This window comes from Cyprinodon tularosa, unplaced genomic scaffold, assembly GCF_016077235.1.
Source record: "Cyprinodon tularosa strain WSP-4 unplaced genomic scaffold, ASM1607723v1 ctg79, whole genome shotgun sequence".
In the NCBI taxonomy this organism is placed as follows: Eukaryota; Metazoa; Chordata; class Actinopteri; order Cyprinodontiformes; family Cyprinodontidae; genus Cyprinodon; species Cyprinodon tularosa.
In genome coordinates, this window is record NW_024039551.1 from 2,395,033 (window position 1) to 2,616,896 (window position 221,864).

Sequence of the window (221,864 nt, forward strand, 5' to 3'; positions counted from 1 at the left end):
TGGCCCTCTGTCCTTCCTTGTGTGATCGTCTGTCTCCTGAGAAGCTCACTTTACAAGCATCTGATGCACTATTGAATTGCGTCTATGATGGATGGTCACAGCGCTGCTGAAATCTTACACGCTACCGTAATTAGAACTGTAGGGCCGCAAGCTTTTATCTCTGCTTTCTTGTCTATTTTGGTTTGATTTTAGAGATAACTTAAATGGTCCAGGATTTACAGACTTGTAAAGAACGTGGGTCTCCAAAAGACGACAGTAGCTGAGGGAGTCTGCTACTATAATTATGGATTTTTTTCCTTCTCATTGAGTCACGTAATCTAGAAGGGTTGTAATATCAGATTTATTCATTTACGAAAATATTGGAATTGTATGTGCATTCATGTGCATGCATGTGTTTGCGTTATGGTTATTAGGGTGTCGGAAAAAAGAAAGAGAGACATAAGAGACTTCTTTAAAAGTCAAAGTGTGAGTTACATTTGAAGAACTGTTTAACTGTGTAACCTAATTCACCTTAATTGGCTAGTAAAGTACATTTGTTTTATTAAAAGTGATGAAAAATCAAATGTATTATTGTTATATATTATTAATATCATCAACAAAGAAAAAACAATCTACAAATGGCATTTATATGTATCCAAGCTCATAATAATTTTAAAACTATGTGTTTTTAATCCACACGGGTTGTTGCATCACAATTTGTCCAATTGTTCATGTCATGCATCCATATATTTAATCAAAATTTCATCCATGCCCCCAGCTTTCCAATTAACACATTTTAGTTGTAATAAACCAGTCAGTTGTTATAGTAAAAGCAATTTTTTCCCCTCATTTGCACAGATCTATTTCATCTATAAAAGCTATGCATAACATCTACAAACATTAACTTTAAAAAATATCCAGATCGATCTAATTTTGAATCAAACAGTAAGTGTACGGAAAGTACATCAAATATATTTTTTTCCTTTCAGTCTAACAGTTTTCTGCAGTCATGAAATCTGTTTGACAAAGTCTGCTGTGCATGTCACATCTTATCTCCAGAGCACAGTGTGTTAAAGTTGATTAAGTCATACAGTGCCTTGCGAAAGTATTCAGCCCCCGTGAACTTTTGACCTTCTGCCACATTTCAGGCTTTACACATAAAATATGAAATAAAATATTTAGTGAAGAATAGACAAGTGGGACACAATCATGAAGGGGAATTAAATTTATTGGATATTTAAACTTTTTTAAATGAATAAAAAAAAAAATAATAAAAATGGGTGTGCAAATTATTCAGCCCCTTTAAGTCGTAGGGAAATCATATTTATTTTTGTTAACTTTGTTATTTTATGCAGGCCAGTTAGTTATACGTCAGCTTGTACACCTAAATTCGGCCAATCATATATCAATGGTCATCTATTAATCAAATTTTTTCGCATCTTGCATCTTGATTCATATGTCGCAGCTAATATACACAACAGTTGAAAAAAGAAATAAAAATCATTTACTTTACCATTGAGTTCCTTCCCAGTGTTCACGGGGATGCACGTCTATGAAATCTCTGAATGGCTTAGCACCTAAATACATCACAGACTTGCTATCAGTGTATCAACCCTCCAGACCACTCAGGTCTTCTGGCTCCAGCCTGCTCTGCATACCTAGAACTAGAACTAAACATGGAGAAGCAGCATTTAGTATGGAAGCAAATCGTTACCATCTCATAAATGAAATTAGTAATCAATAATCCTGTTTGCATTTTCATCTTCTTCTTCAACACTGCTCATCCTTTTACTTAATTAAAATTAAAAAGAAAAAGACATTTGAGATTTATTTTTCAAAATTTACCCTAGCAAATTTATACCAAAATTCAATTTGAAATGTAAAATTTGAAAATGAGAAAGCATTTCCAGAAATGCTTTTTCATTTTAAGAATGTGGCTGCATTGTTTGACTCATAAATGAAATTAGTAATCAATCATCCTATTTGCATTTGCATTTTCTTCTTTAACACTGCACTTTTATGCCATAATTAAAGAGAAAACACAGCTATAATCAGCGCCCCCTACTGAACAAGATGGGTAGCCTGGTCAGCAAGGACCTGAGGAAGAGCGGCTGCTGACGTCACTCTGCTGCCCCCGCCGCTCAGATTGCTTTTTCGTTTTCAAGTTGTGGACAGTACTTTGCAGGCAGACCATGAAAACGATAAAGCAATGTCCGCTGTGTTTTCTCTTTAATTATGGCATAAAAGTGCAGTGTTAAAGAAGAAAATTCAAATGCAAATAGGATGATTGATTACTAATTTCATTTATGAGTCAAACAATGCAGCCACATTCTTAAAACGAAAAAGCATTTCTAGAAATGCTTTTTCATTTTCAAATTTTACATTTCAAATTGAATTTTGGTATAAAATTTTGGTATAAATTTTGGTATAATTTTAATTAAGTAAAAGGATGAGCAGTGTTGAAGAAGAAAATGAAAATGCAAAAAGGATTATTGATTACTAATTTCATTTATGAGTCAAACAATGCAGCCACATTCTTAAAATGAAAAAGCATTTCTGAAAATGCTTTTTCATTTTAAATATGGTAACTATTTGCTTCCATAATTTAGTTCCTATGCTCCACTTATCTGGAACAAACTTCCAGAAAACTGGAAAAATGCGGAAAGCCTGAGTTCCTTTAAATCAAGACTAAAAACACATTTGTTTAGGATTGCCTTCGACTGTTCTAGTTAAACGGTTCAACTAAAACATATTTTCTTTAGTCCAACTGTTTTTAATATTCTTTTTTGTTTCTGCATTTTTTAAAATTGTATTTATTTATTTATTTTTTCCTACTTGCTTTGTTTCTGTTTTATCTTCCTGTATTTTAATCATGTAAAGCACTTTGCATTGTCTTTCTCTTTGCCTTTCCTTGCCTTGCCTTGCCTTGCCTTGCCTTGCCTGTGTTTTCAGCAGGCGTAGAGCTAACAGAACTGGCAAGGTTGCGAGGCAAGGGCTTAAACATGTACGGCTGTAAGCCTTCTACACCAAACCAAGCTTCTGCCGCCCTGGCGTCCTCTTCCACAACAACTTCTTCCCCACTTTCCTCCTCTAAATGAAAAATGTATGATGGAGGAGACTCTTCCACGACCTCTGACACTAAACTCTCCTCCTCTTGCATGTTTCTGCTGTCCATAGCGTTCCTTGACAGTGTCGTTTCTAAGTCACTAATTTAGTGCTACTTGGTCACAATGTTATTTCCCATTGGGAACCTGCTAGCACTGAGTTGCTAACTGGTTGACAAGATGCTTCAGAGAAACCGTCCACAATCAAATTTGCTTGCGAACCTTCCGCCACAACAATCTCACCCCTCTTGATAAACGACCAATCACATTCACTTTATTCACTCGTGTTAAGTCGTACACTACTCGGAAGAATTCGGAAATGCAACGGTTGTAGCTCCACCTTTTGCTGCAATTACAGCTGCAAGTTGCTTTCGGTTTGTCTCTACCAGTTTCTAGAGCCTGACATTTTTGGCCATTCTTCCTGCAAAACAGCCTGAGTTCAGTGAGGATGGATGGAGAGTGTTTGTGAACATCAGTTTTCAGTTCTTTCTACAGATTCTCGATTGGATTTAGGCCTGGACTTTGAATTGGCCATTCTAACACCTATAATAATATGTTTATTTGTAAACCATTCTATTGTAGATTTTGCTTTATGTTTTATATCATTGTCTTGTTGGAAGATAAATCTCCGTCCCAGTCTCAGGTCTTTTGCAGACTCCAACAGGTTTTCTTCCAGAATGGCCCTGTGTTTGGCTCCATCCATCTTCCCGTCAATGTTAACCATCTCTGCTGTCCCTGCTGAAGAAAAGCAAGCCCAAACTATAACGCAGCCACCATCATGTTTGACAGTGGGGATGGTGTATTCCGGGTGATGAGCTGTTTCGCTTTACGCCAAACATAACTTTTTGCAGTGTTGCCAAACAATTTGACAAGGGAGTATACAACCCATCAGAAACCCCTACAACCCCAAGGTGACGTCCATGGTCAATCCAGTAGGCGGGATCAAACCTACTTCTTGTTTTCCCCTGATTCCTTGTTACACCTACAATCTCAGTGCTCCCCACTACGAGTTAGAACTGAGGCAGTCCCTTGGATGAGTGGCGAAACGTCTTCTAGAAAACTTTATGTCCATTTGTCTAAACAGAATTTTTGAAGCTTAAAAGGAGCGAATACTTTGGCAAGGCACTGTATCTGCACTTTTGAACATAAATTTAGGTATTTTGCGAGGCTCTATACTTGGCCCCTTGTTGTTTAGACTTCTTTATAAGTAACTTATCTTTGCACTGTGTCAGTTTTCAGCTCTATGCAGATGATGCAGTTATCTATGAAACTGCTATGTCACCTGAGCAAGTTTCATCTTTACTGTCTACCAATATGTCTGACATCCAGCAGTGGCTCATCCAAAATCAGTTCATCTTAAAACCTTAAAAAACGGTCTCTGTGATTAATCTTAAAAAATCTAGAATCAGAACGAAGATTTAAGATTGAACTACGAAAGGAAAAAAATCCTTCAGTTACATAATGTTAATATAATGATTTAGTTCTGGATCGTCAAGTTACATTTAACAAGCATATAAAGAAAAAATACAAAGTTTGTGTTCTCTCATGTATCATACAGTGTGACAATATTGGCCAAAGCTGCTCCCACTGCAACTAACTGCAATGTGTCATTATAAACTGGAGCAATGAAAATTAAGGATACACATTCAATATGGATTCACCACTATGCCATACTTTAAAAATATACACATGAGTATACAATGAGTTTTTCTGGTTTTAATAATATTTGTTTCCTTAAATTGATTCACAAATGCACTAATCAATCAGAACCTGAACACCTTCGTACATTTGTTAAGAGACGAAGCAGGATTTGTTTTTCTAGGTGCTACTAAAACTCATGACTTTACAATACGATACTGCAGGAGCAGCTTGGGAGAGACGGCCTTTGCTGTTAAATGCTCTAAGCTCTGGAACTCATTACCATCGGACATCAAGACTGTAGCTGATTTTAAAATGTTCACAACCAGCCTCAAAAAAGACAAATCAGAACTTTAATTACTTTGAATTATTTTAAGTAGGTGAGAGTTGTATATGAGATGCATGTTATATATTTATGATCATGTCTTTATTTTTTTAATTTGAAGTAGTGTATTGAAATTCTAATTGATATAAAAGCCCAACCAAGGACAGTTGAAAATTAGCTTTAACTATAAACATTATGTGCAGCCATTTGCTTTGTTTTGACACAATGTTTGTTTGCATTGTCTCTGTCAAATAAAGATGAAATGATCCACAATCATCTTAGTAAAATGTCTATTTTAATTATTGTGTATAATGAATTCTGCCTTTGTGCTCTTTCATCAGGGGGCTGCAGAAACGTTCTGATTTTCTGTTCATCTTTGAAGTACACACGATTTGAAGATCCAAGTATTACATTCAGGATGGGAACCAACCCAGAAAGGACAGTGACAGTCCAGATGGTGCCTCAGCTGGCTGTGGTGGACCCACTGGCCAATAAGGAAACCAATGCCAACTCGGGTAATGAGCCACACCTCAAAGTGTCTCACAGCCTTCCAACATCTCCCAATCAGCAGGATAACCTGACTATTTCAGGAGAAGCTGCCAACACTGCCCAACATATCCACAAATCCTCAGCAAAGGGAGGTGAATCAGTTAGCGTTGCAGTGGCAAACATGCCAGCAGAAGGCAGCGGGAAGCAGACGCACTCTGGACCTCAGGCAGCTGGTGAACAGTGCTCAGCTAACCTGTCACTGACAAACCAAGATGAAAGTAAGATAAAAAATGAGACCCAGGATGCTAACACTAACAGAAATACATCTCATGGAGCCGATGCATGTGCAGCCAAAGCTTCAAAGGTTGATGGGAGCAGCAACGACTGCAGTATGATCAGGATGAGTTCACTAGAGGCAGTTCCTGTGCAACTGGCATCTTCACCCAAAGCACAAGAGAGCAGTAATAAAAATAAACATTGCAACACCAGTGAATTGGAAAATGCAGCATCTACATCTAAACAGGATATTAAGGTTCCTCAAAACAAATCTAATGTAGTAATTAAGAAAACCCAGGAGCAAGATAATTCACAAATGTGCCCATCAAGCACTGTATGTACAAAACGTAAAGAGAAGAAGGAAAATGTAGCCCTCATCACCTCTACTAAACCTCCACCAGCAAGTTCAGCAGCAGAAATCACTACTGCAGTTAAAAATGCATCGTCACATTCAGAGAGGGATTTCCCCGCAGTAACAACAACACAGCTGTCCTCAAATAAACTGCACCCTGCATCTTCACAGAAAAATTCATCCAGTGTGGTTCAGGAGGAAAACAATAAGCCTACATGTGGGCAGGTGTCTGAGGACCGCGGCCAGATTGAAACAGCTCTCTTTGCTGGAAAGCGGAACGGAGCACTCTACAGGGATGCCTCCACCATGACCTCATTGGTGGCGCCAGACAAACAGTGTCATGATATGGAGGTCCAGGCTGTAGCAAACACTTCAAGTAAAGCTGTGGGTACAAGTCCCAGTCTGATGCCTTTCGCTTCCACTCGCAGACTGAGCAGTGGCAGTGGGGTCTCAAGGGACGAGGAGCAATGTCTCACCGTGGCATTCCCTGTCCATGAAGGTGTGGCTCCGTGTCAGAGCTACACACCTTCCCTTTCTCCCATTGAGAGACTCACTGTAGAGGCAGAGATGTGTCCCAAACAAACTGCAGGTTTTTGCTCACCAACTGTGCCCCAACAGCTTGACTCCAGGTTAGGAGCCAAGCCAAAGGAACATGGATCCTCTCTGAGCAGCATTCAGCCAGTTTATCAAATTAGCATTGAACATGGCAACCACAAGAAGGAAACAGTTGAAATATCTTCCACTGGTGCAGCTGGCTCTCTGAAAGCTTCCCCGGAGACAGCCAGTGCTTCTGTTGACAGAGACAATGCTGCGCTCTCTCAGGGTCTGCAAGCAGCCACAACAAAAACAAATACAGCAACAAAGTCAGCCGAACAAGAGGTAAAGCCAAGCAGGAACGAGGAGGAAGATGATCAGACGGGATCGCAGAAGGACAAGAACGTCCATGAGGTTGTCTGGGATGAACAAGGGATGACGTGGGAGGTCTATGGTGCATCGGTAGACCCAGAATCGCTGGGATTCGCCATTCAGAGCCACCTGCAATGTAAGATCAGGGAGCAGGAGAGGAAGCTGATTGCCCAGACCTCCTTCAGAAAGTCCATCTCTGGCGTAGATTCCCCGCAGCGTGGGAAAAAGAAAAAAAGGAGGGAACAGAACATTTTCAGGTCAATGCTGCAAAATGTCAGAAGGCCCAACTGCTGTGCGCGGCCCCCTCCCTCCTCCGTCCTTGACTAGCCCTGCACCAAGGTGGCCAGCATGAGGTGCTGCTCTTTCCCTGGAGGTCACACTGTCTGTCCTCCCTCTGTCAGGACTGTGATGCCAAGTGAAACATTAATGGGACGTCGGGGTCCTTCTATGTGAGTATACTGGAATGTTGTAGCAGAAAAAAAGTCCTCATATTTGTGACGTTTGTAAACAAACATTGTAGGATATAGAAGCATAAAATAAAGATATTTTCTAGAAATAGAATCTAATAAAAAGAGACAAAACACTTTTAAAAAAAACTATAGTTAGAGGCATGTATCTTTGCTTCAAATGCTTTATGATGACATGAATTACACAATAATATGGAATCTTCTACTGTCAGACATGGTTTGTGCAAATATACTGAGTTGAAATCTCATTTGTTGGATGTTTATATGGAGTCTGGGAGATTTTTGTGTCATGCATTTGTGTGTTTTTCACCTGTGCCGTGGCAAAAAAGGGGAAGCACTGTATACACACATAAATATTATGTTGAATCTCTGTTATTCCTTGGATTTCTATTAAAAGTATTTAAAACTACGATGGCTTTCACAAATTTTTGCTCTCTAACGTAAAACTCCAGGGTCCTACAGAATCAGTGGTGTTGTGACTAAATGTTGTTTTCATTTAGAAAAGAGTTGATCAAACTATGAAAAATTTTGACTAAAACAACATCTACACCTATATTGGTTTCTGCTCCTTATTTTAAACAGAACCAAACATGATCAACTCTTTATTAGCTCCATCAATGGGCAGCAAACAAACAAAGGCCAAATCCTTTTGGATCAATTATCTTTCCAGATGTTGATGTCATCAGTTTTCAGTCAGAGATGAGGCTAGAAGTATTTCATACTTAAATCTTACTGTCAGGGACAAAGCAGTCAGGCAAAGGTGTAGGAAAAATATCATCCATTTATTTTTCAGTCATGCTACTATTTACCAACAGATACAAAGTTCAGAAAAAAATGGGCCTAAAAGAAGAAATCAACTCAGACAAATCGGGCCAAAGATAACCTCTCACGATGAACACTATATGTCTACTTGTGCGTTCTCATGTGATCGTGAAACATCATCAGCCTCAGCCCTAGTGCTGTTCCAATTCACAAGAACAGTAGACCGTAGAACGGACAAAGTCCCCTGATGTTGTTCTCGCCCCCTCCTATTTACCAAGTATGCTTTGTCACTATCCAATCCGTCCATTCTGCGCACGAGCATCCAGATATACATCCGGGTCGCCCTCGATTTTATTAAAAATACCTAAATGAGGTTTTTCCCTCCCCCAAAATAGCGTACTAAAATATAATAGGGTAATAATGTATTTCCTGAGAAAACAAATGCCTTAAAATCCTTTCTGTTTTATCACTCATCTCTGCCCGATCTGCACCAGAAATGGGATCATACGCTGTGGCTAACTTTTTCGGCTTTTGATTTAAACATAAAGCTAGTCTTTTTGAGTTTTATGTTTTTGTTTTGTTTTAACTTTGGCGTATATAGTGCGTCATCTAAAGAAAGAAACAACTAACAAGCAGATAAACATGGTTTAATCATATTTTTCTACACTACTCTGAGCATGTATGATGATGACGTGAGAGAGGCAGTTTAATGAAGAAAATGTAAAAAGCATCAAAATTGTCTCATAAAAGTCATAAAAAATTAGAGTATTAGCACTCTTTAGTAAGTCAAGGATAGAAATAAGTAATTCTAGAACCATAATTGCATTATTTATGGACACTCGGATGTATATCTGTTGGCGCATTCGCAGGACGGATCAGGTAATGACATGCATCAGGTCAGACTTATCCGTTCTTGAGATTGACAGCTGTCCCAGCATGCAACACGGCAGCACCAGCTTTCAATAGAGCGCTCACAGAGCTCAGTTAAAAGTTCTCTTTTCTGTTGCTGTTGTTCAATAAAAGTACATTTTAAGATCATTTGAGGTGAGAACATTATACTGTTACGGGTCGCTTTATGGCCTATTTACAGAATTAAAGCATAATTTTAAAAAGAATTTCGAAGTTGAGGGTACTGCGGCAACCAGCAGACCTCTGAGGGTAACGGCAGCTAGGTCTAATCCTAGCGGTCTAATCCTGCAGCAGCCCTCTCGCAGCATAGCATGTGAAGTACCGCTGGCTCTGATGATGAGTTTTTTTGTTTTATTCGGCAAAATGTAAATTTGATTTGTGTTTATGCAACTGTGTTAATCATTATTTCCTCACTAAATTAAAAAAGTAAGAATATATTATTATCTAGTGACTATTAATAACAGGAGGTGAAATACAGCTCCAAAAAGAGCTGAGCATGTGGTGACATCATAAGTACTCTTCTGTTCCAATTGACCCAGATTTATGCTGCGTGCTTCCATTCTCCCCAAGTCAACACTTTCCTGTGTTCTTCTCTAAAACATACTTGCCTAGGACAAGAGTCCGTACTCGCCTTCTTGTGAATTGAGAAACGGCCTGAGGGTATCAGCTATTGGTGTGGGGGCCAAAAAATTGCATAGGCGCAACACTAATCATTACTGTTATATTTGATGGTGAATTGTATTTCATTTTGGATCCAATGATCCCTCAAAGTAGAATTACTCCAACGCCATAGTAAAAGGAAGCAGATGTTGCTTAGCAACAGTGTTTGGGTGGAGTCCTCTTCTTCTTTGGATTTGCTCTAAACCATGTTGATGCTCCACGCTCTAGGGTGTCAGAGATTTAACGATCTGTTGATCTCAGAGAGCAGTTCAATATTGTTTCCATCCATGGCTGGGCCCAACGTTTCAAACAGCCAAGCATGCTTTTATTCAAGAACAGTTTGCCTAATGAGATTTCAAAGCTTTGGCAGCCTTTTCCTCTTTTTTAAATGTCAAAAAAAAAAAAAAAATTCTGTTTGTTAGAGACCAACACTTATACAAGAGGTTCCAAAAAAGTAAAACAACAAAAACAAACAATTCACTGGACTTTGTTCAGTGAATTGTTTGAAGATGAAAAGATGAAGATGAAAAGTTTGAAGATGATTCACTTCACTTTTTTTTTTTTTTTTTAATAGAGAGTTTCTTGGATAGGAAGCAAACCATCTTCAAACTTGGAAACAATGTCCAATGTTTTTTTTTGTTTTTTTTTTACTTTTTTGGAATGACTGACCTAGATGACTGAGAATCTTCACCAGCATAAATCAGGATCTGATCTTTGGCCTTTCAATTACAATTTTATTTATGCTACTACTTTACCATCCTGTGATGTATCTTATATTGCCATAGTTTGCAAGGTTTTAAAGATTTGCTTTGGTTTTGGGATTTGTATACTAAGAGTAACAACTTCAAAAATTCTGTTTATTCCGGTGTTATTTAGGTTTATTTTGTTTTCCTTACTTCTTAGTTGAACTCTTTCTTGTTTTTTTTTTCTGTCATTTTTGAAAATATTCTTGTGATTTATTTAGACTTTTTTCATCATTCATTGTTTACTGTTATATTTAGATTATGTTCCCATGGCGTTATAGTTGTCCTAAGTTACCTTTCCGCCATCCTTTAGTTTTTCCTTAATCATTTAGCATTTTTTAGTCTTGAGTTTAATTTCCTTTTTGCTTCTTTTTAGTATCTTCCATGTTAGATTTCATTGTATTTACTGATGTTTCTCCGTTGCACCCTACCACCCTCCTTTTCCCTCAGTTCTCTACTCATTATCCTGTTCCAGAGGCGGCTGGTGGAGTTTTCTCCAGGGGGGGCTATAAATTCAAATCAGACGTATACCAAAAACCAATCAAACGTATACTATGTAATCACACCTGTATATTTATATGAATGCCAAAAAAAAAAAAAAAACACATTATAAAAACATAACATAATTTCATGTACAGGTTTACTTTTTGTAAATAAATCTTGCCCTTCTGAGGTTTTGTGAAGGCAAAACTGTGTTTTGCATGGTTCAATATTGTGTCACACACCTAAAAAAATTCTGTACCATTTTAATAATTGAGAAGCTATCAGTCAACTTAATATAAAGATATAAAAACTATTTTCAGATAATGGGATCATTTAAGGGCTGCTCAGTGACACAGTGGGTAGCACTCCTGCCTTGCAGCAAGAAGGTTCTGGGTCCGATTCCTGGCCTGGGGTCTTTATGCATGTGTAACGGGTACCGTAGCAACAGCACCTTGGCTGACAGATGTACTCCTGACAAACAGGAGAGAGATGAGGAGACGGCTTGTCAGTTTAGAATATCAAGCAGTAATTTATTCAAGTTTCATTTTTAAATACACTCATGTGTTAAATTTCTTTGTTTATGTTCAACATATTCAAAGTTCAATGTCCTCTAAACATTCTCACTGAATTTCAGTATTCATCTCAACACATAACAAAATACATCTCTTCCAAAAATACATATTCACTTACTTTTCAGTTTAGTATTTTAACCTATTTACCACAAATGAAATACATAGACAATGGTATAATAACCAGCTTAATGTTAACGTTAATTTTTAACTCCTCATATATCTATTTTACTTAGTTTTGAATCAAGACATTACTGCATTTTAATCTCATAAACCTTTAGTGCTTAATATAAACAAAACTCATTTTAAACAGTCATCTTTTTCCCTTCATGAACTCATTTAACAAAACTAATGGTTGGGACCTTACAGCTGGCAAAATAAACAATAGACATGGACGTTGTGAGTTTCTTTAACATCAACGAGGCGCACATTCACGTAGGGGAGGCGCGCTCATTACCCCAAGCTGGTCTCTACCAACGGGCAGGTCGCGCGCGCAACCGCCGCACCGCGACCGCGCGCGCAACCGCCGCACCGCGGCCGCGCGCGACCGCTGTACCGCCCAACGGCCCGACCCATCCTCGACACTCTAAACCCACTTCAAACCAAATCACACAAACTCCCCGTCTAAAACCACAACATAGACTGGTCAACCAGCATCCCTGACACATTTCAGCATGGGTCATCTCTAACTTTAAATCATATATGTACATTTACCCACCTGACAAACAGGAGAGAGATGAGGAGACGGCTTGTCAGTTTAGAATATCAAGCAGTAATGCAGGAAACCGCGATGCGAGACACTATAACGGGAACCTGCCCTCGCTCCCCCTGCTGGCAGGGAGTAACCATTGCAACACACACATTGAACGTGAAATCAAATCACCATGTAAAGAAATGCAAACCAAAATAAAACATAACCGTTTTTAATCAAAATAAAATACAATTTTCTCTTTCTTTTTCAAAAACACAAAATGTGACACTTTTGTGGTTGTCACACACTCCCCGACAAAAAGAAATAGGTCCCACCATTTTCTACTCAACTCTTATGAACCAAAGCCCTATTCCTCCTAACAGGTGACAGGAATAGGTAAGATGTATGGATGTGGTGGTAAGGGATAAGACATGTATGTAAAGGGGGGATAAGGTGTGAAATAGGGGTTAAAGGGGTATGTTGGCGTTTCGTAGGGAATGAGTGGGTGCAAGGGTTGTGCCGTGTGAGGTGTGGTGTAAGTAGGTGAGTGTAGGTCTGTGTTTACCATGTTAACTCTAGCTTGTGTTGTCAGTGTAGGCTGACCAAGCCTCCCATATGTAAGAAACTGTCTAGGTTGCCTTTCTCGACTTGACCTTCTGACCTGTGTCTGTCGGTCTGGCATTGCATTGATCAGAGGCTGCTCTTCCTGGACGGGCTCTGGAGCCTCAGCATATAAATCCTGCTCTTCAGGTCTTGCATAATCAGACTGGGCTTCATCCTGTTCAGATTCTACTGTCTCTGCTTCCCTTACAGGTACCGGATCTGCTTCAGGTAAGTAGTCTTCATTAACTCTCACCCCTCCTCGAACAGGTACTGGAATCGGGCGACTCACCGGGACAGCTAGTCGCTGTGGTGGGGCTACCGTTGGTACCTCTTGTATCCTCTCATCGGGTATCCTCAGCCAGTAACGGGGACCATCAGAGTCGGAGTTTGAGTCAGAGTCTGGATCTGCTTGCAGTGGGTCTGTACGCTCTGGGGTGGTACGTCGCGTCTGTCGTTTCCTTTTCTGGGTTGTCTTCTCAGGAGCAGCCTGATGTGGAGGCTCTTCGACTGGGATGTCATTCACGAGTAAGAGCAGATTACGATGGAGTGTTCTTGTCTTTTTCTGGTCCCCAGACTCGGGATACACTACATACACTGGGTTATCAGAAAACTGTTCTTTCACGACATAGATGGTCTTCTCCCAGTATGACCTTAGTTTCCCAGGACCACCACGCTCACTGAGATTCCGGACTAGGACTCGATCGCCAGGCTGCAGCACCACTCCTCTTGCTAGCTTATCATAGAGCACTTTGCCTTTGGCGCTGGCCTGCTTGCTGTTCTCTCTGGCGATTCGATAAGCCTCAGACATCTGCTTTGCCCACTTCTTTGCATATCCTTTTGGCGAGTCAGGCTCTGCGTCTTCAAGCAATCCGAAGAGCAGATCAATAGGAAGGCGAGGATGACGACCATAAAGGAGGAAGAACGGTGAAAAGCCTGTCGACTCGTGCCGAGTACAGTTGTATGCATGTACAACTCTTGGGATCTGATCTTTCCATTGTTCTTTTTCTTTGTCAGTCAGCGTTCTCAACATCTGCAGAATCGTTCGATTGAACCGCTCCGCTGGGTTCCCGTGGGGATGGTAGGGCGATGTTCTGGAATGACGGATACCTGACATTTGCTGGAGGGTACGGAACAGTTCATTCTCGAATTCACGGCCTTGATCGTGGTGTAACTTTGAGGGATATCCAAAGCGAGGGATGAAGTCATTAAAGATGCGCTCAGCTGCTGTCTTTCCACTCTTATTCTTGGTCGGGTAAGCCTGAGCGAACCTTGTAAAATGATCAACGACCACTAGGATATACTCATAGCCACCACGGCTGGTCTCCAGATGCAAGTAGTCGATGCACACCAACTCTAGGGGTGAGCTTGATGTGATACTTCCCATCGGGGCGCGAACATGAGTAACTGGCTTCTTTGACTTTATGCATGGGCATTTCTTAGTGATATGGTCTTCGATTTCTTTTGCCATGAATGGCCAATAGAATCTCTCTCTGGCAAGGTTCAGGACCCTTTCTGTGCCAACGTGAGCCATGTCATTGTGGAGTTTCTTCAAGACGAGGTCTTTGTACTTGGTGGGGAGCACCAACTGCTTTCTGCCATTGGCACGCCTGTATAGAATACCATTTTCCAAAACGAGCTTTCCCCATTCATGGAACAGTCTTTTAGTGGCTCCACTCGCTGCTTTCCGTATATCATCAGTTAGGGGTGTACCTGCCTCTTTCAACGTAATCATTTCACTGATGGCTTTGTCTGCACGTTGCGCTTCCGCAAGCTCATCATGACTGATTTCTCTCAAGTCATCAAAAGGAGGAGACGGGTCAGCTTGGGAGTTGATGTTCAGAGCTGCAACCCAGGCTACGTCTTTGTGCTTGGCTACCTTATCCCCATCCCAGACTGCTCGAACCACATCTGCAGAACACTCTTTAGTGCAGGATTCACTGTACGCTTCAATGTCTAAAGGGAGACGTGACAGCGTGTCAGCGTCTATGTTAGACTTTCCAGGTCTGTACTTTATGTCAAATCTAAAGTCTGACAGTTCTCCAACCCACCTATGGCCGACAGCATTTAGCTTTGCTGTGGTCATAACATAAGTAAGAGGATTGTTGTCTGTGTATATCGTGAAGTGAGGTGCATAGAACAGGTAATCTCTGAACTTTTCACACACAGCCCACTTCAGGGCAAGGAACTCCAGTTTTCCACTGTGCAGATGGTAGTTTCGTTCAGCTGCAGTTAAAGTCCTAGACCCGTACCCAATTACTCTCAACTTGCCATCCTGGTGTTGGTAAAGGATTGCACCCAGCCCCTGGTCAGAAGCATCTGTGTGTAATACGAAAGGTGCGTTGAAGTTGGGGTATGCCAGCACAGGGGGGTTAACAAGGAGAGAAATAAGTCGGTCAAGGGCTTGCTGGTGTTCGGCGGTCCACTCCACAGGTGTCCTGGACGGTAGTTGTGGACCTTTGCCTCTCCCACGCTCTACAGCTGCTTGTCCTGGCTTCACTTGTAGTAGTTCATAGATGGGTTTTGCAATCCTTGAAAAGTCCTGAATGTAAGAGCGGTAATAGCCCAGGAAACCGGAGAGCTTCCTTACATCTCCAACTGTCTGTGGTGTCCTGCTGGCTAATGATCGCACCGCATCCAGGTCTTTGGGATCAATCCTCACTCCTTGAGCTGACACAAGGCGACCCACGTATCTCACTTCTCGTCTAAACAGCTCACACTTTTCAGGTCTTAGCTTTACCCCGTGTCTTTGAAGTGCTCGAAGTACTTTGCGGACCCCTTCCACATGCTCATCAAAGGTTTCCGCATAGCAAAGCACATCGTCCAGGTACGGGAGACAGCAGTCATCTCTCAAGGGACCTAGCATCTCTTCCATACTCCGCTGGAAGGCTGCGGGGGCGTTTGAGAGGCCAAATGGGATACGGACCCATTCGTACAGTCCCCAGGGAGTAATGAAAGCGGTGATGGGTTGAGAGTCTTTGGCAACGAAACCTTGATGGTAGGCTTTTCCTTGGTCGAGGATGCTGAACCAGGAATAGCCACCAAGGGTGTCAGTCAGGTCTTGTATCCTAGGTAAAGGATGTCGATCAGGGATGGTTTTCTGATTCAAGAGACGGTAATCTATGCAGAGGCGGAGTGTACCATCCTTTTTCCTGACACAGACCACTGGTGCAGCATAAGAGGACTTTGACTTGACAATCCAGCCTTTCAACAACAAGTCTTGCACATACTCTTTCACCTCTTTAAACAGTGGCTTGGGAACCGAGGAGTACGCTCTCTGCACTGGGATCTCATCCTTAAGGTGGATCGACATCTGCAAACTGGGAATACAGCCGATATCATGACTGTCTCGAGCGAAAGCAGCTGATTCTTCCCACAGCATTTTCTTTACTTTGTCTTGTTCTTCTTCACTAAGGTGGCTGAGGTCCACAGGGGGCTGCCACAAGCCTGGAGCAGTTTGAGTGGCTGGTGTTGTTGCGGCATTGGCTACTACTTTGGGACTGGACAGTTCTGGTGGGCCAGCCTCAATCACCCTAGTAACAGCCTGGCTACTACCCAGAACAGTCTTTCTTGGTATGCTCACAGGATGCTTTGTGCAATTTCTTATTGGTAAGGTTACATAAGGTCGCTTTCCAAATTGCATTTCCAGCAGGCCTTCCTCAATCTCAAGTTCAGCAAGATGGACGTTGTTTTCCTCAGGTTCAAACAAGAGAAGAGGGTCTGATTGATCTACAACTGACGGGATCTGACACTTGACCCATGCAACCTGTCCAGCTGGAACTACAGTGTCATAGTTGCCAGTTCTTAAAACTTTTGGACACATGACGGGTTTACCTGCCTGAATGAAGTTCACCAACAGCTCCACCTGATCCACAGAGGCAGATATGGAATCAGAGAGGAGTGTGGTGAGGGCTGGAAATAACTCTGTTTGTCTATCCTGAACCACCTCCTCTAGCACATTGAATCCCAGGATTGGCCGTTCAAGGTCGATGCTACTGATGAGGAAAGGCACCATTATAGACTGACTAAGAGCAGAATTTCCGGCAAAGCTGACTGAGATGAGGACCCATCCATCAAAAGGAAGGACTCCTCCGTTCACAGCTTGTATTTCCAGCTCTTCATCATCAAAGATTTCACTGAGGGGCCTCACCGGTGCATCCGGTATGTACCTCTTCTTCCAGTTTTGATCAATCATGCTCACTTGAGCTCCGGTGTCTAACAGAGCATCAACTGTCAAGCCGCTCAGGTCACATCGTGCAAGGGCTTTGGCACCTATGAACTTGGCTAGGCGCCTGCTTGTTTGAGTGGGCAGAGAAAGGGGAAATTGGGGGTCATTTACATTGTTTACTTTAGGTCTTCTATTCAGCAAACTTTCCCTTGTACGAAACTCAGAGCTGGATACATTGCACTTAACACTGTGGGACTGAACATGAGACCCGGTCACTGGTTGTCCCGTTGCAGCGACCGGCTCCAGTTTTCCTGACGCTTCGGCTTCTTTAGGCAGCCTACTGCTCTGTGGCCGTTTTCACCACAGTAAAAACAGTGAGTGCAACCTGGGAGGTTCTGTGCGAGGCAATTAGCACAGCTATTTGACTTGGGTTTCGTTCGTTCCACTCGAGCTTTGCAGTGGTGGCAGGGCTCGGAGCTGTAAATCTGCTGTGGCCGTTGCAGTTGCTCAACTTTAGTCATTAACTCTGCTACCTGTTCAGTTAACAGCTGAAGTGCATTAGCCTTTGGCTGTTTATCTGGAGCATCTTTCTTTGCACCATTACCTTGTGCAGCTGCGACTTCAACCTCCACTAGCTCAGTGCTATGCACGCTTACTTGTTTCTGTTTCACGCCTGACCCCAAACGTCTCTGTCGTTCATTCTCTGTGCTTGTTATCTTCATAATTTGTTTCAAAATTTCTTCATCAGACACACTGCTATCAGAAAGTAATGTTTTAAGTTCTCTGCGTATGTCATTATGTTTTTGGCTAAGTCCTTGATATATGGTGTGTAGGAAAATGTCTTTAACTGTGTTCGAATTGTATTTCACTTCCGTGTCAGCATGTTTTGAGGCAAACAGTATCTTTTGTTTCAGACCTATGACACGGTACAAGAACTGTTGGGGAGTTTCGCTGTCATTTTGTTTGGTGCACATCAGTTCTTGGAAGAGCTCTGTGTTGCTTCGCCCACCTAAGTGGGACTGTAGGAAACACTTCATCTCGTCTATTGTCAAATCATCCTTGTGCATTAGCATATCTTTGAAATGTCCTGGTTTGATCACTCTGAGAATACCTCTCAGTATTTCAGCATCACTAAACTGATCTTTTACTCCGTCATCGATTTGTCTGCATATGTTGCTGTAACTTAAATCTGAGCTCTGATCTCCGATCTGCCCGCCTTGAACCTTGAATTCACGTCGCAGCATTGAGAGCTCTCGAAGGGGCACGCCTCGGTCATGTTTGTCATGTGTGTTTTGTTTGGGTGCATGTTGTACAGGTGCATGTTTGGTGTCAGGTGGCAGTGTAGAGTGTAATGGTGTATGGTGTGCTGGTGTAGGTGTGAGAGTGGGTGGTAATGTGGTGTTATTGATGTGTTGTAGAAAAGTAGTAAGCATTTTCTGTAACTCCGTTGTGTCTGTGGGTGGTATGGTTTTGATAGGGTGTGTGAGTGATGGAGTGGTAAATGGTAAGGGGACAGCTGGACTAACCTCAGCTGGTTGGGTCATATTAGTGTTTGGAACACTGGGCACCATATCATCAGTGATTGCATATTCGCTAAACCCTGGGGTTGACAATAAATTATGCACATCATCTGCAGTTGTCTTACACTTAACAGCACGTCTCTGAATGGCCTTCACGGTATCATTTAACTCCAACAACGTAGCCATACCTGAATCCTCCAATTGCATGAGAGTGTCACTGTCCATGAAAGCTCGGATGTACTCAAAGCAACGATCTTCCTCATCCACCTGAAGCGTGGATGCATCCTTCCCCGGCACAGGACCAACACTCCGAGCCAGTTGGAAAAGTTCATCGGCTGTCAGAGTGAGCAGACTTTTCTTGATGTCCCACACCAAGCCTCTTCTCTCACCGTCCGCCATGACTGCTTTTCCGTCTTCCTCGCTGTTGGTTGCTCCTTCAGGCAGCTCTTTTATCCGTGGCTCCAGGTCTGGTCCCCGCTGCGTAGCACTGGCACCGCTTCAGACGGCTGATTCTGTTTGCGTCTGTCGCCTGCGCATCTGACGCCGTTCCCCGTACGGGCCACCAAAAATCTGTAACGGGTACCGTAGCAACAGCACCTTGGCTGACAGATGTACTCCTGACAAACAGGAGAGAGATGAGGAGACGGCTTGTCAGTTTAGAATATCAAGCAGTAATTTATTCAAGTTTCATTTTTAAATACACTCATGTGTTAAATTTCTTTGTTTATGTTCAACATATTCAAAGTTCAATGTCCTCTAAACATTCTCACTGAATTTCAGTATTCATCTCAACACATAACAAAATACATCTCTTCCAAAAATACATATTCACTTACTTTTCAGTTTAGTATTTTAACCTATTTACCACAAATGAAATACATAGACAATGGTATAATAACCAGCTTAATGTTAACGTTAATTTTTAACTCCTCATATATCTATTTTACTTAGTTTTGAATCAAGACATTACTGCATTTTAATCTCATAAACCTTTAGTGCTTAATATAAACAAAACTCATTTTAAACAGTCATCTTTTTCCCTTCATGAACTCATTTAACAAAACTAATGGTTGGGACCTTACAGCTGGCAAAATAAACAATAGACATGGACGTTGTGAGTTTCTTTAACATCACCGAGGCGCACATTCACGTAGGGGAGGCGCGCTCATTACCCCAAGCTGGTCTCTACCAACGGGCAGGTCGCGCGCGCAACCGCCGCACCGCGACCGCGCGCGCAACCGCCGCACCGCGGCCGCGCGCGACCGCTGTACCGCCCAACGGCCCGACCCATCCTCGACACTCTAAACCCACTTCAAACCAAATCACACAAACTCCCCGTCTAAAACCACAACATAGACTGGTCAACCAGCATCCCTGACACATTTCAGCATGGGTCATCTCTAACTTTAAATCATATATGTACATTTACCCACCTGACAAACAGGAGAGAGATGAGGAGACGGCTTGTCAGTTTAGAATATCAAGCAGTAATGCAGGAAACCGCGATGCGAGACACTATAACGGGAACCTGCCCTCGCTCCCCCTGCTGGCAGGGAGTAACCAATGCAACACACACATTGAACGTGAAATCAAATCACCATGTAAAGAAATGCAAACCAAAATAAAACATAACCGTTTTTAATCAAAATAAAATCCAATTTTCTCTTTCTTTTTCAAAAACACAAAATGTGACACTTTTGTGGTTGTCACACATGGAGTTTGCATTTTCTCCCTGAGCATGCATGGGTTCTCTCTGGGTACTCTGGCTTCCTCCTGCAGTCCAAAAACACAACTGTTAGTTAATTGGCTTCTTTAAATTCTCCTTAGGTGTGAGTGGTTGTTTGTGTCTGTGTTGGCCTTTGATGGATGTTTACGAATTACACTAGTTTTCCCTAGATGTGGATGGTGCCAATTGTCTGCATTGGTTGGCGCACATGACGTGAAATAAATATTTATAAACATTAAACCAAAGCCAAAAGTATAAAGTTACGTTAGTTTTTAAAAATGTAAGGAATAGAAAGTACAGATAAATATGTGAAAATGTAATGAGTAGATGTCAGAAGTAGGAAGAGAAATAAGTAATGGAGTAAAGTATAGATACCTAAAAAGTGTACTTAAGTACAGTAACAAAGTATTTGTACTTCCTTGCTTGACACCTCTGCAAGTGAGTTTCAGATTTAGGATCCTGAATTAAAAGATTTTGGGTGGTGGCTGTCATGAAATTTCTCTTGTGATGAACTGTTTGGTTTTACCAAGATAACACCTTTCACTGTAAATCTGCCACCCAGACCCTGTTTAACACTGATTCTAGGCGACTTTAGCTGCTGCTTTAACAAATATGTCAATTCATGTTAATGTTTCGACCTGAAAGAAAGACCAATAAAGGGCTCAGTATCTGCAGTGCTGCTATGAAATGTCACCATGGGTAAGTCTGAAGTGTCAAATCACACTTCCTGTTTCTCTTTGATATTTCGGGATCACAGAACGACAGTCACTTATATCTGTCTCTTCAAGTTGACCTCTCTCGTTCCTTTCATAACGCTGAGTGAAAGCTGCAAATGGACAGTCCTTTGTTGAGTCCTTAATATGAATTTCCGGCTCCAATGAAATGTATACTTCCTTCTGCAGAGGTCACTTTCTTCTTCACACATTAGCCTCTCCCTCCTGTCATCGCAGGGGCCAGCCTTAAGCCTGTCTTTCACTCCACCTTTGATAACCCGTCTCACACTTTTTCATACCTCCAATGTATCTGTTAAAGGACAGCAGAGAATATCTATTTCAATGAAAAGAGACGTAGACAGAAACTGGTTGTGTGCCTCTGAGAGGAAAGAACAATGATTGACAGCATTGAAAAAATATATGTGAGCAAGTATTAGGAATCTGGCAGCATCACGATTGTCTTTAAACCTAAACATGCGTCTCATTCATGGTCTAGATGTCAAATTTGATTTAGTGGCTCCCATATGATTGGCTCAAACATTTTTGGGTGATAAGACGTTATTGGAGGTTTATTGGAATGACAGGATTACACAAACAGGACCTGACATCAGAGAAGAAAAGAAGGTGATTCTTGGCACAATGACCAGGTGAGTCTCATCAAATGTGGGAAAGCTTTAAGGAAGTATAAAATGAGGAAGAACGGTAGCGATATGAAAATCCATGCAAACCACACAGGAGCTCAGGTGATCAGGAATAGGTTAAAAGAACAAACTGAAATAAATAAATAAAAGATGCAAAACATAATTACAGATTGTTAAACACATGTCACTGGTGTCTCACGGCCTGAGCAGCATAATCACTAATAATCTCTAGAGTGTTGCCTAGTTACCAGGGAACTCCCTGGCGCTGTCCAGTTAAAGACTGATGGTCCGTGAGAGGAAGAAGGAGACACTTGTTTCAGCCTAAGGGGCCTTCCCTGATTCCCGCTGAGGTGCTGAAACTGATAACAGCTGCGCTCTCATTCAGTGCTGCAGGAGGAGCTATGCTGCATATTTATTACCGTTTATAGCTGGCAGTGAGAAATCCTTCCCATCCTTCTTCTGCATGATGCGAGTCTTAATTACCGGTTTACAAAAAATAAATCAATTTCTGAGCTGTTCTATTTCCCTGTTTGTTTGTTCTGTGTTTTTTCTTTTCTTTTTTTGCTTTAACTCAATCCTCAATATTCAAGCCTGGATTTAAAGTAAAGGTTCTCTGCAACAGCATTACAAGGAAGCTAGAGCTGAAGCCCCAACAGAAAGGTTCCAGTTGTGGGATTTGATATTCACTTGCAGTGACCCAGTTATTAGATTCATAAACACACAGACAGGCTTCCTCTTTTCATGAAGAAATTTCCACACAGTGCTTCCAAGACTGCCCCCTACTCTGCTATTTTCACTCTTAAAAAGGTCAGATATTTTAAAACAGCTAAAGATCATTTTTAAAGTTATAGAGGGTAGTAATTACAGGGATTTACTGACAGAAATGTAATATATTATACTTAAGTAGGGACTTTATTATCATCTATGAACTGAAAGTCAAAATATTTATGTTTGTGTTGCCTGAGAAATTGCGAATTACAATTGCATAGAAACAGGTCTCTGGTTAATACTAGAGGAAGACATATTTGCGCTATGGCAGCACAGACCTGACAAACTAGTGACTGCAGAAATCCCCTTTATGCTTGACTGTGACTGCGACAGGTCAGACCTATATAAAATGTATACCCTATACAGACTAGTAAAATACAGTTAGGAAAATTATCTATGTAAACAAATCATCACGTCATTTAAATCCTTTATCAAAGAGGTTTCTAGAATTTCCTTCCTTCATCGGCAAAATGTTGCAAAAATTAAAAAATATACTGTCCAGGGGTGATAAACTGCTGAGAAACTAGTCCATGCATTTGTTACTTCAAGGCTGGACTATTGTAATTCATTACTATCAGGAATTCGCCTCAGGACAATGGCTTCAGCTGATCCAAAATGCTGCAGCCAGAGTTCTGATGAAAATTAGAAAGAGAGATCATATCTCTCCTATCCTGGCTTCTCTTCAATGACTTCCTGTTAAATCAAGAATAGAATTTAAAATCTTTCTTCTTACATATAAAGCCTTAAATGGCCAAGCTCCATCTGATATCAGAGATCTGATTGTTCCTTATGTTCTTAAAAGAGCTCTTCGCTCTCATTCTGCAGGTTTACTAGTGGTTCCTAGAATTTCTAAAAATAGAATGGGAGGCAGATCTTTTAGTTATCAGGCTCCTCTCCTGTGGAACCAACTACCAGCTTCAGTCCATGAGGCAGACACCCTGTCTACTTTTAAGAGTTGGCTTCAAACGTTGCTTTTTGAAAAGCTTATTGTATAGTTAGAGTGGCTCAGGTTATCCTGAGCTATCTCTATAGTTACGCTGCTATAGGCTTAGACTTCTGGAGGACATAGGGACCACTATTTCCTCATTCTGCTTCATTCTATCACTACTCTTCCACTCTGCAGAATCTATTAGTTCAATCTCTAACATTATGCTCTCTCTGCTTTTTCTCATAGTAGCTTCGCCTCGTCTGTTCCTGTTTGGCTGTGACTCCATCCTGGAGAGAAATATCTCCTAGATAATTATAGAGTCCGACGTTGTTCCATAATCAAAAGTTGAGAGAAGGACATAGGAAGCTGAAAAAAAAACATTCTCCATAACCCCTAAAGAGTCAGGAGACCCACTCAGGTGGCTCACACCAATTTGAATCAGCACCAAATGTCTCAGCTCATGGCTTGAAAAACTAAATTAATCCAAGATCAATTTCCCTTTCTTCATCAAAGGTTAGATCAATGATCTGTACTATTTTATAAATAAAATTACTGGTCCAACAGGCGAGTATAGTGTGTGCATAAAAAAAACAGAATACTCAACCAGACATGGAGACCTTTTTGATCCAGATAGTCAGAGTAATCAGGGTGAGCTGTCGATTACAGTGATTTCTTTCTGAATTCTGAGTTGCTAATAGCATTTCTGTTGAAAATAATTCACATTGTTTTGTCTTTGAATATCTTCCTGTTCCTCAACTGTGCTCACCCCCGAATCTGCATTCAGCTTGCCTTCTTTCTTGCAGCGCCATGCATTCCCAATTTCTCTCTTTCCCAGACATCCCATTCTCCCTCTTCAACAATCAAAAAGCAGCAACGCACCCTGAGACAGTAATTAAAGTGTCTAATCTTCAGATTGTTTTTTATTTCTCTGAAATGATCCTCTTCCCTTCTCATCCTTGTATTGGATCAGCCTAAAAGCTGGTATGGTAATTCGTCCTTGACTGCCCTGTTCCCAAAAGAATATGTGGCCTACATTTGTTTGCGGTGCAGTCTTAGCCTCTGTGAGCTAGTGTGTACACATATCAAACTCTTTTGTTTGCTGCTGCACAGCCCTTTGTCTTCCCTGTCACAGTTCTGTAGCAACATGCCATTATGGTTTTGTCTCTATGATTTATCATGCATTCAGGAATTCATTATTGACTTTTAGGTAAACTAACATGAACATTTAATCATTTTTACAGGGTAGTATTTGCAGATGGATGTGAAAAAGCATCCATAACAGTATGCACATATAAAGATGAGAGTCCGCTTTAGCTTCATCACAACATCATTAAGAATAACAAATTGACCTGCAATTCACACTCTTCCTGTCAGAAGCAAGAAAATGCAAAAACAAAAAGTAATGGATGTGAAGCAAAGGAAAAGAAACCATTCACAAAACTGTAGCCTCTCAATATTGAATCTTTAGTTAAAGAATCTTTTCACAGCCGTGTTTTTTCATCCCAAATGTACAAAAAATGTATTGATATTCTGCTAATTATGCAATTATGGTATTTCCAAAACAAAAGAAATACAAGTAAAATTGCAAACAACATAGCAGTGGCGGACGTAAACATATAACATAAATCTGTTTTCAGCCACATCTCAAACTAAATGTGAGAAATAGCCACTTTATGAATTCAAATATGCCTTGCCATCATCCTCCAACTAGTTTCAGTCTTCTTCTTTGTCATCGCCGGCCTACCGGCCTTCCTAGAGAAACTCTTCTTTGTCGCCGGTCTCTCGGCCTGCCTCTAGACACTGTGCTTCACCTTCGGCCTCATGGCCGGCCCACCAGAGACCGTGTTACATCCTTGATCACCTTTGGTGGGGTGTTTTGGACTCTGATTGTTTTTGATTTTTGTTACTTGCCCTCCTTCCTGGTCGGCCATCAGCCGGCCCTGGGTGCATCGCTTTGTTTTTGCTTTGGACTTTTAGAAAAAAAAAACCCATTGTAAACGTGACAAGTACCCAGTAGAGAATTGCAGCTGTAGAAGATGTGTTTAAAAGTAGTTCCGGACAGTTAGGGTAACTATGAAATGTCACTGAAAACAGAACCTAGCTCCACAGAACATGGGTTAGCAGTCAAACAAGGAAGTGACCGCGATATGCTGATGAAGATTCTCAGTCATCCAGGTCATAGTCATTCCGTAAAAGTTAAAAAAATATCCACTGGACTTGGTTTCCAAGATTTGAAGACATGTCGCCACCTCTCCAGGAAGCTTTCTCAATTCAAATGTCTGGATTTGAGTTTGAGTCTTATATAGACAAGGCCCTGTATTGCTTGGAAACATGCAAATGGTAACCGAAGAGTGGGTCGTTTGGTTCCATTGTTAGCCTGTAATATCTGAAACCTGTCTATGATTCTGAAGGTCGGTTATTAAAGGGGGGGATTGCCGTTAAGGGGGGGATCGTCTCCTGTTATACCTGAAACCTGTCTATGATTGGTTTCTATGATTGACCATGATATCTCTCACCAACAGCAGCACCCTCTAGAGGTCATTTAGTAAACAGATAGGCCAGACATACACTATGAGTTATTTTTTGTTATTGCACACACCTACAGCTCAAACTGTACGATGAAATTGCAGGGTTTAAAAGTTCACAGCTCACGATGTATGTTCTCACACTGTGCGGCCCGACTCTCTTGTGCGACCTTACAATGGCCGACTGAATTTCAAACATGTTTGATTTTCTCCCGACCTTACGATTTCTGATTGGGAGGTGGTCTTGAGAGGCTAATCGCCCCTCGTTAATGCACCATGAGGCTGAAAGTCGGCCTGATCGAGAATTTCTTGCTCAACTGGAGAATCTGCCCAAAAAGGGCAAAAAAAATCGTACAGTGTATCCCCGGCTTTAAGCAGCTTTATTTTACGGAGATGAGGGAGTTGATTCTAATCTGTCGTGTCAGCCAGTCTGCTTGAAGACCGGTAATACTTATCACTGTAGTTCTGGTACTGTGTCAACTCATTTATGGCTCAATCCCAATCTTTACACTCCCTATCTGAACAGGCTCAAGGTTCATGTCTGAGTTCAAAGCTTAGCCAGGTTTCTCCTTGGCATACTAATATTGCTGTTGACTTGCTGAAGAAGGCACATTTCCATCACTGTAAGGGAAATGGATGTGGAGAAGGGTAAAAATCGGTCCGGGGGCCTGAGCACCCTGGAAAAATGTCTGATATTTCTGTTTGTTTGCATGACAGTTGTTAGCATTTGCCTCATAACTCTCTACTTTGCTGAGAAGTCTGACTCGTCTGCTCATTCAGAAGGTGAGTATCCATCATCTGGTCATAGGTCTTCTGTTTTTGAAAGACAGCAAAGCATTTAGCTCTGAAAACAGTGAACCATGTTCATCAACAAACAGACAAAGAAGTTAAATATCCTAACGGCTTGGTTAAAAAATAATAAAAAGAAGAGCAGCTTTTTGACAGACAGTAGTTGGAAAATTAAGTCATTCTTCTTTTTCCAATCATGATTTATTTATTTTATTTACTGTTTATTTTGTAATTAATTTTGCAGCAAAATGATACAAATGCAACTTTAACCTTAGACAAAATCATAATGCACATAACCCTCTCAGAAAAAGGGACGGATGCAAAGCATGTTGGAGATTTGGAGGAAATGCAAAAACAAAGGTGCTGGAAATTCTCTGAAAAGATTCCACAAAGGAATAAAAATAATATGACCAGTAGAAATATCAACAACTGTGGCTCTGACTGGGGAGGGGTACAATTTGTTTTGGTTTTGCTTTTCTCTCTTTCTGAGGATCTAAATCCAGCAGTTGGCTAATCAAAGTGTCTGTGTATATAAAGTACTCTCATATCTCCATGCTGGAGCAGCTTTATGTTTCAGCCTACCAAAAGAAGAAGATTCTTCTGAATTAAAAGGTTTTTACACATTAATCAATGTTTAAAGATTGGATTATTATTCAAGCTCCTGTGAACTAACAAAAGAGATGAATTATTATCTGTTCCTTATCTGTCATATCAATTGACTCGTAATATTACTGATCACCTTTCGCTCATAGATTAAAGGGCATCAGTCTAAGCATAGATTCACAGACTTCGTCGTTACCACACACCTCCTCCAGTTCTGCTGGGGGAAGCCAGAGGCACTGGAGGACCAACATAGAGACATAGCACCTCCATCCCTCCACTCAACATATCCAACTCACCAAGGAGGGCTGATCAGTAATCAGCCCTCATTGTGCTCCTACCTTAACGTGGTGAAAGGGTTTCAGTGCTCGGATGATGCCAGAGGCTACATTGCTATGTTGTGGGGGCTTAAAGCCCCATGCGATGGTCATTGACTGCAGAAAGGCTCTGTGTGATAGGTCAGATAGGATGGGAGATGTAGAGTGATACTGGTTAGTAAACAGTCAGGCTCACCTCCAACCAACACCATGTGATGTTTAAAAAAAAGTTGAAAAACAATCCACTGGATTTTGTTTCCAAATTTGAAGACGTTTCACTTCCCATCAGAAAGCTTTTTCAATTCAAAATTTCAGAAATAGCGTTGAGTTCAAAGGTTTATAGAGTAGCCCAACAAAGAGCCTTGTTTTGGCTTAGAATGCAAATTGAACCTGAAGAATGGGTCCCCCCCTCTAGGAATTGGAGATCTTTGTTAGCCTGCAATACCCAATACTGGTCTATGCCTCTGAAAGGGGGGTCGTCAGGGGCATTGTTGGCCTGGCTGACCAGGCGAGATGTTTTGTCCCCTGCATGGGGGTGAGGGTTGAGATGATAGCGGGAAGGAATCAAATCTATCGCTTTTGAGAGCTGAAACTTGCGAGAGGATGGAGCCCATTCTACTTAGGAAGAGGCAGAGAGGAGGGCTGGGTATGCTTGTCTCACCACAGCTTACCCATCTCATGTTGAAATTCACCTTGTTAGGAGGTAAAAGGGTTTCACTTCCCTGCATCTTTTGGACCTATGGCTTGAACAATGGTACAGATTGCCAGGCCCCATTTGATGGTGGTTCTGCTCATCCTTCTACTCAAGGATTCTATCATTTTGCCAGGGATAATACCTACTTAAGATATGACAGTGAAACCTGGAAGGATCTGATTTGACCCCCAACTCTGGACCTGAGTGAGATTTCATTATTGGACTTCTGTGCAAGTCGTGGATTATCCATAATGAATACCACCTTTAAGCACTGGCTCCAATAGGTACAAGTAGAACCAGGACACTCTAGATCAGGGGTGTCAAACTGGTTCCAGAAAGGGCCGTGTTGCTGCACGTCTTCTTTCCAACCAAACAATAGCAAACCATACTCCAGTCATCTTATCAAGTCATCATGTTCAGATTGGACTCACTTGAGGAGATGACTGGAGTCAGGTGTGCTATTGCTTGGTTGGAAAGAAGACCTGCAGCCACACGGCCCTTTCTGGAACCAGTTGGACACCTGTGCTCTAGATGGTGATCAGTGATCAACCAATATATTAGTGACCGGACTCCTCCTTGTGTCCTAAAGATATTTTTTTTACGAGTTTGGTTTGTTCTGGTCCAGACTCCCTGCTGGGGCCCTCAACCAGGCTGCTGCTGATGTGGATCACTGCTTATGATCATCCTATTCACAAGGAAGACTTACTTTTTCTATATTTATCTAGCTACTTTTTTGCATTTGCAAACATCAATCTTAATATTTCCAACTCAGCAGTGAATTTGTTGAGTTCAAACTGCTGCTTTACTTAAGCAGGCACATTTCAGGATCTGAAATGATCAAACAGGGATGTTTTTGCAGGGAAGGAACAAAACATTTAACATCCGGCAAGAAATATTCAGTAAGAAACATTATGACCTCATCACCATACTTCCTGAGAACCAATAAAGCTGCAGGGAGAAATGTGGCTCTTCTCAAAATGTACATTTTGCTGTCATGATTTCTGAAATGTTGTCTTTGGCTTTCAGGGCCTCTCTCAGGGTGTGGAGGTCCTCAGCAGATGAGCGGTGATTCGGGGACCTTTACCAGCTGGAACTATCCCAGCAGCTATGACAATGGCAAAAGCTGCACGTGGAGCATCACTGTAGATCCTGACAAGGTCAGAACACTTGTCCCAAAATACAGAGAAACTACAATATGGTCAAAGAAAAAAGGACTTTGTATTAGAGTGCTAAAATTTTGGGTCATCCCTCTTTTTAAAGGTGTGAATTATTTAGTTACCACCAATGTTACTCTGTCGGAGCCATCAGCTCAAAATGCTAACAACATGAATGATGAGGCATGTTTCAGGATCATTTTCTTATTTGATTTTTCTTGAGTTTTACATGTTTTATTACATTCCTCTGAAAAAACATGTATTGGTAATTGTTTAAAAAAGAGAGGTTGGGTCTTTGTTAAGGATTGCATATTTGGTCTTTGTTCTTGTCTGTGGGAGTTAGAAAAGACTGAAGGAGAAAAAGACATTACACCGAAGTCTGCAGCCTATTGCTCTTAGAAACCAAAACGTCTGGAGAAGTATTTGATAAGTTTGTCAGCTGAGACACATCTAGGTGATGACTTCAAGTATATGTGTCAGAGTGCTCTGAGGAGCAGCACACGGGGGCAGTTGTCAGCACCATTACCTTGAAGCAAGATGATCCTGGTTTTAAATCCTAGCTAGGGCTTATTGTTCAAAGTTTGAAGGTTCTCTGAGTAAGATGGTGGCTTTATGTCTTGTTTGCTGTCAGAGCTGCACAAAGTGAATTGATCAGTACCAACACTGTTGTTAGGGGATGACTCCAAACTATGTCAACATGCATTTATTAATCTACAGGAGTTCTATGTTGTTAGATCCTAAACTGAACTCCATTTAGTATGTAACTAATTTAATCAAGATGAGCCGTAGAAAGCCTTTGGTGGAGAGATACTTGATAGTTTATGGAGATTTTATGCCTGGCACAGATGTTCTCCATGGCTTAGGGTGGATAAAGGGAACAGTCGGCTATGTAGGGGCTGGAGGGACATCCAGATATTAGATACACTCTGCTATTATGTAACCTATCAATTATCATCCAAGTGTGTGCACAGCTCCTTGCAGGAGCTCACCTAGTGTTTAATAAAAACTAATGCTGTCATTTCTGTGCTCTATATTGATTCTGCACTCACGTTGAAAGTTCAGGTTGTCGCTGTGATCTTAATTTTACTAGACCACCATGTGTCTGGGTTCTGATCAGCTGTTTTATGACTTTCTGTTATGAAAACAGTCTGCTGTGAAGCTAAACAGTAGAGGACAGCTGGTGCAAAGGCAGTGGTATCATCGTCAACAGATGGTTGCCTGGTTCTGCTCATATTCTGGCCCATCAGAATAAATAAACCCTTCATTCCCAGCTCTGCCAGCACTGCTCCTCACTCCCAGTAGTGGCTCAGCTCTTTCTCACTGCATTCTTCTGTATTTCTCTACCTACAAACGTAAATATTACCTTGAAAAATACACTATATTGCCAAAAGTATTTGCTCACCTGCCTTGACTCACATATGAGCTTAAGTGACATCCCGTTCCTAATCCATAGGGTTCAATATGACGTCGGTCCACCCTTTGCAGCTAGAACAGCTTCAACTCTTCTGGGAAGGCTGTCCACAAGGTTTAGGAGTGTGTTTATGGGAATTTTTGACCATTCTTCCAGAAGCGCATTTGTGAGGTCGCACACTGATGTTGGACGAGAAGGCCTGGCTCTCAGTCTCCGCTCTAATTCATCCCAAAGGTGTTCTATCGGGTTGAGGTCAGGACTCTGTGCAGGCCAGTCAAGTTCATCCACACCAGACTCTGTCATCCATGTCTTTATGGACCTTGCTTTGTGCACTGGTGCACAGTCATGTTGGAAGAGGAAGGGGCCAGCTCCAAACTGTTCCCACAAAGTTGGGAGCATGGAATTGTCCAAAATGTCTTGGTATGCTGAAGCATTCAGAGTTCCTTTCACTGGAACTAAGGGGCCAAGCCCAGCTCCTGAAAAACAACCTCACACCATAATCCCCCCTCCACCAAACTTTACACTTGGCACAATGCAGTCAGACAAGTACCGTTCTCCTGGCAACCGCCAAACCCAGACCCGTCCATCAGATTGCCAGATGGAGAAGCGCGATTCGTCACTCCAGAGAACGCGTCTCCACTGCTCTAGAGTCCAGTGGCGGCGTGCTTTACACCACCGCATCCGACGCTTTGCATTGCACTTGGTGATGTATGGCTTGGATGCAGCTGCTCGACCATGGAAACCCATTCCATGAAGCTCTCTGCGCACTGTTCTTGAGCTAATCTGAAGGCCACATGAAGTTTGGAGGTCTGTAGTGATTGACTCTGCAGAAAGTTGGCGACCTCTTCGCACTATGCGCGTCAGCATCCGCTGACCCCGCTCCGTCAGTTTACGTGGCCTACCACTTCGTGGCTGAGTTGCTGTCGTTCCCAAACACTTCCATTTTCTTATAATACAGCTGACAGTTGACTGTGGAATATTTAGGAGCGAGGAAATTTCACGACTGGATTTGTTGCACAGGTGGCATCCTATCACAGTTCCACGCTGGAATTCACTGAGCTCCTGAGAGCGACCCATTCTTTCACAAATGTTTGTAAAAACAGTCTGCATGCCTAGGTGCTTGAATTTATACACCTGTGGCCATGGAAGTGATTGGAACACCTGATTCCAATAATTTGGATGGGTGAGCAAATACTTTTGGCAATATAGTGTATATCTTTCCTCACACTTCACTGCAACCGCTGACAGTTCAGTCAGTAATTCATCCATTTTACTGGTTTATCGGATGCAGAGAAAAGAGGACGATGTAAGAACTTTGCATGTTTCTGCTGCAGGTGATTCATCTGTGGTTTGAGGAGTTTGCTTTGGAGGAGAAACAGCTCTGCACAGGAGATCTGGTCACACTGCGAGACTCACTGGGAACTATTGGTAGATATAACCTCCATTTATTACTGAGGTTGAGGGAATGGGTCGTTTTTTTTTTTTTTAAATTAGGATGATTTTAATTGTGTTAATCCATTTATTGTGTATATCTTGTGCAATATTTTATATTATTGACTGTATGTTGTATAGGGTACTTAATACCCTTAATAAAACGTATTAGTAGTTTTTCTTCTTTTGGATACTGTTAAACAGTAACCCTTCTGTGAATTCACTTTATGTTTTAGAAGAATTTCTAATGACTTAAATCCAAAGACCTTCCAATTTGGAAAGACCAACCTAACATCTCTAATATCAATCATTGGTTCCTCTTCTATAAAAATCGCCTCAACAAATAAAAATAAATTCTTCCAAAACAGCTGCATTAAAGTGCAGCTGGTTTGGAAATAGTTTCTCCCCTCAGTCAGACTCAATTGACGACTGACATTCCCAACCTTTCCGGAATTTTCTGTGTTTTATCTGCAGGGAAGTACTGTGGCTACACTAAACCCAAACCTGTGGTGACCCTTTCAAACCACCTGATGGTCTACTTTGACACCAACGAAAGGAAAACAGACCAAGGATTTAAAGCACATTACAAAGCTGTCGCTCCAGAGGCTGCATCACGTAAGCTACATTTTTGCTTATTAAACCGTCTCTGTCAGTCTAACTCAGTTATCCTCCTTCCATTAGCCTCTCCTTTCTGGTCCTTTAGGATAAAAACATTCTGTTTCTCATGGATTTCAGTTGATTTTAATGTCTTGGCCATCCATACTTGTGTAAATGTTACTCATGCACCAGTGTGTAGTTTCAATATTAATGAAACAAACTCTCCATTACTAGATTGAATAATTTATCAGTTTATAAACACTGAACTACACTAATATAAAATGCTTGTTGACTTATAACACCACCAACCTCCTTCACATTTCCTTCGTTATTCTCCTCCACTCTTTCATCTGGCTCCTTATCCTAAAGAATTAACTTATATGAAGCCATTAATCAAATTAACAATATAACAATGAAAACAGTTAATTTAGGGGGGAGCGATAAAGACAATTTCAAGTATGCTGGTTCTTATATCAGTTTGAAACTACATACAGTATTCATAGATTGATACAGCATGTTTAGGTTAATTTGAGCATTTTATTCAGGAGAAGTCAGTGTTTGAAAATCAAGTAAAATTATAAAAAGGCATAAGTGAGAAGAACTATTGCCAGTGCACTGCAACAGCCTGACTTTTGACTCAAACATTTCATACATTTCTAACTTATTTAGTTTGTTATTTTTATTATTTCTATTTAGTTTTCACCAAAGGGCTGCATTCCTGAATGGTTTCTGCAAAGCTGCAGTCAGTGAGGTTTGTCATTGTATACTGTACAGTCTGATTTTAATCTTACAACTATTATGACTAATATGATTGAGGGTGGACAAAGATGATTGTTTGGTGAAACACCAGGAATAAGGAACCTTTAACACCCAAAAAAACAATTGGACCCAATATTGATGGGAAAAAAACACAAAGAATGCACATTCTTTCTAACAGTCTATTTATTGTGGGGTTTTTTTTGTTTTTTTTTTACCTTTATGCTGCTTAAGCAACTGTGCTGTATTAATATAATCTGTTAAAAACAAAAAAGAAGATTGCAGCAGGACCAGCAGTTGCTGCTGCTGATCAGACTGAGCTGTATGGGGACTAAACACTTATGATCATGTATTTTCCCATGTATTTTTCATGTATTTGCGAAAACTCACAAGCTGACTTGGCGAGCCACAGGTTGCCGAACCCTGCTAGCTGAGAGTAATGTCAGACTTGCAAGAGATTCTCAGTTACATGTTATGCTATGTTTACACCGAACACGATTTAAGCAGTAGAAGGAAGCGGTTCACATGCAGATTTATGGTTGAAGTGCATCAAAAGGTCTCGCACATTTGAGCAGCAGGAGCAGCTAGCTTCAGCCCCTCCAAATCAGGCCTAAATACGTCTATGGCTTTTCATGTGTTTTAATAGAACTATTTATTCTCATTCAGGGAAAAGTAACTTATTATAGATCAAATAGTTGTTTTTCCTACTAAATATGAGGTCCAGATGTTATTTCAATCAATTGCATATTTTAAAATACTTTGTAATACCACTTTTTGCCTGTAGCTCAGCGCTTATTTTCTCCTAAAAGATGCACAAAGTTGAAGCAAACATAGAACAGGGTCTTAGACCCACAACCATCAGGAATCAGGTTAAGGAGCTAATGGGTTAAGGGGTTAGACCATTTCTCTCTGCCCAGTAGGGAATCACCAAAAAGTCAACTTAATTAAGCTGTCGCCTCACATCTGGACAACTTGAAACCAGCTGTGTGGTGCAGCTGCAAACCTGGTTTCTTGTTGGCTTATTCTAAGCGCTTCTGTTTTATTTTCCTATATTTTAATCATGTAAAGCACTTTGCATTGTCTTTGTACTGAATTGTGCTATACAAATAAATTTGCCTTGCCTTGCCTTGCCTAGTGTAGCACACTCTCTAATAAAAGCTGAATTAGACCTGCCTGATATAACCAAGTCCGTCGATGTAGCAACACGTACAGTATTTTTATCTTATTACTTTTATATAAATGGAGGCAGATGTTATAAGGTTTACTTCTTTCTTCTCCCTTTTATTAATGATTTTGGTTGTTAGATGAACGAGTTATGAATGAATGAGTTATGTTGTGTTTTACTGAATTAAATAAACTAAACTAGATACAAACAAGATACTTCAGAGGCGTTCAGTTCAAAGTTTCATCACCTAAACATGCTTCTTTACTCTAAGTTTTCATCATTCCTATCAGGGCTTTCACCATGGTGCTCAGAGGGCCATTCACCATCAATAGTGTCACCATCAGTGGTTTCTCTGGTTTCCCTGGTTTCTCTCGTTGCCTGTTATTCTACTAGTTGTCCATCTTGTGCCTATTTATTTAGGTTTCTTATCAAAAGACAACTATACTTTGGACTACATCTTTTTTTAACCACATCATGACAGAGATTCTAGCTCCAAAAGACTCAGTCATAGTCTCATGTAAAAAAAAAAAAGTTTGTTTCTGATGAAAGTCCTGGTAGTTTTTATCAGCATGCTTACATATCAACCACTTAGCAAACAGATAACATCTAATGGTTATTGCAGAGATTTGTCAATCTTTTGTTGATCAGACAGTCGATATGGACATGTTACAGGGAGTAGCTCTTCTTTTGCCAAACCTAGGTGCAGCTCTATCTTTTATAAAGCTCCTTGGCACGCAAAGATACAAACTATACATTTATTTATTTAAATTTACTGCAAAAGCATTCCTTTGTTAAATAAGTTCAAATTCAACACAAGTTTTTTCCCCCAGAATATTCTATATATTCTAAGTTTCCTTGTTAGCCTATATTGCTGTAATCAGAATCTCTTGGGGGAAATTATTTTCTTGCAGATAGAAAAATAAGATTGTAAGTAAAAAATAAGATATAAGAATAAAATAAGATAAGGGTAAGAATAAAATAACATAAGAATCACAGTATATACAATCAACAGTATTTACAATTTACAATGCTGCTCAGTACTAAATTATAATTGTTGCACATGAACATGTTTTTGCACATAGTAAAGTAAAGAAATAAGTAATCAATGAAATTAAATGATTGATATTGATGATTCATATTTCAGAAGCTTTAGCACATATTCACCATGGTTTAAGGCAGAGTTTGGCATAAAAACAGTGGTCATTACAGCCAAATGCAAGGGGTGGGGGTGTTGGTCCTTGAGTTGTCAATGCAGCTGAAGTATCCTTCATTCCTGTTTCCAGAAATAGCTGGTGCTGGCGGTTTCCTCCAAGGTGATCAGGGGGATCTGATGACTGCAGGTTTCCCAGAACAAACCTATCCAAACGGAGCACTCTACCAGGTACAATAACACTCTATAACATCCACGGTTGATGCACCTAGACACACCTAGCCTTTACCCGAATATGCTTACTCTAACTTAAACCTTAACTCAAACTATATTTGACTCCTAAGACTAACTGTTTGCAAAAAGGGAAGAGAGGATCAGCAAAATGTGCTCACCTTGGTGCAAACGGTCCTTACTTTAATGCAAAACAAATTACTCACACACACATGCAGAGTTTCATTTTGATCAGTTCCTCAGGATGTTCTCCAGTGCTGTTTATTGTGGTATATGTAGATCTCTGTGACAAAAGGGGAATACATATTTAAATAAAAAAAGCAAACCATATAAAGGTCCAACAGATAAAAAACGTTTTATCAGTAACCATAATCACAACCTTTCTCTAGTAGTCCGGTGAGTTAGGTTGAAAGTTGCTAAAAGTATTAAGGTACGATTAAGAGAAAATCAATTAAAACAATAAACTGAGTCAATGTTTATCATACTGACACTCAATGGAAAACCAATCGTTAAAAATATTGGAGTTATTTCTAAGTATCAAGTTGTTAGTGGAAATTAATGTCTTCATTAATGCCTTCATTAGGTTTCAGCATCCCTTCCACTGACCAAGGTTACCCATAATGCATGAGTTGGGGGCATTGTGAGATCTCCAAGTGGTTCAGAAATTTCCTACTGAAGTGGGAAAGAAAATGTGGAGATTGAACTAATCTGCCTTCATACTTAATTTCTGATAAAAATCTCAAAAATCATAAAAAACAATCACTTTTGAGTTGAAAATCTCACACCGTACATTGGTCAAAGCCTATAACCCGCAATCCAGTGGCCTGGGAACAGGTCAGAACCACACTGACGAAATAATCCAAACAGGTTTGCCTTTACCCAGTTAGAAAGGTAAACTGTGAGTTAAAGAAACACTTAATTTCTGGTAAAGGATCTTAACAAAGACAGCAGGCTGAGGCACAGAGTATTAGATTCTCTGAGGTATAGAGATTAAAGCCTGAATCTGATCAAAGTAAGTCAGAACCAGTCAGGAAGCAGTCATCATCTTTCACACTGCAGGGCTGTAGCTTGACAGATCAACGTCTGTCCAAGTAGACATGGACTCTCTGAATGAATTATGTATGAGCTGCAGTATGTCGAAACGCAGCTCATGTAGTTGCCATGCCACCACAAGAAAACATGATTCTGTTAGCCAATTTCTACATGATTTATTCATCCAATGTTTAGAATAACTTTCTGCTCACCTCTGATTTCCAGCCTTTTAGTGTTTTATGAATTTGTGTTTCTGTTTTTGGGGAACAGTGGAGGATTACAGTGCCTGAAGGTGAGCGGGTCCGACTGACTTTTACCAGCTTTGACCTGGTCCCTGATATCTGTGGAGACTTTGTTCAGATTTATGATGGCCATGAGGCTGGCTCTACTTTGCTCGGTAGGTTGGTGTACCACCTGCACAAATGTTTGACAGATACTCATATAATGCTACATGGGGAGACCTTGTTCAATAATAACTGTTTATATAAAAGCTTAATGTGTGAGGGAATTAAATTCAGTTCAGCTTATCTCTATAGCTCCCATTTACAACATTAGTCATCTCTAGGTAACCTGACTCCGCCAGATGGATTTGCTCCGCATATCCATCTGGAAACCTTCGGTTGAAGTAATTTTGGGAAGGGGCGAAAATACTGGTTAGCTGATTGGCCTATGTTGGTGATAGACGGGCCAAATAAACCAATCAGATCAAGCACTAACAGTACTAACAGCCAGGCTACTCTCGAAACCAGTCGGGAGAAGAACAAAAACATCTTTTACTCTGAGAAAAGCCTCCAGAGCAGTGTTTTGCTCTTCTTTCAGTGAAGAAATACTCTGTAATTCCGATAAAACTTGCTCGATAGCCACGCTAACGCTAGTTTTATCGGCTGAAGCCGCCATGTTCTTTAGACTGAACTGTCGCGCTTCTCTTTGCGTCACACCTCAACCCGCCTCAAAGCCAACGCTGATTGGACTTCGTTTGGTGAACGGCTCCAAATTTTCTTCAACGGAGAGTAGCCAGACTGATTAGCGTGTGAAATCTTGAAAGCTCGCGAGATCAGGATGGTCTCACGAGGCTAATCTCAAGGCACTTTGCAATTCAACCAGATGAGATTTCTTGTTAAGGAAAACCAGCTGATTGCATCGACTCATTGACTCTACAGCAATCCCTCACATCAAGCATACTTGTAGAGACAATGGAGAGGAAAAACTCTATTTTGACAGGCAGAAATCTCCGGCAGAACCAGGCTCAGTGTGAGCGGCCATCTGCCAAGGCGAAATGGGGGTCAAGGAGACAGAAGCAGAGATACAAAAAATAAGAAGAGATACTAAAGAGAGGGATTACTGTGAGAAAAATATTTTCAAACATGCATTACTAGGTGTGTGTATCCATTCATAAAATATGGTTTGGTTAACAGCTGTACAACAGAGCCAACATCTTAATCCCAGTCAAATGAAAATTTCCTGCATTTTATCCTAAACTGAATAAAGGTCAAAACTAACCCCGAGTTTTGCTCTCAGGAACATTTTGTGGAGGCAGTAAGCCAAAGGCAGTGGAGTCCAGCCACAACACCATGGTGGTGCGCTTTAAATCTGATGGCAGCCTGACTTCTAAAGGGTTCCAAGCAACTTACACAAAGTCCAGCCTTCCTCCTGTTGTCATTCCAACCACAGCCCCGACCACCACCAGCACACAGACCACCCAACCTCCAACAACCTCTGGTGGGTTCCTTCTGTTTTAATTTACAGGCAGGGTTCTTGATAGAAATGTCATCTGCTTGAAACCAGTGAGGAAAACACTGAAAATAAGTGGACTGCCTCTGATAACACCCATTTGGGTTCATTGACTTTCTATCCATGGTGTAAAACTACAAACAAGCTACAATGAACAGTAAAAGGCAAGAATTGAGTTCAGAATGGATTTCTCCAAATCAACACTGGATCCAAATGATACTTCTTTAGTTTACATGTTGATGTTTAATATCTGAGAAATATGAATCTGTTTCTTTGTTCTGACAACACCATGGCTAAAAAGACGATTCTGATAAGGTCCTTCACCCCACCAATCTTTGGTTAAATGCTGTGCATACACATCCTCCAGCACAAGGCCTTTAAGATTCTGCCGGTTGGCTGTCCAACCTTTTCTCTATGGAGAACTGGTCAAAATATTTAAATTAACCTGTCCGCAAGCAAAACAACCCCATAATTTGGTAATAAGCCTAGTCCAGGAGATTCAGCCAGTTTTATGTGTTCAGGATCATTGTTCTGTCTGTAACTTGTACATAACTCTCCAATGCATATCAACGTATTTGACGTTTTCCAGACGAGCGCTGAATGTGTTTCTAACTTACAGCCACTGTTTAATGGCATATTGGCAGCATTTTGGTATAAAAGGGGAAAGCAGAAACGGTCAGTACTCCTCCACACTTTAGACGTTCCACAAGAGATGGAGGATGCAGCAAGGCTGAGATGAGAATACATACTAGCTGTCCTCCAACATCAGTGTGATCTCATCAATTTGACTCTGTTCCAGGTGCAGGGTGAGCGAGAAGTCTAGTGTGATGGATCTTCCTTGCGTTCACGACCACAGACATGACCAACAAACTTCCTATCAGACATGACGCTGAATTTTCACTGAACCTTCTTTCTTTCTTTTTCTTTTTTTCTTTTTTTCTTTTGGTGGACGGGAACCAGCAGCTAGGTTAACACCATCAAAGATAATCAAAGAAATCTTTTTATGCAGTTGGGGCGCCTCTAGACTCGTTATGAATTTGCTATGTTTAAGCCCAAAATTGAAAAAAATACATAAAAAGTTCGGCATATGCCAGCGTTTTAGGAGATTCTGGGATGTCTGAATCTGCAAGGTGCAACGGGGGCCCAAAGAGATCTGGATACTTTTCTCTCTTCATAATCACATCCATGTTATGAACTGCATTGGAAGCACTACATAAGCACTACATACATTCCCACAGGACAATGCACCACCTCCGTGCTTCCAGGAATTTTACACTTCAAGAAAAGCTTGAGTTGTTGGGTCGTACGCCACAAATTGGTGATTTTAGCAGAATTTAAAATCTGATTCTGATTATTATTAATAAGCTGCACTCTAATGATTCAGCCTTAAGCTTAATGATTTGATGCTGCCTTAAAACATTTCTAAGTAAAACACTGCAGTGACCATATAGGTTGAGGCCTCTGCTGAGCGTGGTCTGTTTGTCGCCATGGCAGACAGACGGTTTTTCTCCAGGGGCCAATTAAATACTGTAAATCCCTCCATGCTGCAGGCATCGTTGAAACCAGTTTGCCTCAGCTGTGAATAGAAGTAAAAAATGATCCTAAATAAATAGAAAATGGAGGCAGAGGCTTTGACCATGTTCTGTTTCTTTGCACTGCAGGTAGCGGAGGTCCTGTAATCATCGAAGGACGGAAAGGAACGATCCAGTCCACGGGTTTTCCAAATTCATACCCTGCTCATTCCAATAATTCCTGGAGAATTTCCGTGTCCAAAGAGTTCCTGGTTAAACTGCAGATCACTGACCTGGCGATAACAGGAGAGACCGGACAGTGCAAAGAGGACAAGCTGATCATCTCAGACGACTACAGCATTCTGGGTAAAACATCATTCTACTCTTACCAACCTATCATTACCATTCATTTGTCTTAGATTGTATTTTCTTTGACTCATATTGGCAAAATTAACTTTTGCGGAGAATTTTACCCAAACGTTTTCCATATTTTGTAAAAAAAAAACGGTTTGATATGGGAGAAGCCATACATACAGGGATGTCACAGTCAAATACACAGGGGGACAAAAAAACAAATTTAAATCTTTATTAAAACATACTGAAATAAACATAGACTATTGAACCAAGACCTAGCACATGTTTAAAAAAAAATATATATATATATATATATATATATATATATATATATATATATATATATATATATATATATATATATATATATATATATATATATATATTAACTTCTTAATATCCACCTCATTTTGGCAAATTCTCACCTATTTTTCATACCCAAATGGAAAAGCAAAGTACTTAGGAACTGTAAGCCCAAATTACATGTGTGATACATTATTTGAACGCTAAAACCTTCTAGTTTCTGAATATATACATGAAAATTGGGTGAAAATAATAGGTCTTTTTTGAACAGCAGTTATAAACACATGCTTGCTTGTTGTGGCTGCTTTGTCATGGTACATTTTGACATGCTGCTGTATCTGCGTTAATTGTACTTTGGTGCTCACTAAAATGAACTAGGTGGTTGAATTGTGGAGAATCTAAGCTTTCCAACAGTCTAACATGTCTATATTGGATAATATTTTACCAGTGTTATTTTCATGAATGAAATGAGTTATTATTTGTAAACGCTTTAAAACATTCGCCGGTGACCCGTTGGGTTTTGAGAGGTTAATATCCATATCATTAATAAACTTTTATTCTATTGATACACTTATTAAGATAAATGTATGTAGCACCCCACTACCCTGTCATGAAATAACTGAGGTCCAAATGTAAATAAACTAGTGGGGTGCCCCCTTTTTTATTTTCTTTTTGGGTTCTTTATTTTCTGGTAGATACCCTTCAGGTTTACCTTAATTAAATCCAAACTTATTCCTCTGACTGATAAGGGAAATAACTTAAATAATTCCAGACAACCTGTTACAGAAACGGTTCCGTTTAATTAAAACTCAAAAAGAACATATACAATCAATAAAAAATAAATGCTCAGCCCAGACTCAAGCTACCCTCTTTTTAACCAGCACACATAAAAAATAATAAAATAAACCACCTGTAGGCTCTTAACTTCTAAACCTAAATATCCCTCAAACCAATGTGAAATAAAGTTTAAACACTTTTCCTTTATCAACAATTCTTTTTTTTTTCTTCAACTGATTAAACACTTTTTCTCAAAACCGTATTCCAAAGTTTTTGCACTAACAGTACTCCAGTCTTTTACCACAAAAGAAACACATCACTAAACACTAAACGTGGGCCCACACACACACACAGTTCGGTACCGGTTTAACTATTCGTTGCAGGCCTGTTGAAGCTAGGGTGCGTCGCAACACAAAATCCTCTTCTCCCAGAATATAACGGGAACGGACTCGCTCACCCAACAGGTGCAAAACTCCGGCAGCGCACGAAAACTCCGGTCGTCCCTCTGTCTTCTCTTCTCCACCTTAACCCAGGAGAACCTCCGCAGCAACGTTGGGGCTACGGTCGCCAGGTTGACACGGTCACCCCGCCTCCCACGATCAGCCGCAGTTTCTCTCAGTTCAGCCGCGGTTCTCGTCTCTGGTTCTTCACCTCCAAATGCAACATCTACATGAGCGTCTAACTTAGCAGGCTCAAACTGTTTTAGTCTGCCCCTAGTGACAGGTTTCCGTACCTGCTCTGGCCCAGCCTCAGATGGTAGCCTGACAAGATAACCAATGGGCAGCAAGTGGTTGCGATGCACTGTTTTTTCCACCCCAAGGCCTCTTTCAGGTTTCACCTTGTAGACTGGCAAGTTAGGCATCCTCGCTATGACAACGTATGGCACTGTCTTCCACCTCTCTTTCAACTTATGCTTCCCAGTGACACCAAAATTCCTGAGAAGCACCCGGTCTCCCGCTTCCAAGATCTGTTCTTTAACACATTTGTCATGTGCTCTTTTGTTCCTTAGATGATTTTTATCCGACGATTCTGTAGCAAGTTGGTAAGCATGTTCCAAATCTTTCTTTAGTTTTGAGACATATTGGTGGTAAGTTGGACTTCTCTCGGTCTCATCCGATACTCCAAAACAGATTTCCACAGGCAAACGAGCCTCCCTTCAGAAGATGGGGTGAGTATCCGGTTGCCTCATTTTGTGTGCAATTATAGGCATGCACTAACCGACTGATGTTTTGACTCCATTTCTGTTTCTGAGTGGGATCCAGAGTCCCGAGCATGGACAACAGTGTCCTGTTAAATCTTTCAGGTTGAGGATCCCCCTGAGGGTGATAAGGGGTTGTTCTCGACTTTCGGATCCCCAACATTCTCAGAAGATCATGGATGAGCTTGCTTTCGAAGTCACGTCCCTGATCGGAATGTATCCGTGCAGGAAGCCCATAATGAACAAAGAACTGTTCACAGAGGATCTTAGCCACTGTGGATGCTTGTTGGTCTTTCGCTGGAAAAGCCTGAGCGTACCTGGTAAAATGATCAGTCACCACAAGGATATTTGCATACCCTTTATAGTCGGGCTCAAGAGATAAGAAGTCAATGCAAACTAAATCTAGTGGCCCTTTGCTGGTGATCTGATTCAAGGGAGCAGCTCGTTGTGGTGGGGCTTTACGGGTGATGCATCTACCACAGGTCTTTACATACTGCTCCACCTCTGACCCCATCTTAGGCCAGTAGAATCTGCTACGTATCAACTCAAGTGTTTTTTCCACTCCGAGGTGGCCTGATTCATCATGTAGGGACTTTAGCACCATGGCAACATGTTCTCTGGGCAGAACAAGCTGTAGCACATCTGTACCAGTTGGTCTTCTAATCTTCCGGTGGAGCAACCCATCCACCATGACGAGCTTACTTGCTTCTCGTTGCAGACAAACTGCTCCCTGGTTTGTACACTGTTCAGGTGAAAATGCTGGTCCCCCAGTTAAGGACTTTTTAACCGGTGAGATCATTGGGTCATGGTCTTGAGCTTTAATGAGATCTATTCTGCTCACCTGGATCAAGGAGCCAAGATCTAGTCGGGCTGGGAACACATAACATTCTGGCAGAGCAGTTGCAGGAACACACAGTGTTTCTACATAACCGAGAGAGTCAGCAGACTCTTCTTTGGAAACCTGCTTACAGAGTGCCTTGACTTCATCAGGGGTTAAGCTCCTAAACTCTGATCCATTATCAGAGACAGGGTTGCGTGACAATGCGTCTGCATCAATATTGCTAGACCCGGGTCGGTACTGCAGAGTAAAGTTATAGATGGAGAGAGCTGCAAGCCAGCGATGTCCTGTGGCACTAAGCTTAGCAGTGGTGAGAATATATGTAAGGGGGTTGTTATCTGTCCTTACAACAAATTCAGCTCCATACAGATAATCGTGGAACTTATCCACTACAGCCCACTTGAGTGCAAGGAACTCTAGCTGATGTACTGGATAATTCCTCTCGGAAGAACTGAGCTTCCGACTGGCAAAAGCGACTGGTCGCAATCCTTCAGGATGTTCTTGGTTTAGCACCGCTCCCAAACCATGGAAACTTGCATCTATGTGCAACACATAGGGCTTGGATGGGTCAGCAAATGCTAACACTGGTGCTTGGGTGAGACATTTGAGAATCTGCTGAAAAGCTTCGGTGCAGTCCCCATCCCATCTTTCTCCAAAGGGCTCATTGACTTTGTAATATGTTTTCCCCGGAGTCTTTGCTGATTTCTTTTTCTTTTGTGTGGGCGGGTACCCTTTGCACAGTTCTGTTAGCGGCCTGACAATGATTGAATAATTTTTTATGAAACGCCGATAATATCCACAAAATCCTAGGAAGGACTGGAGGGAAAGAAGATCTGTGGGTTGTTTCCAGTGGGTAACAGCCTCTACCTTGCTTGGATCGGTAGCAATGCCCTGCTCAGAAACCACATGTCCAACGTATGTCACTTGGGGTTTGCAAAACTGGCATTTATCAAGTGACAGTTTCAGTCCAGTTTCCCCTAAACGGTCAATGACTTTGAGGAGTCTTCTCTCGTGTTCCTCCAAGGTTTTCCCAAACACGATCAGGTCATCTAAATAGACTATAACCTCCAGCATGTGCATATCCCAAACCGCTCTTTCCATGAGTCGTTTGAAAGTTGAAGGAGCACCAGTGATTCCTTGAGGCATCCTCTGAAACTGGAAAAAGCCCAGGGGACAGATAAAGGCGGTTTTCTCTTTATCCTCCTCAGCCATCGGAATCTGGTAATAACCGCTCCTTAAATCTAGCACAGAAAACCATTTGCTTCCAGACAAACAGTCCAGGGCATCATCAATGCGGGGCACTGTATATTGATCAGGAATGGTTCTGCGGTTAAGAGTACGATAGTCGACACACATACGAAGTTGTCCATTTTTCTTTCGTGCCAGCACAATGGGTGAGGCATATGGACTTCTGGATTCTTTGATTATTCCGGCATCTAAAAGCCCCTGAAGATGGCGACGTAGATCCTCCATATCAGCAGGTGCTATACGCCGTGATCGCTCTCTAAACGGAGTGTTGTCAGTCAGTCTTATTTGGTGTTCGACTCCAGATGCTAATCCCACGTCCCACTCCTCTGTAGAGAATACATGGGAGCGTTCAGAGAGTTTTTCTCTTAGTCTCTGTTTCCACTCCATAGGGATAGGGGAGTCACCAAAATCAAATTGAGATGGATCAAGTTTTTTGGGAGTTTGGGTCTTGATGTTTGGGATCTCAGTCACTGTGTCAGCTACATAAAGGTGAGCTACTACTGTGCCGATGGGAATGGCTGTTTCTTTCAGTGACTCATTTTGCATGAAAACTAGAAACTTGTCCTTATCCAACATCTTAGAGAATAAGACTGTTGGCTGCACAAACAAACTTGGTGGAAGTGCATGTGAAGATCCACGCTCAGAAATAAGAATGGTATCTCCTACTTTCCTCTTTTCAAAGACTTTGCAGATTGCAATGTGCTTACCACCAGCAGGAATCATTAGTGGGCCTGGACCTACCCATTTAATGTCAGCCACTGTAACATAATTGGTATTGGAGTCTTTAGGGCTGGGAGCTACAACAACAGGGTGTTCTGGTTCTGTGACACCTACTCGTGCAGCATAAATTGTCTGTGAACTAGTGGCATTGCGATTCAGAGGTAGAGACCACACTTTGCTAACATTTGTCCCAATCAGGACTGGAATGGTGTCTGAGCATCGAGGGTCTGGACATACTAAAGCCAGAATGGGAACTGATTTCCCTTTGAGTGGGGTTTTCTCTGAAAACTCTAAGTCTACCTGAATGTAGCCCTTATATGGGTAGCTGCTCTCAGACTCACTTAAACCCCAGATGGCTAAGCCGGACACTGGATGTAAGGGAACGTGTGATAAATGTTCAGCATACCAGCTGTCAAAAATGATCGTCACTTGAGAGCCACTGTCAAGGAGAGCAGTGCAAGTTGTTCCCTCTACTTTGACATCAGCAGTAGAGGGTGGTCTTATTAAACCCTTGGGTAGATGATGAGCGGGCGGGCCCACAGCACCCCTCTTCACATTAGCATTCTTCACTTCTGGACGAGTGTTGGTGTGTCTTTGCCCAGCTTTACCCTTCCTCTGTGCCTGAATCAATTTTTGTATGACTTTAGGATAGTTCTGGTGACAAACATTTAGTTGAAATGTGCCCGTCTTCACCACAGCGATAGCAGAAGATGTCACTGGATTCTCTTTGCACAGCTACTTTTGGTATCTCAGGGCTTGGAGAAATGTCTAAGTGGGTGGAATTGCTTTGTGGTCTCGCATTTGACTTCACTGACATCACTGAGACCTGTTTTCTTAGTTTGTCTACTTCCCTCTTGAGAGTTTGAAGACTTCCCTCTTCTTCTGAACTGTTCATCTCTGACTTAACTGCAGTTCGGTGTTCAGAAGGAGCAGAGTTCTGTGACAGGGACAACGCTTTAAGTTCACCAACTTGTGACCTCAGCCGTTCAATCTCCACAACCAAATCCTTGGCGTCCACACAGAGGCGATTCTAGAGTCTGTGGGGGCCCCAAGCAAAAAATCCTAGGGGGCCCTACTGACCAGTGTTCATCACCATTATGTTAGGCTATAAATAATCTGACACCAATGAAAAATGTATTAAATAAAACCTTTTTTTTCCCCAAATGTTCTAAACATGAACAACCTTGTTATTTTGGAAAATATAAAAGAATAAAAGTAAAGAATAAACTAATAAATTAAAATAAATGTATAATAAAATTAAAAAAAACAGTAAATTACTTTAAAAAACCCAATATAAACTTTGTACAAAATATAAAGTAGCTATAGTAAGTGTAGTGAAATTATTAGGGTCCTATACTGCTTCCAGAATTGCTGCTTACGGGCCTTGTCTTGTGCAAATGCAGACATAAGTCCTCCAGATCCAAAGACCTTCACACACTATACTCTATGGAAATAAGCGCCAGTCCTGAAAGTCTCTCTTGAGACATGGAAAATGAATCATTTTCCTTCAGCTTAGTTACATAATTGCTTTCCAATTTACTGAACGATAGGCCTACAACGTCACCCATTCGCTAGGCTACGTTCATTTTCATTAAGGGAAGTCATCCACCTGGGCTGGGCTGGATTTTGACTGGGCAAAGCCAATGTCAATCAACATTCCATCCAATCTGAATTTTTATATGCAGTTGTGCATCTCCTCAGTTACTATAGCGTTGCCACTTCATGCTCGCCTGTTGCTGTTTATTTACCGGGTGTACAGTAGCTGGCTCTCGGGGGGCCCCCAGCGGCTCGGGGCTCCAAGCAGTTGCTTGGTTTGCCTGTTGACAAGGTGCGCCTCTGCGTCCACAGCAGCTGCAGCAGTACTCTTGACGTGCACAGATTTAGGTGGGTTTAGCCGCCGACGGGAGGCTTCATGTTCCTCCTCAATGCGAATCTCATTTAGGAGCTCTAGGAATGTGGGTGGAGTACTTCTTCTCTCTCTTAGCCTAAGACTCAGAAGCATCATGTCAGACTTGGTGGCACCTTTAAGGAGTTGCTCAATACATGCCTTGTCTTTGGAGGAAGGTGTGAGACCACCTTTTTGGACAACTTTATTCAGAACTCTTTCCAGTCTCCGCAGAAACTCTGATAATTTCTCACCTGGGTGTTGACACATCATTCTGAAAGCAAAATAGAGATCTTCTCCAGTCTCTGTTGTGCCAAAGGTGTTTTCAATAATATTTAAGTACTCAGTGGGTGTTGCGTTTGGGTTATTGGTTCTCACAGCTTGGAGAATTTCCATGGCAGGACCTTTAACACTCTCCATTATTCTCATCCGTTTTTCTCTGTCAGGTTTGTCCGACTCTTCAATCATCAGTCTAGCTTGTTCTAGCCAGTTCTCCAAGTGCTCTTCCCCAGCAGGTGTGGGAAACACCCCTGAAAAGGTCCGGAGCCGCCTGTAGCTGCTGTGATCACTGGTAGCTCTGGAGGATAGCTGCAAAACATCACCCACTGCCCTTATTATAGCTTCTGGGCTAGATGCTTGGAAAAGTGAATCCTGGCCTAAGTTTGACTCTGGCATTTGTTGAGAATCTATCCCCGACTGAGTAACATCCTCATTTCCTTCCCCTGATTGTCCAATGATCCTCCAAGAGAAATTACTACCTTCTGGTGTAACCTCAGCTGGAAAGGCTTTAGTATTTACTGCTTCCCTACACTCACAAAGAACAGTCAAACTTTGATTCTGAGGATCATACATTCTCCCTCTAACTCTAACACGTCCAAAAGCTTTGACTGTATGCAAAGTATCCTCTATCACACTAACTTCAGTTTCTTCAGGGATATCTTTGACCAAGACAGCATGTAACGGATCAATTCCTTCTCCTTTACACCAATTCACTAACTGCACCATCCTGTCTCTTCGCTGAGATAGAACACAACTGACCTTAGTGCAAACGGTTTTCAGCGGTACTTAGCAAAGAATAAGAAGGTTTGGTCTTTGTTTGTTTTTTTCTCTGATTTGCTCTTTGTCACTAGTCTATACTCAGACTGACCATATATAGGTTTTTTTTATGTACAGAAATGGGTTACTTTTCCTCTACAAGCAGGTTGTCTGGGTATAGTGCTATTTTTATGTAAATACACTCAAATAGATCCCAGCGGTGCCTCCATTTAATTATGTAGCACCCCACTACCCTGTCATGAAATAACTGAGGTCCAAATGTAAATAAACTAATGGAGTGCCCCCTTTTTTATTTTCTTTTTGGGTTCTTTATTTTCTGGTAGATACCCTTCAGCTTTACCTTAATTAAATCCAAACTTATTCCTCTGACTGATAAGGGAAATAACTTAAATAATTCCAGACAACCTGTTACAGAAACGGTTCCGTTTAATTAAAACTCAAAAAGAACATATACAATCAATAAAAAATAAATGCTCAGCCCAGACTCAAGCTACCCTCTTTTTAACCAGCAAACATAAAAAATAATAAAATAAACCACCTCTAGGCTCTTAACTTCTAAACCTAAATATCCCTCAAACCAATGTGAAATAAAGTTTAAACACTTTTCCTTTATCAACAATTCTTTTTTTTTTCTTCAACTGATTAAACACTTTTTCTCAAAACCGTATTCCAAAGTTTTTGCACTAACAGTACTCCAGTCTTTTACCACAAAAGAAACACATCACTAAACACTAAACGTGGGCCCACACACACACACAGTTCGGTACCGGTTTAACTATTCGTTGCAGGCCTGTTGAAGCTAGGGTGCGTCGCAACACAAAATCCTCTTCTCCCAGAATATAACGGGAACGGACTCGCTCACCCAACAGGTGCAAAACTCCGGCAGCGCACAAAAACTCCGGTCGTCCCTCTGTCTTCTCCACCTTAACCCAGGAGAACCTCCGCAGCAACGTTGGGGCTACGGTCGCCAGATTGACACGGTCACCCCGCCTCCCACGATCAGCCGCAGTTTCTCTCAGTTCAGCCGCGGTTCTCGTCTCTGGTTCTTCACCTCCGTCGCGCCCCAACACACACCTCAGAAGTCATAGACTGCGATGGTTGAGTCCACTTGTGGGAAAAACCCTGGAACAGTTCGGGGCCTTCTCCAAACTCGTTTTTGACTCTCCTAAACTGAGTCTCCATCAGCGTCCACCATTCTCTTTCTTTTTTTCTTTCTCCTCTCCTTCTTCCCATCATCCCACGGTCTGCTTTTTTTTTTCACTCCAAGCTGAGTTCACTTGTCCCTCAGTTTTTTTACTACTTCCATAGTCTTTTTTTCACATTATGAATAAAAATAATCAGTCACGATAAGTATATAATCGCTCAGATTACACATTGAAAACAAACAACCTGAAAATGAAGATACACGCCTCTCACCTGTATTTTTTAATACAGAGAACATAAACCTGTGATAATCTTGCAGATAATTTTTGTTTTTTGTTTTTTTTTTAGCCAGGGCTACATGTATAAATGAAAGTGCATGCATTATAAACAGACTATTCATTACTATGCTGAGCCTACCGATCAATGGTTTCAAACAGTAAAATAAAATAAAAAAATCAAATCAGCACCACTAACTGTGCTGTGCAACTGCTGCGTACAGCTGTCAGCAGTGGCTGATTGCAGCCAAAATAAAAGGAGCCTGGATGGAAAGAGTGGGGAGCCGATCCTGCAGGTGACGTTGCATGCCGAAGAGTGGAACAGTACTGGAGCACCGCAGAATCAGCAGTGGATCAGCAAGAGGGTGCGCTGTAGATGGATCGGCCTCCAGAAGCATAATAAGTGGAGCCCAACTTCTGGCCTCTAAATGGTGACTTTTAAGGACAATTATTGAACTTTGGACTTTTATAAAAGGTAAAGGGATTGTTTTATCGTGCCACTATTACGGGGGCTTTCAATGAAATAGAACATCTTGGACTTGCTTGTTTTGCTGTTTGGGTTTTTGAGTTGCTTGCTCCCTCTTGTCAAAGAGGGAGTTTGGGGCCGTATTAGACAACCGACTTCAGCCCAGTGTGCTTGGATTGTTAAAGGGGAGAAAAGCAAAAACAAAACAATCCAAACATGCAAAGTACAACAAGTATGACCTCTGCCCTGACTCTGCTGTCTATTCACCTGCTGGTATTCTGTGCCTGGCGTGCGGATCCCATTTTCCCCTCGCTCAGCAGCATGTCCATCTCTATCACCCGCAGGATCAGCTCTGCCCCTCACTCCATCCAGGCTCCTTTTATTTTGGCTTCAGTCAGCCTCTGCTGACACCTGCGCGCAGCAGTTGCGCAGTTAGTGTACTCTGCCTCCTTAGACAACCAACTTCAGCCCAGCTTGGTTGGTAAATGGGGAAAAGCAAAAACCAAAACAATCCAAACATGCAAAGCACCACAAAAAATTTAAATACAAAAAAAACACAGTCATGTTTTCCCCTGGGAATGTAGGGTTGGTGCGTGCAACGCACCAACCCTACAAAGCAATTCCACCCACTTAGACATTTCACCAACACTACATTCCCCACAATGCAACAGCAGTCCGCCAAGTCACAGAAGCACGCACAAGCGGCCGTGGCTTGTGGGCCGATACTAATGGTAATTAAATATCATCCAGGGGGCCATGGATAAACAATTTGCGGGCTGGAATCCGTCCCCCGGGCCTTGATTTTGACATATGTGCCATAGTACCTCTTAATTTGGCATCTTTTTCTAAACCTTCTGTTAGGACTTAATGTTTAAATTGCCTCTGCTGTTAAACTCTTTGCAAGCAAAGATCTTACTTGCAAAGAGGCCCACTGTTATAAATTACCTCACATGATTCACTTCTGTGACTGCAGTGATGCTGATACAGCTTTATCTCTCGCTCAGTATTCAAGGGTCGGGCACATGCTCACTGCACTTCCACTGTGTTCTTAGAGCACTGGGAGCAGGTGCTTATGTGGCAGAGTAACAATGAGACACACTCAAATGATAAGCATTTCCCCCACTGGTTTCTGCAAGCAGTGATTAAGTTTTTGTGTGAAATGTTATATTTGATCTTTAAATCCAATTTAAATCTAAACCTTTAAAGTCTTTAGCTTATATTGCATCTTGAAACCCTGGTTTGCTTCTGAGCTCATGCACAGTAAGGCAGTTTTTTTTAATGGAAGAAATTATATTGTTCATTAATATAAGAAATAAAAAAGACGTATTGTTATTGGAGTGAGACTGCCATGGAGCTGACCATGTCAGAATGTACAGAATGTGTTGTGCTTTTTGTTTTTCTGTTTTTGCTGCGGGACACTGGGTTGCTGCAGCAAAAAACAGACAATAAAAGTATTGATCCTAATCAGTAGATTCTGCAACCACAGCATCTATCTTTATCTTTTATCTTTAGTCGTATTTAAAGCTTTACCTGCTTACAGTTCCAAGTATTATCTGTTCAGAGGACCTTTGATCCACCATTTGAACCTGCCTGTTGTGGCTCCTCAGGTACACACTGTGGCTTCATCCTCCCTCCACCAGTGGTCAGCGCCCGTAACACCATCTCTGTTACCTTCCAGTCCGACAGTCGGCTCACAGACCGAGGATTCTCTGCAGAGTGGGAGGCGGTGTATCCTGAGGATATAGCAGGTACACCTTCACGGGTCTGGGCGCGAGCCATCGAAGAGCCTCGGTGCCTCGCTAACCAATCAAAACACATCTCACTGTCACATACTGAGCTGCTGCAGCAGTGGGGAAAATTGGGTCAGACATACCACTGAAGCTGTTCTTTTATCACATTGATTATCATCCAGAGAGACCTAAACCATTCATGAACTGGGAGACAAGGCTGCAGGGGGGGTCTAGCTCTGCGGCTATGAGTTGAACTGGCTTAGGATGAATTTAGGAAGGCTGACTGGGATAGAGAGCTGAGGTTTGTCAGGGCAGTGGAGGGTTCTGGCTGAGCAGGAGCGGCGATGAGAGATCCTGTGGGACTTGCAGGAGGAGCAAACCTGAGGCAGAGAGGCAGGCATCAGGCAGATATGGAGATGGGTTTTTCGACAACCAGAGGTTAGCAAACATCCTTTGGAAAACCAGAGAATCAGGAACTGTGGACAAGACTAGAGGGTCAGGATAGGACTGGACTGGACTGGACTGAATGGACTTCCGAATCAGCACTAAGGTTCCTGCCTCCTGAGGGAACCTGTTCCTTTTTGAGTCCTGCAGAGGTCCTCCTTAATCAGCACCAACCGGATCCACTTAGCACCAACCACAGCCACACATACACACACGCTCAGCAGCACAGAACCAAAACTAACTCACCTCTATAATCCCATTATTTATGTCAATATCTTTTATCTGCATTTCTCTGCTTACCTGAACCTTTTTCTTGGGCAAAACTGTTACTTTTAGATAATAAGATCAAGGTTTACTCCTCAGGTAGTCATAAAAATCTATTTTTCAAGCATGACTCGTCTCAGTTTTTGTGACAATGCAAATCTTTGATGCAATGTCAGACATTTGCATTTGCAAACACAGAGTACATTTGAGATTAAATAATACTACTTCGGCAATAGTATCTAGGTGTTACTTTATTGTATGACTCCTACCATGTCCGTTGGTTATGCTGTTCTTTTTACATCTCTTTGCAGGTGAGGAAGCAGACTGAATTTTTTTTATCATTATCTCCCTTTTATCTCCTCTTTCTTTCATCTTTTCTCCTTTTTTTCTGTTTTCCTCTTCTGTTCTACTTACATTGCAGTGTCCATGTAATCTGTAAAACTTCCTGTAATAAAGCAATTTATATGCATGAAACAAGCGAAACACTATGGCAATGCTCCACTTGAGAAAGTAAAATCTGTTGGGCTCTTTTTGGCATCAAGACAGTTATTCTTTTTGCCACATTGCCAAAAAAAAGGAAGACTTTTGCATCGCATACAGTTTGATAACAAAAAAAATCCTCTGTCTTAGTCTGTTTGCTTCAAAAGTTCCTTTACAAGATATTCATTATTTAAATTTTTTCTAAATTATTTTATCAGACCAAGTTAGACTGAAGTACTATCATGATTGATTGATTTGAGTTAATATCTTAATTCGACACTTGAGATTTCCTGCATGTGTCAGAACCACTGATCTCTATTTATTCATCGGATAGCTGATACGCTGAAATAAACTGAAGTCACCTGCCGCTATCTTGGTACAACCCACTTTCCAATATTGTGCCATAAAAATGCTTGTAATGTAATGTAATTTCCATAAGAAGGTAATCATTACATGTAATTTAATACTTTTGGCACATCATCAGAGTGTGTGTGTGTGTGTGTGTGTGTGTGTGTGTGTGTGTGTGTGTGTGTGTGTGTGTGTGTGTGTGTGTGTGTGTGTGTGTGTGTGTGTGTGTGTGCATGTGTGATATTCTTCATATCTGACTACAGTTTTATTATGCCCATTAAGACACTCATTTTAGTGTGATGAATTTGTATAATATTTTATATTACAAGATTTATAGGCTTCATAGACTTTATACTCAATACACAATGAGATGTGCCTACTTTTTTTATGATAAATTACAGTAAGCTACTTATGCTATGAAACAGCACGTGTCAAAGTGATCTTTGTTTTAAAAGTCTTAAGCCCTCCTGAAAATGTATGCTGTAGCATACATATATGGTTTTCATCCCAAACGGTCTCACTAGGGAGTACCAATTTGGCGGCTGGTGGCTTCACAGCAAGTGAGTAAATAGAGATCAGAGGTCAGAAAATCCATCTCATTGTGTCTTTCCTTCCTATTACAGAGATCCTGGGATGTGGCTTTACTTCTAAAGAGGAAACTGGTGTAATTAAGTCCCAGAACTGGCCAAAGAACTACAAGGCTAACACGGAGTGCATGTGGACCATCACTGTGCCACTGGGGGAAAAAATCACGCTGACGTTCACTCATTTTGACCTGGAACCCAAAGATCTTCTCTCCTCTAAATGCTACGACAACGTGATGCTGTATGACCTCAGTGGTTTGACTAATGCACTTAACCAAAAACATGGCAAGTTTCATGACGATTACTCTTCCCAACTATTTCCCACCATGATTATCACATCTATTTTAGTTTCTTACCCTTTAGGAGTCAATATATACATTCTAGATAAAAGGACCTCTGTGTTTGTTTTTACAATGGATTAGTTGTTTTCCTGTCCTCCAGGACCTTTATGTGGAACAACTTTGCCCAGCACCATTCAGACGAAAGGCAACAAGCTTCTGATCCGTTTCCATGCAGACATATTAACTGAGGCTAAAGGTTTTAGAGCTTACTGGACTACAAATCCCAGCTTGCCGGCACCCACTGAGCCACCTGCTGAGCCGAACCCCTGGGACAGCATCACCATAGGTAGAGTATCTGGGGGTTTTTTCAGAACAAAGAGGGGAAATAAAGCTGCATTGATCTGTAATATGGTAAAATCATAATCTTAACTGATCAGTCATAGTGTAGAAGCAGGGATTTATAGATTTGCTTTTTACAGAGTTTGGACAGTTTTGGGTACAGAACATTTCTTTAGCATATAAACTTAAAGCAATCATTGATGATTAAACTACAGACAAAACATCTAACCATTAATGAAATATTTGCTGCTTTCTGGAGCTGTTCATAAATGAATGTGCCAAAGGGGTCCTGTATGGGTGTGATTTTGTGATTTTGTGAGCCTGCTGCTCTCAGGAGATTGAACGTATCAGAGTCACTTTCTGCTTTCTGAATTTACTAAACACTATTCTGGCACCAACAGGTTCCCATGTGGAACCTTACCATTTAGAACATTTTAGAACCAACAGGCCATTTGGCACACATTTTAAATGTTTTCATAAACCTCAGCAAAATTAGTACAGGAGATCCTTTTTACTAAACCAATCACCCTCTAACTATTAATTCTACTTGCCCAGGTATGGCACAGATCAAGAAAATCAAAGATCCTAAACTTGTTGATGAATTTGCTCCATTATGACCAGCTGTATTATCAACGGCTTCACTCCAGCAAGTCTGGAGTCTACATGTATATCTGTCTTTGAGAAACTCGGAGTCAGTCCAGTACAGCCCAGATGATGTTGTAGAATCTTAACTTTTGGCCACTTATGGAGCTTTTATGGGATGCATTCACAATGCTCGCGGCTCAGTGGGGGGTATTCCTGCAGCTCACAGGACAGGCTCATATGAGTCAGAACCATTCCAGCAGAGGAGTACACCGGACGCAGACATTGGGCCAGGACAAAACCGGTGCTATTTTGGTTCTTTTGCAGATTTAAAACTCATCAGCCGTTGTATAAACGGGTGGTACCAGCAAGGTTGTGCTTGGTTTCAACTCAGAGCTTCTTCAAAATGAGTTCCATTATTTTTTGCCAGCGAAAACAGACCATGGTTCCGTAGATTACACCACATGGGAGGTAGTGTGATGTAAGATGTGATGTAAGAGGGACACACTGCATCAAACATATTTGTATAGTGATGCTCTGACGTTGAGGGTTGTAGTATTAATCCGGGAAGTCATAGTTCAAGTGGGGGGCGGGGGGGGGGTGTTTCTCTGTATCACTGATCCAATTTTAGAGGCTGAAGCAGATCTTGTGGATTCTGGGACCACAGTCGGTAATGACATAATGCCTGTACTTCTTCCTTTGCAGGATTTCTCTTTCTTTCCATCCTTCATCCGGAGATGAGCCCCAGGTGGCTGCAGATTGTAGCAGAAATATTTTCTTAAATAGAGTTTGATGGATGGACAGTGCTGTTTTCAAGGCCTTATTTTATTGCCAAGCTGAGAAAATTACATTATCAGCAGGGTTTCAGAGGGGAACAGGAAAATAAAATGTGCAACACGGAGCTTCATCTTTAACACACAGATTTTTGCTCCTCATTTTGACCCATCTGTTGTAGACTGGCCTGAAACATGTGGGAAACCAGCCATCCCTCCTGCTGTCGCGTCACGCATCGTGAATGGAGAAGAAGCCGTTGCACACTCCTGGCCTTGGCAGGTCTCCATGCAGGTGGGAACGTTCTCTAAAAGGTTCAAAAATATACCTCAACGTTTCACTGAAGGGTTCTGATTTCAGCGCCCTGCTTGTTTCAGGTCTGGCCTTCCAGTCAGTCTGAACCTTCATTTTTTCACACCTGTGGTGGGACTCTCATTCATAAAAACTGGGTGCTAACAGCAGCACACTGCTTCATTAGGTAAATAACCTGAAGAATCCAAGTTCCAGTTTTTCTCCTAAATTCATGCCTTTCCACTTAATAATTGAAAGCGAAGTTTAGATTGTTTAAAACACCTCTATCTTGTCTTATCAATGTTGATCAAGAGCAGTTTGGTAAAGAGCCATCTGTCATTCTCCATGGTGACATCAGGTGACAGCATCATGCTGCTGGGATGTTTTTGTTCTGTGGGGACATGGCAGCTGCTGAAGACAGTTTTAGATTTGAAATGTTTTCAATTCACTCTGCTATTATGCAGAACTTCACAGTTCAAGTTGAATAAATTACCATTAAGTGTCGGAAGTAGAAATGTGACACCATGTAGAAATGCTTAGAGGAGTGAAACCTTTCTCACGTTTGGTGCCTTTAGAATACAAAGTCTGACCCTTTAAGCATTTATTCACCCAGGTATGCAGATGAGCTGCATCGCTGGCGTATGTGCCTCGGGAAACACAACCTGACCACCACAGAGGTGACCGAACGCTGCATCAACATCTCTGGCATTCATCGCCATGAGGCCTTCCAGTACCCCACACTGCCCACTGTGGAGTTTGACATTGCTCTGGTGAGGCTGGCTGAAGATGCTGTCGCCTCAGATGAGATTTCCTTCGCCTGCCTTCCCTCTGAGGAGGAGACCCTTCCTGCAGGAAAGAAGTGCTACGCTACAGGCTGGGGGGACGAAACAGGTGCCAGTTTTACTTCATGGTCACCATCAGCCTGAATGACTCCTTAAAATCTTAAAGCTGTGTGTTACACTGCAGCTTGGTCTTTGTTGGTGATACTTGTGTGCCACCTGCTGGACAGAACGGGAAATAATCTTGCTGCCAACCTAAATGATGTTATTGTGACTGTTTTAATCCTTCATTTGTTTGATCAGGAGATTCAGTAAATCCGAAAGCTTCTGAGACCCTCAACCAGGTGGCCCTACCTGTTGTCCCTTATGACACCTGCAAACGGATGGATTACTGGTGGTTCCAGGTGAAGACCTCCATGATCTGCTGTGGGTACACACTGCCTGATGAGCTGAAGTCTGTCTGTCAGGTAAATCAAGTCCCTAAAGGGGCAACAGAACCACATTCTCTGAGGAATGTGCCTAATTCTGTGTTTGTCACTCTGATAGGGAGACTCAGGTGGTCCACTAGTTTGCCAGGACACCCCTGGTGGTTCCTGGGAGATTCACGGTATAACCAGCTTCGGTCCCATTGGATGCATAATGGACAAAAAGCCCTCTGTGTTCACCCGTGCCTCAGCCTACCTTCCTTGGATCTCAAATGTCATTCGCAGGGACATCTACATTGAGCACAGTAGGATCCCATCAGCTCAGATTAACCCACTCATTGGGTCGGTATGCTTCTTACTCACCTTCTGGCTTCTCCATTCAGCATCAGGTTGTGGAGGACCAAAGGATCTGTCTGGTACAGGCGGCACCATAACCTCCATGAATTATCCCAACACCTACAGCAATAACGCCCGCTGCGAGTGGAACATTGAGGTGCCTGTAGGGAAACTTGTGCACCTCCACTTCGGCGGTTTCTCCCTGGAGGACAGCCAACTGTGCTTGAATGACAAAGTCAAACTCACAGACAACGTAGGAAGTCTGGGTGCGTAAATGTCTGCCACAGTGCAATATTTTAAGCAAAAACATATCAATCAAGTGCTAAACATTGACATACCTTTCGAAAAACAAAGGATATATAAGATGAACAATATATCTTTATAAGAAATTCTATAATAATGACGCAATAAGTAAAAAACTAAATAGTAAGTAGTAGTAGTCCTGATTCAAGTATATAAAAATGGCTGTTCCCTATTCCACCAAAACTTAATAGTCTACATACAGGCTAAAATATCACAAACACTCTCACTTTCTGTAGCCATCAACCAGTTTTGAACATAGTTATTGCTGAATCTATGTCTTCTGAGAAATGTCAATCGAACTGGATGGTTTCTGTTCGCTGACTGGAACAAATTCCAGCAACCCTAAGGTTCAAGTCGTTATTTTGGGTTAATGTTGGCCATCTTTATTCCTTCTAAAACCTTTAGAAGAGTTTTCACTCCTTTGTTTTGTTGGTTAACCCAGTTATGTATCTTTATTTAGATGTTTATATGAGGTCAATCCTATTAATTTGGAAGCAGACCTCCTTCCAGGACCCCAGTGTATAAATGCTTCCTCCACCATGGTCATTATGGATTCCTTACACCTGGAAGCCTAGGTTTTCATCCCCTAAACAGGCATCTTCTAAAGGTCAGCCATTGTCTCTTGACCTCTAAGCCTTCCTCCAGATGCTCTTTTGAGAGCGTCCTTGAGGTTTGGACGTTAAAACAAGAGAATGTTTCTTAGTGACGCTTTTTTTCTCAAGGCAACGTAGCTAATATTCCTGCATCATCTAATTGATGATAAGCCCGAGCCTGACATTTGTTGGTTTCTGGGATGATTATGAACATCCTGACTGATGAAACTTTGACACAAACAGTTGGTCCAACGCAACAATTATAACCTGAGAGCCTTGTCAGACATGATTTTATTTTGGTAAGGTGGACTTTAAGTTACACATGGGTAATGCCACATCTAGTGGTAATGTCGAGCTCAGGGCTTTGGAAGGACGTTCATGAAATATGCAGCTGTGTTCAGGTCTCTAGCTGTTCATTACACAGGTAGCTAAAATGTAATTTCTGTCCTTCCACCCTGACAGCAAAACAGCCCCAAAACATAATGACACCACCCCAATGCTTGATAGGCAGTACAGTCCTCACCATGAGCTCTCCTAACATCATTATAGCCAATAAGCTAAAGCTTTGAGTTAATCTGTTCTTCCCTGTTTTAAAACATTAAATCTGAGAAGTGGATCCAACCATTCTTTGGGATGCCTTGAAGGCAGTTGTTAGATGTCAGTTTATAGCACATACAATATTTATATAAAAAAATAAATAAACTGGAACAGTTTCACATATTAAATTGATAATTAAAAAAGGAAAAAGACAACGTCAGAATAAGAGCAATCCAGAGACATTTGCTTCTCAGAGGTTTGTCAGGCAGATATATTACGAAGTATTACAAGGCAATACTATAGGCGCAACCAGAGGCAGCAGATGAGGAGAGTTTAAAAACACTAATGGAACACCTGGACCTTCCTTTAATTTACATCAAAACAGAGTATTAACTTTGCCCTACAGAGAAAGAGATGAGGGATGCAACTCCAGGTTGTGATGGTTTCCATTTAAATGCTATCAAGCAGGAAGACTAGTATAATATTTGGAGGCTACAAGCTTCTACCACCTGGTAAGAAAATGTGGTGCAGCGCTGAAGCAGGGGTTAAACCCACATTCCATGTACAGAGGCTTTGGTCCTAGATGCAGCCGTGACAGGCTAGAGTTGTTAAACTTTGCTGCATGTCTTCCCCTTCTAACACCAGTTCCTTTTAAGCTAATTTCAAAGATTTATAGAATAAAGGCCAGTAGAGCCTAAAAATAATCTTAAGAAAGTGCCCGGACTTTAGGTGGGAAAACATTATTAGATTTTTTATAATCCCAAAAACAGAGGGGATATGGAAAAGAAATAGAACTTAATTTATCTCACAATGGAAAAATTAACTCTCTAAGGTCTTGCTCAGACAGCAAGAGTGGCGGCTGTGGGGATCAAACCAGGTACTTGCAACCTTCTCAGAGCACAAGCGCACCTGCTCTAACCGCTTACTAACATTCCCCCAATGTGCACCAGAAGAGAACAACATATAAGGGGTACTGTATGCGGAAATAAGGCGTGGGACAATACACACATATGTTGGTGATGCCCAAATCTGAGGAAATATTGGGAAAGAGCATGGGAAGTATTACAGGAGGTTCTAGGCTATGGGGAATTTTGCAGACGGAAACATCCAGAGATATTTCATAAAATCTCTGCTAGCAGCTGAAGGAAAACTAAAGCAAGGCAGTGGCTCAGAGGACCTAGCATCAAGGAGCAATGTCTGAGAACAGCAGAGGAAGTTCCACATGGACAAGTCTACATATGTATCATGGGTACAGGAAGGGAAGTCTGATTTTAACTGGCATAAATGGATTGAATATTTAAAAGGGGGGTGTGACACCACAGACTAGCTTAAAACGAAGACTAACCTGAGATCAGGGTAATTTACATCTCTGAGAGGAACTCCCATGCCACTCTGTTGACTTGTGTTTTATTTTCTAAGTTATATTATTTTTTTTTCTATCATTTTTTTCACAACTGTAATGATGTAGTTTTTTCTTGTGAAGCCGTTTTACTTAATAAACCCAGTGCAGAACATTGCCTTGTGTTTTCAACAGGCACCTTGTGCAGCCCTGTTCCACCTCAAGATCTGGTGACTGATGGAAATAGGCTTCACATCAGCTTCTCTTCTAATGACAAGGTGGTGGACACAGGCTTTACTGTGAGCTGGACGGGGGTGGACCCTTCAAAAGGTAAGAGATTATATCAAGAAGATGGAAGGACCTCCCAACAGAACAACTGTTTCCGTCTCACAGTTCTGTTTTGTCTCATTCTATCGTAGCTCCATGTGGAGGACATTTTAGCAGCAAGCAGGGTGAAATAACCTCTCCAAACTGGCCTGGTGACTACCTCGCACAGAGTGTGTGCACATGGCGAATCAGTGTCCCTTCAGCTGAGAAGATCCATGTAGTCTTTACTGACTTTGAGCTGCAAGCCATGAACCTTTTGGGAAACTGTGTGGATTACGTAGAGATATTCAACGGAGAAACAATGGCCTCGCTTGGTTTGTTGCCATCATCCCAATTCCTCTCTTGTTCAGTTGATACTTCCTAGCCAGCAGGGTATACCGAGTTTTATCTGTCCTTCAGGTCGGTTCTGTGGCTTCGCTCCACCACCCACCATCACCGTCCCTGTCAACATGGTGGTTATTCGCTTTCTGAGTAATGAAGCTAATCAGCAGAAAGGTTTTCGTGGTTACTGGACCACTGATGCTAGTGTGTTTCCAACGTTACCTCCTCCTTCTCCAAACCCATGGGACAACATCACCATCAGTGAGTTGAGACCAAAAACAAAATATGATGATGTGACTTAAACTTTCTATGATAAGGTTTACAGTTTGTTGGTGACATACATCAGACCTTTCTCAGTCTTGGATAGAGTAGAAATTTTCCTAACAATCCTTCTGCTCTCAGACTGGCCAGAAGATTGTGGAAATCCAGCAGTGGAGCCAGAAACAGCCACTCCTCGGGTTGTTAACGGGGAGGAGGCAAAACCCCACTCCTGGCCTTGGCAAGTCTCCATGCAGGTACACAACCATCTTTTTTATCTGCCTTCCTAGTTCCTCAAACACCTGTAAAAAGTAAAGTAAAGTCTGGCAATAGGAGGGATATCTTCTTGGTTGTTTTTGTTCAATAACCTTCCATTCTTTTGAACAATTTGAAATGACTATCTGAATATGTGCATCCTTGTCAGCACCAGGAGGACACTTCAATAACACTGACACTGACAATGAGAAGCAAGCCTGTTTGCTATCACCATCAGAGCATCATGGCGGCAAAATTAGCTTACAGAAAGGGACATGGACATCAGATTTATGGCCATGAACAGTCTGTTGGAGTTTAAATGCAGTTTTGGATATTTTGTCTGCTTTACAGAGCAGAAAAAAACCTAAGTAGTGGTTTAAACCTCTTACACCCTAAGGGGGTATAAATAAATTTCTGCCTGACAAAAACACACAAAAGTAAATAACTTATAGCCTCACAGCTATTAGATTTAAGAAGAAACTTTTGGTACGTCTGTAAAGGTAAGATGTCATAGAATGGTTTTCTGGTGTCAGCACCATTGTAGCTTTGACCCTGCCTGAACTATTAGGGACAAAATACAAAATATTTTGCATTTTTTGAACCTCGCCAAAATTTTCTTTTAAATAAACATTGCAAAACACTACCAAAATATTATTTATAGCACAAAAAAGTAGTACAGACTTTCAAATCTAAATGTTGTGTAAAACTATACCAAATTTGGTATCAATCAGATGAATCATATTTATTTTAGAATGGTATTAGTGAGAAATTTCTTAGGCGGAGAGGCCATTTTGGCACATTTATCCATAAATGTCACCAAACTGTGCCAAATGTGTTTTTTACATCAATACTGGGGGTTTGTTAAAATTACGAGGTCACGTAGCAGCTGGACCCGCCGGTGGGTCCGTAGGGTTCTAGGGGTTAATGGTCACAAACATAGTAGAAACAAAGAAAAGACAAAAAGTCCCTAATTGTTTAGCAAGATATTAACAAAGTTGAATGTGTACACAATAAAAACATTTATTGTTTTGTTTATAAAAATAAAGAATATTGCAGCTTTTCTCTGAAGTGGAGATTAAAAACATATCTAAAACGGGTCTTATGTTTACCTTAAATGCAAGTAGAAAAACAAAGCAAGGACAGATAGATCAACAGATCATTAAACAAAGCTGTGCAGTTTACATCTATCTAAGGAAAACCAGTTGATTGCATCGACTCATTGACTCGAATGCAATCCCTCACACTAAGCCTACTTGTAGCGACAGTGGAGAGGAAAAACTCCCTTTTAACAGGAAGAAACCTCCACCAGAACCAGGCTCAGTGTGAGCGGCCATCTGCTGAGGCCGACTGGGGTTCAAGGGGACAGAAGCAGACATACAAAAGGCAACTGTAAAAGGCGGCCCCGTTCAGGAAACACATGCAAAGAAGGAAGGAAAGAAAAGCAGAAGGAAAGTCTGTTAGGACTCTCATTGAGAACACATGACCTTACCCACAGCTCTTTGTTCAATTAGAACAGAAAGACCATTTAAAGTGTAAAGGAATGATAGAAAGCTAGATTTTAGTGAATAAACTGAGTTTAATCAAATTTTGCTGCATTTATACAATAATATTGGATAATTTTAATAGCTTTTACCTTAATGATTTGATGTATCCTTGAGTAATCAAACTGCTGAAAAAATGTCCTTATTTTGTTGCAAGTTTGTGTCATTCTATCACACTAAACATACATGGGATGACAGTAGAAGGGAAAAACTCAGTTTTAACAGGAAGAAGCCTCAGTGTAAGTGGGCTTTTATACATGCTGACTGAGGGCTCAAGGAGATAGAAACAGAAATACAAAGGAACATAGAAGCACTGATCCAGTTCAAATCAGTTTATTTATACAGCCCAATTCACAGCATATTTTCTCTCAATGCACCTTGCAAAGAGAATACACAATAAATGCAGTATCAATAAATACTTTATAAGTTAGAAGGGATAACGGTAAATTAGCTCCATAGATGGCTCCATATGGGAAATAAACAGGTATTCAGAGGAGCTCTCTGAGACAGTTTTTAAAAGGATGAAAGAGAGGACATCCAGTTAGTCACATTTAAAGCTGGGCCCTTAGCTATATCCAGAAGAAAAACAGGACTAAAAAGTGAAAAACAAGCCAAGCTTCAACATCTACAAACAAGGCTGGCAGCAGCACAGATGATATTTATATTCCAGGATGAAATTACAGCGAAACAGAAAGGGAACAGATGAAGCTATAATGATGAGAAAGGCAGAGAGCGCATTAAGTTAGACATTTAACTAAAAAATACTGCAGAGTGGGAGAATAAAGACTGAATGAAGCAGAATGATTAAAAGTGGTCCCTATGTCCTCCAGCAGTCTGAGCCCATAGCAACATAACTATAAAGATAACTCTGGAAAACCTAAGCCACTCTAACCAAAAGCTTTATAAAAATAAGAAAACTTTTAAGCCAGGGCTGCACAGTGCTGCACTGTTGCCTTGCAACAAGAAGGTTCTGGGTTCGGTTCACGACTGCTCTTGTCTTTCTGCTTGGAGTTTGCATGTTCTCTCTGTGCATCCAGGTCCTCCGGCTTCCTACCACACTCCAAAAACATGACTGTTAGGTTACGTGGCTTCTCTACATTGTCCTTAGGTGTCAGTGTGTGTGCCTTGTGTGTCTTTATGTTCCTCTGTGTTGCCCTGCGACAGACTGGTGACCCGTCCAGTTTTGTACCCTAGCCTTAAAAGTAGACAGGGTGACTGCCTCATGATAGCTGGTTCCACAGGAGAGAAGCCTGATAATTAAAATATCTGCCTCCCATTGTACTTTTAGAAATTCTAGGAATCACTAGTAAAAATGCAGATTTACAGTGAAGCTATCTTGGCACATAAGTAACAATCAGATCTCTAATATCAAATAGAGCTTGGTTATTTAGGGCTTTATGTGAGAAGGAGCAGAAGGAACATATTAGATAAAAAAACAGACCTTATTCTTGATTTAAAAGGAAGCCAATGAAGCCAATAATGACCTTTAATCACCGTATATAGACTATATCTTTAGAAGGATTTTGAACATTTCCTAAAAGTTACTAAACTTATAGCTATGTTCCCTGAAAAGAAGCGAATTACCTTGCCCTTAAAACAGATTTAATACTTAAAAAAAGCATTTTTTTCTCTCTCTTTTTTCAGAACTTGCCTTAAAATAATTGCTGCTGTGGGGCTTTAATTCCACAAGTTTATATTTCAGTGAAGAGTTCTTATGAAATGTTCTGATTTTAAACACTATTTATTTTTTTTGGCAGGCTTCACCCTTCCCTCCATTTCTTTACATGCACGGCTGTGGGGGCTCTCTGATTCATGAAGAGTGGGTTCTTACAGCTGCTCACTGTTTTATGTTGTAAGTACATCACCTTGAATCCATAACCTGGTTGGAATGAAGGTTGTATTATTAAATCTTGGCTTTAGTAGTTCCCTCGCAACAATGTGGTAACAACTGTTGGTGGTAAACTGTTTACTTACTGTCCTCTAACTGGTGCTTATCACCCTTCTCTGTAGCCCCCTGAACACAACATCCTTCTGGCGTATGTGTTTGGGAAAACACCACATGAACTCCTCCATGGATGTTCCCTCGGCAGAGAAGTGCTACAAGGTGGACAGAATAATCAGACATGAGGGCTTTGTGTATGAGCAGGATAGCACAGACATCAGCAATGACATCGCCTTGGTGCATTTGACCGAGCCTGTAAATATGACGAAGGAGATCAGCCCCATCTGTCTGCCGAAAGCCGGGGCTGTGATGCCAGCGGGGACTAAGTGCTTCGTTACAGGATGGGGAGACGAGAAAGGTAGGAATTGCCTCAAATCATGAGATTGATTAACTTTGATTATGAACTTTTAGTCAACAGATTTATATTTTATGACCAATAATTACGTTCGATATTGTTACAGTTTTCTTTGCCACTGGGTGGAGCTGTATGGAGAGGAAATCACTAGCCTAACATGAGGGGATTATAAACTCACCTGGTTGAATTCATCCTCACAAGGTGTGTCCAATCTGCACAATTTAATTCACTGAGCAGACTGGATTCACCTGGTTCAGCGGCTGGGCAAAACAAAGGCTATATTCACACTGCAGGCTGAAGTGACCTAAAGCCGATTTTTTGGCCCAAATGCAACCTGGATCTGATCTTTTCATGGCAGTCTGAACAGCCACTTGGCTATGTGGTCCTGAATCCGATGCAAATCTGATCTTTCCAAATGCGACCTGTGTCTGAACGGCCAGGTCGCATTCATCCGACCTGAACGCCATTAATACCCGACAAAGGTCACTACTCTGGGTCTTGCTATGAAGAAGCGGCAGGGAAACAACAAACATGGCGGACGATGATGTAGAGAGCAGTATTTATGTTGAACCAACTTGAAAAGATTGTGTTTTTATGGATGGGAAAGATCGCTAGATGCGCTCTACCATCCAGGTTTACTTCCGTAAACACAGTGCTCCACTACGCATGCGGGACACTTTTGTTGTATGACTACAGTTCACACAGGAGATCACATACAAGTCGCATATATTTGGAAACGTGAACGACAATGCAAAAAAATCATATCTCACAAAAAAATCGGAATTGAGCATCAAGGTCTGCATTGTGAACGTAGCCAAATATATGGCATAGAGATGACATGATGAATCCCCGTCTCCCACCTGTGGTCGTTGGAGAATAATGCATCAACTCAACTTTTACTGTCATATAGTCGCTTTGGAAAAATCACAACTCGTTAATGCCCTAATGTGAGTGCTCTGTTTTGAAGAAGGGGTTGAAACAATCTGCTGAAAGTTTGAGGGGTTGTGATGTCCCCTAATAACATTTGCTAGAAACAAGTCTTGAGGTTTTTCAATGCTGGAAAAAGGAGGTTTTTCAATGCTTCATTATGAAATAAGACTAGAGTATTTAATCTTTTAACTTAAAATGTGTTTTACCCAGGTAACCTGTTTCCTGTTGTGGCTAAAAAGCTGAACCAGGCAGCCCTTCCTGTTATTGACTTCCAGACCTGCAGCAAACCTGAATACTGGTTGGACTCGGTCAGACCCTCCATGATCTGCGCTGGCTACGAGTCCCCGGATGAGCTCAAATCAGCCTGCCAGGTACGCAGACACTCTGAAAATAAGCTGAGAAAAGTTCTTCCAAATAAAGCTTTTATTTTGAAGACCTCATATAAGCATTACATAGCTGGTTGTCTTTTTCTGAAACAGTCAGTCAACTGTTTTGTTTGCAGCCATTCAGTCTTTATTAGAGCTGCCTGCTGCCCTGATCACAACCAGAACTGGACAAAAGCACATTTGGCCACTATTTGTTTGCCATAATGAGCAACCATGCAAACAGGGCCGTGTTGTAATTAGAGCTCCAGACCTGTAAAAAATTGTTTGTAGAACTCCGGCAGGGATGTTTTGCTGAGGATTATTTCCTCACGTTATTAATTTACTATTGACTCATTTGTCTGTTCTGCTCTCCTGCAGGGAGACTCAGGCGGTCCATTTTCCTGCTCAGTCACTGGGACCTGGGAGGTGCACGGCGTGGTCAGCTTTGGTCCTCAAGGCTGCATCAGAGACAAAAAACCCTCAGTGTTCACACGAGTGTCTGCCTTCAATGACTGGATCCACGACAACATCAGGAAGTTTGCATATGAAAACCAAAAGGCGATATAAAAGATCAGGATTTAATGCTTTTAGATTTATTTTTTAAGATTATGGCATTTTAATCTGGATGTTTTAATGGGATTGAAAACTCCCCAATTAGGTAATAATAAAACTATCAGTATTATGGTCTGTAATGTCTTGGTCAACAAGTTATCAAAGTATTTAATTTAATAGAAAAACATTAGGTTGAACATCTCTGCCAATATGAGTATATATTTGTTTTTCCTCTTTCTCTTCAGTTGTGATGCTCAAAATTGTCCTAGCTTTTGATTTACATTGAAAACACAGCACATCACTCCAGGGGTCAAGAGAAAATGGTCAGAACCAGTCAGATAACTACGAATGTGACAAAAAAACATCTTTTTAAAAATAAAAGCTCTAAATCAGCCAAATTTTCAAGTTTCAAAGATATATTGCACTCATCTGTGACATAATAAAAAGCTTAATTCAAACATTGCTCTGTTCCACCTACAATCTTGACTGATATGGTTACAGGAAAGTGCTGTTGCATCATGGGTAAAGCTGGCTCAGGTGTAAACTCCCACCTCCTGTGCTGTGATTGGTCCAATGTGTTTTAGACCTGCTCTGACCCTTAACAGCTTTCAGTCAGTCAGTCTGGCCAGGCTAGGAAAAGTCAATGTATGTAGAAGAACCTTTTAATTAAAACATGGATCCCATGATTGACGTGTTCAAGTAAAACCAGTGGATCAAATCCAGCAAACACCAGTTTCCTTCTGTTAGATTTATCATGAGGCTGGAAACTTACCTGATAAACATGAGACTTAAGAACTACTGAGTGATCAATGAACTAAAAAGTGAGTTATTGGCCGCTATGGTGATTAGAGACAGGGCTGAGAAAAAGAGGCAAACAAGAACTTAAACCTCAAGCAAACTTCATGAGTGGATGAACCGTCTGCATTGCAACAGATATGAAAAGTTAAAGGGAACATCTGGTTCTGAATCACAGAACTAAGACATAATACTGTGGTTTGGGGTTTGGGAGTGCAAACTCAGACCTCCACAATGTTTAGTAGTAGACCATCAGGGGTACACTGGGTTTCAGCAAATGAATACATCTGGGTGTTTGATTTGGGCGTAAGGAATTCCACCTGTTGGTGCAGAACTGGGATCTGAATATTTCATTGGTCAGAATTTAGAAAATGTGGGTGATGTTTCCACTGGCGGGCTAACAAGCACCAAACAGAGCTGGGTTTGTTCAACCCTCCTCACACATTCTGGCTGTAACTAACACTAATAGATGATGGTGGTGGAAAGGAGACCGTCCACCTCAAAGGTCTGCATCAAATGGAAAAAATATCAGTGGAAATATGTTTTGTATCAATGAGCTTCCTTTAAAGTGTGTAGTTTGAGATGTCTGTGTGTTTTCCTGTCATTAACAACTTGCTGAATAAAATCATTCCAAATCTAAAAGATTAATTATTTATGTCAACATAGACAAATTTTCCATGTTGTACTGTTTGGATGAGTTTTTCCACTGCTGTTAAGTTATTGAGTAGTTTTGACATTTAGAACTTATTTCCCTTAAGATCGCCCCCCCATCCCTCCCAGCCACCAGCTTCTATCTTCCCAGCCCCATTTCCTCACAGAGGGAGTCTGCAGGACATGTTCATGTTTGGGACTTTATCCCTCAGGTCACGTGAGCCGGCCAGTGGGCCAATAGGAGAGCATGGCTCGGGTTTCAGCATGGGAGAGCAGAGAGGAAGGAAGAAGAACTAATCTGTGCTTCATGAGCTGGACAGAAATCTGCCGGCATCAACAGCATTCCTGAAAACTGGATTTTCCTTTTGCTTTTAAAGGACTAAAATGTTGAGGATTAAGGAAGGTCCTGCCAGTGGCAGGGGTCTGGGGTCTTTCCTCTAACCAAGGGAGAAGAGGAGGAGGAGCTGCAGTGTTTCCCTCATTTAAAGTCTCTGTTGGAGTTACCTTGGAGGAAGAATGGGTGCAGGAGCCATGACCATCTGTGTGAGTAAAGCATGCTGGAGACTTTCCTGATAACTTCTAACGGCAAAATGGAAATAGCTGCTCTGAGAGGCAGCGTAAGAGATTTTGTCAAAAGAAAAATATCATACAATGTTTCCTGATATGAAAACAACTTTCTTCCTTAAATCAAAGCTAGTTATGTTTGTCCATCTCTTGTCTTAAGCGCAGAGACATTGCTTCACTTCTCACCAACTCTTTGGTTTCCAGCTCATCCCGGCATGATGTCAGTTTCCTTAATGCTCCTGTTTCCTCATGGCTTTTTTTTCCCTGCCTGTTGTGTCTTGAACTACATTTCTCAGTTTCTCTGAGCCCAACAGCTGCTGATGCCAGCGGACCCTTTCCAGTTTCTTCCATGGCCACCCACATACTAGAGGGAGACTGGAAAAGAGGAGGCTGCAGGGGGAGGGGCTGCAGGGGGAGGGGCTGGGAGCAACACATGCTGGGGCTTGTTTTCAGTCCCCTTCATGCAGAAAACTTGGCCAGAGGAGCAAGATTCCACTTCCTATTCACTTCTCAAACTTAAAAAAATATATAATAAAGATTTAATTTTCATTAGAACAGGCATTATTTCAATAAGACCACTGTTAATAAAAACAATTACCGTATGTTCTTTTTTTACCCCTTTATATAGGAAGTAGTTCCAGAACAGACAACTAACAAGAAAGAAAAAAGAGGAAAAGAGGCTGTGCATCAGCCTGCTCTCTGCTGCTAGTCTGAGATCTTTCAGATCTCTAGCAAACACAGGAAATGAGGTAGAAATACAAAAATGAAATAACATAAACAGGGTTACAATAGTTATATTCAAATAACTGAAATCTATCCTGAAAGGTTTTACAAACTCTCTCCTGTCTAATATATCCTGCTAAAGTCTAAAAACATATATCAACTTTCACATGACATGAATAACTATATGGACCTCTTCTTTTTTTTAGATATGTATATATATAACAAGAAATGTTGTTTCACTAAATAAAAGCTAAATGCACTGTATACAATGGGTAGGGGTCTCAGATTTATTTATATTGTATGTGACGAAAACGGAAGCTAAAATATTTGTTACCATAAGCGTGGCCAATAAACTCGTCCCTGTTTGCTGTTTTCAGTCATTGAATGAACAGTAATAACAAAGTATTTAACAAAGTACTTAAAGTATTTAAGTTATTTTTGCCTAAAATACGCGCATTTGTTCTTGGATTGAGGAGGTAAAAGAGATATTTTGCCGATGGAACAAGACAATTTACATTTAGAATAACAAAACACAATAGCATTGTCTTATTTCAAGTGCATTTTATCTAAATATCTTCTTTTAATAGTAAAAATACTAATTCCATTGGCAAAGCATTTAATTTACCCACTCAAATTAAGAGTAAACACACTTAATTTAAGAAATGTTTACTTATTTCTAGATCGTTTTTACAATTCCCCCCTAGCCAAATGTAGCAGAGTTTGGTTCAGCTATCTGTGTTCATATTGTTTTTAATCCGTGTTTTTTTTTTTTCTCTCTTCCGCTGCTCCCCCTATCCCGTCTCTCGGTGTAACATCATCGGATCTGTCGTTTTGAGACATCTTCTTTGCAGTTACATGTCACTGATATACAAAGTAGCTGCGTGGTTGGAGGAGAGACCCACAGCAGCACTCAGAGAATATTAACCAGCAGCTACTTTGATGTTTAGGTAAAAGTTAGGAGACGGGTTGGGTAAAAAATTAGAGATCATACTACTGAAAAATCAGTTCGACATACAGAGCTTTTTCAGCTAAAAATGGCAACAAATTGTAAGTTTATACAAGTTACCGTAGTATTATAATGCAAGAAGCTTGAGAAAACATGGTTGGTTCGTCTTTACTAGTTAAAAAAAGCTTGGCTCCTCAGAGGACCATGAGTGACAGTTACAGGTTAAAATGAACATGTTTTCTTATTGTACCGACAGAATCAGACTGCAGAGCTTCTACATATCTTGAAATGTTCTTTCTGGCATCATCATATTAAAGAGGTTCATAAATCTTTTTAAACAGAGCACAGAGAGAAGTAGGGAGAGCTGCAGATTTAAAGGGGAAACAAATTTACTGGGATATACAACACAAAATAAAATACATATCCAAGTTTACTAGAATGTTTACAAGAATAAAATATGCTATGCTATATTTAAAAAGCAGCATATCCATATTTTTCTGGATGGATGGAAACTGTACTTCAAGGGATGCAGTATATATCGATTTTGGTATAAGAATCGGCTGTTATTCATAATTTTTTATACATTAATGTTTTGGGGCCCTATATATGTATTGCACTAAAATAAATCTCTTTAACTACACTGGAAAAAATCTAAATCTAGATAAGTAATTTTTTCTTAAAATAAGTACATTTGTCCTTGAATTGAGGAGGTAAAAGAGACATTTTGCCGATGGAACAAAATAATTTACACTTAAAATAAGAAAACACAATTGCATTGTCTTATTTCCAGCGCATTTTATCTAATTATCTTATTTTAAGAGTAAATCTACTTATTCCATTGGCAAAATATCTCATTTACTGACTCAAATTAAGGATAAATACACTTAGTTTAAGAAATTTTTACTTATTTCTACATCATTTTTCCAGTGTATCTATAAATATAAATATGTGTATTAAAGTTCTGTTGTGTTCTCAACAATAGGAAAGCAGTCAATAAATATATGTTTGAGCTCATTTTTGGAAAATACGAAAACCTACTTAATAAAATGGTTCCGGTGGAGCATCTTTAGGTCCATCGGCCCCCACCTGAGTGGCCCCACCAACTTTCATCACAAAGTTACACACTTGGTTCCATTGCATCCTTCTGCACTATTTGATGTCAGTAAAAGTAAACATGTTTTTTAAGAACAACTTTATATCCTCAAATTTGGAACAAGGCTGCGCGCCCTTTGCCACAAAGTGAGTATAAATCAAGCTTAAAGACTCTAGAAACTCTGCTAAACACACAGTCACCTTTTTCAAGCTCTTTCATATGCTTATAAGAAAACGAATGCTTATTTAATATTAGTGGGAAACATTAATGAATATAAAGAGTCTCTTTCCATCTGGGAAGTTGGTTTCAATCAGGCTGAGACTCAAATGTAGCTTGAAACCATCCTAGTTCAGTCGTTACATTGTGTATCATTTCACCTATTTGAGCGGCTGCACCATAGACTCACATGTGACATAATGGAGTGGTTGCCATGGGAACAGCACTGAGACTCCATTCTACTCTGCAGGATCCAGAACAGCAGGAAGTCTTAACTGATACCAGGAGTGAATAAACAAAACAGATAAACAATGCAGAGATAAATGAGCTGTAAGTAACACAGATCATTAGGAGAGGATAGTTTAACTTCGATATGATCATTTTAAATTAGACTGGACATAAGATGTTGGTTTATGAATCCAAGACCTTCAATTTTCACCTATGCAATATATAGGTGTCTCTCTCTTTAAGGAAGATGTAAACTGGTTAACAGCAACACACTGGTCCCTTCTTTTCCACTTCCCTTCAGCTCACAGCCCACTCTGTCCTCATATAGATGACGGCCTGTGGGTGCATTTCCTGCAGCACAGACCTGGCGCTGCTTCATGAGGCCTCTGTCACTGTATGGCTGATGTCTGCTCTCCTCCCTCCAACAGCACAACCAGGCTGCAGTGTTGGTCAAAGAAGACATGAAGAAGATTGCCCAGATATCCATGCTGAGATCCAGATCTGTGGCAGCTAGAAACAGCCAGATATTTGGAGTGCCCCTGTTGGAGCTGAGGGAGCAGGGCCTGTTGGAGGATGGAGTGCCTCTGGTGGTAAAGAGGATGGTGGAGCATCTCAGGCGCCACGGTAAGCATAAATTATATAAGGAATTTTTACTTTTAATTGCTTAGAAGAATGTCCAGATTGTCTTTACAATTTAGTAGCCTAAGTTTGTCCAGTTACATTAACAATCCATTAGTTTGCTGTATTTTCCATATATTTCAACATTTTTAGGTCTGCTTTATTCACCTAAAAGAATACGTAGATCTTATCTTTAACATACCATAAATCACAAAAGCCAATCTTATTAAACATTTTCTCTGAAATGTTGAATCAAATAATAAATTAAAGAAGCAAAAAAGTTAATAAATAAAATAATATCTACTTCCAGCCCCTTACTTTAGTCTTTAAAATGTATAACATATATGTCTCCCAGGTATCTGCTTGTTTAAAACGTTGTATTCAGAAATAAACAAACAAAATAAATAATTTTTTCCTTCATGTCTGTTTGTGATGGTTCCTACATACTGCAGCGACTCGGTTTACCACTAGATGTCACAGGAAGCTTATATGACAGGTTACAAGCATACACATGATTTGATTTTATTTACTAGCAAGACACTTTCTGGATGGGGTGCAGAGAGTTGTGTTAAACTACTACGCCAAGTCTTTGACTAAAGAGACTGTTGTGTTCAACTGTCAGATGAAGAGGATGTTCATTGTTGTCCATAATGTTCTTCACTTTGTAAAAAATTCTTCTTTGTGAGCTCATCTCCAGGTGTTCTAGACCATAGATATCCATAATAAAGGCTAGATGTCTCATCCGCGCTGCTGGCCAATGGGGGTCGACGTCCGCACGTGGCGGCCATCTTGCCACAGGCAGCTCGCTCATTCGTAACATTGTGTTTTAAAGGCGCATGTACTGAAATAACCATAACTTCCTCAATTGTCTAACGATTCTCAAACTGTTTGGTTTGTTAAACAAAAGTCAGACATGTAGTTATGATACTGAACACTTATGAATAATTATAACCGTGGAATTTCATATGAAAAGAACATTGAATAGAACATACAGGTGCAATAAATATACACATGCACAAGGTATTTATGTTAAATCAATATATGCTATTAAAACTCAGTGTACTGAATGGCAACATGATATATAGATATATCTATAGATATATATATATATATATAAATATGTGTATATATATATATATAAAAATATGTATATATATATAAATATGTATATATACATATTTATATATATATATATATATATATATATATATATATATACACACACACATTTATATATATATATTAATATGTATATATATATATATATATATATATATATATATATATATATATATATATATATATATATATATATATATATATATATATATATATATATATATATATATACATATACATATATACATATATATATAAATAAACACTTTTATTTGGGTGTGATTAATTATTTCACAGTCCTAATTTATTTATATTTACATACATACTTTTATAATATGAATATTATTGTTATAATAAAATATGAAATACTGACAAAAAAGGCTTATTGTGTGGCAACCTCTTGTTGTAGAAGCATAATCCAGGTTTCAAATTAAAGGTAACACTTTGAAGTTTCATGTAGACTATTCGGATTATATATCAGGGGTAATTACACAAAAGTTCCTATTTTTAAACCATTATAAAAGTGACATTTATTTGCTATTAAAATTGGTACAATAGTCCCCTTCACAAGTATATATAGATGTATATATAGTTATAGTATATAGTATATAGTATATAGTATATATAGATGTAGCATGTTGAAATCCTCACCTACACTACTGTGATGGTATACACATGGAAGACAGAGATTTCAAAAATGACCCAAAAAAAAATAGCTTGGCTAATGCCCTTTGAAAATGAAGGTTTTATTGAGCTTCTGTATAATGTACAAGAGAGCGTTGTCCACAAGGCCATCAAAGTGGACAGGAAGGTAGCTGTGGTCATGTACTAGTGCAGGAATGTCAGCAAACGGGGATGGAAGATCTTCTCCTCCTGCTTACACATTATATAACCTGCAGAAACAAAAACAAAAGTGACCAACAACAATTCACGGTGTATAAGATTGGTATATCAATATGTGATTAAATTTCAATGATACACATGCCCTTTGAAGATGAGCTGGAAAGTTGAAAATGTTTGGCACAACACCATCTTTAAGTTGTCCAAATGAAACTAATACGAACTTATAAAAGCTTTGACTCAACAACAGTCTTGTAATACTATTATGTCATAGCAAAAGTCTGGCATCTTCCTTTTAATAAACGCAGCAAATTCCTGTAACATAATGTAAGATGTGTTGACAGACCAAATCGATTGGAAATCATGTTAAATTCTGGCTCTTCCACTGATGTAAAGTTGCTTGTTAACGTTAGCAGCTAGCTAAACTGTAACGTTAGCTGCTAACTTACTAACGTTAGGTCTCACTTTGCAGCTTCTTGTTATTAGCCAGCTAACGTTAGGCTAATAATGAAAATACAACAACACCCAGATTATTGTTATTAGCCAACTAATAACTACAACCACATCCACAAAGATTGTAATTTACACCAAAGATTAATTGTCATACAATCGTTATTGGTGTCAGTAAAACCTATATAATTGACTAATAATCTCAGCCTTGATAACTTGCGCAAGTAGCCGTGATGCACAACTATGCTGCACGATTAAGTCATTTTTCGACAAGAAAATCTGCAATTTCGACATGTTCAAGCATCAAGAATAATAGCCACGTTCATAATGTTTGTAAGAAACCAAACTGTTTGTAAATCCGTCAAGAATTCAGTGAGATAAGAGTATTTGTGTTCGTGCTGATCACTCACCTTACATTAGGTACCACAGAGCACAACAGAAAGCCTGCCTGAGGCAAGATGGCCGCCGGTGATGACGTTTGAGACTCCGCCGTAAGACATCTAGCCTTTATTATGGATATCTATGTTCTAGAGGAGTTGAGCTTTATTGTTTTTTCGGAGTGTGGTAGGAAGACATTACCCTCAGAAAATCCGCTAAACATAGGGAGAAAATGTGAAATCTATGCTTATACTGCTGGAAGACATAGGGTACACTTTTTACCATTCTGTGTCATTCTATCTCTATTCTCCAAGTCTTCAGTATTTGTTAGTTTAATCTCTAACTTTATGCTCTCAGTGCTTTATATCATGCAAGCTTCATCTGGTCTGTTCCTGGTTGGCTGTGACTCCATCCTAGAGAGAAATATCAGCTGTGCTGCTGCCATCAACACCATTGTTTATAGATGTTGGAGCTTGGCCTGTTTTCAGTGGAGTCCTGTTTCTCTTACTGTGACTAAATAAAAAAAAAAAAAAAAAAAAAAAAACATTTTATAAAATCTCTGCTTCTGTCTCTTTGAACCCCAGTCGGCCTTGGCAGAACCACACTAAGTCTGGTTCTGCTGGAAGTTTTTTCCTATGCTGAGTTTTCCTCTCCACTGTCGCTACATTCAAGCTTGGTGTGAGGGATTGCTTTCAAGTAAATGAGTCAATGATCAGCTGGTTTTCCCTAGATCGAAAACTGGATGATCTGAGTGAATTGTAAAGTACTTTGAAATGATAAGTGTTGTAATTTGGCGCTATATAAATAAACTGAATTGTATTGAATTGAATGGGTTTATTCTAAAATTCAGTAGGAACAATATGGTGAGACTTTAACATTGCAGTACAGGAGTCACAATTGAGATTTAAATGTGATACCTTGCAATACTTAAATTTACACATTGGCTTCAGCTTGCTGACAGAAGCAAAGCCGACAGGCCCTCTGACTTCCAGCAGTTCTCCTCATTGAGCAGCAAGGGTTGAAACCGTAATCGTCCATTTGCAGGGTAAACTCCTGCATCCGACGCCACTGTCACCCAACCGAGTTTCAACGATAGAAAAAGCTGGATATGTAAATGGAAAGAACCTCCACTTTGGTGGTCAAAACTTGTCCAAAAATTGACATATTTTTTATAGCAGGTCATTAATAATGGATTAAATTATTCTTTATGTCAGATCTTCTTTTGCTATATAATCCTTCATTATGGTCACAACTAAATATTTTACTTCTTGTTTTCCATATTACAATCCCATATAAGTTGCTCCATTGATAATTGTGTGTTGAAAATAACATTTTAAGTATAATCTAGAGGCTTTAGAAAACCTTTTCAACCTGTTGGTTTTTAAAGTGCTATATAAATAAAGTTTGATTGGATTGGATTATCAGCTTTCAGTCACTTGGAACTAGCTTTTCAGAACCCACTAGAAACCCCCAGATAGAACCCTATTAAGAGAAGGCTGGATAGAAATCAAGAATGAGATGAGAAAATTGATAAGAGGATGTGGGTAATGGGATGAAGAGCATAAAAGAGATGTGAGCTTAGATTGAGCTGAGGGTGAGGAAGGGTGGGGTGAAAAGATGCGGGGTGATCAGCGTACTAACTTAGTCCTAGAAATGCTCTTTGATGTATCTCCTTGCTGAATGTCAGTAACTATTTTAGCTCTCTATTGCTCCTGCAAAGAGTTGATGACAATATTGCTCCACACAAGATGCATCCACCCACAGAACTGTTTCAACCCTCGTTACTGGTCTCAGAAATTATCATGAATCCACTCTCAGGGATCCAGTTTATCTCTAGTGACCTGGATTAGTGACAAACCAAAGATGCTGTTTCAGTTCCAGGATGAGGTGTTGATCTATAACAAAGCAGTATTTTTCTTTGCATTTCCTGCAGCACTGCATCAAGAGGGTCTGTTCAGAGTAAACGGGAACGTTCGGGCGGTGGAGACCCTGAGGCTACGACTGGAGAACGGGGACGATGTTGACCTGCTCTCTGAGTCGGATCTGTGCACTGTGTCCAGTCTGCTCAAACACTACTTCAGAGATCTGCCTGAAGGCCTGGTGAACTCCACGGTGCAGCAGAAACTTATACAGCACTACGAGGGTAAAACATTAACTCCTGCTCTCACCTTTATCTTATCTGTCAGGAACAATCCAACCAACAGAGTTTTAGGATTTTACAGCATGCATTGCCAGACTCAGAAGGGAAATGGAGAAATATGAAAATCTGGGTCATAGATGCAGATAAACGTTCAGTCTTCTCCATTAAGCAGAGCTAATCAGGGCACCAGTTTGCGTCTGAGTGTATGAGGCTATTGGCCACTGCAGATCTCAGGCCAGGCCTGACCTTTAAAGAGTGTTCTATGGCAGAGATAGTCTGACCTGCCTTCCAGCTCCAGCTCTACAGTTACATGATGGCAGCGGATCAGACCGTTTGGCTAAAGTGTTTGTTTTGCTTATATGACCACATAAATGTCTATGTTGTTTTGAGATGTTTCCTTACAGTACTGTTTTGATTAGCTGTGAGAACAAATCTCTCTGATGGATTCAATGAAACTGATTTTGGCCTTTTTAGTCTTGTTTTTCTGCTATATCACAGTTTGACAAATAGAAAATAATCATTTGGTTTCAATACTATAATTCCAAAAAAGCTGTTAGCTCATAACCTGGTATATGGTACATTGGTGGTTTGCAGTTTTAAATCCTGCTATCCTAAATCTTTCCCATCCCTTCTCCAACATGCTTCTTCATACTTCTGCAGACCTAACTGATCACCTCTATGATGAGGGAAGTCAGTACTTTGATCCTGGTGTGCTGGTGCACCGATTCATCCCTAGAGGACTGGACTTTGGCACCTCTGCAGTAGATGATTACCCAATTATTGATAGACACCTTTGGTTACATTTTGCTGGATATTTATTTAATAGTCGAAGCTGTGATTCTTTTGTGTTAAAGAGGGTAGGGATTTGGGCCCAACACCTTTGTAATTATAATACCACACTGTTATGTTATCCAGCTCCATGTGGATACAGGCTATTAGGCAATGCATCCAACACCCTCCTGTGTCCCCCTTTTTTACCCAGAGTTCTCCTAAAACCAGTACATAGGGCCATTATCGGGTGGACATTTCTCCCTCACTGTTTAGCCCATCTTCTACCCATATGAGCCACATATGTAAATCCAGACAATCTTAAATGGTCATAAAATGGGTGGAGAAAATAATTAAAACCTTTTATTCATAAAGCTAAACAGTACAAATATATCTGGGATAATCTGGGCAGGGTAAATGTTGACAGTGGCCTTCTGTAAACACTTAAAACCTCCATCACAGTATTATGGATGGGCCTTATATAAATCCTTTTTTGGGCCAGGATGCCATACTTGATGGACAGACAGAAAACGGACAGATGGATTGTTCGACGTCTGGATGAATAATGGATGGACAGATTAATAGGTGGATGGATGGATGGATGGACGGACGGACGGACGGATGGACGTATGGACGGACAGACGGGTGGATGGATGGACGGACGGATGGATGGATGGATGGATGGATGGATGGACGGACGGATGGACGGGTGGATGGATGGATGGACGGACAGACGGACGGATGGATGGATGGACGGACGGGTGGATGGACGGACGGATGGATGGATGGATGGATGGATGGATGGATGGATGGACGGATGGACAGACGGGTGGACGGGTGGATGGATGGACGGACAGACGGACGGATGGACGGACGGACGGACGGACAGACGGATGGACGGACGGACAGACGGATGGACGGATGGACGGACGGACAGACGGATGGACGGATGGATGGATGGATGGATGTGCAGATGGATGGACGGACGGACGGATCGATTGATGAATTTTCAGCAGAGATGGCAAAAGTACTCACTTTCCGTACTTGAGTAAAAGTACAGATACTTGTGTTAAAAAATACTCTGGTGAAAGTGGAAGTACTGGTTAAACTTCTTTACTCAAGTAAAAGTAACAAAGTACAGGCTTGTAAATTTACTTAAAGTATAAAAGTAAAAGTAGAAACCACTTTTTTCATGCCGTTGCCTACATTTTAAATGGATGTCTGCCAATAGGACTAGATCTCCGTTCTTTTCAATCATCTCGTCGTCCATACTACTATGCTAACGCTACCGCCACCAAGCTGCAATGATTTGCCGCCAATGAATACCGCCGAATCTGTCGATTCATCTTGTAGTGGTGCGTCAAATGCAACTTAGATTCCCATCCAATTAGATTGAATTTGGTATTGATGACGTGAACAATAATAACGGTAACTCCATTGAAATGATTAAAAACTAAAGTAACGAGCCAATTTTTTAAAATGTAAGGAGTAGAAAGTACAGATATTTGTGTAAAAATGTAAGGAGTAGAAGTAAAAAGTCGCCATAAAAATAAGTAGTAAAGTAAAGTAAAAATATCAGAAAAATCTACTAGAGTACAGTAACGAAGTATTTGTACTTCGTTACTTCCCATCTCTGATTTTCAGGCTTAGCTTCTCAGCTTCTTTGTAAATCCCTGTTTTTTTTTCAAGCACCAGAACTTCGGAAGTTGAACACATGCATAATGTCTCAGCAGTCTCTCCTCAAACATTCTTGCATTAAGCTCTTACTACTGCCTCCCTCCCCCATCAGAAAGACTCTCAACTGTGTAAAACTGTAGACTTACAATTGGAAGGCAATGTTCCCCTCTGTTCCTCTACATACTTACACAGAGGTACCCATATTGTTACACATGCATGCACAGAAGCAGAGGGCCATTCACAACATTTGCGTCACTCAGTCATATCCGTTGAGCCAACTCTGACCCAATTAATTACCCCAAGTAAGACTCTCAACATATTTTCAGGCTTTTCCTGTAATGCTCTTCCAAGTCACCACAACCAAAGATTATTATTAAAAATGACCAATTTCTATTTGAGTTTGGGATCGTTTTGCTGCAGGAACAGTGCTTGGACTGTATTCACGTTCAATGAACCCAAACCTTCCCAGAAAGCCGATAGGCCCAATGCTGAAAATGTCAAAGAGATGGAGAAACGGGGTACCTTTCCACTTATGCCCCTTTTCCACTGATTCCATATTCCATTACTGTTTTTTCAGTACTTGTATTGGCTTTTTAAGCCATATTCATCTCTACACCTGCTTCTGAACAGGGATGAACATGTGGGGATGGAAACGGTGGGGTAGAATAGAGCCAGGCCAAGTGGATCTAGTGGAAAAGGGGCAATAGTTGTTTATCTTACATCAGTGGGGTCTGGACCTGGCTGGAAAAAGTGCATTGTTAGGAACTTAAGGGTATTAGATATCTGATATATAAAAAGGAGCTTGGCCATTTAAGGCTTTATATGTCAGGATTTTTAAATTCTATTCTAAATGTAACAAGAAGCCAATGAAGAGAAGTTAGGATAGGAGAGAGATGATCTCTCTTTTTTATTTTCATCAGAAGTCTGACTGCACCATTTTTGATCAGCTGAAGGCTTTTGACTTTAATTTGTGGACTTCCTGATAGTAAAGAATTACAATAGTCCAGCCTTGAACTAACAAATGCATGGACTAGTTTCTCAGCATCACCCCTCGACAGGATATTTCTAATATTTGCAATATTCTGCAGATGAAAGAAGAAAATTCTAGAAAACTCTTACATATGGGGTTCAAATGACAGGTCCTGATAAAAAAAATAACAGCAAGTGTTTTTTTTTACTTAACTGAAATCAATTTAATCCCATCCAGATGAATTGACTGACTAATCAGATTCTTCTTCAAAGACTGGTCCAAATACTTCATCTTCTATTTAGTCTGTATTCAGGAGCATAAAGTTAAGAATCATCCATGATTTTATGTCTAATATATACGGCTATAGTATATATAAAGGATTTCTTTCATCAGGATTTATGGACATTTATAGTTGAGTATAATAAGCATAGGAGTAAAAAATTAATCCCATGCTGTCTAATAATTCTACTAATTGGGGGAGTCTTGGCCTTGTGGGTTAGAGCAGTGCACCTGTGCTCTGAGAAGGTTGCAAGTAATAAGAGTGAAAAGTGTTCCTTTAATTCCAACAAAATATTCAAGTCTTTCTAAAAGAATATTATGATCAACTGTATCAAATGCAGCACTGAGATCTAAAAGGACAAGTACATATACAGGTCCACTAGCTGAGGACATGAGACAGCAGCGAGCAATTTTGGGCCATGGGGTTGAAGAAGAAATCATGTTTTTCTGATGATGTCCTTTTCAGACAGTGCAGGTGATGTTTCCTGGTGGTTTATTAGAGACCAGCTTCAGCTGCTGCCAGATATTCACCACAGCCTCCTGCGCTACCTCTGCAACTTCCTGACTCTGGTGGAGAGGAACCATGAAGAAAACCGCATGACGGCCCACAACCTCGCCACTGTGTTTGGACCAAATGTTTTTCAGTGAGTAGAGCGATTTCCTTGAATAAATCTCAATTCGTTTACCTTTTATGAATAACTGGCCCTCTAGATGTCTACTTACTTAAAGTTCTCTGCCTGTTGTTTGTTGTTATGGTTTGTTTGTTGTTCAAGACAGATAAATCCAACCTGTAAGTTTTCTCAGATCAAGGAAGGAGGCTGCATCATATACTCATATTAAGCAAAATATTTTTTTTTTAATTATACTTTCTTTCCAGCAGCTGGTCTAAAGGACACAGCTCATTTTTTTTTGTTCAATCAGTCAAAACCACCAAAGAAAACAGGTTAACTGAACAAATACAGGGTGTCAACAACATGATTCCTGAAAATTTTCCTCAGCATTAAAGGACTTGCTTTAGATGGAAGCAAATTTGTCATTAGGATCCTTTTAAGGTTTCCAACTAATACAGGAAATAAAGGGAACTGGCTCCTTATTTCACATGCAAACATACAGTTCAACTACGGAAGAAAGATGAAAGCTACTCTTTCTTTTCTCTTTTCCTCATCTTTTTAGCAGACATGAAACCATTTGTTATGGTTAAGCTATGGGACTAAAAAGGCATCTAGAAAACACAGATCCTGAAAACACCTAATGGTCAAGACTTTAAATGTTAAGATCAGGCTACTTAGAAGCACTGATAAAGAAATTAGTTTTTCTATGAGACAGAATAGTGAAACCAGAAGAGCAAAGGTGAAATACAATATGTCATTAAACTGAGCACACACCCAACAAGAACATCAAACAAACTACACAACATTACAACATCCATAAACACGTGTAGAAAACTGAAGGAGAGATTACGGGACAGCTGTTAAAACAGCAGATCCACAGAGTAATTAACCAAAGACTGATAGCACAGGAAAGGTCTGTCGTTAGAGTATCTACTGCATTGCATAGGGCGTTGAAATCTGGCAGAAGAACTAACCACTAATCAGAGATGCTGGGAAGCTCAATAAATCCCTGTTTAATGGTAAAACATTAAAACAAAGCCGACAAAGAGCAACCATATCGAGTTAATTAGCTTTTTGTTTTGAATGTTTAGTCATATTAAAGCCACTGGAGAGATTTGGGGCATTGCCTACTGATGGTGGTCGCCTTGCTTCTGTCAGTGAGCCCCAAGGCAGCTGTGGCTACAATGTAGCTTGTCACCATCAGTGTGTGAGTGTGTGTGTAAATGGGTGAATGACTGAATGTGAGTGAGGTACTTCGTTCAAGTCCTCTGACTTGTAAAAAGAACTATACAGGCCATTTTCCATTTTACCATTTACAGTATATAAAGGTCTCCATCTGTACTGACTTTTAGCCAGCAGATGGTGCTGTTGCGCATAAGGATAACTAAATAAAAGGGGTCTATTGACCAAAGAAATAAGCAGCAAAATCTAAACACCTGTAAGTAAAACTTAACACACTCAAGTGAAGCCAAAAATCCTTTAAATGAATCATCATGTAGCTGCATTAGTTTACTTTTCCCACACCGATCAGCCTGGTCTGCTTGTGGTCACAGACACTAGTTTATGTCCTCCTGTTTGGTTGGAGACGCTGCTGTAAAATGAATCAATGCAGTGCTGGTACCTGCTAACTGCAAAGAAGTAACAACCAAATGATTCACACTGCAGAAATCTTTGAGTTTGACTATCTGTTTTTGGAAATACACTGCCCCTAAAAAGTATTGACACCCCTAAAAAATATAAGATATGCGTAAAATAATCTATAATAATAAAATAAATGCCACACCAAGGCAGTGAGTTGACTTCCAGTGATCCATGACCCACAGCACACAGAAAAGATTACTAGAGAGTGGCTTCAGGAAGGGTCTTTAGATGTCTCTGAGAGACCCAATCAGATTCCAGACCTTAAACCCTGATGAGCAAACCCAGAAAGACCCAAAAATGTCCGTTTACCTCATTAAGCCTTAGAGGATCTGCAGAGAACTTGAGGAAGTTGCCAGAAACAGATGCAACCATGTTCCTATAGACAGTGAATGCTGCTGGAGGTGTTTCAATAATGAACAATGGACTTGAATATTTCCCCCTTTTGTTAAAATTTGGACTTTTTATATCTATAAAAACATTTAATTGTATCTAGAGAAACATTGAATTTACTATGGACTATTTTGCACATTGTGGAAAGAAGATGTGAATACTTTCTGCTGACCCAAATTTAAAAATTAAAAGGTTTCATGAACCTCAGTGAAGAAGCTTTAATTTTTTAACATATTAAATACAGAAAGTCTGATTTTTCCCATATTCCGCTAAGAGCATGGAGCTGTACTAACCAGAAGCTCTGTTTGACAAACCAAACCCGAACCAGCAGAACCTCAAACTCTGGAACAGTTTACTCTGCCACGAGGGACCTTTAAAGAACCTGTAAATCACATCCTTAATCCATGGCTTTCAGCTTTGGAGAAACTTTTAGATCCTGATATAAATCTTCCTTATATTCAAAAATAAGTGTTTTAATTAAATGGCTATTCAACTTTTTTGTTGTATTTTAATCTACATCTCATTAAATATCTTCTGCGATGCATGTTTCTTCTTGTTTCTGTGATGTTGCATCACTGTGGTCCAACTAATATGGTTTTAATTACAAAGGTGACATTTGTTTCTAAAACCTTACTTTCAAATGAGGTTTTATATGATTAGGATAATTTCTAGCCTGACCCATCATCTGTCCTCCGGAAAAAAATGAAGACGCATTTAAAACTGATGCGTCGTCATTGTTAACGCCACTCTAGCAGATTCCGATAAGGGCTTCATGTTCTATCGTAATGCATGAGGAAATAAGAACTGTCTGCAGTTCTAAACTGGTTTGTCCAGACTGGGAATGATGAAATAAAACACCATCGGATCTGAATGTACAGACTGGTTCATACTGTACACACTGTTCTCCTCTCCACAGGCTCTGTGCATGCACAGGTTTTATAATTAGACTTACAGTCAGGCCTGCAGCCAAGCCTCGATCACACCAGCTGTTATCAGTTTGGCAGCTCTGATCAAACACAGACTGAGATCCTTTCACTGCCTATCGGCAGCCTATCGACTGAGCAGCATTTATTCAGGGAAACACAACATTATGCATGCACAAATTAAAGCTACTCTCATGTTTTTATTTCGCAGAGTTGCTCCCAGCCTGGAGGCGGTGAAGGATCAAAATATTTGCAATAAAATTATGGTCCAACTCATCCAGAACTACAGCCGAATCTTTGATGCCAAGAGCAATCCAGACGATCCAGACCTGACAGAGGAGCTTCCTACTCCCAGACTACTCCAGGTGCAGCAGATGTTTCTATGAGTTGGATTACTCACCAGGAGCTTATGGAGCAGCTGGGATAGCAGCTGGGGATCACATTAGAGAGAGATGTTAGAGTTAGAGCAGGATCAGTTTTCCTCCACTCAAATGGAAAAAAATTGACGAGTCATGGATGACAGCAACAGACTAGAACTGCTGTTGGTACCGATCCTCCATCAGAACCATCTCCACAGCTCCATGTTCCATTTCTGTTGGTTGAAGTTTAGTTCAGCAGCTTTTTTCATAAGCAGCTGAAACAACTGATTAGATCTGACCAGAGGATCCAGATTACAGTTTAGGAAGAGATGTTAATGCTAATCACCCATCCATCCATCCATCCATCCATCCATCCATCCATCCATCCATCCATCCATCCATCCATCCACCAATTCCATCATCCATCCTTCCATCGGTCATCTATCCATCATTCCATCCATCCATCCATCCATCCATCCATCCATCCATCCATCCATCCATCCATCCATCCATCCATCCATCCATCCATCCATCCATCCATCCTCTAGTATTGAAGTCTATTATTGATTATGGAAAATGTGCATTAGCCGTTTATTCTGTTTATATTTTTTTTTTATAAATAACTACAGTGGGAGCACCTGCTAGGGCTAGCGACACAAGCCCTGATTTCAGCTGTTGTAAACAAGAAGACAAGCTTTTAGAATCAAATTAGAAGACATAGCAAATATTGTTGACAAATGATGAAATGGGAAATGCCCTCTAGAGGTTTTTGGGGAACAATGTGGGTTTATTTTGGGTGTTTGGTGGTCCTACCTTCAGCTCATAAACTGGTCAGCTGCTGCCCCCCTCCTCAGGCTCTAACACGTTCCTTTGGTGATTCTTTAGGTTGTTCTGGTGCCAGACATCACTTTAGGAGTTGTGGTCCAACTTCTGTTTCAGGATTATTCCAGACCAAGGCTCAGATGGTTTGGCACATCTACATGGTCCCTTCTAAATCCTTGAACAGAGGCCAACCAGAATACTTGTAGGGGCTTTCAATCTCATCCAAAATGCTCTTTTTACTGTGAACTTGGTAGATGTTAGTAGAAAGGTGATAATCTTTGGTCAGAAAAATAATTCTGTCTGTTAAGGTAATAAGATTGAGTTGTCATCTCTCCTAGCCCCTGTTTGAGTTTATAGCCGCCTCTTTATCACTGTTTTGGTTTCATCTAGTGAGAAGTGAACGGTTGTAGGAAGATGCTGAAGGTACTGTACACCACCCTGTTCCCCAGTCCAAACACGTGGAGGTATCAAGAGAGCTGCAGCATCCAGAATTCAACCAGCGGCAGCAGCTCCTTCTGGGCTGTTCAGAGCCTCACTGAAAATTTTTTGATTGTTTTTATCTATTATAGTCTCTTATTACTGGCGTACTGCTCTTCACTGGGCCTCTTTATTCTAAATAGTTTAACCTTCTCCTCCTGACTCATACCTTTGTGCAATGAGAATATTTTTATCCTTCCTAGATTATCTTAAATGTATAGCTTTAATTAAAGGAGCTTTAGGGAAAATCTTACCAGAGGAACTACATTTACTTAATCAGATGTGCAATAAGTGATGTTTGCTGTACAATAGCTAATAAAGGCACCTCAACTTTTTTATATTTAGGATGTTACACTGATGCAGTCAGGTTATTGCAGTTTTTTCTTCCAATTCCAACACAGTTGTTGCTGTTTTTCAGTAAACATTTCCAAACTATAGGTCAGAGTAAATGTGTAAAATCTTTTTACTGATATTCTTTTCCAACCACAAACACGTCCCATTTAAACATGGGCGTGTAGCCTTTTCATTTGACTCTAATGATGTTGCAGGCTGCCTGTTCATACCTTAAAGAGCTTCGGTTGGTCCTGAATAACCCCGACCATGTGATCCATGTGACGTGATTAACATGTCTGCGGCATGTTTTGGAAAAAGCTTATTTCTTAGGAGTCAAGTTCAGTGTTTGTTTCTGTGAGCTTAAAGATCTTATCATAGTCAGCTGATCTGTATTTTCCTCTCTCATCCTATTTATATTTGCAACATGAAGATTTAAATGCTTTTTTCCAACCAAAAAGACATGAAATCTCCATGAAATCCAGAATCTTTGTCACATTAGCGTCATATTTATCTGCTGTTTTTCCTCTGAATGCGTTCTTCTTCCTCTCTATCTGTCTTGGCTTGGTCCCTGGATGCTGATTAACCCTGAGGTCGTCTGTCAGACGGCTTTCGGAGCTCGTGGCTTTGGTCACATGATGTGATTTGATAAAGTCGTCTTCTCAGGAAACAACAGCACGATTATGAGCAGAGAGAGAAAAACAGACTGTAGATGGCCTTACAAATACTAGCTGTGATCTGTCACAAACATTATGAATAAGAAATTGAGTGCTGGACTGGCTGTAAAACCATGTCAGCATCTCTTTCCTTTTGGAGTCTAAGATGTTGTTTCTGTGGTTCCCTCCGTCATAGATGTGGGTCCTAATAGGTTGATTATGTCAGAAAAGGAGAATACATCTGCTGAAGAATGAGATTCCTTCAGCAGGCAGGAACTTAAAAAGCTTTCAGCAACGTTTCTAAGCCAGAAGCTTCTGTCATAGGTTGAATTTTTGGACTGAATTCCTTTGTTTGTACCGAGTCAGTCTGAATCTATTGTTGACCGATTCCTGTTCTGCTCAGCAGATCATGGTGACATTATGAAGGTCTGTCCAACACTGTCCTCACTGTAGACAGTGTCCTTTGGCACAAAGCCTTGAACAGATAGTCTTACTCATCCCCAACAACATGGCTTACACCCCGGATGATATTGTTGAGCCTGTTGGTGTCCTTGACCCTCAGGCTCCTGTGACAGAAGAAGCACAATGGTGCTTGCCATCATGGACTCAAATCTGCGGCAGATGTTAAAGAGCATCAGCAGTCTCAGAAAAAGGGCTTTTTTTATACCCATCTCACTTTGTTGGAGCAGTTCACCCAAATACACTACATATCAACTCTGAGTATCAACCCTGAGTATTAGCAGGGGTCACAGGGCCTTTGGGTCTACTCAAGTTTACCATCAGTTGTTTAGTCTTTGTCATCTTTAGCTGTGCATTGTTTTTCTTGTTCCACATGACAAAGGTGTCCATCATGATCCTCAATGATCATCTCAACTGGGGAGTCAACTGGAGACTTCTGGATCATTCCAAGCTTCTAATGCCGGCTCAGGTTCTGGTTCTGTTTGGCCTCTGTTGAATGTTATAAACTACTCTGGTCTGACAATCAGGCGCTTTTTTTCTAAATTTTTACTCCTGCTGCAATGCTGTCTTGCAGCAGAGAGGTCTAGAGTTTGAATCCTGGTCAGAGACTGCTCAGCATGGTGTTGGCTTCTTTTCCCGGTGAGTGTGTGCATTCTCTCAGGGTACTCCAGGGACCTACCACTGTTCAAAAGCAAGCATTTCAGGTTGTGTGCTTTTGTAGCACTGAGTGTGTGTGCCTGTTGTCCTTTTTTCTGTGTTTGACATGCAACCTGTCAAGGGTATTGCTTGGTCCAATCCTTAACCACTAGAGAAAGGCCCTACAGCTCCTGTGACTCTGCAAGAAGGAACTAATTAATGGATGGACTTTCAAACCCGCAGAGATGGAAGGATTTCCTTGGTAGACCAGATGAGTGGGCAGCTCTATAAATTTCCTTTATTATTGCAGTTAATCGTTTCTAAAGAATCATTTATAATGAGCTTATTTTGCCCTTCGTTTTTGGATGGTTGTCTTTCCTGTTTCTGTGTCATAGTTACCTCCAGCTTCATTGGATTTAACAAAGTAAATATTATGATGAACTATATATACGTATACAATCTCATGTATGTGTGTCTCAAACAGTGTTGCTGTTTGGGAATCTGTCGATGTTGGCTCTGGGCGTCACTCTATTTATATGCATACATGGCTTATGAATGGGAGAAGCCTCAGAGTTTTGAACTCTTCCTCACACACCTTAAAACATCCTGATTTAGAAACCAGGTCACATTTTCATCTCTGGGTGTCAGATTTCTCTGCCATCTGGCCTTTTGACCTCCTGCATGTTGTTACTGTGACTAAGTTAAAAGTCAGAAACTGGAACTGGGAGCAACAATGATTCAGTGCTGCCCAGAAAAAACTGAGTCTGGTTTTAAGCTAAAATTTCTAACTTAGTAAAAAGTTGCTTTTTAACTGAACGTGGAAGCAGTTTCTATAATTGATTTGCATGTTGACATCTGCATCATCAAGCAAAATGAGAATCCAGAGTCAAATCTAAGTAACAGAACCGCAGCAGTTCCTGATGCCTGCTGCCTTCCATGGTCTGGTTTCCCTCTATGACGTCTGTGATTTCTCCACGGACTAAACCCCCTCCTGAACACAGCTGACGTTGAACTCATTCATCTTTTTTTATGTTTGGTTTTCTCTTAATGGCAAATGGACTCAAATCAATCAAAAGCTCCAAGGGGCAAAATCCATATGCGGTTCAGCTAAAGAAGTTTGTGCAACTAATTATGCCCCCCATTAGGTGGCTAAGTGTCTGAATAAACACTGTGTACATAGATTTTCTTGTTCAAACAAGCCATTAAATCAGAGCCTAAATGGAAAGGTTTTTTGTTTTACTGATAATTGGTTTGAGGAACACAAACGTCAGCCTTTTAATTCAGCAGTGAGCTGTTTATCTATAGACAAGCCTTTTAGCCCTGGAAGCTGGAGAGACCATTATCGATGGTTAGGCTGCTGGTGTCAAACCCATTTCATCCTGTGGAACCACTGGTTGGATTTAATGCGCGGCAATATTAGTTCTCTACAGACAGGATAACGAGACTGAAAGCTTGTTAACGTGTCCTAGAGGGGCTGTGTTTAAAGTCACTATTGGCCCTGATTCCAAAAATGCAGAAAGAAAACTTTCAAAATGTTGCAGTGATCAGACTGAGGTTCTTTTCCTACACCAAGGTTGGAAATTCACGCAGTTTATACCCCCTCAGGGTCAGAACGGTAAGCCAGAAACCGACTAAACTGTGTCATTCAATGTTTTTCTTTCTTGCTTTTCTAGTTTCCTTTCTCATCTGTCTCATGTGCATCTCTGCAGCGTTTTAGTCTGTTTTTCAGGGAAATATCAAAAATCTAACTTTGCTCTGTCTGTCGAACAGGTTAGAAAGGGGAGGAACGACGGCATGCCTCAAGTGGTTTGTCAGCCCAGACAGCTTCAAGGGTCGCCCAGCACAAGGTTCTTCTCCATACCAATAGTTTTACCGCTGACCTCAGAGCTGAGGAGTTCAAGCCCGGAGGTGACAGACACGTCCCCCCTGCCAGACCCTGACACTTCCAGAACCGCTTCCCCGCATGTCGATTTCAGCCTCTCTGGGAGCACAGAGGGCCTCAGCAGGTCAGTGATTCCCATTAAACTGAATATATCAGGGATTATTTTCAACTTCAGATTGCATGCATACCCTAATTTACTGGGAAAGAGACACAAATAATTGTTATTATGCATATACTCTCAAACTATCTAATCTAATCACGCCGAGACATAAACAGATGCAGATTTATCTCAGATTTGGCCCAGCTTCTTCCCAGTGGTGGTGTGAGGGATGATATCAGGTCAAAGAAGGTGTGAATTTAGCAGGATTTTGCTCCTGCGAATCCTGGTTCTCTGTTCCCAACTTGTGCAGAAAACATCTATATTTTCACAGCGGCCTCTTTCTCAGCAGAAAGTCACCTGCTGCTGGGAACAAACCTGACTAAACTTTCAACACATTGTCCTGAACATCAGAGTGTGAAACACAGCTTCTGTGAAAATGTGATCAACAGGTTGCATCATTTCTGCATTAGTTTCATCAGGGAGGAGGGTTATGAAAAAGTGGTTTTTCCCACCACGTCAGCTGGGGTTAAGGGTGAAGAGTCTCAAGTGTCTGAGTGTATGGACCAGTATCCTGAACCAGCATCAGCGGCATTCAGCCTTTTATAGGAAGCTGAAACCAGAGCCGACTGGTTTCCAGTTCCCTCAGTCCTGGAATAGCAGCGCTGCAGCTGTGCCTGTTGTTGGGCTCCCAGTGCTGCGTCAGCTCACCGTGGGCCTGCGCTGCTCTAACATTCTTCACAGGGATGAAGACGGTTGCTTCAGTTGACAGAATATTAGAATCGGTTCTGTTGGGACTGCGGGGTTCTATGCAGGTCTGAATGATGTAGAAGAACCTTTCAGAGTTCAGAGATTGAAAAAGGAATTAGAGAAATTATTTCAGTTAGACTTAGACATACATTTGCATATAGACGTATATAAGCCATATACTTGTTTCTAAAGGCCATTCCCAACTGTGTAAACAGGCTAATGTCTGTCTGACAGCAGAGCAGCTTTCATTCAGGTCTCCATGGGGTGGGTGGGGTGGTCTACAGACATGCTGACCTTCACTGCCTGGAGATGCAGATCTAAAACCTAATCCTTCTTGAAGGTTGTGTAATTTCCTGCCCTGTTAACTAAACTAATACAGATTGTAGGAATGACTGCAGTACACTGGAAAAATGATCTAGAAAGAAATACAAAATGTCTTGAATTAAGTGTATTTACCATTAATTTAAGTAGGTAAATGAGATAGTTTGCAAATGAAATGAGTATTTTTACTCTTAAAATAAGATAATTAGATAAAAATGCACTTGAAATAAGACAATGCAGTTGTGTTTTCTTGTTTTTGAATGTAAATTGTCTTGTTCCATTGACAAAATGTCTCTTTTACCTCGTCAATTCAAGAAAAAATTCACTTATTTTAAGGAAAAATTACTCTAGATTATTATAATCTAGATTTTTTTTGTGTGTATTGGTTCAGCCTGGAATGAAGGTAAAAAAAATTCAAAAGGCAAAAGAAGTTTTCTGCTGATTTTCTGCCATTTTTATAAAGAGACTTCTCTTCCTGCTGCATTTCAGTTCAGCTGAAGCCTTTCATTGAATCTTAATCATATTAAAAATAATAAATTAAGGGATGTAAACACGTCTATTAGGAAATAAGGCTGCTCATGGTGCTACCCATAAAATCTCAATGCTGCAAAAATCAAATCTTTAAATTTGATTTAGAGATATGTATCAATTTTAACAATATGGAGACATTTTAATAATTTAAATAAATAAGAGCAAATGAAGGAAAGATTGTAGTACATTTTTTTTCAGTGAAAATTACTAAAAACATTTTAATTTTCAGTTCAGATTCATGAAAACATTACAGTAGTTTATCTATATTTGCTTTTTAAGCTTGTCTTTATGTTATCTGTCCCCATAATGTCTCTAAATCATGTAATATTCAGAGATGTTACCCAGAGAAATGGGGGTGTGGTGGGGGTCCTTTCCTGGAAGTGTGATCCCATGGTTCCCTTTACTCACACATTCATTTGATGCTTACAGGTTGTTGATAGGCCTGTAAATCTTCAAGCGGATTCCCTCACAGGATAAAACTTTGGCTGCCCGCTCATATCGTGTCACTGATCCCCGACCAGGATGATGGGGGTCTTAGAGATATGCATCAGCAAACCCTAACAGTAATTCATGGCAGAGTGCATCAAAATCAGAGCTGGATTGTCATTCCTGGGAGCTGAAATCACACATTTTGGTTTAAGTCTAATTAGAACTAAAAATCTGCTTCAGAAAGCTTTGATTTTCAATCTTTCCTGGTGATTTTCCAGGAGTGGAAATCTTTTCTCTCATGCTACATAACAGCTTGCTCTCATTTTTCATAGCTGAGTGTCAGATGCGTCGGTAAGAGCAGCTTTGCCCATTATTTTGTTTCTTTCACTTCAGTCCAGGCAGGTTTGGGATTTTAGTTTATGTTCAAAGCACATTTGAATCGACAAGGTTTTTATTCCTCATATATTTTTAAAAAGGGTTAGGGCGACAAAATGGACAACTATAATCCACCTGCTGTGTGCAGGTGAACCTTGGAATGGAACTGAACACCTTTTCTCCCCTTTATTAAATGAATGAAGGTTGGAGTTCTGGTTCTGTTCATCCTCCTACAGCAGACAGGCTGCAGGAGCCCGATGTTCCCATCTAAAGGGCTCACATACTTTCTCACAGTAGATGCTTTTGTGCGGAGTTGCTCGGCTGTAAGCTGTAGATTTCTGAGAAGACCTTTAGAAGTGCTACGGCGTGATGCAAGTTCCCTGCTTATGTCAGAAAGTCTCTGCGTCAGACGACACGGCAAACAGGGTTTAAAGAAACAGGCTGCAGACTGGAGAAAACCAACACGCACCATTTTCCAATGCTCAAATTATTAAGGGTCCAAGAAGGATGTTGGTCTTCAGATTATTTAATGTGTTTGAAAGAATGAAACCCTAAGTTATTGAATCTGATTGTTTTTAACTTTAGATCTCTTCTGTTATCGTCAAAATATCTGAGATTGAAGTAAACTTTGACGTTGAGGTTGGAGTGTATCTTTAATAGTGTTGCACCGATGCCATTTTTTGGCCCCGATACGATACCCGATACCTGGCTGTGCAGTATCGGCCGATACCGATACCATAATAATATAAAATAATTGCCATCATGGCTTTGTCAAGCTGCTGCCTACCTTTGTGAAGCAGGAAAAAATCTAATACAAAGTGAATCCAGTAGAACTTTGTATTGCCTACCAGGAGTGGGTGACAATAGTTGAAGAAACTTATGGCTCTCAAAATGGTATCGGTGCCCTATTTGTTGGTACTCGCCAATACCGATACCACCATTTTAGGGCAGTATCGGGGCCCCGTTCGATACCGGTATCGGTATCGGTGCAACACTAATTTTTAAATGAGGGTTCAGCCTTTTCCAGAGGCTCAGATCCAGGAACCCAGAGCTGCATCTAATGCCTTCTATGGTCTGATGTTCCTCTTGTACATCATCTCTGTTCTTCTAGTTATTTGCATGGTTCTGTGCTGATCAGGTATAAAACTAAAACTGAGTGAAAATCAACCAAAGGAAACTTTTCCAAAAACAGCAGGAGCTTTAAGACTCCAATAAATCTGACTTTCTCAGAGGGAAAGAGGAGTTTAGGTGTGGTTAAGATTTAATCATTTAACTTCCAACGTTTTAGAAGTTTGACAAACTGGAGTCTTGACCCTGTTGACCAGCTTCTTGTTATTTTTTTTCTCTGTTTCCTGGAGGGATCAGTCCTTTTCCCAGCATGCCCCCCAAAGCTTCTCCTTATCCCCTCACACAGGTAGTGGGTAAGCAGGATTTCCGCTTTGGTAATTCACAGCAGCCCAGTGACAGCCTGCATTGTTGTAATGATCCTGCACGCCTGTGTCGCACCAGTTCATACCAGGGTCGGGGGATGGTGTGTAAGAAGGCAAACTGCTGTGAAGTGAAGCGGCAGCAGAGGAAAACATGCCCATGTTCTGTACGTTCTGTGGTTTGAGGGAAACCTTTGGAAGCTGAATGAACTCTGGCCCATTTCTGGCTGCACCTGACTTGAAACCTAATTCCTCTGTTTTGATCTGGGGGAGGTGGAGGTGGTCCCGTCAGCGTACCTGCCTCTTCCAGTAAGCCTCCTGGAGGTACATCATGTAGAAAAACACTGAATAGTAACAAAACGTGTTGTGATCCTCAAAAGCAAACCTTCCTATGTTGCGTTTCCTTTGTCTGACATTAAATAAGAGGAATTTTCCAGTTTTTAGTCAGTCAGGATTAGCTCACTTATTTCTCTTTGCTTGAAGCCAGAATCATAATTTTCTGTTCTTCTTGTTAAAGACCAAAGCTTATTACAATTTGGGTGTTTTTTTTGTTTTTGTTTTTTTTTTGTCTTCTTTCTGCCTTGGTCTTTTCCCTCATCTCACTAATTTGTCTGTTTTTGCTTTAATTTACCTTGACTTATAAGTTCCCATCGTTAATGTTCTTCCTATTTTATGTTCACCTTTAATAGCATTGGGTTGTCCTGTTTTTTAATAATTAAACTGCAAAATAAAGTATAACAAACAATTTGGTAAAGCTCACACCATGATATAGTTTCTTAAATTTGGATGGATTGTAAGAAAACATTTTCCCTTCCTCCTCAAAGCATCACAGCGTAACTTTTCACTTTCAATTCAGTTCATTACAATTCAATTTTGTTTTATTGATATAGTGTCAATTCACAACATGTCATCTGAAGGCACTTTAAAGAAACTATTCAACCCAACCATACCATAAAATTGGTTCAATTGGTTCATTTTTATCTAAGGAAAAAGGGCTGATTGGGTCGACTCATTGACTTAAGAGCAATTACTCACACCAAGCATGTTTGTGGCGACGGTGGAAAGTAAAACTCCCTTTGAACAGGAAGAAAGTTCAAGTAGAACCAGAACCAGGCCCAGTGTAAGCGTCCGTCTGCCGAGGCTAACTGTGGTTCAAAGAGATAGAAGAAGACACACAGAAAGAAGCAGAGATACAAAAGGCAACTGTCAACCAGCTCCATAGGCGGCCCCCTGTCCAGGAAACACTCAGCCAGGCAGATGAGCTCCGAGCCAGTTCCCATGTCAGAGGATGAAAGAAAGCCCATCCAGTCAGTCACAGTCATAGAAACCGGACTACACTGAAAAACAGGGGGAGCTCCAACATCTATAAACAAAGCAGAATAGCTTATATTTCTCTCCAGGATGGTGTCATAGCCAAAAAGGAACAGACCAGATAAATCTATTATTATGAAAAAAAAGCAAAGAGCATAACGTTGTTGGTTGAACTAACAGATTCTGCAGAGTGGGAGAATAGAGAGAGAATGAAGCAGAATGATGAAAAAGGGGTCCCTATGTCCTCCAGCAGTCTAAGCCTATAGCAGCAGAACTATAGAGATAGCTCAGGATAACCTGAGCCACTCTAACTATAAGCTTTATCAAAAAGGAAAGTTTTAAAAGCAGACAGGGTGTCTGCCTCACGGACTAAAACTGGTAGTTGGTTCCACAGGAGAGGAGCCTGATAACTAAAAGATCTGCCTCCCATTCTACTTTTAGAAATCTAGGATCCACTAGTAAACCTGCAGATTGAGAGCAATGAGCTCCGTTAGGAACATAAGAAAGGAGCGTTGCCATTTAAGGCTTTATATGTGAGAACAAGATTTTAGATTCTTTTCTGGATTTAACAGGAAGCCAGTGAAGAGAAGCTCGGATAGAAGAGATGTGATCTCTGTTTGTCATTTTCAGCAGAACTCTGGCTCCAGTATTTTGGATCAGCTGAAGGCTTTTAATAACATTTTGTGGACTTCCTAATAGTAAAGAATTACAATAGTCCAGCCTTGAAGTGAAATTAATGCATGGACTAGTTTCTCATCATCCCTCCAGGACAGGATATTTCAAATTTTTTTTCTTTGCAATATTGTGGAAATGAATTAAGGAAATTCAAAAATGTATTAATAACTTTATTATCTAAGATCAATTTAACTCCATCCAAATTAAGTGACTGACTTATCAGCTTCTTTCTCAAAAACTCTGGTCTGTATGACGCTGTGGGCCGCTTTCTCTCTCTCAAAATACCATTGATACATCATTAGTCTCTTTGAAAACAAAAACTAGACTTAAAAAAAAGATTGAAATAAAAGAAGAATTGAAAAAATATTATATCGACATAAGTTATTTGTGTTTATAATCCATGGAATTAGAGTAAAAAAGAATCTATGCAGCTGAACAGAATGGAAACAGAGATTAGAAGAAAACACCAGAGAGTCCCCGGTTGGATCACATCTCTTGATTTATTCCCAAGAAGACTGGAGTGTTGGTCTGGGATCCTTCTGCTCCTTAGATTATTACATCCTTAGAGATTAAAATTGAACTTTACAGTTTTCCCTTCCCTGACTTTAGTGTAGCTCTGTTTGAGCTAACAGGTGCAGGAGGTTATGAAACCAACAGTGTGTGAGTGCCAGGGTTTGGAGAGATTTAAGCAACTTTAGCATTTAGCACCACTAAGGAGTTCCCCTCCCTATTGCATAATGTCTTCATGTAGATTTGAAACAGCTAATTTCTGCCAATTTGACTTGACATGGGACAAACTTTCAATAACTGCAGCCATTCCTTCACTTTTCTCCAGAGCTTTCAACAGATGTGTTAAAATAGTGTTTTCTTTTTGCCCTACTTTGTTGTTCAGGTAAGAAAAAGGGGAAAACTGTATATAAGTGTTAAGTTCCAAGGTTTAAGACGGTTATAAATAATATAAGGAAATCAAAATAAAATGCATGATAAGGATTTATAATCAGCCACATTTACTCTGATGCTTCTATGAGTAAAATCTATGGCAACAGTTTGACTTCATAAGACATCCAAACAGAGAAAACAGAGCCTGCCTGTGCGCATTATCCCCTCATCTGTTCCCTGAAGGCCTCAGATGTTTGCTGGAGAATATTGGTGGTCAAACAACACCATAAGGACCAATCAGCACAGCACAAAGCTCAGATAGTACTAGTTCATCTCAGGGCAACACAGAGATAAACTGGACAAGCAACCATTCACATGGACACACTCACACCTAAGGAGAATTTAGAGAAGCCAGTTAACCTAACAGTCATATTTTTTGACTGTGGAAGGAAGCTGGAGTACCCGGAGAGAACCCACGCATGCTCAGGGAGAACATGCAAACTCCATGCAGAAAGACCCCTGGCCAGGAATCAAACCTGGAACCTTCTTTCTGCAAGCCAGCAGTGCAACCCACTGTGCCACTGAGCTCACTGAAATATGACCTTCAGAAATCCTAAAGAACTTTCGTTCAGGAAGGTGAAAAAATAGGGAAAATTCTGGCTGGTCTGACCCAAAACCGAAATACATTTTTGCACAGCTTGACAGAAGTGTTATTAGAAAGCAGCCTTTCTGTTGTTATAGTAGCCAGAGATGGCTTCCACAAAGGTGGCTGTAATGCTGCAGAAAAGCTCCTTTCTCTGTATGGAAACATCCTGCTCGCTAGATTAAATGTGTCTATTTTTAAATTTCAGCTCCCAGGACGAAGACCGGCCAGCTTCTCCATTTTACATGAGGTAAGGCCTTCTGTCTGGGGGGGTGGCATGTTTCTGACAAGGACTCCTTAATTATGATTTTACTCATTAAATCATTTAAAACGTCAACATCTGGACAGTGCTTGGAACAATCTAAGTTATTTTACACCTTCATATGTGAATGTAAACAAAGAAACTTATTATAGATAACAATAAAAACAGCAATAGATTAACTCCCATTGGGAAAGATGCAACCTTTGAATTTGACTGCATTTGTTTAGTTTGGTTAAATAAAAAAAATAAAAAAAACATAAAGCAGCACTGACAGATGTGGAAAAACATCTGTGACTTCAGCAGGTTTCTGGACAAAAAAAAAAAAACAACTCACATTCACTAAACCAATGATCAAACCTCGGGGACTGCGTCAATAAAAGATGGACCAGAACCTGGAATAAAAAAAAGCACAAAAAGTCCAAAACAACCACTATATGTTCCACCTACACGCTACCCGGCTGTTTGGAGGTGGCAGATGGGCGGAGCCTCTCCTGTCCTACCTGTTACTGCGGGCACAGTGGAGGGTCAGTGATTCTATGGGCCTGATTCTTCTTTTAGGACATGGCATCAAGAACTTTTCTTTACACTTGGAGATATAGGAAACAAAAACTGACGAGCTCTGCCAGAAAACTGGAGATGGGGTTTCAGCACAAAAATGATTATTGATATATGACAACTAGATTACGGTAGCCTAAAAAGGGGCTGCTCTTTAGTATGGAAGGTGCTGCTGAACTCACCGTTTAACACATCAAATGCCTGATTCTATATTTTCATGGCCAAAGCACACAGAAACGGGCCCATCCCCATGATGCATTCATGGGCTAGAGGAAAACTGAGTTATATGGGTGCATGACTTTCCAGAAAAGAGGATAAGACCAAAGATCACCTGATTCTAGTAGCTAAAACAGAAGCCAATGTCTCAGTTTGCTGTTCAAACATCAAATTCTGGAAATATCTCCAATAAAGAGATGCAATAGGTTGAGATTAGCTGTTGTTGACTCCTCACGCTCACATTCATCAGCTCTGGGCTCCTGCTTTCACTTTTTCCTTTCTTCCCCCCACACATCGCCATAGAGGCTTAACCTCTGACCCTGTCGGAGCAGCTCATACGTCAACATATTTGTTCCTGTTAGCGTATGAACGATGTGGCTCAAACCTGACTGTGGTGCAACGTTGGATTACCTGAGCGGATGTGTTTGGGTAAACAATGCAGGGGATTTAACTGCTTTAAGCTGGCAGGTTTTAATGACATAAAGGCGAGTAACTTTGAAAACAAAATGTTGATTTTCTCTTACTTTTGTTTGCAGCGTAATCCAGTTAGTTAGAAGGTCGGAGGTTGAGCAATCTTTAAGCTTTTACTACACAAAGACCTGCTTTGTCACCTTTTTCAAATCTGCAAGAATAAGACAACCTGATGGTTAAAGTCCCAGACATGAATGAGTTTCAGCCATAGCTAATCTCTCAGACACAATTTAACTGTAAACCTACAGCCCACCGGCTGCTGATCATCCAGGACCTCTGCAGGCTCATAAGGTGGAAAATGTATATTTTCAGCAGATAGATGTCATATTAGCTGCAGGTGATCTCACTCTATAGAGTCAGAGGACCTCTATGTGTTTATGGCTTCACAAACTTCTGCAGATCAGAAGTTGACATAAAGTTAACAGAAGTTGAGATAAGTTATGTTGAACTAAACTGGTTTCAGCGCCTCAGCAGCAACCATAAGATGTTAAAACACTACGATTGTTTCCGTTGTCTACATTTTTTCTCTCAAACAGAAATTAAACTCTCAAAACTCGAATAAGGTTTGTCAAAACAGTCTTACAGTTTAACAAAACACAATAGTTAGCTGACAAAAGCTCGTATCTCTTCCAAAACTGTTTACTTCCTCTCAAGATTTTGTTCTTTTCCCCACATAAATCGCCAGTGCCACCAAAAATGAAAAAATATGACATTATGCACCTGGCCTCCATCATCGACCCCTGTCCACCATCCTACAAGTATGTCTGCAGCCTGCAAGAGAGTCATGGGCGAGTCGTGCACGACACCTAATGCTGCTAAAGGGCTATAAGCCCAATTACTAAACCAGTTTAAATGTGTTGCAGCTGCACAAACCTAAAGCAGTTAAGGGTTAGATTTTTATTTAGTGCTAGACACGCTCTTGCATGGTTTACCATGATTTCTAATCGTGTAAGGTGGCAGGCAGACCCCTGTCCCATCCTGGGCCCCCTGACCATCCACATGCTGCTGTCTTACATATTCTTATCTACATCATAGCAGATATTCTCCCTTGCAATGCAGCGTGGGTAGAAACATGGGGCATGTCTAATTCTAATTAGTCAAGCTCTAGTGTCACCTAACTGTCAATCAATTTATCGAATGCCTTAAAGGAATAGTACACCCAAAACATGATTAGCCTTCATTTTCTACTCACCCCCATGCTGAACAACACTCTGGAGTACTTTTTTGATATCTCAAATGCATCTGGAGATCTGGGAGGCTTCTTGCTGTCTGCTGACATTCAAATAATGGAGGTCTATGGCGCCCGAGGCAGAAAGGTCCATAAAAGTCCACAAAAAACGTGTCAATATTCCTCCATACTGCTCGTCCAATGTATTCCAAGTGTCCTGAGTGGGTAGCGTCCATAATTTACTCGAAACGAAGTCATTTAGAATGTTTTTAGAGCATAAACAGTAGTGTATAGGACTTCCTGAAAGCGCGCACATGCTCGTTCACGATGCTACGGAAGCCGGCAGACCAAACCAGCGCATTCAGCTCGGCAAAGAACTCATGCTTTTCCTCAACACTGAAGTCCTCAGACATTTTTCTTTCGTTGTTTCTTTCTTTGCACAGGTAAACAGCACATTTCTTCTTCTACGCTTGCATTATTGGCAGAGCAGACGCTGAATGCGCACTTTCATCTGGTTTGGTCTGCCGGCTTCCGTAGCGTCGTGATCGCGCATGTGCGCGCTTTCAGGAAATCCTATACACTACTGTTTATGCTCTAAAAACATTCTAAATGACGTCTAATACAAAGTGAATCCAGTAGAACTTTGTATTGCCTACCAGGAGTGGGTGACAATAGTTGAAGAAACTTATGGCTCTCAAAATGGTATCGGTGCCCTATTTGTTGGTACTCGCCAATACCGATACCACCATTTTAGGGCAGTATCGGGGCCCCGTTCGATACCGGTATCGGTGCAACACTAATTTTTAAATGAGGGTTCAGCCTTTTCCAGAGGCTCAGATCCAGGAACCCAGAGCTGCATCTAATGCCTTCTATGGTCTGATGTTCCTCTTGTACATCATCTCTGTTCTTCTAGTTATTTGCATGGTTCTGTGCTGATCAGGTATAAAACTAAAACTGAGTGAAAATCAACCAAAGGAAACTTTTCCAAAAACAGCAGGAGCTTTAAGACTCCAATAAATCTGACTTTCTCAGAGGGAAAGAGGAGTTTAGGTGTGGTTAAGATTTAATCATTTAACTTCCAACGTTTTAGAAGTTTGACAAACTGGAGTCTTGACCCTGTTGACCAGCTTCTTGTTATTTTTTTTCTCTGTTTCCTGGAGGGATCAGTCCTTTTCCCAGCATGCCCCCCAAAGCTTCTCCTTATCCCCTCACACAGGTAGTGGGTAAGCAGGATTTCCGCTTTGGTAATTCACAGCAGCCCAGTGACAGCCTGCATTGTTGTAATGATCCTGCACGCCTGTGTCGCACCAGTTCATACCAGGGTCGGGGGATGGTGTGTAAGAAGGCAAACTGCTGTGAAGTGAAGCGGCAGCAGAGGAAAACATGCCCATGTTCTGTACGTTCTGTGGTTTGAGGGAAACCTTTGGAAGCTGAATGAACTCTGGCCCATTTCTGGCTGCACCTGACTTGAAACCTAATTCCTCTGTTTTGATCTGGGGGAGGTGGAGGTGGTCCCGTCAGCGTACCTGCCTCTTCCAGTAAGCCTCCTGGAGGTACATCATGTAGAAAAACACTGAATAGTAACAAAACGTGTTGTGATCCTCAAAAGCAAACCTTCCTATGTTGCGTTTCCTTTGTCTGACATTAAATAAGAGGAATTTTCCAGTTTTCTTTTCCCCACATAAATCGCCAGTGCCACCAAAAATGAAAAAATATGACATTATGCACCTGGCCTCCATCATCGACCCCTGTCCACCATCCTACAAGTATGTCTGCAGCCTGCAAGAGAGTCATGGGCGAGTCGTGCACGACACCTAAAGCTGCTAAAGGGCTATAAGCCCAATTACTAAACCAGTTTAAATGTGTTGCAGCTGCACAAACCTAAAGCAGTTAAGGGTTAGATTTTTATTTAGTGCTAGACACGCTCTTGCATGGTTTACCATGATTTCTAATCGTGTAAGGTGGCAGGCAGACCCCTGTCCCATCCTGGGCCCCCTGACCATCCACATGCTGCTGTCTTACATATTCTTATCTACATCATAGCAGATATTCTCCCTTGCAATGCAGCGTGGGTAGAAACATGGGGCATGTCTAATTCTAATTAGTCAAGCTCTAGTGTCACCTAACTGTCAATCAATTTATCGAATGCCTTAAAGGAATAGTACACCCAAAACATGATTAGCCTTCATTTTCTACTCACCCCCATGCTGAACAACACTCTGGAGTACTTTTTTGATATCTCAAATGCATCTGGAGATCTGGGAGGCTTCTTGCTGTCAGCCGCCACATAGACGGTTTGTCCCTCGGTTTGTCCCTCATGCTGTCTCTCTGATGGACACCTGGTTGAGTCAAAAGTTCTACGCTTTACATTTTTAGTCCAAAGCTGTTCCACTATTCACTTAAAGCGTGATACTGACCCACGTATAGAAGTTATGAATGCTTAGTAGAGTTGATTTTATTCCCCAGACAGTAAGTTGTTGCTCAGGATGAGGGATTGCTGTATACAAACCCATCTATATAAATACCAATTTAAATCTCTGTGCAATAACCCTGTATATTAGTAGAAAAAGAGAGACTTCAGGTGTCATACATAAATATATATATATATATATATATATAGTCCATATGTGTGTGTGTGTGTGGACGTACTATATACCCCCATGCACCTTTTCTTCATTTGGCACCTTCTTCTTCTTCTCTTTGAATAATTGAGCCGATGTAACAAGTAAATTTCTCCACTGTGAGATTAATAAAGTTAATCAATCGATCAATCAATCAGCAGTTAACAGCTTAATGTTAATCAAGTTGGCCTTATTAGATGTATCACTACCTGCATCCAGGAGCAGAGAGTCCTCTAAAGTCAATGATTAGTTGCAATCAGCTGGTTTTCTTCAGATAGACACTTTGAACCTTCAATCTGACTGCATAATCTGATTGATCTGAATCTAGAAAGAGACCTGAGATGAGAGGGTGTGAATTTGAGCATAGAGATAAACCTCTGCTAAACAACTGCTGACAAAAGATCAGCTGACTTTGATTAAACACTGTGAAATTAGCACCAAACTGTACAAGAAAAAGATTAAGCAGAATTTTCCTGTAATGTTGTGAATTGATCAAAAGCCCATTTGAACTGAATCACTTCAGACTGTTGAGCTCATTATCTGCTGGACCTGTTGGAGATTATGTAATAAAAACTCTTGAGAACAGAAGTAAGACATCCTACAATATAAAAATATGTTTTTTTTTATCTTATAATTGAACATGTTTACATTGAATAGCAGTTCAATACATTTCCACAGATTTCTGTCCATTTGCCTCTGCTCATTTGTCTGTTTTGGGTCAGATGTGGTTAGAGGGGGGAGGTCAGACGTCCCTGGTCACAAGGCAGCATAAGGGACACTCCTAAAGTCAATTTAGAGAGACCACCTGACCTAACATGCATGTTTTTTTACACCATGGGAAGAAGTGAGAATACTTAGACAGAACTCATGTTAGCAAGAGGGGAGCATGCACACGTGAGTTCTGGCAATTCGGACTAGATCACCTTAAAGGGGACTGTGAATGGCTGAAAAAGGAATGTCAGCATGACCTGCAGTATACTTTGGTTAATGTTTATATTTCACTTTCACTTAGTTAGGTTTTTCTCTCATCTCATTTTAAATTTAAAAACTCCTTCTATTCCCATCAGACTCCACCTCCTGAGAAACATTACTATGTTTTCCTGAGAGACTTCATACAAACAGGGGGATGAGTCAGAGGAACACGTGTTTATTGTCAATGTTCAGCCGCCAAAAAGGATCAGATTGTCAGCAGCTTAGTCCACATGCTATGAATGTCGTCTGAGCTTTAACACTTGTCTTCTGCTGCCTCCCGTTTTAAATAGATCTTCCTCATCATCTAGTCACCATCAATATATAGCTGCTTCTAGCATAAGGACGTTGCGCTTCTGTCATATTGTAGCTCAGCTCCAGTCAGTGTTAGCGATCCATTAAGCCAAGCTTTTGTTGTTCTGACCCGTGACCATATGGGTGGGGCTGTTTTAAAGGTTTTGGACTGAATGTTTACCAACTAAGGCTGCTGCTTCGCAGTGGTGTCAAAAGTACACACATTTGTTACTTAAGTAGAAGTATAGATACTGCAGTTTAATAGTACTTGGGTAAAAGTTAAGTATCAACTTGACCTCTTTACTCAAGTAAAAGTGAAAAAGTATGCGCTCCAAAAACTACTTAAAGTATAAAGTAACCTTAAAAAAAACAGCCAGATGCCGCTATATGAATTAAAAGCTAAATTTTTCGACTATTTCGAAAAATTCTTTGAGATAGGGCCAAGGATGGTCTTGTTGGTCTCCGTCTCCCGATACGCTCTCGCCTGTGTCTGACCTTTCAGACATTTCAACATCTTTTTCTGAATCCTACATTGTAGCATGGCATAGACAATTCACGTTAGCAGTTTGAAGAACACCTGCTTGCTTCTGATGATTTACTTTAGCTAACCAATGAGTGTTTGAGTTTTATGACTATATGACAATTACACTAGTTTTCACTAGATGTGGATTTCACCAATGATCTGCATTGGATGGCGCACATGACGTGAAATAAATATTTATAAACATAAACCAAAGCCAAGAGTAATGAGTAATGTTTGTTTTAAAAATGTAAGGCATAGAAAGTACAGATACTCGTGTGAAAATGTAATGAGTAGAGTTTAGATGTGGGAAGAAAAATAAGTAAAGGAGTAAAGTATAGATACCTAAAAAGTGTACTTAATTACAGTAACGAAGTATTTGTACTTCGTTACTTGACACCTCTGCTGCTTCAGGACAACTTTAACTTTTTCATCTGAGTCTTTTTTTTAACAACAAATTTGTCAAATGTCAGTGATGTGTCAGAACTTCAGATGTTCCTGTCGTGGTGACTGAGCAACATGGTTTCACCGTCTTTGGATCTGGTTCACTGCTTAACTTTCATGAGGCCAGAGTCATGATGAAAGAGCTTCACCTGATTAACCTTTAATGGCTCCATAACTCCTTCATTATCTGCGGTTATCGGTGCTCAAGACATGGCCGTCTGCCAAGCTGTGCTATCACTGTCAACACCACTGTTTATGGAGGCTTCTTCCTCCATATCACTGTATGTTAAAGTAAATGTATTCTAGGACAGGCAAACGGTGAAAGTACTAGAAGCATTTCTAAGAAAGCAGCTTAAAGGTTAAAGCAGTCATATTAATTAATATATTTCATATTCAGTGTAAAATCCTTTCAATAATTTTTGTAACAGACATTCTAGTATTAATCTTTATGGTTTCTTGAGGAGGATTTTGTCATGAGTGGAGGATCAGCAAGTTAGAAAACAATTAGTTTACATTTTTTTATTTTTCTTGAAAAGAAAGAGAGAGAGAAAGAAAAAGAGAGACACAGACAGAGAGAAAAGAAGAGAGAAACATATTGGGCTGGATGAATAGTCACTTGTCCACTTCACAAGAGAGATGGGTGGATGATGGATGGACAGATTGATTGATGGATGGGTGGGTGGGTAACGAACAGACAGACAGACAGATGGATGGATGGTCAAACTGATGGATGACGGACAGACGGACGGATGGACGGATGGATGGACGGACAGATGGATGGATGGATGGATGGATCGATGGATGGACGGACGGACGGATGGGCAGACGGATGGCTGGATGGTCAAATTGATGGATGGATGGATGGATGGATGGATGGATGGATGGATGGATGGATGGATGGATGGAGGGATGGATGGATGGATGGATGGATGGACGAACGGATGTGCAGACGGATGGCTGGATGGTCAAATTGATGGATGGATTGACGGACGGACGGATGGGCAGACGGATGGATGGATGGATGGATGTATGGATGGTCAAATTGATGGATGGATGGATGTGCAGACGGATGGCTGGATGGTGAAATTGATGGATGGATGGATGGATGAATGGTCAAATTGATGGATGGATGGATGGATGGATGGATGGATGGATGGTCAAATTGATGGATGGATGGATGGATGGATGGATGGATGGATGGATGGGCGGATGGGTGGATGGATGGATGGAAGGATGTGCAGACGGATGGCTGGATGGTCAAATTGATGGATGGATGGATGGATGGATGGATGGATGGATTGATGGATGGATGGATGGATGGATGTATGGATGTATGGATGGATGGATGGATGAATGGATGGACGGATGGGCGGATGGATGGGCAGACGGATGGCTGGATGGTCAAATTGATGGATGACAGACAGATGGATGGGCGGACGGACGGACAGATGGACGGACGGAGGGACGGATGGATGAATGGATGGATGGATGGATGGATGGATGGATGGATGGATGAATGGATGGATGGATGGATTGACGGATGGCTGGATGGTCAAATTGATGGATGGATGGATGGATGGATGGATGGATGGATGGATGGATGGATGGATGGATGGATGGATTGATGGATGGATTGATGTTCAAATTGATGGATGGATTGATGGTCAAATTGATGGATGGATGGATGGATGGATGGATGGATTGATGGTCAAATTGATGGATGGATAGATGGATTGATGGTCAAATTGATGGATGGATGGATGGATGGATGGATTGATGGTCAAATTGATGGATGGATGGATGGATGGATGGATGGATGGATGGATGGATGGATGGATTGATGGTCAAATTGATGGATGGATGGATGGATGGATGGATGGATGGATTGATGGTCAAATTGATGGATGGATGGATGGATGGATGGTCAAATTGATGGATGGACAGACGGATAGATTGATGGTCAAATTGATGGATGGATGGATGGATGGATGGATGGTCAAATTGATGGATGGATGGATGGATGGATGGATGGATGGATGGTCAAATTGATGGATGGATGAATGAATAGTCAAATTGATGGATGGATGGATGGATGGATGGTCAAATTGATGGATGGATGGATGGATGGATGGATGATTGGTCAAATTGATGGATGGATGGATGGATGGATGGATGGATGGATGGATGGATGATTGGTCAAATTGATGGATGGATGGATGGATGGATGGATGGATGGATGGATGGATGGATGGATGGATGGATGGATGGATGGATGGATGGATGGTCAAATTGATGGATGGACGGGTGGATGGATGGATGGATGGTCAAATTGATGGATGGACGGGTGGATGGATGGATGGATGGGGAAATGGTTTAATTTAAACATTCTTTTTTTAACCAGATCATTTCTCACCATCTTCAGAATATCTGCTGTTTATGACCTACCCGTCTTGCTGCTTCTGTTCAGTCGTGTTCTGAAAAATGTGCCACGGTTTGTTGTTTTCTTGATAGAGGAAACCGGCTGTTTTGTTCTCGCAGGATCTCCTTAAGCTCTGATCAGAGCTGGAGTCAACAATCCCTCGTGCCTTTAGGTGCTTGGATCACGTAGGCCCCAAACCCCCTGGGGGGGGCAGCATTTGTTTTTGTAGGATTAACTCGCTCCACTTGTTTTCTTTCCAGTAACCACCTCTCCCCTGTCCACTGCAGACCAGATGTGGTGACGTATGTCAACTTTTGTTCATATAATTGATTAGAGGAATAAAATATAAGGATGTTTTTTTTCTTCTATTGAAAAACGTGACATAAAAAAAAAGTTAAATGATTGTGAATTATAACTCTTCTTAATAATTTCTTGGACTTTTTCTCCTTCCTCCCAGAAGTTTCCTGGATCAGACCATCTGTTCAGTAGTGCAGCAACACCTCTTTGATGTAAACCCATTAGCCGATCAGCGATCACAGACTCCTGAGTTGACCCCACGCCCTTCAAACTTGAAGGGGACGCCAAGTGCTCGACAGAGACGCCGGCAGCAGAGGGAGCAGCAGGGGGAGGAACTCAGACAAAGAAACCAGTACGCTCTATCTGCTAGATGGTACCAGCATGAAATGACACTTCTGTTTGTGCTAGGTCTGCTTCTTAGCAGCGAACCTTCTTACCCTCCTAGAGATGTTGATCTTGACAGTTGTTTAAGAATATCAGTGGTCTGTTTAAGGGCATTCCACAATATCTCCATTAGTTTCAATTCTGACTTTAACCAAGCCACTAAAAAATTTGTATAAATTTAAAGGGTAAAGTGGTGGTTCAAGCACAGGCCTGGATTATTATTCTTAGATCAAAAGTATACCATGTCCATTTTAATACTACGGTACTAACTGAATTTCTGGACACTCAGCATTCTGCCAGCTCCCCTTTGGCGAAACTGTGGCATTAAATAACCTAGGTTTTCTCCTTAAAAACCCAGTCTAAACCTTTCAGTCACCTTGTTAGAGAACATTAAGGCTCACTTCAAGTAAAAACCAACCACCATGGTTCAGCTGAACGATGGAGCTCTACACCCGAATGACGTCAATGACACAAACATGGTGATTCCTTCCGCTAACACTCTGGACAACTCCACCAGCTGTTAAATAAAACCCCATGACAGTAAAGCTCTAAAGGTGTTAGGTGCTTCATCATCTTTTTATGCACTAAGGGCCGAATCTATCAAAGGTTTGCGTGTATAAAAACGTGAGCTATTTCACTGCGCACGCTAATTCGCTAAATAGCGCCTCTTATCCATTTAGTACTTTTTCTGCAATGAATATGCAATATGGGGCGTTTACACGCAAAAGTGCGTCTTGTGGGAGGAGAACATGTAAATATATTAATTTAGCACTCGCAAAGTGATTTATCAAACCTGAAAGCAATTTTGCTAACGGTATCTGACTCTATATTTAACACGTTTCAAAAGAAGGTGCAAATGGTCTGTATGCGTAATTGCGCACACATGGCAGCGGTTATTGTCGCAAGAAGGAGACATCGAAATAAAGCAAGGAGACACAGAGAACACATTTTTTCACTCCGTGTGAATATTTTTGGAATGAACGAGGAAACGATCATCAAAACATATCGTTTATCCAGCATTGCCATTTTGGAGCTGTTGGGGGAACTCCGAATGGATTTGGAGCCAGCCACAAGGAGGACCCACGCAATACCAGATATCACTGTGATATCTGGTATTGCGTGGGTCCTCCACTGTGACACAAAACTCCTTGCAACATTGCACTTTTTTGCATCTGGGTCATTCCAGCGTACGGTTGCAGCGAGAGCTGGGATCTCCCAATCTCTTTTAATGCCATGTCGCCCTGACGCCCTACCAGAGAACCCCGACCTCCCCGCTGCGCCTGTGGAGCAACATGGCAATGCTGCTGGGATGCGTACGCGCAGTTATCTCATCCACAGTCACTTCTTGTGAGCCATTTGGTATGTGCATTTTTCTACAGGCCAATACAAAACACCTGTTCTTTTTTTTTTTTTTTTTTTACTGCAGTGAAGTAGAAATTCAGCCACATACCACCTTAGGGAATAAAGGTTGCCAAAGTTTTATATATAGGCTATATATATATATATATATATATATATATATATATATATATATATATATATATATATATATATATATATATATATATATATATATATATATATATGTATATATATATATATATATATATATATATTATATATTTATTTTTTTTTTTGGAGGGGGTGTGGGTGTCACTGTAAGATTTAAATATATCAATGCACTAGTTTGTACAAACTACAAACTACTTTGCCGCAAACCACAAAACGCGCAAAACCATCATTTAAATAGGGCGTCTCCAACAGTTTTGCACCTGCCACCAGTTACGCAATCTCTCTTGTTAAATCACCCGCAAACCATGGTTCAGCCCCTCGCGCAAAATTCCAGTTTGCGAGCGCAAATTACTGCACGCAAAATTGGATCTTGATAAATCCGGCCCTAAGGGATTTAAGTGTTTTTAAGGTTTTCAAACAAAAAATGCCTGAATAAAAATATTCAGGCATTTTATTTTTGTTGAACAGTAAGATCAGGCATCTTTTTAAGAATTTTTTTTGTATCCTTTTTTATTTGCAAGAACTTTTAAAGCTTCTGCCCCACAACAACTAAAAACACACCAAATATAACATTAATCAGAAGAAAATCACACTATAAAGATAAAAGCACAATGCAATATACATAAATCCATCCCAAAATGAAATCCTTATTTTCTAGAATCAGAACTTTGGTTTTTAACAGTTAGGTGAACTTGTCCAATACCTTAGATCTTTTTGTCAGAGCAGCTCTGTTTTTGAACAAAACTGATCTCCTGTAGCCAAAGATAAACACCAGTCAAAACACCAGTAAGAAACTAATCCTTGTCCAAGAAGATCTGGTGGAGCCTGAGAGATCACTGACAGTGGATTAGAGAAGAGTCTCTGGGAAGCAGAGTGTCATTAAAAGCACAGATAGGTAATATACTGTAAATAGATTTAGTACATAGCTAAACAGCACATTATCTGCCTGAGATGATATAAGTAAGCCACCAGCATGACCTTGGTGTTTGTTTTTCATCTGACATGGAGCTGATAAAAACACCAGGAAGGAGTCAGATGGACGGCAGATGTCTAAAGTCGTGAATCTTTTCTTTTCTCATCTGAGCAGAGCTGCATCCACCCAGGCCTACACTAACAAGGAAAACATCCCGTCCAGTGGTGGCAGCAGTTCAGGGAGCGCTGGGAAGGACCCAGGCAGCGACGTGGAACCAGAGGGAGGCCAGAGTGGTTGTGCCGAGCGGATCAAACCAAAACGCAGGAAGTCCAAACATTGCCCAACTCTTGTGCAACGGGAGAACCAGACCAGCCACATAGTGAGTGATGTCTTCCTTCCTAAAGTCTGTGTGGCACCTATAAAGACACCTTTCTCATTTTAATGTGGCAAAAATAGTTGTGTCCTATCCTAACAGCTCCAATAGTGACTGATGCTCTCCACTAATGTACCAGGAATAATGAAGTTTTACTTTCGTCTAGTCATCCTTTTTTTCTGCACTGCCAATGACAGATTCTGCTAACAGGAATCATCATTAGAGACAAGCTGGTAAATTCCAGGAAGCTTTAGCGTCTAATGGTTTTTGAACAAGCTTGTAACATCCACCAGATTGTACTAATTGTTCATTTTCCCCCTCAATTAGTTCACGTGTAGAGAACCATATGTGCTTAATTGGCCATTATCCACTCAAACAGGATCACAAACGGAAATGATCCGAGCTCATTTCAGTGTCGTGTCTACAATTCATGTTTGAAAAATGTATTAATTTTGGAGTAATTATGTTTTTCTAAGAAAAAAAACAAAAAAAGGCTAACCTAAAATGGTCCCATCAGGGTACACATCCTTAAGCCAATATGTGGAAGCTTTCAAGAAGGTCAGACACCCAAGACATTTCAGTGCTCTTCAGATCCCCCCACAGAGCTTCAGACTCGAGGCATGGCAACCAGATAACTAGAAAGTTCTTGAGTGATTTGGGTCATTGTCATGTGGAAATATTGGATCTTCTCTCCATCTTTAGCTTTCTACCAGAACCCTAGATGTTTATGCTATCACTAACTGCTAGTACCAATGCTATGCCTTCATTCTACATAAAAAAAAATCCTGTTCTTGCTGAGAAAAATTGCATAAAACATGATGTTGCCACCACCATGCTTTACAGTTTGTATGGCGATGAACAAGGTTTTTCATATAATCAAACATACATTTGGGTATTTAGAGCCTAAAGTCCAAATTATATTTTACTTTAGATCACCTTTTGACATTCTCATGTTGTCAAGCTTCAATATTTGTTTTCTTTGTAAAAATTATTTTGCCGTGCCATCCGACCCATTAGCACAGACAAGTTTATAATGTGGGAGAATGTAGGAATCTGACTCTCACCAGAGCAATTTCAGTACTTTGATGAGCTCTTGCTTAAGAAGGATAATTTTGTACAGCTGCAAACTGGTCATCTGGGCATGTAGATCACCATTTTCTCTTCAGTTTCCTAGCATTTAGCTTCAAAATGTGCAGCTCTGCATTAAACCAAGGACCCAGCCTTTTTCAAAGGGGCTACATTGTCTAAGGCAGTACGCTGGGAACTAGTAACGCCATCAACAAAATCATCAATCTGTGAAGGAAGATAAATTGAATGGTTGCCCTCTGCAGTATCGTTCAGTGATAGAGTTGGAACTGAATATTTAAGGCAGAGATCTTCAACAGGGGGTCCACGGAGGTACTGCATGGGGGTCGCAAAAGCTTTGGTTGATTAGTTTTTTTTTTATATTCCCCCCTACGCTTTTTTTCACTAATTGAAATGTCTTTAAATCCACATTAACATGAATTCAACACACTGTAGTAAACAGATAAATGGAGGCAGAAGATGTCTTTCAGTCATCAATGCACACATTCAGCGACACACAGGAGCTCTTTCAAGCTGGGCACCGTTTCAGTCACAACACCTGTCCCATCAACCAGGAATCAGAAATACTTTCATAATCCCAGGGAGGGATTACTTTAGTTACATTACTCCATCTGTAATAGAGTGATATAGAACCAGTTTGATAGAACACTATTTCATAGAATATATATAATAAGGGGGTCCCCGCTCCATCTCTCCATCAGTTTGGGGGTCCTTGGCCTGAAAAAGGTTGAAGACCCCTGATTTAAGGGTTGTGAGAAAATACTGTTATTTCTTCACATTCTAATCCATATGTCAACACAGGATCCAAAGTATGAAGATAAGAATGTGTGGGACTATTCACATTTTGAACAATACTTATTGAGTCAAAGATAGCATTAAATGCTACATTTAAGCTATCACCTTCAGTGTCAGCATGGATGTTGAATCCCCCACTATGATGATCCTGTCAGTATTCAACACTATATCAGAAAGGAACTCTGAAAACTCATCTAAAAATTCAGAGTAATGACCTGGTGGACGATACAAAGTTACAAAAAGAAGAGGTTTTGTTGCTTTGCAATTTGGATGAGGGAAACTAAAGGTTAAACATTCAAAATAGTTGTAATTATTAACTGACCTTTAACTAATCAAAAAGTCAGACTGAAATATTATTGCTACTCCTCCTCCTCGCCCAGAACCTCTGGGCATATTAAAATTTAAAGACCTAGAGGGAGTTGCGTCATTTATGCCCACACAGTCCTCTTGTTGTGTGTTAAACTACGACTCTGTTTCCTAGTCTGCACCCTGGGCTGTCAGTGTTTTGGAGGACAAATGCATTTGTCCAGATTACTAGAAAGAAGAGAAGCACACAGATGCAGTCATAGTGTTGCAATTCAACTTTTTCATTTTATTTTTCATTTTTTTATTCATTATCATTCAGCTTATTTCCCAATTCTGTTCCCAATTCTGTTCTGCTGACTGCACATCACAAGGTCGAAAAGGTTATAATGTTTTTCAACCTGATCTAATGTTAATCTGTCATTCCAACAAGCGTGTGCTGACTTTAATGTTTACCATCTTGACTTGAACTGGTCCTACATGAATGTGTCTTGTGGAAATCAGGTCTACTATACAAGTCAAAATCATCCCCTGTTGCAAGGCCAAACTGCATGATGTTTGGACTTGATGATCTTTTGAACCTCATATACAGGGAACAGGAGTAAAGTGATAGTCAGGTCACATAGTTATTTCTCCCCCTGCATGCCAGTTACATAACAGCACTGATGATATATGATAGCATTACAGGTTCTAGGCTGACAAGGATCTGCATTAGCTGGTGTGATGCTCTCCTTACAGCCAGAATAATAATTTGTAATGTGCATGTTTAGTTCTATATTTAATTAATCAGGGACCTAGATACCTAGATACATGGTTAAAATAGCCAATAACTTCTGTTTGTTTTTTTCCCACGATACCGGAGAAAACAGTAAACACAAAAAAACATTTCAAATGTCTATTTTATTTTCTTGGAAATTTCTTTATCGTCGAAAAAGCAGATTTCACAGCATGATATGCAGCGTTTAACTTTTGTCGAAGTTCCAGCGAAAGTTACATTAAATAACCCAAAAATTATGATAAGACACAGTTTTCTTAGTCTTTAAGTGGAGAAAAGTAGGGAAAAGGCACACTTAAGTGAGCACTCACCTCGCAAAAAACGTCTTTTTTTCTTCTAATAAAATCTGGCAGCACACACCTGCTCCACGCTATTGCTGAATGCTTCAGATAAATGATCAGGAATAAAGTTCCAGTCTGGACAGTGCAGAAAACTGCATTGTACAGGTTTGTAACAAAGGGTCCTGACAGTGCAGGTCTGGGTCCTGACAGTGCAGGTCTGCATCCAGACCCCTTTCGCTTTGTTGACATGCCCCTGCGCTACCATGTTCATTTTGATTCACCTGTGTGGGTCGGCATCTCCTGCTTTCATTACAGCTATATTTCCAACCTTAAATCCTAATGCAGCAACAGGATTGACTGACCTCTTTTGGGTCAGACTCGAATGGTTAAAACAACAAATGGGTCTTTGGTCCCCTCCAACAACAACTCCCAATCCCCCACATCATAGTTTTATTCAGCACTTATAAATGCTTATATATATTTATTGTGATTATAGCGTGCAGCAGCGCGGGATGGTTTGCCAGAATCTTTTTATGGTGGACCAATAGCCTTTCTCCATGGTATTTCCCAGGCTGTGGCACACTTAACCTCACGTTACCTGCCTTCTGCTTCGGGAGCCCCACAAGCTAACCTGGCTTGATCAGTCGTTTTTTTTGTTCAGATTGATGGCCCTCCTTACTGATAGCATACACCACCAGGTTTGGGGGTTGATGCCACAACAGGTAGCACAGACCATGGAGCCAGAGCTACATGCAGCCACATCATCAGTAGAGCCAGAGATTATGGTCCCCTAACTCCATGTCCCCCGCCTCTACCCTGAATCTGATAGAAGTTATCTTGGAGTTGGGAGTTGAATACATCCCTGAACGAGGGCTACCCCAGATGTTCCAGCAGACCCTCACTACTCCCCTGGACTTGTTTGGTTTCCTCCTCGTCCAGCATATCCAACTCCCCATCTGGTGGTGATTGGGAGAGGCTGAGGATTGGGATGGGTCTGCTTGTCTCAGCCGAGCTCGTTGGAGTTCAACATGGTGAACGAGAGGGTTGCATCCCTGTGCCTTCGGGTAGCGGGGAGGTCTCTGGCTTTTGTTCTGAGCCAGCGGTCAAACAACAGTCCAGAGTACCAGGCAGTGTACCTGGGGTACTTTATGGGAACTTTATAAAAAGTTTCTCATAGATAAATAAAGGAGTCAATGAGAGAAACTAAAAGAGAAATGGATCAATGAACTAAGAAATATTAGGGCGAGACTCAACTTTATAAATCTGCATATTTTCTGTTAGCTCGTAGCTCCTCGATAATGTATACTTTCATTATCTCCCAGCTGGAAATGTCCCCCGATTTAATCCCCTGGTCACCTTAACCATGCCAAGTTAGCCTTAAGGTTAGATAACCTTTAGGCTAACTTGGCCTATGTATTAAAAAAAATATTTTATTTTTCTTATTTTTGTATTTTGATCACTATGTTAAAATGTAATAATTTAGGTAAAAAGTCAGCAGCTGACAATTTTCTTTTACACCAACTCACATGAGCCTAAACATTGATACGTGACCTTTAGATGTATACAAGCCACTTTATAACAGCATTTTGATCTGAATTTAAAACTGATAATTTGTTTATATAAGTGAGGTCCATTTTAGATAAAGATAAATTATTATGGGATTTAATTGGGCAGCTGTTCAAAACCCTGGATGGTCCTCATTTATAATTATGTAAGAAAACCAGTGTGACAATTGGTTCCTTGTAGTTTTTTTTTTTTGTTTGTTTTTTTTCAACACTACATCTGGCAGATAGAAACATTTTAAGTCAGGGGCAACTAAAAAGATTGAACCAATGAGAGAAAACTGTTTCTTCCTACTGGTTAGCAAACATTAAAAAGAAAAAAAAACAGAGGGTGGCTCAGAAGATGGAAATAATTGATATTAAATGCTAATCTTGGTTTCATTTTGCCATTAGCTTCCTTTTTGCGTTTGCTGTTTAAATCTTTAGAGAAATGACTATGTGTGTTTTTGCAGTTTAACGAATGCGTTGGTGAAAGACCTGGAGAGAACCACATGGACCCACTTCATAAAGGGTAAACTCACATCACAACTGATGTACACAGTTTGTTCAACCTGTTACTCAAGTTTTTCATTGATAAGCCACCTGCTAAGAATGGCAACAGTTTTGTTTTGGTTTTTTTTGCTTGCTCATTTTGTCTTACAACACGCTCTACCTGATAAGATTTATTATCTTCCCCTGATAAGAATTAAGATAGGCCTCCACGTGTGGGAGTATTTACTGCCTGAGGTTTCCTGAGGTTTTTAGGTAACAGTGCACATCCAGAGGATTAGCTTTTGCTGAAATTAATTCCTGTTTCCCCTTTGCAGGAATGAGATTTTAAGAAAAGAGGAGCCAGGATCCACCTCACAGGTAGGTTCATCTGCGCCTTACTTGATTTGCCTTTCTTGTCTGGTCAAACTGTAGATAGAAATAGAGACTTATTTGCAAAGCACAGGTAAAACCGGACCATACATTTACTGGTACCAGAAAGGAATAAATAAGTCAGAGAAGTATGTTCACAAACAGTAAGAAGTCCAATTAGACTGGCAAACTACATAAAGCCCCAATTCCAATTCAACCTTATATATAAAGCACTTCAAAACATCAGCTAGACATGGCGTCTTTCTGTGAGGTTGTGTGTGGAGTGATCCCAGGATTCACCATATGAGAAAATGCTGAAGCGGTGAGTTTCTAATTAGGATGTTTATGGCTGGTTATCAAAGGTTCCTTTGTTTTGTACACTGTAGCTTCCACAGTCATTCTTTCTTTTTGCATTTGAAGGATAAAAACAAAATAAAAGTTGATGTTTTGTGATGCCAGATGTAGGTTGACCTGAGGAGACAATACGATACCCTCTCCATTTTAATCCTTCAGAAACTTGTTTTTCTAAGGTGGATTTTAGTGGCAGAGATCCGTTTCGCAAAGCAGGTTACTGAAATCTTTCTATTTTCTAAACCTGAAATCAGGGAAACTGAGTTTTCCGTCTCATAAAGAGAGTTTCCTCAAGCACTGTGTCTGTTACCATAGTAACATTTTCCCCAGAGCTAACCTGATCAGCAGCAGGTTTTCCTCCATAAACTCAGGGTCTCCTCTGGCTCCTTTAGGCCAATACGTTGTTTTATTTTCCTGATACAGTGAGCAGTGTTCTGTCGTAGTTTTGTGCATCGATGAAAATAAAATCTGTCACTAGATCTGTTAGAAACATTCTGTATTAAAAATACAAACAGCATGCCCTTTAAACGAGGATCCAATTAAAGAATGAGCGGCATTAATTCACTAAGAATTAAACATTTATAGGTTGATGGTTCTCAGACCGCATATAGATGTCCTTTTATATTTAGAAAGTTATCTTAATGAGCGCTACCGTTTCATCTCACAATCCATCACAGACTTCCAGAACTTATCCGTCCTCACATTAGCAGCATTACACAAACTTCTTAAACAGGAATTTAACAGAACTGGATATCAGTGAGAGAACATCGATGTGTGATAACAGCATCATAGTCAGACAGCCACTTAGTATTTACTGTGTAATGGAAGACAGGATCAACATGAGGAGGAACCCCATGAGATGAGGCACAGGTCCTACCAGTTAGAACAATGTTTTATCTTCACCTGCTACCAGGTGATGGACCTTACAGAGATCCACTGATCCACTACTATTCAACCAGTAAACTAGTTTTACCTGTAATGTAACAGTTTTTTACAACATTCTGTTGTGATATTTATTAGATTGTCTAAATATGTATTTCTGATATTTGAAATACATTTTTTCTTTGTCCAAATGAAAACTGCAAACAAAACATACATTCTTTAAATATAAAATAAACATTCTGGATTTCTAGAAATTAACTTCAGATTTCTACTTTACTATTGTTACTGGTCATAATTTGCATCGTTTTGATTAGGAAGAAATGTATTTTAGATATCAAGACATTAAGTCAATCTGAAAAATGTGAAAACAGACACCTGAAATATATAAACATTAATTAAAACTTAATACTTACTAGTACAATTTAGCTTTTTACTTTCTGAAATTTTGTTTCAGCTGCAAATATATAATTTAGGAAATCTATTATTACAGTTCTGAATAGGAACTGACCAGGAAGAATCCTATTTTAGTAATGTAAAAATGGAACAACAGAGAGTATAGTGTTTTTAATAAATGTCAAAACGGCCTGCCATATTCGCATTTACTCCAGCTGCAATCTCCTCCAACTCCATCTCACTTTCTTTTGCAGCTTTTGCTCTGTATTTTAAACAAATTCTCAAATATTTATATCTCAATTTCCTCTGGTGTGAAATTGGCACTTCCTGCTGCCTGTTGTCATGGTGACTTGTTGAATCAGGGTTCCAGTGATGATGGCTTTTCATTAAGCTCGACTGAGTAACCTACTCAGAGTTGATAAAACAAACTCACAGAATCTGCTGTGAAACCAACAATAAAGTTTCCAACCTCAGAATAGATCAACCCAGAGTTTAGTTGTTTGTTAAACCTGCTTTGTGAAACGGTCCTCAGGTCAGGCAATAGCTCGACATTACTACCCACATGGTTCCATCTGGACTCTCTGACGTAGGGATCCTGCAGGCCTCTGCCAGCTGCTCATAAATGCCCAGTTTTCAATAGTGTGACATGCAGTATATTTTAAATGACCATATCTTGTATGGTAAACATTATACAATTTACTGAGGTCACTACTTTGTTCACTTTCCTTGAAAATAACAGCCTCTGGGTCAGAGGTTTGTAAGATTATTTGGAAATGTATGGATTAATGTGCGTGAAAACTTTAGCTTCAATGATTGTGTCAGACTGATCTTATTGATATTTGGGTTCCTCAGACTCCTGTTTCAAACTTTTGGCATAAACAGTTTTTGATCTTTAAACACACAAACAGCTGTTGGGACTCGGTGTGTATTTGTTTCAGCAGCAGGTCTCAGTAAACTGATACAGCTCAACACAAACACGATGTACCTGCAATGCCAGAAAGCTGATAGTGGGAAGTGATAGCTGCCTTTTTCCCAGACAGCACACATGCACAACTTAGCAGAGTCATGAGGATGCCTCCAACAATGTCCACAAATCATGAATTCACTCAGGATTTTGGAGATTGAGAACAGCAGATTATTTCTTTCCATTTTTAAAGACTTTGTTTTTTGCTAATTGAGTTATTTAAAATCCTATTAAACTAACAAGTGTGGCCGCTAGTTGGCCATGCTGATAAATTACAAGGTCCCTTTAGGTCTGTGGTAATAATGTCTGAAGTTAAACTAATTTAGAATGCAGATCTAAGGAAGCTTCAGTGGCATCTGACGTCTTGGACAGAGTGGTGTTAAAATAAAACGTCACAAATATAGAGTTCTTTATAGATCCAGATCAATCAGATCATCCAGTTAGATTAAAGGTTCAAAGTTTCTAAGGAAAACCAGCTGATTGCATCGACTCATTTACTTTTCAGCAATCCCTCACACTAAGCATGCTTGTAGCGACAGTGGAGAGAAAAACTCCCTTTTAACAGGAAGAAACCTCCAGCAGAACCAGGCTCAGTGTGAGCAGAATTCTTCTAAGACAGACCAGGGATCAATGAGACAGAACCAGACATAGAGAAGGAAAATAAAAGCACTGCTCTAGAAATGCTTTCTACATTAGAAAAGCAAATGGTAAATTAGCTCCACATGTGGCTCTGTCTGGGAAAATGGATGGATGGATGGATGGATGGATGGATGGATGGATGGATGGATGGATGGATGGATGGATGGATGGATGGATGGATGGATGGATGGATGGATGGATGGATGGATGGATGGATGGATGGATGGATGGATGGATGGATGGATGGATGGATGGATGGATACTCTGAAATAATTAGGTAACATTTATTGTCATGTGGTGCCCCTGTGTTTTATTTAGGGGTTTAACAATAAATACACGCTCATGCCGCACTATTCAGGATTTTCCACTAGTAAACAATTGAAACTCTGTCTGTTATTTCTTTCCATCTCCAATACACTATATGCAGAATGGCTGCTCTGTGTATGTAGGATATATGACAGTGTGTCGGGTTACATGTATCAGTAACTGCTGTCCTCAGCCTTTCTGCCATTTCAGCAAAATTACTCTTTTGACCACATTTCTGTTTGTAGAGCATGCATGTTGAACCCTGCAGCTTAATCATTGTCTAATACATCACACACACCCATTCTCATCTTGCTATATTTAGTGAGGACCATGTGTTGGCTCCCATTGATTTTAACCCTTCTATGCCCTAACCCTGGAAATAATCCCAACTGAACCGTTATCAGTGCATCCCTCACTCTAACATGAACCTAGCCTGCAAAATATCCTGAATTTAGGACAAACGGTCTTCATTTAAATGGTGAAATGGGATACTTTGCTCTCCCTCTGAAGCAGAAACAGTAACAAACACAGACACATTGACACACACAGAATACCACCATGTGTCCGCCCTCCCAAGCCACGGTTACATCAGCGCGAGGATCCAGGTGGTGGGAAGGATAGGCTCAAACTGACAGTAGCTTCTGTGAGGGCGGGTGATGGGATCTGTAACATCTGCGCTCATGTTAATCCACAGCAGCTCCCTCTAGAGCATCATTGAACCAGTTTGTGTCTGCGTCACTGATCCCACGGAAAGCTCAGAGCAGCACTTTTCTGTTCATTATCAGCGGATTGATTCAATAGTCCTGAGGCAAATAGGATAAAGTGATCAAGTACAAGTCAGCCGTCAGTCAATAGCTTTTATCTTCATGCATTTCTGTAAGGAAAGAAAAAGGTTTTCTGGAAGCATTTGGCCATAAAAGTGTAAAAGGTGTGTAGGATCATTGTATGATAATCTGCTCTACAACACATTTAAACATCTTATTGCCCTTAATTAAAATCTAGTTAGATGTAAATGAGATGAAGGCAATGTATAACATGCAACGCTCAACAAACGGAAACATAAAACCATACAAGTCTGGAGGAGGACAGAAAAAACATTTAGGGAGCAAATAAGACTAACAAAACCCTAAACTAAATACAAAGAGCTACTCCAGAAACATTTCAAGTATTGAAACATTTAAGTATAAAAAGAAAAAATGAGATAATCTGCACACTGTCATAAAACAACAGGCTGCTTTGAAGCTTCGTTCGATTCAATTCAGTTTATTTCAATAGCACCAGTTCACAACACGTCACTAAAATAGAAGCGATGCAGTCTAATTGGTTCAACGTTTATAAGGAAAACCAGCTGATTGCATAAACTTTATTCATCCAGAGCAAAAGGGAAAATGTTTGAGCGGTGCTTTAAGTGCAGGAGGGGAACCGGTCGATCTGCTCCCTGCTGTTTAAGTTAAGCTCTAAGGTTTAAAACCATCAACCCAACCAGGGAGGTGGAACCTTAGAAAAAGAATGAAAATAAGAAACAAAAAAAAGTGAAAAGAAATTATTTTTATTTTTGTTTTGAAATGAAAAGATTTATTTAATATTAAAATCTGCAATTTTGCTCCTCACAGACTGACAGATCCCCCTCAGGCTGGATATGTTTACGGTTGGCACTCAGTCAGCAGCTCAGTTCATAGCTTTAAAACTGCAGCTTTTAGGAAGTGAGATGGTCGGCGCTCCTTTAGTTCCTGATCCATGCCTAAGATATCCTCCAGACATGTTTACAGACAGAAATCAGTTCACTGGACACTGGAAATCCATGCATGTGTGTCTGTAAACCAGACCCTCGTAATCCCGGCGTTCCATGTGTCCCTACTTCCTGACTCAGAGATCAGCCAGCCTTTCTAGAGCCCAGTGACACTGAGGATGCTGGAAGCCATCAGCTGAGACACAGATTATTGTTAAAACGCATGAAGAATTCAGGGTGGGAACCACTGCTCTAGAACTTGTAACTCTACACCTCAGGAAGTAATTATAGGTTGTCTGAATCTTCCATATCAGGACAGCAGATAACTGTATAGTTTACGTGAGAATCTCTGCAATGTCCTCAGCAGGATGATTAAACCCTGGATTTACTGTTCCTGTTTGCTCCACATGCAGCTGATTTTCCTTGTGTTGTTTCAGCCACGCCGAGCCTTTCTATGCAACCCAACTCTGTACAACAACAAAGTTTCAGCAATTTTCATAGAAATGTTTTAGTGCAGAGAGCAGGTGTTGGTGAATGGTTTTGTTTTATGCTGATCTATAGCAAAACCTTAGATGGTGATTTTAAAAACTGATGGCTTTAACAACATGAGCAGAACGATGTTCTAGGATGGAAACACAGTTTTCTGTTCATACCAAAATATTCATCAATAGCCACATAAATATTTTGGTGCATAATGCATGATTTGGCTAGGTTGTAGGTGTTTGAGTTTATGGGGAGCAATTTATTCTGTTTTCATTGGAGAAACTTTATGTTTTAAAGAAATAAGCTGTTTAAATGGGTTATAATTGCACTGAGAGATTCCACTGGTCGTTTATCTGCTCATGTTGCTCTTTCTGTGACTTCCTCTAAGGTTTAGATACGCATCAAGATAATTAGTGTTATATTTGTCTACATTGGATTTCAGAAGGATGTTTGGATCTTCAGGAGAAGAATAAGTTATTTATGTGGAATTTACACTTTTTCATTTAACCTTGCAGGAAGTCAAAGTTATAAACTCTGACTTACAAATTAACTTTCAAACAGTGATTTCTTCTTATATCACGTCCTGAAATTCTATGCTGTTCAGGAGTAATTGGAGTAACAAAATGTTAATAGCAAAAATGTTATTTAAACAATGAAAATAGCTTTTAATATAAAAGAAAAAAACAGTGCAACTTGAAGATGGCAGCCTGGATTTAAAAGCAATCAACATGCCATTATGAACACATAAAGCTCCCTGTAGTTTGACTGCTGCTCTTTTCATCAACATCATCAGGTGTGTTTTCTGTGATTACTTCCTTCTTTAATCCCATCAAAAAAAACATTAGATTGTTCTCCTGTTAAAGGCTTAAATACATCAAAATGCACAAACATATAATCCAATCAGTTAACCTTAGAGTGTAAATTTATAAGGAGAATCTTTAACAGCTAGACTGATTTGATCACAAATGCCTAATTAAAGGTAGAAAAAAAATCCTTATCAGTCATATCCTCAATAGCTAGAAAGAGGAAGTAAGCAGATTTAGATTCTTTTTATTATTGTTTTCAAATAATAAAGATTCACTAAATCCCACCAGAAGAACTTTCTTCCATCCAGTTCGTCTTATAACCAAAAGTTTAAAACCAAATGAGCTTGGAAAATTGTTTCAAAGAAGTTATGCTGTTGGCATAAACGTTAAAAAAGTGGGAAGAAGTGTTTCTCATATTGGCCCCCAGGTATCCCCGGATGAACAGAACTGTTTTTTTTTTTTTTTTTACAGTGTCCTGTCTGGCAATGTGGCAATAAGAATAATTGTCTTGATGCCAAAAAAGAGCCCAACAGATTTTACTAACACAAGTTGAGTAGTCGCCATAGTGTTCCGCTTGATTTATACATGCTTTATTATTCATCATGCAGGGAGTATTACAGACTATATGGACACTTTAATGTAAGTAGAACAGGAAAGAAAAACAGAAAAAAGGAGAAAAGATTAAAGAAAGAGAGGATAAAAGGGAGATAACGTTAAAACATGGTTAGTGTGCTTCATCACCTGCAAAGAGATGTGAAAAGAAAGGCACAAACAATGGATATAGTATTAGACAAACAATAAAGTAATAAGTTGGTACCATTGCTGAAGTATAAGCAGTACTATTTAATCTGACATGTATACCGTGGTAGCTGAAGGTAAGAAAATGGGCTTTCTGTATGGAAGTGAATCTCTAAGTACCTGGAAACAAACACCTTTAGTTGTTGGAGAGAGTGCACCTGTGAAGAACTGTTTTTCTCACCATGCAGGTCAGACAGGAACAAAGCTTCTGTCTGACCATGAGGGGCTGTTCAAACAAAGGTGTCCTTTATGCATCTGACGACATGTTTAACAAAGTCAGGCTTTTATCGAAGCTAAATATCAAAGCTTGAGCAGCTCTGCGTGACTCTGATTAAAAGACTCTTCTTAAACCGAGAAGTTTTTGTTTATCAGACAACAGTAGAAAACTGTGAGCAGAATAACAACAGAGAACCAGAGAAACGCCACAAATCTGCATGATGGTCCCAGAGGAGGGGTGCCTTTAATTCAGCTTTGGAGCTAAAACCCAAACATTAGCTCTCTGCAGTACTCAGCAGCTCACAAGATCAGAGCAAAGACTAAGGAAGCTTCTGGAACATTAAAGCAGCCAGATGTGATGGATGGGGGGTGTGGACCGTGGGCCGGGCTCTTTCAACCCACATCAGTGCACTGCAAGTTGTTTTCTTCTGCAGCTCTCATGCAGATGTTGGGATGCTCGTGGCGGCGGGTTTTTGTGCCATGCTGGGGGGTGACTTGGTCTTTAATTGCCCCTGGAACAGGATGAGCAGCAATATTCAAAGGCTAAACTGATGACAGACAGTCAGAGCAGTTTGTCCTGTGACAGAAGCGAGGAAGGGAGGGTTCTGGAACGCCAGCTCTATGCAGAGGACATTTGTACAGTTAGTCAGTCACATTCTGCACGTTCACACAGAATCTGCACGCCACTTCGTACGCGCTCTGAATCACATCACACTTACTTCCTGTGTGGCAGCTGAGGAGCTGTGAGAAGTTCAGGCCTGGAGCCTCATACTGCAGCTTATCCTATCAGGCTGCTCTGCCACTACAGCTCTGGACTAGGATGGGAGACCTGCAACATTTGGGTGACTTTATGACCACAAGCAGGGTGTGCTTAATACAAGGGCGTAGGTTTGATTTGAACTTTGGTAGGGACACTATTAGTCTGGTGTCATTGGTGCTATGCAATATGCATGCCCTTTTTTATGCTCGATGTGAGCATCCGTACTGATAAGAGGAATTCATTGTTAAAAGAGAAAAGCAACATTTTGCTCCATTAATAAAAATGTTATAAGCTCTACACTCATTAGATGCTGTTTATCAATGTTTGAAGTATCACCGGCTCTGATGAATGTGGAATTAGGACTGTTTTCCACTTTGAAAACGGTTTCATTTGAACGACTAAGAGAGAAGGTAAATACAGTATTTTCTTTTGAAGATATAGAATTGTGCAGAGTTAAACCCCACTCTTATATTTTTACCTACTATTCTCTCTCTGTATCAATTTTTTAATTGGGACTAGTTTTGTAGCCTAATATTTATTGTAGTAACCCCGCAGCATTCTAGTGTGAATATATTTTCAATGTTGTGCTCCAAGCACACGCGGACTAGAAAACAGCCAATCAGAGAGAGAGAAGGCGGAACTTAAGGCAGAACAACCAATGAGAGTAGAGTTAAACAGCGCAGCACAGTTCCATGCGCTGCTACATGAAAGGGACAGGAGAGACCAGGCAGAGGAGCTGCGAGAGGAAAAGAAGCCACTGCTGCAACAACTACTGCTGTAAATTATAAACATGTTGCTCACATCCAATTATTGGTAGGGACAATTAGGTCGGTTCAAAATTTTGGTAGGGACATGTCCCTATGGTCCCTATGCAAACCTACGCCCATGGCTTAATATGCATCCTTTACTGGAAAACATCTATGGCACCAAGTCTGAATGCTTCTGTTTCTCGGTCATTCCCAGACTCCAAACTGGGAATGGAATGGGAAAGAAATGGAATCAAATGAGCAGATTCCAAAGGATTTTCTCTAAAATGTGGATAACATGAAAGATATGAGCTGGTACAGCAGAAAGGTTCTGGAGGGAAAAGAGGAGCCATCCAGGCAGCCTACGTGTGACTGCTCACATTCTCTGTGTTCTCCCTTCCTCGCCCCTCCTCCATCCTCCTCCTCCTCAGCGTCCCTCCGCCCCTCCCTGCAGAAACAAACAACCCCACGGAGGCGCGCCGCTCCTGGGTCAAGCAAGTATGGCATGCTGTATTGCCATATAATCAAACCGCACCTTCCAGTCACATTTGAAGATGTAAACATTAACTGATCTATATAGGAGCAGAAACACAGAGGAAAGTCCATTTATTTTGATATTAATATATTTGTACAGATAAATAATTGCTCATGGAAGTTTTTCTCACCGAACCCCAAACGTCCCCACCTTGCCATGGGAGTAACTTCGTTAGAAGCCATATAATCGCAACACTTTGGTTTTTTTCTATATTGTTTACCAAAAAACAAAGAGGAAAAAATTAATATTATTTAGTGCAGTGGATCATAACGACATCAAACCGTTTACAGAACCTCACCTCTGAAAACTAACTGAGGGACTATTTTAGGGTTTTTATGACCATTTTGAACTGGCAGGGCGTTTCATCATTGAGTCATTTAATAGGAAAACTCCTGCTATAAAATAATCCAATTAAAGGTTCACCGGAGGCTTAAGGAACCAATGGGAGTAAGAACATGATATATATATATATATATATATATATATATATATATATATATATATATATATATATATATATATATATATACACTCACCGGCCACTTTATTAGGTACCCCATGCTAGTAATGGGTTGGACCCCCTTTTGCCTTCAGAACTGCCTCAATACTTCGTGGCATAGATTCAACAAGGTGCTGGAAGCATTCCTCAGGGGGTTTGGTCCATATTGACATGATGGCATCACACAGTTGCCGCAGATTTGTCGGCTGCACATCCATGATGCGAATCTCCCGTTCCACCACATCCCAAAGATGCTCTATTGGATTGAGATCTGGTGACTGTGGAGGCCATTTGAGTACAGTGAACTCATTGACATGTTCAAGAAACCGGTCTGAGATGATTCCAGCTTTATGACATGGTGCATTATCCTGCTGAAAGTAGCCATCAGAAGTTGGGTACATTGGGGTCATAAAGGGATGGACATGGTCAGCAACAATACTCAGGTAGGCTGTGGCATTGCAACGATGCTCAATTGGTACCAAGGGGCCCAAAGAGTGCCAAGAATATATTCCCCACACCATGACACCACACCACCAGCATGAAACATTGATACAAGGCAGGATGGATCCATGCTTTCATGTTGTAGACGCCAAATTCTGACCCTACCATCCGAATGTCGCAGCAGAAATCGAGACTCATCAGACCAGGCAACGTTTTTCCAATCTTCTATTGTCCAATTTCGATGAGCTTGTGCAAATTGTAGCCTCAGTTTCCTGTTCTAAGCTGAAAGGAGTGACACCCGGTGTGGTCTTCTGCTGCTGTAGCCCATCTGCCTCAAAGTTCGACGTTCTGTGCGTTCAGAGATGCTCTTCTGCCCACCTTGGTTGTAACGGGTGGTTATTTGAGCCGCTGTTGCCCTTCTATAAGCTTGAACCAGTCTGGCCATTCTCCTCTGACCTCTGGCTTCAACAAGGCATTTCCGCCCACAGAACTGCCGCTCACTGGATGTTTTTTTCTTTTTTGGACCATTCTCTGTAAACCCTAGAGATGGTTGTGCGTGAAAATCCCAGTAGATCAGCAGTTTCTGAAATACTCAGACCAGCCCTTCTGGCACCAACAATCATGCCACGTTCAAAGTCACTCAAATCACCTTTCTTCCCCATACTGATGCTCGGTTTGAACTGCAGGAGATTGTCTTGACCATGTCTACATGCCTAAATGCACTGAGTTGCCGCCATGTGATTGGCTGCTTAGAAATTAAGTGTTAACGAGCAGTTGGATAGGTGTACCTTATAAAGTGGCCAGTGAGTGTATATATATATATATATATATATATATATATATATATATATATATATATATATATATATATATATATATATATATATATATTTGTTCATACTGATGTTATACCCATCAATCAGTTTATACATTGTAATCAGCAGTGAGGAGCATGTGTTGACTTCCATTGATTTTCAGTTGTTTCCACACCCAAACCCTGACAATAAACCTAAACCTAACCAAAGCACGCCTCACCTGAACCTGAACCCAATTCCTACTTTAGTCACTGTTAGCAAAAAGGAAGAGAGAACTGGCAATGTCCTCACTTTGATTGTGAAATTGGAAAAGACTGCCCCACCAACACAGGAGTACACACACACTCACACACACAGACATTCAAGTTTGTATTTCTATTGAGACTATAAATTGTTTCCCTCCAACACCCTAACCTAAGCATAAGGCAGGGGTGAATGCAGGCCCGATCAGGCAGCTCACCCTGACTTTACTTCCTCCAATTCACTTCACTCTTTCCATTACTTTTCACTTCTCTTCCTCACGTTTTTTCTTTTTATATATAGTCCTGTTTAAAATTCTTCCCAAATCATGAACCTGGTTCAGCTTGAAACATGAGAATCTCATGAAAAAAGGACCTTTGATTCTCTGAAACTGCCTTAGACATTTGGCAGGATGGGGAGACTCATTAAGTGTGTTCTTCATCTAACCTAAGTCTAAGCTTAACCATTACCACTCTATTCCTAACCCCAAACCATTACTAGTTGATTCCTTCCCTTAACCTAAAGTTAATTTACAAGATATCTCTAAACTCACTCCCTAATGTTAGAAATGGGGGTCCACTACATAACGACCAGCCTTCAGTCCCCATAAGGCATTTTGGCCCTCACAGGGTTAGTAAATATACCATAAACAATCCTAAATAGATAGTCTGATTTTACTACTCTGGTTGGGACTTTCCATTTAATTCCATTCCTTTGTAGGTGACTTCTACAGCCTAACAGTGACCCTTATCCTACACCTAACCATTACGGGTTCATACCTTAGGCCCCGTCCACACGAAGTCAAACCCTGGCCTAAACGCACAAATTTTTTTTTTATTCAGCCTTCAGAGTGGGAAGATTTCGAAACGCCGTTTTCGCGTTTCCATCTTTACGCTCTAACCGCATTTTTTTTTTACAAGCATGCGTCATAGCGTCGCCTCTAAACACGCATGCGCGACCAGTATCACAACAACAATGGCGCCGTTGCTGCTAATGCTACTCACCCTGCTGTCGGGCTTACAACAGAATCTTCTTCTTCTGGAATATCTCCAGGAAGAACAGAGCAATATCGACGACATAGTTCAGCACCTGAATTTGACTGAACCACGAAAATGGACCCGCAGGGCAACCATGTATAAATATTAGTGCGCGTGCCCAACATTTCGTCGCTTATTTTTGCTTTGGCACCACAGCGCCACTTACAGGCCTGGCATACATTTTGCAGCGTTTTCATGCATTCGTGTGGATGATCACATTTATTTTACGTCTCCGTCTTTACGGCAAACGTTTTGGAAAATATCAGCGTTTCGTGTTCGTTTTGACTTCGTGTGGACGGGGCCTTAGTACTAACCTAAACTCAATTCACACCTTGGTCCTAAACCTAACACCTAACCCTAAAATAGAGCTTGTAACCGTTGCATCGGGGCTCCTCTTCCCTCCATTAAAGACGTTTCATCCCAGCGCTGCGTGTCCCGAGCCCGTAAATTCATAAATGACCCCTCACACCCCCACCATGGACTGTTCTCTCTGCTGCCCTCTGGGAAGAGACTTTAAAGCATCTGATGCAGGTCCAGCAGATTCCAGAACAGTTTCTTTCCCACTGCCATTAGACTTCTGAATGTTGTGTGAAATGGGTTATGTTATTTAATTTAAAAAAAAGAAAAAAAATTTATGTTAGAACTGTAAATATACAGTCAGTATGTTGATATTACTATTTTTATGTATTTATTACTGTTTATCAAGTCTGCACTTTAAAAAATGAAATTGTCTAGAGCTGTTTTAAACAAAATGTATTTATGTATACACTCATGTAGACACAATGACTAAATAAATCTGTCGAAGTCTAACCATGGTGGCCAGGCTAAAGCAGTCAGTCCTTATGGTGTGCTACGATTTATTCATAGTAGTTCCCTCAATGTGACAAATAGTAACGGCCTAGTGGTTAGGGCATAGAGCTTGGAATCCAGAGGTTCTGAGTTTGAAACCCACTCCCACAGACTGCCACTCTGGGTCTCTGAGCAAAGACCTGTGATTGCTCCCGGGCGCCCCACGATGGCAGCCCACTGCTCCCCCAGGGTATAGGTTAAATACAGACATACATTTCTCCAATGTGAGATCAATTAAGTTCAATAAAAAAAAAAATGTATACAAAAAAAACACACACACACACAGGGACTGGCACTGGTTGCATATGCAATGTTTTACATATTTTTCTCTCTGTTTCTTTTTGTGTTTCTTTTTCGCTCTCTACTCTGTGAAATTCGTTTTGTTTTATATTGACAAGTAAATACGTTTGCTCTGTGAATATATCTGATCTTGACTTGCCGTATTATATCTTATATTGGCTTGCCATACCGTGGGTATAGGAAAACTACTTTGGGGAAGGAGTGACATACTGGCTTCAAACAGGGCGGGGCTAAAGAGATTGTACCCAATCAGATTTAGCAGCGCTCCGGTGGGCGGATGTTTTTGTTTTTCCTCTGCAGCCAATCAGAATTCGAGCCCCGCCCCTCTCTGTTCCTCTTATAGAGTGTGTGTCCCCCCCCCCCCCCCAGCCTGCAGGTTGTTGTTGTTGGACTGAAGGCTATTTTCTTCTCTTCATGGTTGTTCAGACGTTAAGGATGAAGATCCAGGAATCGCCCGTCGCTTGTGACGTGGGAAGGATCGGAGGGGGAGAGGTTCGCGCCTCGGAACCGGACCGAGACGACGTTCCCCGTCTGGACCTGACAGCTCTGACCGAGAACAGCAGCTGGGGAGGTGAGGCTTCGCTTCCTTCCTTCATTTCATGGCTGCAGCTCTAACTGTGGTTCTGCAGCTGAACAGAACCAGTCCTCTCTGGGCCTCCAGCTCCCTCCGCTGCAGAATCAGACCACTTTGCATTGGATCACAGAGTAAAAGGCTGCAGTTTGAGGTCTGTTTGGCTCAACCACCTGCAGCTTTCAGCCAGAACCGTTAGATGGGAGCTTCGGTTCGGCTCAGGGTTGATAATGGTGCTCACAGATGGACTCTATGGAAAGCTCTCTGAAATGTTTCCATTATTCTGATGAGAGAAAACTTGAGTTTACTTATCAGAAAAGTGAAACAATTCAGAGTAGATTGCTGCTCCTCCTCCTCTCCCTCTCTGAATGTTCCTGATCTTCTGGTTTCTTTGTTTTTTTTTGTGTGTGTTTTTTTTCCTGCATCCATCTGGTGCTGCAGACAGGAAGTTGCTGGCCTGGTTCTGTGTGACTGTTCTCAGTTTCCCACCAAAACATTTTAAAGAGATGAATAAGATGCAGAATCCTTGGGAGAACATTCAGGAAACTTTCAGAGAACATTCAGGGAACACGCTGTTCTGACTGGCTTTTTGTTCCGGTTCCGCCTGCTGATGCTTACCAGTTTCCTGTTAGCTATGCTGCAGCCTCATGTCTGTCTGTCTGTCTGTCTTGGATGGTCAAACCTGGAAAAATACTGGACCCCCCCACCCCCACTGCTGCTCTCCAGCTGAAGCTCAGAGCTTCAGATCGACCTCCTGCTGCAGGAGGAGATCAGTGCACGCTTTCTAAATGCCCCCTTCAGCCAGCTGACCTGCAGTCCTCAGCAACTGCTTGGTTTCAAGTTTGGAACAGGAAGAAAAATGCTTCTGGAAAGTCAAACATCATGACCTTCATCTAAAAGTTTTCCCTCCTTTCCCCTCAGCATCCTTCCTCCCTTGCTTGTTTTCCTTCCTTCATCCTTTAATTCCTCCTTCTCTCCTTTTCACCATTTTCTTTCTGTCAATCTCTAGTTTCTGAGACTCCGTTTAGGTCCATTGAGGTTCTGTAGGTCCATATAGGTTCTGTGGGTCTGTATAGGTTCTGTAGGTTCCTGTAGGTCCATATCAGATCTTTAGGTCCAAGTAGGGTCTGTGGGTTAATGTAGGTCCATATCGATTCCGCAGGTTCATATAGGTTCTGTAGGTCCGTATAGGTTTTATAGTACTGTGTACACAGTGTAGAAATGTGGTACGATCTGTTGAAGTCAGAGTAATCAGTGGTTCTAAGGAAGGACTTGTTAGAAACTCTAACTGGGGCCATGCAGTGCATCATTCCCAGAACCCAGCAGGTTCTGGGTTCTAATGTTCTGTGTTTAATCAAAGGGTGTTTTTCTGCAGCCTTTTTGCCACTAGGGGCTGTTATGAGCTGCCGTGTGGTGCTGTAGTCTCTCTTTCACCTCATTCTTCACTGTGTCCATCTCTCCTTTCTCTCTTTGTTCCTGTAGATCCCCCTTTTCCCAACTCCTGTCTCCTCGACTTCCAAAGTGTTTTCCATCCCAGTTGCTGTGATGGTAAGTCCTGCCGCCATCAGAGTAATTACAGCAGAGAAAGGCGCAGCTGTTTGTCTGACCTTCTCCTCTGCACAGCAACATGCTTGAACGATCTGGAACAGAACCAGCCAGTATCAGAATGGACCAGAGGCGGGTTTCTGGTTTCATTAATCTAGTTAATCCCGAACCATTGGTTGATTTAAGGGATTAATTCAAAATGCCATGGAGCCTAACAGGACAGGCTGTGATGGAGTTTCAAACCCGCTGACCCGCCACAGGGCCCCCCGCTCAATATATAATATGACCCGAGTCCAAGAGGACAAAAACCTGCAGGATTCTGGTGCTGAAATCTGAGCTGGACCTCTTCCAGTTTGGGCCAAGTCTTCCCCTAGCTAAGAAAACATGGCAGATCTGCCGTGTTCCTCTGGAGGTTCATCCCAGCAGCTTCCACCCCCTGCTCTTCTTCTTCTCATCCTCCATCAGGTCTCTGAGTTTTCCGGGTTTTCCATCTGTCTGAAATGCTGGCCCAGAATCAGCAACTGTCTCTAAAAAACAAACGTCCCAGCAGGGATGGAGGCCTGACCTTCTCCTCCCGTTAAAAGCTCAGTGGTCGTCAGGGGATCCGCTTGGCCTTCCTCCAGCGGGCGGAGGATGGCGGAGCTTCTGGGTTTACAGTATAAGGCATGATCCAATGTTTGGTTCTGATCTGTTTCACTTCTAACAAAACTCTTTTCAGTTTTTAAATTAATTGTTTAATTGATAAAGAACAGGAAGCATGTTCCAGTGATGCCTCCTAGGTGGCGCCACTGTGCAGGCATCTTACTCTGGTATTTTTTTGTTATGTTCTTTAAACGGTCATCATGGGGGCCTAGTGGTTAGGGCACAGCGCTTGGAATCCTGAGGTTCTGAGTTCGAGCCCCACTCCTTAAGACTGCCACTCTGGGTCTCAGAGCAAAGACCCTTAACCCCACACTGCTCCCCGGGCGCCCCACGATGGCAGCCCACTGCTCCCAAAGGGGAAAGGGTTAAATGCAGAGGTAAATTTCTCCAAAAGTTCAATTATTATTATGTGGTTGCAGGGATGGTGCTGGCGTTAAGCTTGTGGCCATGTGGAGGCTCTGGTCCTCGAGTACCAAGGGGTCCTGCCCCCTTTTCTCTAATTCCATTTCCTGTTTACCTGCTTTCAAAATAAAAGCTAGTGGTTTCTTGGGGTGAGAAATGTTCTGCCTCAGAACCATTAATGGAATATGTCCAAATCCCATCAATTCCCCCACATCAGAGTCAAACTTGTGTTTTCTCAGAACCGATCCCAGCGTGCCCGCTGCAGAGGGAAAGCATGGACCGCGAGGAGGCCCGGCTGTCCCCCCACGCTGGGGGACGCCTCATCCGCCAGCTGGTGGAGGAGGACAGCGATCCTCTCGTGTCTCCTCGTTTCTACGCCTACGGACACAGCCAGCAGTACCTGGACGACACCGAGGTGCCTCCTTCTCCGCCGAACGCTCACTCCTTCATCAGGTAGGACGGAGGTTTGCCTGCGTGGCTGCAGGTGAAGGAGACCAGAGGTTGAAGGTGTGATTTTGTCTCTCAGTCGCAGACGGAGCTCATCGCTGGGCTCCTGTGATGATGAGAAGGAGGAGCTGCTGACCTCCGCCCAGCTCACCAAGAGGATTCATGTTCTGAAGAAAAAGATCCAGAGGTTTGAGGAGAAGTTTGAAGACGAGAGGAAATACAGGGTATGTAGTTCTGATGAAGAACCCAGAAACCAAGATTTGGTTCTGATCACAAAAGCTCATCGTCCTCTCATTTCCAGCCGTCCCACAGCGACAAAGCTGCAAACCCAGAGGTGCTGAGGTGGCTCAACGAGCTGGCCCGACTCCGGAAAGAGCTAAAAGGTACAAAGAAGCGTGGGAGAAGTCAGCAAACAACCGGAAGGTTGATCTTTGAGATGCTACCTCAGATATCTGTCTCCTCTTCTCTCTCCAGAACGTAAGCTGATCAAATCTGAGGAGGACCTAACCCCTGTGACCCGCCAGCGCAGCAACACGCTGCCAAAAAGCTTTGGCTCCCAGCTGGACAAGAAGCCCCAGCAGGAGAAGGCTCCCAAGCCTCCAGTGGAGAGCACCCTGGACTCCATCTTGAAGAAGCTGCAGGAGAAGCGGGAGGAGATGAACCGACCAGAGGACATCAAGGTAAAACCGAGAAGATCCAACGACGAACGTTTAAAGAAACCGAAGCAGTTCTGACTTTTTCTCCTTTGGCAGGATATGACACGGGACCAAATCGGAGCCGAGAAGGTCGCCCTGCAGAAGGCTCTTCTCCAATATGAGGGCATCCATGGACGGCCTGTGAGTCTTCTTCCATCCCAACCTCTACAAACATCATGAATTTATAATTATAGACCAATAAAAGCATAAGACCAGCGGGTCCCTGGAGAGAAAAATGCTCCTTGGTCCGATTCATAGCTGTCCTAATGGATCAGCATTTTGAATGTAGCTTCAGAGCCTTAAAAACCTCCGCAGACATCTGGTTTTATCTGGTTTACTCAGAAATGTGGGGAAAACTAACAGGAAGTGTTTCTGCTCCAGGTGACCAAGAATGAGCGGCAGATCATGAAGCCACTGTATGACAGATACCGTCTGGTGAAGCAGATCCTCTGCAGGGCCTCCACCATCCCCGTCATCGTAAGTCCTGTTCCCTCCTCTCAGCACACACTATGCACGTCTGCACACGCCTAATCCTGGATGCTGCCTTCTGCCAGAACACGTGGCTGTCACGCCACGACGTGTTGTTACCTTCCCAAGCCTTTAAGTCCAGATTTAACAGATCAAAGGATCACAGAGGATCTTTCCGAGGAACTTTAGACCCTTAAACAGAGGAAATAAAAAAAAACAAAAAAACATTTCTATTATAATTTGATGTTATTTAGTTGCACAGGTGCAGATCCAAGCTCCACTCTGTGACTTTTCATTCAAATCAGCCAGCTGTGTCTCCTGGTGCTTTTAGCATCCAGCTGTGGTTAATCCCTCCCTTCTTGACCGTCACCACAGGGCTCCCCCTCCAGCAAGCGCCGCGGCCCCCTCCTTCAGCCCATAATCGAGGGGGAAACTGCTCTCTTCTTCGACGATATCAAGGTGAAGACCTGCTGCCGCTGTTATCCCCCCCATCCTCCCCTCTGATGGAGATAGTTGGTGCCTGTTGATTGGGCAGCTGCCTGCTTCCTGCCATCAGCATCAGTTCAGCTGTTTAATCAGCAGCTGTTCATGTTTGAATAATTTAATGTTGACTGATGAAAACCTAGAGAACCATGTTCTCCTTCCATTCATACAGACTAATGGGTACAAACAATGATTTAGGGACTAACCCTGCATGATCCTCCATGTCTAAACCCGTCTGAAGTGGTTCACATTTAACCCTTTGTCCTGCTCTGCTTTTTCATTAACCACGCCGTTTTGTTTCTCCTCTCAGGAGGAAGAGGACGGCTCGGAGGATGACGGAGACACAAACAATCCTTTTATGGAGAACATTCAGCCCGAGCTCAGCGTTTTCAGCTTCATGGACGAAGAAGTGGACGGTTTCATTTCCCCCGTAGACGACCTTTCACCCTCTAAAACCACGACAGACATGGGGCTGTCCAACCTGCACTCTGCCACCATGTAAGTGAACGAGCCTGCTGTTTTTACCACTTTACTGGACGTAATAAAACATCGGAACTAAATTCTGATCCTATTTTAGCACCCAATAAAAACTGGTTACTTTTTGAAGCTTAGGGTGTGGAGTAGTTTCTCTTTGATCAGTAGTTTCTCAGCAGTCAAGAACAGTCAGAGATCTGAGTTTGGAGAATCTGAGCCTATGGTTCATGCTAACAGCTATCAAAGCCAATGGCTACATGGGCCAGCAGTTATTCAAGCAGAAAAATACACCTGAATAGTTAATAGATCCAGACCATCAGCTCATTGAAGCATGTGCAACCAGATATACATCCAGGTTCCCATAAATAATGTAATTATGGTTCTAAAATTACTTATTTTTTACTCATAACTCATTAAAAGAATAACTATTAAAGTTAGTGACCTCACTTTTTTTCTGTGAATAAATCCAGAACCCCTCAAGTGGAATATTTATAGCTTCACTTGGTTTAAATTCTTGTTTAATTCTCTTTTAAGGAACCTTTTTCCTGTCATACAGATTATTAATAAAGAAGTAATCAATTGATTCATCTATTAGCAGAATAATCTTTAGTTGCAGCCCAAGTTAAGACTGTCACATTATTATTTTTCTTTTTTTTATCCCAGAAGCACAATCCGCTAATTTCCCCATGGATCAAAAAACTTCTGGTAGAGCATTTTTTCGGGATTATTTTGTGTTTAAATGCAGCGGATGAATAAGTTATTATCTAAAGAGTGAAATAAGAAGGCAAATACAATCACGCCAGTTTTTGTGAAAGTTTCAAACCAAAGTGCTTTCCATAATTGTTCTGATTAGCAATGCAAACAATGAGTTTTCTACATAATTAAGTTTTTTTTTTATATAAATCAAAGTAATTGTATAATTACCTTATTAACCGGTAACAGTTTAATTGATATAAATGAATATGACCTTAGATCTACATTAATAATATTGAGATTTTTAAATGTGTATCATTAACATCTTACATGATATATATAGTTCATGATTAAGGATATGAATAAATCATTTTCAGTACAGTTTCCTCAAGTTAATTCAATGCCAATCTGGTGGTTTTTCTGTATAAATTGTATGCAAATAGGCTGATGAGATGAACTTGTGCAGTGACATCAGATCAGGCTCTAAACTCATTAGGTTATTTTTGTCATTCCTCTTTTTCTGTTCTCAGCAAAGTTTTTGTTTTGAGATGCTAACAAAGGGTTAAAAAGGCTTTGCCTTTGAAATCCTGTACCTTCAGTCTTTGGAGTAAATGAAGTTAGCAGGAGACTTGCTAATGGATCCTTTTTACGGCCTTCCTGCAATCAGCTTAAGAAAAATATGTTTACTGGTTTTAGACAACAGTTCCATGTATATTAACAAGCTGCAGATCATTTAGACCTTTTTTATCTCCTTCACAGGCAGGAACTGGTAGAGCAGCTTCAAGAGACGAGAGAGGAAAAGAAGAGGCTCCGCAAGAACCTGAAAGAGTTTGAGGAGCAATTCTTCCAAAAAAATGGAAGGTAAGATTCTGGCATGTTAACCCAAGCAAGGCTTTACTCCTTTACATGGGAGCTGCATTTACTCATGTCTGCTATCGTGTTGTTTCACAGAACCGTCCAGAAAGAGGACCGCTCGCCACTTGCAGACGAATACCACGAATACAAACATGTGAAAGCCAAACTGCGACTGCTGGAAGTCCTCATCAGCAAAAGAGACTCAACCAAGTTCATTTGAAACAATATAAATAAAAATAGACTAACTCTACTAGTACTGGTGCTCAGTTTCCTGCGATACCAGCACATCTCACCATTGGAATAAACTGGGAACAACGCGCTGCTCTGGAAACACACGAGACCACCTGTTTCTCCTGAAGTTCTTCCTCAGAACTTTGAAGCAAGGACTTTCTCAGACGCACAAATAATCACCGATAATTTATTTTTATTCATTTGAAAGATTTAAGACAATTTGTCTCATATTAAACTGTAGAAATGCTTAAAGTAAAATCCTAATATTATTTAGAAAGTCATGCAATTGTTGCAACTTTTTTTGAAGGGTTTTGTGATGAAGATGCGTATTTATGCCTATTTTTCTAAGGGAGATGTTACTGTGTTTATCACTCTTCACCAAATGAATAGTTTCTGCCGTTTTAGTTTGGTTCCATCGTCTACTTTAAAGAAAAATGTTAATTATGCTTCTTTAGAAGTTTAATCAGATGCTTGCTAATGAACATAAATTGATTTGTCTTTCACTACAACCACACATTGCATTTTAAAAGCACTGATCATCTGCTCATTCTGGTGACCACTTCAGCATCTAATGGGCTGTTTTTCTATATGCTTTTTGCTTTGTCAGATAAGCTGATCACTTTAGTGTTTCCATACACTGTTTAAAGCAGATGACCTGACTGCCTGTTTGTCTTTCTGTGAACTCAGATCACTACGTTTGTTTACGGTCCTGTGAGCAACTACTTCTCTCCTTTCCTACTACAATGGATGATTACCTGTGTACATTTTGTTTTCACTTAGTGTAAACACTGGTCAGGCTCCTGAGTGTGTACATTTTAGTACATAAAAATGTATTTTGTACATAATATGAATTAAATTGTATTTTTACTGATATTTTTTGCCTTAAACTTTTTATTTTTTCTTAACCCTTTATAGGGCAAGTAACTATTTTTGATCACTTGCATAGGTCTAGAAGCGCAAGATCTATATCCAGCCATTCAGCAAAGATCCTGCTACATGGCTGTACATCTTATTTTTGCATTTGACCAATTAGATGAGCACTTGAACGATATATTACCTACTGTAAATTACGTAAAAAAAAGTTAACAAGTCAATAAAAAGGTAAAAAGCTGATTGAAAAGTTAAAAAGTAGAGTTAATAAGCCTAGTTAACAATTATATTTAGCTTTATAAACTAAAAAATATAACAAGTGCGAGTATCTTCATTAATGCGTCTAAGGTTATGTTGTGCCAAAAAACATTTTTCTTTCACTCTCAGTGAAAGAAGTGTTTTTCATGAATTTCTTATAGAAGCACTTTTGTTATTTTTCGTAATATATTCAGGCAAGTTGCCGTTTCTTGTCATTACATTGACATAGATTTTTACCATCAAAATATCCAAATTTTTTAATGTTACAAAGAAAATAAGTTCTTGTCCTGGATTCCAATAACACCATTGGCTGTGCCCTATAAAGGGTTAAAGTTTTATCATTTTGAGCTTCAAGCTGAAAAGAAGCCTGTGAAAATTGATCAAACCTGTTTAGTGGTTGCCATGACAACTGAGAACTAACACAGTGGTTAGGGCCGTCTAGTGGTTAGGGCATAGGGCTTTGAATCCTGAGGTTGTTAGTTCGATCCCCCACTCCCACAGACTCCCTGAGAAAGACCCTTAACCCCACACTGGCTGCCCCGCGACACAATGGGGATGGGTTAAATGCAGAGAAGTAATTTCCCTCTGGGATTATTAGAGTATATAAAATAACATAATAAAAACATGTTAGCAGGCACACCAAGAGATATAGACTACAGTAGAAAGCCCTGAATAAACTGTTTTGCAAAGACTTTAAACTGATTTCTGTTTCAATAAGAACGGAGGACCATTCCCGCCATAATTAAAATCCACAAATAAACGACTCAAAAATATAAACCGTTGCCTAAATAATAGTTTAAAATTTTAATTAGTTAGCCAAAAGTGATAAAAATCTGATTGTATCTTTTCTAACCTTTTTATTTCTTATTTATTCTGCTAACTATCTAACCCAGAAAACAATCAGTTTTCAGGATATTGTTGTTTTTTGGGTGCCTTTAAAATCAAAGCATACACTGCAGACAATGTTTACCACATCTAATCACATCAAACATATTTTAGGGATCTCACGGTTGAATTAACATCATGACATTTGGTGAATGTGGGCAATTTACAGCAAAAACCATAGTATTAATTATTTAAAAGTTATCAGACAAGCAATATATCTGTCCTGATATAGAGGTGAGCTTCTGATCTAAATGTCAGGAATAGTCTACAATCAATCCAGGGAGAGGTTCATTTATCATCCTAATTAAATAATACAGGCCTGGTTGATTGTTAAATAAAATTATTTGCCGTCTAGTGAACAGCTCCAAATAATAAAGACAATTTGCTTTTCCTCCACTTCTTGCTTAAAGGTCTTTGTAAATGTTTTGTATGAGAAAGGATCCCCATCAATCCCGTGGTGGTGGTGTTGTTAGATGCTGCTGTTGCACAAGAGCTGCTGTTATTTTATTTTGTCTGCACATGATGGTCAGTACATCTCCTGAATGATTTGCACCAACTTGCTTGTAGGATCAGTAGCTGTTAGTTGATGTTGAAATTGCTTTGATATGCGCAGAACATTTTGCCGGTCGGCTGAATCGTATTTATAGTCATACCTCAGTGATGCTTTTACCCCTTTTTTTGTCTCCCTGGGTCCCACATCCTTTAACAGACCTTTATGAGGCGGTGATGGCAATTTTGTTGAATCCCATAGTTCTGCTTTTTTTCCTTGTTTCAGAATTATGTTACTTTTCTATAGGATTTAACATCTTGAAGGACTCCGTTTTCCCTTTCTCCCTTTAGGAAAGCATTTCATTAGAAGGGTCATTAGAAGAACCATTTTCATCTAAGGCTTGTAATACTGCCAACTTTGCTGTGGATGCAGCTATTTTGGTTTCCAGGTCAAGCTGCTCTCTTTCTCCTCAGCTGCACTTCCTGCTCATCCAAATTATATTTGCTGGTAAATTTGCAGCATGAAACACAAGTGCTGCCCTTTTTGCCTCAGCCTTTCTGACTGCAAATGATTTGAGGCTTGACCTGCCACTTTTATAGCTTCCATGGCTTGCTTGTTTACTGATATTAGAAATTCTGTCCTCTGGATTAATGTCATCTACAAAATCCTTTTCTTTGCACATCCCTCGTCACACGCAACCCACCTGTTAGTTTATAACAAAGCACTCATCAATAGACAACATTTTTGCTTTAAGTTTTATGTCGTGTTTTTCCCTTTAAACACAAGGTGGCAAATCCAACAAAGAAGTTTGTACATTTTTCACATCTTTTAACACTTCAGTAAAGTCTTCAAGAGTATTTTACACCTGTATTGTATCATGTGTCAACATTAACAACATTTTCTTCCTTATATTTCTGCTAGATTGCAGTTTTTCCAATTAATTTGCAATTTCCTTCACAGTAAGCCTAACCTCACACTTTTGAATTTGTAATTCATTACCGTCCATCTGGTCAAAATTTGTTATTAATTAGCGCAATAGTCCCAGTTATGCTCATGTCGGATGCCGCATAACACATCTCAATAATAATTGGAATGTAGTGTTAACAACTTGCAGCCAAATTCAACACATATGAGGTCCAATGCATTGGATTTATGCCTCATTTTGTGTGCACACATTATACAAGGCCATAAAGTTTTCTCTACATTTCATTACATCGATGAGCTTGTTTGGTTCTGGAATAACAAAGACAGCCAGGCGTGGTAAAAGCAGCTGATTAGTCTGGATAGTAGCAGGCAGAGCACAGTTTCAATGGCAGGACTAACAGTTAGATTAAAAGGGTACAACCAGTCAGAAAAGCACAGAAAGATGCAATAACATCCTTTTGTAAAGGCTGTTGAAGCAGCCAGTTGAAGTTTTATACATTTTTCTTCCCTCAACCTCTGATGAAGGGATGAAAAATCCTCCTTGAAAGATCTAACCATGGAGTAACCAGCAACCCTGTGCTCCATTAAAGCCAAGACAGGCCTGACCCTACACTTAGCCCCGCCTCCCAGCTGCTCTCATCTTAATAACCTCAATATCAGTTTATTGGCTTAAAAGCTTCTACATCCAACAGGATGATTTACAAGAATTAAACTCATCCATATATTCATCAATTGAGCGACATCAAAATGATTGGAGATTCAATTTTTATCCTCAGCTGAAACTGGAGGATTAAAAAATGTGTGTGGAAACCCAATGAGCTGCCCTGAAACGGACAGTCACAGAACGGTTTAGTTTACAGAGATGAGAAGAAAAGAAATACAAACTGTCATCATTCAGAGATCCATCAAAATTAAAATAGAGGCAAACACTGCAGAAATCTTTCATGTTTTTTATTTGAAACCTTGGCGTGAACAGCTAACATTCTATAGCCTTCAGACAAATATGCAGAAAAAGTCACATTTTCTGTAGCACAATAAAATTCAAGGGCTGCACTAACCTTTGCATAGGACTTCAGTGTGAGTGAAAATGAATGTTGAACATGAGTGATCATACAGCAGAGCTGAAGCCAAAGGATGCAGCGTCATTTGAAGGTAAACCCAGAGATTGGACGACATAACTTGGCTGATTCAAGTTATTGCTGAGTAGCTCGAGAAGATATACTTTTTATCACTCATTTCGCACAGGCTGGACTTCAGGAATACACAGAGTATCAGGAAAAGCTCTAGAACAAATGGTAGCTAAATCTGATCAGACTCATGTTTGCCAACGATTTAATATACACGTCATTAAAATAGTTAATCATGACAAATTTAGTTACTATTAGTTGATATAGCTGCTAATTACATGAACTGATAATATTCTAATATATTTAGCTCCAAGTGAAATTTTTGGGACATTCTTCATGCTTCTTTGACTCTTTACTCATACGACTGGAACCTGCAGCTGGCATATCGCATCACATCCAGCTCTCTGGAACAGAACCAGTCGTCGTATTTTCAGATAAATTCCCACCTAGAACCTGGTGCCCCCACCGACAAGCACACAGACAACACCCAGGGACTAAACGTCAGCTTCATGTCCTTCCAGAAGGCAACACTGTTGAATGCAAGTAAAAAGGTGTCAGCTGTTTCTGAATTTACAGCTAAACTGGAATGAACCATTAGGTTGTTTCCCTGGAGCCTTCGTCAGCCTGCAAAGACTCCTCTGCCTCCCACCACTTTAAATGTCAGGCGAGGACATCCTGGTGTGCGGGGTTTAAAGGATCAGCATTACTATGGCCCCTCCCAAACACCAGAGCTTTAGGTTTGATTACATATGCTGTGTTCCAACAATATACATGTTCAAGTCATCAAAATATAAAACACTCTGTTTGATAAATTAAAAACAAAAGCAAACATACTGTTTCAGGATAATAAGATGAACATTTCAAAGGTGAAAAATAGAATTTAAGGAATATAAAATACACAGATTTGCAGAAGGAAAACGATGCTAAAATCCAGAGGTTTCCTCACCATTACTGTTTTCTGATGTCCAGACATGCAAATTTCCATCAGCGATCTCTTTATTGAAATACTTAGACTTATTTCCAATCATAAAATCCTAATTTCCAGCAGTAAAATTAATGTAAAGATATATAAGCACATAAACCTTCAAAGTTTCAGGATCTCAAACAATCTTCATCCCACCATTACTCCCCCAGATCTGTTAAAGTGCGTTAAAGTCCCCCCTCAGACCAGGCTGAAGCCCTCGTACTGCTCCACAGCCTGAGTGAGGCGGCGTTGCAGGATCTCTTTGGTCTGGTAGCGGGGCATGTCCAGGAGGTTGTAGCAAGTGTGAGCCACGGGCAGGTAGTCTTCCTCTGCCGTGGTGGACTGGATGACAATCCGGAGGCTCTCCATGCCGTGGATGGGGATGCGGTCGCTGCCCGTCAGGAACACTGTAAGAAGGACGACAGAGTTTCACTTCAACCCAATGAATTTGAAAGAGATGAACTACCATCAAGTCATTTTGCAGTCTACCTTTCAAATCAGTTTTACTGTTTTCAAAAGAAACTTTGACAATCAAGATTTTTCATAGCTACAGAATTTCTGCAGGTTGTTTATATTTGTTTTTTTTTTTATGTGGACTGAAGGACGAGCAATAAAGAAAAGTACTATTGGAAGCCAAAAGCTGTACAGGTTAATAAAAAGCAGTCAATCTGCAATGCAGACAGCCCAGTGTGTAGAAAAGCAGACTGAGAACCTACAGGAGAGTCTTGCCACCAAAGAAGAATTAAAACTCTTACATAAAAACTGCTTCTTTTTCTCCAGGGAGAACTCATGAAAAACCTCCCAGAAAAATCGGACGGTGGGGTGAGTGGCGGAGTACTCCCCTTTGTAGACAGCGTTCTGCGACAAGAGAAAAAACATTCAGATCAGATCGCATCAGATGTGGCTCCTGCTGAAGTTCACACCTGATGCTCTGAAAATACCATACTAAGAGGTGTATTTACTAAAGGTGACACATTGTGGCTTGAAAGTGTGTTTACCGGGGTAATTGTACTTACAGGGTATGTGCAGAGCAATTACACACAGGGTACTTAAAGGAATATTTATCTGCTTGGTCGTTACGGTTTCTGGAGGGGTTCTACATAGAGCCAAGTAACATCAACTACGGTGATATTAACCAAGCTACTTTCAAGGTAATATTATTACACTGGCATGGTATGACAGGATTCCATGCAAACGACCAACATGTTCCTTCCGGATACCATTCTGCATTAAACCAGGGAGCCAGCTTTCTTCTTTTAAAGTTTTTCTTTTTCAAATGGGCTATGCCGTCTAAGGCAGTATGCAGGGAACTAGTAACACTGTCAACAGAATCATCAATTTGTGAAGGGGAATAAATGAAATGTCTTCCCTCTGCAGTATTGTTCAGTGACACAGAGGAGATAAAAAGTGGATTTATAACAGCATTATCTGGTAATGATCTGCAAAAGTGAAACCTTCTTTTAGGGGAGGAGAACTCTTAAAGTAATCCTGAAGGTTATCAAAACGTGGTTAGAGAGGACAGGGTTGTGAGGAAATGCTGTTATTACTTCACATTCAATGCCATATGTCAGCTCAAGGTCCAAAGTAGGAAGATGAGAATGTGTGGGGCTATTCACATTTTGAACAAAGCCAATTGAGTAAAAGATATCATTTAAGCTTTCACCTTCGATGTCAGCATTGGTATTTGACACTAAATTAGATGGGAAGTCTGAAAGCTGATGTAAAAATCCAGAGTAAGGACCTGGTGGATGATAGAAAATTACAATCAGAAGGGGTTTTGTTGCTTTGCAATTTAGATGGGGAAAACGAGTTAAATGTTCAAAAGCGTTATATTTACTGGATTGGGAGTAATCAGTAAGTCAGATTGAAAAATTGTAGCAACCCATCCTTGCCAAGATTTTCTGGGTGTGTGAATATCTATTAACTACAGGGAGTTGCCTCATTTATGCTCACATAATCAACTTGCTGCAGCCAAGTTCCTGTAAGGGAACATAAATCAATTTGATTATCACAAATTAAGTTATTAACTAACAAACTTTTTGAAATATCTTGTATTAAATAAACCATATATTATTGTTTTCACTTTATTTTAGACATTTTAATTTTAATTATCATAATTTACTCCTTTATGATTGTTTTCTCATTTATTTGATTTTGGTCGTTGGCAAAACACTGTCTGGATGGAGTAACGAGTGGATAACGGTAGAGAAGCTGCAGAGAAGTGTGTTAAACTACAACTATGCTTCCTGGTCTGCACCCTGGATTGTCAGGGGTCTGGAGGACAAATAAATGTTGCCAGATTCCTTTTCCCTTAAATGTTGCTAATTATTCATGTAGCCCAAGTTGTTTTCAGGACAATAGTAAATAACAATCGTACTGTATTTAATCTATCCTTAGCCAGCAGTTTCAGGTAGGATTTGATGTTGCCCGTTCTGGCGGTTCTGGCCAACTCAAACTTCTAAAGCAGGGATTCTTACTCTGAAACCCTCGCCTCCCAAGCTACAAAAATACTACATCTAACATACATACCATTATCACTAAACGAGGCAGAGGAATAACTGATCATCTGACAAAGAGAGCAGTAGAGAGGAGAGGAAGATTTAAAGAGTCAGAAAGGAGTCAGGCGAGTCAGGGAGAGAAGCCATGGCAGTACTAAACTAAGCTTGCTCTAGCCTAGGGTAGCTACCCCTAACTACCAGCACCACATCATCAACGTGATGCGGTGCGATGTGTTGAGAACTTTATTATCATCACTTAAGATATACAGAGCCTATTTCCAGTCAACCAGAGTGACTGTTGTTTCTAAAGAGTCCGTTAAAGATATACATAAGTTCCATCTGACGTTGATAATTAGGTCAAATATAAGAGGGTGAAAACTGCAGATCAATATAATTACATCAAAGGTGTACTTCTGCCAAGCTGCCAACAACCGGCCTCTGCATATCTGCCATGAAGAAATGACCTTTCTCCCCCCAATAAAAGAGAGAAAAAACAAGTCTGTGTTTTCATGTACTCTGCTGAGTAGTGTTTTTTTCTGTTAATAAGGGCTTCCAACATGTGAACATTTTAGTATCATCATGGGAAAGAGCTTGAGGCATGTAGGTGAAAGGCCAGGGAGGCATTTTAAGGCTTTGGTTTTTTTTTTTTTTTTTTTTACAAATAAACATTTCTACAAAATGCTAAAAACAGAACAAGGTGTGAGAACCAAGAGAGTTCTTGCATAATGACAGCCATCAATGCAAAGGTTTGCTCTGATCCAGTCAGGTTCCAACAGCTTGTAAAGAGAACCAACTTGATTCATTATTATGTAAAAGTCGTTTTTCCAGCTAAGAGCAATAAGGAAAGAGAAACGGTCCAAAAAAGGCTCCAACATTATTTAAATCCTTGAATCGAAAAGCAAATCTGAACCCTTTCTCTGTCTCAAATGTCTAAAAGCTGCGGTTAAGTCTTTTTTGTTAGATCTCAGTGCAGCATTTGATCCAGTCAATCTATATATTGTTTTAGAAAGAATTCAACATTTTGTAGGAATTAAGGGAACAACACTAGACTGTTTTAAATCTGATTTATCTGACATATTTCAGTTTGTTTATGTTAATGATAAATCTTCTTCATGCTCCAGGGTTATCTGTTGAGTACCACAGGGATCAGTGCTAGGGCCAATTCCCTTGGGAACGATTTCCACTGTTATGCTGATGATGTTATGTGATGAACTATGCAATATGATGATACTATCGGTCTACGATACTATCGGTCTATGAATCCAGATGAAACAAACTCATTACATACACTAAAGGTATGTCTTGAAGCCATAAAAAAACTGGATGACTCTTAACTTTCAGAGATTTACAAATCCAGGTGTTCTTCCCACTGTTATTTAATGATATCAATAGTCTCAGGTTATGTGTTTAAGAAAGTTTAGATCTTCCCAAATGTTCCCTTACAACTCATCTTTAGTTTAAGGATGGAGTCTACAAGAGATTCAGGCAGACAGGATGAGAAATGGATAAATGATGCTGAGGTAATGGGAGCGCGGGATGCTGAATTTAGACACAAGTTTGTCGCATGATGCAAAAGTACCGTCAGTAAACAGATCTTCCACAGCAACAACTCCTCTTCCTATTCAGAAAGAGCTTCTTCAGTAGTCGAAGGTATAAAATGAAGATTTCGGAGTACATCTTGACAGGTTTTAACAGAAAATAGACCTGGGTCCAAATCTTAAGAGAGGGCTTTACGAAAAAGTTTGAGGTACATTTGGCTATACATTTAGACTAAGGTAGTTATGAACAAAGTAGAGAATTAAAGGAGGAGTGAAGACAGGAAGAAGCTTCCATTTGTGACCATACTGAGAGGGCACAGTTAGACTGATTATTTCCACTGTACCATTGCTTTTATTTTCATTGCATTCTAACTTTATTAAGGACTCTGGAAATCAGGTCCATAGAAAGAATTGGAAAGTAAGTTATAAAAAAAGACATTTAAAAACAAAGTTTTAATGTTTGCAGGTCAATAATAACATTGAAAATTAATTTTCAACTAAAATTTATCCTTAAACCAGAGTTTTAACCTGATATTTTGTCGGAACTTTGGATAAGTTATGCAAAGGGTCTGATAGGTACAGGAGGATATCATCGGCGTAGAAAGACACCCTATCAGTTAGATATCTCTGGATTCATTCAATAGAATCATAGAGTCATAGGGAACAGCCCTGTCGGGTCTCTTGGCAGAGAAGTAAACAAGGAGAGTGGTTATTGTTTGTATGGACAGCTGCTAAGGGCGAATACTATACCATTTTTTAAAGAGATTCATGTTTCAAAAATGTTTGAGTATAAAAAAAAAAGAGAATCCCACTCAACCCGATCAAAAGACTTCAGGGACATCTGGCAGAAGGGGACTATTAAAGGCACACTATGCAACATTTTTCAGTTAATTAATGTGTTCCATAACTTTTTGGATGATTAAATGAGTCATTTCAGGTTGAACAAAGGTATTCTCGGCCGCCCTGGTGGTCTGTGGGGGAAATACTGCACTTGCAATTGCAGGAGCACCGACCCGCACCCACAGGCTCAGAAGTCTCACGAGAGTCAGTCTTGCTTTACGGCGAGAACTGCTACACCCCCCAGTTAAAAGCATTCTCGTTGCTAGCACAGTGGCGATCTTTGTGCAGTTATGCTACGTTCACATCGGACGCAGCAAAATCGCGTCTGCTGCTTCATTTTTGCTGCTTGTACCAGTTAGTTCTGACGCGCGGCTGAAGCAGCTTTGCTGCTCTGGCTGCGCGGTGCAAAAGTGTGTCTGACGCGCGTTGGGCGGAGCTTCACTATCCTTTCTCTGCCTTGCAGCTATATTTGCTGTGATCAGTGGGAATAAAGTAGTTTTAATATGTTTTTAAGTGAGAAAATAAACCTGAAAACGTAATCAGTGCCGTCAGTTCATTCAGATTATCATCCTGCCTTCAATATTTTTTCTGTCGGAGCCGCTCAGACCCCCACATACCAGCGGTGCGCCGACAGTCGGAATCCCTTCATCAGCAGCCTCTGGCCGGGTCACCTCCTCGCAGTTCACCGGGGCAGCTGGTAGGTGTTTTTCATCTAAATAATCCAAACTGCATATTCTGCCGGCAGATTTCTGCATTTTAAGTCAATTTAGGCGTCAATAAACTGTTTAAGAGGAGTGATCATAGCCTCTGATCATCAGCGCTGTGTCTCTCTCCCTGCGTCAGATGATTAAACGCGCCCGACGCGCTGCTTCAGCTGCTCAGACGCGCTGCGCCTGCTGCTCAAAACGCGCCGCGGGACCTTTTGCTGCGCCTTGACGCGCGTCAACCATTGACTTTGCATGTAAACTCGCTGCTTCTGTCGCGCCAGCTGCGTCCAGTGTGTGCATTCGTTGCGTTCGCCTGTCTGCTAAGCTCAAAACAACCGCGCCTGGCTTGACGGAGAAACCAGGAGAACAGCTGTGCATATTTACGACAGTGCACTTTTACTTTCGCCCTCTGGGGGGAGCCTCGCTGGAAAATCAACACCGGTTGCATAGTGTACCTTTAAATAGGTAGGTGAAAGAATCACGACCTTTGATGAAGTCAGTATGGTCAACAGCCACTATTGAGGACAGAATTTTCATCAGGCGACTTACTAACTTTTTCCAAAAGGTTTTGCTTTCAACATCTAGAAGTCAAATGGGGCAAAATTTGAGAGGCTTCTTATCCTTCTTAGGAATAAGAGAAAAGACTGCTTGTTACATAATAGGAGGGAGAGGGTAAGTAGCAAAAGACGCTTCAGAAACAGAGAGTAAGAGGACACAGTTTTCCCTGAAAAATGTCATCACAGTGACAATCAAGACTTACCTTTTCCATCTCCTCCCAGTTGTAATTGTTGTTACCGACCACCATGGCCATCAGCTCTGAGGGCTGAAAGAGCGACAGGATCTCCCCTCCACACACTTTCAGGAAACCAGAGGAGAAGGCCGAGTACTGCTCGCTCACCGAGTCTGAGAACACGTAGCGAAGGTAGGCCTCCACGAACTCCTTCCTGTAACACAATCAGTCACCAACTGTTAGAATCAGGGCTAAAATAGTGACACATCTGATCATCGTTCCGCTGTCCTTGTGTCCTGAGATGAAGCCATTAACATCTCAGAGACCTTGTTCAGCAGAGGTTTTCTAAACAGACTAAAGTGATTCTCTATTCGGTTATGCTGGACCAGCAAAGACAACATCGCTTTCAACCTGCTGCACTCTATACTTTTAAATCTAACTCTGCTTATAATTTTAGTTTATTTGTTAAATAGTTTTTTTCCCCAAAGAACATGTTTAAATAATGTTACGGGGTAAGGGAAAAATCTGCTAATTGATTTTATGGTTAAATTTAAACTGAGGGGCTGCAGGGTGAAAAAGTTGGCAGCACTCTTGCTTTGCAGAAATAAGGTTCTGTGTACGATTCCCAGACTGCATATCAGAGGTTTAGAGCAGAGGTCTTCAACGTTTTCCAAGCTAAGGAACCCCAAACTGATGGCGAGATGGAGCGGGGACCCCCTTATTATATGTATTGTATGAAATAGTGTTATATCAACCTGTTCCTATAGTCACTCTATTACAGATGGAGTAATGTAACAAAAGTAATTTCTCCCTGGGATTATTAAAGTATTTCTGATTCCTGGTTGATGGGAAAGCTTGAAAGAGCTCCTGTGTGTCGCTGAATGTGTGCATTGATGACTGAAAGACATCTTCTGCCTCCATTTATCTGTTTACTACAGTGTGTTGAATTCATGTTAATGTGTATTTAAAGACATTTTAATTAGTTGGAAAAAATTGCAACCCCCATGCACTACCTCAGAGCCCCTAGGGGTCGCAGACCCCCTTTCTGTCCAGATGAATTAAGCATCAGTCCCACTGACTTCTGCTCAGCCTGTAAGGATCTAAGCTTTAACACCACAGGTTACTGCAACCTACTGAAGGAGAAGAGCTGAGTTTCCTTTTCTGCTGTTTTTATCACCATTGTTTCTGAGATCAAGCTTTCTGTTTTTAAGGAAATCTTATTTGGAGTAACTGCATAAAAAAGATGTTTAACTTTTCATCCAAAGAGGAAGCCGGGTGTTGTAAATGCACTACACAACCTCAGCAAGAACACACTGTTTTCCTCCGTTCACCACTGTCAGGTATGTTGACACTGCGTGCCTACCTGCTCCTAATAAACCCGCCGGCTAGCTGATGGATTTGATCTTAGAGCTGCCAAACCTGTTGTTTTTGTCCACAGTGATGTCTTCTCCTCCAGGAACCAACTCCTTGGTTTCTGTCATCCCATAGTTTTCCCTGGTGATCTAAGATGGAATAAATAAAAAGAAAAGTTTAAACTTTTTGATCCCAACAGTGATGGGGAGCTCTGCAACGGAGGAACCGTAAATGAGAACTTCTGACTCAAACTGAACATCTTCTAGGTGCGCTAATCAATGAAAATATACAAAAACTGATTAGTAAAACCTTTCCTCGGGTTACAGAGGGAGGATGATCCAAGTTCAGTTAGGTTTACTTCAAGAATAATAGAAGGAAATTTGATCTTTTGCATCTGATGTTGAAGCGTTCAACAAAAGACAGTTCCAACTGTGACCTGGACACTGACTGGGGGTCAAAAACTCTTAACGGCTCTGATGGATCCATTAAATGGATTAAGTGCTGGGGTACCTTAATGGGACCATTTAGCGCATTAACTAAGTGGACTCCTATGAACCAATTAGAGGTAGAAAACCAGAATTAATATCAGCTGCTTTAACTAATACTACTATAGGTGATCTTAAAGGAATAGTACACCCAAAACATTATTAGCCTTCTTTTTCTACTCACCCCCATGCTGAACAACACTCTGGAGTACTTTTTTGATATCTCAAATGCATCTGGAGATCTGGGAGGCTTCTTGCTGTCTGCTGACATTCAAATAATGGAGGTCTATGGCGCCCGAGGCAGAAAGGTCCATAAAAGTCCACAAAAAACGTGTCAATATTCCTCCATACTGCTCGTCCAATGTATTCCAAGTGTCCTGAGTGGGTAGCATCCAGAATTTACTCGAAACAAAGTCATTTAGAATGTTTTTAGAGCATAAACAGTAGTGTATAGGACTTCCTGAAAGCGCGCGCCAGCGCGTTCAGGACGCTACGGAAGCCGGCAGACCAAACCAGATGAAAGTGCGCATTCAGCGTCTGCTCTGCCGATAATGCAAGCGTAGAAGAAGAAATGTGCTGTTTACCTGTGCAAAGAAAGAAACAATGAAAGAAAAATGTCTGAGGACTTCAGTGTTGAGGAAGAGCATGAGTTCTTTGCCGAGCTGAATGCGCTGGTTTGGTCTGCCGGCTTCCGTAGCGTCGTGATCGCGCAGGTGCGCGCTTTCAGGAAATCCTATACACTACTGTTTATGCTCTAAAAACATTCTAAATGACTTCGTTTCGAGTAAATTCTGGATGCTACCCACTCAGGACACTTGGAATACATTGGACGAGCAGTTTGGAGGAATATTGACACGTTTTTTGTGGACTTTTATGGACCTTTCTGTCTCGGGCGCCATAGACCTCCATTATTTGAATGTCAGCAGACAGCAAGAAGCCTCCCAGATCTCCAGATGCATTTGAGATATCAAAAAAGTACGCCAGAGTGTTGTTCAGCATGGGGGTGAGTAGAAAATGAAGGCTAATCATGTTTTGGGTGTACCATTCCTGTAAGGTGGATTAATCAGAATAAGTTCTGATCAATCAGCACCAAATATATAAAAAAATAGATTAACTAGAGGTGTCAAATTGGAGAGCCTGCTGGAATGCGCCACTGAATAGGAAATAATTGAGGACAACTGGGATATTAAATAAACTGGCCAAGATGAGCAGAAAAAAAATCATGGGGATCAGAATAGATCTGTGAGGAACACCGAGCCGAGCTACTCTGACCATCGTTCAGGAGCAGGTCTTTGGTTGGGCAACAAGCCCAAACACTCCTTCTCAACCCAGAACCAAAATAAGGTCCGTGGACTTGGTCAAGTGTCCCAATACTCCTCTCTGCCCTAACCTAGTTTGGTTCTTATTGATGTAGCTGGGTTGTCCTGTTCTCCTATCAGGAATGATTATAGTAGGGGAAAAAACTGCTTCTTCGACACACATGAAGGGATCCATGCCTCGTCCTTCATCTAAACTCAACGGTTCAGCAGGAAATCCATCAAACTTTTACTGATATGATTTGAAACAGTTACTAACAGCAAAGTTGAGAAGAAACGTCTCTTCTATGTCTCCTCCTTCATAGTCTAGAAGTTGCTGAAGACTCCTGGTGGGGGAAAAGAGAATGTTATTGAAGACCAAGCTTCTAACATAAGAGAAAATATCAGAACCACTAAACCAATAAAGGACAGAGTTAAGCCTGTAGGACTAGAGCTCAACCAGTCTGACAGAGAGGCTGATTCTGCTGTGATGAGGTCATCATGGTATAACTGGAAACAAACTGGAGTTGGTTTGTTACACCGACTGGGTAATAGTGGATGTAAATGCTAACCTGAGCTCTGAGGCAGATCATAAGTCATGTTAACTAAACTCTTCACTGGAGTATAAACAAAGCAGACAATGGGATAAACTCATTCATAGCAGGAGCTGTGCTCTATTTGTATTCTTTATTTGTATTTTGCTTAATTTTAATTTAATTTAACTTAATACTTTTTTGTTGCTTAATTTTAACTTAATTTAACTTAATACTTTTTTGCCCTGTAAGCTGCTGGTAACCTTAATTTCCAGAGGGAGTCTTCCCCAAAGAATCAATAAACTTCAGTCTAAGTCTATAACTGGAAAAGAAACATAAAAAACAAAGCATACCTGGCCTCTGTGGGCGACAGCTCTTTAAAGTCCTCCAGTGAAGGCGACACGTTCAGTAACTTCTTGTAGAGAGCCAGAGGAAAGTGCAGATCCACCACCGTGGCGTTATAGATGGCCAGACCGCAGACGATCCCGATCAGATGAAACCAGTTCTGCTCCACAAAACACTGGACACATTCACAGGAAGGTCAACCTTAATGATGGATGCCTGCTCTAAATCTCTCATCCTTCCACCTTAAAAAGGGCTTTGTTTTTTTATTTCTCTTTGTTTAAATCACATCACTGTGTTTGATTTCATTCTGCTCTCAAAACTATACAAACAGCTTTATATACTATCACTACATTGATATTTGGGCGAAAGTTCTCACCTGCTTTTTGGATCTATAAGTATGACTTGATGGAAGAGACCTTAGAGTAGAATAAAGCTGTCCTTTAGTAGAGGAACCCTTGTTTTAGCAGCAATGAATACATTTACAAACTAATGCTGTACGGTTCTTAGATGCTGCATATCCAGATCAAATGACACAAGCAACTAAGAAGGATGCATTATTAAACAGGAAATGTGAAGTAGGGTTTTAGTCAAGTTTTAGTCAAGAACACATAAACGGAGACCAAGACATGGCCAAGATCATATAACAGGAAAATCTTTTTTATTTTGTTTTTGTTTATCAAGACACATCTCACTTGTAAATGAGATCTTGGATCTCAATGAGAGAAGCAGGATATTTAGCTCATCTAGTTTACAGGTGATCCTATTCAGGATCTCTAATTCCGGCCATGCATTCTAGAGCTGTTCTCCGTGGTTCACATCAAAATCACTCATAGGATCGACTGTGAACTAGGTCTTGCTGACTCTGCAAAGCCTAAAAATCCAACTGGAAACAAACTTCACAGTGGTTGAGAATACACTGTTCCTCAACAAACGCTGCGCAATATGCAGAGATAAATCAATGGTGCTGAAACAGAGGAGCCTTCCCTCTCGTTTCAAAGTAGTGAAGCTGTTTTTTTTGTACAGATCAGTTATCAGCTGCTCTCTCTGTAGGCAGCACAGCTGTTTGAAATCACTCCAGTAACAGATCTGCCAACTCGGATTATGTAGTCATATTTAATAACAAATATGATTTTTTTTTTTTTATATATATATATCTGAGGATCGAAAAACATGAACATGTGTGTAGGATCTAGGAATGGTGGAGTTTCAGGGACATCTTCCATCACAAAGGGGCTTGTTTAGTAAACCATGCTCCACCTGCTTTACCATTGAAACTCTCCTGCAGGTCAAATATCAGCCTGCATGCATCATGCAGAGGATTGCATCAATCTAACAATAGGTCACCAACTTCTAAAACAATTTTCAAACCTCACTTCGGAAAGGTTTTTTTGGGGGGATTTAACAAGACCATTAAAAGGCATTCCTGTTCCTACGATTTGATCCAACACAAGAAGACGTCATTTAATCAGAGGAGGGCTCATTTGGTCCTACTGCAGAACTTACTTTGTCTGAGAACCACAGCAGGTTGGATTCATTGTAATGAGTGAACATCCCATAGACCGGATCCAGAAGCTCCTTCAGCAGCAGCAGGAAGAACTCTTTAGTGACGCCGCCTGCATCCACGGCCTCCTCGCCATCAAAGATCACCTGGAGGGAAACAGAACCATGGATGATCCTGAAGGTCGGACATTGGGAGGGGCTCCTACAGATGGTTCAAATCTGAACTTTAAGACTTATTATTATTCACTTATATATAACTTTTTGCAGTAAAAACAGCAACAAATAAAAAAAACATCATAATGAAAAGATTCTTCTCAAAATAAAACTGTTTGAGTCAATACAGATTAAAGTTGATCAAAAGCCCAAATTCAAAGTCTCACATAATCTGGACCTTGTTGAAGAGGTTGTAACCGTGGTGACCAATACCCGCATGATGTTTTTGATCAATATGAACACTGACCACGCTACATGATGCAGGTTCTCCCCGCTGGGTCGGAACATCCTGTCTGTTGGAGGTACCAGCTTGCTGTCTAGTAGCGTCCAGTGCGCTTTAAACATAATGTGGTTCAGCTGCTATCTAAGAAAAATTTTGGGCCCAAAAAGCTGGTTTAGATCTAGACTGGCCAACAAACGGGCCTGATTAGAACCCCATAGAGAATCTATAGCTTGTTGTTGAGATGAGACACCAGAACCAGCAAGGCCAATGACCTGAAAGCAGCTATCAAAGCAACCTGGGCTTCCAACAGAACCACAGGCAGGAAAATATCTGCAACTTTCCAAAAGAGTTAAAAAACAATCCCCTGTTGATTGTTTTTTTTAACTCTTTTGGAATGGCTATGACCTGGATGACTCAGAATCTTCACCAGCATCTGAAACTTTCTAACAGAACTCGAACATTTGAATATGGAACCTCATTTTGGGAATTTCAGGGATTATAACTGCTAAGGTCAAAACAAAATGTAACCAACAGCAGAATGACGATAAAAGCAACGTTGTAGAAAATTTGTATATCAAGGATTTCACAAACATAGTTACAGTATAGCCATTCAAAATTTCCCCACTTTCCTTGGCTGGTCCCCTACAATTTCTTTTTAAACATCAATCTTTGTACTAAAATATTCTTTCTGTCATGATTTGTAGACATTAAGATCTAAAAAAAAAAAGCGCCCTCTCTTGGTTAGACCCTGTAATTCAGTGAAAGGCTGGAGTCATAGTAGAAAAAAATATGCACCCCCAGGAGAAGGACGGGTTCACTCTAGTGGCTGGGAGTTGGCTGCCATTCGGCTGGCGTTGGACTGGGAAGGGCCATTTTGAATGGCTGCAACTGTAGGCAGACCAGAATAGATCCAGTTCTACCGTCTCTAGAGGTTCTACAGAACCCCTGAGGACTCTGCTCACCTTGAGTGGCTTCTTAAGGTCCACATCAGAGTACATGGTGAGCTCCCGCAGCGTGTCGCTGACTAAATGGTCCCTGCGCACATGGAGCACCAGATATGGGTTTCTAGCCAGGTGGGGCTCCAGCGTGAGCAGCATAAAGACGTTGTGAAGGTTTGCACCGCTGACTGCCATCTTAGCAGCGATGACAAAGAAAGAGACAAATTATCAAGATGACATATTGGACATTTATTAAAACAAATCCCCACTTCACTAAAGTTTATGTATTTAATTCCAGATTTTATTCATTCATTTTCTGGGGAGACAGACATCTTTACCCTGATCGGCTGGTTACCTGCATCTGCAGTTCAGCGTCTGTTTGCAGCATCGTCGTCTTGGCTTGGGCATTCAGGATGAACGGGAAGGCACAGAGGTTCACTGAGGCAGAGTCTTTCTGCTGGTTCACAACAATTAAGGCCTTAAAAACCCAGCAGTACAAACACTCACTGAAGATGTTTCAGATTCAAGGTCTAATTACCTGCGAGGGGGATGAGCCCATTTTCTGTGTTTCAAAACAAGAGGCAGAAATCGAGAAAGAGAAATCAGCCAACGATAATGAAAATCCTGCTCTTTTCAGTGCAGGGGTTGGGAATCATGCAAGATGAGGAATTAGTGACGAACAACAAAAATAAACACCCCACTCACAATCTCAGCTTTTCTCAGAAACCATTTGAGGTAGTCTCCCTGGATGTCCACCAGACTGGTGATATCAGGAATATAAAAGCGACTGTATTCCACGTGGTTAGCCTTTAGGTTCACCTGGTGACACAAAACAAGCCTGTATTTGCAAGAGTGGAAATGTCAGAGCAGAGCCATGCTAGAATAGAACCATGAATGGATCCAGAGTCTGGTCCAGATTATTTCCATTATCGATTAAAGAGCAAATTACAGGTTACATTTTTGACAAAATGCAAACTAATGGATAATATCTGAAAAGTCCATTTAGGATTTAAAGTGTTTTGGCCACATAATGAAGTACATTTACCAATAAAAGTGACAATTATCAGCATTGTTTCTGTAAGCTGCTTTTGTTTTTCCACAAATGTTGCGTCATTTGACGTCACGCTGAGAAGTCAAATAGTTGGCGCTGCTTCAGCACCAACTATTTGACTCCACTATTTGTGGAGTAGGTAGTTATCAGGTAGAGCGGACATGACATTGAGCTTGGTAGAGGTTTGAGATTGTGTCTAAATGCTGAAAGATTGAGAATTTATTAAAACTTGTTCCCTCAGAGGGACTAAGATACCAGCGCTGTTCCCCCTGATGCAATTCTTACAGGAGCAGGAGAGTCAGTAAACAGGAGATTTACAACACACTTGCATTTTGAGCTCAAAACTTCTCGACCTACTTGCCATGTCAATGTGTATCAGCGTACTTCAGTGTGCTTCACCATATTTCAGCGTGCTCGTAACTTATGCAAAACTGAACAAAACTTATCCGATGTATGCCAGCGTTTTTGCCAGATTTTACATACGTCAGGCATACGCTGGCTAAATCATCAAGGTGTGACAGGGGATTGAGTTACTGGCAGCAGCCGATGAGTCTAGATACCTTGTGGAGTTTCTCGAGCAGCCGCAATGTGGCCAGGAAATAGTTCTCGTAGAAGATGGGTACCATGATCGTCTTGCCGCCAGTCAGCATGAACACAACAATGCTTTTGTACATGTCAACCATTCTGGTGAAGAAGCTGTCATCCATAAAGCACCACCAGTTATCTTTCAGAGAAGAGAGGATTCAAGACAAAAAGGAAAACTTCAACTTTGGCTGTTGAATTTGTTTAAAAAAACAAAATTAACATATTACCTGAAAGAAATTTTGCATTATTAGTGTTCATTGAAATATAATACCCAATACTTTGCTGGGATTGGTGTCTAGTCGGAGAATGGCCATCGCCAGGGGAATAGTGAGTCGGATGTAGTTGTTGGAGTCCTGCAAGGCGGGGTACTCGGACAAGATGAGGAAGATCCTCATGGCTTCGACATCAGGTGGCGAGCGTGGCAGCTGGGGAATTAATAGGCTTTGGAAACTCTTGGTGGCCTAAAAAACATGTAGTTGTTCAGGTGGTTAATTAATTTAAAGGTTATTACAGAGGGAGGACTTCGTTATAGTAGATGGTAGATGGACAGCAGGGCTGTGGTACAAGACTTGAGACGAGATGGACTGCAGCCTCGTTACAAATTCATGTTGCAGTAATGTTTCAGCTTTATTACCTGCTCCAGCAGTCCAGAGAAGGCTGGTGTGCTGAGAACCTGGAACAGCATTCTGACAGAGTTCAGATCAATACCCGGGATCTTTGGGTTGGTTCTGAAGTGAGCATCATCACTGAGAAAACAAAAACATAAGCATATAGAGCTGGTATTATTGGGATTATAATGAGCAAATTGTTATGGTTCACATTTAGGAGCAAATCTAAAACGAAAAAAACTTTTGTCAAATCTTAGACAGGAAGACTGCTTATAATTTACCAGTACAGTTCATTTAATGCTCCTCCAGTTTGACTTTCTGTTTCACACAACCAAAAGAAAACACCTCAGCCAAGACCCTCTGGATAATCAGGAGATATTTACAGTCCAAACCTTCTAAACCTTGGTAGAGCAAAGGTTGGGTTTAGCCCCAACACATCAGATGTCATCCTGTTGAGACCAAACACATAAGCGGGTCCAACAATAAACCAGTAGCAACATAATGAGTCTCTATGTTTATCTATCAAACACCAGCTGTTCAGCTGCCAAATATGACCCAACGTTCATCACAGGACTACTTTTTAAAAAGGACAAGGTCATTCAAGTTAAGATCAGATGAATAAATCACTGCTTCACCCAAATTATGGATTCAAACATTTCTACAAATGAAAGCAAAGAAATTGGGGAAAAAATAAACTTCAATAAACTCAAATAAAATTTTTAGCCACTAATGACCAACGTTTAAGGAATGAGGAAGGATCTGTGCTAACGCTCCATGGAGCACCAAAGGGGAACAGAAACCTTCAACTGATAATGCCGATTAGGTCAATAAATGTAGATATTCTTCAGCTTTCATACGGAATTGATGTCAACCAACATATTTATTTTGATTCTACTGCTTTGATTTAATAACAGAAAGGGTAATAGTTATCGTTTAAAACATACCATCTGTGAGACATAACGTCTGAGTGAAAAAGAAATGCTTAAGATGGTCAATAAAGAGATGAGTTACATCATTTTGGTTTGACCTGAAATCCAAACTCAGCTTGATCAGGGTCTAACCAACCGAACTTCTAAAAGGAGATTTCTGCAAATGTTAAACTAATTCAACAGCTTTAATGCTGCATCAGTGTAAAGCTAATATGATGAGGCTGAACTTCTGATCATGTTAAATGACACATTCTGAGAAAATTAATCTACTCTTCTGAATACTCCAAACTGAACTTTTCAAAGGCGCCTGATGCATCAACTGCAGAAGACAGACAAACAGTGAAAACACGCTCATCTAGGGACACATCATTTTGTCCATTAAATAAAGACTTTCTGCTTTCACACACCTTTATCGTTTATTAACCTCTCTAGAGAGAAACCTGATCATCCCTGCAGGTTTCGGCTTCTAACACCTCCAAATGTCTGTTTTCCACCCTGCTGACATTTTTAGCTGTTTTCCAGGTAATGATAAGCATCTGCTGATGGGTCAGCCTTACAGCAGCCTAACCTTCGCATAGGTTCAAAGAGAGCTTATAGCACAGGTTGTTCACACTAAGTTGGATAACATCTGATTTCCACTAAAACTTTGCTGAATAAGGTTCTGTAACCATAGTAATAGTATGCAGCCTGCATAGTTATGGAGGTGAAAGAGGAAGCTGTTCATAGTTTCACAAAACAACATGAACATATACAGGTGCTGGTCATAAAATTAGAATATCATGAAAAAGTAGATTGATTTCAGTAATTCCATTTAAAAAGTGAAACTTGTATATTATATTCATACATTACATACAAACTCATATATTTCAGATGTTTATTTTGTTTAATTTTGATGATTACAAATGACAACAAATGAAAATCTCAAATTCATCATATCAGAAAATTAGAATATTACTGAAGACCAATAAAAACAAAGGATTTATAGAAATGTTGGCCAACTGAAAAGTATGAACATGAAAAGTATGAGCATGTACAGCACTCAGTATTTAGTTGGGCCTCCTTTGGCCTGTATTACTGCAGCAATGCGGCGTGGCATGGAGTCGATCAGTCTGTGGCACTGCTCAGGTGTTATGATAGCCCAGGTTGCTCTAATAGTGGCTTTTAGCTCTTCTGAATTGTTGGGTCTGGTGTATTGCATCTTCTTCTTCACAATACCCCATAGATTTTCTATGGGGTTAAGGTCAGGAGAGTTTGCTGGCCAATTAAGAACAGGGATACCATGGTCCTTCAACCAGGTACTGGTAGCTTTGGCACTGTGTGCAGGTGCCAAGTCCTGTTGGAAAATGAAATCTGCATCTCCAAAAAGTTGGTCAGCTGCAGGAAGCATGAAGTGCTCTAAAACTTCCTGGTATGTGGCTGTGTTGACCCTGGACATCAGAAAACACAATGGACCAACACCAGCAGATGACATGGCACCCCAAACCATCACTGACTGTGGAAACTTTACACTGGACTTCAAGCAACGTGGATGAAGTGCCTCTCTTCTTTTCCTCCAGACTCTGGGACCTTGATTTCCAAAGGAAATGCAAAATTTACTTTCATCAGAGAACATGACTTTGGACCACTCACCAGCAGTCCAGTCCTGTTTCTCTTTAGCCCAGGCAAGACGCTTCTGACGCTGTCTGTGGTTCAAGAGTGGCTTGACACAAGGAATGCGACAGCAGAAACCCATGTCTTTCATACGTCTGTGTGTGGTGGTTCTTGAAGCACTCACTCCAGCTGCAGTCCACTCTTTGTGAATCTCCCCCACATTTTTGAATGGGTTTTGTTTCACAATCCTCTCCAGGGTGCGGTTATCTCTCTTGCTTGTACACTTTTTTCGACCACATCTTTTCCTTCCCTTCGCCTCTCTATTAATGTGCTTGGACACTGAGCTCTGTGAACAGCCAGCCTCTTTAGCGATGACCTTTTGTGTCTTGCCCTCCTTGTGCAAGGTGTCGATGGTCGTCTTTTGGACAACTGTCAAGTCAGCAGTCTTCCCCATGATTGTGTAGCCTATAGAACTAGACTGAAAGACCATTTAAAGGCTTTTGCAGGTGGTTTGAGTTAATTAGCTGATTAGAGTGTGGCACCAGGGGCCATCAATGTTGAACCTTTTCACAATATTCTAATTTTCTGATATGATGAATTTGAGATTTTCATTTGTTGTCATTTGTAATCATCAAAATTAAACAAAATAAACATCTGAAATATATGAGTTTGTATGTAATGTATGAATATAATATACAAGTTTCACTTTTTAAATGGAATTACTGAAATCAATCTACTTTTTCATGATATTCTAATTTTATGACCAGCACCTGTATGGCCTCCAGGATTACAGGACTTCCTCCGTTCCTAGATCCTTTGCATATCTCCCTCATTCTGCTACAAATGCAGGGTTCACTAGTTCATTACAGAGAGAAACAAACAACCAGCCAGCCAACCAAGCAGACAAGCAGCCAGCCAACCAAACACCCCGCCAACCAGCCAAAAAACAACCAACCAGCTAACCAAACAACTAGCCAACAAATAGACAACCAACAAGCCCAGCAAAAAGCAAGCCAACCAATCAGCCAGCCAGCCAGCCAGTAAACCAAATAACCAGGCAACCAACCAGCAAACCCATAAACTAACCTAGCAGATGTACTTCTGGACTGCTGGATTTGCAGAGACAAGCAAACATGCAGAGGAACCCAGGACCTCTTAGCAGCAAGGCTCTTTGTTGTTTAACTGGCATATAGCATGGTCCCACAACATAAACATTTTGACAAATTTTTATTTAATTTACTAAACTCACTTATGTTCAGGTATAGGAACTATTATTACTGGCCTTGATTTATTTCTGTGCTAACCAACCATTGTTAAAAAGATGATATGCCAGATTTTATTTGCGTTGGCCAACACCTGCATATACAGTATGTGGCTTATGGTAACTAAAACCTAACCTAACTCGTATTCACCTGTGGAATGGGCTAATCTGAAATGGTGGGCTTACCTGTTGCTATGGTGACGTCTGTGTTAATTGATGACAGTCATTAACTTGCTAAACTGTGTGTGTTTACACCACCATAAGCCACGCCAATTAAAGTTAGCATTCTCACCAACCATGGTACAATGAGCATAAGCCTCTGAGCGCCACCTGGTGGGGCAGTGGGATACTCCGACCACCAGTACAATAATAACAATAATGTGACCTATAAATATGTATCCAGAAATCTTTTAAATCATAAGTTGCTCTTATGCAGCCTAGAAACATCTGAAAACTAACTGAGAGACTTAAAGAGTGAAAACAGTGAAGCAGAGCTGCATCACATGCAAAACAGCAGATCTGCTCGGGTCCTGTGCATGTCAGTGACATATCACTATATGATTGGCTAAAGGTTGCCATGTGAGGTAAGCGTTTACGTTGCCCGCACAAGGATAATAACATAATGTAGCATGTCTGTGCAGAGTTGAAAGCATCTGTAATGTTAGTGTGGCTAATGACTGAAAAAGTTTTACCTGGTTGGTAATAAAACTGAAAAAAATATGTTTTTGGTTAACTAAATGTAAGATCATTACTTAAAGGGGAGAGCTGGGAAAGGCTGTGGCTAGCTGTGCTTAGTAGCTAACAGGTTAGCCCCTTTGAGCTTGGTCAGTTAGCCAAATTAAACTACACGGCTTTTAACTTCAAGTAATAACTGTTGTTTTCTTTGTCTAAAATGTTCAAAGTAATTTGTTAAGATGTCACATTTGTGCTCTGCTGTCCTCAGCTCCAATAAAAGCTAGAATTGAAAGGGGAGTGTACGATTCAATCATTCAAGATTAGAAACAGATCAGTACCAGATGTTGGTCAATAAGCATAGCAAACTTATTCTCATCCCTGAGAAGAAGTTCATTTACCTTTGGTCCAGGAAGCTGGCGTTCCAACACGCTGTCGAGGAGAGCTGAATCACAATGTCACTGCAGGACAGAGCAAACATTGCTGGTTAAAAAAAAACTGAACATTCAGTGAGATCAGCAAGAAATATTTGATTTGGGTTAGGGCTGAAAAATTAATCGGATTAATCGTGATTAATCAACAATGAAATAAACGTCAACAAATTTAGTAATCCATTAATCGTTAAACGGTGTACAGAGACTTTATAACACGCCTTTAACTGACAGAGCGACCCACTTAGAGCAGTAATTATATTAAAATTGTAAAAAAAAAAAAAAAAAAGTAAAATTTTGCATTTGAAATAAAAACTTTTTCGTCTGTCAGCACGTTCAATCCAGAACACCTAAAGTGGAAACATCTCATTGTCACCTTGTTTAATTTGGGAAAAAATATTCTTTAAGGAACCTTTGGTTATCCGATTATTAATCGAAAAAATTATCAACAGATTAATCGATTTGCAAAATAATCATTAGTTGCAGCCTTAATTTGGATCCAGAGTAAGTCATTCTAAGAAAACAGAAAAACTTATTTTTAAATGATTTGGTCCTTTGGTGTATGCCTCTACTAGCTTAGCATACAGCTAAAGCTCAGACTAAATCCCAGTCCAATCTTCACCTCAGAGCCCCAGTCAAGACTTCTTAACGCCTAAAGACTGCAACCTGGAGACGATCCCTGACTCAACAATCCTGAATGAAATTCCCAGGTTGCTTCCCCAGCATGGTGCAAAGAGACATCAGCTGATATTTCCTGACCCCAGACCAGCGCAGGTTCTGTCTTAGGGAAGATACGCCCTAATGAGCCTCTCTGGAACGGGTTTGTTTCCAACTGTTTTTCTCAAAGTTCCTGTCCAACTTCCCCTTGAGAGCGAGCAGCAGCCCTATCCCTGCAGAAGGCACCCCGCAGTATGATGCTGTTACCGCCGTGTTTCACAGAGGGGATGGTGAGTTTCATACGTTGCACAGTTAGATTTGTGTCATCAGACCAAGATTCAAGAGGGACTACAAATGTTTTCAAACAAAGAAGGGTTAACTCTGAACTTATAGAATAGCAGCTGAAAATACCTTAGGAAAAAAATATCCCCCTGGCAAAAAGGTGAAGCTCCAACTAGGAAGACAACATGTCCTGGGCCAAAGAAAAGAGCCTGAACAACCAGTTTACAAGTCTTCCTGAATAGCTGTTTTTAATCTCCTATAAAGTAATGAGGTCTGACTTACTTTGCCACACTAGAGTCTGTGTTGTACATCAGTTTTAATCTCCACGAATTTAACTGTTCATAGTTGATGGGGGAGAGGCTTTTACTAACATTAACCACTCTGAAGTCCTCTGAGACAGCAGAACTCTGTGGAAATACAACAAGAAGAAACACTTTAAATCAAAAAGTCATTTCCTTTAAGCATCCAAAGCATGAAACTATCCCTGCTGATTCTCTTTGTGAAGACGAACCATGCAGGTATGAAAAGTTGGTGATCAATTTCTCAAATGAAAAGCTTCAGCTTAAACATTACTGCCTCCTGGTGGCAAAACACTGAATTCGTCACTGTTTGGTGGGAAGGTCGCTATTACTCTGTGGATGGAAGGTCTTTGACATTTCACAGCAAATTAGATCCATTACAGAAGGCGTGACTAAATATTAACCAGATCCCACCTTCACTGTTTTCAAATTTCTTGTTATTAAAAAGTTATTATTTTGTTAATTCTTCTTTCTAGATGGTTAAATATTGATTTTAGTTGCATTTTTTTTTGTATGTTTTGCAGTTTGGATACTCTTTTTTGGTAAATAGATTCTTCTGGTCAATTAGTGGCTGTTGGACCGCCTATAAATACGCTGGGTTCTTATCTGGGAGCGTCTCCACCCTTATGCTCGCTCATTCAAATCCACAACGCTGCAGCCGTCACCTCTGACCTGCCATGCAGTATTTTTGTCAGCCTTTGTTTGGATGCTGTTTTCGTTGTGATTTCGGCCTGGTGGGACCGGTTGTCCTGTTTTCGATTTTTTATTTCTCTTTAGTAGTTTATATTAGCTATAGTCCGGTACCAGTAGGGGATTCGACGGCCCTGTATAGGGTTGGCCACCTGCTGTACTGTTTTGTTATTTTTGATCGGCTCACCAGGTCCAATTTTCTGTTAATACTTTGGGGGGGGAGACAAAAAAAAATGAAAAGATTTTATCTATAAACCGATCAAAGTTCTGTCTAACAGGGCTGGAATTGAATGAAATCATCATAAAACAGAAGCATGACCATGTTGGAACAGCAAATAAAAGAAGAAAAAAAAACATTGGACTTTAACATTTTACTAAAGAAAACTTTGAAGACAATATTTCACAAGACATCCATTGGAAGAAAGAAGAACTTAAAATACATACCTGCTCATTGGAATATAACAAGAAACTATGATCTCCTCCACAGATGATTTTTAGAACAATGCAGTTCTTTGAGTCCCCTAAAGACAAAGAAAAAAATAATTAAAACATGTAAAAAAAAATTCTCTACTATAAATATATTGCATGTAGCTAAAAAGCCTAAATCTGTTTTCTTTCAATCACATTGGACTCTATTGAGACTGAAAGAAAGAAACAAGGTAATACTGTGTTAATAATAAAAGACAATTTTTTTAAATTAAATTCAGTTCATTTCTATTTCACTGATTCATTACACATAATCTCAAGACTCTTTACAGAGACAAACTAGATCATACAGTCTTATTGGTTCAAAGTTTCTGTCAAGGAAAACCAGTTAATTGCATCCAGTCATTGGCTTGCAAGACATGCTGCTCCTGGGTGACCCTGCGACAACAAATTTTATTTGCAATTAGTTGCCGAGCCTTCAGCAAACCTTTAAACCAAGCATGCATGTAGCAACAGTGGAGAGGAAAACTCCCCTTGAGCAGAATGAAACCTCCATGAGAACCAGAACTAGGCTCACTGTGAGCGGCCTTCTGCCAAGGACAGAATGGGGTACAAGGAGACAGAAGCAGACATATAGAAAAAAAAGAGGATGAAAGAGAGCAAATACAGTTAGTCACAGTAAAGCTTAGTTTATGCTTAACGTGTTCAAGAGATCCACAAAGCCAAATTACGTCATTTTGGGCTTAAACGCTCGGAGCACCTAGGAAAAATCTGTAACTATGCGGACGGATCGATGCGGAAAACATGGCACAGCTCTTCTCAAATTTAAATATTTAGAAACGTCTTGTGATTTAGCCCATAAATATCACCACAATCAACACATTATGGTAAAAACTTCAGGAAAGACATGGCTGTTGCTCTCGTACAGCATAAAGAGGCTTTGATAAAGTCGTAAACAGCTGAGTTTCCTTCCTCCTGTAGTGTGATGTTGTCAGCTTTTTCTTTCTGCTGAACAAACATCCTGATCAAAAATAAAACCAAGATTTTTTTATTTATTATCCGAGATCAACTTAATCCCAACCAAATGAAGCACCTGACTAAACAGCTTCTTTCTCAGAGACGCTGGTACAAAGATAATAACTTTCAGAAGCAGAAAGTCAAGAAAGTAATGTATGTAATGGGTTAAGTTTCATCTGGATTTATAGACAAATATAGCTGAGTCTCATGCTGACAGTTCAAACCAAGTGGGAGCATATATAGATATATTATATATATATTGAATTTATGAATTAAAAAAAACAGTTTTCCTGTAAATCCACATAGTACAGCTATTTTACAGGTTGAGATGGAAAAAATATCAATCTCAGCTGCATGTCTGCTCATTTTCATATTAGGTCAAGAACATGGAAAAAAATGTTTTTCTTGTACTCGTAGTCTTCCTCTTATCCAAACGTCCCTTTCAACAGACACTTCCTCTAGCTCTGCTGGGGGAAGCCTGAGGGGCTCCAAGGCCATCTGAGAGAAATAAGCTTGATTTATGCTTGACAAGTGTATGTTCTGCACAGAGAATGAGACCTTCAGACACATCTTGTGCAGCTTTTATACTTTGTGCAGCTAATAATGTGCCCGGGCCTCAGGAGAGAGTGTTCAGCACAAACCAGGAGGTTATGATTGTAAACTACATGAGGAAGTAGAAAACACAGCCATCATTAAAGCCTCTTTATTTCATCCGAGAAATTGTCACGGACCACAGTGATACTTGTGCGCTAAAACACATGATGTTTCTGGAAGTTTATATTTGCCAGTCGTCCCTGGTAGAAGCCGTCGCTTGTTCTCCATCTTTTTCCTCAAGGAGCTGTCCATGAAGCAGGGTGAAGAAAATATAATGACATAACCACACGGACGTGTCAAGCAAGTATCTGGCTTTAGTCCCCCCATGGTGTCTTGGGACCTGGGACACCTCAGAGGGAGGCGTCCAGAGGGTATCAGGTACAGAAGTCTGATCCTCCTCAGCTGACTCCATTGGATATGGAGCAGAAGCGGCTGCACTCTGAGCCTCTCGCTGATGACTGAGTTGAGCGTCCAGTTTTCTTGCAGAGGAAGCTCATTTCAGATGCTTGGATAAGTTCTATTGGTAAGCAATGCACTCTTTGGGGCTTCTTATTTCCTCTCATAGTGGATGGTGTTTTCTGCGTTAGAATTTTATCATATGCTCCCACTTACCCTGAACTCAAAGAGTCCAGTTAGCTGATCGATATCACCTTTTCTGAAATCGAAAATCCTAAATATAACTGAGCGGGTAATCTGAATCAGGAGACCAGCAACAGGACAGAAACAGAAGAGAAGACCAAGTCTGGCAGACCAGATTGAAGGCATTAGCCACGTCAACACCAGCGAAAGTGAAAACAAACAGGTGTGAACCGTGGTAAAAACAGCTGCTGTCATATTAGATATTTTCCAGTCGCACCATTGAGCCCTGGCAGCTGAACTGTACCTCCAGTTAGCTTATTTCCATAGCAACCATCAATGAGCAATTAACAGCAGAGAACCAGGTACATTTGGTCCTCACCTCTTCTCTGCAGGTTTCCAGTAAGAAAAGCTGACTTGACAGGAAGTGGGCTTCTTGAGTCCCCCAGGGTTCCCGTCCCCAGTTGTCCATGGCTGTTGCAACCGAATGCATACACCACGCTGGACGATGGGACTAAGGCCAGAGTGTGGTGCCTGATAGAATAAAATAAATTACTTTCATTATTTAGAAAGATAATACGACCAGAGGGAACAGTGGAAAGTTAACTGTCTGATGCATCAAACTGTTCTAAATCTGGGCCCCGATAAAGATGGTTGTCCAAGTAATGCGTCTCACCTCAATGGTCTGCACTGTTTACAGCACTCCTAAGCACTCCTGCTGTGTCCGACTAATCATCTGTAAGACAAGCTACACGTGGACTAAATAGCCGGCTCCCCCCGTTAAACGAAAAACTAGAAAACCTCACAATGTTCACAGAAATAACTTGAATTTGACTATAGTAACAATAAATAAAAGATCTACAAAAATAAACAAATGACGTTCAGACCCTCAACAACTCTTTCACAGAAGGATTAAAAAAAAAAATAAAACGCCTCAATACCATGTGACCTCACATAACTGGCTTCACTCAGTCGTTAACCACCAAGTTAGTCGGCAGAATTGCTGCAGAAACAGCTGAATAAGATGGAATACAAAGAAGCATTTTGTTTTGTGAAGATGCAGTGGATATTTCATGTTGGTCCAACCATGGAGACAGGTTGGCAAAGTGCAACTTTGACCATATCTAAAAAAAAAAAAAAATCAGAAAGCAGTAAAGGAGGAGTGGAGTGCTGAATGTCAGTAAGCATGAGAGGGAAACATGAACCACAAGGATCAGCCTTTGAAAGTAGCAGGAAGTGCCACCTGCTAACTAAACCAACTAACTAACTGTTATTGTGATCGAGATTCCACTTCCTCCATCTGACTGTGCACGATTCCCCATTTATAGTCCATGTGCCATCACTAGATGAGTTTGCCTTCAAGTTTTACAAAAATAAAAGAGTCAAGCTGTGCGACTTTCAGCATTTTTCTCCCTCCTGTCATTGAGGCAGAGAGAGCTGCTGAGAATCCTCACGATTGGCTGCTCTGAGCAGCGTGTTGCTGCCAGCTATCACCTGGGGATCCTCATCAGCTCAAGGTCACATTTCAAACAGTTCAGCAGGAAGACTCCTTCCTGGTGAGAACTTTACCACCAAGCAGTACAATGTGACAGAGAAAAGATTCAATAAAATGCTTAACTGCCATATTGGATGTAGTTTGGCCGTGACATTTTTACATTCCTGCCTTTTAGGGGTTGATTCCAACAGACGCCATTTGGAGGATGTACCGTTCCCTGGCACACTTGCCAATAATATCAACATACTTTCTCTTTGGGGGAAACAGATGATGACGGTTGTCTAACATTTCCCTTCGCAACCAAAATGGCGCATGGAACAGTTTGGCTCCAAAGTGCTCTGTGTGTAATTTTTAAGGATGTGTGGGGGCTGTGCCTTAACACATTTTCGTGCCAGACAGAATGCGTTTTTTTGGCTTCGACACCTCTTGGCGCAGCATCCATGCAGAATTACCAAACCATGTACCGAGAAAATAACTACGCATACAGCTAAAAACTAATGTTCAACGATTTAAGTTCATCTAAGCCTCAGTTTACAGTTTGCTTGTTGTGGCTGGAAACTATGAGGTGCCCCCAGGGACATAAATCAGAATTAACTTGCATATACACATATTAAATTACACTCTTCCATATAATATACTGAAAACCTCACACAAACACTAGTAAAAAGCTCTCACATAAACTAGTGAAAACATTTACCTCTTATATAATCTACTCAAAAGCTCTCATACAAAGTAGTGAGAACTGTTCATATAAACTGGTGAAAAGCTTTACCTTTCATACACACTACTAGAAAGCTTTCATATACACTATTAAAAAGCTCTCATATACACTACTAGAACGCTCTCATATACACTATTAGAAAGCTCTCATATACACTATTAGAACGCTCTCATATACACTATTAGAACGCTCTCATATACACTATTAGAAAGCTCTCATAAACACTATTAGAACGCTCTCATATACACTATTAGAATGCTCTCATATACACTATTAGAACGCTCTCATAAACACTATTAGAACGCTCTCATATACACTATTAGAACGCTCTCATAAACACTATTAGAAAGCTCTCATATACACTATTAGAAAGCTCTCATAAACACTATTAGAACGCTCTCATATACACTATTAGAAAGCTCTCATATACACTATTAGAACGCTCTCATATACACTATTAGAACGCTCTCATAAACACTATTAGAACGCTCTCATATACACTATTAGAATGCTCTCATATACACTATTAGAACGCTCTCATAAACACTATTAGAACGCTCTCATATACACTATTAGAACGCTCTCATAAACACAATTAGAACGCTCTCATATACACTATTAGAACGCTCTCATATACACTATTAGAACGCTCTCATATACACTATTAGAACGCTCTCATATACACTATTAGAAAGCTCTCATAAACACTATTAGAACGCTCTCATATACACTATTAGAATGCTCTCATATACACTATTAGAACGCTCTCATAAACACTATTAGAACGCTCTCATATACACTATTAGAACGCTCTCATATACACTATTAGAAAGCTCTCATATACACTATTAGAAAGCTCTCATAAACACTATTAGAACGCTCTCATATACACTATTAGAAAGCTCTCATATACACTATTAGAACGCTCTCATATACACTATTAGAACGCTCTCATAAACACTATTAGAACGCTCTCATATACACTATTAGAATGCTCTCATATACACTATTAGAACGCTCTCATAAACACTATTAGAACGCTCTCATATACACTATTAGAACGCTCTCATAAACACAATTAGAACGCTCTCATATACACTATTAGAACGCTCTCATATACACTATTAGAACGCTCTCATATACACTACTAGAACGCTCTCATAAACACTATTAGAACGCTCTCATATACACTATTAGAATGCTCTCATATACACTATTAGAACGCTCTCATATACACTATTAGAAAGCTCTCATATACACTATTAGAAAGCTCTCATATACACTATTAGAAAGCTCTCATAAACACTATTAGAACGCTCTCATATACACTATTAGAAAGCTCTCATATACACTATTAGAACGCTCTCATATACACTATTAGAACGCTCTCATAAACACTATTAGAACGCTCTCATATACACTATTAGAACGCTCTCATAAACACTATTAGAACGCTCTCATATACACTATTAGAACGCTCTCCTAAACACTATTAGAACGCTCTCATAAACACTATTAGAACGCTCTCATATACACTATTAGAAAGCTCTCATACACACTATTAGAACGCTCTCATATACACTATTAGAACGCTCTCATAAACACTATTAGAACGCTCTCATAAACACTATTAGAACGCTCTCATATACACTATTAGAACGCTCTCATATACACTATTAGAACACTCTCATATACACTATTAGAAAGCTCTCATAAACACTATTAGAACGCTCTCATATACACTATTAGAACGCTCTCATATACACTATTAGAAAGCTCTCATAAACACTATTAGAAAGCTCTCATATACACTATTAGAAAGCTCTCATATACACTACTAGAACGCTCTCATAAACACTATTAGAACGCTCTCATAAACACTATTAGAACGCTCTCATAAACACTATTAGAACGCTCTCATAAACACTATTAGAACGCTCTCATAAACACTATTAGAAAGCTCTCATACACACTATTAGAACGCTCTCATATACACTATTAGAACGCTCTCATAAACACTATTAGAACGCTCTCATACGCTATTAGAACGCTCTCATAAACACTATTAGAACGCTCTCATATACACCATTAGAAAGCTCTCATATACACTATTAGAACGCTCTCATATACACTATTAGAACGCTCTCATATACACTATTAGAACGCTCTCATATACACTATTAGAACGCTCTCATAAACACTATTAGAACGCTCTCATATACACTATTAGAAAGCTCTCATACACACTACTGAAAAGCTATTAGCGGATTTCAGTTGAAACGGAAGGTGTTTCAGTGAAACAGGAAGGACCGTCATTACACCGGAAGTTGTTTTAAACGGAGGTCATTCTGGCTAGCTCCGTACATTTTGTGCTATCTCCGGCCGAAATTGTATCAAATAAAATTTGTGATTCATGCTCAGCTATCCGCTAAACAACTCACAGAAGCATGGGCATTACTCAACTTTATTTTTTATGTTTTTGCTTCAACAGAGATCCTTTTCCGGTGTTGTGCGAAATTCTGTTCCCATGTGAAAATCTGTTCCACCTGTGTCGGGAGCGCGCCGCGCATTGCAGCCACATAAGCGGATCTGATCATTTCCCAGGCCTTTCGAATCATTTCTTGGTTAAATAAAAAGTCGTAAAATTATACAAGGTTGAGACATTTAGTTTAATCAGCCGCTGTTGTTTACAAAATTGTAAAATAAAAAAAATAAATGCGGGTTTCTTATGCTGTTTTGTGTTGTTATTTTAAACGCCAAGAGAATCAGTCTCTTTCCAAGTTTTTTCACTTCAGCCTGACAGAAATAAAAGTCAAGTCACCAAATACCAAATTTGTATTTATAATTTTTTATTACTGATATAAGATGATGGGAAGTGCCTGATAGCAGTTCCATAATATAGAAACAAATTAATTTAGCTGCAAATCTTAAACTGTGTTTATTCCTCTCTTCATCAACAACAAACCATCTGGATTCTGTGATATTTGAGCAATGTTTGCCTAAATTAAAGGAGGGGGACCATATATTTTAGCTTTCTAATAGTGTGTATGAAAGCTTTCCAGTAGTGTGTTTGAGAGCTTTCTAGTAGCGTGTATGAGAGCGTTCTAATAGTGTATATGAGAGCTTTCTAATAGTGTATATGAGAGCGTTCTAATAGTGTATATGAGAGCTTTCTAGTAGTGTATATGAGAGCTTTCTAATAGTGTATATGAGAGCGTTCTAATAGTGTATATGAGAGCTTTCTAGTAGTGTATATGAGAGCATTCTAATAGTGTATATGAGAGCGTTCTAATAGTGTATATGAGAGCTTTCTAGTAGTGTATATGAGAGCTTTCTAATAGTGTATATGAGAGCTTTCTAATAGTGTATATGAGAGCGTTCTAATAGTGTATATGAGAGCGTTCTAATAGTGTATATGAGAGCATTCTAGTAGTGTATATGAGAGCTTTCTAGTAGTGTTTATGAGAGCTTTCTAATAGTGTTTATGAGAGCGTTCTAATAGTGTTTATGAGAGCGTTCTAGTAGTGTATATGAGAGCGTTCTAATAGTGTATATGAGAGCGTTCTAATAGTGTTTATGAGAGCGTTCTAATAGTGTATATGAGAGCGTTCTAATAGTGTATATGAGAGCTTTCTAATAGTGTATATGAGAGCGTTCTAATAGTGTATATGAGAGCTTTCTAATAGTGTATATGAGAGCGTTCTAATAGTGTATATGAGAGCTTTCTAGTAGTGTATATGAGAGCTTTCTAATAGTGTATATGAGAGCGTTCTAATAGTGTATATGAGAGCTTTCTAGTAGTGTATATGAGAGCATTCTAATAGTGTATATGAGAGCGTTCTAATAGTGTATATGAGAGCTTTCTAGTAGTGTATATGAGAGCTTTCTAATAGTGTATATGAGAGCGTTCTAATAGTGTATATGAGAGCGTTCTAATAGTGTTTATGAGAGCGTTCTAATAGTGTATATGAGAGCGTTCTAATAGTGTATATGAGAGCGTTCTAATAGTGTATATGAGAGCGTTCTAATAGTGTATATGAGAGCTTTCTAATAGTGTATATGAGAGCGTTCTAATAGTGTATATGAGAGCATTCTAATAGTGTATATGAGAGCGTTCTAATAGTGTATATGAGAGCGTTCTAATAGTGTATATGAGAGCTTTCTAATAGTGTATATGAGAGTGTTCTAATAGTGTATATGAGAGCTTTCTAATAGTGTATATGAGAGCGTTCTAATAGTGTATATGAGAGCGTTCTAATAGTGTATATGAGAGCATTCTAGTAGTGTATATGAGAGCTTTCTAGTAGTGTTTATGAGAGCTTTCTAATAGTGTATATGAGAGCGTTCTAATAGTGTTTATGAGAGCGTTCTAGTAGTGTATATGAGAGCGTTCTAATAGTGTATATGAGAGCGTTCTAATAGTGTTTATGAGAGCGTTCTAATAGTGTTTATGAGAGCGTTCTAATAGTGTTTATGAGAGCGTTCTAATAGTGATTATGAGAGTGTTCTAGTGTATATGAGAGCTTTCTAATAGTGTATATGAGAGCGTTCTAATAGTGTATATGAGAGCGTTCTAATAGTGTATATGAGAGCTTTCTAATAGTGTATATGAGAGCTTTCTAATAGTGTATATGAGAGCGTTCTAATAGTGTATATGAGAGCGTTCTAATAGTGTATATGAGAGCGTTCTGATAGTGTATATGAGAGCTTTCTAATAGTGTATATGAGAGCTTTCTAATAGTGTATATGAGAGCTTTTTAATAGTGTATATGAAAGCTTACTAGTAGTGTGTATGAAAGGTAAAGCTTTTCACCAGTTTATATGAACAGTTCTCACTACTTTGTATGAGAGCTTTTGAGTAGATTATATAAGAGGTAAATGTTTTCACTAGTTTATGTGAGAGCTTTTTACTAGTGTTTGTGTGAGGTTTTCAGTATATTATATGGAAGAGTGTAATTTAATATGTGTATATGCAAGTTAATTCTGATTTATGTCCCTGGGGGCACCTCATAGGAAACAGCTTTTCACTAATAACTGTTGAAAACCTGATGCCATTTTAAAGCTGAGAGCACCTTCCACAGGCGATCTGGGAAACCTCAGTGCCCATTAACTCCAGCACTCGTCTTGGTAGGAGCTCGTTATTGCTGGCGCCGTGACCCAGCTGCCCCCGTGAGCCGTCCCCAAACGTAAACAGGCCTCCGTCCTACGACAGAAAAAAAAAGAACACAGTCAGGAGGGAGGGAGGGACGGACGGACGGACGGACGGACGGACGGACGGAAGGACGGAAGGAAGGAAGGAAGGAAGGAAGGAAGGAAGGAAGGAAGGAAGGAAGGAAGGAAGGAAGGAAGGAAGGAAGGAAGGAAGGAAGGAAGGAAGGAAGGAAGGAAGGAAGGAAGGAAGGAAGGAAGGAAGGAAGGAAGGAAGGAAGGAAGGAAGGAGTACCTTTGTGAGGGCTGCGGTGTGCTCATCTCCACAGCTGATATAAACAACTTTCTGGGACCTGAGGAATTTGATGTGACACGGTACGGCTCGATCTGCAGAGGGAAACAAAGAAGCTGATGTAGGATGAGGAGGACGCAGTGATGATGACCGAGTCTGTGGTTTCCTGACCAGAACCCTTCTTCCTCTACATCCACCATTTGGCTTAAAGGACAGGACTATCAGTTACCTGGAAATGATTGCTCTTTACCTTGTCTGTCATTAAGACCAAGCTGTCCCGCTCTGTTTTTGCCCCATCCAAAGACGGCTCCAGACAGGGAAAGGGCAAAACTGTGGTCACCCCCGGCGCTTATCTGGGCCAGAGGAATCCCTGCCAGAGACTTCAGAGGATGAGGCGTCAGCTTGCTGGGCTCTCCTTTACCCAGACCAAGCTGACCGTTAGTGTTCTGGCCCCAGGTGAACAGCTGACCATCTTAGGAAGCAAAACAAGAAGTTCATCAATGTACACATCCAAACGGCTAAAACATTAAAGTCAACCAACAGTATAAACTCTTCTTCTGTTGGACAGATAGATCTGTGTTTCACTATGAAATACCTTCAAATACATCAGTTAAAAGTCAAAAGGTTCTGCAACTGCAAAACAAGCCCAAAGAATCACCCCTGCTTAACTAGCTTCTAACACACAATCATTCAGGATGAAGATGGCCCTTAAGGTCACTTTACATTGCAAACATCATATTAAAGCAACGTTAAGATTAAACACAATCTTGATGAGTATACCCTATACTCCATTACTCATAAAATTTTTTTAAAGAAGTCTAAAATAGAGTTAAAATGGGGGAAATATCAACACCATGCTTTTCAAATCAGTGTGGGAGGTTTTGACTACACAGAGCAGGAAGAGGTAAAGATTCAAAGACAGGTTTGAGGTTTTTCTTCCCACCTCTGGAAAGTGCGATGCAGTGCTGATTCCCACACATTACTTGAGAAATGCTGTGGTCACAAAGCTGTTTGACCAACCTAAAACAAACAAGTAAGACAACAATTTATTTTCTTCAAAGTGAGAGCAAACAACTTAAAAAGATATCAGTGAAAACAATAAAAGCTACACTGGAAAAAAATCGAAATCTAGATAAGTCATTTTTTTCTTTAAATAAGTGCATTTGTTCTTGGATTGAGGAGTTAAAAGAGACATGTTGCCAATGGAACAAGACAATTTATATTTAAAATAAGAAAACATAATTGCATTGTCTTATTTCTAGATAGTTGTTTCCTGTGTAAAGTAAGCACATTAAAACATTTGACCACACAGACCTAGGGATGGGGATCGAAACCCGGTTCCATCAAGGACCCGGTTCCACTTTTTTCAAAACCCGAAAATCAATAACGTTTGGGCTTATCGATACCACTATCGAGTCTGGTCGTTTTTTTTTTTTTTCTCCCGGAGGTCCTGTAACATATTTGTGTGTCCCTCGAGTCGCGTCACAGCATTTAAATCTAATCAATCCAATCACTGCAGCATGTACACCAATGTTTTGGAATGAAATTGTAAGCAAACAGATATTAAAAGTAAAACAAGTGAAGTCTGGCACTTAACTTTGCTCGCGATTCGAGAATGGCTGAACGGAAAAGACTCCTCCTCCTCCTGCTGCTGCCGCCGCCCCACAGTCTGCCCGTCTTCATCATCCACTCAGAGTACCACTGGTAAGCGCACACAGACTTTGCAGCTTGTCCGGTCAGTTAAAAATATTAATTGTGAAATCCGTCTTGTAATAGGAAGCATACAAGCTAGTTAGCTTGAAAAGTAAATAAAGTTTCAGACGTGCTGCGTGATGATGTGTTCAGATTGGCTCAGTAAAACGACAATTAGGTTATCATGGTGCGTTCAAGTGTAACGTAAAGAAAACGGGAAATTTAGTTTTTGGCGAGAAACATGAGTAATACAGTTGTATATTGCTCTATATATAATTAAACTACTGATGCCAACATTTATTAAAAATTACATTTAATTTAAAATACAATTATTTATTTGTTAAATATTTTCCTAATCACTAAAACATGATGAAAAGTGACAGTAGACAATACATTAACCAACAATTGTGAAAATATATTCTAGTTAGTTTTATGTCATTTCGAAGTGGCCTATTACATTAGCCATGTTTAATGAAGGCTAGAAATGTTTTTGTTATGCTCACTTGTTAAGCAATAGAAGCAATACCAGTTCTGTTAAAAAAAAATTTGTTGCATCGTCTTTCCACCAAATAACAGAAAAGTACCGATAGTGGTATCGATAAAGACTCGGATCGATAAGGAGTATCGATAAAGGTATCGATATCAATAAATATTAACGATCCCCATCCCTACACAGACCACAAAACCTTAAATCAAAACAACAGCAAGGGATAAATAAGGCATTAATACCTCTAGGTGCAAAATAAAGAGCTTTCCTGTGGTCTAGCTCAGGTTCTGCAAAGGGTAAGTATCACCTAAGCTTTCTTTAGGCCGAGATACACTTGTGCCTATGGTTGACGTGCTGTGCACGAGCCCATAGAAGCGGCGTAAATGTTTATATTTGACGGGGATGTAGGTGCAGTACTCGCAAAAATCACAGAGGGGCAGCGGATGCAACAAAAAAAAAAAGAGAGAGAAAACAGTTCCCGCTGCTCAAAACGCGCTAAGGGACATTTTGCTGCGCCTTGACGCGCGTCAACCATTGACTTTGCATGTACACTCGCTGCGTCTGCTGCGTCCGGTGTGAACGTAGCATCAGACCATGATAAAGATGCCAGGGCTTGATGGAACAATATCTCAACATTTCTCTGAGAGCAACCAGAACCAGCCGTTTGGAAACAGGACTATCATCACAAAGTGTTGCTCCCACCACTGATCGATTGGTTGTCCTAAAGAACTGAGAGCTGTAAAAAAGTCTGACGGTCAGTCAGAGCCACATACCATCATCCTCATTAATGGGGGATTATAACGGACCCACACGTCTACTTCTATTCACAAGTCTAATGAGTAAAAATATTTTCTGTTTAATCTCTCAGTTTTTATTACAGCTTGTCAATTAATTTTTAGCTCATTGATTAATTCCGTTGACCTCATTTATCCATTACTTACATCCCTGAACTGATGGAAAAGCATCAGGCTTTTCAAGGTTAAATATATGACTGTGTATAAGTACATCTCTGCTTCTTCTGCTGATCACTGCGATGGGGTCAAAGGTCAGGTTTTCTTTAAGCATTGATCCACTGAATCAATAGAAGCAGGAGTGTTGTTCTAACAGATGTCCACCTGACCAACAGAAAAACGGGAATACAAAAACGTTTGACTTCTTGCTGTAGTGATAGGTTCATTTGTTAACCATACAATTAGTCTGAAGGTTTAACCCGTAACCGAAGTACCACATGGTCACCTTGGGATTCGAACGACCGCCTCCCTGGTCCCCAGGCCCAGCTGGCCCCCTTCGCCGGCTCCCCAGGCGAACACCTGACCCTGCTCGTTTATGGCCATGGAATGGGTCCGACCACATGACACCATCGTTATCTTCTGGGTATCAAGAGCGCCAACCAGCTCTGTGAGGAGAACAGAGTCAAACAGACCAAGTTGCTTAGAGTAGAAACTATGACAGTTTTTGTCTAAATGAAACATTTTCACCATAAAACTGATCAACATCTGTAAACATATTGCTTCAATTCTGTTTATTTTTATAGCTCTAATTCACATCACCTCATCTCAGGTCTCTTTATAGATCCAGATCAATTAGATCATCCATTTAGATTAAGCCTGACATACACTGTACAATATTTTTCTATCAATGCAAGCAGCTACAGTTCAAACTGTACGACTAAAGGGCAGATTAGACCTCTGCATCCGCACACATCTAATGTTGCTTTGGTCTGGTCGCGAACCAATTTTGCTGGTATGCTTCTGCACAGTCAGTCTGAAATTTTGTGGGAGTTTCAAGCAGTTTCCTGCCAAAGCGCAAGGGGAAACCTATTCGACAACTCGCGAGAACTTAGGCAGTGCAGGCGGGAGTGTTTATTTTCCAAAACAACAATGGCGCGTCTGCAAGATATCACGGTCACAGAGATGGATCTAGAGTTGCCAGACATCGAAGAGGAACAGGTTCTATTAATGGAGCGAACCTCCTCCATTAACCTTTTGTCGTAGTTGTCCATTGCAGTTGTTCCTCTGTTTTTATAAACGGCGCGCCCCGGCACCAAATCGAGAAGGACGACCACACAGGCAACCGGAAAGGCATACCAAGGACCAATCACAGCTGCTTTTTGTCTGCGCACTTCTGCTTGAGGTCGGATTTGCGGCGCATAGTCAGGTTTTCTTTTTCAGAACCTCTGCGTGGGGGGCGCATAGAGACAGATTTGAAAGTTGCAGAGGCTATGCGTCAGAGGCATAAATTGGCCTTAACCTTTTCATAACATGAGGACCCAAATTTGGGTCCTTAGCACTCGCCCCAAGATGGTTTTTAGACCTGTAACATATTCTCTGGGGTCTTGCCTTTATTTTGATACCAAAACAATTAAAATAAATAAACTGTAGTTCTTGAGATATGTTCAATTCATTTTGGGCATTTTCAAGCATATTTCTCGAAAACAGGCCTAGTGTCCAAGAGGTTTTAACCCGCAGGGTTTAAAAGTTCACAGCTCATGACGCTGTGCAGCCCGACAATCTGATGCGATCTAACTGCTCACACTGCACGTCCAAAAACCAAACGTCAGACTCGGCGCCAAGAGATGGAATAAGAAAAAGAACTCCGTTGTTTGCACACGGGCAGTGCTCGAGGTTCTGGTAAATTGTCTCATAGCTCTGCTTCAACAGAAGGATTTGCCGACGAACCCCTCTTGACGGCCGACTGAATTTCAAACATGTTGGATTTTCTCCCGACCTTACCATTCCTGATCGGGAGGTGGTTGCAAGAGGCTGATCGCCCCTCGTTAGCTCCTGTATACTACACGACGAGGATCCACGATGAGGCTGAAACTCGGCCCGGTCCCAAAAGTTCCTGTATGACTGGAAAATCGGCCCGAAAATGGCAAAAAAAAATAAAAAATCATACAGTGTATGCCCGGCTTTAAAGGTTAAAAGTTTCTATCTAAAGAAAAGCAGCTGATTGCATCCAGTCATTGACTACAGGATTATCTGCTCCTGGATGAGCAGGTAGAGACAGAAGATATTAGCTTACATTGCTTCGTTGACTTAGCCTTGATTTAAGCAGGTTAGTCCCACTGAAATTTAAAATCTCTTTTGCAAGAAAGGCCTGGTCAGGAGGGTCATAGACGCAATCTTCAACAATCCCTTTCACTGAGCATGCATGTAGCGACAATGGAGAGGAAAAACTGCATTTTAACAAGAAGAAACCTCCACCAGAACCAGGCTCAGTGTGAGCGGCCATCTTCTAAGGCAGACTGGGGGTCAAGGAGACAGAAGCAGTGATAGAAAAGGGACACCGATCTATAAATATGTTATATGTTAGAAAAGCTAACAGTAAATCTGTATCCTTAAGGGTCTCTGTCTGGGAAAGAAACTGTTAATCATACGAGCTCTGAACCAGTTTTCATGTAAAAGGGATGAAAGAGAGCACATCCAGTTAGTCACAGTAAAGTGTGTGGTGGGAAAACTAAATTTCCTATTAAACCCCCTCACATATATCGATGTATGAAAGCTTATTTTGCATTTACATATTTTATAAAAGTGTTTATTCAAGCCTTTCTCCCCTGCTAGGCCATACATTGTCTGAGAGGAGTTGTCAATTTACTTTGTGGACTTTTTTGGGACAGAAAGTAATGGTTCCAGGCCAGACTCCGCTGTCATTTATAACATTTTACTGTTCTGCAACTGCCTGTCACTTGCTTGGACTGAACTGTTCTGTGGAGACTTGCATGTTGAAATGCAGGCTGTACTTGGGTTCATAAATTCAGAAGTTCATGTTTTCATTAAACACATTTTTAAAAGGCTCCAACTCATCGGTGTCGCCAGACCCCATTTACTGGGGCACGTGCCCAAGTATAAATGAGCTGTGCCCCAGTATAAATCTCATGAATATTTGCAACAGTGATACATTTTTTTTAATGCATCAATTTAGATAATTCCAACGGGAGGAGACGTATATTTCTACTCAAATGCGTAGCAAGTGTGTTGTTAACTCCAAATTGAGGATGAATTAGCGCCCCCACGTCGGCGCATATCACTGCATGAACTGCAGGTAAACTAACACGCTGCTCTCAACTGAGTTGGATGGGACACTGTGCGGCCACGACACATTTTTAGTTCTGGTAACGTTTCTTACCTGTCAATTTTATTATTTTCCCAGTGAAACCACATGATTTATAGGCTACTGACTGAAAATGACTGCATTGGTTTGTAGATGTATATCAGGAAATTCCTCACACGAAGCAGAGACAGGGAAGCAGTAAAACAAGATGAGAGAGAGGGAGGTAAGGTCCCGTAATGAATTAGTGATTTAATGTAACCAGTTACATTAGGGACGTTATAAGCAATATGATAGATATTTACATAATTATAAATTTACATTTTTTGATGTTTGCTGTAGAGAATGAGAATGAAGGTGCTGGAGTAGGAAAGGGAGGAGGAGGCGAGACTGACAGGCAAGAGACAGGAGAGACAGGATCATGAAGGTGATGAGGGAGCAACAACCAGCGTCCACAAACAAGTAGGGGACATTAGTGACTTAGGGGGAAAGCATGATGGTCCTAAACAAGTGAAGTTGTCCCACTATCCCCAGCACAAATTTGGAGTAAAAAAATGTTCATTTAATTCAAAATGGTTTAAAAGCTTTTTATGGTTGAAAAAGAAAGCCTTGTCATCAAGGATATGCAGTGTGTTTTCAACTTGCTTGATAACATCATGTTCCCCACACTAACGCAGGTCATCCAGATCTCCTCACAATCCCAGTCTACAGATGGAGTTGTGAAGGGTCATTCAGTGTGTTGAGAAGGCTCCACACTTGGCTGAGGTGCACAATGGGACAAGACAGGCTCCATCATCTTGCTATTTTATCAGTTGAAAAGGAAGAACTTTCTAAGCTGAGTCACAGTCTAGTGATTGACCGCTTTGCAAAAATGAAAAATAGGAGGAACACTTTAATGCTCAAAAAATAAAAGAAAAACTTAGTTGGGGTTGAGTTAAAATTTCCCCCGAACTAAAACTCTGAAACCTAGGAATTAATGATTACTTCAGAATGTGTATAAGGAAACTTTTTATTTGTCAAAGTTGTTGATGTCTTATTTTTTATAGCTGCAATGTTGAAATTGTTTATGTTTGTTAAAACAAATATGCTCTTATACTCATTAATATCTCAACTGGTAATTTTGGTAGGAATGTATCAGGGTTGGGCAGTGTGCTTGTCTGTATTTATGTATGGCAGGAGGGGCATATGCACTAGGGGGCCAGTGCCCCAGTAAAGCTTTGTGCCTAGCAACGCCCCTGCTAAAACTTCTGTATTTAGTGGTCATGTTAAGATGTTTTAAAAGCTGCAGCATTGCTACTTAAAGCTAGTTTAGTCCCTTGTATTAGTGGAGGAGGGAACTTTTCACTTGATTGTAATTCTAAACAAAATTATATTTCTAAGATGTTTTTGTGAATGTTTTTAAAAATGAATCAGATACAAAACGCCTCCCATTGGCCAATCTGTTATCACTTCTAGCTAATGTTAATGGACCTATAATATGCAAATTACTATTATAATTACTATGAAACCATAAGGCACAGACCTATCTTTTGGGTGTCAGTAAAATTCCTCCAGACTAGATGCTGAGGCTGTTAATAGTCAATGCTGCTACACTCTGATTTAGAGTGTAGCAGCATGTACTTGCTCCGCCAAGTATCCCTATATCACAACGTTAGAGAACCTTTTAAAAAATTCCTGTGTCCAGATTATGACCTGGATCATCGCCACAATGTAATCAAATGTTCCTTGGCATGAGGAATACCTCTGATTAAAATGTAAATAAATCCATCCATAACTTTTTAAGTTATCCTGTGCATAGACAGACAGAGACAAACTTTCCTAAAGACATAACCTCTTTGCTAGAGGTAAAAAAACAGAGCGATACAGGGATCCAACCTTAGATAACTGAAGAGGAATCTAATAGAGCCAATATCTGATTGTCTACTAATTGGAAATTGGAAACATTTTTAATTAGGGTTGAAACAAATAATTGGATTAATCAAGATTAATCAATTAATAAAATAATCTTCAATTAATTTAGTAATTGATTACTCGTTAACTGGAGCGAAGAGACTGTATAACATGCCTTTAGCTGACAGAGCGACACATTTAGAGCAGTAATTACATCCTAAACAACATCCTAAAGTGGAAAATGTTTAGATTCACACGGTTTCATTTCGCAAAAAAACTTCTTTAAGAAACCTTTGGCAATCCCATTGTTAATCAATCGAAAAACTAATCGACAGATGAATTGATTTGTTAAATAATCGTTGCAGTCCTATTTATTATTAATTTCCAAGCATTTTCTTTTATAACTTGCAGGACAACTGATAATAACAGCAGGTTTCTCCAATGACTTAGTTCTGAGTCAGATGATTGTTGTGGCCTTTCCAGCAGTTCCTGTCTTCAGTCCAACCACCCTGTTTCTTTTGTCTCATTTAGCTTATGAACTCACACCCGGCTTTGGTATTCATTTTTTGAATAGCAACACGAGTCGTTCTTTGCTGACAAACAGAAACATAAATGCATTCCTGCAGGATGATGAGCTTAGGAGGCAGCAGCTGCAGAACATAGACAGCTTACCTGGAGACGTCCCATCTCTGTTGTGGCCCAGCTGCCCACAGCTGTTGGAGCCACATGTGTACACGCTACCATCATGCAGCAGGAACAGCGTGTGCTGCCCTCCACATGCAACCTCCTTAAGTCCTCGCCCACTGAACACGCGGCAGTTCCTGGGCTCAAACGCAGGGTTCCTCTCTGCGCCAATGCCCAGCTGTCCATCCCTGGCGTTCCCCCAACACAGCATGTTGGTGAAGGGAAAGGAAATGAGCAACAGACTGAAGCGAGAGCGTGGTCCCGATGGAGGGAGAGGGTCCTGTTCAAGCTTTAGAGCAGCCCCGCTTTCTCCTCTTCATGTAAGCTCCAACCCTGGAAGAAACCAAAGCAGGAGATTTTCATCAGCTTCGCAGCATGTAATTTCTAACTCAGTATTCGTTTTAGAAATTAGCGTCGCTAGAAAAAAAGAAGTAGAGGGATAGAGGAGGCGTTTCAAATGAATGGATGACACCAAAACACCTGAAAATGTCACGGTTTTCATCCCTTTTAACTACCATATGTTTACCTAAAAACTTTTAATGTTTTATGGTTCAGATTCAGTCAAACATTATTTAGAAGCAAAAGGTAGGGCTGTTTTGAACTGTAGAAACATCGCTACCTTTAGAGTGAAGACCACCTGCCAACATCTTCCCCAGTCCAGACCATCCCTTTTGAAACTGTCTGGAATGAATGTTGTGATCTGTGCTGCTGCCTTGGCCAGAACGCGTTTAAAAAAAGAGATCAGTCGGCCTTTCCTGGTTATATAAAGGTTTAAAAAAATGACAATAACTCCCATGTGATCTTCCTCTGTTCCTCCAAACCGTGTTTCCATTTTGGTCGTTCATCATCATAGAACCAGTCTCACTGCCGTGCTCTAAAACTTTCTGCTGCTCCGCCCATCAACCCCCTCTGACCCCCTCATGGTAATCCTCAAATCAGATGCGTGTTCCCCTTTGCTTCTCACAGAAAGTTAAGAGCATGTTGTGTTATTTCTACAGATCCTTGTCTTTAATCTTAGACACTTTGTAGCTGCAGAGGTATTCTGCACAATCTGTCTGTAGAGGGATAGAGGAGGGGTTTCAATCTATATCGGTGTTTATAGCCTTTATTTTATAAATTTATATGGTTATTTATTGATGAAATAATAAGACACGATATAATCGGCCCCCTATCAGTATCGGCCTTAAAACTAAATATCGAACATCGGCCACCCCACCGATATTTAACCCGATATTTGATCAGCTTCTGAGTTTCTAAAGTCTAAAAAAACTTCTTTTTTACAGAGTTAAAAACTTCTCAAGACGAGGGAAAAAATATTGATAAATTAAAATATCACAATATCTTCATATGCTGATATATTGCCATTTAAAAACACCATATCAATCTCTTTTACTAATGAAATATTGCTATATGTCATCGTTATGCTACGAAATCCCCCGAAAATTCACCAAATTTTGCCATATTTTTATATGTTGATACTGTATATTGACGCGGTATCGATCTATTTTACTAACAAAATCTCACAAGAATTTGCAAAATCTCACGAGAGTTTGTAACAGAACGATGAAATTTCACGAGATTTTGAAAGTAAAATAGATCGATACTGCGTTTTTAAAAATCTATTTGATATCAGCATATGAAAATATATTTGAGTATATTATTTTTCAAAGTGTCAGAAATGGATAACAAAACTGCTATTTTCAATGACTACTTATTTTTGTCCAGCTTTAACATCGGTATCGATATCGGTTATTGGCTACATGAGTTTTAAAATATCGGATATCGGCCAAAATCCCAATATCGTGCATCCCTAACCTGGGCTTAGCATATCAGCTGATATCTGATACTGATTAAGCTCTAAATGAATGAACCATATATCTGCCATGTCTATGTGAAGGCTTTAGCCTGCTTTAACAAATTAGAAGAGATATTAATGGAATTTATATTATTAATTAACAAATAAGCAGCAAAATGAAAGAAATAACAGCTGATTATTAAGTGCACTGGGTTGGATTTCTAATATAATAATGGTTTCCCCTCTATTGATCTCACATTGGAGAAATTTACCTCTTCATTTAACCCATCCCCTTAGGAAGCAGTGGGCTGCCATCATGGGGCGCCCGGGGAGCAGTGTGGAGTTAAAGGAATAGTACACCCAAAACATGATTAGCCTTCATTTTCTACTCACCCCCATGCTGAACAACACTCTGGAGTACTTTTTTGATATCTCAAATGCATCTGGAGATCTGGGAGGCTTCTTGCTGTCTGCTTACATTCAAATAATAGAGGTCTATGGTGACCGAGGCAGAAAGGTCCATAAAAGTCCACAAAAAACGTGTCAATATTCCTCCATACTGCTCGTCCAATGTATTCCAAGTGTCCTGAGTGGGTAGCATCCAGAATTTACTCGAAACGAAGTCATTTAGAATGTTTTTAGAGCATAAACAGTAGTGTATAGGATTTCCTGAAAGCGCGCGCCGGTGCGTTCATGACGCTACGGAAGCCGGCAGACCAACCAGATGAAAGTGCGCATTCAGCGTCTGCTCTGCCAATAATGCAAGCGTAGAAGAAGAAATGTGCTGTTTACCTGTGCAAAGAAAGAAACAACGAAAGAAAAATGTCTGAGGACTTCAGTGTTGAGGAAGAGCATGAGTTCTTTGCCGAGCTGAATGCGCTGGTTTGGTCTGCCGGCTTCCGTAGCGTCGGGAGCGCGCATGTGCGCGCTTTCAGGAAATCCTATACACTACTGTTTATGCTCTAAAAACATTCTAAATGACTTCGTTTCGAGTAAATTATGGACGCTACCCACTCAGGACACTTGGAATACATTGGACGAGCAGTATGGAGGAATATTGACACGTTTTTTGTGGACTTTTATGGACCTTTCTGCCTCGGTCACCATAGACCTCCATTATTTGAATGTCAGCAGACAGCAAGAAGCCTCCCAGATCTCCAGATGCATTTGAGATATCAAAAAAGTACTCCAGAGTGTTGTTCAGCATGGGGGTGAGTAGAAAATGAAGGCTAATCATGTTTTGGGTGTACTATTCCTTTAAGGGTCTTGCTCAGAGACCCAGAGTGGCAGTCTGTGGGAGTGGGGCTCGAACTCAGAAATTCAGGATTCCGAGCTCTATGCCCTAACCACTAGGTCACCACTTCCCTAGTTTGGGGACTGATATCCAATCCAGATAATTCTTCTTCTATTTTATTATTGAACAAGTGTAAAGCACTTTGACTTCTCCTTGTACTGAATGTGGCTATACTAATAAACTTGCCTTGCCTAATTAGTCAATATCGGAGCAGATATCTGAGCCAGGTATCAGATCGGCTCATCTCTACCAATTACACTGTTAATAGATGTATTTTGTATCATGCTGTTCCTTTGGTTTGAAGTTCTTTAGATTGAAGGGAAAGTCCCAGACTAAGCGGATTGTTCTCTAGCTCAGAGGTCTTTTTTTTTTTTTCCCAATATTCCCCCCCTGCAATTTTTTTCCACTATTTGAAATGTCCTTTACGTACACATTAAGATGAATTCAACACGCTTTAGTAAAAAGATAAATGGAGGCAGAAGATGTCTTTCAGTCATCAATGCACACATTCAGAGACACACAGGAGCTCTTTCAATCTGGGCACCGTTTCATTCACAACACCTGTCCCATCAACCAGGAATCAGAATCAGAAATACTTTAATAATCCCAGGGAGAAATTACTTTCGTTACATTACTCCATCTGTAATAGAGTGACTATAGGAACAGGTTGATAGAACACTATTTCATTCAATATATATAATTGAGCCCCAAAATGATGGCGAGATGGAGGGACCCGCTCCATCTCGCCATCATTTTGGGGGTCCTTGGCTTGGAAAACGTTGAAGGCCCCTGTTCTAGCTGCAATGAGCAGAGTAAGGTGACACGCCCACTCCTCCCACTGACTGCTGCGCACTGCCAGTCAGGTTGGCTACCTAAGGAGAACAAGACTAATAGACAAAATGAGCACTGAGCTGGGATCTACCTATCAAAATATTGAAAGCCATATCAAAGTGTTAAAAGTTTAGGTTTAAAATTTTTTTTTTAAATCAATGGGCATAAATATGAAGGGTGAATAAAGCAGCCTGACAGTTTCATTACTCCGTTCGGCTAGCTGCTAACTTTAGCTCTACTTTATGTGCACAATATTACCGCCCTGACGTAGCACACAAAACAGACCCTATACTCACGAAAATGGGTATTTCAATACAATAAACACACCTGCCTTTGCCTGCGGGCATGTCTCTGTTTTAGCTTCGTAATAAAACTAAAACACAAGCTGCTAATGAGCCACCAGCTAACAGCCATAATAATATAACGGCCAGCAGGAACCTTCCGATCACCCTCGGTTTTCAGCTTGACCTAAACTGTTATTTTTACATAAATTGTTGCTTTTAGTTGCATAATCTCTACGGTTTTCTTACCCGAGCAAATGCATGCTGAAGAGGGGGATAACAAACCAAGAAGTGCTACCGCTGCTATTCTTCTTCTTCTTCGACCCAAACCGCCCCAACAGTACGCAGACGCCACATTGGACCCTGCGGCAGCGAGGCCGACGTGCCTAGAGGGCGGCCATCTTGGATCAGACCATAGTTCAGACAGCTGATGTCAATATGAATAGAAGGCGCCTCAGATCTCATTCTAACAACTCAATTCTAACAAGTCAAAGATATAGTATATAATATTATTCAGTATTTTTGAGGATTGTACGGTGATTAGTTATTCTTAGGAATTATTGTAAAGTTGTTGTTTTTTTTTTAAGTTTGTCTAAACTTCTCCTAAAAGTGAACATTAGGTGTTTTTAGCTAATGGGTGTCATATAGAAATTAAACACATAATTCTTAGACGTAGGCTTAGACATCGACAACTTTTGTTGTCATTTTATGTACACAGAGTGTATTCAAAACAAAATTTCATTTAGTACAGCTTTCCAGACAGTAAATAAAAATTTCCCTTCCATTAAATGCAGCAGTGATCAAAGGTAAACAGTGTGGGAGGAAAAAACATGGTGCAAAAAAATGCATTGACATGGAATTTCATAGCATTAATATGTATGCTGCAAATATGCAGTATTTGTATTATCAGTGTGATGCTGATTCTGTGACTTGATTTAGAGTTTTTCAACAGTTCATCAGTCTGATGGCAGGGGGGAAGAAACTGTTGCAGAATCTGCTGGACCTTCATAGAATGCTGCAAAGCCTCTTCCTAGAGGGCAGCAGAGAGAACAGTCCGTTGGGGTGTAAGGGGTCATTGATAATGTTATGGGCTCGGGACACCCAGCGCAGGGATGAAATGTCTTTTATGGAGGGAAGAGAAGCTCCAATTACCTGCTTTTTACACCACTCTCCTCACTTTCCTCGACTCTGAGGCGCTGCAGCCTCCACACCACACAGTGAGACAGCTGATCAGAACGCTCTGTATCTGTAGCTCTGTATGGTGCTTCTGTAGAAGGTGCTGAGGATGGGTGGGGGCAGGTGGGCTCTCCTCATCCTCCAAAGGAAGTACATGCGCTTCTGTGCTCGTTTGATCAATGAGGTGGTGTTTACATTACCTGACTCCGCCAGATGGATTTGCTCCGCATATCCATCTGGAAACCTTCCGTTGAAGTAATTTTGGGAAGGGGCGAAAATACTGGTTAGCTGATTGGCCTATGTTGGTGATAGACGGGCCAAATAAACCAATCAGATCAACGAAGCATATGACGTACTAACAGAGCGACGACGGAAACACAACCACAAGCCAGGCACAAGCCAATTGATAGATCAAACTCTTGTCGAAACCAGTTGAGAGAAGAGCAAAAACATCTTTTCCTCTGAGAAAAGCCTCCAGAGCAGTGTTTTGCTCTTCTTTCAGTGAAGAAATACTCTGTAATTCCGATAAAACTTGCTCGATAGCCACGCTAACGCTAGTTTCATCGGCTGAAGCCGCCATGTTCTTTAGACTGAACTGTCGCGCTTCTCGTTGCGTCACACCTCAACTCGCCTCAAAGCCAATGCTGATTGGACGTTCGTTTGGTGAATGGCTCCAAATTTTCTTTAACGGAAAGTAGCTAGACTGATCTGCGAGTGAAACCTTGAAAGCTCGAGAGATCAGGATGGTCTCACGAGGCTAGTGTTTACAATCCATGTGAGGTTGTCTGTGATGTGCACCCCCAGGAATTATGTGCTGCTGACCAACTCTACAGCTAAGCTGTTGATGAATAGTGGAGCGTGGTTAGGCCGGTTCTACCCAAAGTCGACGATGATCCACGTTCAGGATCAGGCTTTGCACCAGCCCACCAGCTGCTCCACCTCCTCTCTGTACTCCTGGGCATTGTCGTCTCTGATGAGGCTCAACCGTGGTGCCGTCTGCAAACTTTACAATGTGATTGGTGGTGAACCTGGGGACGCAGTCGTGTGTCATCAGAGTGAACAGCAGGGGGGCTCAGGACGCAGCCTTGAGGGGAGCCTGTGCTTAGGGTGATGACATCAGAGCTGTTCTGACTGAGGTCTGTTTGTGAGGAAATCTAACAGAAGGTCTAAAACAGTACAGTCAGGGGCGTCTCTAGGTTTAAGAGACAAGGGTGGCTGAGCCCCTAGAAGATATTGTGCGCGGTAAGCGCGCGCCAAAATTTTTTCAGTGCACCTGCTAAGGCGTTGTCTAAGTCCAGATTAACTTGTCTTCTTTATGGCTTTTATTCGGTGCTTTACTGCATTTGTTTTGGGAAAATATGAGGAAAAAATAAATACAGAAAAAAAAAATATTTTTTTTTAAATCGCAAAATAATTATAGGGTGGCTAATGCCAAAGAAAGGATGACTGAAGCCACCCTTAAATAGGTCTAACGACGCTTATGAGTACAGTACAGTTTTTTTTTCAACCTGGGCCTTTCAGTCAACTTTGCTTGGGGCCTCTTAATTCCTTGAAACTGCCCTGGTCAAAAGTATAAAGAATGTGGCATTCAGCTTCCTTTTATGACCTTTGGTGAAACTGGTATACCACTTTTCAACTGGAATATATATTTTTTTAATAGTGTCCTGTCTGGTAATGTGGCAATAGGAATAATTGTTTTGATGCCAAAAAGAGCCCAACAGATTTTGCTTTCACAAGTGGAGCAGTATAGCTATCGCCATAGTGTTCTGCTTGATTTATGCATATAAATAGCTTTATTATAATTCATGCAGGGAGTATAACAGATTTGATGGACACTGCAGTGTAAGTAGAACAGGAAAGGGAAAAAAAGAAAAAAAGGACAAAAGATGAAAGACGGAGGATATAAAAAGGGATACAACGATAAAACATCTTCAGTCTCGAACTGGAATATTTTTCAGGTGGCATGGCTGATACCACTTTTCGCTCTATGCGCTGCTGCAAACCAACATTGGCATTGTTCTACCTGGGTCTTGGTCAGGCTGGACCTTGAGCCATAGATGCGTAAAACAGTGGGACTTTATCTTGACCTTTCACCAAGAATTTCCTGTTCTTCAACCTTCTGTGGATATGAAAAACAAGTCAGCATAAAGAAAAAAAAAGAGAGAAAAACTGGTTCTATTTTTATTTAATATTTCTTAACTATGGGGTAGGGCGACTCTACATGAGCCCTTTATTTAAAAGGTTGTGAGGGCAGGTGGGCTCTCCTCATCCTCAGCAGGAAGTACATGTTCTTTTGTGACCTTGTGACCAGTGAGGTTCTGTTTACAATCCAGGTGAGGTTGTCTGTGACGTGCATCCCCAGGAATTTGGGGGTGCAATAAGTGAGAAAAGATGGATGGTTATTTGTTTAGCAGCTTTTCTCCTTTTTGTTCTCAATTCTATAAATATATCCAAAAATTTTTTAGCATGGAAACATTTCAGAAGATAGCTTTTTTTTAATGGTTTTTCTTCTCTCACTGTGGCTATGGGCAGAGACTGCTGGGGGACAACAAATGTATACAGCTTAGGGAGAACCATACAAGCGAAAGGCATCCTGCACAGCAGAAGGATAATGCACAAACATGTTTGGACTCTTTGCCTTGTGACCTTAAATACCTTCAGGGTTTAAAGACAACTTAGCTAAACAGTCGAGTCTCAAATTACTTGCACACATTGGAAACACAGCTATGATATTGCAATAACTAGGCCTTAAACCAGTTTTGTGTGATGTTCCTTTCATATAAAAGGCCACAAAGCGTAAGTTTCCACTTTCTACAAGGAACACCAAAAACAAAATTTTAATTAGTTCTTATCCCTGTCAGTCAAAACGTTTGGACCAATGGGAAGCGCTTCTATAGGGGCGTGGAACGAGGTGAACGGTGATTGGTCGGACCGCACCAGGCCTTGATCAATAACACCGACAAGAGTGTTTAGGCTGTTTTTCATTCAGTCTTCCTCCGGGAAATTTAACGAAAAGAACAAGTCTACAAGTATTTCTTTTAAATAAATTAAAGGTATGAGATATAAGACACAACACTGTGTTCGATAGGTTGGTGTTGCTATTTTTTGTAAACTGCGTATTTTTAGCTAAAATTAGCTATGTAGCCAAGTAGCTAGCTAGCTAATGCGCAACATTTAACGATAAAAACGAAACAAATTATGTATTTACGTTTCGTATTGTTTTTAGTATTGACCCACTTTATGCTTACGTATTTATTTAGAGCCCGAATAAGCACAAATATGTAGGGGTACGTAATAGGATTTACCCCGCTAATGTCAGCTAGCATGAGGCTAAAGTTAGCTTCGGTATTAAAACATCTCAGATCGAGTTTAATATGAAAGTGAAAAGGCAGACGGGTTGTAAACACTTTCACACTCTCAGTAGGTTTTGCTTTATTTTTTAAAATGATGTTAACTGACGTTGATAAAAACGATGGTTTCACAACGTTAAAAACATGCTAATGTTTTGCCAGTAAATGCTTCATAAGTTTGTCGTTACTGTTGTTTTTGACTGTCTAATTAATTGTGACGCGTTAAGTTCAGTATCTTCTTCCTGAATAACAACAGTTGGATGTCTAATTTTAATTTAGAGACCTAAATTTTTTGATCAGGATTGTAATTGATGCTCTCTTTTTTTATGGACCATTGATTTCATGTTATGTTTTTTCCACTAGTGTTTAGAGTGTATCCCGGGTTTAATTTAAATCAATAAAAATAAATTAATATTGTAGAGTTATATTTATTATAATACATATTATGGAAGATGTTTCAAGTGTCTTTACCTTTATCACCTTGAAATTAACCAGATCCTATCAGTTATTGGGATTCCACCACATTTAATGTTTTTCTCCTTCACCAAGGGATTTTTTTCTTAGGTTATTAGTCTGTTTAGGTGAGTGTTGATTTTAAATGTAATCCAAGAGAAACGGCACACAAGCCAACTATCTGCCTGAAAGGTAAATCAACATGATGTAAAAACAATCTTAACTCCCAGCATTGCTTGCTATCCTGTCATGGAAAGTTTTTCAGCTGTAGGAATGTTTGGATCTGACTCCATTATTTAGCTTTGTAGCTATTATTCTCTTTCTGTTCCCCAGTTTATCTTTTAACCTCTTGTTTTTTAGTGAAATACGTTTCTTAGGTTTCCATGTTATTAGTTGTTTCTTCCACATGAGCTTCCTTTTTCGTTGGAGTTCTGCCTCAATGAGGCTCAACAGTTTAACAGTTTTTCATTCTGTAAATTATGAAAAATTATCAATTTTATTAGAAGATAAATCAGTGTTCATGGTGCAGAGTGATAAACCACTGTTACTGTGGATGCTGTGGCTATTTATGACCCTACTTAAGATTTTGTATTCCTATCATCTCTGTTTCTCTTCAGTTTGAACTTTGCTTTGCCTCAAAAGCTGCTCCTTCATCTGTGAGTGTGTCTTCAGGGTGATGTCAGCTTCCTGCCTTGTGCGCCTAGCGAGGTGCAGTGCTCTCTTCCAGAAGGCTTTTGATCCGATGCCCTTTAAGCTCACTAGCCACAAAACAGATTACCCGTTCCTGTGCAGACAACTCTATGGACCTTCTGGGAAGCGATACAGCAACACACGCTTTGATCCAGACAGCAGCGGCCGCCTAACAACTTGGGATTCCTTTGGCATTTGGGATGATCGTATCGATGAGCCCATCATGCTCCCCCCCAGCATTCGTTATGGCAAACCTATTCCCAAAGTAAGCTTATCTAAAGTAGGTAGTGCTTCCCTCATTGGTCAGCGCAAGGAGAATGAGGATCGGTTCCAGGTCTCCCAAATGACTGAGAACATCCTGTATTTTGCTGTGTTCGATGGGCATGGCGGCGCAGAAGCAGCAGACTTCTGTGAAAAATACATGGAGAAATTTATCAAGTAGGGGACATGTACATATACATTTTATTATTAATGAAAATAATTGAAGAATTTCAGATCTAGCTGATGACATTTCTTTTCCTATTTCAGAGACATTGTGGCTGAGGAAGATAATCTGGAATTAGTTTTAACCAAAGCATTCCTTGAAGTTGATAAAGCTTTTGCAAGGCACTTGCACTTCTGTCCAAATGGTAGGTAGTCTTATTTAAATATTACTTCAATCATTTCATTATACTGGATTGTAACTGTAACTGTTTTTTGTTATTTAACATCCTAACAAGTGTGAGAAGCACAGACAGGAATCGTGGAGTCACCAAGTCATTTCCACCTGTACTTTGAACTAAACTGTGCTGGTTGGACTCTTCTGGTTCAGTGGCTGGACAGAACAAATACATAGTATGCAGATGACTTTCTGATTCCACAATTTCTATCTCTGGGGAGGTGTACAATAGTTTTCAATCTACATCAAAACAAGTGACTAGAAAACTTAAATAGTACTACACTGTGGAAATTCTTTCCGACTCATCGAATACAGTTTATTTAATAGAGTCTCCTTTAGTGGCTTGCTCAGTGTCTGATGCTGTCTGTTTCTCTAGCTTTGTTAGCCATCTATTTATCAGGCTCAGATAGTTAGTACTTTTCTGGGCCTCAGCAGGTAAATAGAAGCTCGGCTAAACAGTTGCACGTTGAGTTTTTACACTGTCTTTGCTTACAAAAACTAAATCCAAATACAGGTCAGTGTGTAGAAAAACAAAGGTGTGGGAAGTTTCTGCCGATATTATCCTGTCAACGTTATCATGAGGGCCGGGGAACCTTACCATGAAATTATAAGACTAGTGAGGCTCATCAGCTAGAGTTAGTAGAATGCAAAGTCTTTTCTAGAGAACTTTCTAAACTATTTAACATCATCATCTAACAGAGGAAAGGGGAGAAAATATTGATGACAGTTGACTATCTGCCCATTAGTTTTACTATATTTGGAGTTGACTGACTCAGAGATGTAGAGTTCAGATGATTAGTTTGTGGTAGTATAGCTTAGCTTTCCAGTAGGGCTGAAACAAATAGGTTATTCATGAATACTCGATTATTAATAAAAATTGTCAACTAATTTAATAATCCATTAATTGTTAGCTGGATTATAGAGACTAAACCATGCCTCCAGCTGACAGAGCTACCGACTTAAAGCAGTAATTATACCAAAATTGTTCTTTTGTTTGGAGATTGTTCTTCTTCTTTAAAGAACTTTTTGCCATCCGATTATTTATTGAATAATCTAAAAAATAAATCGACAGATTAATCGATTTGCAAAATAATCATTAGTTGCAGCCCTAGTTTCCATGGCTGCAGTGGAATTGATCCCAAATGTGTATATACTTTTAGCTTTTTTATTTTAATCTTTATTATCTTGTGTGGTTGGTTGTGTGTGTATATATATATATATATATATACATAACTGTAACTGGAGCGTGTAACAAAAGTAATTTCCCTCTTGGATTATTAAAGTATTTCTGATTCTGAAATTTATCAGAACACCAAACTGTTTCCTGCCTGAATTCCAGTTTGAAATCAGGCAGGAATTCAACCGTTTTCTGAAGTTCGGCATAAACTTATGAAAGGGAAAATAAAAGGTCCTAAACCAAAAAAAACAAACAAGGTAATTTCTCGAAAGAAGGCAGAGGCTTTACCGCCTCAGCGGGCAGTAATTATCTAGATATGACAAGAGGAATTGTGAAAGGAGATTTATTAATGTTTTTTTTACACACCGTCTCTGTATGTTGGTTAGCTTTAATAATGTGTTCAACCTGGAAGATGAAACTAAAGAATTGTCAGCAGAATGTCTGTTTTTGTTTTTACCAGAAAGTTCCCTGAAATCATTAGTTCCAAAAAAGCCAAAAAACAATTTCACTCGGGGAAACCTGGGATGTTTCTCAGTTAGCGAGCATTTCTAGAATAGGATTAAATCTTCCTGTAAAAGCTCAAAACGTGTTGTGGCCTAATTTTGGCCACGCTGTGTGAAATGTCCCAATATGCCTGTGTGTGTGTGTGCATGTTATCTACGACAGCTGCTGACCCAGCTCAGAGCTGGAGGCCCTTGGTACCAGTGTGGATGACGAGAGGATAGATATTGAAGGAGTGTCCAGCGGGTCCTAAATCCTGGACTACTGGAAGGTTTCCTATCTTTCTCTAAATCCTCTTTGTTTTCTCTTCTCACACCCAATGCATTATTCCTGTGAGACAATGCGTCTGTTTGAGATGTTCAGGATGTTTTTAGTGAACTGCCTTCAGTCAGTGCAGCATGATTTTAATACAGCACTCTAAAGACACCGCTGGTGAAAAGCATTAAAGGTAATTCAATTTCTAAACCTCAAGATCTCTCAAACATTTAGAAAATCCAACCTTTATTGGAAGGCAAATAAAGCAGCACCATATTGATCCCTTTAAAGCAGAGCTCTGCAACCTTTCATATCCAAAAAGCCATTTTACTCTATATGCGGCTACGTTAAAATCATTTCAATTTGCTAAATTTTACGTGACTTTTTAATAAAACCAACATATTATTTTTGTTTAATATCTGTAAGTTAGTAAATCTTTTTGCATCTCGAACAACAGTTTCTTTGTATGTTTTGCTTTTGAAATAAGGATAAAGAAAAGGGTTGATAAAGATGAGGCATGGATTTTCTTTTAAAGGATTTTATTTGATGTACCAAAAAAAAAAGATAATAAAACAAGAGTTCAAATACAATTAAAAGAAAAATAGCTCTATAATCATTTCTGTTCTTTTAATGTCATTCTTGACATTTCATAATTCAATTTCATACTTGTGAAATTAAATGCAAATATTGTCTAGAAAAACACTAAATGTTCTAAGACCAATATTTGTTATTATAGCACACAAGTTGGTTCTTTATATCATTTTTAGCCACTATTGAGAACCATTGCAGAAGCTCCAAAGACAGTGCTTTTTGTGGCCATAGATTTTGTCTTGTTAAAAACATTTGGTGGTTTAGCCTTACTTCCCTTTTTCTAATTCCATCTTTAAAAATGCCCTTTAGAGTCTAAAGTCAAACATTTTCCCTTTACATTCATCCTTGGTGCACCCCTGCTGAGTGGCCCATCATGGTTTCACTGACTACTGGAAATGGAGAATTAACAAATGCCCATTTCTTTCAGCTAGAAACCAAGGAGGCCCAGAACTTTAAGGGTTGCCCTACAGGCTTTACAGGCTTCAGCCTTAGAGCCTGTTGCTGTTAGGTGAAAGGAAGAGCAGAATGGAGTCTTTATTCGTCCGGAACGAAAAACAAAATCTCTGCTCACACTTGACCTTCAGTATTTGTTAATATGCGCTCTGAGGCTCCCTGCGCAGCAAAGAAACAGGAGAAATTATGTCTAGTCAGGTCAGAGTTAAGGCGCAGAACTCTGGTGCACCTCTCCAAAATGTTTGAGGACCGCAGACAATGCTGCAGACAGGAGGCATCTGATTGGTCAAATCTACATCCGCTCTACATTATGCGCATTTCCTGCTTGGTACCTCACCGCCTTGTTTTGTTTGTATGACCGCCATTGCGGAAAACGCCCCTTTTCGCCCTCATGTCCCTCTGTCTTACAAACTTGCCCCCATTTCCTCACCGCCTCGGCCGTATCTAGACCCACAGCTAGATCGGGATTGTCCCTCTTGCGTTGTAGCATGGAATAACATAGCGCAAACCACGCTTCGATATTGGGTATGAATCAAAAATATCTGCGTCATACCTGTGACAAGCTCACTGCGACACACTGTTGTGGGAGTATAACCAGCCCTTTAGAAATGCTTCTGATGTAGGGGATGAAGACAAATGTTTAAACTGTAACAGAACGGGGAAGTAAGAGAAGAGAAACAAACTGCTATAGGTTCAGCGTAATAGTGCAGCTTAAAAGGGCCTGCCTGTGTAAAGCACTGCTGCAGAAGGAAATAAAGTATGTCCGCTTGGGTTAGATAAAACTCTGCTCCAGTTAATGATCTAAAAGTCACTCTGTGGGATTTAGGTCCTAGTAATTTTAAAGCAGTTTGCTCTAAAACAGATGGTATTCTCTCTTCTCTTTCTCCTCTGCCTGCATCATCTCCACAAAGTGATCACATCTGCCACACTTGTCACAGCTGCCTATAGTCTGCACGTAATACTATGAGATAAGTAATGAATGCATTTATCTGCTGCTTAATTGGATCACTCTGCAATTATCACATAAACATATTTGCATCCTTCCCTTCAATTGCACCCTTGAGCTTAAACATGAAGTGTTCGAGGCAAAAACCAATTGGACAGCAGAAGGTGTTATTTTACTGCACACATAGGTGCATCTGGTCAACATTCATACCTGGCTCTCAATATCTTATTTAAATGCCTCACTAATGAGAAATCCTTGCAAAGGCTTATCAGCATCTCTTTATAGTTGATCCTTCCCCTAAAATGAAATTCCTTCAGAATAACCTTGTCAATCATGTTGATTTGTTCCTCTAAAGGGCAGATTATGAATCTTCTGCAACCGCACACATCAAATGTCGCTAGGGTCTGATTGCAAACCAGTTTTGCTGGTATGCTTCTGCACCATCGGTCTGGAATTTCTAGGGTTGCACATCTGTTTCCCGCCAAAGCGCAAGGGGAGCCTATTTGAGAACTTGCAAGAACTTTGGGTGAAGGTCACGAGAACTTCGGCGGCACCGGCAGGAGTGTTTACCTTCCAAAACAAGTCTGCAAGATATCATCGTCACGGAGATGGAACTAGAGTTGCAATGGAGTTGGCAAAAAGACAAAGGAGGACGCGTAGGTTGTCTATTGTAGTTGTTCCTCGGTTTTTAAAAATGGCGCGCCCCGGCACCGAATCGGGAAGGGCGACCTCACAGACAGCCGGAAAGGCATACCAAAGACCAATCACAACTGCTTTTTGACTGCGCACTTCCGCTTGAGGCGTGTGTGGCTTTGCAACCATCCGACGCGTAGTCAGGATTTTTTTGAGGTGCGCGACAACGGTTGCAGAACCTCTGCATGGGGGGGCATGCACAGAGACACATTTGAAGGTTGCAGAGGCTACTCTTCAGAAGCATAAATTGGCCTCAACAGTTTCAGAAGGTGCTCTGTAGGTGGATAATGTTCTCCTGGGCTCCGTACTTTCCAGTGAAATAAAGATCAAAACAAAGATCTTGTAACTGTTCCCAGTTAAAGGTTGGATCTAAATAAATGTTTGATTTTTGCAGTCTATCTACTTTAGTAGTCAAAACAAAGCAATGTACAACAAATCTAAACAAAACCATCAGGTCTGAATAACCAAGCAGTCAAAGCTGCTCACTTTTCATTTCATTCGGCCAAAGAAGAATTTATTTGGAGGCTCTTTGCTCATCTTTCCCAGCGGTGTCAGTAACTATGAAGGATCAAAGACGGATTACAGAGATTCAAATTAATTTCCCTTAAGGAACTAAACAATGCTGCTGTTACCTGCACATTTGTAGCCTAGCTTTAATGTTTTATAGAGAAGTTGCTCTTAGCCCTTTATAAGAACATCAGTTTAGGAATGATTCAGTTGGTCTTTTTTCTTAAGACCGACTGTTGGCTGTCTTTACACCTGTGTCATTCTCGGGCAGCAAAAAAATTATATTTAAACATTTTAGATCAGCTTTGGTGTTATTAGATAAGACTGGACACTTTAGATATGTTGTGTTTTATTTGTTTTCAGTGTTCATATTTACATTACACTGCTACAGGCTTTGCTGCAGATCTCACAGTTGTTCCGCAGTTCTTCAAACTGTAGTTTGCCCCCAGTATTAGACAAATTCAGCCTGTTTGTTTACGCCTTGCTTTGTGGATGTGACTGTTGACCTGCTGTGTTTCTTATTGTCTTGTTTTGCTGCTGACAGCTCCTGTTTGTCTTTCTAGGACCGGGAATCAATGCAGGAACCACGGCCACCGTGGCCCTGCTGAGGGACGGCATCGAGCTGGTGGTCGCCAGCGTTGGGGACAGTCGCGCCATGCTGTGCCGTAAAGGCAAGGCTCTTAAACTCACTGATGACCACACCCCTGAAAGAAAGGATGAGAAGGAAAGGTAGGTGGTGAAATGATTACCTCATTTTAGCCAAATGAATACAGGGATGTTGATTAGAGCAGTGATCCCTGAGCCCCACACAAAAATAAAAAAATCCATTAATTTTTGTCTTACACTGTGTGCAGAATTATTAGGCAAGTTGTATTGTTGAGGATTATTTTTATTATTGGGCCACAATTGTGTTCTCAATCAACGAATCAAACGAATTCGGTGACCAATATAGCCAGCTTTCTTCACCATGACACTCAAAAGCCGTCCATCCATAGATTCTGTAAGGCTATTTGCCATGAACCGCTGGATTGTGCGATGATCCCGGTTCAAAAGCTTGCCAATTTCGAAACTGCTGCACCCCTCTGGAAGAAATCTGACCATTTTCTTACTTTTCAGAATCTGTCAAATCTCTTTTCTGAACCATTTCGCCAAAGGAAAGGAAGTTGCCTAATAATTAAGCACACATTATATAGGGTGTTGATGTCATTAGGCCACACCCCTTCTCATTACAGAGATGCACACCACCTGATTTACTTAATTGGTAGTTGGCTTTCAAGCATATACACCCTGGAGTAGGACAACATGTGTGAAAAGGATGATGTGGTTGAAATACTCATTTGCCTAATAATTCTGGACAGTGTATATATTTTCTGAACCTGAATGAAACTCAGGGCTTCCATTGATTCACTGCTAGCAGGCTTTTTTCATACACTTTGTTTTTCTGGTGTCCTATTTTAAAGGCATGTTTAATGTTACCATGGTAACCAGTTACAGACTGGTCTGAGGCTGGTTGGGGGCCACTCTTGAGTCCGGTTGACTGTACTTTAGTCACTTTATTCACATCTAATGTTTTAGATCAAACACATGCTATAATCAGAAAAAGTTACCTCAAGCAAATACAGACTGCACACCAGAAATTGTGACAAACACCCCCCCATCTGTGGACTAATAACTGTTGTTTTATCAATCTGCTGTGTACGGGTTGCTACATTTTTATTTATTTTTTTTGGTTCAGTTTAACCAGCAAACACTCAAGCCTAAACGTTGCCAGTCCCGAAGCATGAGAAAACAGTTTGCTTTTGCTGCTTGATTTAACTATAAAAAAAAAAAGGGAACTGCAATCATTTTGGAGCTGCCCTCATTTCTTTAAGTCTTCCATGGATGCGGATTTACTTCTGACTTCTTAAAGCTTTAACCCACAGCTCCTTGGCTGTTCTGAAATTTGTTGTAATTGTAAGGAAGGGATAGTTTCCCAAAATACGAGGGTTGATCATAAATGGTGGTGTGGCTGAAATGTAATTGCAGGAATACGACCAAAACAAATTTCTGCTGAAATTGTTGAGCCTTATTGAATGATCACTTTACTTTGGGTCTTGCCTATAAGCAGGCTTTCCAATTAAAAGAACAAGAATGATGTGTCAAAAAAAAAAGATCCTGGTTGTTGATTGGCGATATGTTGTCAGTCAGGCTGGTGTTTGAGAACAACGCCTCTGAGGGGTTCTGCACAGAAAGAGGAAAAGCAACTTTGGCATTTTTATCGCTGGATATTTTCCCCTTGTAGAAGTTGTGTAGATCGTACTTCCAAGTCGGCTTTAGCTTCAGTCTAAAACATGCTAACTTTTGTGTATACCTGACTGCCATCCTCAGGATAAAGAAAAGTGGGGGGTTCATCACCTGGAATAGTCTGGGACAGCCGAATGTGAATGGCAGACTGGCGATGACTCGCAGCATCGGAGACTTCGATCTGAAAAAGACGGGAGTCATTGCTGAGCCAGAGACCAAAAGAGTAACGGTAAGTTCATATCTGAAGGCATAGCAGTACCACCTTTTCTTAACATTTTCTGGGATTAATGCTCCACCTCGTAGATGACAGGTATGTCTCAGAAATTTGGCATATTGTCAAACATTGAATTCTTTTCGTCATTCTTTTCAGAAAGTGAAACTATCATATTTACTGCTTGATGATTATGACTTACTTACAGACGACAAACCATAAAATTAACAGTTTTAGTATTTAAAATGTAAAATATATGCATTTAAAAGGAAATCGTTGGTTTTACAAATGTTATGGACATATTATAACCCCGAGCATTATGGGGAAGACTACTGAAGTGACAGGTTGCCATCCATGCCTCCAAATTGTGCGTACCCCGTACAGGCTGGTCAGTGTTGATGTGAGCGACAGCACATTTCCATACCGTTTTTGTTTTTATTCTGCACCACATTTGTTAGTAACGTGGCATCAGATCCCGTTTTGTGCGTCCGGCAGCTTTATAAATGGGATTCCAGATGGCCGTAGAGAATCTATGGATACCAGAACCAACAATGCTGATGACCTGAAGGCAGCTATTAAAGCAACCTGGGCTTCTATTGTCTTTATCTGTTAACCATAATTATCAAATTACAAGAAGTAAATCCTTTGAAATATGCTACTCTATGTATAATAAACCTATATAACATGTTGTTTTCCTTTATAAATTAATACAAAAATATGAGAGACGTTTACAATATTCAATTTTTTTTTTAAATTGTACTTAATCTTATATAAATGTTTCCTGGACAAACTACCAATTTATGTGTCTAAAAAAATGATTTGTGTTCCTTGTCTGCAGCTGCATCATGTCCACGACTCCTTTCTGGCTCTGACCACAGACGGCATTAACTTCATCATGAACAGCCAGGAGATCTGCAACGTCATCAACCAGTGTCATGACCCCAAAGAGGCAGCTCAGAGAATATCCGACCAGGTAGAAAATACTTCACACTTGGAAAAAGATTTCAGAACTCAGAAACACAAGGATAAAGAGGAGTTTTCATATTTTTATCTTCTCACAACCACAGCTTATTGTATAGTTTATACCAGGGGTAACCAATAAAAAATCAGGGGGGTCAGAATAAAGAAAACATATCAAGGTGCTCATTTTGAGACTGGATCCATATTTATTTTTGATTATGGTCATGGTGGACAATCCTGCTTCACAGCAGCAGGTTGAGCCAAACATACTCTAAATGTTCAGGCTCCGCTCCGGTCCGACCAGGTCAAGATCTGCATTTGCAATCACACCAAACAGGAAAAAGAACGGTGAGAAGATCCGGTTTGTCAAATTTAAGTATAGTAACAACAGATCGGTAACTACAAATTAGAGAATAATTCTTATATATTTCAAAAAAACTAACGCCGTTTATTTAAATGATTGGATGCAAACTATTGGTAATTCAACAGACCAGGAAGCAGATTTCTCAGAAACTGCAGATATGTTGGATGCTGATGGGGATGATTTAATGTCATATTAAATTAAGCCTTCTTTTTTGCATGTTTAGCTCCTACGAATTTAATGATACTATTGCGCACGCTCTCTTCGAGCTCCGAGGATAAGTCGGAGTGCAGCAATACAGGAGGAACAGCGGAGGCTGTAGGCTTTGCTTTGCGCAGGAGGTCTGGAGTGCTGCGGGGACAGTGGAGTGGAGACAGAATATGTGTGATTTCAGGGTAACAGCGGCACATGTTACGTTTAGACACTGTCATCAGACAACATGCCATAAATTGGGTTGGGTCCGGATCCTGACCTCTGGTCTATACCAAAACCTAAAAGCTTAATCTCTGTTTGAACACTTATATAAATGAAACTGTTTGGAGAGAGCAGATGGCTCAGCAGGAAAGAGTCGGTAATAGACTTGAGGGCATCAGCTGGTAAACTAGCAAACTACAAATAGCTACATATTGAAGCAACGCAACATTACCTGAACCAATAGCAAACATTGCCGCAATTTATTTTCCACATCAGGTTAGTGAAAGTTTAAGGCAGCAACATTCAAGATGAGGAGGAATATTAATGAACGCAGTCATGTTTTCTGAGACTGAACTTGTCTTTTTGTTATTATGTACCGAAGTTTAGGTAGAAAGTTTTAGGCCCCTCCCTGTCTATTGATAGAAAAACCCGCCACGTTAACAGTGTAAAGGAAAATATATAATACTTGACCTTAAAACTTTTAGATGATTTTGCTTTCTGTTTATTATTTCTAACCAATCATGCAGTTTCAACTTATTCCCAAGTTACGCCAATGAAAACGGACCAGACTTAATTCACAAAATCCCTTGTAGATTATATTGTATTAAAACATTTTTAAGCTCTCAATTATTGTGATTGTTTAAAACCACTTCACCCCATGATAATATAGAGTTTAAATAATATGTTGTCATCAACATCATCATCTCTACTCATACTTTAAAGCCTACAAACCTAGCTACTGGCATTTAGTTTAGTTTAGAAAGGTATTATCTGTCAATGTTGTGTTGTGAAAATTCTATACATTTTTCATGAATTTACATTAATCCCCCTCTTTTTGATAATTTATTCATTATCTAGTGTGTCAGTTCTCTCATCTTTTCCATTTGGATCCTGTCTGATGTTCGCTGACCCTCTGGGATCGACCTAAAAGCCCATAATGATGCTAGTGTCGCCTGAGGCAGAGGGCATCCTGTCACTTCTTCAATGTCTTTATATCAATCAGCTGCATCCCTCCTTATGAAGTTCAGATAAAAAAAAAATGTCTTTATTTCCTCTAGAGTGGAATCTTTCCTAAGGCCAATCTGAGTTCAAATTTATTTAAATGTTGTCTATCCTTTTCATTTATAGTCTAGCTTTTAGTAGTTTAAACAAAAGTAAAACTCAAAAACAACCATTATATTAACTTCCTGCTTTAAGTGAGACAAACAAAAAAATGAAAAAAAAAAAAAATCAGACAAAACACAAGATAAGATATACAACAAACTGATCCATTCAAAATTTGGGTAACCAATTTTTAGGATCATCCTTTCAATCATTTAGTCCCTCTGGCAGAAAACCGGCTCTCTGTTTGGGTGCTTTTCGTGGGACACAATTACAACATTTCACCACCATACTTCATTTGACCTTTTAGGTCACACTGAAAACACAGAAACCAAAGCAAAACTGTAAGCTCCTCAAAATGTCCTTAAGTCGTTCTAAAACAACCTTGGTTAGCCATGGAATAAAAGTTAGTTTACACTAAAAACAAACTCTCCATACACCTTTAGGAAACGGCTGTAACAGAAACAAGAGCTTGTCAAAGGTTCCTAGGTCCACACTGAATGTGTAAAAACTGGCACTGAGGGAACGCATTTGCTATCTTGAAAGTGTGTGTAATAAAAATGGTTTGTTACATATTTACCATAACGGGCGTTAAGGGGTTAACGGTGTATTTGACTTCATTTAAAGAGCAAAAATATAATCTCCTCACCAGGTCTGATTTCGACAGCCGTATCGTAGCTTCCCAGTCCAATTTAAGCCGGGCGCACACTGTGCGATATTTTCAATCGTTGCACACAGCTACAACACAAACTGTACGACGAAACCGCATGGTTTAAAAGTTCACAGCTCACGATGTATGTTCTCACACTCTGCGGCCCGACGCTCTGATGCGATCTACCTGCTCACACTGCACTTCCAAAAACCCCACGTCGGACTGAGCGCCGAGAGATGGCGCTGGTCAGAAAATCTGGAAGAACAACTCCCTTGTTTGAACTTGCACAGTGCTCGAGGTTCTGGTAAATCGGCTCATAGCTCTGCTTCAACAGCAGGATTTGTCTACGATAGGGGTGGAAAGGTTCACAAAATCCACGGTTGGGTTCACGGTTTCGTGGTCACGGTTTTCGGCTCGGTTTGATATTTGTTGATTGTTAGGAAAATCAAATATGTCTTGTATAGTACAACACGTGTTGCACAATGCTTGCACACTGTTGCACTTTTATCCACAACTTTCTTTCCGCCGTCATCGTAGGTCACTCTAAATGCAAAGCGCTCCCATACAGCAGACCTATAAAGTGCTGCTGGCGCGTCTTCCAACTCCTGTTCTTTCCCACTCGCCAATACCTACACAATTCTCCACAACAACTGATTTTTTTCTGCTACACCCGGCTACGCTGCTTCGCTTCTTCTTCTTCTTGTTTACTACTGGTGGTTGGCTTTGGTCGCAGTACCGCCACCTTCTGCTCTGGAGTGTAAACGCTTCGCCTATGAGAAAAAGGAGCAGCGCATGAACCGAACGCAAAACACACAAACTGAACCGAGACAGTTGAACCGAACGGTTCGGACGGTTTTCATAAATCGTTCCATCCCTAGTCCACGAACACCTCATGAGGGCCGATTGAATTTCAAACATGTTTGATTTTCTCCTGACCTTACAATTCCTGATCGTGGTGGTCATGAAAGGCTAATCGCCCCTTTTTACCCCTTGTACACGATCAGGCTGAAACTAAGCCCGATCTAAAGAATCTGGCTTTAAAATAGGCTGTTTTGTGTTTTAAATGTGGTCTTTGTCTCTTTTAGGCTCTTCATTACGGCACTGAGGACAACAGCACCATCATCGTGGTGCCGTTTGGTGCCTGGGGAAAACACAAGAGTTCAGACGTCAGTTTCTCCTTCAGCAGGAGCTTCGTGTCCAGTGGCCGCTGGGCGTAGTCCGCAACCACCTGGATTCAAGAGGTGCTTTCTGCAAGCTTGATCGACGTGCAATATAAGCTGAACCCAGACAATGATACCTTATAGGTTTGACATGTTGTTTAGAGCAGCTTGATGTGCAGCCTCTGTGAAGAACGGGGCTGTGGATTCATGATGTAACTAGATAATTTCCCTTGTTATATAAGGTTTTATACGACTTGTAATGCTGCAACGTTGTGGTGCTGAAAACAGAGAAACCTTTGAATGGCAGGCTGAAAGACTGAATGACATGAAAGCTTGGCCAATGAGAAATACCAAATTAAATGTTAATTAAAACAACCTAAACAGGCTTCTTCTACATTTAACCTTTGGTGCACATCTCAAATATACTCCAATATACTCCGTTCTTCATTAAATCCTAGGTTGCGGCTGAATTTGGCTGATTCAAATTTTCTTTTTCAGTGAGTAAAAATATTTGAAAAAATACATTTAAAAAGAAAAACAATTTCACAGGCTCTTCGAAGAAGCTTGAAAGCTTTAGATCAGACTAAAAAAAATTAGGGAATGTTTGTTTCCATTGTGGCTCAAGCATGTGTAAAAAACAAACAAACCGTGCAACAGAGACGGCATTTGATTTGGATTTTATGAACCAAAAAGCTTCCCGATCCGCAGAATTCATCAAACAGTGAAAGTTTGGTTGTTTATTTTGTTCAAATTGAGTGTCTGATTGCTGCATGTTTACTCTAACTGCTTATCGGTTCCAATGGGCAGGGTTCTGGTTCCTGATGAAAACTGTTTTTCTTGTACAGCACACCTAATCAGTAGTTTAGTTTTTTTCTTAAAGGGTCCAAGTTATTTATCTCCTCTGTAACTCCTCCTGACCAATCCAATATTGGCTGCAGAACTTTTCATTTTCCTGTTCGCTGTATTGATAGAGAAGTCACCAAAGCACCTCTGAAAACATCATTTAGCACAATCCCAGAGTTTTAGACAAGAAATGGAAAGTTTTGTTTCAGTGTCACTACTGGGCCTTTTTTGAAAGTGCTCATGGATGTTTAGGTACAAAGATGTATACAGGAATGTATAGTGTCTGTATGTAAATAGTTATATTTATATAACCTCTGCAAAATGTGTGTGTATATAATGTATATGTGTGTGTATAGGAAACTGACTGTGACAGAATTATTTTCATGCTTCATTTTTGTTTTCGCTGCGTTATATCCTGGTCTTTTGAGTTTGCAACCTGCACAACACTGGGGCAAACACTAGGTGTCATTATTACGTATCGCTCCATTAATGTGAACCTTAAAGCAGACTTGAACCTCTTCATGCAAGGACTATTTGTGTCTTCTGGCACCCCTTGAATGCTTTGCTTTTCATTTTATCTGAGTAACAGACATAAGGTATTGTATTTTAGTAAATTGTCTGTAAGTTTGATCATAGTGTTTTGATGAGGCTGTGATTTAAGCTTAAACGTAATTTATCTGTCACATAGCCTGCAACCAGAGCTTTGGCTTTTCTTCAGTAGGTTACATGTTTTATTGAGTGAACTCATCATAATTGAACCTAAATGTGATGTATCAACAACACTGTTACTGTGAGTGGGTTTCTTTGTTTTACCCTTTTTTCAGATTTTTGCTCTAAACTGCTCATCAATCATGAAATAAAGAAACCAAACCTAATATGTCTTTGATCTGTTTAGTGATTGATTGCAAAGTGGAGTATTACCAGGCAGGGGTTGGTAAAAACCACTTCTCTTTATTCAGTTACATGTAATTGAGTAACTTTAAAAATATATATTTTCTACCATGGCCTCATTTGCACAGTTGAAAGATAAATATCACCTTTTAAATTCTGATTTCTTTCGCTATCTTCAGATGCGACACTTTTTCGCTTCACAAATGCCCAAATTCTCAACTACGATTGAGACAGAAAGCATTGATGAAATTTTGTCGCTAAATCCATCAAAGAAAGGTCTAATGTCTAAATTGTACAACATTCTGCTGGATCTTAAAAACCCCTCTGTGGCTTGGGAAAAAGACATAGGTCTCCCCATATCTGATGACACCTGGTCTTCTGCTCTTGGGCTGGTCAACTCATCCTCGCTTTGTGCTCGGCACCGGTTGATCCAGTTTAAGGTGGTACATCGGGCCCATATTTCTAAGGCTAAGCTGTCATCTATGTACCCTACAGTCAGCCCACTATGCATCAGATGTAATCTTACGGAGGCCTCTCTTTCCATATGTTCTTCTCATTTCCTCTATTAAGCAACTACTGGAAGGCAGTCTTCAATACATTATCTTGCACGTTTAACACCAAATTGGAACCAAATCCAGTTTCAGCCCTATTTGGGGTCCTGGAGGGTGGAGCTGTTTCAAGTGCTACTAGAAAATATTCTATAGCCTTTGCTTTACTTTTGGCACGTCGTGCAATCTTACTCAGATGGAAAGATGCCTCCCCACCATCTCATTCACAGTGGCTGCAAGATATTATGTCTTGTCTAAAACTCGAAAAGATCAAGTACTCACTTAAACAGTCTCTTGATCCATTTGAGAATTTGTGGGGCCATTTCTTGAAAGCATTTCCAGCTCTTTAATTGCTCAGACAAGCTAAACTGCACTGATTCCATCTTAGGCGGGTCCTGAATGTTGTGGAGTGATCATATAGTTTTGGCAGTGACGGGTTGGGTGATGGGGAAGGGGTTATTTTGTTTGTTTTATTGTATTATATCTTTGTGCTTCACTACTTGACTTGTTCTATTATAGTTGCCATGCTACTTTCTCTATTTGTGAAGCTTATATTTCTTTTACTTTAACAAACTTTTTTATGAGCGACTTGTTCAATTGGCTTCTATAAGCCTACCTTGCAAAATCTTATAACAGTGCTCTGTTTTTTGCCTATGTAAAACTGAATAAAAAATATCTTGAGTAAAAAAAAAATAAATATATATATATTTTCAAGAGTAGTTTTGTTGTACTGGACTTTTTACTTGGATAAAAACATGAAGGATTATTTGTACTCTTACTTGAGTAAAATCTGTCGATTACAAAATGATTTTGTTGACGCTCCTTTTTTTTTTTCTATGACGATGGTGAAAAATGAACATAGACATCATGGATCTTTAATAAAAACATTACAAGTCACGGATGCGAGTGTTTATTGATGTGACGAGTCAAGATGATGTTTGTTGATAGGTATGTCTGATGTGTAAAATGCATCAGAGTGCAGAACAGTTCCCACTCATTACTCCATCCAATGTCTTGCCCACAACCAAAATCAAGTAAATTAGAAAAGAATCCTAAAGAAATCATGATAATCTAATTAGAAGCAAAATAAAGTTTAAACTATTACTGTAATTGTGGCTTATTTAACATATTTACTTCTTCAATAAGTATTTTATTTAATTACTTCATTTGGGATGATCAAATTGATTTATATTGTCTTTCAGAAACCTAAAATGAAATATCTGCCCTGTATGTAATCTAATCAAAAAGAAAACGGTGTATCTTGTATACACTGGAAATCTGGTATTGAACATTTTAAAACACTTACATTTTATGCCAATAATTGAAATGTTAGGAGGATTATTGTCAGAATTATTTCCTTGTGGATTTCACTACTACTAACAATAACATAAACCTCAAGATGGTGCCAGAGGCAAAGTAAAATATTTTATTGCTGTTTATTGAGAATGCAGTTGGGCATAAATCTGAATACTCAACAGAGCGAAGGTTATAATGCAGTTCCTCATAGGTGGGAAATTTTAGGCCTGTGACCTGGAAACTCACAAGATGTAACCTTTTTATCCAGTTGATATTAAAGCTTATGATGTATCTTTGATTATTCTTCAGGATATCAACACTAATATATCAATGCAGCTTTCCTTCTCAGTCAAAACTAATGAGCGTCACTGGGATGGAAACCTTTTCACAAGCTTCTACATGTAACACAATGCCCTATTTTAATGTCCACGTGAAGCTTAAACAGAAAACAAACCAACAGATGTAACGTAAACATACACCCTGGTCTCTTCGACTTCTTCCTGTATTAGGATGACTAATGCTGGAGACGGCTGATCTTCTAGTGTTTTATTTAGAAAAGCTTTTAACACAGCTGTAGTCTGTGACCCACTTCTAGAAAGAGTGCTAGAAATGAGGAAGGGAAGCTCACAGAGTTGCCTCATGAGAAAACATGTGAACAGAAAGGAAATGTAAAGGGATTTGAAATAAATTATTTTATTATCAAGATAACAGTAGAAAAGCCAATTCCAATTTTTTGTGTGTTTATAACCTTCTTTTTAAATATCTTTCTTCAATCAGTTGAGAAAGTTGATTAGTTGATTAATCTTTAGGTAGTAAATAGCAACGGATGCGCTCATTTACCAACCAAAACTTGCTCTAGTTTTGGCTTCTTGTTGTTTATTTTTCTTACAATATCATCATATCACTTGGAGTACAGCAACATGTACTTATTTTGTGATATTATTCCATTTTTACATGCATAGTAGACAGCGGTCATCATGATATTTTAAATTACTACAAAAGGCTGTTTCCCATGAGAGGCTGTTGTTCTCTGCACATCTGCAAAGGTGTAAATTGATAAATGACATCTGGTGGTTCATGCAGTTTTTACCTGCTAATTAGCTGTAAGAACATCTGTTGTTTTAATATATTGTATATATTTGTTTGCATATTCCATTCTCAGTGGCAGTCCAGGTAAGAACTTGAATTACGTGAACATTTCTGCAGGACTAAAATGTCAAAACAAACTTCAACTTCCATGAAGTTCATTTTAATCAGAACACACTAACTGAATCTGCATCAGGAGGGTTAATTGCACAAAAGCTTTACTGTTGGTTAAGCTATGATATGTAACTCTGGCAGGAAATGATTTTATCCTTATGCATATGGTCATTAACTTTTTATGTAAAAAATAAAAAGTGACAGTGATTTAATGCAACTGAGAACAGGACAATTTAAATGGTATTTTGTCTGGATGTTTGGAGAAATATTTTCTCAGAGCTGTTGCCTGCAGACCTAATAAACTGGCAAAGTCACTTTAAACCGATTGTTAAACGTGAGTAAATATTGTGAGAAACATTCCAAGAGTTATTACTCATTTCATTTAATAAACCAAGCAGTGAATGTTTGCAGAGGTTCTATTCTGTTGGAAAATAGATAAAAAGTAAAAGCCACATTAAAAAAGACAAATTTTTCGCTGAAAATGTTTTGCTAGTGAATGACACTTGCAGTCACCTCATTGATCTGGCTGCTGACTTCACCAAAGCTGTACAGCTATTGTTAGTGCAAACCTTGATTGCTCATTCCATTCACCTGCCTAGCTCTGCCTAGTTTCTCATTACCACTTGTCTGTATCACCTGCTCCAGCCTCTATTTAACCTGCCTTCTTCCAGTCATCAGTGCCAGATCATTAGAGCCCTTGGTGAGAGTCTTCTAGCGTAACTTAGTGTTTTTTGATTGCCTGATCCTGCCTTAGATGTCCTAGCTGTTCACTGACGATCCGCAACTTTAAATAAACACTTTCTTTGAAATATAATACTGTTTGCCTGCTTGAATACTGGGTACTCTGTTTGGAGCCTTTACATTTAGTCCTTTCTTCATTATTTTAGCCAAAAAACATTATTTGAGGAGTGACTTGTTGATGAGGACGGGTCTTCCCTCTTTTTAAAAAAAATCTTATTTGCTCTCACAAAGATAATTTTGTGTGTGGGTGTCCAAACGTTTGACATATTCCAGTTAATGTTTCTTTATATCGTTAAAAAAACAAAACAAAAACAAAAAACAGTACTTTGTTTAGATTTAAAGATCATCAATATACCTAGCAGCTCCTTTTTCACAGAGGAATGGCTCCAAAGGCTCTTTGTGAGTAAAAAATATAAATGTTTCTGATGTACCCTCTTAAAAAACCCATAGAAATGCAGGTTGTAATTCATTTTCTAATTAATGCTTTCAATTTTTTTAGGCTTTCTGGCCCCATGCTATGAAGACGTTGGCCTTTCATCACCAACATGATGCTCTGTAGGTAGTGTTCTTTTTAATTTTCGGTCATTGTAGGAATATTAGCACTTCCATCCATCGATCGATCGATCGATCCATCGATCCATCCATCGATCCATCCATCCATCCATCCATCCATCCATCCATCCATCAAACATGCAGACTGGCTAACCATAAAGGTCCCATACTGTCTGTAAGCAGATACCCATGGAGGTATTTACAAACACAACATGGATAAAGTTTTAATTAGAAATGGCTGATTTGCATCAAAGAACAAAATGTCAGGATTAAGTTTGGATAAGATTCTTATATTTGTTCATTTGTTTGTAATTTTCAGCTTTCATGAAATTCAAGAATAAACATTCAATGACTTTTATTGTAGAAAAAAAATGTTTAGCCCCTTTATTAAAAAAAAAACAAACATGCTAGTACCTCAGTATTTTGTCTCTGGCCCTGCTAAGTATAAGGATGACCAACTGAAATAAAGAACATTTTGAACGGTGCTGAAGTGAATTACATAATGATTTACCTCAGAGGCTCTAAATTAGGGGGCAAGGATTTTATCATCAGTACAGCTTAATGGATAGAATCTGAGAACCACAGTAGAGGCAAATCAACAGACAATTATTTATTGGCGAAGCAATTTATAACGGTTAACTTATTCAATTTAATTTTTTGTTGCTTTCTCTATGTAAATTTGATTTATTTTGCTTTTTATCTTTCTTGCAATTAAACATTATCTTTTAGAAACTGCCATCTGACACTGAGAGCTGTGACTTCAGAAACAAATTAATAAAAAAAAACATATGACTAATTTAAAGCTTTCTTAACCTCATGCACAAATGCAAAGCCTTAAATTCCTCTGAGCTACTACGCTGCTTCGTTGTTTTTGTTCTATACAGATATGCACAGCATTAATGCTGGTTAATGGGGTTAAGAGACTCCTCTTTCTTGACTTATGTATGAGCATCACAGGTTATATTTGCACATGCCCAGACAGTAATGGCACATTCAAATGCATAAAGAGGATTTTGGTGTCTGTGAAGAGATCCGGGCTGACCCAGCTCTTGTGAGACCGGCTCAGCAGGATGGCAAATGCAATCGCAACAGCGGGAGACAGATTTCAAAAGGCATGCCAGGCTTTAGGCTGCAGAGATCTGACCTTGTTACCTCCCACAGGGCAATCTCTGAATGAGGGGTGACATCATTTTTGAGTGCTCTTAAACAGACTAAAGAAGGGTTTTTGCTTATCCAAACACTGCCTTGTACATATGTTACACTGTCCCCAAGTCCTCCTTCTTCTATCCCCAAATCTCTTATAGCAAAATGAACAAAAGTATTTAAAATTAATGCAGCCTCATTCATTATTTACAATGAAAAGGCAACAAAGAACCAGAAGCCAAAAGTGTTGATGGATGGTGTGGCAGTTCATTACAGGATAAGAAATACGTTCCAACAAAATTAGAAGATTATGACAAATCTACTTCAATTTGAAAAGTTTAAGCTTTTATTAGATTAATCACTTGCTCATTTATTTACAGTGGGGAGAACAAGTATTTGATACACTGTTGATTTTTCAGGTTTTCCCACTTGCAAAGCTTGTAGAAGACTGTAATTGATTAAACGAGGTGAGATCTTGCATGGCGCCCCAGACCGAGGGAGATTTTCCGTTATGTTGTATTTCTTCCATTTTCTAATAATTGCACCAATTGTTGTTGCCTTCTCACCAAGCTGCTTGCCTGTAGCCCATCCCAGCCTTGTGCAGGTCTACAATTTTATCCCTGATGTCCTTACACAGCTCTCTGGTCTTGGGCATTGTGGAGATGCTGGAGTGCGTTTGATTGAGTGTGTGGACAGGTGTCTTTTATACAGGTAACAAGTTCAAACAGGTGCAGTTAATACAGGTAATGAGTGGAGAACAGGAGGGCTTCGTAAAGAAGAACTAACATGTCTGTGAGAGCCAAAAGTCTTACTGGTTAATAGATGATCAAATACTTATTTCACACAATAAAATGGAAAATAATTATTTAAAAATCCTACATTGTATTTTTCTGGATTTTTGTTTTAGATTCCACCACTCACAGTTGAAGAGTACCTATGATAAAAATTACAGTCTTCTACAAGCTTTGCAAGTGGGAAAACCTGAAAAATCAACAGTGTATCAAATACTTGTTCTCCCCACTGTATTTCGACAATGAGGGCTGGTTTACATTTCAAGATGATTATAAAATTAGGAAGATCTAATAAACACATTTTGATACGCAACCTGTTGAGAATCATTTCAATGTCATGTACAGTATGTGTTGCAAATACTGAATCTGGTGCTTCTTGCTTGAATTACTGCATTCATGTTTTGTGGCATGGAGGTGATCAGCCTGTGCTGATCAGCTGAGGGGTAATGGAAGCTTATGTTGCTTTAACTGTTCAATCTGATTTAAATCAGCCAGTCCTGCTCAGTGTGATCATTTAAAACATATATTGGCACCTTTGGTAGTGTGGACGGAAATACAGTCCTTCTAGGAAATGAAAACAGCATCTCCATAACTATTGTAGAAAGATGAAGGCATAAAGCACCTGATAGATGGCTGAGCTCATTTTGGCATCAATAGTTCCTAGTCGACCAATAACATCAGATTCCCACCCCAAAATATATTCACTGCCTGTGGACACGCTTAACTTCAGGCAATGTGGATTTTCTGTCTCCAGATTCTGGAGCCCTATTTCCTTTAAAAATGTTTTCCTGTGTTTAAAATAAAATCCTTTACTTCTTCACTATGTGTTTACTGTGATGGACTTTACCCATATAGATGTTTGAGTGTGGTCTCGGTGGTGTTCAAAAAGTAGATTCTAGCCTTGTCCTATTATTGATTATATCCATATCTGCTTGCAGACGCAGCAGGATCATATGGGTCAGAGATATGAAAATGAGACAAACAAGAAAAGAAGAGATGTTCCATAAATCAGTGCATAACTTGTTTTTGTACAGCTGATAAAGTCTTTTAAGTCAGCCAGGCATGCAGAGAGATGTGGGACTGGCAAGAAAAGCATGAGAAGCTGGAAAATGTTACAGTGGGTAAAATAAGTATTAAACATACCACCATTTTTCTCAGTCAATGTATTTCCAGAGGTTTTATTGACATTATATTCTCACCAGATGTTGGTAACAATCCATGCAATCCACACACACAAAGAAATCAAACCATAGATGTCCAGCAATTAGGTTATTTGTAATAAATGCTACAGGGAAAAATTATTAAACACACTTACTGAAATGTATTTATTAATACATTGCATTAAACCTTTCTGTAGCCCATATATGTTTTGGCCCATTCTTTTAAACAACAGTCTTCAAATCTTGAAGGATTCTTTGGCCTCTTCTATGAACTTTGATCTTTAGTTCTTTCCATAGGTTTTCTACTGGATTCAAGTCAGGTGATTGGCTGGGCCCTTCTAGCAGCTTTGTTTTCTTTTTCTGAAACCAATTGAGAGTTTTCTTGGCTGTGTTTGGGGTCATTATCCTGCTGAAATGTCCACCCATGTTTCATCTTCATCATCCTAGTAGATGGCAGCAGATTTTTATCAAGAATGTCTGTTTATTTTTTAATCCATGCTAGCTTCAGTTGTTAGAAGTTTGCCAGTACTCTTTGCCATCATGTTCCCACCTCCAAACATCACTATTGGCATGGTGTTTCTGGGGTGATGTGCAGTGCCATTTGATCTCCAAATGATGTGTAGTATGGCATCCAAAGAGGTTAATGTTTATCTCATTTGACCAGACTATATTCTCCCAGGATTTCATAGGCTTATCTAAATGTTGTGCAGCTAACTTTAAAGAGCCTCTACATGCTTCACTAATGGTGTCTTTCGTGGTGAGCTTGCATACAGGCCATGGCGGTTGAGTGCATTACTTATTGTTTTCTTTGAAACAATTGCACATTATAATTCCAGGTCTTTCTGAAACTCTCCACAAGTGGTCTTTGACTCTTCTGTTGACTATTTTCACTCCTCTCTTTGAAATATTGTGTGGGGCACCTGGTTTCTGGTGAAAACGTCATGTCAATTGCAACTTTACTTAAATAAATGGTGAGGTATTCAATACTTATTTTACCTGCTGTATGTTTCAGAGAATTCCATAGGTGGGATGGCAGGTCTGCTTTTAGAAAAAAAAAAAAAGCACAATACTGGGTGTCCAAGGTTATGTTAGTGGGGTTTTTTTTTCAACTCTCAAACCTAAAAATAACATGATGGAAAATAATAAAGAGCATACTAGTATCAAGGTACACTGCTGGGGGTCTTTACCTAACTAACATTTCAAAAAAGAGACAAGGCGGAGAGTCAGGATTTTTCACAGACCAACTTTAGTTCACACTAGAGAATAACTAATTAAAGCAACTGTTAAAGGTACAGTGTGTAACAAATGTGGCTTTTTATTAGCAGAAATAACATTTTGGTTTATTAATTATATATTCAGTGTAATGACATCACATCACATTTTCACAGGGAGCTCAGATGGCTTTGTTCTCTACATTCAGTCTGTTCCTCTGCTTGGTTTTGATGAGTGTCAAAGCTAGAGGTGAACTCCAACATATAACAATAACTTACTTTTGGTGGAGTTGTGGCCTAATGGTTAGGACATTGCACTTGGATCCTAGAGGTTCTGAGTTCAAGCCCCACTTCCACAGACTGCCGCTCTGGGTCCCTGAGCAAGACCCGTAACCCCACACTGCTCCCTGGGTGCCCCACGATGGCAGCCCACTGCTCCCCAAAGGGATGGGTTAAATGCAGTGTTCATTTCGTTGAACTTTTGACAGTGTAATGACAATAAAGTTCAATTCTAATTTTCTTTTATCAAATGTAAAAGCATTCTCACAGCTTAGAATTAGTACTTTACAAATATAGTAGGTGGTGCACCCGAAAGGAGATATTTTCAATGTTTCACTATTTTCTTCAGCAGATGTATTAGGGGTATTTATGTTGTCTCTGTTTGTTTGTTAGACCTGATGCAGCAGTTATCAGCTGCTGTTGTTCTTCACAGAGGTCATCCCATTGTACTTCATAGTGCACCAATAGATGGAGTTAAATCTAACCAGCTGTCCCTTTAAGTAATGAGTACTAGCTACAGTATCACTAGCCATGTTAAAACTTTAGTTAGACCAAATAATTACTCATGAATTCAAGATAATTGTTTATACAGTTATGTATACATTCAGTCTGAATGTTGTGAGTATTTTTTATTCATTTGTTCTAATTTTTTTGTTATTCTGTTTCTCATTGTCAGATGTATTCATTCCCAAGAACGTTTCCTTTTGTTATATTTTAATAAATAAAACTAATCTTGTATGATATCTAGTTGTATTTATCTCTGCATTCATTACAAATATGACTGAGTCTATCTTGTCAGGTTCTGAGATTTGTTAGGTCTATGAAACAAACAAATAATCTAAACACACAGCTGTTAAAAAAGAAAAAACTAAAACTAATATTGCTATTGCTGGAAATTAGATAAAAAAATTGGATATTTTGTTATAGTTAAAAACTCTTTACTTAGAGACCAAAATTGGTAAGAAACCTTTGAGGAACATTTAACATTAATCCTGCAGCATAAATCTAGCATGACGTTGTTGCCCTGCACCCTATGACTTAGCGACAGGATATCTTGGTATGTTCCAAAATTGGCTGGTTATATGATCATTTTTCTGATAGGTTCCTAAAATTCTGTTGGGATCTGGAGATCTGCCACCTTTCTCCAGCAGAGGACGCCCTGGGTCTCCTGAGCTGAAGCCACCTGCACACCTGAGGCTGATTCATCTCATCAGGAGACCAGCTATATAAGCAGCGGCTTGGCTTCTCTTCAGTGCCAGAGTGTTGAATAAGTCATGGTAGTAAAGCTGTCTGCCAGACTCTCTGACTCTCCTGAAACCTTGAACCTGATCCTGATCAGTTTTGTCCTCTCTGTTCTTCTAGGAAGATCCTGACTGAAACCTGGAGCTCTGGTGGAGCTCATGTTTGGAAACCAGCCTGCCTGCTCTGAGAAGCCAAACCTGAAGAACCTCAACCTGCATCTCCCTGCCAGTTCTCTGGAGAGAACTTGGAGACCAACTCAAGGTCTGAACCTCACTAGTCTGAAGCCAAGCTCAGCCGCTGCTAAGCCCTCTGCTGAACCCTCAGTCTCTGGACCCAACCGGTTCCCACCTTCTGACGCTCAGCCTGAACCACTGAACAGTAAACCCTGTGTGACCAGCCCCTGATCTGTTTCCTGCATCTGATACTTGCCTGTGGTTTCTCTAATAAACTGAACTTTTTCCTCTGTTTCCTGGTGTTCTGCATTTGGGCTAGAAATAGTACCCATCATGACAAATTCATTGTTTACTCCTTTTAATTAGATTTATTTAATATATTTTCATTATGGATGAATTTGGTATTGTTATTTCTCTCTTCTTGACCTCTCTGTTTGTCTATCATAGAAGTGCTGTTCAAACAACCATTTGTTTGTTTGGGGTGCCATTTTATGTTTTTATATTTTATTGTGTGTGAAATACGTTTCTGTACAAATCATTTGTACATAAAAGTTAGAAAAAAACTAAACAATTTTAAGCTTAAATTTAACATTTTTAGAAATCTGGTGTCAGGTTTTGGTTGTGGTTTTGAGGACCCAAATGCAGAGGCATGGAGGCAGAGGTGATTTCTTGTAGTTT

The 221,864-nt window shown here is 40.4% G+C and overlaps 5 protein-coding genes across 12 annotated transcripts in view; 4 read left to right on the forward strand and 1 right to left on the reverse strand.

Annotated features, from left to right (window-relative positions):
• The window catches only part of gprin3 (GPRIN family member 3), a 13,397-nt gene extending 5,451 nt beyond the window's left edge, over window positions 1-7,946 (forward strand). The window contains exon 2 of the mRNA XM_038271134.1: window positions 5,388-7,946. Coding sequence (XP_038127062.1) covers window positions 5,465-7,396 — 1,932 coding nt within the window. The 5' untranslated portion in view covers window positions 5,388-5,464 and the 3' untranslated portion in view covers window positions 7,397-7,946. The remainder of the gene's footprint in view (window positions 1-5,387) is intronic.
• Window positions 7,947-26,516: 18,570 nt separating this feature from the next.
• On the forward strand, window positions 26,517-69,483 carry zgc:154142 (uncharacterized protein LOC555481 homolog). Its single transcript, XM_038271113.1, has 25 exons — window positions 26,517-26,725; window positions 29,369-29,499; window positions 32,242-32,335; window positions 32,813-32,953; window positions 36,140-36,237; window positions 37,540-37,666; window positions 38,788-38,988; window positions 40,662-40,877; window positions 52,382-52,522; window positions 54,664-54,909; window positions 55,066-55,251; window positions 56,782-56,891; window positions 56,975-57,075; window positions 57,502-57,779; window positions 57,971-58,134; window positions 58,214-58,397; window positions 58,476-58,694; window positions 61,396-61,530; window positions 61,620-61,841; window positions 61,927-62,109; window positions 62,251-62,363; window positions 65,660-65,754; window positions 65,913-66,202; window positions 67,340-67,500; window positions 67,873-69,483. Exons 1-25 carry the CDS (start codon window positions 26,575-26,577, stop codon window positions 68,059-68,061), a joined length of 4,176 nt encoding a protein of 1,391 aa, XP_038127041.1. The 5' UTR covers window positions 26,517-26,574; the 3' UTR covers window positions 68,062-69,483.
• Window positions 69,484-69,790: 307 nt separating this feature from the next.
• Window positions 69,791-140,353, forward strand: fam13a (family with sequence similarity 13 member A). 5 transcript variants are annotated; one of them, XM_038271071.1, is made up of 24 exons: window positions 69,791-70,035; window positions 73,691-73,886; window positions 78,601-78,810; window positions 82,968-83,145; window positions 86,278-86,431; window positions 91,576-91,811; window positions 99,334-99,375; window positions 109,325-109,366; window positions 109,522-109,713; window positions 112,345-112,549; window positions 117,798-117,856; window positions 118,152-118,194; window positions 132,401-132,545; window positions 134,028-134,093; window positions 135,374-135,587; window positions 135,661-135,805; window positions 135,883-135,964; window positions 136,056-136,261; window positions 136,334-136,417; window positions 136,658-136,753; window positions 137,120-137,203; window positions 137,538-137,725; window positions 139,154-139,255; window positions 139,346-140,353. In XM_038271071.1, exons 1-24 carry the CDS (start codon window positions 70,009-70,011, stop codon window positions 139,467-139,469), a joined length of 3,120 nt encoding a protein of 1,039 aa, XP_038126999.1. In that variant the 5' UTR covers window positions 69,791-70,008; the 3' UTR covers window positions 139,470-140,353. The 5 variants fall into 5 exon arrangements, with proteins under 5 accessions (XP_038126999.1, XP_038127000.1, XP_038127002.1 ...); XM_038271072.1 differs by having other exon boundaries at window positions 109,525-109,713; XM_038271074.1 differs by lacking the exon at window positions 137,120-137,203.
• Window positions 140,354-143,841: 3,488 nt separating this feature from the next.
• Window positions 143,842-186,654, reverse strand: herc3 (HECT and RLD domain containing E3 ubiquitin protein ligase 3). Of its 2 annotated transcripts, none has more exons than XM_038271093.1 (24): window positions 186,312-186,534; window positions 180,936-181,095; window positions 178,464-178,540; window positions 177,771-177,992; window positions 177,524-177,615; window positions 177,153-177,283; window positions 170,247-170,398; window positions 167,696-167,772; window positions 166,545-166,669; window positions 165,294-165,353; window positions 160,467-160,578; window positions 160,104-160,293; window positions 159,808-159,971; window positions 158,902-159,015; window positions 158,735-158,758; window positions 158,552-158,653; window positions 158,221-158,391; window positions 156,826-156,969; window positions 155,331-155,497; window positions 154,725-154,791; window positions 152,731-152,813; window positions 151,342-151,525; window positions 145,754-145,856; window positions 143,842-145,405 (listed from the first exon to the last, which is right to left on the reverse strand). In XM_038271093.1, exons 1-24 carry the CDS (start codon window positions 186,532-186,534, stop codon window positions 145,197-145,199), a joined length of 3,153 nt encoding a protein of 1,050 aa, XP_038127021.1. In that variant the 3' UTR covers window positions 143,842-145,196. The 2 variants fall into 2 exon arrangements, with proteins under 2 accessions (XP_038127021.1, XP_038127022.1); XM_038271094.1 differs by having other exon boundaries at window positions 145,197-145,405; window positions 158,552-158,650; window positions 186,312-186,654.
• Window positions 186,655-194,656: 8,002 nt separating this feature from the next.
• ppm1k (protein phosphatase, Mg2+/Mn2+ dependent, 1K) lies at window positions 194,657-210,834 on the forward strand. 3 transcript variants are annotated; one of them, XM_038271082.1, is made up of 7 exons: window positions 194,657-194,753; window positions 196,146-196,631; window positions 196,722-196,822; window positions 202,538-202,703; window positions 204,342-204,486; window positions 205,307-205,441; window positions 209,042-210,834. In XM_038271082.1, exons 2-7 carry the CDS (start codon window positions 196,180-196,182, stop codon window positions 209,171-209,173), a joined length of 1,131 nt encoding a protein of 376 aa, XP_038127010.1. In that variant the 5' UTR covers window positions 194,657-194,753; window positions 196,146-196,179; the 3' UTR covers window positions 209,174-210,834. The 3 variants fall into 3 exon arrangements, with proteins under 3 accessions (XP_038127010.1, XP_038127012.1, XP_038127011.1); XM_038271084.1 differs by having other exon boundaries at window positions 194,664-194,753; window positions 196,176-196,631; XM_038271083.1 differs by lacking the exon at window positions 194,657-194,753 and adding an exon at window positions 195,514-195,695.
• The last annotated feature ends 11,030 nt before the right edge of the window (window positions 210,835-221,864 follow it).

Excerpts from the sequence above, each read along its gene's own strand:
- zgc:154142 (XM_038271113.1), top strand. The coding sequence starts at position 26,575 with ATGGATGTGGAGAAGGGTAAAAATCGGTCCGGGGGCCTGAGCACCCTG. Across the intron at positions 26,726-29,368 it reads CTCGTCTGCTCATTCAGAAG|GGCCTCTCTCAGGGTGTGGA; the intron begins GTGAGTATCCAT and ends TTTGGCTTTCAG. Across the intron at positions 65,755-65,912 it reads GCTGCTCACTGTTTTATGTT|CCCCCTGAACACAACATCCT; the intron begins GTAAGTACATCA and ends CCTTCTCTGTAG.
- fam13a (XM_038271071.1), top strand. The coding sequence starts at position 70,009 with ATGGGTGCAGGAGCCATGACCATCTGT. Across the intron at positions 136,262-136,333 it reads ACCGACCAGAGGACATCAAG|GATATGACACGGGACCAAAT; the intron begins GTAAAACCGAGA and ends CTCCTTTGGCAG. Across the intron at positions 139,256-139,345 it reads TTCTTCCAAAAAAATGGAAG|AACCGTCCAGAAAGAGGACC; the intron begins GTAAGATTCTGG and ends GTTGTTTCACAG.
- herc3 (XM_038271093.1), bottom strand. The coding sequence starts at position 186,534 with ATGCTGTGTTGGGGGAACGCCAGGGATGGACAGCTGGGCATTGGCGCA. Across the intron at positions 159,016-159,807 it reads TGCTCGAGAAACTCCACAAG|GTGAACCTAAAGGCTAACCA; the intron begins GTATCTAGACTC and ends TTGTGTCACCAG. Across the intron at positions 151,526-152,730 it reads ACTGTGGACAAAAACAACAG|GAAGGAGTTCGTGGAGGCCT; the intron begins GTTTGGCAGCTC and ends ATTGTGTTACAG.
- ppm1k (XM_038271082.1), top strand. The coding sequence starts at position 196,180 with ATGTCAGCTTCCTGCCTTGTGCGCCTAGCGAGGTGCAGTGCTCTCTTC. Across the intron at positions 196,823-202,537 it reads CTTGCACTTCTGTCCAAATG|GACCGGGAATCAATGCAGGA; the intron begins GTAGGTAGTCTT and ends TTGTCTTTCTAG. Across the intron at positions 205,442-209,041 it reads CTCAGAGAATATCCGACCAG|GCTCTTCATTACGGCACTGA; the intron begins GTAGAAAATACT and ends TGTCTCTTTTAG.